Source organism: Gouania willdenowi, chromosome 19 (assembly GCF_900634775.1).
Source record: "Gouania willdenowi chromosome 19, fGouWil2.1, whole genome shotgun sequence".
Lineage (NCBI taxonomy): Eukaryota > Metazoa > Chordata > Actinopteri > Blenniiformes > Gobiesocidae > Gouania > Gouania willdenowi.
The window spans coordinates 1,491,344-1,706,466 of record NC_041062.1 but is presented as its reverse complement, the minus strand read 5'-3'; the positions used below and the strand labels follow the sequence as shown (position 1 = coordinate 1,706,466).

The following is a 215,123-nucleotide window of genomic DNA, read 5'->3' as shown; positions in this document are numbered from 1 at the left end:
ATGTTCTCAACAGTTCTAGATCAAAGACAAGTCTGTTTATGCTCAAGTCCCATTAAAGATAATCCCTCACAGATCTGTGTTATTCTTGATGTTGCTGACAGTAAAGTATGTCCGTAATCCCATTTTGTGCCAGTAAATAAAAGAAGTGCCAAATGTATTGCTTTGTGTATTTATATAATAATTATAGAGCATAAGTTCTGTTTTTTTCACTATTATTCATGTTAATATTCATTTTAATTTCTACTGTCTGCTCTTGTATTCTGCTGCTGAAAAAGTGAATTTCACCTCTGGGAATCAATTTTATTCTATTATATTATTAGAATATTAATAGTGTATGATTAATTCTGAATCCTTGGTGATTAAAAGCAAATAAACAATAGGTGTTGTTTTTGAAATGTCGTTTACTCAATGCCAGATACCACAGCACACATGTTTTCACTTATTTATAACAAATTAAAATATACTTTATTCCTCCGTTAGGAACTTCAGATGAGAGAGCCAGTGCAGCAACAATAAAACACACAACCAATAAAATAAGTTTCCTAATAAAGAAAAAAACAATAATAATTATAATTATAATTATAATAATAATACATTTTATTTGAAATTCAGCACTTTTCAGGTCACCCAAGGTCACTAAAACCACAACAGCATAGTATAAAACCACAATATAATTTAAGCTGAAACAGTATAAAATCAACAAATAAATCCCGTACATGCAGATACGGATAGACTTATCTTTATGTATTTTAAATTAGCTTAGCATTGTTTTGTTTTTCTTTTTCTTTGACGATTAGTGACCAAAATCATTGTCCCACAGAACTACAACAGTAAGAAATATTTTAGATCTCTGGTCTCAGACAAACACTCTTCACTCTAAGCGTAAAGACTGTAAGGAAGCAGTTATGTGTGAGTGAAACCACATGTTGGAGGGACGTCATTTACTTTAAACCACAAACAAATCCCTCCTGCTAAAAGCACGTTGATGGATGAAGGAGGCCTTGGAAAGGCTAAAGTGTTTACGGTCCGTCACAGAAAGCAGCAACAGCAAAGCCAAGGCCAGAAGACTCACGTCTGAGGCTTGAGCCAAAAGAAGGATTATTAAAAGGTCACTGATGGGTATTGTTAGACTGAATGTAAAATACAAGCTGAAAACATGCTTTCCTCATGTACACATACAAGCGACATCTGCATGGTTTTTTAAATTAAACTTCTTTTTTTTACGCTTTCCTGAATCCACTAGTGCAGTGTTTCTCAAATAGGGGTACGCAACGGCACCACAGGGGGTACGCAACAGAGCCAGAGGGGAAAATTAACAAATAAAAGCATTAGAAATATTGGATTTCATGTTTATTTTTAGTTAAGACTTACATTGGCGCCAGCAACACACAAAACGACAACAGAGACACACTAAATGAGAGAAAAACACACAAAATCACCACAAAATAAGCTAAATAACAGAGAAACAACCAAAAACACACACACTGAGGGAGAATAATTCAAATAATACCAACAACTCACAAAAACGACGACAAAATAAGAGAAAAATATTCTGGAAAAATTAAAAGAACAGACACAAAAATACATAAAATGACACAAAAAAACACTAAAACTGATGATAGAAATGATCTTGATTAGAACATGAACTGAAAATACAAAGGTCAGTGATGGTTCCACATCAGGACGGAGATTTCCAGAAATAATAAAAAACTATTTAGGGGTCACTAAATACTGCTTCTTTCCACTTATCTACGGAATAAGATTCTTTAAAATGTGTGTCATCACTCATTCACCATCATTATGATCTATAGATGTTGTTTCATAGAATTCTGAGCAAAATGTAGTTGTTGGACCAACGAAGGGACTTAGATTCAGAAATAAGAGAAAGAACTTAAATCCATCTGAGGCTCAGTCTGAGAATTGACTCGTTGGTTTTCAATTGTTTGGTTTCTGTGGGTTTAGAAATTTATCTTAGTTTCCTAACATTTTTTTTAAATTATTATTATTATTTTAATTGTTTTAAGTTAATGTAGTTTTTTCCTCAATGAGTTATTGTCTTTTATCAGTTAGTTTCTTCAGTTTGTAGAGAAAATATTCAAACATCACTCACGTTTTTATATTTCCCTCTCCATAAGACTTACATTTGGAAATGTTGAGTTATTTTTATTTTTATTTTTTTGACTTGTATTTACATTTAATATGATACGTGCCATGAGAGGAATGTGTTTTACTAAATCTTGGAAAACGACTGCAAAGCCTCATTAAAGATCATGAGCTTTGTCTAGAAAACGGTTAATGGAAGATTTAATAGATTGTTCCGTAGTTTATGAGCCACACATTCCAATGGATTTTAAGTACGTGATTCTGAGCACGTACTTTACTTTAGGTTCTTACGTTCCTCATGGAAATTTGTAAATTTGACTTGATATATAAAGCAGATATTTATCACCAAAGATGTTCCAAAGCACTTGTTTTTGTCTTTCTTTCTCTGTTTTGCAAACACTCAGTGCACATGACCATGACATCACCGTTAAAAAATGCCAACGACCACCACAGAGTATTGATCCTGGCAGTTGCCTCTGTTAGAAGAAAAGAAGAATCACTCTCAATATAAAATAATCCCATTTTTCCCTCTTTCAACATTATTCTGACAGAATTATGTAATGTTTGCATAGAAGTCAATTATGTTCGTATACACTATTACAGAGGTCTGCAACTATTATCACAGCAGGGCCACAAATATGTGTTTGTTTGATCAGAAGGTCACATGATCAACATTCATCTCAGCATTAAGAATAATGAGCGATCTGAGCATTAATACAGGAAAGAACAAAGAGTTTTTATAGTAATTTTGTGTGTTTTTCTCTCATTCTGTGTATGTTTGTTGTTGTCTTGTTTGTTGTGAGTCTTTTTGTGCATTTCTGTAGTCCTTTTGTGCATTTTTCCTGTAAAATATATGTTTTTTGGTGTCATATTGTGTATTTGTGCTCTCATTTTGCTTGTTTGTTAAGTACTATTGGTTTGCAGAGTCATTTTTTCTGTTTTTCTTGCCTTTTTGTGTACTTTTGATGTCATTTTCTGTAATTTTGTATATTTTTCTGTCATTTTGTGTAGTACTGTTGTCGTTTTGTGTTTTTTTCTCTTGTCTTTTACTGTATTTTCCTGCAATGTTGTAATTCTTTGTATTTTTTAATGTACTCAGGCTCTTATTTTGTCTATTTTTCTGTCATTTTGTGCATTTACTTTGGGGGCCACATAAAATTAGACCACATGTGGCCCCCGGGCCGCCAGTTGCCTATGTCCGGTGTACACTATTGCACCGGAGTCTCACAGCTACGCCCTTTTTCCTCGATAATGGTTCTTATCAAGCATTCAAGGTTTGTAACGGGAACTTCTGGGGAATTCAAAACAGGAAAAGCAGAAAAAGTGGGAAGTAAAATGTTCTCCATCGCTGCATGTGAAAAACTTCTCCAACTATGGTCAGGATTTGTTTCTATTCTGTTCTCATGAAATCCTCTAAAAGACACGCAGGATGACTGGTAATTGCTCGACATCCTGTTCCCACATGTGCAGTTAAAAAATAACAAAAAAAAAGCTCCATCGCTGCATGACATCAAAGCAAAAATGGCAGGAAAATATGAAGAACACATGATGAGGTGAAAGGTCGATGGATTCATGTTTCTACCTCATGTGGGTTAAACACTTAACGCTGCTGTGGTCTCTGGATGAAATCAACTGGATGACACGTAACTATGTTCTAAAACCAAGCAGAAATAACGTGACGTGAGGACATATGCGAACCCTGGTTGGCTGAAATCTCCAAAATGTGTGTTACGTGTGTTTAAAAACTAAAAATTAATATAGATTAGTATAACGACAAATGAGAATCATTCAGCTTTAGACTGATAATTTAAAATACATTAATGTGATGTGTTGCATATCGCTTTAAACTAATTTTATGCTATGTTGTGAATTAATGTTCGTTACTGTCATTACTGAGTTATATGAAATGTTTTAAATGTCCACTATTTGCACATTTCTTCCAAATTCTTAATATTTTAATTTTTTTCTCTGTGTCTTGTCTTATCTCATATATAAATCATAAAACCATATTTAAGATATAAATATTACAAGATATAAATTATGATAATAATTAAGAGTAATAAATAATTGCAATATGAATATAAAGTAAATTGTAATTAATTAATTGTAATAGATAGTGTTTAATTAATTAATAATAATAATAATAATAATAATAATAATAATAATAATAATAATAATAATAGTACAATTATTATATAGTTTAATTTATTGTATGAGGTGAATGAAATGTTTTAAGTGTTGCACATTTCTCTCCCTCTTCTTACTATTTTAATTTGTTTTCTTTGTCTTGTCTTATTCCATATATAAACTTACCATATATAATATATACATAAATTATTATAATAATTACAAGCAATAAAAAATTACAATAAATAACATTATTTTATTTTATTCACTTAATGTAATATATATTATTTTAATAATAGTAATTTCTCCACTGTGGGATAAAATAAAGGATAATGTAATTTAATCTAAAGTGTTCATTTTTAGCAGTTTTCCTCTCTTCTTACTATTTTTATTATCTCTTCTTGTTGTGTCGTGTCTTGTCTTATCTATTATATAAACTATAATCAGATTAAAATACATGTGTTTCTTCTGCTGAGGATAGAGAGAAAAACCGTACTGCACTTTAATACTTATAAGGCCACTTTGTAAAAAATCTGTTCAATTTCTTCTTTAAAGTTACTTCAATTAAACTGGATGTTCAATTTTGTTTATAATATATATTGTTATGTTTATAAACCTAAATGTATGAAATTGTCACTATGGAAACGTTGCACTGAATACATCATTCCATGCATTATTTAATAAATTCACAGTTAAAATGGAAGATTTCAATCATATTGTTTGTTATGAAAATATAAAAGAAAAATATAAAATAAGTGTCATTGTAAAAGTTGAATTTGCTCCTTTTTTTTGCTGCTATTTTGTCATTCTTGTTACGCTAACCTTTGTTTTATATTAATTTTGGAGTGATATTTCTACTGATATCTAACTGTCCTTGTGTAAATTCTGTAAATGTCACGAGACGGACTTTAAGTAAAGATGGAGACATGAATGATAATCGTGTCTCATTTTGTGTCCTCGAGGCGATAGAAAGTGATAATCCATAATGAGCAAAAAAACAACCTTTTGGACGAGTCTTTGAGGTGATCTGCTTTAGGTAACGTCCAACCTTCTGTCTGTTGGAGATTTGGAGACGTGGCTGGTGTGGTGTGCTGATAAACTTAATACATATTTACACTTTTTCTTACTTCATAATGAATCTAAAAATGAGGGGTTTTAATCTCTTTTTTAATGGTCAACATCTACATGAAAACTCATCATTGAGAGGGCTAAAACATATAGTTATATCTAAATAAGATGCCTCTGAATATTGAAAACAATATATTTTTGGATCTCTAATGGTTGTAGGGTGTAGGATAAGGTTTTGGTTCATGTAACCATTCAGGGTAAATTAATTCTAAAAACCTTTAAATGTAATACAATGACGTCTAGTCAAACTGATCCAAATTACCTCCTCAAAACTACAACTTTAAAACATTTTTTAAAACAAATATCATGTGTTTGTATTTATGTTACCTTTTCCTCGTCAACATTTTAATTAATGCAAATGCACATTCATAAGGACATGTTCATCAGCTATACTTACTTTTTAAAAAATGTTTTAAATTTATTTATTTTAAACATATTCACTCAGAATCAACACGGAATTCAAACCTGACTCTAATTGAGTATTTAGTGTCTTTGAATCAATTTTTTTTTAAATTATTTAGATAATTGATTTTCTGCTTTTACTGTCATTCATCCTTGGGATTTGGCAGGTGTGAATTTATAATTTAGATTAGTCCCTTCAGTTAACATCTTGGTGTAGTAAATATTAAATTATGTAAACCTACACTGTCAGTAAAGTTAAAGTACGACTCATAAATTTCAATTATGGAATGTAATACTTTGGTATGATCTTGTAATTGTGGTTTGTTTTGTGATAAAACTACAAATGTTGCTGTAATTATCGTTTTAGAGGCTGTCTGTGTTTAAACCTCTGCTTTTCTGACTCATTCTTTACCTTTTTATGCCCGTATTGTGTCTAGATACATTAAATAAATCGCAGCGTTAGCGCATGTGCATTACACACTACATTTCCCATAATTCCTAAAGAGGAAACGTGCTAGCTCTATACCGGTCTGACTGGGTAAAAAAAACCTGACGTAAAGCTAACATTTGAGCTTTGGAAAAGTGTGATTAGAAAGCAGAAAGTAATCGACAACACTGGGAAATAAAAACCAGGGTAAGGTGACTTTGTTACATTTACAATTCACATCACACTGAGAAGTTTATTCTCGCCTTGATGCTAGTTTTACCCTAGCATGTAGCATTTAGCCTGTAGTATTTTTACAGCCTCAGTTCACACGTGTTGATCAGTCTGCTGTCCATTTTGCCATTTAATTAAAATATTAGAATTAAAATAACTAATTCAATGTTTTGGCTATAGTATGCATGTAATATAAGTGTTGGAGTGATTTATTCTCGTCCTTATGTTAGTTTTAACCTAGCATGTAGCATTTAGCCTGTAGTAGTGATGTGTTTACAGCCTCAGTTCACACGTGTTGGGTAGTTTGCAGTTCATTTGGTCAATTAATTGAAGTATTAAAATTCAAATAAATACTTTAATGTTATAAATATAGTATGCAAGTGCTATTACAAATATTTGTTGATCGAATCCCTATAGAGGGTTTTTCACCTACGTCACGTTCTGTGCAGTAACCCGGTTGTGCGGCCATATTGGAGGCATTCAGAGGTAAACACTGCAATGGATAAATGTCTGAAATCACAGAAAAGCTCCTCAAAATACGTTCTAGATGTAAAAACATACAGGGAAGGACTTGGTCATGATATTTGGAAAAGTTATGGTTTATTGATGGTGCAGATCTATACGAGTTAGATCAATGACGACCTGGAGAATCTTCTGTCTATTACGTATCCTGATATGATCAACTACCTGGTTTTAACCCAATCTGGATCATCCTTTAGATAAAGGTCTGACCTTTGACCTGGAATACAATGAGAAATACAGCTCTACATTTTAGCTCTACATTTTAACATCTGTGTTGCTACTGTAGCAGGTTATTAAATGTGATTATATTAAGTCAATAATGAATTATATTATCATCATCACACTAGAAAATGAGTTCAGAGCTGCTGATATCAACAATTCTCTAACCTGACAAGAAATGGGACGAACACATTCAGATGTTGTCCAGATGTTTGCCTCGTAGATCCTGGTTTAGCTTCTCTAACCACTAGCTCCTCCTTTCCTCTGATAACTGTTGACATTGTTCTCTATGATTTGTTCTAACTATTGGCAGTTTATAAAACTCGGTCTGGCCGATTGGTACAGCCAAAAACATGGCAATAATTCACTATTTCCTTTAGTTCCACGTTTGGGATCTGCTTTGTTTACCTGCTGATTACCTCCAATATGTCCACTTCCTGTTTGATGACGTGCTGTGAAAACCCTCTATATATAATGAGGAGTATCTTTTTGTACTGTGTCTACTGTCTACAGCAAAATGACAGATGCCTTGATCCATCGCATCAAACAGCTGGAGGCGGAGCTGGAGAAGCTGAGGTCACAGATTAAGGAGAGCAGAGAAGATGGTGAAGAAACTGTGAACACGTCCAGTCCATCGTCTAGTGAAGGTCCACACTGCATGTCACTGCAGAACCTCAGCAGTGGTAAGAAAGAGAGAAAAAAGACAGGCAAAGACCGTCCCTTTGACTTCTCCGCACACCCCCGGCGCCATGTGGCCCTGCGGCTGGCCTACCTGGGATGGGCCTACCAAGGCTTCGCAGTTCAGGAAAACACGGACAACACTGTGGAGGCCAGATTATTTGAAGCTCTGCTAAAGACGAAGCTGATCCAGGACAGACAAAGCTCCAATTACCACAGATGTGGTCGAACCGATAAAGGCGTCAGTGCTTTTTCACAAGTAAGGCCTGGAGAAACAAGTGTTAAGTCGTTGTAGGGCTGGGCAATATATCGAGATTCAAGATATATTGAGTTTTCTAATTTTGCGATATAGAAAATTACAATATTGCCGATATCAATATGTTTTTATTTTATGGCTTATTTAGTATTAAAATACTTGTTTTAGGAGTCACTGCTTCTGAGTGTAATCCAGACTTTTCCCTAAACAAGCCACACGACAACTCACTCACACGTGCTGTCCCTTATCGGAGAAAAAGCCAAAAGTGACACACGTTGTGCACCTATTTGTGTATTTTATTATTTTCCTCATTTTGTGCATTTTGTTGTCCTTAGTATTTTTGTTGTTTTTATGTGTATTGTTTGGTAATTTTGGATGTCTTTCTGGGTCGTTTTATCTATTTTTGTTCTTTTATGTATTTTTGTTGTCCCATTGTGCATTATTTTTTCTCCTTTTGTGTATTTTTTTTTACCCTATTAACTATTTGTGTTAATGATCGAGATTTATATTGTATATCGCCATTTTGAGATAAAATATTGAGATATGAATGTTGGTCCATATTGCCCAGCCCTAGGTTGTTTAAGTCCTTAAAGGAGAAATTAATCTTGTTTTTTACTAACCTTTCTCTGTAGGTTATAACCATCGACTTGCGTTCCACACAGTTTTGCGTCGGTTTCGGCGTCACGCTCCCTGAAAACGTCGACGCGAGCTCCAAATCAAAAGCTGCTGCATCTGAACTTCCTTATGTGAAGATGCTGAACAGAGTTTTACCCCAGGACATCAGGGTCTTTGACTGGGCACCGGCTGCTCACGGCTTCAGCGCACGCTTTGACTGCCAGTCCCGCACATATCGCTACTACTTCCCCCGAGGATCATTGGATGTTCCATTAATGGCAGAGGCTTCTAAAAGGTGGGCGGAGAGCCACATTCCTGCACATGGATGTTATAGTTTGAGTCTTGTTTTGCTAATTTGAGAATTTTAATCCTACCTAACAGGTACGAGGGAACTCACGACTTTCGTAACCTGTGTAAAATGGATGTGGGAAATGGTGTCCTACAGTTTGAGAGAACCATCTTATCAGCCGCAGTCAAACCTGTGCATTCTCAGCAGATCTCTAGCACATCTGAATATGACGTGTTTCTGTTTGAGATCAAAGGATTAGCTTTCCTTTACCATCAGGTAAAATTAATCCACTCATGTCCTCAAAAAAATGTATAAATGTGACATTTGCGCCATTATCATTGTTGTCCTGCATGATGTTCTTATTTTTTCGAGGAAATCCTACTTCCCATGCATCAGGCTAATCGTCCTAAAGGTGGCGCTACAGCAAACCTCTAAAGTTCAAGGCTGCGTCCGAATATTCCCTCCAATCTCCTTTCCTATCCACTTTTCCTTAACCCCGTGGATGATGTCACGGGGTTAAGGAAAGGTGTTAGGAAAAGGCCATCACGTTTGTTTTGACAGTCACACGCCTCCACTAGGTGACGTAATAATCTGAAAAATGACTAAAAGCACATTTATAACACTTTCCACTGATATAATCTCAAAAATCACAAGGTTTGAATGTAAATCAAAGGAAAAGAGGCTACCACTCACGAATATAAATTAAAATAAAACATAATGTGGATAAAAATGTCTCTGAAACCTTTTTATGTCAGTTATAATCTGATAATATGTCTTATATGTAATAAAATATGGGTTTTAGATTATTTAAAGTTGTTCAAGGCATATTATTGCATTGATAACTTACATGATCTCCGTCACTCGTCGGTCATTGTGAGTTTCCGTGAGCGCTCGGGTGTGCGTGTCCCATTAAATGTTGTTGCCGCAAGGAATTGTGGGTCAGCATTATGTGGTCTCCTTTGGTATAGGATGTATCAGTGTTTCCTAGGCCTAAGGAGGTTATAGAGGAAGCATTGAGCCTCCTTTCCTTAGCTTAAAGACAATTTGGACGCTCTTTATCATGGCCACCTATTAAAAAAAGTGACAAAATTATGGAGTCATTTTAATACTAGATTATGTTTAGAAAATATGTGAAAAACTTCATTTTTTTCACTCCCATCCGAACAATTGGAGACAAAAATGTCATTTCATAAAATCGGATTTTCACTGAAGTTGCCAATAAATCTTTTTTAAAGATAAATTACTAACCTCTTCATGCTGTCTAAATGCAATATGTGTATTTTAGTATTTTTTTTTTTCTTAATAACTGAATTTTTGACAGCTGTCTAAAATTGATTAGTCGTTACGTACTAAAAGCTGCTTCTTGTTTTGCCTGGCTCCCATCATTCCTGCGCAGCAGCTATAATGTTTGTGTTGTTTCTCTGCAGGTACGTTGCATGATGGCTGTGCTTCTTATGATTGGGCAGAAATTGGAAGCTCCAGAGATTATTGATAAACTCCTGGATGTGGAGAATAATCCCAGAAAGCCACAGTACAGGTACATTGGTGACTGTTGAGTTACTGCACACGTTACTTTTATTTTTAATTAACAACCTTGTGCATCAGTAATAAATTGTTGTTGTGGTTTCCAGTATGGCCATAGACTACCCACTGGTCCTCTATGACTGTACCTTTGAAGGTTTGAGCTGGCAGCAGGATCCTGAGGACGTGAACTACGTCCTGTCTGCCCTGCAGCAGCAGTGGACTCAGAGTGCAGTCAAAGCTCACATCCTCCATGGGATGATCCAAGGTCTGGAAGTCAGAGGTGAGGACAATATAACCACTGTGTTTATAATCTGTGTTTAACTTCTTGAGGAATTCTGAAAGTAATTCTGCTTTTTGATTTTACTATTTCAATTTAAGTGTATCTTTTGGTCTGTTTTTTTTTTTTTACTTTTCCTATCAACAGGTGGCGTGTCCACTGATCATTGCTTCTTAATTGAAGGCAGGAAACAGAAAAACTACCGACCGCTGTTGGAGCGTCCGTGCTGCGAGAGCCTGGAGTCCAGAATCAATCATTACGTTAAACGAGGAAGGTTGGAATTGGAGGAAGGAGAGAACGGAGGTGAAATGATCCGAAGAGGAAAAAAGTCCAAACATTCCCAAAGTGCCTCCAATTGTCGCCTTTCACCTGGAATTCCAAATCCAAGTCCTAATGAGAAAGCAGAAGATTAGGAGTTTTAATTTGGGACTGCAGATGTGATTTTTGAATTATTGTTTTCATGGAAAAAAATAAGTATGTTGGATCATTTTTTTGTTTATTTATATTTGTTTTAAAACTGTGCAGCATTAGAAAGTACCTGCATCTGATTAGTTTTTTCTGTAAATAAAGAAAATGCCTTTTCTAAGTGGTTAACCAGGGTGAGGATGTGTCCATGTTTTTGGGGGAATATAAGACTTGATAAGATTAAAATGACGTGAATAATTAAAAAAACAAAACTATAGGTGTATGTCTACAAATTACATCAATATATTTATCGACATTTCACGACGGTTAATGTTTAATAAAAATGACCGAAATTGCAGAAATAGAAGCTGCGGAACCATTGTTGGCACACGGCGGAAGTCGGTGATATTTCGAGGTCGCACGTCCATTAGCTCAGAAGCTAGGCTACAAACTGACATTGTTTTCACACTCAGATATAATTAACTTCACTTTAGTTGTATTCTTATCAGGTTTATGAGTTTGTAGCTTTGGTTAGATGCTACGAATATGGCGTTACTTTTGTTTAACTCTGTCACTTGCATATGAAGTGTACTTTATGCTAAAGTTAGCCCGTGTTAGCACACACACACACACATAATATAGGACAGTGCTTTCACTTCGTTGAAGGAGAATCTGCCTGAAAGGTAAAAACAGCTGCAGTGTTGTGTTTAAGGTTAAGTTTGTAGTTCACTAACTACAGCCTTAATAACAGTTATTTGTGTTTATTTTTTATATACAATCTATCAGTGTTTATGGTTTGGACATCGCTGTTAAAATCACTGTAACTTATGTGATGTGATTACTATATGGTCAAACTACGGGTAATGCCTAAAGTCCGTAATTCTGAGGTATTTCCGAGGATATAAATATGCATATAAACACATATTACTGGTATATATAAACCAAACAATATAGAAATGGAACATTTTACTGCTGCAAATGTATAACATATTCCTGGTATCTTGTGAACAGGACACATGTGGTTGGTATTAGATGTTAAATAACCCAGAAAAATATGGAAATGGGACATTGTACATGTGTATATATTATATACTGTAAATCTATATGGTGTTTCAGTGTTCTGGGACACATACAAACTTTGTAGTAGAGGTGGGTACCTCACGATACGATATACGTGATACAAACCTCACGATAACGATTATATCACGATATGACAATACTGCAATTATCCATATATTGGTCAGAAATCAATCTACGATAATCTATGACATAAAAAAAAAGATTAAGTGGAAAAAATACAATTTTTATTTTACATTTCTGAAAGACAATGAATTGAACAAGTGTCCTATGAACAGTGACACTAAAGTGTAGTATTGTATGGATTTATTTATCCAAATGTAACCAAAAACAGAACATCACAAATACAAGCCCAAATACATGAAATGCCTGACAGAAAGGGTGATACGATACTTTGCCAAACAAAATCAATAAGCCAGAAATAATGTGTAACCGTTTTCTTAATTTAGCATGAACCTGAAAAACAAAAGAAAATTTAAACATTGGGAGTACGAGGGTGGTCTTATTATGACAGCAGAACCTGGAACAAGACTGCAAAATATTGCAAGTATTTTTAATCTAATTTTAATTTTCGTGCACATGTGGTACAGTAATACCAATTTGGAGTATTTGGAGTTCCTGGGAATCCTGCACGACTATAATAAATCGCTCGGAAATCACTCCAGTAATATGTTATACATTTGCAGCAGTAAAATGTTCCATTTCCATATTTTTTTGTTTATATGTGTTAATATACCAGTAATATGTGTTTATATGCATATTTATACTTTTGAAAATAACTAATAATTCCGAGTTTTACCCAGACCCTGAAAATACGATGGGTGTGTGGTTTTGTTTATATTAAACATGTATGAATAAAAAAGTAAGAAAGGGGAACATTTTTAGTTTTTAATGTTTGATGTCTTTAATGTGCTGCTGAACAATGGTCTTATTTAAGCTTTTTTAAATATACTCCATAGAAAATGAGTTAAAAGTTCATGTCTTGAAGTTTATTGGGTTTTGTTTTATTTTTCGTTATGAGAATTGGTAAATAAAAATTGGCAGTATTGAAACACCTTTCTTAATACTACTAAATACTAAAGACGTGCTAAATCCTTCCAAAACATAATAATTAAAAGTTAATATCAGGACATGTCCAGTCTTTATGAATACTTCCTCTAAACTCTATCTTCAGCTATCTTCTGAGTAAAGAAGCAGCTGCTGAATAGTATCATTTATTGTTATTTTGCTTGAATTGTAATATTATTTCACAACTTTTAAAAAAAAGTTTAAACAAGAAGGTAAATCCGTCTCCAGAGACGTCAGATATGCAAATACGCACTGGAATAAACGACTGGACCAGTTTGACAAACTACTGGGTTTTTGTGTTTATGACGTGCACATAAAACATCACAAATAAATTCAATAAGACAATCTGTGATCACTTTATTGAACACATTTTACCTTAATGTTTATTGTTTTAATGAAAAGATCTGTTCACACAAATCATGTCACAATAATTTCATTTCATAGTCGCATCTTTTCAAATTTTGCTATATTTATAGAGAATTCTAACCTGACTGATTTTCTAACTCTCCTGACTTCAGGATGTATCTGGTCGGACTGACCGGAGGGATCGCCTCAGGGAAAAGCACGGTGTCATTAATGCTCAGAGAGCTCGGCTGCCCCATTATCGATGCTGATGTAGTAGCCAGAAAAGGCAAGTTTTCAACTTTTATTCCTATTATTTTAATTGTATTTCTTCATCCTTGTAAAACTGTTTAATGTAAATTCACGATGAAATCCTGTTCTTAAAGTGTCATACGGTTGAGGTCCTTAAGGCGACATTCTCCCAGATAATCTGGGTTCATTAAGACCGATGCTAAGAGAGAGAGTCTGAGTCACGAGAGATGTCTCCGCTGACTGCAGGGATGATGTTTTACTTTCCTCCTCAAGATAAAAAGGTCACAAAAGTAGGAAAGGAGTCGGAGGAAAAACTAGTTTTTTTATGAAAACACTGACGTGAATGGCACATCAGATAGCTTCTGATTTGTATGGAGATAAAAACAGATATTTTTGCTTTCTTTCCACAGTGGTAGAGCCGCACACGCCTGCTTATTCCCGCATCGTCCACCACTTCGGGCCAGACATCCTGCAGGAAAATGGGGAGATCGACAGGCAGAAGCTTGGCCAGCTCATCTTTGCTAATGAGGAAAAGAGAAAACTACTGAACTCTATCACCCACCCGGAAATTCACAAAGCAATGCTCAAGGAAATTGTGTTCTACTTTCTTAGAGGTGAGCATTGTCCTGGGTTTGGGTTTAAAAGTGTTATTTCATGTGCAACAATAGGCAGCTACGGAGTTTAAAACTAATTTGTAAAAACCAAAAAAACAACAATTTTCTTCTTGGCTGTTGAGAAAACGTCACATACTGTGTAGAGGTTTGGGGAAATAACTACAGAACTACATTGATGAAATTATTATATACTGAGTTATTATGAACACATGAATCTGTGTAAATCGAGAATACGAGTTATGTAAATCCAGATAAATGTGATCAAATGTTATTCAGAGGAAACTGGATTGCATTAGTTAAAGTTTAACTGTATAAAAGTTATAAAAAGTTTATACTTGTTCCCATTACTCTTTTGAGATATGTATACATATATTTTTTGTGAAACAATAATAATAATATTGTTATTAAGGACTATTACATTGTTCTCTAGGTATATGTACGTATTTACTATGTACTACATGTACTATATTGAACTGACTCTATGACATACTCAATAATAATAATAATTCATTCATTTATTGCCCAGGCCTAATTATAAGAAGATGAATGTATAGAAATAAAATACAGTACTAGATATTACAAGGGGTAGGATTATAAGAGTTTACACTTCCTCCTACTGCTATTCTCTTTTTGCTTTGTTTTATTATTATTATAATTATTGTGTTTTTTTTTTTCATTGTGGTAAATACGCTACTGTTGTGTTGATGTTCGTTAGTGTTTTAAGTGACTTCATTTCTCCTCCTGCTCTTCAGGCTATCGTTACGTTGTGTTGGATGTTCCTCTTCTCTTTGAAACCAGACGTCTAACGCAGTTTTTGAACCACACCGTTGTTGTTTACTGGTAAGTTCCACACTCATTATTTTTTGTTTTTTACACCATCAATTTTTCAATTTTTCAATTTCTCTATTTGGACCCTTAAATGTTTTGAGTTGTTTTTTTTGTTTGTTATTTTTTGGACATAAATTGGCCATCACCGTCTGTTTAGGGAGAGCTACAGGAGGCTTCTCTCTCCAGCTCTTCCTGCCCTCTATTAGCCGTAACTCACCACTCCCTGGTATTTTAACGAGGCACTGTGGCTGTACGCTGTAAATAACCTCCACCGCCTGCTTCCATTCTGCAGCGACCCCGCCACTCAGCTATCGCGGCTAATGCAGAGAGATGGGCTGACCCAGGAGCAGGCCGAGCAACGCGTCGCAGCACAAATGCCGCTCAACGAAAAGCGCGGCCTGGCCAACCACGTCATCGAGAATTCGGGCAGCCGAGAGGACACCCACCGGCAGGTCCTACGGCTCCACACGAAGCTGGAGGACTCCATGGACTTCCTGTTAGTCAGGGTCATTGCAATCACCGCCACTGCCAGTGTGGGTGGGATCCTGCTGTATGCAGCCAAAATGCTTCTGTCCTAACAGCAGAGGGAGAATCCATCAGCGTTAACAGGTGACAAACACTCAGGCAGGTCGGACGTGTCGATGCAATTAACTGTGAATTAGCTTTGCTGTAGCAGCAGTGAAACATGCTCTTTAGAGGGTTCACAAACTCACCTTACTGACAACTCACGCACTGACAATGTGTCTTTCTAGAAGTGTTCGTACGTGCAATTTCAGACGGTAAAATGAAGGACCATTTCTGCCTCTTAAATAACGGTTACATCTTTAATTTTGTGTAGCAGTCGATAGATAGTAATCTAATTACTTACTAACAAAGAGATTTTATTTTGTTAACCTTTTGCATCCGAGCAAAACAGTTTCTATGATTATATCCAAAGTAAATAAAAGAAAAACATTGTTAAAAATAAGGGAATAATATATATAATATAAGAAGATATACATTTAAACCACATTTTTTAAAAAGAAAAGAGGCCAGACACACGCACACACACACACACAGAGTTTGTGATAACCCTGCATGACAAACCACTGATGACTTTGATATTTGAAATTGATATTTAAAGTCAAAACTTTACCTCAAATATGAGAGAAAAACTCAAAAGCTGCTGTTTTCTGAAATGTGATTGCTTTAATGCAAACTCTCACCTAATATTTAACTCAACATGCCAAAGCAAAATGATGGTTTTGATTGGAAACAAAGTACAAATGTAATCTCTGATGATTGTATCCTCACTACACACAACACATTGTATGTGACGAACCATTTAAAAGAGACCTGTGTAAAATAGAAGCACATATTCATCACTATTTTCTTATGCCCCTCTGTAAAGATAGTTGTTATTTAGTTGTTATCTTTTAACACTTTTCTACTTGATACCTACTTTTAAAAATAAACAATCCATCACCTCTGTTTCAAACTATTAAGCGTCACATGAAGTCTGTGAGTAGGTTTTGTTTGTTTCACACTTTTAGCACAGTTTGACATCACCTGTCTGTTTGGGATTCATAAAGGCAAAAAGTGGGGTTAGCGTTATAGTGTGGCATGTGTGACACATTAAAATATAAGCCAGTTTAACACTAATCAATATCCTTGTTTGTGAAATGAACAAGGATTTAAGCTGAACGACCAAAGAAAGGTTGTTATGTAACAATTACTTTGAAGTCTATTCATGAACTGCTCAGTACTGAGTTATTTCATCTTCACACACCACATATTTGTCAGTTCTTGATCATAAAGTGACGATATTGACTTAGAAGTGGGTTTTTCTTTTTCTACACCTGAGCATTTAAAGCAGAAATAGGCAACTGGCCGATGTAAACGAACAAAATGACTCCAAAAACACACAAAATAACAAAAAAAACGACAACAGAAATACTCAAAACAATTGTAAACATGCACAAAGTTATAGAAATTGCAGAAAGGGACAACAAAAATACACACATTTTCTCCAAAAACAGACAAGACGACTACAAGTTTACACAAAAGTAAACACAAGAATGACAGAAATACACGACATGACTTTCAAAACAATTATACGACTACATTCACAAAAATAACAGAGAAATACAAAACAACAAAAATACAAAAAGTGACTCCTAAATGATACAATGCAAAGACAAAATTTGCAAAAAAAAAAAACATAAAAACAACAAAATGACTCCAAAAACACACAAAATGACAGAAAAATACAAAAAAGAACAGTCAAAATACTCAAAACAGCTATAATTGTGCACAAAGTTAAAGAAATTGCACAAAGGGAAAAAAAAATACACACATTTTCTCTAAAAACAGACAAGACGACGACAAGTTTACTCAAAAGTAAACACAAGAATGACAGAAATGCACAAAATGACTTCCAAAACAATTATGACTACATACACAATAGTAATAGAGAGAAATACAAAAATACACAAAAACATGCAAAAAGTGAATCCTGGAAGATACAATACAAAGACAGAAATACATTAAATATATATATAATAACAACAATGCTCAGATTGGTCATTATTCTAAATTTTAACATGAATGTTGATAATTTGGCCCTCGGATCAGACAAACACATTTTTGTGGCTCCCGCTGTGATAAAAGTGGCCGATCTGTGGTCTTAATATCATTGAAAGGTAAGTATGTTGACATTCTTCAACAATTACAGAACGTACATGACATATATAATGGATGTAATGGACCATTGCAGCGTCCTTGTTCTTGTTCACATTAGAGCTTTGACATGAAAAACCAGGCCCTTGGGCAGGTACGATGACATCATTCTGGCACCGAGAACCCAGTCGGCCGAGTGGCTAAATCCCCTACTGGTTTGCTCCTTGGGTTTTCAAATCCATTGCAGAATTAATGCAAAAAGACTCAGGCAGTAAACCAAGTGCTGCCTGGACACACATTTGAATACATATATAAAACATACAGTCATGAGTAAACAGCACACACAGTCAAAAGGCCTCATGGTACTTTCTCTAAGGTTAAAATGCCAAAGTCTTATAATTGATAAAGATTACTCTTTATTCTTGGGATCGTTCTGTTCCAATAAAACTTGGCACCACAGTGATCCAGGCGATAACATGCTTTACTGGCCAGCCAGATGTTCAACAGAGAGCTCAAACTTTGCCTCTCTCTCTCTCTCTCTCTGAGAAGCAACGGCCAGATGTGGAGCGTGGAGGGAAGACTATATCTGTACCAGTGAGTGTGAACGCTCAAGGCAAGAATCAGACGTGAAGTCTCAGTCTGAATATAAATCGCTTGTTACTTCTGACGTGATTAGGGAAAGTATTCAGATTCTTTGTTGCAATTTATTAAAGATGAATACAAACTAGACTAAGATGACAGGACGACTTAAAGTTACAAACTGGGATTTTAAGCAGAGGCACATTTGTGTGAAAAGATGATAAACATTCACTTTCCTCAAATAATGTGTTTGTATTTTAAAAAAGAGGGAATGATATTTTTGTTGTCAACAGCAAAAAAATAAAATAAGAAAAGACAAACTACTTCTGTCCTGGTAATGCTACTAAAGACATGGTCTAATATTTATGGCCACAACTTCCTGTGTTATAGAAAACGCAGCAGTCTGTAAGGTGTAACATAAACAAGGTGTTGCTGTGAAGCCAAACATGGTACGTAGACAACCATCAGCTGTTCTATGTAACCTACTCTATGTATTGAGGTAAATAAAACTTAGATGCTCTTGCAAGAACCTGTTAATGTGATCACGTAACAAACTTTGTCATACTTGCGCATTATAACATTAATTATTTGACTATATAAAGGATTTGGTGAATTTAAAACAAATTCAATCTAATTCTTTGATGAAACTTGTTTTTTTTTTGGTCGCAGCTATTCTAACTATCAGGATGATTCAGTAAGCTAAGATACATAATTAAGCCAACAAACCATCTGCATTTCTCCACTGGTGTACAAGGTACTGATACTTTATGATAATGTAACACTGATACTCCACTGGTTATATTTTTATCATTCAGGAAGTAACAGGTCAATGAAAACATGGATAAACTGAATTCAACCCCTACTGTTTATGATATCTCTACATGGCCCAGATCGATGTATCAAGAACTGTCCACTGAGGCATGAGGTGTGATGGATACTTGCTTTAATATTCTTACACAATATTCTGACCCCACTATCTAAATGTTGCAGCAGGAATCACGTCAAAAAGATCTGGTGGAAACCCCAAAGAGCCCTCGGTGTACCCACCATCCCTCAGCCCCTCGGTTTATTAATGTAGCACCGACGGGTAGAACAAAGCACGGAAAACTGCAAAAGGACTTCACATGCAACATTCTTGAACTATGGCAACTAGTGTCATAGTTGCAGCACTTGGCTTGTCAGGCTGCATCCACGAGGCCGTGATGAGGTGAAGAGACAGGCAACTTGCCAGCGGAGAGACTCCAGCCACATGACTCAACCTGTCCCTGCGCGTTAGCCTGCCTCATTCAGGGCCATAAGGGAACACGGCTGTTGCTATTGAGTCACTGACACACAGCTGGACCGTCCCCACATCGAGCTGGTTTACAGGGGGGACGTTTCCTAATTCTATATTCTCTTATGAAGAAGGCGTAGGAAAAGGTTTCTGTATTTGGGATAAAATATGATAATATTGATATTAGGGGTCATTATGAGATACTGCGGAGAAGTCAATCTCGTATTGTTGTACCTAGACCACTACTATTCAAGGCAAGACTTGCCCGAGGCCGGAATGCACGGACACCAAGAGTTTTTGGGAGTCGAAACTGAGACAAGACCAAGAAAATTAAAAAAAACATGACAAAGTTCAGATCTCTTTAATTTTAGTTTTTGTTTTAAAACTTTTTCACAGACGAAAACAAACTGCATGTCTGCAACTCTTTCATAGCACAACATGCAAAAATTCTCAAATCTTGACAATTGTGTCCAACAAAAAGCTTTGTATGTACAGTATTTATAACCCCCGGATATGTCCAGAAATGTTCACTATCTGACAATTGTCAGGTGAATTAGGCCTAAAGTGTTCAGAGGTATTTCTGACGAGAAAAAAGATGGACTGATGTCTGAGTTTTTGCATGTCTGACACATTAGGCACTCAAAAAGATTTCCGAGAAGGCAGAACAATCGGTGAGCTAACGTTAAATGTTTTAAGTCAAATTACAACATTCAATCAATCAGGAACAGTTCCAAATTCTTCTCCTTATTACCAGATTAATAAAGTTGAAGAATAGCAGATCCGAGCTCGTCTCTTCTCGTCTTGACAGAAAATCTCGAGCCTGGCCGATTTCAGACCGAGTTAAGAACAAGAAGACCTTCAAACTGTGAAGTCTCCAGCACTAAAACAGCTGATGTCTAGTGCCCTAATGACCAGCAAACGATAAAGAGGAATACTGATTAGAGACAGATGTTGTGTACAGGTCTTCAGTTTGACACGCCTGTATCAGTATTTTGTAGAGTTGTTTTGTGTTAAATTGTTACGTCTGTTATTACATTCTGTTTTGCTTTGTGTTTAGTTTTAGTTTTGATGGTGAGTTCAAATCCCGGTGGGATTATTTTTCAGTAGATTGTTCTTTGGAGATTTTATGATATAGACTGGATGTGTCTTAACTGCTCAGGGAGCCCCGCCCAAAATTTTTAGCATTTCCAGCCTCGACGAGCACGTTAGCCAAAACATCGGCGTTAAGATTAACTGTGTATTTATTTATTTAATCTGACCCTAGGCTTTCAATCATGTAGTTATTGGTGGTGGTAGCCCCGCCCCTGGTGTAATTGTTGGTCCATGTGTCATAAGCTCTGCAGTAGTTTTCAATAAATTATTTATTTTATTAGTTGATGATTTAGACTTTTATTCATAACAATCTTTAGAAAGCAGTGCCTTCTATGCTGCATCTGATTGATCAAAAATCATGTTTATTCCCACTCTGGGCATATTTCTTTACTGTATGTACACAAAACAGCAAGTTTAAAAAAAAAAAAAAACCTTCGTTGTTCATAAAGGTTTGTTTTCACACCAGGAGATGTTCTGCAATAATGCAAGTGACCTTTGTAAAAGCAAAGTTTTTCATTGCAAAATGTCAGGAGAAAAAAATAAATGAAGGGATGTTGATGTTAAGTCTTAAAAAAGAAGTTCCTCTAAAATGTTCTTTGAAACGTGCTGTCAGGACTGAAGTCTTTCGAGCTGTGTAAATGTTGGCAGGTGTTTGTGCCTCTTGTAGGAGAAAGAGTACATTGGCGCAATGGACAATTTAGCACGACAGTTAAAGCGTCTAACTCTAATTTGGATCTTCCCTGGTGAGTTAAGTGGAGATGCTCAAGATAACAACACCAAGGGCTCATTAACATCACTCCTCACACTGCAGAGGAGGTTTTCTTCCTCCTGTCTCACCAATCACACAGTCAGGGGCACATGCACATGCTAAAATGCACATGCACCCTCCAGTAGCATGATAAGCCACTCACCTCATCAGCTGGACCTTGTTAATGTCAAGGCTGAAGTTATCTAGTTTACTGGGAGTGAAAGACTTCATGATTCTCCTTCAGCATGTTTAATGGAGATGACCTAAAAATAAAAACAAGTCTGCAGCAGGTTTAAACTCTGAATTTCCTCCACCTGTGTATGATGAAAAGACGTTATTTTTATCCCAAAAATTCCCAGAGCTGAGTCCAAGTGACGAAGCTTACGTCAACAAAAAAGCAGATTACAGCACATCTACAGTCATTTCAAACTGTATACCTGCTTAAAATCAGTCGCCATGACACCATTGTTCATTTTGTTGACTAAAATGTTCACCGACTAATTGAAAAAATACACGTGAATGAAAACTCCATGACAATATATTGATTTTTTTTCAACTAATAAAGCAAAACTATGTTTTTGTTACATGGGACGAAATCCAATTAAAATCATGTGATCATGCGGTCTCACGCATTGATCACATTAAATCTGTATGTATTTACAAACATTATTACCATCCCATATCAGGTTGATCAGTGGTAATTGATTTTCTTTTTTAAATGCAAAAACCTTTATGTAGTTGACTAAAATCTTAATCTCATTTGGTTAACTAAACTATAACTGAAATAGTCCTGATGACTCAATTTTGACTAAAACTAATTAATTTTAGCATAAGCTGAGTCTGTATATAATATATGCATAATATACAAATACTGTAAGTGTCATAAAACACAATGACTGTACAAATGATATATCTACATCAGGTGTGTAGTATAAGTTTTCGGTGAAATGGTTCCAAAATGTTGAGATTTTAGGTTGGTTCTTCTTCTGTTACGCAATTCTTCTTCACAACTTAAATGGTGAAACAAAACTGTGCCCAACAGTTCATGTTATAGTATCGCAGCAAAAATGAAGCAGAAAGTGGTCGCCGGCCCGATTTTGTCATGAATTTACAACAATAAATGACGCTTCAACGCAAATTTTTGTCACACACATTGTGGTTGACGTGAATCTCGATTCGGTATATTTATTTAACTCTGACTGAAACTAAGTTAAAATTTGCTGTCGTGATTAACAGTGATGTGACAAAGTGGGAGTCAAAGGTTCAGATGGTGTGTACAGTCCAGATTCTGATGCATCATAAATTAAAACACGAGCTCGAGGTTGGCTCAATGAAAAAAACCATTCAGCTGAAGTTACCATCAAAACCAAATACCCCCCAGGAACAGAGGTGGGGGTGGGGGGCTTTGATCATCCAGCCTCTGCAGGACGAGGTGAAGAGAATCCCTCCATGTATTCCAGCTGTAAATGTCATAGTTCTGCTGATTTCAGACATACTGAACCTCTTGGGACTCTAATACACTGAATTATGTGAAACGCAGGGAGGTGATTTCTGTTCCCACAATATAACAGTCGTTTGCTTTATTTGCCCGTGAGTCGTAACCTTCGCGGTGCATTGTGGGAAGCAACTGGGACAATGTTTCCTTCCACTTTCCTTCCTTGCAAATTACGTTTCGTGTTTGCATTTTTACATAAGAGGAACTTCATACGATTCCATCTCCCAGGAGACTTCAGAAAAAGTACATATGATGCATTCTCTCGGGCAACGCTAGCATCTAGCGTCTGACAGTTTCAGCAGCAAAAGCTGTTTCTGGCGGACCGGGGGCGTTTGTCTTTGACATCGTGACATGAAGTCTCTAATATGATGATGTGCTCATACGCCCTGCAAGGAGGAATCGGCCTGTGGCTGGAGTGACCTCTGCCGATGTACGGACCCTCAGACTTAATTATGACTGGAGGAGCAGCGCTGTCTGAGACAAGCTCTAAACTTTAGACTCAAGGCCTTTTTTTAACATTCATTGTTTAAACACAAAACACTGCTAAGCCCTTCCAATCAAATGCATCATCATTTCTTACAAATGCATGTGTATTTATTAGTTTAAAAGTGTTTTCACTTATTTTAGCCTCACATCCTTAATGGTGTTGTATTGTGTTGACTCAAGAATCTACTCCTAGAATGTGATGATAACAGTTGTTTTTGATACATCTAAAGTATTTGGCCTAGTGGATCAGGGAGGCATCTGAAACTGCCGTCCCTGAAAAAAACCATTGGCTATAGGGCCGTGTTTCTCAAATGGCGGTACATGTGCACGTAGGAGTACCCAATGACACTACAGGCGGTACTTGAGAGAAAGAGAGGAAAATTAACAATTAAAGTGTTTGGAAATGATAAAAACCGTAGAAATAAATATATTCAGGAGCCACTATATCAGTTTTTTTCAACCATGGGGTCAGGAACCCACGTGGGGTCACCTGAAATTTAAAAACAAATATTTTCTAAAAATTAAAACAACACAATATTAAACAACTGTATTTCTATACTTTCACTGCACCACTGCTATCGGGCACGGCTTGGATTAGATGCAGGTCATGTGCACGTTTAGTGACTTTTGCAAACGTATGGAGTCATTGCGAGAACATGCAAACTCCAAACAGAGATAGTTAGTGCTAACCCGTCCACCCCCATGCAGCCCAAAGACTAATAATGTTCAAAGTACCTTGATTTATTAAAGTGACGCTTAAATAAAGCGAGGCCTGTATATTGGTGTCTTCTCTCGATGCCTGGCAGCTGTTTTCATGTCTATGACATTTGTGTCACAGTCGCAGCAGATCCTAATTTGCCCCGGATTGCTTTGCTAGCCTGATCTCAGCTCTGCCATGATACGTTTTAACACCCGTCCTTTGACTTTCTGCTAGCGCGTCTCAAGCATAACACACATCTCCACTTTTGACTGTGAACACAATCATCTCCTGCTTCATTTGGCATTTACCACAGCTGTGATTTCTTCTCCTTTTTCTCTCCAGTGATCGTCTCAGCGTTGATTGCCTCTTACTGCAAAGGCGTGGCACTCCCCGTGTGTAACATTTAAAGGAGGAACGGCTTTAGCTTTGGGGAGATGAGTGTGAAAGTGGGGTGACATTAACCACTCTTAAGCCAGTAAATGCTAAATAAATTATTTTAATGAAAAATCCTCCACATTTAAACCAAACATAACTAAGAAATGCTTCCTTTGCTCACATTAAAGTAACATTTGACCAAGTGTTGCAGACGCAAATAAGTAAATATTTAGACATGGATACATTATGAGATCATAGAACTTTACATTTATATATATTTATATATCAACAACTTCAACACCTACAGAAAACACAGTCAGATGTACAAGTGCAGGAAATACTAAATGTACAATTCTTATTCTCACAATATTTCAAATAGCTAGCTGGTAGCACAGGATTTTCCAAATCATCACACACACACAGACGTTACATTTGTGATCAAATGTGCCATTCAGACTCCCAGAAATTGACAAGAAAGAGAATTTCTTGCGACAAAACCTCATAGTCACGGATGCACGACACGCTATTAAACAAGCAGCATGAGAAAAACATGTCCTCAAACACAAACCTCAACAGCACATTTACAAAACACTGCAGTCACCACCACTGCGGGAGCCCCGGACGTGAATTTAAAAGGACAGCTCAAGATTGATGTGGCGAGGCTTTTTTTTTTTTACACTGTCAGAAACCGTCGCCGCACCTCGGCGTGACACGTGGCACCGACTGACACCGTTACGTCGCTCATGTTTGTCAGAATAGCAGCGTAGGCACCCTGTATACAATGGAATGTATGGATGAGAAGGTAAACTGTTGCCCATAACTACACATCCATCCACGGCTACTGCGACCACACCTTTTGCCAGAACGACGTGACTGTGGATGCGTGGCTGGAAGCAACATCAACCCTACTGTGAGTAATGTCCCATCTGCAGGTCGTGACCTTTCACCTCCCAGTCCAGGTTTTTGGCCAATCATCAGTCGGCATAGAGGATGAACCCTGAGAAGGTGCTGTATTTGTTGCTGTTGCCCCCGTGAGCCTTGCCACCGTCCAGTTTAATGAAAACCTCATCACCAGCATCCAAATGGAGTATGACACTGTTGCTGGCGTAGTCATAACTCTGGTCTTGGTCTTGAGCAATGGAGCTGGCCCTGACCTAAAATATCACAGGAAACATGATCAAATGATTAAAGGAAGATTTATATCAATCAAACAATTACAAACATTACATTTAACAGTAATTATAACATGCTCACTATTCCACAAGCAAAGCACCAAATAAACCACAGTAGGACTCAAGTTAAAGAGGAACTAAACCCCAAAACCATTTTTCTGCTGAATACAAATGTATTTGGGTATGAAGTAGTGCTGTTGACCATATTTTAGTCAAACTATTTACATTTGTCATAAGCTGGGTTTCCATTACAGATTTTTGCAAAATAAAAGCGATATTTCTAAATGTCGACAAAGTATAATTGTGCTTTGAACGTGTTTCCATTGAAGGTAGACAGACGTTCCAAACCTCCGTATTGCTTTGTTGTTTCACGCCTAATGTGGCACTAATCATTTTTTAAGTAAAACGCTTGTCTGGGTTTCCTCCTCTGTCCACAAGTACCGCGTCATGTTTACTCGGAGAGAAGTGGTCATGTGACCCGGTATGTCACATCGGAATAAGTGTTTCCATGGCGCTTTTGCAACACATTTGAATATCAAAACGTCTGAAACACTTCCTCATGAAAATGTAAAAACTTTTTTGCGATATTTTAGTGTTTTTTTTAAATTTGGGTGTCTCCTATACCAGATTTTATTTCGCGAATTAGATTTTGCACATTTCTGAGGGTATTGAAAACGCAGCTATATTTAGTTGATAAATGTCAGAGTGACTGCCCTCTATAGGTTGAAACCAGGACATTACAATAGATTTTTGCTATTGGCTGAGAACAAGATCATGTGACGTTTTGGGACCATCTTGCATCACAAACAAGCACTGTTAGCCCCGCCCCTTTTATAAAAAACTACCACTTGTGGACTCTACAGTCTGTGGTGAGTAGGTTGGATTGAGAGAAAGTGAATAGAGGTATATAGAGTAATGAGTAGCTAGTTAGCATAGCGTAGATGGTTCGATGGAGATTTTATAGTATAGAGTGGGCGTGTCTTAACTGCTCCAGGAGCCCCGCCCATAATCAAGGATTTTTTTTTTTTATTTCCCTTTTAGTTGCAGGTCAGGAGAAAGCAGGTGTTTAGTTACTCTTTAAAAGACTTCCTGCGTTTACCCGCAGGCAATAACCTCCATGCTGTTTATGTGACAACACTCATTATATTTGTTGCATGTGCGAACTTGTAGTTTTTAGCAGAAACATATTATTTACAAGAGGTACGCTGAGTAGATTTGAGTTTGACTTTGTCTAAATGTCACCCCTGAGGTGGATATATTGTTTTCTCATGACTCAACTGAAATGGTCAGGGTTGAGTCATTATGCCTCTGAGGAGAGATGCCAGTGCATGCTATCCCAGCACTTTTCCTACTGTTCATGCATCCAACTCTGTAAAGGTGGTGCACCGGAAATGTCAAATTTTTCTTTTAAGTATTAACACGGAGGTATTACTAAGAGAGATATAAACACACCAGTTAATTAGCATTTATGCAGCAGGACATAGTCTATTTTCTGAGCGTCTGATCCTTGTTGGCTGTCACCACGTCAAATGTCTTAGTTTTAACCAGATTATTGCTCTTGAAATGTGAACAGACCCTTAATGAGACTTGTTTTTACCCTCTTGATGATGTGTCGTGACCTTAAATCGGTCGATGCCCTTGTAAATAGTGCTAAATTAGAAAAATGATGCCTCTGAAAAAAAGCTGCAGGGTCAGAGAGGAGAGGCGGAGCAACAGATGACAGCATGATGATGGATTTATGAGACACGAGAGAAAACAAAACCCAGCCTAAACTCTCCCTGCTTTGCACCACATCCACATGCTAGAATCCTGTCGGATCATTTAACTCACAGCTTTGGCACAAGCGCGCCGTATTCTGAAGAAATATCTGATTTTTTTTTTTTGTATGGAAGTGTTTTTGAAGCTGGAGTTGAGGTGCTTCCCTTTAATTTAGCCTCTGCTCGATAAAATGTCTTTACCTACCTGAAGGAAACTCTTATCTCCACACCTGCTGATAGAGCTTAAAGGTGTGTAACTCTTGTCCAAAGTAAAGCTTCTGCTTCTATTGAGAACGTTTATCCTGAAGCGCTTTTTTTTCCTGTGAGTTATGTTTTTACCCGACAAAGTACGGAGCAGATTTTGGTTTTATTTGGGAAAAATATAACACACACACTGCATATATAAATACATGTGATGTGTTTATGTTACTCTGTGCCGCTGAGCAAACTGCTGAGTTTCATATCAAAATGTTGTTTGATCAGCCCAGTCACCCAGGGCCTCAGAGACATTACAAAATCACCCATGAATATAGCATCACCATTTGATATTGAAACTCTCTGGCCTGACAGGCACCACAGATAACACACACCAGGTTCACCGTGGGTGCATGAAGTTTGTTGTATTTCAAAGGAACTAGTCATAACCCCGGGAGCTTTTTGATGGGTGCAGACTAGAGATAGCACTGCACTCACGTCAACATGTACATCACTGGATGTGCTATATGCACAGATACACACTTTGGCATTGTCATTACACCATGTACCGGTAGTTACTTCAAGTCATCAGAGTTAATAATCACTTCACACATGAATGTATGACCACTCAGTTGAAAGCGTAAGTACACCGGTTACGCTGTTTGATAAGGGTTAACTCTGGTGTATGATTCAGGACATGAACCTCTCTGTCTGTAAATAATGTTCTTTATATCATTACATTGTAATAATAACTAAAAAAAGGTCGTAGAATTAAGGGGATTGAGTTGAAATAAAAGAGTTATACCCACCAGACCATTTTTGATCAAATCAGCCCACATGCTTGTTCCATCTCCTCCCCTCATCAGGACATTGTAGATAAAAAAGTAAGTACCAGGGATCTTACAGGTAAACTTTCCAGTTGCTCCTTCATAATTACCACCAATGTTAGTCACCACGTCATCGAACCGTAGTATGTCATAGCCTTCTTGAGGATTTCGCAGTCCTGCATAAAACGCGACCCGAGGAGTGGTGTTGTAGGTTGTCGTGCTAACTGCCCCCTTGCCCCCTAAACCTAAAATCCCAGTCCGTACAACATCCACACCATCTCCCGGAGGTCCTTTTGGTCCTGGTGGACCAGGCTCTCCAGGTGGTCCTGGGGGTCCAGGTTTGCCTGAACGCCCCGGTCTGCCTTGAGAGCCGTGAGCGCTGTACGTTGGCAGTGGTGGGCCCACGCTGTGGTCGCTCAGGTCTCCGTTGTCCACCTGCAGGCCGGCGGTTGCCGTGTCCATACCTGCGTGCACACCTGTGCCTGCCGTGCCCGACTCGGGGTACGAGTCACAAACCATGCGGCAGGTGCCCAGCATCTCGTAGTGGCTTGTGCTGTCGTCTATGCCGCCCGTGCCAACGAAGCTGACCAGCACGGGGATGAGAACCACCAGAACCAGGACCAGCATGACCCCCACAGCGGCTGCCACCAGGGTCTTCCGCCCTATGCTCAGCCTGTGAAGAGGCTGCGCTGCCAGCGTGGAACTCTCCAGGGCGGAAATGGTGACAGTGGGGGGAGTACTTCCACCTGTCCAAAAAGGCTGAAACAATCCCTGATAGTGGAGAAGGTGCCCAGGGAGAGCTGGTGTGAGTGTGAGAGTGAGGGACAGACACTGTGGGAGAAGAAAGAAAGAGAGAGAGGAGAGGAGGAGGAGGAAAAAGAAGCTGAGCAAGGGGGAGAGAGAGTGAGCAACGTGTACCATCACACTTCCTCCTGCATGGCAGATATAAACCCAGGAGAGATTTGAAGAAGAATCTCCACATGAGGCACAAAAGAAAATAAATGATACGTTATGATGAACTTTTTGCTCATCAACACTTCTTTTTACATCATCTTAATTTACACTGTAAAAAATGTCTGTAAAATTGACACCCAAATGCATCACATCATAAAATAGAAACAAAAAAGTAAGTAAAATTATGTGAAAAGAATCTACAGATTGCTGTAACATAGACAGAGAAAACCTGTAATGCAACAAACACTACAATGAGGTTCCAACATCAGCATTAAAGTGTTATTAGTGTTATTTAAGATTAATACATTTCTGGAGATACAAAAAAAGACATATTTTTGTGTTTTCTATAACTGATCTTTTAGTATGATGACTCACTTTGTTTTTTACTGCATATAATGGTTACATTCTGGTTCTATATTTCAGATATTCAATATTAGATACGGTTTGAGAATATGATTTAAAAAAAAATTTCTAATGTAATGCATACATTTTTGAGTAAATTCTGTTAAAATAGAAAATGTTGATTTTACAAAGAAAAAAAAAAACAGAAGTTTTACCAGATTCAAGTGTATTTTGTAGAATTTACAGTTTAGTCTGTCAAACTGTTACCTTTCTACTGTCATTTTTACAGGATTAATCTGGCAACAACAGCTGCTAGATTTTTTTTTAATTTATTTATTTTTTTACAGTGTACATTTAACAGTTGGTCATTATTGAAGGAAGGTTTACATCATTTTTTGTTGAATATATCAACATAATGAGACAGTTAGATGTAGATTTGATTTCCAGCAGTATCAGTTAAAATGGGTTATTGTTTTGTATTTACTGTTAATGTAAAACGTTGTATTTTTAATCTTAGAAAGTAACTCTGAGCCTGATCAGAATATTACATGTTGCAGGATTTATGGGGAAGTCCCTATTCCTTGTACAATGGAATAGACATTCTTAAAGCTTAATTAAACATTTGAAACAGAAAGTTTATCTTTTACAAGTGGGATTTAACTGTATTATAATCAGAATCAGATATGCTTTATTATTTATCCCATTATTTATAATTTACAATAATGGTGTAACAATGCAATTGTGTAAACTTTAAAAGTTCATGTTTAGATTCAGCAAAGTAAGAACTAATGCTGGCAGAGAACTGACTGAATAAGTTACATTAAGCACAGAATGTTTTTATTGTTTGTATGGCGTCTCTAACTGGACCATTGGTCGTGTCCAGGGGAGTTTATTTGGGATACGTGTCAATTATTATTTTTATTTTTTTTTCAATATAAAACCTCATTGAACTGAATTCAATCATTCATCTCTCGGGGGAAATGCCTGGTTCTTTATCTACTGACGACGGCACATATGCTCAGAAAAGTCTTTGAATTAATGGGACGCAGTAAGCCATGACAGGGGGGCTGTTTTCACAAAAGCAAGGTCCTGGAAGTGGCACATCTCAACAGATGCAGCTGCTATAATTATCCGTAGTTATTTTGTTCCCGTCATGGCAGCAAAGTGGGAAAAAACTCCTTTTTATAATATCAACTGCGACATTGTAGCAGGAATGACAGATTGCTCTTTAAGAAGTGTTGCATAGGAAATGTGTGCATTTGTCACAAAAGTACATGTAGTGCAATCTTTTTTTTGTGACTGTCAACAACCCAACTAAGGAAGGGTAAACCATGACTTTATTAGGGGAAAGATATAAAAAGAGAGGGCAGCGTTCTACATCTCAGTGAAGGGGAAATAAAATAGATATAGGACAAAAAGAGAGCGCTGAAATGTCCTTTGTGAATCTTTTATAATCATCTTATGTGTTTGTATCTTTGTTAAATATCTTCTGCCCATTGGCCAGGTCGTCATCGCAAATAAGAAATTGTTCCCACTGATCTAACTGGTTAAATAAATGTAATCTTAAGTTATTACACAAAGTGACTAAAATTACACAAAACAATCAAATGAGAGCAAAAATTCACAATGTGACTCCAAAAACACATAAAATAGCAAAAATACACATTAAGACCCCAACAAGGTACAAAATACACACGACGACAGCGAAAGTACACACAAATCTCAGGCCATAGTACACAAAGTTACTAAAATGACGACGAAATGAGAGCAAAAACTCACAAAGTGACTAAAAATACACAGTGACTCCAAAAGAAAAAAAAAAACACAACAAAAATTCGGCATGACCCTAAAAAGACACAAAGAACAGCAAAAATACACAATACAACAACAAAATGACAGCTAAAATACACATGTGACTCCAAAAAGACTCACACAAACAAAAAATATGCATAATCCTAAAAAGAACCCAAATAACAGCAAAAATACACAAAACGGCTGAAAAAATACACAAAGTTACTAAAAAGACACACGACAACAACAAAACAAAAGCAAAAATTCACAAAAGTGACTCTAATAAGACACAACGAAAAATATGCATAATCCTAAAAAGAACTCAAATAACAGCAAAAATACACAATACGGCTGAAAAAATACACAAAGTTACTAAAAAGACACACGACTACGACAACAAAAGCAAAAATTCACAAAGTGACTCTAATAAGACACAACAAAAAATATGCACAATCCTAAAAAGACACAAAATGACAGCAAAAATACATCTACTACACATTAAATGATATCGATTAATCGGTGATACGCTATAATCGGTCTGTAATATATACAGTTAAGTGAGTGCCTCCAGGTGTAACAGAGCTATTTCCTCTTTTTTTTCATTGAATGACGTAATTTTGCTGATATTTCACATTATGCAGAAATGTTCTATTATATTTTAGATTCTTAACTAATTGACAGAGGTGCTGTTCGGCTCCTATGGTGTAAAGAGATCATAATAATAAAAAAATGTTCCATTTACTTGAAGTTTAAGTGACAGAATGTCAAAAGTTTGCACAAAAGATAGAGATTAGTAATGACTTTTTCCTCACAATAACACTAAGCTGAGGCAGGAAAAAAAAGAGGGAACATGTTCATTTCTGTCAGTGTGTTGCATGATTCCACCAGACGTCTACTAAGACAGACAGACGGGGGCGGGGGTGGGACACACACACACACACACACACATATTCCAGGTCATGCAAAAACTGCTGTGCTCACAATAGGAGCTTACATAACAGTTAGTGTTGGTGGGCATTACATTACATTACAAGTGAAGCAGTAAAGGTGATGTGCTCTGCTGTGCCTGGTGGAAGTAATCCATTCAACCATCCATCCTGAAGGATTAACCAAGCAGCTCCAGGAGAACATTCAGACACACACACACAGTGCCACACACAAAAACAACAACCGTACGACCAATTCAGAGGATTCAGTTCAAAGCATTGCCTTAAACTGTGGGAGCAAATCACAATAATGTACAGACTCTCAGAGATTCTGCATGTAGAGCACAGAGAAACGGAGCCATAAACCCTTCATATTTTAGCTGTAGGAAGTGTGAATTATCACAGCATCGCCATCCAAAACAAATCAACTACACTACAGCGTGCAACTATTAAAATGAGCAAAAAAATAATGAAAATAGCTGTTGTGAAAATGGTATACATTTACAATCATAAGGAGAAATTGTGATTATTCCATTTGATGAAAATAAGAAAAATGCAATTTTCTTACACAGCTGGATCCGGTTTTAATGCATTTTATCATTATTTTTTATTTTGTCAGCTTCACACTAAAAAGTTAAAACGTTCTGCTTTAAGGTGAATTTCACTGTTTTACTCACAAAAATCACAGCGTGGCAATTTACAAATGCAATCATGGAGCAACACAGGAGAACATTTATCAAAATACATATAGATTTAATGCAGACTCGTCTTTTGAATGCGTGGTTGTATAAAAACGTTGGGAAAATGTGTCGGAATTAAATGGAACTTAAAAACAAATGATTACACAGCAAATGCAAAACAGACGTTTGTCACCTGTACATGCAGACTTTAGTGTTCTCGTCTGGATATTTAACATAAGTTTATCACTTCAATATATTATCTCTCACACTCCTACACTTATTTATTTATTTATGATCATGTGACAGGTGCACAACTCGTAATGCTAGGCTAATGCGAAGCTAACGGAAATACTGATGCTAAGCGTATGCTAGGTTAATGCTAAGCTTATGCTAGGTTAATGCTAAGCTTATGCTAGGTTAATGCTAAGCTAATGCTAGGTTAATGCTAATGCTAGGCTAATGCTAATGTCACTACTGAATCCTTTCACGGGTCGGATCTTTTCAGATTCTTTCAACACATGCTCGCAACGCGTCCCCTATCCAGTCGTGAACTATTTAAAAGGTTGAAATCCTGCTATTTAAAAAGAAATAGAAATTTAGGTTTTGAGTGGATTCCAATTAATTTTGGTTTTTATCTTATTTCCTGTTTGGTTTTTTTAGATTGTCAATGTTGTGTATTGTGTTTTTATTTATTTATTTATTTGTAAACAATTGAAAACACCACAAAACAGTCACATATTTAAATGTGTACTATTAAAATGTTTAACAAACGTCATATGGTTGGTTTATATTCAAACATCACGTCCCAGCTACGCTGTCGTAAGGATTACGAGTAAAGGAAGTGACGTACACTACGTACATGCGATGATGGGATCTGAAAGGATCCGCTTCATGAAAGGATTCGGTAGTGACAGTTAATGCTAATGCTAAGCTAATGTTAATGCTAGGCTAATGCTAAGGCTAGGCTAATGCTACTGCCACTACCAAATTTCTTTCACGAACCGGATCCTTTCTTATCCTTCCAACACATGCGCGCAACGCGTTTCCATCTGATCGGTCTATTTTACAGCCGTTCGTGAACTATTTAAAAGGTTGAAACCCTGGTATTTATAAATAATTAGAAATTTATGTTTTGAGGGAATTCCAATTTATTTTGGTTTTTATCTTGTTTTCTGTTTGGTTTTTGATTGTCAGCGTTGTGGATTGTTTTTTTGTTTTTTTTATTAACAATTAAAAACACCACAAAACATCCTATATTTAAATGTTGACGCTAATGTCAATGCTAATGCTAGGTTAATGCTAAAGAAATGTTATGTTAATTCTAGTTGAATTTATTTATATATTTATTTATTTATTTAACAGAGACAGTGTACAATAATATCAATACAGAGAATGTACCAGATTAAGCCAAAAGGCTGTTTTTCATCTGTAATCCTTGGACAGAATGTTCAATTGTCACCATAAGAAATACAAATTAGAGGAAATATACAATGAAATATTCAGTGAAAATGCAACTTCTTAATAATGCTAATGCACGCTGCTATGTAACACATGATTTCCTTTTTATTCAAGTTAAAAGCCTCATATGAACTAATATATGTGTATTTCTTAATATATGATGACACCTCCCTGTGTTCAAGATTATTCGCAAAAACATTATTTATTTAACATTACTCCTCTGTGAATACATGTTTTAAAAAAACAAAACAAAAATGTAAACATTCAGTTATTAGTATTTTACACACCGTACACGTTGGTTTACAAATTACATAACACCATAAACTGGCACAATCCTTCTCCAAAGATAAAATATTTAGATCTTTCTGTATACCTTTTTTTATTTTATTTTGCTTTTTGTTCTTCATTAGTTGATGGAAGCATTATTAATATTAATCTATCAAGGTATTGAAATCCGAGCAGTGATTGTAATTACTTATTTTAACCAGGTGATGGCGCTCAATGCTCGTGAAAACAACCTTTGCAATATGGTAAAAATTTGTCAGAATAAAAGGTTTATCAGAATAAAAGTTCATCAGAATAAAAGTGCATGAGGTATAGAAAGAAGTTTTCAAAAATGTTTAACTCAAAGCGACTCTGCGTGAGTTTCATTGAGCATTTGCAATTTTTTCTTAAAACATTTTATTTTCAAAGTTCATCTATGAGTGCTAAATTATCCAGATGTTCAAAGGTAACATATTTAACTTGTTTCCATTTACCAGTTTTCTACAAATTCTTTAAAAAAATAAAAGATATGGTTTAAAACCCCTGTATTATTATTATTGAAGGGACATTTTTACTTAAGTACATTTATTGGCATTTTTTTTAAACTTTTTCTCAAGTAAGTGAGCAACATTAATACTTTTACTTTTACCAGAGCTATTTTTTTTATTCAGGTAAATCTACTTTAATTTTAGTACTGAAGACGAGTACTTTTCAAAATCAGAATCAGAATTATTTTATTAATCCCAGGGGGAAATTACTTATGTTACAGCCACAGGAAAAAATGAAAATAAAATAAAAACGTTAATAAAGACGAAAGAAAGAATAAACAAGTAATAATAATGTTCAAATTACATACACATATGATAGATATTTACAAAAATAATACAAATATTCAAATATATTTTGATTTTGCCACCTCTGCTGCTATGATTGGACCTTTTCACACTTCCTTGCAGATCAGGAACCAGTGAGTTCATCAGCAGTAGAACAGGGTGCAGATCATTAGACCACCCATCATGCACAGCCTTTACATTCCTGCACAGACACAGAGAGACGTGGACGGCCTTGTCAGTAACTGGAGATCTTAGGAAGCTGCAGCAAAGCCATCATAGATGTCTATATTCAGGGTGAACTCAACAATATATACGCTCCTGGATCATTTTTTACAGATTTAAAAAGTGAAAGTCAAAGGTGCTATGTGTATTTTCTTTTTCTTTAGATTTTAAGTATTTTGTTGCATTTTTGCAGCATGTCGTTGACACGTGTTCTAGTGACTTTACATAAAATGAAAAGCATCTCAGCTCTTAGCATGTTTACACAAGGCCCCAAACAGCAACTTCCTTGATTCTTTCTTTTTTGGACTCTTCCTTTTTAGGCAATGGACCGCTGCCTTGTAGCTCCTTAGGGATTCTGTGGGAATTCCTCTGCCTGATTTGCTTGGCAGTTGCTTTTATAATCCTGGAATACTATTATTTCAGGTCATGATGTTAGGACGAGGGAGGAATTGAAAAAATGCAGTGATAAAGCTTGGTTTGTACACAGATGAGTGAATGCTGCTCCATATAATAGCTGGTCAAGGTGCATTTCTGGGTCACTATGTTACACCAATACCTGTTGTATGTTAATGATAAACACATATAATGTAATAAAGATATACATTGAAGGAAAACAGAATTATTAGATAAACATTCTTTAATTTAAGCCAATGTACAACTGTGTTTCAAACCACTTCTCTTTTACTTTTGGCTTTTATGGTGTGTAAGCTTCTCTTTTTTCACCAGCTGTGCTGCAGTTTGATTGTCAGCTGGTTATAAATAACCGCAGGCTGCACAAATATTGTACATCTGGCACGGGCAACTGGTGGCCCACAAAATAAATGCACAAAATGACCCAAAAACATACAAAGTTACTGAAAAAATAACACAAAAACGAGTACAAAAATACACATAGGGACAAGAAAAGTACACAAAATACAGCTAAAGATAATAAGAAAACTTGCAAAACACAAAAAAATACAACAAAAATATGCAAAACGGAAACAGAAATACTCATATTAATAATATGTGCCAAATGGCAATGAAAATACATAAAGTGACTTGAAAAAATATAAGGAAATTACAACAAAAATGAGAAATATAACACAAAACAATAACAAAAATACACAAAGTGAGAACAAAAATACACATAGGGACAAGAAAAGTATGCAAAATACAACTAAAGTAATCTGCATTACTCGCAAAACACAAAAAATGACAACAAAAAGATAGAAAATATACAACTAAAATATGCAAAATGGAAACAGAAATACACAAATTAAAAATATGTGCAAAATGGCAATGAAAATACATAAAGCAACTTGAGAAAACACCAGAAATTACAACAAAAATGAGAAATAACACAAATTACCAATAACAATATACAAAGTGAGAACGAAAATACACATAGGGACATGAAAAGTACACAAAATACAACTAAAGTAATCAAAAATACTTGCAAAACACAAAAGCTGACAAGCTAAATAAAGAAAAATATACAACTATAATGTGCAAAATGAAAACAGAAATACACAAAATATAAATTATGCAAAATGGCAACAAAGCATAAAGTCAAAAAATAAAAACACAAAATACACAAAGAACTATAAAAACTCACAAAACTCTTTGTTCTTTCCTGTATTATGGCTCAGATAAGTCATTATTATAATGATGATATTGTGTAATATGTGTACATAATGTTGATAAAAGTTGCCTATCCCTGCTGTAGCATACATGTCTAAAAATAGGCTTATAAAATGACTTTTATTGCCTTGAAATCTGAATTAATAAACGTTTCTTCACCTTCCATCCTTAGTTGGGAATTATTATTGAACAGGAACAGCATTGGGAGTATTTAATTATTAAATATTATCATTAATCATGTGTGCAGCCTGAGTCTAGAACCCTGGTTTACAGCATAGTTTACAGTGCTGATGACTGGTCCGTTTCACAGCCTCTGGAATCCCTCTAAACAACAGTAGACACACATATTTCCCTTTTTAGGACATGAGGGCGGAATTACGTAATTTAGGGAGCGCACTGATGCTCTAACGCGCCTGTGTGTGAGCGACACTGACAGCAACCAATCACAGCACAGATGACTTATCTTGTGTGTATCTGATTGGTCAGTGGGCGGGGCCTATTGTTGAGTGACTTGGTTGTATTTGTAGTCCTCACACCGGAGGGAGAGGCTGTCCCGGAACGAAAGGAGCACCCACTGGGATCGACTCAGCGTCCGTGTCGGGGTTTTAAGGCTTTTAACTGTCTTCAGAAGAGGAAATATTTACTTAGTTGGTGAACTTAAGCCGTCACCATGCCGGTTTTCCACACAAAGACGATAGAAAGTATCCTGGAGCCCGTGGCTCAGCAGATATCCCATCTGGTGATAATGCACGAGGAGGGAGAAGTTGACGGGAAAGGAATCCCGGATCTGTCGGTGCCGGTGGCGGCTGTGCAGGCGGCCGTCAGCAACCTCGTCCGGGTAAGAAAACTTCCCTTTCCCCCGCTCCTGAAGTCGTTCCCGGAGAGTTTTGTAGCCTCTCACTGACCTCGGTTTGGTTCCAGAACTTAGACACAACTTTTCAAACTCAACAGGAAACGCATGTGTTGGACACCAGAGGAAATGAATGAATGATATAAAGAGTTTTTTAGTCTTATTTGACTCAGGACAAAGGGAAGTGACGCCCTTTTCTCCATGAAAACATGCCCTGTGTCCCAATGGAGCAGGTACACATACTACACATCTGCACTGGTGTCTTTCTTTGACAGAATCTGTGATTTAAACACAGACATTATGAACCAGGGCGTTTTCAATTACCCATGTTCAATTACAATTCAGTTACAATTACAGTGCCCCCCCCCCCCCCCCATTACAATTCAATTGCATTTATCTTTAATCCTCACAAAGTCAATTACAATTACGTTCTCAATTACTAAAGTTCAATTTACAATTAATCACAATCACTGAATCTGAAATAAATAACCGAATAAAAGTTAACCTTCCGCTTGTGTTAGCTTTCTGTTAGCATCTCTAATGCTAACACGTCATAAATCAGCTGTAAAATACACTAATAACAAATATCTATCATCTAATTTATTTCCTATCTATTGGTTACCTTGTCAGGCTTCCTAATCAATAAAAATATAGGTTTTAATATTTTTGGTGTGGGCGTCCAATCCTTTTTATGTCAGTATACCCCTGGATTTATTTTGTTTTTACATATTAAAATGTGGGAAAGATTGATGTGAAACATATTTAGATATTTTTTTCCCCCCAAAAATAACGATATATGATATAAAGCTCGATAATTTTATTTTAATTGAAGTCGGACCAAAAAAACTATTCTAGGTTGAGTTTGCTGATCAGGCACATTTATCAACGAACTGTTAATGCACACATTGTGCCACTTATGGCTTTTTGTCCAATAAGGGACAGCACGTGTGAGTGAGTTCTGTAGTGTAGCTTATTACCTGGGGTTAGGATGCACTCAGAAATCATCTAACTGTGCTTTACATGAGAAGTAGTGAAAGCAGCAACTCCTAAAACAAGTGTTTTCAAACAAAATAAGCTATAAAAAAATATATATATATATATATATAGACGATATTATTTTCTATATTGCAAAAATAGAAAACTCGATATATCTTGAGTCTCGATATATCACCCAGGTCTTCTACACAGTGTTGTTTTATTTTGCTTATGGGATAGTTCAACAATGTATTTGGGAAATATTCCAAATGAAAAAAATCATACATTTAAATAGTCTCTGCAAACATCGTTGCACTAGGTTTTTATAGAATTTAAATAGGTTGTTCATTGTTTAGTAACTTTTCTCACACCTTTATATTCTATAATCAATTCATTGTGGTACAAATGTAATTAGGACATTCTGTAAAGACAATAAGTGAGATCCCAGTGCCGGATGGATCAGTTCTAGCAACATCACAAATAAATCCTAGGGCAATGGAAACATGTTAAACTGAGTCATAAATAACACATTTTCTGTTCTACGCTCTGATAGTTAGGTCTAGTTTATGTTACCATGGGAGCCGTACGTTTCTCATTTTCTTAATGTATATTGTGTTAGGGTGGTGGAGTCATGCACGACCATTTTCTGAACAATTTCATACTTCCAACTTTGTAGGGACAGGATGGTCTCCTATTGGTCTACCATGACTTTATCGACAAGTTTGTTATGAAAAAATACACGATGTCAACTCGAGCAGTGCCAGACCTAATCATTTATCCACATTCTACCTCATTGTTGTTCGTTATTTGTTATTTGTTATGTCTTTAGTTAAGTTATTTGTTGTATAGTATTGCTAGTTGTTTTTTTTGTGTGTTTGTTGTGTGTTTTAAGTGCTCTTTTTATGCACTGCAGGTTTGCACTGGGGGTGGGGGGGGATTGCTATTTCATCTGTGCTGTATGTTTAACATGGGGCATATTTGACATTAAAGAACCTTGAATCTTGAATCTTGAATACAATACGTCCAGTTCTGGACGTTTCAGGAAAAAAAACTAAACAAGCAACAGCAAATGGTGGGACAAACACAAGGGCCAAAGCCAAACAAATAGAGATCATTCAAGCCCATGTACAGTAGATGCTCCAATACCTTTGTTCATGTGATAAAACTATAATAATAATATCCCAACATATATTAAGATTGTGGAGGGATATTTTTATTACTTAACAGAAGGAAATAGTGAGAGAGGATTGTCCTGTCAGAGTATGATGCTTGTAGAGGAAGAAATGCAGGCTAAAAAAAAAAAGCCTGTTTCCTGTCACTTGTTTATAGCCTGGTAAAGCCCAGACCTCCAGGCTGTTTGTAGAAGATAAACTTGGGCATCTACAATTTCAAAGCTGGGTTATGTTGTGTTTTTCAGCATTGTTACTTCTGCAATTGACACATTAGGAGAGATTTTCCAATAATGGCTCAAATTTGGCTGACATCATCTTGTGACTTAATGCCTTTAATATAACTTCTTAATTCTGTTTCCAAGACCATTAGAGTTATTTACATCTCTAAATGTTCATAAAATGCTAATAAAATGAAATAAATCATCATTCCAAATGCGTAAGCAAGCACAAATTAGCAAGGAAAGCTTGTTATTTTGTTAAAATATTGAGAACGAAAATAGTTCTGCAAGTTTTATCTCCCTGCTTTAACTTGAATCTAATTAAATAATTTTTTTATGAGAACAACTCATGTCTCACACCATACAGTATTTGGCTAGTTATTGGGGTGCTTTCATGGCATGAACCTATCAAAATGTAAAAACCTTATTTTCATAAGTTGTCTTCCTCCGATCTCTCTCTCAGTCCTGCGTTTCCAGCTTGACAGCTTAATCTACTGACTATGTAATCAGCCATTTAGTTGATGGCATTAAAAAGCAGTTGAACGGGTGCACCAAACAGAGGAAAAAAGAGGCAATTTATCATCTTGGTACGTAAATGTAAATTATTAGTCAGTTTGAAGAAGGATGATTCATACTGTCTAAGTTTTTGGACTATGATCATGTGTTTCCATCAATAGAGCAATGGAACCCATTCATCTGTAATTATTTCCATTTGTTCCAATTCCAGCTTTGATATGACATCATAGAGGTTTTTGATCAAAAGAATGTTTCTTAAGTTTCCAGCACCAGTCGGAGAATATTCACTAGATTACCGTGTGTGTAGCTCTTCTGAGATTTTCCACCTATTTTTCAATCTGCTGCTGCAGCCTTGGGAATAGGAAGTACCTAATGTTTTGGGAATTTAGCTTCTGACATCTATTGTTTCTTTGGCTTTGTTTTTTTTTTTTTTGACAAACCTTGCAAAGGAAAGTAGAAACTCAGGTTAAACCAATGTGAAGATGGATGCGCTACTCTGCATCAGAGCTGGAGCACGTCTAAGGAAAGCATTTACCTCATCGTTTTGTGTTTGCCAGAAAAGTCACATGTTGCTTTGATCTTAGCATTGATAATTAATGTTGAAGGTTTCTTGAGTCACATGTGAAATCGACCTGTCAGCATCTGCTGTAGCTGTGAACGAAAACTCTGTTCTTTTGTTTGAAAAGGGGCATAAAAGACTTCTGAAGGTTCTACATTTTATTCTACAACGTCTAAAATTTCATTTGTTATTTTGAAGCTTTGAAATCTTGAGATTAAATTTTGAAATTTAAATAAAGAGGGATAATACTGAGTTTATTGACAGTACAGTTTATGTACCCGAGCATTAATGTAACTGTCATATTGTGAAAATAAATACCAAATACCAAGGGGCAGTATTATGAAAAAATCATTGTACAATGGTTTTGCTGCAGTGATTTACATCTCTTTAGCCTCATTCAGAGGACCAGTAGCTGCTTATATATCTATGTGTTTTACTGTAATGTGTAGGTTTTTGGCTGAAAACAATAACAAGAGTGTGTGTGTGTGTGTATAACAAAAGAAAATCTCAATGGTGATGATCACCCTCTTAGAGCGAGGCATGAAGTCTGCGTCTACAGACACGCCCACTCATGAATATGCATGAAGGCCCCAAAACAGCCTGTTTTTAGAAGCATCATTAAAGGGACTTTTTAGAGGCTAAAACTCCACAAAACAGGTGAGTTTGGGAAAATAAACCTCAAATACTATGTTATGGTTCTTAAAAGAAATGGAGATGAGTGAAAAATAGCAGAATATCTTCAACTGTCGTACAATTACCCCCAAATCAAAGCCTAAATAAGAATTAAACTAGCTTTCACCTAAATGACTATGCCAGTGACATTATTTTGCATCATCCCCAAAACTCATAGATGTGTTTTCGTTAGTACTTCTAAAGTAGATAAAAGTGCAGCCCTAAAAGAGCTTCACAGGCAAAGCAAGACCTGAGCCCGTGTCGCTGCTTTCAGCAATAATCAACATTTACGGTTTGTTCTTCAAACTGAGCAAATTTACTAGACCTCAATTAAAGATGAATGTGAGGAATTTGAGGAATTCCCAATGAGCACGGGCTAGGTTTGAAGGGGTGCTTTCAATTAGAAGCTTTAGTTAAACATTAAATTAGGTCATAGGATAATTTACAGTTATTGTTAGTCTGGACAGCTAGTGTTTGACTCTTCATGACTGTCTTAACCTCAGGCCCTGAGTAATTCGTTTGTTTGGGTACACTGAAAAACATTAGCAGCATTAAAGATTATCAGGGAACCACTGAGATTGCAGAGTAACATCTTCATGGTTTTGTCTCATCTCATAAAATGTATCAGTTGTGAATGATTTTTTAATAATAAACTGGCCACAGTTTATTATTTGTATGTAGCCATTCTGTAACATTAGAAACCACAGAACTTTATGTCGTACAGACAAATATCCTGTCACTATATGGTTTACCCAGCATTTCTGCAGGGAGTGAATTCTCACCTAAATGTTTGAAAACACAAATAGCCAATAAAACATGTTTTTCTCTGAATATTTTTCATTTGATGTGTGTTCAAAGAGGCGTCAAGTAGGTATTTATTGTACTCCTTTGCAAATAGGAAATAGATATTTACATTTGGTGAAGTGCTTTAATGACATGCAAAAGTAATAACTTCCTACCCCCTGTTCCTTAAGCTTCCTTTTATTCATCATGTAAGACTACATCATGCTGCACACAATTTGATTTGTTCAATTTGGCAATACGACAAAGACCCAACCTTCAGATCAAGGATAAAATGTAGGCTTCAGAAGATTACGGTATGGTGTTATTTGGATATGGATTAATGGAGCACATGTTGTCACATACTGTCTTTTAAGTTTGATGAAAATGATACAGGATGGGGGCATGGAGGAGGGTTCATCTAGAGAGCAAAGGTAGGAAGTAAATCAGAAGACTCTGCAGCACTCAGCCGCACAAATGACAGTTTGAGCTAGCAAAGGGAAATTCCTCTCCTAACCTCTGACAAAGCTGCAGGGTTGGTTATAGCTCCAAATAATGTATTTAATGTCCTTTATAAGCAAAGATTCACATTAGTTTTTTGTAATGTTTTTTCGGTGGTGTAGAGATTAGTACTTCTGCAGCAAGAAGGGCCTTACCCTGGATTTCCGCTGGATGCGTATCTGCTCAGAAACATCTCCACTGATCCCCACCACCTCCTGTTTTGCTGCGTATCTGTTGCAGCAAGGTCTCAGAAGATCCAAGATTACACGCTCCTAGCAATTACACGCTAATTCACGTTTAAATGCGCGATACATATGTGATTCAATCATCGATGAATGCAATATTTATATGTGAAATAAGATTTTAAAAGTGCTCGGTTCGGGCCAATCATGGTATCAACGGAAAGGACTGTCACAGGTTTAAACGACGCTTTGATTTTTTTATTTATAATTTTTTTTCATGAATGACAATTAAAGCTCTAATACCATTTGTTGATTGATTTCAATAGTACTTTAAATGTTCCACTTTTTACATGGTTTTCATGAAACACTGAATTTCTTCTGCTGTGACGTGACCTCATAGTAAAGCTAGTCGTGTAGAATTAAATCGGTCAACTCAATCCCCTCTCCGCTTTGGTGGCTCCCCACAAATGTTGCACAAGCTCTCTGCATGGCTCTTGTTGAAACATGATACTAGCAGTTGTGATATTCTCTCTCTGGTTGCAGGGCCAGTTTTGCCACTACCATGCTGGTCGCTTTCATCACCTCATTTATCCAACATGAAACTTTCTTTTAACTAAGCCAGATTAATAATAAATCTTGTTCGACCTGCATTCTGACCTTATTGCTGCCTTCGTAAATAATGGTGAAAGGCAAACTGATATCTTAATACTGTGTTGGCTTGTTTAAAGTTACTAGTGCAGTGCCCGTAGGAAGTATGTATTGCTATCGAAAAGTGGGAGGTTAAGTGGCTTTTTCATGGATGGTTTACACATAGGAATTTAATTTATTTTTTAAATTCAGAATAAAAGTCAAATCCTCTTTAAACTGACCTTATAAACACTCAATTTCTAGTGTAAATTCTGAATTACACATCCTGAGTTACTATGACTCCCTGTCAACATTGAGCTGTTCTGCAAAGCTTTATTTAAGACAATTTTATGAAATAATTTATGAACTGTATCATAGCAGTCCAAACAACTCCAACACCCTTGGAGCAAGCAGCAGCCATGTTGAAAGTCTCAGGTCAATCTGTACCTGATTTGCAGAGATATTTGAGGAACAGGCAGACACACAGACAGCGATTCCTTGCTTTATAGATAAGATTGGTCAATGATAGCTAAGTGTCCCCCGTGTGTTTGAACAGAGCGCAACTTTTCTAATTACTGCTGTGAGGCTCAAACAGTGAGTTTGTGATGTGACAGAAGTTATATAAATGCACTTTTTTCTTGCATGTTGTATCAGTAGCAAAAACAGCGACTGTTAAAACTAGCTTTTCAAATGCAAAATAAGCTTTACAATCAGGACCCGTCCACACGGAGACGGGTTGTAGTTTAAACAGTTAAGTTTTTTTTATCATTTACACCTTGCGTCCACACGGCATCGAGGATTTGGAAGCTGATTACGATAACTTCTGAAAACGGGTCCCAGAGTGGAAAAGTTTGAGAAAGCCACCCGTTGGGTCGCCGTGCAGACGGCATATACGCATACTCTGCAAACGATGATGCCATAGACCCACCTTTCTCTTAACCCGCATGCGCGATCCCCCGTCCCCCCCACAACAACAACAACAGTAACTATGGCAACAAAGCAGAAGCTCTACTTTGTCGTTGGTTCACAAGCAAATATCCTGTCATGTCTTTGTCTTCATCTCTTTCCTCTTTTCTATTGTGTCCTGTTTTTTTGTAACACAAGTTTTATGAGCATCCTCGGTGTCTTCTTCTTCCTCTTCTGTATTTACGGCAGAGTGGATGCCACAAGGCGTGTTACCGCCCTCCACTGGTCTTTATTGTAACGACTAGATCATCCCATACATTCCAGTGTCATGCAGGAACTGCAACATAGCCTTAAAAATCTTGTGGATGGGGCTTAAGACTATATCGTTATAAGTGATATTGTCATTTCCGATATGGCTGAAAATACAAATCTTGATATATCGTTGAAATCTATAATTGCCTCGGTCTATGTTAATTGTTATGTATTAAATGCAAAAACCATAACTAGTGTGGACACTGCAGCTAATTCCACGAGGAAGTAAACCTCTACAGCCAGTGGAGTTTTTCTTGTATCTTTGCTGCTTAAGACGGTGCTCACCAAAAACTGTCACCATCGATCTCTCCTGATCTCCATGACTAAACCGGTATTGTGCTAAAACAGTCTGGCCTTGGCAGCCTTGAGGTTGATAGAGTGGCCTTTCTTCTCTTCGAGAAGCGATGGAACACTGTCAACAAAGACGAGTTTGTTCTAGAAGACCAGCAACTTCATCAAGCTACTTGACAACACTGGGACACAGTGTTGGTAAAAAAAAAAAAAAGGAGTGTCAGGAACAAATGGCAAATGAGAATGAGAGTCAGTAGGGTTGATGGGGCAGCTTAGAGGGAGATGACACCCAAGCAAGGCAATACTTAAAAAAGAAGGTGGAAGTGAACAGCTGTCTTTTCTTAATGTGGTTTGCTGGTATCTATTGAGGGAGTGTTGTGAGTCTCTGGATATGTTTAGGAATGAGTCAAACCCAGACCCTCCCACATCATCTGTTGTCGTCTTTATTTTACTGTCATGCAACACACATACTGTGTATTAAAAATCAATTCTTATTATGCTATTAAAAATCTGTTTTTCTTAAATGAAACTGGCCTTGAACATAACCTGTTCTGCTTATAACGAGTTGGAAAATTGTTTCGGAAAAATGTTTAGCCGTTTTTAGTTTTGTAGTTTAGTTTGTGTACATCTGACTCTCTCACTATAGACCTTACATTTTCCACTAGTGTCAATCATTATTTGTTCGTTTAACTGGTAAAAAAAAAATGGCACTACTGTATCCAACTTGTTGCATTATGAGCTGATGTAAACCTTAGTGGAAGCTTCTTGACCATATAACCCCATCCCATGAAGCTTCATAATGCCTTAATGGGCTCTTTTAGGTTAAAATCATAAAATGTGAAACAATTGCTTTATTTTCTGAAGTTCCAGCTTTTATTTTACATAATGTTGTTGTTGGGAACACAACTTTGACATCCAAAAAACATGACGGTGGCTCAGAATAACAAAGAGGTTCCAGTATTACAACTGCTCGACAACAACCAGGATCAACTTGTGTCACTGAGCTATATTTACTGCAAATCGTTGGGATCACTGCTGGAGACTTTGAACTTCAGACAACAGGAAGAGACTCGGCATGGGGTGAAGGAAAGAGAGACGAGAGGAACCTGTTTAATACGAAGAACCTCAAGTCTGCTCAATTTACAGGGACTCACTCTGTGGATACTATGACTCAGCTCTTCTTAAAGGCGACATTCTTGCTCATATCCCATCATCTTGTCTCCCCTCGTCTTCTTTTTTTTTTTTTGCTGAGGCCATGTCTTAACTTGATTCAATCTGTTACAAATGTATTAGTGATGTAATAAACTAGTATATTACTACTTTTATTTTCTAAGTGATATTAGGAAAATACCAGTGTTGTGATAAAGACAAACCTGATGGTACTGGGTAAGATCTGTAAATAGCGTTTAGTAGGTCAATCTTTAAGTCTAAAGTCCTGTCTGTTGCTGGGTTGCCACTAGAGCTGGGCAATATATTGTGATTCAAGATTTATTTATACAATTGCACAGTACAAATCACATCATACAAGTATTTCATATTATTCATAGAGTACAGTCAAAAAGTTAGATTTTTATTGCTTAATTTGCATTGAAATACTCATTTTAGAAGTCACTGCTTTCGTTACTTCTCAGAACAGCATGGAAAGCACAGTTAGATGGATTACTGAGTGCGTCCTAACCCAGACCTTCCCCTAAACATGCCACACTACAGAACTCACTCACAGGTGCTGTCCCTAATAGTAGAAAAAGCCATAAGTGACACATATTATGTGGCTGTTTGTTAATAAATGTGCCTGTGTGACATATTTTTTATCAGCAAATTTAACTCAAAATAAAAAACTTTATTAAGGTAAAGATATTGAGATTTATAACATAAATCGCCATTTTAAGAAAAAAATATTGAGATATGAGTTTTGGTCCATATCGGCCGGGCCAAGTTGCCAGTGTGTGTGTTGCCACCAGATGACTGAGATGAACGGCCTCCAGTGTCAAGCTTTACTTTTAGTTTGGTTCAACCTTTGACCGCAATTTATAACCCTTCAGTAACTCAAAGTCCCCCAGGTCCGGTGATGGAAGCGAGGTGCTGTACGTGTGCTGTTCTCAATTACTTCCTCAGCGTTCCACCATCTGGAAGGTCTCTGCTGCTGCTTGTAGTCGCACCCAGTGACAAGCTCAATAGTAGCTGCTGGATCATGGATGCATTCCTAATAACCTAAGCATGAAATAAAATAAAAAAAATGGAATGGAAGTGGGGGAAAAAAGGATTGAACATTTACTAAAAGAAAAAGCAGACGCATTTTGAATAAATTCACATTGGGCCTGATATTGCAAAGTTATAAAGTAATGATTATGCATGCATCATTCCCCTGTGGAAACTGATGCTCCATATTAAGTGTGGTCTGAAGGTGATCCAGGTTCTAGCTTGATCACATGTGATCCCTGACCCACAGCGGCTCATCGTGGGTGAGTTGGGTCTCGCTCCCAGAGCTGAGGTCATAGTGGGGGAAGTGAGTCATTTTGGTGAGGGAGTGGAGGTGTTCAGCTGCTTAGCACATTAGAACTGTGCCCAGGCTTGGCGTCATTCCAGCGGCTGCCTCTTTGAAATAATGCTTCACCGGATAAGTAACAAGACATCACACTGGAAAACTGAATGGATGAAGGCAAAACTCTCCCGATGTGGAGGTTGTGGTAAAGGAGATGGAGTCATGCATTTGATGTTTGGTTGATGTAGAAAACAGGCTCAAGTTTTAAGCTTAAAAGCTTTGAAAACTTTAGATGTCGCTGCGCCTTGAAGTGCTGACCGATGCAAATATCCATGACTAATGACTGCTTCGAAACGTGATCGTTAATAGGCCTAGCATATTTAAGTTGGACATTCAACAGATTTATATCTAGTATACCATATAACTTATTTTTGATCAGTTATGCTTGTTTAATATCATTTTGAATGATATGAACACAGTCCAGCACTACATTAATACAAGTACTACTGAACAAAAGTATATTCTTGCTTTGATTTCATATATTTTTATATATTGATCATGTAGGATCTGTGTGTCACTGTACGAATGAATGAAATCAATGTTTTCAGATCATTTTGTGACAATCAAATTCAAGAAACGCAATTTTTATTTTTCAATTTTCCACACTTGTCACCAGACTGGCTTAACTTAGTACACAATGCAATATGCACAACTATAACATCACATTGCACTCTCACCTTAAAATAGTCAACTCCTCTGCACCCCTTCCATCGTCCCACCCTGACTCCCTCTCCCCTGTTCTCTTCTCCTTTACCAAGGTGTAACACTGCCCTTTCTTTTTATATTATCCCTCTAATAAAGTGTTTCTTACCCTTCTTTAGGGAGGGCTAGTGATGGTTGCATTTATGCAATAAAATACATTCATTTATTTAATTGCTATAATAAAACATGCCTTGCAAACAATGCACTACATGTATAGTGTTGACCTTCGACAGCATGAGCAGAGAAGGGGGAAAAAAGAGAGAAGAAACAGAATTTAATTTAAACGCAATTTAATCTCTCACTCATTATTGTGATTTATTTTGAAGCCTTTGCTTTATTTAACTTTGTTTATTGTTAATTCATAGAGTTTTTGTGTTTTCCAGGTGGGAAGGGAGACTGTTCAAACCACAGAAGACCAAATCATGAAAAGGGACATGCCACCAGCTTTTATCAAGTAAGCACTTGACTTTCTGAAACTCTACAGTGAGAAATATGTCCAGATAAAATACTTAAACTCTCTCTGTCTTTCTCCTCAATGTGGAACCCTTAGCCTCTCTTTGGCTCTCTTTCTCTTTTTATCTGTTGCAGTAATGGCTGCTTGGTCCCAGGCAAAGGTCAGACATGGCATGTTAAGTGCCTTAGAGTCTTGCCCTTTTGTAATAAATACTTTTTGATCTTTAGGGAGTTATTTTGCTCTCATAGAGCAAGGTTATCATTGTAAACTACCTGATGAGCATCTTTGGCTGTTGCTTTCTGTATTTGTCATTGGGAAAGCGGTTTAGACGCATAAAAACACAGGATGCATATGAAACATTGTGTTTGCTCCCATAAAACCATTCTTCTCTTTACCCAGATCATTAAACTAAATTTATGTGCCATCCATGTCGATTGCAATCTTTCAATATTCTTTATTATATGACAAACTACAGTCAGGGGGGGTGAAAGGTGGGTCCTGGGGGCCCCACAAGGTCAGGGATGAAACACATTGACGAGTGCAGGTCATCAGGCTGAACACTTTAGGCGCCTCAGAGTCACATCGTCACCCTGTCGTCATCCATCAGCACATGTGCTGGAATGTCTCCCCTTCACTAAATATAGTGGCGCTTATATTGCATGGCTGTTTCTCTGTAGTGCATGCTGAAGGACACGGATGGTTCGCTCTGCAAAGACCCACATATTCATCAGGCTCAGCGTCATGCTCGTTTGTTAGTATTTATCTTGCTGAACACGTGAAGCCGAGCTGCTTTTCTGTTGCCCTTTTGCGATGCCCAAAAAATGCAGAAAAAGGCAAAGTTACCTGGGCAACAAGGAAGATGGCATGCTCTTGGAACTGAATCATGTGCTGGTGCTTGGCTCGCTGCCTGTTTCTGGGAGCAAAATGACTGTTGGGATCGTGTGCAAGTGGCATGTGTGTGCCTGGATCAAATGGCAAAGGCTGATGGTGTTTAGCACTCTACGGTTCATTTAATGGATCACACCCAAGATGCAACTGTCAGTGACTCAGGTTGTAGGAAGGAAGGGTTTAACTGTGACATGTTGTGACTCCAATCACATCCTGTTTAAAAAGCAACTTAGCTTTTCTGTTATGAGAGAGAAAACAGACAGGTGCACAGACATATACCGTTAGCGATACAGGTCGTTTCAAAAAAGCCACTTTCATTTGAATTTTGTGAGTTCATTTAAACTAGGTTTGCAATAATACATATTGTGACTGTATTCTGTTATAGATCAAAGCCCTTTCATAGTGTATACTGCTTAGAGAGGAAGCTGCTAATCATCATGAAGAAACTGTGAAGTTTAGAGGAAGTTATGCAAGTTTTTTTCGTGTATGTTGCTTTTGGCCTTTGATTCAGAAAATTTCACCTTTTGCCCACAGTTTCATTTAAAGAGATGTTATTTTTATTTAATGATGCAGTATAATGGTTTTGCTACAGTGATATACATCCCTTTAGCCTCATTCAGAGGGACAGAGTTGAAAAAGTTCTGTTTCCTTCCTCCCGTGTTATTCTACATTTTGTAAAAAGTCAGCTCCAAACAGGACAGTTGGATTTTTCTCGCTTTGTGATGTCACATTGCGGAAACTCCTCCTCCTGACAATCCTGGCTCCTCTTACCCTATAAGAATGTAAGCTCCTCCCTCGCACACTACCTCACAGCTAAAACAAACACTGTGGTTTAATATAGAATATACGTTATGCTTTATCGTCATATCTGTAAAGCTACATACATGAAAATGTGTTCTCTGCATTTAACCCCTCCCTGAGGAGCAGTGGGCAACCACAGTGTAGCACCCAGGGAGCAGTTCCACTTTTAGTAGCAGTTATACTGCCTCATATCACCTTTATGGGTTGATCTGGCGTGTTTGTGACTCAATGCGACGCAGCGGTTGGACAAAACAATGGACTGTTCCTGTAACCAATAGTGGTGAGGATGACAAGAAAGCGACCTTAGCAGCTGAAACAGCTGACTGACTCCGCTGCTGATGTGATAAACACACACCGTGGAGCAGCATTTGTTGGACTCACAATAACCTCTTAAATATCCATGTGTTTCACTGTAATGTGCAGTTTTTTGGCTAAAAACAATAAGAGTGTGTGTATAGCAAAAGAAAATCCCTATGGTGATAAAGTGATGGCAAGTCAACGTCTACAGACACGCCCACTCATGCATATGCGTGAAGGCCCCAAAACAGCCTGTTTTTGTCATTAAAGTGATTTTTCAGAGGCTAAAACTCCAGAAAACAGGCGAGTTCAGGAAAATAAACCTCAAATACTATGTTGTTGGGGTTCTTGGAATAAATGGAGATTAGTGAAAAATACCATAATACTGAAGGAAGATTTAAAGTGATCTGTGTGGGGGGAAAATATGTAGGTTACTTGTGTTACAGTAAGCTTTAGGGGTTAAGGGAGAGGATTTCTTTTTTCATTAGCATGGCGTGTTTTTAGATCTATTATTCTGTACCTTACAGAGTGGAGAACGCCTGCACAAAGCTTGTACAGGCTGCATCGATGCTGAAAGCCGATCCCTACGCCGTTCCTGCTCGGGATTATCTCATCGATGGTTCGCGGGGCATCCTGTCTGGTACTTCTGACCTACTACTGACCTTTGATGAGGCTGAGGTATCTGTCAATCTGTCCGTCTGTTTATGTTCCCATCATCTTCTGCTCAACTCTTTCATTTCATACGTTCTTCTTGATTTCTTCCTAATTTACTTTACTTACCATACCATAAGTTCTTTAATTCAAATAGAATCCAATCAAACTTTATTTATATAGTGCTTTTCATATATAGAATATAATTCAAAGTGCTTTACAACCAAATGTCAAATTCCTCAACTTCATTGTGCATCATTCACTTAATTCCGGATTTGAGTGCAGCTCAACATGTCCCACGTATATATAGCAAAAAGCTTTAGTAAAAGGTTATACATTAGCATCTTTCTCTGTTGTCTTTCTATTATATATGTACAGAAAATAGCTTGGTGAACAGGTCTCTGAAAGCTACAAAATGATCTCCTCCTAGACCTCAAATCCCAGAAGGGTATCATCTTTCAGGCCCATCGTTTGTGCTCTCAGGGACAAGCAGTGAAATATAGAAATGCAGGTCAGGGCTCTGCAGTGGTCAGCAGGAGTCATCGATCATGCTTATGCCAATGCAGCTCAGGGACCACTGGATACTGTGCAGAAAATCAGTGACAGGATGTGTATCTGCAGCAGCATCATCAGTTTATGTTTGGAGGCTGTATTTTATATAAAGACGAGAGAGAACTCATGTCATGTTGTCTTCTTATCATGTCCCCATCATAGGTTCGCAAAATAATCCGTGTGTGTAAAGGCATTCTGGAGTATCTGACTGTGGCGGAGGTGGTGGAGACGATGGAAGACTTGATCACATACACAAAGAATCTGGGTCCAGGTCGGTCTTGCTCTTCAGATTATCAATTTCCTGTTAAGGTGCTGCAGGCCAAGTATGCCAGAATTTGTCTTATCTCTTCCAGGGAATGAATAATAACAGGGTTCTCGCAGATTATTAAAAAGTCTTAAAAGTAAGGCCGATCAATAGGTGCCGATTTCCCTTATTTTGGGGGATTTGCCGATCTTTGCATATGAAACTGATCTTTTTCGCTGATCTTTTCTACCTCCGCAAGCGTCTTAAAGTTTGTCATAAAGTCAGCCATTGTCTCCTTCTGCTGTGAGATGACTGACAGGCCCCGCCCACCAGCTCATGTGTGCATGTGCGTGCTGCCAATTCCTGTGCTAGGATAACAATAACAGTAGTCAGGAGGTATTTCGGCAGTAGTACACAAAAAAGAGCAAAGGATCGCAATTTGTAATTCCTGTAACGTGGAAATAAGTCCTGGTGGAGCAGCAAGCAATCATTCACTATAAGAAACCGCTACACCACTGAGTGTGGATCATTTGAAGCTAGAAATCAAGCTAATGCTAAAGCTAAGCTAATGGAACAAACAGCCAGTGTAGTGTTTATGATCAGTGAAAAGAGCAAAGCGACTATGAAGAAAATGATGGAGTTCATGGCTTTGTACATGAATAAAAAGCTTCCACTAATGAACAAGTGACTGTAATAAGTGTCATTTTCCTTTGACTTATGAAAATGTTACACACGCTTTTATCTTGTAACCTGTTATTTTTAGATTGATATTTTTACATTTAAATATCCACAAAGCTGCTGTATTTGGACATTTTTTTTAATATTTGCACCACAAGGAAACTTAAAACTCAGGACACTTTATTAGTGATTTAAGATGTTTTTTTGGTTTGTCCTGTAGATTTTTATTTTATCATCTACCCAAAATCCTGTGATTTTCTTTATTTATTAAACCAAAAATACTGCTGTGCACTTTATTTTTGGCAAAGAGCTCCAAACAGCTCTGCAGTGGAACCTGTTGGACAAGTTTAATTTGTTTTTAAAATGTGAAAAATTAAAGAAGTGATGTAATTTAGTATTTTGGACAGCAATGTTCTAAACTTTTAACTTATTTTTGAGAGAATCACCTCATGGGCAGTTGAAACAACAATTTTGTATTGTTTTGTGGATATTGTTCAATGTTTTACAGTAAAATAGGATTGGAATGTTCAAGGTGTATGCTCATAAAAAAAAAAAAAAAAATAAAAAAAAAATCGGAATCGGCAAGTCAGGCTTTTAAAAAAATCGGTGATTGAGCAGACAATTGCAATCGATGTACCCCTACTTAAAATGTATTACATTTATTAATCTAAAAATAAGGCCATAATTGGCATTAAAATGTCTTAAATCAATGTTTTGAAGGTTTAAATGTTAACACATAGTAAGTATAATTTTATGATTGTAATTGGTCTCATTCCAAATTAAAAAAAAAAAAAATATATATATATATAATTTACCGTAGCATCACACTATCATGACAGCGGAACCAAGATTTTTCTTAATGGTTTTTATTTTTTGTATTTTTGGTGGTGTTTTATAGATTTCTGTCTATTCTTGTATTCATCTTGTGTGTTTTGAGTGATTTTGATTACTTTAGTCTTTCTTTGTGTATTTTACTGTCATTTTGTGTATTTTTGAGTTTACTTTGGGTGCCGCCAGTTTACCTTCGCTATATGTAATTGATGTAGCATTTTTTCCCCCATTTGTGTGAAGTTGGTCTTAAATTAAATTTCAAAAGGCATTAAAAAGTCGAATTTAATTTGAGTGAAGCTGTAGGAACCCTTAATATAGTACACTAAATGTAAGTTTCAACAACAATGTTTAAATAACTAGTAAATTAGAAACAAAATAGCTGAATTGTACCTTTTTTTCCAAGTCCTGCTGTTTTGCCTAAAGGGAGGAATCGTTTCAGTTCTGTTTTTATGTTTGGGTTCAGGAATGACAAAGATGGCAAAAATGATTGATGAGCGACAGCAGGAGCTCACACATCAGGAGCATCGTGTCATGCTGGTCAACTCCATGAACACAGTGAAAGAGCTGCTGCCCATCCTCATCTCAGGTAACCATTAAAAAAACATTTTTATCTGAAAAATGAATAATAATACTTTTTGTGGTTAAGGTATCAAGATTTTTGTGACAACCAAGACGTCTGGCAGCCAGGGTGTGGAGGAGGCCCTGAAGAACCGTAACTTCACCTTTGAAAAGATGAGCGCAGAGATTAACGAGATCATCCGAGTGCTGCAGCTCACATCCTGGGACGAGGACGCTTGGGCCAACAAGGTACGTAAAATAAATGCTAAATGTGTTACCAGGCCCTAGACTGCAATTCATTTTTTTACAGTCACAGTATATATATATATATATATATATATATATATATATAACTAGTGAAGGACTGAAGTACTCTTTGCCTCAAACAAAGCATATACATGTCTTTTTTAGCTTATATAGTGATTAAAAACATCATCACAAATAAGAATTCAGATCAACTTTTGGCATTATGACATTGAAGCTTATATACAGTAAAAAGCTAGGGCTGGGCAATATATCGAGATTCAAGATATATCAAGTTTTTTATTTTGGCAATATCAAAAATTCCGATTTTATTGCATATTTCGTATCAAAATACTTGTTTTAGGAGTTTCTGCTTTTTCTAATTATCCTCACTCACACGTGCTGTCCCTTAGAGGCGTAAAAGCTAAAAACGACACATATTGTGCAGCTGTTTGTTAATAAATATGCTTGTGTGGAATTTTGAGTTAGCAAATTTAACCCTAAATTGTCTTCGTGGTCAGACTTTATTTGAATAAAAAATATAGAGATATGAGTTTTGGTCCATATCGCCCAGCCCTATGAAATGCTATTCAATCTTCTGTCTTTGAGCTTTAGTTTTTCTTTTCCTAGCTCTGCACGTTGGTCTCGTTTCCTGCTTTTAAACTCCTCTCAGTCTCCCCTTTATTTCCCCGTGTCATTGCTGTCGTCTGCTCTGTTAGTGTCTGGTTGAATGCTTGTATTTATGTGCCTCTTCCTTTCTTTTCACCGTGTCTTTCTCCCTTCACTCCCTGTAGAAGGTAAGCCTCACCTCTGTTGCCCCTTGTGGTTTTGCAGTAAGCAGCATGTGTGACAGAGTGCACAGTTGGTGCTTTGTGGTGCCGTTGTAGTGAAACAGTGATAAAGAAAACCTTGGTTTTTATATTTTTGCTGGTGGAGTGATCGTTATCGTGTGTATTTGGTAGAAGTTGACCCGTGCAAAGATTTTGGGGGTTTATTTAACTTCACAGCATAATACTGTGTGTACTGTACGTCTCTGTGGGCATTTAACACTGGCATTAATCTGAAGAAATCGATGGCCTATTGATTGAACTGATTCAAACAATAATTATTGATTTTGATAAAGCACAAAGTATGTTTCTTAATCTCGTTTCTATTCACGTAACCCTCAACGCGTCTATTTTACCATTCTGTGCTAGTTTTTATGGAATGCGTGTTTGCATTAGATTTTAATGAAAAACAAATCACACATCTCTCCTGTACAGTAACAGCTTTACACACACACGCACACACACACACACACACACACACACACACACACACACACCTGCATGTCGAGCATGTTTGAACAGTGAAGTAACACACCCACGCGACTCTGGTGATGTCACCTCACACCTTTGTAGCTGCTGTTTTTTTTACATTTTTTTCCCACACTCATTCAGAGCTATCACTCCTCACTCTGTTATTGAAACTCACCTGTTCACTTTTATTTTTTGTTGTGAGAGCGCCATTACATGTTGGTTAAGACAATTGAAAACCAGGGGGAGGCTTGCTCTTAATTGGTTTGAGTAAAAATGAAGTTGAGCTATGTTGTTGTTATCTATAATAATGATCAAAGTGCTTGTGTGTCTATCACTGGAACTCTTTTAAACATGCTCAGCTAACTTCAGCACATTTAGCTCCTGCACACTTGCAATGAGAGAATTATTGGGTTTCTGTTGTGCACCTCTCACCTTTGGACTGTGGTTTATGGTAAATGGACTTGATTTATTTAGCGCTTTTATTTACCCCCACACTGAAGTAGTCTCAACCAATGGGAGCAATTTAGGGTTCAGTCAGTGTCTTGCCCAAGGACACTTCGACACATAGACAGGTAAAGACTGGGATCTAACCCCCAACTTTTTGCTGAGAAGACAACCCCCTCTACCACCTGAGCCATGGTATATATAAACACTTATTTAAATAGGAAATATAGCCGTTAAGGTGGTGTAGTGAGTTTCCAGTGGCAGGAGGATGTTTTCCTTACCAAATAAAATAGAACTCTACAACATGCACTTTTATTCTCCAAGGACATTGATGTGCAAAGTTTGAGCCATTTGTTTTTTTGTTTGTTTTAAATCTATTCCTTTCTGTGAAATCCAAAGGACACGGAGGCTATGAAGAGAGCTCTGGGACTCATCGATTCCAAAATGGCTCAGGCCAAGAACTGGCTGAGGGATCCAAATGCTCTACCAGGTAATGAACCTTTTCTGCTCCTCAGCAGATGCCCTGGACAGAGGGCTGCATGATTACGGCCAAAATGATGATCGCAATTATTTGGATTAATATTGTAATCACGATTATTACAAGCTTTCAACAAGAATAATGGTACATTCTGAAAAGAAAAAATACAATTTTACCCAACAATTAAAAATGTTCAGAGGGCAACGAATTGAAAAAAAGTCAGCGTATAAAGAAAAGGCTGGAACATTAAGGACTTCAGCGACTGTAGCGACTAGATTACATTCAAAAACAATGTAACGCGACTTAATCAATTCTGAGTGACCCAAAATCTTGCTTGATTTTAATTGAAGGACGAACATATTGAGTTTACTGACCTCGGTGCTGTGACTGAGTTACAGGGGATGCAGGCGAGCAGGCCATCCGGCAGATCCTTGATGAAGCTGGGAAGGTGGGTGAGCTGTGTGCAGGGAAGGAACGACGAGATATTCTGGGCACAGCCAGGACCTTGGCCCAGATGACTGACCAGGTGTCAGAAATGAGGACCAGGTACAGCAAGATAGCATGTTGTTTTCATTTCTGTCATCAGATTTTCTCTGTATTTCTCTTTAATTACTCTGCAATCTGTTACTCATCCTGAATATTGAGAAGTACCTCTAAACCTTGTCCTGGATTTCCAAATGTCAGACCTACATGTGGCCTTTAAAGGCATCATCAATGACTGTTGTTGAAGGCATCCACATGTGTTTTTTTTGTCCACTGTCTCCAGAGGTCAAGGAGCCTCCCCTGCTGCCATGCAGAAGGCACAGCAGGTCTCCCATGGGCTCGACGTGCTCACTGGCAAGGTGGGAAATGCAGCTCGTAAACTGGAAGCCATGACCAACTCCAAACAGGTTATCGCTAAAAGGATTGATGCGGCGCAGGTGAGTCAGGGCTGCTCAGGTAAAAGGTGAATCTATATCTTGGATACAAGTCTAATGGTGTTTTTTTTCTTCTTCACAGAACTGGCTGGCAGATCCCAACGGTGGCCCAGAGGGAGAAGAGAACATCAAGGCCCTGCTTACTGAAGCTAAAAAAATTGCAGACATGTGCGAGGATCCCAAAGAGAGAGATGACATTTTACGCTCTATTGGAGAGATTGCTGCCATGACTGCCAAGCTGTCGGATCTCAGAAGACAGTGAGTTATTTACTACCAACCCTAAATTACCGTAATTTACGGACTCTAAAGCACACCGTTGTAAATCCACACAAAGGCTGCATCATAACATAGACTGTGAAAAGAATGGACTGGACAAAGTCCCTGGTGGAGTGAAGCTTTTATTTTTATAGCTCCCCCTACTGACTGGCTGCAGTATAGGTCATAAGCCCCGCCTCCTCAATGATAACAGATGGGATGTTGGTCAAACTGTAAAGTTAAAATACTCGTCACTAGGGGTGGGAGCCTCTGGGTACCTCACGATATGATACAAAGCTCACGATAACGATTATCTCACGATATGACGATACTGCGATTATTGATATATTGGTTGCCTTTTACTTTATTACTTTATACACACTACCACAACATTTTTCAGTGTCGTTGCCATGTTGAGCGTGTCTGCATCATTGACAAAATGACTGATCAGAATGATTCAGTGGGACTGTGAACAATTTAATGTAATGTGGCGGAGCTCAATTTTTTGGTGGCATGAAGTTTGAAAACCGGAAAAATCTACAAATTAGCCGCAGGGTTCAAAGCATGGGAAGAAAGTTGCGGCTTATAGTTCGGAAATTACAGTAGTATTATTGGTTGAGTTAAAGCCATAGGTTGAATGGCTTCTGTTTAGGTTTTAATTATACGTTTTAATTTAGTGTGTGACACATGGTGATGTCTGCACACTAAGATGTGAACATCTGGGGTCAATAGTTCAGAATTCAGAAATACACATTTCACAAGTTTTCTGAGGTTAAACATCGCTTATTTTTTCCTTTTTTAAATGAATAAAAAAAACCCTAAAAGCATTTTTTAGATCAATGAATATAATTGATGTTTTAAAACTCCTAATAGGGGCAAAGGCGACACTCCCGAGGCCAGAGCTTTGGCTAAACAGATCGCAACCGCTCTGCAGAACCTGCAGTCCAAGACCAACAAAGCCGTGGCCAACAGCAGGCCGGCCAAGGCAGCCGTGCACTTGGAAGGCAAGATCGAACAGGCACAACGCTGGATCGACAATCCCACCATGGATGACAACGGCGTGGGTGAGTGTGGCTGCCTTATGTCTAGCAATTGCAATGTCTAGCAATTGATTAAAAATAGAATATTACTGATTAAAATCTTCTTTTTTTTTTGCATTTGTAACACTGTAATAAACTCTAGAAAAAAAATGTTTTTGGGGTCGTCGGAAAATTGTGATCACGATCCAAAAATGAGTCTCACTCACTCATTCCACATTCCAAGTCCCAGACCAAACGTAGTGGATAAGTCATGGTGTGTAGTGTGTGCAACATTCCACAGAGATTCCTCAGCCCAGATGTGTTGTTCACTAGGGCTGCAACTAACGACTATTTTAATAGTCGAGTCCTCTTTGATTATTGAAACAATTAATCAACTCATGGGATGATAAATCGTACAATTATTTGCTCTATTTTGCTAGAATCTTTTACATTTGGCTTGAAGCAGGTACGTTTTTTTTTAATTGTGTCAAAGTTGAAATGCTCCCATACTAGGGATGATATAGACTAAAAATGTATCCCAATAATTTCTGGTATTTATCACAGTAATGATAACAATTACAAAAAATATAAATAAACAATAAATAAAACTATTTATTCTAACTTAAAGTGTAAACAGGTTCCTTACAAACACACATTAAATTGAATACATCATCACTAGAATCTGATTGATTAATAACATTTACACATTAAAAAAAGCTACAATAGCTACATGTGGGTTTCCTCAAGGCACATTAAAGCCAAAAATATCTAATCATCTTTTTACTCTTTAATATAAACTTTTTAATGAAGTCATTAGCTTTAGCTCTTAGCCCAGTCTATGTTTCAGTGGGTTAGCTTAGGCGGCGTCACCGCCTTATTCGATAACAGCAATCGATAAAAATTCTGTGATGATTTTTGTCGACTAATCGTTGCACCCTTATTGTTCGTTGGTTGGTAGGTTTACATCAGAGCTGGTGGAGAACTTTGCACCACATAATAAATTAATTAAGTTTTAAGGACAAACTTTAAAGAGATTCATTGACTTTTCCTCCTATCTAGCAATGTGAAATCTGCTTGGCAGTATGGGTTAAAATCACTCTGTGCTCTCAGGCCAGGCAGCCATCCGTGGTTTGGTGGCAGAAGGTCGACGGCTGGCCAACGCTCTGCCGGGCCCCTACAGGCAGGAGCTGCTGGGTAAGTGTGAGCAGGTGGAGCAGCTCATGGCTCAGCTGGCCGACCTGGCAGCTCGAGGCGAAGGGGACTCCCCTCAGGCACGTGCTGTGGCTCACCAACTCCAGGAGGCCTTGAAAGTAAGAGACTCACACATATTACTCCTCAGTTACTTTACTCTAGTCCAGGGGTGTCCAATTCCGGTCCTCGAGGGCCACTATCCAGCATGTTTTAGATGTTTCCCTCTTCCAACACACCTGATTCAAATGATTAGGATCATTATCAGGCTTCTCCAGAGCTGGATGAGGAGTTGGTCATTTGAATCAGGTGTGTTGGAAGAGGGAAACATCTAAAACATGCTGGATAGTGGCCCTCGAGGACCGGAATTGGACACCCCTGCTCTAGTCCCTGTGACAGGACAGCACTGAGGTACTACTCCCTCTGCTGGTTGGTCTGGGTGGATAAACACTCGTTCTCTCATTTCAATGATATTTTTCTCATCCATTTGAATGCAGTGGGAGTGCAGACTGGTGTGATTGACAGTGAAGTGTCAGCACGTTAGATGTGAATATATGGAAACACTTTACTTGAAGTTTCTCTCTGATATAAAGTGGCAGAGCTTCCACAACTTTGGACCCACAACTGCAAAAGCTTGGTCGCTTCTGAGCTTTTCTCTGCCATCTGGCACCCTTAGCAGTCGCTGGTCAGCTGATCTAAGGGCCCGAGCAGGGACATAGGGGTGAAGAGGGTCTGCCAGGCATTTCGGTACAAGGACATGCAATGATTTAAAAACAAATAAAAGGAGTTTAAAATCAAACCTGAAATGAACTAGCAGCCAGTGCTCAAATGTCCTTGTGCCAGTTAAAAGTATATAATGTCAGCCTTATGTATAAAACTTCAAGTAAAGTGTCACTGAATATATTTTGCACCAAATGTCCATCAAACGTACTCGTACTCGATCTTTTGACGATAAGTGCTTTTATAATCAATATTGACGATTGAATATATACTTAATGTATGGGTGTGAATGTGTACCAAATGCAGTTGCATTAAAAACTCAAATGTGATTAAAAGTTTTTGATCATTTGTTTGTTTTGTTGGGAAAATGAACTGTTCCGTTACATATTTGCTGAAAGACTCAACCTCTGTTTGTCCTCCAATCAGGATTTGAAAGGAAAAATGCAAGAAGCGATGACTCAGGAAGTGTCCGATATCTTCAGCGACACCACCACCCCCATCAAGTTACTGGCAGTGGCTGCCACTGCCCCACTTGACGCCCCCAACAGAGATGAGGCGAGTCGCATCCTCTCCTTCCTCTGCGTGTGGCCTCTGCTTTTCTCTCCAGCAAATCCTAGAGGATGGTAATAGTTTTATTTCATCTTGTGCAGGTCTTTGAGGATAGAGCTGCCAATTTCGAGAACCACGCCAATAAGCTTGGCACCACGGCAGAGAAAGCTGCCGCTGTTGGCACCGCTAACAAGAGCACGGTGGAGGGAATCCAGGCCGCCGTCAAGTCAACAAGAGACTTAACGCCACAAGTATGTCACGGTTGTGTGTTTGCGTTTGTGCTTTTGTCTCTGGCTGCCACGCTGCTTCACCATCGGAGAAGCTTGAATGTTTCTCGTCGGTTGCGCCAAGTGTTTAGCACCTCATTAATGAGAATGAATCACCTTTTTTTGGGGATGCTTAGGTTGTATCTGCTGCTCGTATTCTGCTGAGGAATCCTGGCAACCAGGCTGCATATGAACATTTTGAAACCATGAAGAATCAATGGATTGATAATGTGGAGAAAATGACAGGTGAGGTTTCCTAACGGGTCTGATCACAAGGGAACTCTAGCCCAGGTTCCAAAAGTGGGGTACGCCAATTGTCATAGGGGGTACATGAATAAAACATTTAAATGGAAACTAGAATATACTGTAAATGGACCAGCAGTCAGGAGCCTCCATGCATTGCCACAAATGACACATTAGCTAACTGCCATGGTTACAGATTATGATTTTTTACATTTTTATTATTATATATTGTTCCTCAAAAGGATAGCTAAAATTCAGAGACAAATTTCACTGTATGTGACATTACGTCAGTGGTTCCCAACCTTTTTGGGACGTTATATTTTTATACTGCATTTAATTTGAACTAGATTTATGTTTCAGAAAGTGAAAGTATATAATAGTTGTTTAAGATTGTTTTGTGTGTGGTGTTATAACTGGAAAAATAATTAAAACATTTTAAAAATGTATTTTTACATTTTTAATTGATTTCAGGGGACCTCATTTGAATTCCATTTGACCGCAAATGGGGCCACGACCCCAAAGTTGAAAAACGCAGCATTAAATTGTTATGTTTTTTAAGTGTGCAGTGGTAGGGTGTACATGGCTTCATGTTAAATTCAGTCTGGGGGGACTGTGGATTGTTTGGGTGTACTATAACGTCTGTTGTTCTCATGGTTAGGTTTGGTGGACGAGGCCATCGATACTAAATCTCTACTGGATGCCTCTGAGGAAGCCATAAAGAAGGACCTGGACAAATGCCGCGTGGCAATGACCAATCACCAGCCCCAGATGCTTGTAGCCGGCGCTACGAGCATTGCTCGCAGAGCAAATCGAATTCTCCTGGTAGCAAAACGAGAGGTGGAGAACTCTGAAGATCCCAGATTCAGGGAAGTAGTGAAGGCTGCGTCAGATGAGCTGAGTCAAACTATTTCTCCCATGGTGATGGGTGCCAAGGCCGTAGCAGGAAATATCCAAGATCCAAGTAAGTCAATGTTGATGGCTTTTAAAGGACCTGCTTTTATGTCTTAATGAGGCTAATGCTGGTTTTATATGTGCTTTTGTTTTTATTACCAGGCCTTCAGAAAGGATTCCTGGACTCAGGCTATAAGATTCTCAGTGCTGTGGCAAAGGTCAGGGAGGCGTTCCAGCCTCAGGAGCCAGACTTTCCACCACCTCCTCCTGAATTGGATCAGCTCAATGTAAGTCCTGGAATAAACTCACTTTAGTGTTTATATGTATATAGTATTTATACTGGATGTGTCATCTTTATCTATCTAGCTTAATGACGAGGCAGCACCTCCCAAACCTCCTCTGCCTGAGGGCGAGGTGCCTCCCCCCAGGCCTCCACCTCCAGAGGAGAAAGATGAGGAGTTCCCCGAGCAGAAGGCTGGTGACATGGTCAACGAGCCCATGATGGTGGCGGCCAGGCAGCTTCACGACGAAGCTCGCAAATGGTCAAGCAAAGTAAGTCAGAAAAAGACTGAAAACGATTCCATTAGCTTTCTGTTATTAAACCATATTTATTTATTTATTTGTGACAAGAGACAATGCACATTAATGAACATGAATATGTAAATGTGACAGATTGTAGCCACAGGCTAGTTTCCATCTTTAGTTGTTCTGTACAACAGAAATTTCAGTTCAAAACAGGACAACTCCAAAATCAGACAGCATGGACAGTACAATAAAATACAAACACTAAAATATAATGACATAGAGCTGAGGACAGACCAGAAATAAAGTGACCATTGCAGCTAAAGTGCATAAGGCAGATGATGCAGAATTAGACGTAATAATAATAATAATAATAATAATAATAATAATAAAAAGTTGCTTAAACATTGTACAGAAACTCTGATAAGATATTTTAATAAATTACCTTAGGTAAGCATTTGTCCTATTTATCGTAATACATATTATATTTATCGATATTTACTTGCTACAATAGGTTTTAACTGGTGCCAACCTTAATGTGAGGGAACCTGTTTTCTTTGTTCTTTCAGGGTAATGACATCATCGGTGCTGCCAAACGCATGGCGCTGCTCATGGCAGAAATGTCCCGTTTGGTGCGTGGAGGCAGCGGTAACAAACGCGCTCTCATCCAATGTGCCAAGGACATCGCCAAGGCTTCCGATGAAGTCACACGGCTCGCGAAGGAAGTGGCCAAGCAGTGCACTGACAAACGCATCCGGACCAACCTGCTGCAGGTCAGCACAGTCACACGGATTATTGTTTGTGTTGATTCACGACATTCATTTTCACCAATTTTTAGCCTCGTTCACATTGACGTCGTTTGCATCTGTAACTAAAATGGAGTCAATCGCTGCACATTTACACATGTTTGTGTTTTTTATTTTTAGGAAATAACATGAAATTCCAGTCTTGAAAAGTCATGGATGAATGTATTTGTTTTGGAAATATAGCTTTTTTTTTAATGTTTAAAATATATTAAACCCCAAAGATGTTTAAGCATTATCTCAAAGTGAAAGTGCTGCAAACCGGGAGCATCATTATGCGGGAATCACAAGATCTCACATTTCAGTGAATTAATCTTAGAATTAAACACGGTAACATGACATTGCAGCACTTAATTAATTAGACCCTCCAGGAATTTACGATGTGGCGATCGCAGCTATTGATGTGCAAATTCTGCACGGCCCTGCAATTCTGTCTAATCATCGCAACATTTCCGCATATTTAACCAATCTGACTAAAGATGTCGATCTGTCCACTTTATGTACGCCACAACAACTTTCACACCCAGCAGCCACCGTGAGTGCCCGTTCGACCAGAATCACCATTTAGTCTGGTGACAGACTGTGTCACAACAGCCAAACTGTCTCTTTTGAGCAAAATAGTGACGAACGTGTCTCACAAACGCTAGTGTTTAATGATCTCCTGCTGCTCTAGAAGGACTTTTAAAGAACATAACCTGATTAAACCTCTACTATTATATATGATCTATGATAGAGCTTCATTACAGGTACGTATGAAACAGCAGCAGTGGTAAATATTATTGGCGTTTGCGCCCCCTGGTGGTATCTCCACACACACATTTACAAATTGAGAGACTTCTGCAGGAAAAGTCATGAGTGCTTTGATGAGATTCTGACAGGAAAATAATTTTTTTTTAATTTTAGGATTTTTTTGTTTTTGTTTCAAAAACTTAAACTGACTCTCCGTTTAATATTCTCTGCACTGGAAACCTTGAAAATGTGATGGAAATAATCCATATCTTGGTAAATTATTGTGATTCTGAATTTGGTGAAATATTTTGGAAAAGTTCTGAAAAATCACTGTGAAAAAAGTGTTTGAACTGTTGTAATGTTTTTACTCATTTACTATCAATACAATGAGAAACTATTAATGACCATAGTTGCCTTTATATCGTTGGAGTTTCTGATATCTATGAAAGTTACTCATTCTTTGTTTGAGCAATAACAATTTGAAAGATGTTATATTGGCCCAGTTTTTGGTACAGATGTTCATTGTATCAATAGGAACACGACAAAATATGATCTGGAAAAAAAAAATATTGATACCATTATATTATGAACCACCCTAGTGTTGAGGTACCAGGGTTCTCACGGATCCTTAAAAAGTCTTAAAAATAAGGCCTTAATTGTCATTAAAATGTCTTAAATCAATGTGTAAAAAGTCCTAAATTTGAACTTATAAGTATGATTTTAGGATTGTAATTAGTCTCACATTTCAAAATAAATAGTAACCTTTTCTTTTTTTCTATGTATAAATAACAAATTTAATTGAAAGATTTTTGTTAATGGTTTTTATTTTTTGGATTTTTGTTGTTTTTATAGATTTCTGCTATTTTTTTAGTCATCTTGTGTTTTTGGAGTGATTCGGATTATTTTAGTCTGTTTTATTGTGTATTTTACAGTCATTTTGTGTATTTTTGTGTGTTTATTTTGGGTGGACACAGGTTCCACATCTGCACTAGACACTGGAAAACAAATGACTCTAACCATACTGTATGTAATTAATGTGGCGGTTTAACCCCCCCCCCCAATTATGTTTACTGTGAAGTTGGTTTTAAATTCAGTTTCAAATGTCAATAAAAAGTCTTGAATTTAATTTGACTAAAGCTGTAGGAACCCTGGGTACATTTACTTATGTTTTAAAACACATTTTAAACTCTGTCTTAGGTGTGTGAGCGCATTCCCACCATTAGCACGCAGCTGAAAATCCTCTCCACTGTTAAAGCCACCATGTTGGGTCGTACCAACATCAGTGAGGAGGAGTCGGAGCAGGTAAGCTGCATCTTCAAACATCCATCAACTAACAATTCTCCAGTGTTTTTAATCTGCGTACCCTTTATTCTTTGGTAAGTCTGTTAGAAAATCTAATCAAAATAACAAATAAATGAGGTAGTTATTTTGTTTTACAAATTTAAAACCAAAAGAGAAATACAGAAACATCAAAAATTAGACAAGCAGCGTTTTTCTGTTGTATTTTTTTAACTTGTTCTGTTTGTGAGATATTTGGATATTTACGGAGAAATTAGAGTGAGAACTAAAGTCCACTGCACCAGGTTTCCCTCAGCAGGTCCTGGACCAGGTCTACGCACACAATAGGACTGTTTAGAATTTATTTCAGCTGTTTTCTGGTCCTGCTCATGTTTTTATTCAGTCTGTGGATGTTTTAGTAAAAAGCTGCTCACGCTGTAGTTTTGTTTGATGGTGTTATGGTCCAAATCGTATCCAGATAAACTGGTGACTGACTATCGACTGTGAGGAACAATAGACGTTAGAACTTCTACCATTTGACACATTTGCAAAAAGACTTATATTATATATAAATACCGTTGGTCGCTAACGGCAGCCGTCAACACACACAAAGGTTGATCACAAGAAAAGAGGAGCACCAGTAGATTCATTACACCACATATGTGCATGTTTTACGTAATATCCTTTTTCTTGTTTTGATTTATTTATGTATTAATAACGTTTCAATTCACCAGTTCATCAGTAATGTGACTTATTGCTCCTAGTAGTAATAAAGTCCGCCCCCCTATGTGGTGAATTTAATTTAAAAAAAAAAAAATCGTTTTTTTTTTTTTTTTTTTTTTTTTTGTTTAGGTTTTAAGTCAGTAAAACTAAAATAACCACACCGTATATTTGTTATTTTGATTTGGTTTTAAAACGAAATCACCAAAGAACGAAGGGCGCACTGATTGTTTTTCATCAATGTCTCTGTTTTTCCGTAGGCCACTGAGATGTTGGTCCACAACGCTCAGAACCTGATGCAGTCTGTGAAGGAGACGGTCCGAGAGGCCGAGGCAGCTTCCATTAAGATCCGAACGGATGCAGGTTTCACCCTCCACTGGGTCAGAAAGACCCCGTGGTACCAGTAAGAGAGCGTTTCACGCTGTCCTGGAGAACATCCAATGGACACATTTCTCCTTTATCAGACCTTTGCTATCAGTTGTCTCTCGTTCTATTTCAGGCAACAATTCTCTATTTTAGTCCCATGTCTGTAATAGTAGCTGCTCTCAGAAAATGGAAGCAATGGGACTGCCAGTGCAGGTTAAGGTTGGAAATATTACTGGGAAAAATATCATGTTTTTTCCCTTTAAAGTGTGTAAAATATGTTTTTGAAAAATCCCTGGATTATTTATGTAAATGATCAGAGTTAAGTATTTTCCTTAAAGTGTTTTAACCTCTTTCTCCTGTCTTTGCCAGGACAAGCACACGAGCTTAAGCTGTCGTTACAAGTACAATCTTTTTTTAACCTGCAATATAAACACATCAGTAATATGTTTGTTTATTTTACACTATTCTGTTTGGCCCCTTCTTTATTTTTCCTATTGTTCAGTGCTCTGCCAAAGATGTTTCATCATCATCACTGAAAGTATTGGATTTTAAACAATACAAATTGCGTTAAAGACCAGTTTATATTAAAAAAGAAAAGACAAAGGCATATTGTGTTAATGACAGATAAAGCCTTCAAAACGCGGCATAAAGTAGGTTTATATTTTTACACGTTGCATTGAGATTATACTCAAAATAAAGCTTCATAATAGACCACAAACCATCCAAAATTTAGGAAAAAAATTGCATTAATTTTCCAAAAAAGCTAATACAGCTAAGACTTTGATGAATACACTTGTCTTGCCTGCTGTTTATTATTATTATTATTATTATTATTTTAGACAACACTGCACACTGTTAGTTTGGTCTTTTTCTTTTGTCTTCGTCCATTGACGATTAATTGCACACTTGACCTAAATAGCCAGGGGCGGATCAATGACATAAAGCACATACATTTGCCTCAAGACACTAATATAAAAAAAAAGACTAAATAACCATGTTAGTGTAGCAACTTAAAGACAAACTTTACGATATATGAGGACATGGAGGGATTTACAAACTGCGGTGCCTTGTGAATTCATCTTTATTTGGGAATCGATGCCGTTTTCACCGAAATATATTTTCTATCATTTTTACAAGATGTCATAGCGTTTGACTTTGTTGATGTACATGATTGTTGAAGTTACACTCATTTCCAAATGTTAAAGTAGATCATCTTCTATGCAAATCCCTGAAGAATTTTTTTAAGACCTTAAAATTATTCAACACAACTTTGGGTAATTGTGGGTCTGAATATCATTTTGCTTAGTCATTGTTCACCATTTTGTAATAAAGCATTTTATAGCACTTGAACCTGTGTTTGCTCGATATTTTGTTTTATTGCCATGTTTATTGTTTTAAAAGCCCTGATAAGCATTGCTCATGTTTTCACCAAGAGTTACGTGTGTGTCTCATAATACGTAATAAACTAAAGTTTGTTCAGAGCGAAAAACAGAGATCGAAGCAATAACGTGCACTGCGGGGCATCAACACACACATTTGGGGTTTAAAAGTCATATTTTTAAAAGTATTATCATTAAATACCCACAAATAATGACTTTATTATGAATGCTTATGAATTTATAGTTAATAAATGTTTCTTCTCATGTAATGCAGCTTATTTTAATATTGCTATTTGTTTAATTATTTAACTGTAGCCCATTAACTCAGACATAGGCAAATGGTGGTCCGGGGACCATATGTGACCCTTTGTCTAACTTTGTGCAGCCCCCAAAAGCAAACACCAAATGACAGAAAATTGGAAAAATACATTAAAAAAAAAATGGAAAAATACACAAAATGACTGCAAAAACACATAAAATACACAACAGAGAAACTACACAAAATGACAGAAATATACATGGAAAACAGCTAAAATCCACAAAAGGACAAAAACATCAAAATTTATAGAAAAACACTAGGACAACAATCCACAAAAGGACAAATATACACAAAATTAAATAAAGATGCAAAACGATGACAAAAAACAACTAAATGAATTGGTTGAATCTTGTACTGCCCAAAAAAAAACAAAAAACAAACAAAATGACCAAAAAAAATAGGAAAATACATAAAAAAATGAAAAAAAAACAAACAAAATGACTAAAAAAACACAAAAATATTCTTAAAATGACTGAAAATTGATAAAAATCCACAAAATTATAAAAACTTCCAAATCTATAGAAAAACACAAGGACAACAGAAATCCACAAAATGACAAATATACAAAAATAACTAAAAAATACACAAAACTGCTGCTCCCAAAAAGGAAAAAACAAATTGACAGAAAGTGGAAAAAATACACAAAATGACAGAAAAAAAAACTCCAAAGGACAAAAAAAAGGTTGTTAAAAATTCCCAAAATGACAAACGCAAAATAAAAAATGTACAAAGTACAAACTGATTACTAAAAAAAGACTCCAAAAACACACAAAATTAGTGAAAAATGTGCAAACTGACTCAGACCCAACAAAAATGACAGAAAAAACAAAAGTTGTACCCAAAATAAGTTTATCCAGAGGTACTTAGTAAAAAAAAAACAACTTAGTAATTAGTTTAGATTTTCCTTTACAAAAATATCATTTTATCAGAGCCAAATAGCTCTACAACCCTGTGATAATGAGTGTTTATTAGTGTTAAAAAATACTATACTTATGTATGAGAGGCTTCTGTTTATCAATGTGAAGTTAAAGCCCATAATGAGCAGAAAACCGAAGAATTCGCACCGCGATAAACACCGAATAAAACCATCTTTGAACTCCTTTTAGTGGAGATAAACGCACATAAAGTGCTGAGCTTCATGGCTTCTCTTACTAACGCTGAATCATCCGTGTGAGCTGTTTTAGCTGTGAATAAATGTATATATAATGATCCAAAGGGAAGGACCGCAGCAGCAGCGGAAACCGAGGCTGCTGCTGCGGCTTCTCTCTCTCCTCGTCCCCGGGGCTCAGCGGCGGAGGTGTGGATGCTAACATGTCGGAGCATGAAGCCAACGCGGATGTTTCATGGAGGGGAAAACTGCTATTAAGGTAAAGTCCACCTGTGTGTGCGTGTGTTGACTGGGGGATGGACGGTAGTAGGTGCGGTCAGTAGCTAGTAGTAGTAGTGATAATAACCGTGTTTAAACCGCGGTGTGTCGGCGTTGGAGGTTTACTACCAGCGGGAAGGCGTGAATAGACATTTGAACGTTACATTAAATACGAGCTCAGTGTCTTTAAGTGTTGTCCACTCGTTCATAATCTCACTACATTATTAAAGCCATGCTAGCAGCAACACGACTGTTCACCACATGACTGGGACACGAGATTTGTCACTACATTAATGCAACCATTTAATAAAAGCTTCATCATTCCTCCTCCGTAGTTGTACAATAATGTGGAAAACAGTTCTGGAAATGAAACGTAAGTCGACGTCTTCAAATTAAAATACAGATAATTTAATTATACAGTTACGAAAACAGAGAAATATCAATAATTAAGCAAGACAATAAAAAAATGTGAAAACTACTGTAAAAAGAACATGCAGATAACGCAAATGTGATATTTACAAGGAAACTGTGTCGAAAAAGCTTCTATATCGTTGATCCAGTCTTTTGTTACCAGTTAGAAATGATTTATTTACCATCTTTTGGCTGCTAATGCTAATGCTAATGTGGCGATAAACACAGGTCTTAACGTGTCAAAGGCGGTGCGTTCAGGGGAACTACGTAATTTTCCCAAACAACCGAGAGAAAAGAAGATAAAAGATTATCATTAAACATCAATTACTGATATATCTTGTTTTTAAAATAACCTTATGTTTTTAAAGATATTTTAATTAGCCTAGATTTCTCAGAATTTAGTGTAATAATTTGATATGATTTTGTGGGTTTTAGAGAAGAAGAAGAAGAAAAAAAACGAGATTCAATATTCCTGCAAAAAATTAAACTTTTATCACAAGGGCCAAAAAAATGTGTTTGTTTGATCTGAGGGCCACGTGATCAACATTCATGACTCAGCATTGAGAATAATGACTAATCTGTGCGTTAATACAGGAAATAACAGAGTTTTTATTGTAATATTGTGTGTTTTTCTGTCATTCTGTGTATGTTTGTTGATGTCTTGCTCGTTGTGAGGCATTTTGTGCATTTTTGTAGTCCTTTTATGTATTTTTCCTGTAAAATATATGGTTTATGGAGTTATATTGTGTATTTGTGTGTGTCATTGTGCATTTTTTCTTGTTTTTTGGAGTCATTTTTGCACATTTCTGTTGTTGTTTTGTTTGTTTGTTAGTACTGTGGGTTTGCAAAGTGATTTTTCATGTATTTCTTGTCTTTTTGTGATCTTTTGTTGTCATTTTCTGTTGATTTGTATATTTTTCTAAGTCATTTTCTATATGACTGTTGTCGTTTTTTTTTATTTTGTAGTAGTTTTGTGTGTTTTTGGAGTATTTTCTTTGTTTTTATCTCATCTTTCACTGTATTTTCCTACAGTGTTATAATTCTTTGTATTTTTTTTAATATATTCTTGCTTTTGTTTTGTGTATTTTTCTGTCAGTTTGTACGTTTACTCATGACATTAGACCGAGGGCCGCATGTGGCCCCCGTGCCATCAGTTGCCTGTGTCTGATGTTGCACATTCACAGTTTGGTGGAGTTTTATTGAATTAAGAAAGTAAAAAGTTCTAAATTGCCACTTGAAAGTTTGTTTTCATTTATACACTATAGTTTTATCTAATAAAAATGATTGGGGGTTTATTAGGAACCAAGAAAATATTAATATTTGTTGTTGTTTTTGGTCAAAATTGATATAAATACAGTATGTTTGTAATAAATACATACTTTTAATTTATGAGTATGAAATAGTCCAATTTATATGGAAATTTCAATGTGATTTGCAATTTTCTAATGATATAAACATTGATTTCTGGTCATTTCATAATATTCAATTTGGCATAATCCTTTAGAATATAAAACGTAATTTTTTGATCAGTAATTTAATTGTAGTAACAAAATATTATATACTCAAATGCAGATATGCTAAATGCCCTCCTTCATGGTTTGCTTTAAAATGACATTTTCTTGTTTCAACGATTCTTAAATAAGATTGAAAATGTCCATGCAAGAAAATTATATAGTTTGATACTTATATTAAATTTATTTAAAAAAAAAAAAAAAAAAACCCTTGTACAATGATTTTATTTTATTTATATTTTGGTTCTTCTCATGTAATTTTGGTTGTTTAACTATATTTGATGGTGTATTTATTTCATGTTTGTAGATGTTGTAATTTTCTTTATTATTATTTTATTTTATTAGAAACATAGACAAAAATACAATGACAATTCACAGAATTCGATATCACATCAAAAAATAATCAGTAATATTTATACCAACAACAACAAACAAAAACTTTTGGGGGCAGATTGCACTTAAACATTATCTGAGAGTATTTAAAGAAACATGTTAACTATAGTGCAAGATTGTAAAACATTATGATATTATTTCCCAGAAATTAGAAAAAGAAAAACTTAGGCCAACCATCTTTATTATTATTATTTTCTCTAATGTCCCCAAACGCAGCACGACACGCCTCACAGTGATTGTATCGCTTACAGCCAATCATTTTCCTTTAACGTCCTAAGGTCCGCCCACTTCTTCTAACACAACCCGTGGTTGGTCAAAGTGCACGCCTCACTTCCTGTAGTCTAAAAGCACGTTGCTTTGACAGTTTGTAGAAAGCTGAACATTTCATCATCATTTGTGGCTTTCGCTTTTCTTCCCACCATGCCATCACCAAGGTGAGAATTTGACGATATTAACCTAAAGAAATATGTTGGTATTTTTTTACTATAAAGTGTTTGTACATTGGTAGTTGTTATTTTCTTGTTATGACAGCGGACTTTGTTACGTAAAAGTAGGTTAACATGTGACAAAGACTTTTCATCTGGACTTTATTAACTTATTCTAGAAAAATACAAAGCAAAAATGATCTTCATCCTGCCTTTTGTTGACAGTTTAGTCACAAAATCATGTTGAGGAAAAATATGAAAACATTAAATCATGTGTGTAAAATCTGCACTTTGTTCTGATATAGTTTTTTTTTGTTTGTTTGTTTAATGGACTTTTAATGACTTTTTATGTGAATGGAAACAATGGCAACATAAGCAACTGGCGGCCATTGGTCTATTTTTATGCGGCTCACAAAGTAAATGTACAAAATGACAGAAAAATATACAAAATAAGAGCAGGAATACATATACAGGAACACAAATAAAAAAAATATCAAATTATTACAACATTGCAGGGAAATACAGTAAATAGAAAAACATTCAGAAAATACTCCAAAAACAGTAAACACACACAACTACTCCAAAAATGAAAAAGAAAAAACAACAACAGTAATACACACAATTACTCAGAAAAATATATAGAATTACAAAAAAAGACAAGAAACATAATTCGGCAAACCCACAGTACCAACAATCAATCAAAACAACAACAAAAATTACTCCAAAAAATGCAAAATAACAACACAAATACACAATGTAGCTCCAAAAAACATGTTTTTTACAGAAGAAAATACACTAAAGGACTACGGAAATGCACAAAATGCCTCACAACAACAAACATACACAGAATGAGAGAAAAACACACAAAATTACTATAAAAACTCTTTGTTATTTCCTGTGTTAATGCTCAGATTGCTCATTATTCTAAATGCTGAGTCATGAATGTTGATCATGTGACCCTCTGATCAAACAAATGTTGCATACCTCAGTCCTACAGGCTGAGGCCCATACTCTCCTCTCCACTTTATGACTCATCAGATTTCCTCTCGCTCACACATGTGCAGATGTGTCCGTCACTGTTGAAAACCCACGTGTTACACACACAATGGAGATAATGCTTCACATTTGTCTCATACCAGTGAAAACACCCTCTTCGGGATGGGAAACCCCCTGCTGGACATTTCAGCTGTTGTGGACAAAGATTTCCTTGACAAGTAAGTCCAACGTTTTGAGCATATTTTCACTTATATCTACTTATCTGATCAAAAAAAAAAAAAAAGCAAGTTATTTGATTGATTCTTTAACTCATTCTTCTACAGGTTCGGGCTGAAACCAAATGACCAAATCCTCGCCGAGGAGAAACACAAACCACTGTGAGTCGAACCCTCCCTCCCTCCCTCCCTCCCTCCCTCCCTCGCCACGCTACATTCTGTCGTTGTCACACAAAGTGTTCAAATTACGTCAAGCCAAATAAGGGGTGCACCAGTCACCCGTTTCGCACCCAACTACCATCTTGACACTGTAAGCTGGTTTTAAAATAGCCACGCTTTAAATTAGCCGTAGCTTATCTCAGAGCTTTGGAAGTTGATACACCCACATAAAACAAAAAGGCTAAAGCGTAATTATTATTATTTATTATCAGCAGGCATATTTCTCCACAGCAGTTGTGACAATCAGGTTCAGTCTTTCCGTTTGCTCATAGTAAATACACAAAGCAGCAATTACATTTTTCAGTTACCGTTGCATTTTAAATTATCCATGTTCAATTACAATTACAGTGACCAGCAATTTTTAAAAAAATTATAATTAAATTTTTATTATTTTGTATCCTCTGAAAGTTTATTACAATTATGTTCGCAATTACTAAAGTTAAATTACAATTAATCACAATTACTGAGCCTGAAAAAAAAGTTAACCTTCCTCTTGTGTTAGCTTTCTGTTAGCATTTCTAACACTAACGGGTCCTAAATCAGCTGTAAAATACATTAAAAACTAATGTCTACCATCTAATTAATTTCCTATCTATTGATTACCTTGTTAGGCTTCATAATCAATGAAAATATAGGTTTTAATATTTATGGTGTGGGAATCTGAACCTTTTTTGTGTCAGTATACGCCTTGATTTAATTTTTTTACACGGTAAAATGTGGGAAAGCTTGATATGAAACATATTTTAATATTTGTGTGTGTGTGTGTGTGTGTGTGTGTGTGTGTGTGTGTGTGTGTGTGTGTGTGTGTGTGTGTGTGTGTGTGTGTGTGTGTGTGTGTGTGTGTGTGTGTGTGTGTGTGTGTCGTCTCTCTCACCAATAACAGCTTTAACACTAAAACCTACTGTTCCTTGAAATGATGCTTGTGTGTCCCTGAAGGCAGCACAAAGAAGATTAATACAAATGCAGACAGAAAATAAAAAAATAATGAAAGAAAAACAGAGAGGAGCTTAAAAGGAAAAAAAGCATCAATTATTATTATCAAAGTCAAAATGGCTTTTCGCCGGCTTTTATCTTGACTTTTATATAGTGCAGATGGTTTCTTTGAAGTGAATTATCCAGGGTTAATTTTAGTGCAGTCATTAAAAACCACCATCTGTGAACAGGACCATAAAGAGAGAGAAAGGAAGCTAAGGTGTGTGTAAAGTTTAAACTCTATACAAGGTTTTATTTTGAATCATCAAGCCACAATTTACCTTTAAAGTATGCACATACTATATGTTTGTAGTAAAACTGTTTAAATTGACCTTAGTGCAGTTTAAGTTAAAATACACAAAACAGCACGAAGTTTTTTATTTTTTACATTTCAGAAAAATACAATAAAATACAGAAGAAACACCGAAATAACTCCAGAAACACACAAAACTACTTCAGAAATACACAAAAAAAGTCCAAAAACGAACAAAATGACTGAAAAAACATACAAAAGTACAGAAAATGACAAGAAAAATACCCCCCCAAAAAAAAAATGTATTCCGTAAACCCACAGTCCTACAAACAAATAAAACGACAGCAGAAACACACAGAAATGACTCAGAAAAAACGACAACACAAATACACAATATGAATCTAAAAGAGATACAATTTACAGGAGAAATACACAAAAGGACAACAGAAAACACATTATTTTGCACCATATTTGTTTTATTAACTTTTAAAAGGCTCAGGTGGTAGAGGGTCGTCTTCTGATCGAGAGGTTGGGGGTTCGATCCCAGTACCTGACTATGTGTCGAAGTGTCCTTGGGCAAGACACTGCTCCCAGTGGTCGACTAGCGCCTTGCATGTCAGTCCTGTCCCACTGGTGTGTGAATGTGAGAGTGATTGGGTGAATGAGCTGATATGTAAAGCGCTTTGGGACTGTTTCAGAGTGGTTATAAAGCGCTATATAAATCTAGTCCATTTACCAAGTCCATTTAAAATGGGACTAGTTTACCGTTTGAGAGCCTGTGCGCCGCCATGTTGAAATGACGTCATTGATGATGCTAATCGCCCCTTTTTGTTCATTGAGTTCTATAGGAGGTGAAGCTTTCAGGATCATTTATCAGCTTTTTCAGTCACAATAACAACTTGTGCTGCTTTGGGTTGATCTAAAAATCAGTGAAAGTTTAAAAAAAAAAGTCAATGTAAACCTCTTTTCTTTACTGAAATTTGATAAACAAAATCCGTGACCAGAAAAAAATCTGTGACCACAGGGGGCGACGGTTCCATCTCTGCTGTTTGGTAGACGTCATGAAGAAGAGAAGAAGAGTAAAAAATCCAGATAAAGAAAACATACCTGCAACCATTTCTGACATGACACCAGTTCTTTGCATCAGACAGATTCTACTTGGGTCAGCATTAATGAGCAGCAGTGGATCCTGGTTGTCTGTATTTACGTGCACGAAGTTCTTCTTCTCTTCTTCATGCCGTCTATGAAACAGCAGAGCTGGAAATGTCGCCCCCTGTGGTCACAGATTTTTTCGGGGAACTGGTTTTGTTTATCAAATTTTGGTAAACAAAAGAGGTTTACGTCGACTTTTTTTAACTTTTACTGATTTTTAGATCAACCCAAAGCAGCACAAGTTGTTATTGTGACTAAAAAAGCTACTTAATGATCCTGAATGCTTCACCTTCTACAGAACTTAATGGACTAAAAGGGGCGGTTGGTGTCATCAATGATGTCATTTCAACATGGTGGCGCATAGGGTCAAAAACGCTAAACTAGTCCCATTTCTAAAAGTTAATAAAATAAATATGGTGCAAAATAATGTATTTTATTCAACACAGATCTACTAATGAGGACATTTCAAAGATTTTAGGCCACATTTGTAAAAATAGAGGAGGATACTTTTAAAAAGAAATGAGATATTTTTGTGTGAAATAACTAGTGTGACTGCTGTAAAGATTGTAAAGAAAGTTTGACCAAAGAACTGCCATAAATCTCCTTTCCACGTTTGAACATTAACACAGAAATGATGTTGCTGATGATTACTGTGTGAAGTAATAACCACGTTATCAGATGGACAATAAGTACTCACACGTTTATGACGTTTACACCTTTTTCTTTGAGGTAAATATGATTTATGGTCCTTATTTTCTGTGATCACACATTGAGGGGTTTGATCTGTAAAGAAAAAAAAAACGTTATTATGGTGGTAAAGATTAATTTGCAGATATCTGTTAATAACAATATTATAGTTGTCTCTTTTTTCAATAATATCATTTATTCAGACAACTTTTTTTCAGGAAATTTACCTTGATCTCCTGATATGTTTAGTCTGCCAATTATCAGTGTTCCTCAGAGGCATCTGCTAATCGCTTTGATGTGTCCTAATGTGTTTTTTTTTTTTTTTTGGGTTTTTTTTCTTTGAAAAAGTTGTCTGAATAAATTAAACCGTAACATATGAAAGCCGATGTCCAGGGCTTTTATTGTGAAAGGGTACAATCATAATCAGAAAGTAGATGCCTGAATTGTTATGAAATCATGCTCTTTCGATTTTATTTATTTATTAGAAAGCATTTTTTTTTCACAAATTTGTTTTATTCATTAATTTTTCTAATATTTTAAAGACTGTTTAAACAGTTGCATTATATAGTTATTGTTTTTATTCATAGCTCTAATAACTCCATAATATCAAGAAGTTAGCTTCACGATTGTACTTTGTATGTTTTGCACATTTTAGACACTGCATTTATCTGTTATCAGGGTATGGATTACATGGACAAGAGAAAATTCTTGGAACAATCTAGGTAAAGTTTATCTTATCTAAAAACAATAAAGGTAGTGAAGATAAAGGGTCAGTAAACATCTACTAGTGAGTTAACGCCACAATAATCCTGCACTGATGAAATACGATGTCTGATCAGCTGTTCCTTTATGAGCTCAGTTTATGCTTTTTATTTATTTATTTAATTTAATTTATATTACAACTTAAAATATCATTTCATCTGGAAGGAGAGAAAATATGACGCGTTTGTGAACGTCGATCTCCATCTTAATGATTAAGCATTTCAGCTAATGTACACTTGACCACGTTTATAAGTAACGGATGGTTTAATACGTGTTTAATTATGTGTACACAGTCAGATCTACATTCAAGATAAAACACCAAAACGCTTTAAAAATAAAATGATTTAAATGCAGATGTTAAGCTGGCTTTAGGTCATTCAGTGCCGTAGGCAAGAGTGGACTCTGACCCCCAAGTCATTACAGTGTGTACACATTATTATTTATTTTAAATATGGAGACAAAACAATGCAATTCTGCAGCACAACAAACCACAGAAAAAAAACACAACCTATTTTAAAATGTAGAATAACACAATATAACACTTATAGGTATAGTGCAAATGTCCTGAGGGAACAATAACAACAATGATGCAAAACAGCGCCATCAAAAGTTAAAATGCAAACAACACAATACACGGCCCACAAAGTAAACGTACAAAAGGACAGAAAAATACACAAAACAAAAGCAAGAATACATTAGAGTTACATCATTGCAGGAAAATACAGTAAATACTACAAAAACACACAAAACTACAACAAAAATGAACAAAACGACAATGGTAATACACAAAATGACTCGTAAAATATTTAAAATGACCAAAACGACAACAAAAATACACCAAAAGACAAGAACAACATGAAAAATGACTCCACAAACCCACAGTACTAACAAACAAGCAAAACAACAACAGAAATGCATAAAAAATGATCCCAATAAACACAAAATGACTGCAAAATACATAATGTGACTCAAAAGGACAGAAAAATGCACAAAATTAGTATAAAAACTCTTTGTTCTTTCCTGTATTAATGCTCAGATCGCTCATTATTCTAAATGCTGACATGAACGTTGATCATGTGACCCTCTGATCAAACAAACACATTTTTCTGGCCCCGCAGTCAGGGTTCCACTGTCCTTCCTTAAACGACTAAAGAAGAAAAACTTAGCTGAAGTGTTACAACAAATAACTTCATTACTCCAAATGGCCTCAGTAGAATAGCTCACAGCGTTGTGCTGCTGAACCCACAGAGTGTAACACGAGTCATTTCTTCCCACATCACCCTAGTGGGAGGGAGATCATTGGAAGCACTGCTTTGTGTCCATGTCTGAATTCAATTATCCAGTCACAGCAGAGCTCATATAATCCCTGCAGTACAGTAGGAACATCTACATCCCTGTTAGTGCTCTTTGTTTTTGTTCCACACTATAAGGAACATCTCCAGCTTTTTAACGCTTGCCAATGTGCCGTTTGATTATTCCATTGGATGTATGTTAAGAATGTACGATATGTTATCGAAAAACATTCTCACCGGTAAGAATATTTAGTCCCACGATATAAATGATAAATTCCCACGTCGGAAATTGCCCCCAAGTTTTTTGTCAACAACTTATTATTCTCTGGAGCAGAGCGCTGTTCACGGAAGCTCTGCTGCGAAGCCTCCGCAGTGTGCGCCGCCGCTCCTGCACCCTCCCCTCACACACGCACGCATGCAGACAGACGGCGGTGCACGTCACAGCTTACCTGAAGCTGCCGTACAGCGGTACATCACGGATCGCTACTTTTGTTAAAACCAGACAACCGTCCAACAAAGGGAACCAATCAAAGTTCCTCCTCCAGATCCACCCAAAGTTCCCACAAACACGGTGACGGAGATGAACCTGCAGCAACAGTTATGAACTGGAAACTCAACTAAGCTAACTAAGCTAACACACAGACTGAGCTAAAGCTAACCACTTCATTAAAAGGAAGACAGTGGCTATCTGTACGGTTGTCATATCAATATGCTGACATTCTATTCGTAGGCAGCACCCCTATTTGGCCAGTTTAGGTCATGTGACTAAGACTAAACCTTACCCTAAATGTAAAACTGTTGCGATATTGGCTTATAACCCTAACCCTAAGACGTGACATACTTGTACTTCAGTAACCGTACCAATAGCACTGGGGGTTGTCCGTACGTCAACTTTACAAATAGACACTTTGTAAAAGTTATAGACCAAGTAAAAAGTCCACGGCTTAATATCATAAAACCACAGAGAGCCACTGATTTATTTATGGTCAGATTTAACACTAGTTTGGAAGAGCTAAAGCTAACATGTCGCAGGTCGTGTGAAATAAATGTTAGCATTATACTAGCGTCACTATTAATCCGTCAACTTGTGAAACGCAATATTTTTTTAATTATATTTCATTATTATATTTTGTGCTTAGACGTTTGTTGTCCCAGGTCCTTTATTTTTGTTTCACCTTATCCTTTTGCTCCACCCAAACAGGGTGTAAAAGGGCTGTAAAGTAAAGGGTTGTAGTTCTACACGTTTTGATGCATCCTTCCTAGGGCTGGGTGATATGGACCAAAATTCATATCCCAACATTTTTTCTCTAAATAGCAATATACGATAAAAGTCATGATGTTTTTAACTCAAAGTCTTTCCAGAAAGATAATTCTAGGTCAAATTTGCTGAAGCAAAATGCCACACAGGCTTATTTATTAAAAAGCAGCTGCACCATATATGGCACTTTTGGCTTTTTCTCCTCTAAGGGACAGCATGTGTGAGTGAGTTCTGTAGTGTGGCTTGTTCAGGGGAAGGTCTGGGTTAGAAGAACGCACTGAGAAATCTATCTGACTGAGCGTTTCATGCTGTTCTGAGAAGTAGCAAAAGTAGCGACTCCTAAAAGGAGTATTTTAATACAAAATAAGCTATAAATTAAGCATATTTCAATATAGGCGATATTGTCATTTTCACTAAAATGGAAAACTTGCTATATCTTGAATCTCGATATATTGCCCTGGGCTAATTTTTCCTATTAAGCATATAAATGATAAGTGATCTTCAATCGCTACAGAAAGCCTATAGACATCCTCAGCTTCCATGACTCACACAGAAATACACATTCCATGATTTATTGTGTTGAATCAAAGCTTAAGGACATTTAAATGTATGAAAGTGGTTAATATTTTATTATATATTTCTGTGCCCTGTAAGTTTGTTCCACTTACTTTAGGTTTGGTGGGCATGTATCCACTGTGGCCACCAGGGGGCAACAATAGCCTTCTGTTTCCGCTCTGAAGTCCTCGCTTGAAAAAAATGTCAACATAATGAAAAGATGCTTCTTCTTCTTCTTCAGGGGATTTTAATGTGAGCAAACATAGCTTTTATACGAGGGTAAGCAGCCATAGCAAATTCTCTAAAATGATTGATATCCTGATGAAATATATCTTTTTGCTTCTGTTAACCATATCAAATCAGAGGTGGTAATTATTTATGGTGAGTCGGTGTAGGAAAAAAAACAATTTGAATGATCTGACTTTTGCATAGTAGCACTGTTTAAATATTGGTTTTATGACTCCCACTGTCCAATGATAATTAATTGTTTACTTTCTCATGTGCAGATGATAGCGTGACTCTTTTCAGAGGTTGTTTGCTCACAGCAATTAAGTTCATCAATGCTCATCCTCCCCTCCTCTTCCCGCTCCCTAACTCACTCAGCCCCCCCACCCACTGCTCTCCCCTCCTTTTCTCTGTTTCTCTGTGCTAAATGCAGATTAGCAGCGTCACAATCGCATCCAGAAAGAGAGTAAACTCCTCATTATGCCGTGTGACCCTCTGCTGCATGAATAATTCAGGGAAAGGCAGCGTTAGTGGCTGGTTGCTATTAGCATTCCGGATGGTGAAGGGAAGAGAGAATAGAGGAGAAAGTTTGGGGGGTGATATGGGGTGGGGTGGGGGGGTCGGTTCATATCACTGACGGGGCTGACTCAGGGGGATCAGCGCTGGATTGAGACGCACATCACACACGCATCACACACACATCATCACACGACGCAGGAGATCAGTGGAGGTGCCTCTCCACATGCACACCCTGCTGTCTGTGTACATCTTACACACTCCATGTGCTTACTGGGAGCAAAACAACAAAGCCTCGCTTACTGAGTACATGCTGAACACTCTGGCCCCTGCGTGTGTGTGTGTGACATTCCACTCAGTAAACACACTCAACCCTACCCATCTCTTTTTGGGTTAGGGTTAGGGTACTTGGGTTATTCCGTTTTAAAACGAAATCAAAATAACAATTAAACAGTGTGGTTTATTTGCTTTACTGACTTAATACCAAAAAAGAAATACATAAAAATCAAAAACCAGACGAGCAGCATTTTTCAGTTTAAAAATTAAAATATTAATGGCAAAATCTTGTTGTTTGTAAGGTATTTGGATATTTTTGGGGAAATTAGAGCGAGAGCTTAAGCACGTCACATTCTGTCAGTGTTACGATCCGAATAATAGCCAATAAACAGGTGACTGATTATCGACTTTGAGGAACAACTTCTACCATTTGACAGTTTTGTTTGAGGGCAGTAAATATATTTATTTTGCATGTCATAATACCATAATACCACTAGCTGCTAACGGCAGCCGGCAACACACACAAAAGTTGATCACAAGAAACGAAGAGCACCAGTAGATTCATTACACCACCTCTGGTTCCTTTAATCACATATCATATGTGTGCTTTTTGTTACATCCTTTTTTTTCTTTAATCTTTATGTATTTATAGTGTTTCAATTCAACAGTTCATTAGTAATGTGACTTGTTTTGCATTGCTCCTTTTTTTTTTTTTTTGTCCAGGAGTAAAAGTCCGCCCCCCTGTGTGTCCTCTCTGTGTGGTAAGATTAAAATATGAAGCTCTCGTCCTAGATTCCCTTAAATATCCAATTATCACACAAATGGAGCAATATTTCATTTTAAAACAGCAAAACGCTGCTTATCTGGTTTTGTATTTTTTTGTAATTCTGTTTTAGTTTTAAGTCAGTAAAACAAAATAAGCACACTGTTTATTTGTTATTTTGATTTGGTTTTAAAACAAAATAGCCAAATAATGAACGATACACAGATTTTTATTGGCGTTTGTGTTATGAAAGAAAACATTGCCTTGAGTCTGTGTGTAGCATGCATGCAGATGCGTGTGCTTTCCATGGTGCCACTTCACTGGATGTGCTCATGCTTGACTGACGCATCACAGCACCAACGCACACACGAGACATTTCATTTCCCAGCTTCCCTGTCTCATGTTGCTAAGGCTGAGTGCTGTAATACAGGTGAACTCACCTCTGTGGGCTGCTGAGGTGGGGATGAGGTCAGCATGTCCGGCCCCCCCACTGTTGGCCAGGACAAAGGTCACAGCCCTGCATCCGTCAGCCAAAGAGAGAGAGAGAGAGAGAGAAAGCAGAGATTAATGGCACTCAGCTGGTAATTGAGACACTAGAAACATGTTAAGACCGCCTGCCGCGCTGCTCTTGATGTTTTATTGATAAGCGAAAAGGATTTGAGGCGATTGCCTATTCCCGACGTGGTTCTTAACTCTAAGAAATGTGCATGTACACCTTGTGAATAATATAAAAACAAAAACTTCCCCTTCAATTGAGTTAAAAAACAAAACAAACATTACTTTCTTTGTGGAGTGCGTAGACGTGCAGCTGTGATGGAGGTTTTTTTTTCTTTAAATGCGTTTAAAGCCGACAAGCTGCACCAAGAGGGATGGCTGATGCAATCATAATTACTCGTCCTCACAAGAGCTGCGAATGCCGCCCCCTTTGTTGATGCCAGTTGCCAGCAGGTGGTGCCAGAAAGAAACATCACAAGTCAAAGAGGGTGTACCAAACATTATCTACATCTCTGAGCATGTGGGTGCCCCCCTCCTCCTCCTCCCTGCCTATTCCTGCCCACCATTCCTTCCAACTCCCCCATTTAAAGAGCATTTTATAATTAAAATGTGGGCGTCTTAACCAGTGCATGCAGCATGTTCAGCTCAGAAAAGCCTGCCGAGGGCTATTTTTAGTCATCTTTGATCCCCAGCAGCCACACAGGAAACAAAGCCACTGATGGCAGCAGCCCTCATGTATGCAGGCTAGTTAACGTGCTATCTGTGATCATGATTTCTGTTGCACCTTTGCCTGTGCGGGGGTTGACATAGGAGGCCTGACTGGTTTGCAGCAATGCTCCTTGTGTTAAAAGTTCACACTGGGCCATATGGTCCCCGCAGTAGGGGGGTGTTGGTTGGAATTATTCCCTCGGAGAGCTTCCGAGTTGCCCAGATCCTGGTATCAACCTCCAAGATAAGGGGAATGCCTCAAAGGCTTTGTGCTCCGGCTTGAATTCTCAATCCTCAAGAGAACACCAGAAGCCCCATCCAGCCTTCCACACTCCCTCATCCCACTCCTCTCCCTCAATGTGTCTCTTTTTCATATCCTCTCACACACACACACACTCTCACACTCCTTTTTCCCACATCCAAACTGTACAGTGTGACAAACAACGCCACACTCCTGCAGCGCGAAGCCAAAAAAACCTGTGACATTTTAGAGGAAATATTATGAAGTTGTCCTCCGTGACCAGATTTTGCCCTCGCCACCTAATCCTTGAGTGCATCCTAATTAAGTACAAACAGCAGTCCTTCGCCTGATGCCAACAAATGGGCTGCTGCAGCTGCTGGATTATTAGAGGGATGCACATTTGTTGTTTCTGCAATCTAATGCAATTACTCACCCATTATGACCATGTAATTGTGCAGTCATTAATTGCACATTTAGTGTATAACACTGAAAGAGGCTCATTGCAGCTGAAATCGTGGTGGTGGTGGTGTTGTGCTCTGGCAAGTTTTTCTATTTGTTCAAATAGCTTTCGATACCAGAGCGTTGGCGACGTTGTACCACTATAGTGCAAGCCGACATTCATCCCTTGCTATAGTCTATTAGAAGATGTCAGAGGACGGGAACAAGGCCTCGAATCATGACACATTTGAGTTCAGTACTTTAATGCGTCTCATTCTTTGCCATCCATTCCCATCCTGCCCTAATGCTCCACCGATAAGAATGTCCTATTCATTCTAACATTTCTCGCTGGTTGTTACCAAAGGGTAGAGAGAGAGAGACTCCACAGGCATTGAATGAAAAGCACATCTATTTCTGAGAGGCAGCATATAGTGGAAGATAATTATTGATTTGAAATGCGAAAAGATAAGACTCAACCTTGAGCAGGCTGGCGATAGCACGCAGAACAGAATAATTAATGGCCTTGTCTTTTGTTGGGACAAACATTCACACCGAGACGAGGGTATTGATTTTAAACAGATAAACTGAGTAACCCTTTGTGAAGGGCTTGACAAACAATTTAATTGGGGGGGAAAACAACAATATTCGCCATGCTTAAGTTTCCATCTCCCTTTCATCACATCTCTGAGCTGTTTTTCCTCTTTCTGACCTATGGAAACAATTACTGTGCACCAGGGCTTGTGCTGCCTGCAGACTACCAAGGCAGGTTGGTGTAGCATCCAGTCACTGATTGGGGAATCCAATCAATGGTGGAACCTGTCTCCTCTCCAGATGCCGGTGTTGAAACTGGGATTTCTGAAGTCTTTAGCTGCATTGCCCCTTCTGTCACAGAAGAGGAGATGATGGAGAGCTGCTAAGAAGCCCCAGTTCTCCCACTTGTTCCCTTGCCCTCCCCTGATTATTGATGGAGGCAGTTTGATCATGTTTCCCTGCCTGTCCTTGTGATTTGTTAGCTGTTCAAACCTGAACGAGGCAATTAAATAAGGACGAACAACACGTATGAGAGTGGGTGCCCTGGCGATCATTAGCAATGAATTACCCTAGTGTGCACTCAAACACTCGGGAAGACTTTCAGGCAGACCACTCCCAAGGATCCAGATCCAATCTTAGCATTGATTAACAGAGACTTGTTCTTCCTGTGAAATCACTCAACAGGGATTTTGGGGCACTCATTCAGTCTTAGCGAGATAGACTATCATCAAAGGCGAATAAAGAGGGATTGGATAAATGGGATTGCCTTTCCCTCCCTGTAAGAGACTTAGAGGAGCAAATCTTGAATTATTGCCTCATGTAAATAATCTACTTGTCTTGTTTTTTTGGTGAGGTGAGAGAGGAACTCATAAGTCAGTTGTATTTGTACTTGTATTTCCCTTGATTGGAAACAATACTGGGGGCTCCAACCGTGGAATTGTTTGATCGGCCCCAACAATGGCCACGGTTACATGATGTTTTTAAATCATTCAGATTTAAAGTGTTCTGCTTCGGGTTTACATGGAAATAGTAATTCCGAATTGAGGTTTACATGGAAAACAGGTTTATTGCAATTCCGCTTTCAGTCTGGGGGTTGGGAAGGCTCTGATTGGACAGTGGGTGAATGTGAACGTGTGTCACGTTTATCGGGAAAAACACACAACAAACCTTTTATTTTCACCTAAAACATAGAAGACCACATGAGAACTGTGCATACAGTACGGGGACGCGTTTACTCCGTCTCCTGGTTTTAGTATCACCCGTCCGGTGAAGCCAGCTTCGTTTGCCGATGTCCGTGTGTGTAATAAGTCCGTGTGAATGTCTTCATGTTTATGCCTCAGCCCATCTACTCTTTTCATATATCCATGTCTTTTAAGGCTCTTATTAAATAAATAGTTTTGGCTCTTGTCCAGGCGGCCATCTTGGGTTGTGTCTCACCGTGTCATTACAGGAAGTAACGTATGCGCAGAACGACCGAAATTAGCTTAAAGCAGAATTGAGTGTTTACAAGATAGAGGAGTTATTTAATTCAGAATTAAATTTGCATTCGGAATTAAGTGTTTACATGGTTAGTTTAAAGAGGATTTAAATTTTATTCTGAATTAAAGAGGAATTAAAGCTCCCATGTAAATGTGGCCAATGTGTGTTAACCAATGAGATGTAGTGCCATTTGCTGTGAAGGGGTCTCTCATATCATTTGAAATTCAAATGTATTTAATTTGCCTGATTTTGAATATAATTTGATTATAGAGAAATATTGAAGTATCCTCAATATTATTCAAATAGATGTGAAATAAAATAAAAGTGCTGTTTAACCAGCCTGTCAGATGAAGCACATTATATAACCCACACTGAACATACATTAGTGGAATGCATGGAATAGTTGGAATCGCTCTTCCATTCACAACAGCCGTGAGCTTTAAAAGCTGAGGTTACTGGCTGAGGACATTTTGTTCAAAACAATTTCTTTTTCCCTGCTCCCTCCCATCACAGAGTGAGCTCAGACTGCAGTAGATGGAGAGGGATTTTCTCTCCCTAAATGGCCAAGGGGGCCGTTTACGGTGTCACTACTATTGGATCACATGATGTTTGAGGGTGGAAAGGTCTCGAGGCAGCTGCTCCTTTTCGGATGGGATTTTCGAGGCATCCAAGAGCAGGGCCCCATGCAGTCTGCACTGAAAGGTGGAGCAAATACTTCTTGCAAGGGAGAAAAAAAAACCAACATGCCGAAATCCTCAGAAGCTGTGCGTCTATTTGAAATGGGTTCTGGAGTGCATCGGCTGCCTTCATGTTATAAACACCCACAGTGCTCAAATTCTTCTTTTGTCAAGGAGTCATAACAGGTGTCTCGGGAAGGATTTTTTTCCCCTCCCGGTTAGCATATTTTCCACTTGCATGGAAAGTTTTTTTTCCTTTATTAGGAACATTGTGCCCTGGGTAGACCCCCTTGCCTTGAGACAAGATATGCAAACTTACTTTGAAGCAGTAAAGGTTACTTTCACACTTGTTCAAAACTCAGCCATGCCTGGTTTAAGCAGCTTGAACCCCCCCTCCCCTGGCTGACATGGTATGTTGGCTACCCATGATGCACTTTACATAGAGATTACTCCCCGTCGACTTGTGTCAGACATACAATAGACATCCATGTTTAAGTCTAACCTTTTCACCATTGACTTTTAAACCAAAAATGTCAGTTTTTCTACAGATTAAATACAATAACAATCGTAGGTAAAGAAACACTAAGGACATGGATGCTCCACAATTAATGAAATTTAGCCAAGTATGACGGGGAAAAATCATCTAAAACACTACTTAAAGAGTTACTGAATCCCAAAAACACTTTTTCCAGTCAAAAATGTATTTTTTTAATTTTATTTATTTTTTTAACAAAAGCAGATACCTCAGGTTTTTTCTTTAACTTTGACCTCGGAGAGGATATCACCACTAAAACTAATTTACTGAAATGTTATTAAAAACTGGCTTATCTTGCTTTTAAAGATTAACTTTTCAATGTATTTGTAAAGTAGTCTTGATTGAGTCCAACTCTACGCATTTTTGTCAAAATATTTCAATTGGGTATATTTTGTTGTATAAATGTATGCGTGACTGCCCTCTATGGGTTGAAACATAGCTATTACAAATACATTTTGGTGGAGAGTTGTAGTTTGTGACGTTTCTTACATCACGAACCACCACTGTTGGCCCCGCCCCGCCCCCCCATAAAAACTACCAAGTCGACTGATGGGGGCTGCTATTAGACAGTGTCTGGGCATGTCTTAACTGCTCCAGGAGCCCCGCCCATAATCAAGGTAATTTTTTTAAATTTCCAGCCTAGATGCACGTCGTCCAAAACCTCAGGGTTTGCTTACACTGACAACTTGTGCTGCTTTGGGTTGATCTAAAAATCAGTTAAAGTTAAAAAAAAGGCGATGCAAGAGCCCTATCTACAAAATTGTTAAAAACTAGTGGACGACAAGAAGACATGCTTTTATTTTGAAAAGAGGATCTTTGACTTTTAGCTTGTAGCCGGTCCCAGGTCGATTTTACGTTCCGCTCGCAATGCATCATGGGGCGGTTGAGTATGACTAGTGTGCCTACTGTGCATACTTCAAAAATGTCCTGATATACTATACATCTGGGTATTTCTTGCATACTCAATTTTTCCATGCTGTCTTATTGGAATGCACTATATACTCATTTTGACGTCAGACCTCGTATGAGTAGTACGTTAGTATGTGATTTCGAACACAGCCATCGTACCATATCGCAGCCTTAAGTTACTGTGTAACTTAAAGCGTCCTATTGTCACGGAGGAACAACTATTTTCTCTCCTCTTGTATGCAAAAGCTACTAAAGTTAATTTGTTGCAACTTAATTGCAGTCTCAAGAGCAATGACGCACTGTTTGACCGACTGAGAAGAATTGAACGGTATTACAGGGCCTGATAATGATCTCTCACAGTGCCGTGGTAGAAAAGACTGCTTCTCGACACAGGAGAGGGATCATAATAGGTTTCTCACATATATCACAACAGATAAAAAAAAAAAAACACAACAACTAAAGTCTCAGGGTATGCATAACAAAAAGCTCTACTGATGTGTTGTTGAAGCTGCTCTGTGTATTTACTTTTTTGTGAAATGTATTTGATGAGTTTTCCCCAGGATTTAAGCACACTTAGAAATAAATGAACTGTCATCAATTTACAGCTACAGGAAAAAAAAACTAAATCCCCGCCTTCCTAACGTGGCGTATCATCTTGACTGTGGTTAGGTCAATTACCTTAGTGGGGTGGACATGTTTATACAGCCAGCCCTCTGGGAGGCTGATTCTATGAGCGATGTGGAGAGTACACATTATTCATGTTCTCAGCTTCCAAGATAAAAAGACTCTATCTGGCAGCAAAGGCCAGTTTTGCATCACGTTACGCCTCAGCGTCATAGGTATTGATGTTTAAAATGGCAGTATGATGGAGGAAAATAAAGAAGATAGAATAACTTTCAGTATTTCACAGTCGGCCCCAAGGGTGTTCCCGTGGTTTATGTTTAAAAACTCTGAGATTGTTTACTCCTCGTTCCCCCAATGTAATGTCTGTATTCTGGTCTCATTTTGTTTAGTCTTTTAGAGCCATTCATACATTTTCTGCATGTTTCAAACATCAGATATTTAATCATGTGGTCTCTCCAGAAACATGGTGTCTGGATATCTGACTTTGAACATGAGAAAAGTGTGAAACGTTTTTTTTTTTTTAATGCTCTGAAAACCTCTGGAGAAACAAATCTCAAGTTAAGATGAATAGTTTCTTTTATTTTCTGCAGTTATTTGAGGTGGATGTACATGTTTCTCAGACACAACTTTCACTGCTCATCTTGTTTTAATACAGTACGGCTTACTAATATTATGTGTGTGAATGCTTTTTGTCTTTTGCTTTTATCACATTGACATTTAGACCCTAACTGGCTCTTTTCAACTTCAGCAGCATTTGCGGTCGAGTATCCTTCTTAACGAAATCCAGCTTTCCTTCATGTCTTTCCACCCACTCCCCTCCTCATTTCTCTTTTAGACATTCATATAAACAAGTTGCACCTGGTCTGGCCAGTCTAAACTGCTTTGTTCATTCATTTTTTTTTTTTTCTAATTTACTGAACTTCTTTTGAAGAAAAAAAGTAAGTCTATAACTTCAAACTTGGATTTACTTTGGCGTTGGCGTGGTTTCAGAGGTTAGTCATGTGGAATTAGGGTCACAGACTAAAATAAAATATTCTACTGATTAAAATCATAGATCAGTAATTAAAAGGGGTTGGACAGCTGTGTGTGCGTGGCTGGGTGAGGACCGCAAGATTGATGAGAGTTAATGTGAAAGTTGAATTATTTTCAACATAAAAGACCAGGAAATTCAACAATTTTTAATTTTTTTTTCACATTGTGCCCTAAACTTGCAAAGTTTAAGTTGATACAAGTAAAATCTTAGTGATCTTGAAGTTATAGCAATTAAAATACCAAATGAAATACTGTTTGTTCCGACTTTAATGTTCTAATAGATTTTTAAGCTGTTGAATGTTTTCTGTTGCACTTTTTGATCATGTAAAGCACATTGAGTTGATTTGTGTATGAAATGAGTTTTACAAATAAATTTGCCTTGCCATGTTATCATTTGCGAACACAATGCTAACATGCTAATATGAGAGGAGTTATTGACCAGCATTAGTAAAGAAATACTTGCAGTTTGCCCAAATCAACATTACAGTTGTTTTTTACTCATTTACACCTGTTTAGAGCCTAAAGCTCTTTAGCTTTTAAACATTTGTCCTTTGAAATTATTTTAAACAAAGTCTTTCAAGCTGAGCTCAGAAGCATCGCACTAAATTCTAAGGAACATCTCACTATTGCAAATGTTTACGCTTAAAAACTTCATTGAATCTTTGCAAAAATAGGTTTTGCAAACTTTCCTGAGCAATGCTGATGTTGATGCGTGATGGCATCACATAGTGTGCTCACGTTTTGATACAAGTGCTCATTGCTACCACTCAAGGTCCACTGTTGCATTTCAATTGCTTTTTTTTTAAAAAAATTTTCATTCAAACCATTTTCTGTAACCTTCCAGATGGTTGTGCTTCAAAATGCCAGCAGTTCTGCATATTCTCACCATGCTGCGACAAGCGTTACTTACAAACATGCCATTCTTGAAGGCATTTATATTTCTTTTCTTGGTTCAGTGGTGCTCATTTTAACTGAATGGGGTCTTCTTTGCATTGGCTGCATGCATTATTACACTGACAATATATGATTGGATAGATCAGTGGTTCGTAACCTTTTATTGGAGGTGCTGAACCCTGCAGCAAATAAAAAAATAATATATATTATATTTGGACACGCACCTGTAAGCCTGGTCCATTGTTTGGCTTTGTTTTAAGCACTTTTAATTTTTATAAATGAATATATATAATGAAAACGTAACATTAGTATGGCAATTTATCTTTTAATGAACTAGTTCATCATGTAAATTAATTTTGTGTTCCACATTTTTTACGTGTACATAAACAATAGCAAGTTTATCCAAAAATTGTGATTTTATTGATTCAGAGTAATTGCTTTTTTTGTTGTCGTCGTTGCTATCTTAAGGTTTAAAATGTTTACTGGTCACATCAAAATGTCTTCTGTTACCATGGTGACGCAGTGGAGCAGATGTGCCCATAATTTATGAAAGAAATCATGACGTTTGTAATGAATAAAGATGACGTTTGCCAGATTTTAGGTTTTTTGTGCTTAAACTTTAGCAGTGAAAGTAGTTTTCCGTGATTATTTAAAAAAAAAAAAATTAAAACATTTATTGAACGCTTCATGATATGCTCCCCTTTGTATCAGTTGTTATAAGGTAAAATGTCACAAAACGCACGTTATTGTTATTTTAATTACTTTTGTTCTCGTTTGCAGATTTGAAGAAATCGCCAAGAAGAGCAAAGTCGAATATCACGCTGGCGGGTCGACCCAGAACTCTGTGAAAATTGCTCAGGTTAGTTTTCTCCTCCTCGGTGTGTCTGAATTTATTTAGCTTTTAAAACGTGTCAGCGTGGCAAAGCGAAGCAGCGTGGCGCTCTGACGCATGGTTTTCTAAGCTGTGGTAAAACCATCAGACCTGCCGCGGAAGTGGAGAGGCAGCGAGGTTTAATAATATTTGCAGTGTTATCTAGTCGGCCTAATTTCCTGAGACATATCAAACATCAATTAGAGAGAATTACAAGTAGATGCAATTAACATGTCACAACAAATTATCATGAAATAAATGCAGATCTCCTCCCCGACTGTTCAGACAGATTTGAGCGTCTAAATAACTGACGAGCGGCCAAATCTTAAAGGCAATCTCCACTTCTGAAGATTATTTACTCAATTGTTATTTTTCAAGTGACAGCAGTAAGTCTGTAAATGTGACATGCAGTGATTAGCTGCTGATAAGACTTTGGTCTGTTCACAATAAACAATGAAAACCTACCCAGCTGAAAAATTATTCTCCTCCAAAGTGGAAAAATGAGTGCAGAAGCTAATAGAGCGGCTGATGTTTGTGTTTTGTTTGTTTGTAGGCGCCAGTACAGTGTGTGCAAAGCATATTTGTCTGTCTCTGTGTGTGTGTGTGTGTGTGTGTGTGTGTGTGTGTGTGTGTGTGTGTGTGTGTGTGTGTGTGTGTGTGTGTGTGTGTGTGTGTGTGTGTGGTGTGTGTGTGTGTGTGTGTGTGTGTGTGTGTGTGTGTGTGTGTGTGTGTGTGTGTGTGTGTGTGTGTGTGTGTGTGTGTGTGTGTGTGTGTGTTTAGCACAAGAGAGATACAGAGAGAAAAAAGAATGCAGGCAGACCCTCAGGCTGCCACCATCTTCATGTTTTTGTTTTAGAAATGGAAAAAACATCCTTGAAAAAGCGACATCCACATAAATACTTCTTTAATTATCCACATCAGAAGCATTTACTTAAACTTTGGTCACTGAAGGACATTAACTGTCAACTTTTCACTTTCTTTGAAGGCAATTTTATTTATTTCAGAAAAATATCCTCATTTTAATACTGTTGCCTAATGTTTTTGATTTGTGTACTGGAGAGATAGATGGTTGTGCCACGTGAACTAATAGCTGCGTTCATCTGAATCCTTTGCATTTGTGTGTAAGATGATTGAAGTACCCCTCCAAGCCAGGAGGGGGCAGTAGGTAGTGCAACAAGGCTGTGAATCCTAAGACATGCCATGGATTCTGAAGGGCTGCGTCCTAATAATCCCTCCTATCTCCTTTCCTATCCACTTTTCTTTAATCCCCAGAAGTGTTTAACTGGTGGCCATGATAAAGAGCGTTCCAATTCTATAAAAGTTGAGGAAAAGAGGCTTAATGCTTCCTTTATAACCTCCTTTAGCCTAGGAAACACTGATGCATCCTTTACCAAAGGAGACCACATAACGCTGACCCACAATTCCTTGTGGTGACAACATTTAAAGACACACACACCCGAGCGCTCACGGAAACTCACAATGACCGACAAGTGACGGAGATCATGTATGTTATCAATGCAATAATATGCCTTGAACAACTTTAAATAAATACTCTAAAACCCATATTTTATTATATGTAAGACATATTATCAGATTATAACTGACATAAAAAGGATTCAGAGACATTTTTTAGCCACATTATGTTTTTAACTGTATAACGTAATTCATATTAGTGAGTTTGAGCAACCATTCTCAATGTCACATTTACCTTTAGTTCCTCGTAGCATCTTTTCCTTTGATTTACATTAAAACCTTGTGATTTTTGAGATTATATTAGCGGAAAGTGTTAGAAATATGTTTTTAGTCCATTTTCGGAAATTTGTGTTTTTTCATCACGGCAGACGTCACTAAGCTTCACCGCCGTCAGATTATTACATCACGTCAAAACAAACGTGATTGCCTTTTCCTAACTCCTCTCCTAACACCTTTCCTTAACCCTATGACGTCATCCACAGGGTTAAGGAAAAGTGGATAGGAAAGGGATTATTTGAACGCAGCCATGGTCTTTCCTTCCACAGTGAGATGAATAATGACCTTGACAGGAATATTTTAGGTTTTCAGACAGATTTGCTTAGTGTAAATTAAAATCCAATGTGTAAGGAAACCTTCGTTGCTGACCACTGCTGAAGAAAAGCCTCATTATGGTGCTCCAGGCCCCAGTCTGAATCATCCTGCTGTTTATTTGGATATTTTCCTCCCACAGTAGAAAGAAGATGTTTGGCTATTTTTAAACGCTGATAACAGGAATGTCATTGTCCCACAGCCACAGAAACACTTTCCGTCAATATAGACCTTCAAGCACTGACTTTTCCCCACATCTTACTTTCAGGTGATGAAAAATGTATAATGCATAACCGGCTCCTAGATTATCACATTGTAGCACCTGCAATATGTGAAACTTCAAAACCTGTGCTGTATTGTGGAAGGTGAACCTTCAAACACCACGGATGATATGCACTGAGGCTCTGAATCCACATCAAAGAAGCCCAGTGACTAAATGAGATGCTCGATCCAGGGCAGGTTTGCTCACTTTGCACCATCGCCGCTGGAGAAGGAGAAGGAGGGATATGGGGGGGGAGTGTACAGAGGCTTTACCAACGAATCACTACACATGCTGGGAAAACCCAGGGTGTGGGAAGATCAATGCTTTTGCCAGTAGAACACATACTTCCCTCCAAAATCCAGCTCCTTCATCAGAGGCTCTAATAGGTTAAACACTGAGTTTGGATTTGTGCTGTATCAAGAAAAGCCTAAACCTCGGCTTTAAGTGGATGCACAATCAATGCTAATTGGACTTAGTCAAATTAGAATTGACCAGGCTAAAGCTGGTTCTCCCTCTAACCACTTTCTCTACAGCAATGCACTCTGCAACATCTGAAACAGAGTCGTCACGTGCAATACTTTCCTCTGATCACATGAAATACACACATTATAACATGCCCTACATCATATACGTCAACACATTAGTACCAGTGCCTGACCAATATGAGATTCTATATAATATATCTAACACATGGGCTGATATTAACATAAGAACATTGAAATACAGACTAGAAGATATATACTAAGGGCCATGATGTCATGATGATGACATGATTTGGTGTTAATTTTACACTGGTGTGAAATGTTAGTCTCTGTTTTTGCATTCTATTTGCAGAGTGGCACTTATTGCACTTTAAATAGCAAAAAAATGTCTTATTGTTATTGTTTATTTCATATTTAATATTCACTTGAGTTGAAAAGGTCACAACTAAGAGTGTAAGAGAAATCGCGATATTTCCCCCACATGATATTCGCATCGATCCAAAAAATGTAATCATGTTTTTTAATGGAAAAAAAAAAAAACATTTATTTGCGCTAACATATGCATAGCACGTGAACGCCCGGACACTAGGTGTCAGTGAACGCACCGTCAGACCTTGTTAAACTACTTCACTCCTCAATGCATTTAAAAATAATAATTTAAGAACTTAACAGATTCAGAATCTGTTGTAGAAGCAAAAGTTCAACTTTTTTGAAAAATGTGATTTGACAGTTTGATAATTATACCACTTCTTTTTTATATTATTGCTTGAATTACAGTTAAATAACATTTACTTGTTCTCGCAAGACTGACATCAATTCTATTTCATGCCGTTTTGTACTTGTAAAGGTGAAATTTATAATTATGGATAATGCGATATATCGTGATGTATATTGTACTGTTTGGTATCGAGATATATCGTATCTTGAGATGCAAATTGTGAATCGTATCGTCATGATTCATGGCAATGCACACCCCTAGTCATAACCAGAGTAAGTATATAAGTGCACAGTTAGTCAAATAAAAGCATTGTCATTTCAAAATGCGGGGTTTGTTTTGTGAACAGTGAACTTTGAATATCGTCCCACCCCTATTACACAGTATACTGTACAAAATACCTAAAATGTTACCTGTCGAACTTATGTACATATATATTCTTATCATTACTATTATTATTGTTTGTGGTAGTTTTTTTTTTTTTTTCTTTTTCTGTTCTCTGCACCAACTACTTTATACTCTGGGTTCCTGCAGATCCTTAAAAAGTTTTAAAAGGCATTAAATTCATGAATTTAAAAATAAGGCCTTAATTGTCATTAAAATGCCTCAAATCAATGTTTCAAAAGTCTTAAATTTTATGACTTTATGATTGTAATCACATTTATAAATGTTTCTTTTTTAGAAATGTGTAATTTACCGTAATATTACGCAATCACGACAGCGGAACAAAACTACAAAACAGTGACGTGGTTGCAGCGGGACTTTCAACATGGGGAAATGTAAATGTAACAAAAAATGCCTGTGCAATGAAGATTTTTCTTAACTTTTGTTTTATAGATTTCTGGTTATTTTTGTAGTCATCTTGTTTTTTGGATTATAATTTACTCTAATTTTGTGTATTTACTTTGGGGGCTGTCAGGTGCACATCTGCACTAGACACTGGAAAAAATGTACCCTAACCTAATGTAATTAATGTGGTGGTTATTTTCCCCCCAATTGTGTTGTTTATTGTGAAATTGGTCTTAAATTTAATTTCAAATGGCAACAAAATGTCTTAAAAAGTCTTGAATTGAATTTGACTGAAGCTGTAGAAACCCTGGTACTGTTTTTAAACTGTTTAAACACTAGTAATTAATCGGTCGGGCTCTATTTTCACTTTTTTAGCATCTAAGAAGGATGAATAACGAGCATCGGGGCATTGCTAAGTTATATTTTGAAGTTACAGGCCTGTGTGCAGCCCTCAATGGAACTAAAAAACATGCAGCGATGGGAGTTCGTGGGAGTTTAGCCCAGAGTAGAACCCAACAAACACTCATAAAGGCTTACCTACTCAATGTAGCAGAACTAAAAGATAATATAAACATTCCCCACACTGACGGATCACTTTCCACCTTCACACATCAAAGGGCTGCTGCTCAGAAACAACAATCATGTCAACAGATCAAATATTATGGCCTTTTCGTAGCATATGATCGACAATTTAGCATGGGTCAGCGTGCACGGTTTGCATCGCAGGTGACACAAGTGGAGTGGGAAGTGAGTCAGTGGAGGGCTGTATCATGATCCACAGTCAATTCATTTAGACAGAACATCAAAGTCCTCCAACAGCTCCTCAGGGTCCACAGAGTGAAGTCGGAGCAGAGACCAGCTCGTAGGGAGTTATTGCTGCTACCAGGGAAGTAGATCCGTCTCTGAGTGCCTCATGTAAACCACACTGTTTCATTGTGATCATAACAAATCAACATCATAAACTCCTCATATTGTATTTCTTTGCAGTTTGATGAGGATATGTACTTCTCCACCAAAAAGAACAAGTTGCTTCATCTGATTACCTTAGCTAAGCTGCAAATACTTGGCTTTAATTATCTTCTGCTTTCTTTGTTTGGATTTTGGGTAATTTTCACGACCTACATCATCAATTCACTCCATGTCCTAATGAGTGTTTAAAAAGTAAAGGCTTTTGAAACATACTTCTTCTCTGTCACAGTCGTGATGCCTGTTTAACATTTCCTCAGACTTGGTCAATCATTGAAGGGGTGAATGGGGCCCAGTTTAGGTTGTTGGCCCAGAGTTCCTAATTGAAAAGGCATGTGCACCACACTGCTGAAAGCTGTATTTGAAAAGCAGAAAAAAATCCCACAGCCCCACTTGAGTTTGAAAAAGGTCCTCACCAGCTCATATTTTGCTGGAGCGCACTTAAACTGGGTTTGATGTCTCATTGAGGACGGTGACTTATTTCTTGGGGTGAAAATATTCCATGACCTAATGTTTGGCTTGCACGACTCGTTTTGTTAAATAAATAAAGGATAGCAACTCGCCTTCATTGGACAGGGGGCGGAATGAAGAAATGCCTACGTCTGGTACCACTTAGAGAAAAAGAGGACAGTTAAGGAGAAAGAGTGGAGCTTTTGTGTTGAAACTATGCAACTAAACTCTAGGACAGACATAGGCAACTGGCGGCCCGGGGGCCACATGCGGCCCTCGGTCTAATTTTATGCGGCCCCCAAAGTAAATGTACAAAACAAGAGCAAGAACACATTAAAAAAATGCAAAGAATTACAGCATTGCAGGAAAATACAGTAAAAGATGAGATAAAAACACAGAAAATATTCAAAAAACACACAACTACTACAAAAATGAACAAAATGACAACAGTAATACACAAAAATTTATCAGAAAAATATAAAAAATGACAAGAAAAATGCACAAAAATACAAGAAAAATGACTTTGCAAACCCACAGTACTCGCAAACAAGCAAAACCACAACAGAAATACAGAAAAAAATGCAAAATGGCAGCACAAATACACAATAGGACTCCAAAAAAACTTAAATTTTACAGTAAAAATACACAAAAGGACTACAGAAATGCACAAAATGCTTCACAACGAGCTAGACAACAACAAACATACACAAAACTACTATAAAAACTTTTTGTTTTTTCCTGTATTAATGCTCAGATTGCTCATTATTCTAAATGCTGAGTCATGAATGTTGATCATGTGACCCTCTGATCAAACAAACACATTTTTTCAGCCCTGCTGTGATAAAAGTTGCCTCCCTCTGCTCTAGGAGAAGATGAATGCACGCTTACAAAAAGAGGTCATTTAAATGTTTAATATTATTTAGTTTTTTTGCACAATTAAGAATTGAAAGCAGGAGTATTTGTTTCAACAAGCCTCAAGTGCTATATTGAGCTTCTATGATTAATTTCTTTCTTTTGTATTCAGATTGCATTCGACGTGCTCGTAGCCGCGTAGATCTCTGCACAGCTGTGCTGAAATGAGCATGCTAATGACCGATTAAAACCTGAACCCTTGCGGGTCTTTGAGTTTCACGCCACTGAAATCAACCCTCTCAAGTAAGCGCCTGTTGTTAAAGCAAAAGCCTCGTAGTCGTTTTAAGACAGGTTAATTGGCGAACCACTGTTGGCACCCGCTCGGAGTTGTTTTATAGAACCGTGGTCGTGTTGTTTCTTTCCCATTACAAAGCAGTGAAAGGTCACAGTCTGTTAAGCTTCTCGTGAAAGATGCATGAAACCAAATGTATTTTTTTTTTCCTCCCTGTTTCCTTCCCCATCTCTGCTCGTCCTAGACATTCCAGGTGTGCGCGTGTGCACTCATGAGGGTGCTGCTGTCGTTGTTTTTTTTTGTTTTTTCTTCCCCCTTCTGCACAAACGATGGAAGCGAAGAACGCCTCATTCCCTTTGATGAGCGATGTGCTCATGCGTGGGCTTCAATGTCACCCGCCATGAGGCAACTGTGAAGTCGCAGCTCATGTCTGTGGTGCCATTTACTCACTGATGAAGTGGGTAGATCTCTGTTGGCTCCACAATCACCACCCCGTGCATACACCCTGCATCTGAGCATGTGTTCTTCCCACCTCAGCTGTACTGTGATTGCTTGCCACAGCGAACACAGGCATGCATTAACTCCCGAGCTTTGTGATCACTATCATGAAGGTTGACAACGTGATTAAAGCCTTTGTCATTTGAGGGATTTACCAGCCGTCGCTTTTGTTGTGATTTTTTCAAATTCTACTTTCATGGAATAATTATATGTTTGATTTCATTTTCCTCTCAGATGAACCTGATAGTAATCCTGGTAAGGAAAGGCTAGGGCTTTTAGTAGGTGACATATTAACCATCCTGTTAGAGGCAATTTTCCAACAAATTTGCGACTTAATTTAAGCTGCCAGAGTGAAGACATGTGAAGTACATTGTAACTTATAAGTATGCATTGGAAAGTGTGTTGATTAACATTTAGTACTCGAGAGACAGACACTCAATGTGTGTTATCCAGCCTCAGAGACTGAAAGCGGAATTGAATGTGATATCTTGCATAACGTGTCCTTGCTTTAAGTCCTTGGTTCCAGGCTCAGGAAGCGAGGCTACACCCTTGGCTTGCTTGGTTCTCTCTCTCTCGCTCTCTTTTCTTATGTGGCTGTTGTACACTTGCCCAGGCTCCAGGCTAGCACTGAGTGAAATCTGAAAGGACTTGAGAATCAGACAGTACTCTGCATATCTGGCAGCATGCTCGCATCAAATCACAGTGTGACATTTTGCACGGCACACTTGGTACGCCTGCCGCATCACTCTATTCTGCACCTATGAGAAAAACGTACTTGCAGTGCTGTGCAGTGATCTCTGTACCTTTCAATCTCTCAACCAAGGATTAGTGGTCACGTAAGTGGTGAATTAAAGGATGCATTTTACACAAATGTTCTCCACCTGTATTTGACTGTTGAGCGATGCCCTTCTCTCATTTTTTCGCCTCTGAACGTCTGAACGGCAGCAGTTCTTATTTGGCACATACCCAGCATGGTCCAACTCTTGCGGCTCAAACGTTGCATAGCAACTGAGAAAAACAGCCTTAAATATTTTGTTTAAAAAGGTTTAAATCAAGAACAGCCTGCAATTACTGTTCATTTCTCCTAAGTTCAGAAGTTTACAAAGCTGTAGCACTGCGCCAAGTAATAAATGAAATGCCAAATTAGGCATTGTGTCGACCTGGAAAAAACCGACAAGCCGTATGTCTAGAATGCGGCGTCCTCTTGTGCCAATTGTTTCATCTTTCGCTGCTTTGTTTATCCAATAAAATACTGGCAGCTGTCTGCAGCTTCACTAATTCACAACTGTTTCGAAACAAAGCTCGCAGTAGTTTGCAGAGTGCAGCTTGGCTCCGTTTTTTTTCAAGCCGACTGAGTATATCTTTGACAGGATGGAAAATGTGTAGGTGAGTGCAAATTTGAAGTGATGTGCCTCAGGAAAACTGATGGGGATGGGGGCGCATGTGGAGAGAGAGAAGGCTGGATGACGCACAGCAGGTGACAGACAGACACTAATAGTAATGGCTCTTATCAGTGCTTCGCTCGCTCCCTCTTTTCACATGGGCTCTGACATCCTCCTCCTACTCCACCCCCTCCATCTAGCAGGGGGTGTTGGGAGCTCGCTGGGTTGTGCAGCCCGCTCAGACGGAAAGAGCCTGCCAAACACCGGTCCCCTCACATATAAATTGCATCATTAACATCGCCTAGATTATTCCAAGCTCTCCCACCGGGTTTATGGCGGCTCTGGCTCAACGTAACTATTTGACTCACTGAAGACATTCAGGTTTTTTGAGTGAGATGTGCTTAGATCTGCTGTGAAACGCACAGTTCTATTCAGTTTTAAGGTTTTAGACAAATCCAGAGGAAATCAGGCAGTTATTTTTCCACCCAGGGGCTTATTATATAGTTTAATGTGCTTTATTTTCCACCTCGAGGTGTCGGATACTGAGTTGCCGTACACACCAAAGTATTCTGCATACTATTACGGTCGAACCGTATTGGTAAAAATTAGGGCTGAGTGACAAGTTTGAATTATTTTAGTATTATTATAGTATTAATAGAAATCCAGCAAGTCTTCTATTTATATGCTTCACTCTGGCAGTCATATTCAAAATAAACTAAGATATGTTGGGTTTCTCATAAATGCTTTAAACAGTCTTTGAGTGTTTATTTTTTTTGTATAGCAATAATAATCTCATAATTAAACTGTAACAATTTCTTAAAGATTAGTTATCCTTATGTTACATTGGATATTGTAATATAGATATTTTTAGAACACTTTATGGGTCTGATGGTCTATAAAAGCCCAGTTGATCTTATACAAAAGAGATGTGTACATAAATATAAATAAAAAATCACTCAGACGGCACAAACTTCTGCCGAGGACCAAATCTCCTCTGTGATCGGTGATCCTGATGATGGTACCATGATCATTCACTTTTTAGGGCTAAACAATTCCTATCGCCATTGTTAACCACGATGAAATGCGCGATCCGGATCCGATTGATAACATTTCATCCAGGTCCTAAACTAATGCAACATATTCAGCTTTCTTTTTCAACTGGACTATTCTTTGTAATATAATAAATCTTAGTGAGAAAACCTTGTTAGGATTCAGAAAAGTCTAGATATTTATTGATGGGTAAATGTAATTATTTAATCACCAAATGCTGCTTGAACCTGCTCTGCTAATCACCCTAATTCTTCTTTAAATGAAGACAATCCATTGCATCACAGTGAGAGACGCTTAAGCTAAGTTGACATCTGCAGCAAAGCAGGTTGAAGCTTCCGCATTAGATCAGTTGGCAATTAACTCCGTAATTACTATCTGAGGTCAGGGTTAAGCTCAGAGTGAAAGGTTGGAGCTGCAAACATTTTTATATGATCCTCTTACTCCATTATCCTTTCTTACTGATACAAGGTTTTACCTCGTGGGGAGAATACATTACATAAAGCCCCTTGACTATTACTTCTCAATGAGTATCTTCATGGTGGATAGTCCATATGATTAATCTAGAATACCCTCTGCTCCTGTCCAACTGTAGGCCTGGCTTCTGCTTACTATGCAAGTTTCATATTCACCTGAACAAATAGCTCCTTAAGTCAAAAAGTGCCAACCTTTTACTTTTTACTGGCTGCCTGGAAGAAAAAAACAGAACCAAGAAAGGGAGGGCAAAACCTCCTCTAGCAATAACATATATACCAACAAGGAAGAAAGAGAGGGGCAGGGTCCAAGTGTTGGTAGTGTTGAGGGTGTTTTTTAAAAGCGGGGGGGGGGACATTTAATAGCTGAGAATAAAGAGACATTTATGTTTGTGCTTCGGCCTGTAACAGCCTCAGGAAATAGCTCAGTCTCTTGATCTGGAGCAAATCCTATTAACTTACAGTGCTCTCACTCAGTGTAATGGGCTCCACCTTGAGACTTAGGAGAACACTTTTCCCTCCGACACACTGATATCAGTGTCTGGAAGGCTTTGCGTTGGGTAGCCTAACACTTGGGCACAGACTAATCAAGTCAAACAATCTGGCAAGCTGAATCGACACAGGGTGAGGATGTTGATATCCAGCGAGCTCATTCAACAGACCCCTTCACACGTTCCTAACCCAATACCAAAGGATCAGTGCTCAGGATCAGTTCAAGATCAGGTTATTTGAGCCCCTGAGAATTGTAAAGCGATCCCTGAGCTGCTTTTGCTTTCTCAGGAGTGATCAGAGCTGTCGGTTCTGTTATAGACCGCTAAGGCCAAAGGGACCTCCTGGGGTCTCCATTTATATCTATCCAACAAGGAAAGAACTGCATGTCTGGGAAAGTGTTTGTGCGCTGTGTGTGTGTGTTTGTGTGTTTGAGACAGAAAGTAAGTGAGAGAAACTCAATTTACAATATGTGGGTAACCACCATCCCAAAGCCAATTTGGTAGAGAAACTGCAATATCTTTCAGTGAAAACATGGGGTACTTCTGGTTTATTATTTTCTGTCAGGAATCTGGTTTAGAAATGACTGTAGTTATTTTAACTCCACCACAAACTGTAATTACCTTTCTGCAAGAACCTCCAGAGAAATGAGAGCTCGCTATCAAAGTACAACTGCCTCAATTAAAAGACGGCACTGGAGTGAAAATCACCTTTTTTGGATCCAGCAGACTTTCCTTTCACTAAAAAGCACCAAATTGCTCATTTCCGTACAAACGGCACAATCTTTCGCCACGGTACTTCATGAAACGTTTTCAAACATGCCAGTAGTGCAGACATAGCCGGGGGCCCTCGGTCTAATTTTATGCGGCCCCCAAAGTAAACGTCTAAAATGACAGAAAAATACATAAAACAAAAGCAAGAATACTTTAAAAAAAGACAAAAAAAGACAAAAAAAACCTCCAAAAACACACCAAATGACTTAAAAAAATAACAATTTTACACAAAATGTACAAAAATGGCTCACAATGAGCAAGTCAACAACAAAATACACAGAATGACATGACATGAAAAACATGGAAAATACTCCAAAAACACACAAAAGTACTCCAAAAATGAACAAAACGACAAAACAAAAGCGCTCTAAAAGACAAGAAAAACACAAAAAAATACACCGCAAACTCAGTACTAACAATCAATCAAAGTGACAAGAGAAATACACAAAAATTACTCCACAAACGCGAAATTGCAGCACAAATTAATGATAGACTGATACATCGGCCAGCCAATATTAGCGGCCAATTTTTACGTGTATCGCATCGCATTACATGTTCTACGTCACCTGTTTTTAATATTTGTTAAATATTTTTTACTTGTCGTTCTATCTCACCTTTATTAAATTCAATAAATTGTTAAATTAATCGTACCATTTGTTATCATCATTATGTAATTTTTATGATGTAAATTGAGGGAGCAAAATCGGCTAAGGCTGATGGAAAAAAATATCGATATCGGCATCGGCCCTAAAAAATCCATATCGGTCGATCCCTAGCACAAATACACAGTATGACTCAGAAAAACATGTTTTACAGTAAAAATACACAAAAGGACTACAGAAATGCACAAAATGTTCTTTCCTGTATTAATGCTCAGATCGCTCATTATTCTAATGCTGACATGAATGTTGGTCATGTGACCCTCTGATCAAAAAAACACATTTTGTGGCCCCGCTGTGATAAACGTGGCCGACCTCTGCAGTGGTGGATAGGTTGGATGCCATGTGACTCCACTGATGGATCGCCTCAGTCTGAGCCCTCTCATAAATCCATGTTCAATGGCATGTTCCTCTCCTGTCACCATTACCCCTTGTGCCTGCTGTCATCTAGCTGTCTAATGTCTGCAGAGTTACAGTGTGCACCTGTCGCACACAATTTATGGCTTGCAATTTGTTGTGTACCAAGGGAGTAACCGTTCTTTAAGAAGTCTTTTTCACCTTTTCTATTACAATAAAACAGTCCCATAAGCATTACTGGTTCCATTTCAAAATACAGTATAACTTTAATTGTTTCTTACAATTTGATTAACCTTAGAAAAACGGTTAAGGTTAAAGAAGTGTAATTTAGATCAGTGTTTCTCAAATTGGGGTACGCGATGACACTACAGGGGGTACATGAGAGAGAGAGAGAGAGAGAGGGGAAAATTAACCAATAAAGTGTCTGTCTTGGTCCCAACCCTGGCATGAGATGTCTGGAAATGATAAAAACTATGGAAATAAATTATTCAGGAGACACTAAATCAGTGTTTTTCAACCTATATTAATAATTGAAAAAAATTCTAAAATCTACTTAAATTTTTCAGAATCTTAAACAGCTTTCTTTACGTTCACTTTGTGAAATATAAATCTAGTTCAACTAAAATGCAGTAAAAAAAAAAAAAATATCTGAGCTTAAACATGATATATTCTATATTCTAAAATATGTCTTTGGGGTCACCAGAAACTCTTCATATCAAAATGGGGTCACGATCCAAAAAAAGCTTTGCAGCCACTGCCCTAAATATTGTTTCTTTTCAATTATTTACTAAAAGAGATTCTTTAAAAGGTGTTATCGTACTACAGATCCACGTATTAGTTAAAACCAGTTGGTTACATGAACGATGCACATCCTTGAGCATATTCGTCACAGTTTATCAAACATGTCACAAGCGTGAAATAGTCTTTTAGTTGAGCTGCCTTTGTAACACTGGTTGATTGTTATCACTTTAGGGGTCCCTGGTCCCTGATGACGGCTGAGATAATGAAATGTTAACCCGCTTTCTAGGATCCCCTTAGGTTTAAATGATTTACTTCATGTTCAGATATGTGGTCTCTACACTGTAAGATCCTTTTTGTGTCGTTGTAATTACCCTTTTGTACGAACCTCATTGTGTCACTTAAAGCCTCTGTGATTCTTCAGTTTAGTGTTTAAAAGAATGATCATTTTTAATGGTTACTGGATTTAATGGTGAATACTTTCTACATAATTTGCAACGTGATGAGGTTTTACCTTCAATAAAAAGGAACGAATGCTCAGCAATTAGATATTTGTCCATGTTTTTTTTTTTTTTATTGTTGCTCGACGACACCACTGTTGCTGGTGCTCTGGGCTCAGATTATCACCGCTAAGAGGAGGAAGCGTTACAAAATGACGAGCTCTCGTGTCGAACAAGTCGAGTTGATTCAGTGAATATTGAAGAGGTTTCCACCACATGTTCTCCTGCATGCTAAGGGAGCAGCGTTAACCTTGTTTTGATTCCCATCTCCTTAGCAATTAAGATAATATGTCGTAATTAGGATTTTAATGTACCGCTGTGAGATTTTTGATAATTACACAGAATTCTCTGCGGTGATTTTCTCTTTGCCTGCATGTCTTCACAGATGAATTCATGCCTGATTAGATCTGTGCTCAAACGCGATTTGAGTTGCATTGTAAGATAACTTCCCCGCATGTCTCAGTCAAGCTGTGTGACTCAGTGTAACTGTGAAGCACTTAACATGGCAATACATATGTTTGATAAGAAATAGTTTGCAGTCTGCACTTCTTCAAAACAGCTTCAGTGCTGCACAACAAGATGGAGCTGAGGTAATAGTAATTAGTGGCTAATACAGTTTGAGTACAAGGATAAATTAGTGTTGTTCTAATCTCTACTGTTCTTTACATAATTAACTGTTTATTGTATTTGGCAATTGGAAATTGACAAACACATTGTTCTCATTGGAGTTCTTCTTATTATTTTTCTTCCGCAACTCCTTTGTCGTGGAACTCCTCCTAGACTATTAATGCAACACTAATGACACGTATGTCATCTCATAGGGACAATGTCAAGGATGTACAGTCGACCTTTTTTGGAGCAAAAATGTCAAGGTCGTGTCAAGTGTCAAAAACCAAAATTTTCCATATCTCTCTGAATATTTGTCGTACAAGTTTGATGCTTACATTTATGAAAAGCTCATCTCAAGTGGAGTATTTTATTTCGATAGACCGAACCTGTATGACCAGCAGGGGTCAAAGTTCATGACATCACAAAAAAAATCATTATAATTTTTCTCTATAACTTGGCCACAAATTGAGATCCAGTTCTCAGACTGGTACCATTGAACAACATTTCCTTTCAATGTGTGACCTTGACCTTCACTCAGGGTTATATTTAAGGTCAAGGCCAGTCTTTTGTTTTTCCTGCATTATTACATTCAGTTTAATTCGTAAAAAGAACAAACTTATCATCAAATCCAGATACAGGTTGTCATTTTTTCATTTTTCAATTGTCAAATACGTGTTTGCCTTGCAAATACAGGTCTTGCCTAGTACAGTATTGTAATTATTTATGCTAAAAGCTGCCATTTTCTCTTCCATCAACAAATGGTTGATTTGTTCCTTTGAGTTCTTGGTTTTCATATAAGACCTACGGTCATGTTCATGACTGCAGTCATATGTTGTCATAGTAACCATGTGGAAGTGTTCAACACTCTGGCCTCAGAAATGAATAATTATGCATCATTTGAGTTTATCAAATGCAATCTGTATAACGTAATTCAAAATATGTGCATTTCTTTGTAATTGTAATTAAAAATGTGCAATTTAAGCTACAATATATTGCCAAATTGTAAGACATTTTCTTTTTTTTGCTTTTTGTTCGCAATTAATCTTTAAACTTTGTTCATTTAAAAAATATTTAATTATTTTTATATCCATATTATGTTTCTGTCGTTCAGTTTAATTTCACAAGGCTTTATCAGATAAAACCTCCCCTTTTCATTTCACTACAACCCTTTTCACCCGTTGACCTTTTCACTGACATTTGAAAACTCACCAATCATATTTTTGTTCATGTCTATTGTATATTATAATAATTGGCTTTGTCTTTAGACAAAAGTGGGTAAATGTTTGTTTCTTTGTGTCCTATCTTTACTGTCCTATACTGTCGATGGTAAAACACTTACATGGTAAAAAGTCTATTAGTGTCAGATCTGTCTCTATAACTCAAACCTATATGATGCATATTTCTTTGGTGTATTGTACTGGTGTAGGGGCTCTGATTTTCCATGATCACAGAAAAGAGGAATTCATTTTCCGAAACAGAAACGGCAATATTGTTAATATTTTTTTTAATTTTTTATGTTTTGGGACATTTACACACTTTTTTTTTTTACTGTAAATGGGTGCGCAAAGAAACATAAATGTCAATTCTTGCACAAAATATGAAGTAATATGACAAAGTTGACTTCCTGAAACGGAATTGGCTATATGACACAGATGAAAACCTCACTGACATCATTTTGGATAATATCACACATTTTTACGCAATTTTCCCAAAGTGTAACAGGTGGTCTAATGCAGACACGGGCACGGAGTAAGAATACATTAAAAAATACAAAGAATTACAGCATTGAGAGAAAATACAGTAAAAGACAAAAGAAAAACACAGAAAATACTCCAAAAACACACAAAATTACTCAGAAAAATATACAAAATTACAGCAAATGACAACAAAAGTTCACAAAAAGACAAGAAAAACACCAAAAATGACTCTGCAAACCCACAATACTAACAAACAAGCAAAACGACAACAGAAATACATTATTCCAAAAAATTCCAAAAAACACATATTTTACAGGAAAAATACACAAAAGGACAACAGAAATGCACAAAATACCTCATCATAAGCAAGACAACAACAAACATACACAGTGAGAGAGAAAAACACACAATTATTATAAAAACTCTTTGTTCTTTTTTGTATTTATGCTCAGATCGCTCATTATTCTAATGCTGACATGAATGTTGATCATGTGACCCTCTGATCAAACAAACACATTGTGATAAAAGTTGTCCACCTCTGGTCTAATGTGTATCAATTTTAGCAAAAAGACAGATGTTAAATCACGCGCGTTCAACATATGCAAATACAGCTAAGAAATATGAAATTAATAACAATAATTGACTAAATTTACCATACTAGGCATGTTTAAAGTTAAAACGGAAACAAAAAAGGGTAAACTGACATGAAATTGGGTAAACTGAAAGACAATCTGGGAAGTGTTGAAAGGTAAAATCAGAGGCTCTGCTGTTGTGTATTTATTACATAGCTGTGGTGGTTTAATGCTTTTTAAATCGCTTGTTTTATCAAGCTGCTTGTTTTCCTTCAGCATAAGACAGCAGCTGATATTTCCTCCCTCAGTACAAACCAGTCATTATTGGCAGGAGAATATTTCCCTGCCTAAGTTGCCACTGTATCAATAGTCATGGATGATAAGAGACGCCAGGGTAAATGGACTGATATCTGCAAAGAAAAACTAAACCTGAGACCACTTTGTGGTGCAAAATTGGCCACCACAAAGGAATTAATGATAGTTCCTTCCAGCATAATTGTCTAATTATGCTGGGCAGATGGGGCACTGCTTTAACTAGGACACATTGTGCTACCTCTCCAGACTCTCCACAACAAAAGGCAAACCAGTGTGACAGCCTCTTCAGCAGTGAGTGGGAGGGTGAGTGAAAGAAAAAGAAAATGGAGGGAGAGAAGTGAAACGGAGGGAGGGAAGAAACTGGGTCTGCCACTGAGCCATTCCTCTACTCGATATGTTACCACAGAAACAAATGTAGGGTGTAAACACTGCGTGGATCACAGCTCCTGGGAGGTGAATCACTGCAGTGTAATGAGGTTGGTTTACATGCTGCCTCTCAGCTTCCCACCCGGGCAAACTCAATACTTAAACTATCTAATTAAAGCAAATTGTCCACACGATAATTGATCACATCAGCTGCTTTGGCATACGTTTTTTTACTAGGACCAAAACTCATATTGTGAGACTTTTTCTCAAAATGTCGATATACAATATTAAACTGGTTATTTCATTACAGTCTGACCAGAAGGACAATTCTGGGTGAAATTTGCTGATTAAAAAAAACACCACAAAGGCACATTTATGAACAAACAGCTGCACCAACAGGTGCCCCTGGGCCCCAAGTCGAAAATTGGGTCAATGCGTACACATCCATAGATTAAACCTACCAAATTTCAGCCCAATCCGTTCAGGAATAACAGAGGAGTAGTGATTTTAACTAGTGTGCACAACAAGAAGAAGAACAACAAAGTGAAGGCGTTCTGAGTCCGGTAGCCTGGCCTAAAAACAAGTTAAAACAAGTTCTGATGAACTACGGCCGGGCCTGCAGAACGTCTCCGCGCCGAATAGCACGTGCCACGTTCCCGAGAACTCAGTGAAATGACTCGGTTCCACTGAGTAAAACAAATTAAATCGTAATCTACGTCGTTGAATAGCCTTTGAAACGATATATCACATGACTATGTTCCAATAAATTTAGAAATTACCAGAAAAGGGGGTGGGCCCCTGTACCTCCCCCTTTCAAAAAGGTCTCCGAGAGGCTCTTGACATCCGCTCATAGAATGTCCATGTCAAATTGCAGCCTGATTCAACGAGCATTAACGGAGGGGTAGTCATTGGAAAAATGGGGCTCCCGGGGGCCCCCTGGCAGCCCCGTGGCACATACGGAGAAATGGGCTCCATTTATATAGTGGTATGTGCCAATGATTTGGTACCACCAACCGTCGTAATATTTGACTTGCAAATAAATGAGAAAATGACTTACATTTTTTTTTGAGGGGGGGGACGCCTCTGGGCCCCAAATCGAAAATCGAGCATCAACGCATACAGATCCATAGATTATTCCTATCCAATTTCAGCCCAATCCATTCACGAATAACAGAGGAGTGGCATTCTGAGTTTGGTAGCCCAGCCTAAAAACAAGTTAAAAAAATATAGATAGATATCTCGATATTTGATATTGTCACTTTCTATATCGCCAAAATAGAAAAGTCGATGTATCTTGAATCTTAATTTATTACCCAGCCCTACTTTTTACTGTAAGGCTTCATGCCACGGTTTGTTCGTAGTTGTCCACCTGCTCCGTCTCTAGGGAAGGAAGAGTGAGGACTGCTGTAGCGAAGGAGCAGACAGGGATAAAGCAAAGGTAAACACGTAAAGAAATTAAATCTCGGCTCTTGAAAGGTGCTGTTGGAATAGCAGAGGGACAAGCCGGACGTCTCAAGTGTCTCTCAGGAAATTCAGCTGTGCACATCACTCGATGGCTACCAACCCGTAGCGGGGGGGAATCAAGAAGTGACCGGACAGACGTTTAGCAATCATTAGGGTTTAAAACGTAAACACATCCAGTTCAGGAAACACTTCCTTCAGAAATAAGATTAGAAAGAAAATAAAAATAGATATACATTTGATTTACCCAAGTTTATTCTGCTTTTCTATCCAGTTTGACTGGTGTCTATTCATACAGGAAAGCTCTATATTTAGTTTTGCATAGTGTCTAAAGAAATCTATAAATCTTATATCATTTATTTTAAAACAAGCTAAATTTCTGCTGCTGCTTTCACTAATATAATTACCAGTAGTAGTCTTCATTACTCATGTTAAACAGATCTAATTAGTACATTGGGTTGTAATTGCCTCCAGCTCATTGAAAAGAAAGTATCTTAAAACACACAAATACACAATTTAAGATATGATGATTGCCAATGACTTCCCTTAAGTCACTTAATATTTTCTTTACTTTTTTTCGAAACAAAGGTGCCTTTAAGAACCTGATCTTGCGACATTTTAAGAAATTGTTATTTAACAATAATGAAATACTATTAGGACAACAGGGTGATTTATATTTAATGGTAAACCAATGTTTCCTTTGAGATCTCTGTGTTTAATCATACTGGTAATTAGCTAATGTAAGTTTATGTGAGACCGTAGCAAAGCCGCCTCTTTGTTTCTTTCTTCGCCCACAGCCCTTGTTTTTGTACTCATCAGATGCCGATATTATTGGCTCATGTTTATCTTTATCGCTCGGGTTCATTGCTGTGTTTTGAAGCAGGCTGACAGGAAGTGTTAGCAATGACTATTGAGCATCTTCTGCCGGTCGGACTTATAGATTTCCTCTGACTCCCTGCTCTGTGGGGTAATTGCTGAGTTTCAGAAATTGATCTATGGAAACTAAATGTATCATCAAGGTTCAAACATGGACTGTGGAGAGAGTGAGTGGATTGACGGAGCAGATTGGTGAGGTCGTGCTGGAGGAATATGGCAGACTGCGGCGTGTATTTGAGGCATATACGGCTCTGGAGTAAATATGCAGACAGCACATGTTATTGTAAAACAGGTGTAGTGCAGTTGCTACTGTGGAGTCCAACAGCAGATATGCAGTCTTTTTTAAACTGCACTCATTGGTTGGAGGTCATCAATATAGTTTCAAACCATAAAAAAACATTGCAACTAATCAAACCAGTTTGATTAATGTGTGTGCAATTCGTTCTTTGGTAATTCTTTTTTAAAACCAAATCAAAATAACAAATAAACAGTGTGGCTATATACAAATACAGAAAAATCAAAAAGCAGCGTTTTTCTGTTTTAAAATTAAATCTTATTCTGTTTGAGAGCTTCATGTTTTAATCTCACCACACAGAGGGGACCCACAGACGGGGGGACAAAAGGACCAATAAGTCACATTACTGGTGAATTGAACATTTTTTAATGCATTAATAAATCAAAACAAAAAACTGATGTTACGTAAAACATGCACATGACATGTGATTAAAGAAAACAGAGGTGGTGTAATGAATCTACCGGTGCTCCTTGTTTCTTGTGATCAACTTTCGCGTGTGTTGACGGCTGCTGTTAGCGGCATAAAACATGCACAATAAATATTGTATAAATATATACACTATTTACTTGGTTCTGTCCCACCTCTGTAATTTGGTCCAATGCTTTCATTAAAGATTAAAATTAATTAATAAATAAATATATAGAAGCATCTTGGTGTGTCCAACAACTTGCATATCGAACCAATGTAACAGCTGTAAGTCAGACTTGGCTGGTTTACTGTGAAACAAAGATTCACTTGTGTTCTGTAAAATGTTCTCAGAAGTATAATTGTGACAATCTCAATCTTCTCAGTTTTCTCAAAATGATCACTAAACTATAAGTGCATTTGAAAGAATGTTCATACTACTGATTGTTAAGGCGGGTTGCAGAGCTATGGTAAGCTGGAATTCATTTACAATTTATTTATTCAAGAAAATAACGAGGTTTCATTTTTTGTTGAAGCAGTACCTCACAATATTTAGTCCAGTAATTAATTTCATCATGTCAACAAGTGCTTTTTTATCACTTTTTTCAATAGTTATTTGGTAAGAAATTGTAAAGGAAAAAATATGACTATTTTCTCTTTCATCAAAATGACTGTGAGTCAGCATATTTGCATTTGTTGCATTTAATTTGCATTTGTCATTTTCTCACTGAACCAACCTTGACCGTAGGCTAATATAGTTTTTTTTTGGTTTTGACATTATTACACAGACTGATCTGCAGTCCGTCATGTCTACATTGGCAGCCACCCATTTGGCGCCACACCAAAGAAAAACGCATCATTACAAAGTCGGTGTAACTTCCTTCTGTCATTCACAAAGTGCTGCTTTGGCATTTTTGAAACCCTGTGGTTGGCAGATGCTCACGCTTTCTCCTCACATCTTAATAAAAAATAAGACTGCCGGGGCTTTCCCATCATTAGCGACTATTAGAAAGGACTTGAAGAGGAAAGTAGAAACGGTCTTACATGTGATTGTCCGATACGGAACTCTTAGGGGTTTATATTTTTTTAATATCTTTGGCAGTGCGTGAATTTTATTCTAAATGGACAAAACGGTTGCATAAACAAGCTCTGACAAGCACAGAAAAGAGCAGAATTAAACCTCTAACGCTCATGACCTTATCGTTGGAAATTACTTAAGTAACACTTGTTTAAAGTTGTCTTGTGTCAACAGAAATCAGTGTTGAGTTAAAAAAAAAATCAGCATTTTAAAGAAATGGCTCCAGTACCATGTGTTTAAGAAAATGTAAGTAATTCAGAGTAAAAATATGGACATAAGATATTAGATTCCAGGGTTCTCGCCAGCGCTGATGAGCGTAGGCGCCTCCGACGTTGTAATTTTGATCCCCTAGGGAGGTGTGGAGCCCCCTATGTTCACATTTTAGCAACGATGGGGGATTTTTTGTTTTTTTCCTTTTTTTTAATTGGTACCGTCATAATAACTGTTGCACACTTGGACTCAAAAGGCACTTCCAGGCGTGCACAGGTTGTTTCAATTCTTTTTAATTCCCATAACCGAGAAACACAGACATGAGCCGCACTGTCAATTTAATACAGGCGATCTGCTAGGATGCTCGTCTTTACCCGAGGACCAAGAGGACCCCTGCCGCCACTTAGCTGCCCTCGATACTGCCTGCCCTGTGTACTTGCTCCACTTGGTAACCGTAATTATCTTCCAATATAAACAGTGTAGCTTCAACCAGACGTAGCCTGTAGCACACTTGAAGCTGCTCGTCATGTTTATAACTCAACGGATCATTGTACATGTGCACGGATGTGAATGGCACTTCACCCACATACTAGGCAATGTGGGTGAAGTGCCTTGCTCAAGGACACAATAACAGATACCACTGGAGTCACTGACCTCCACTGTGGCACCTGGAATTCTCAGTGGTCTTCATCCATCTACTAACCAGGCCCAGACCTGCTTAGCTTCAGAGATTTAACGTGATTGGGCAATGACGGGCTGGGATGGACGCACAACTTTAGCTTTACTTCACTAAATTTGGCCCTCAGAGTTATACATTTTAAAATTTTCTGCGCCAGTGGGGCTGGATCGCATGCTACGCGATCCCTCTACTCTGAAAAATTCCTGGTGAGAACGCTGCATTCATTTTAATTGGTGTTCACAAATCCCCACGAAAAGCGATACTCAAACAAGGTACAGAGATGGCTTAACTGAAAGACTATTATTATATATAACCTTTACTAGTAGGAATGCAATAAAATAAAACACTTCAAACTGTTTAACAACTGGTGCCGTAGTGATTACTCAAAGAAGTGCTTCATTCACGCAACTCAAACTGGTTTGATGATGGGCATCAGATGGTTCCCATGGTAGCGTACGCTTCCCCGTTTTAATGTGACTTACACGTTTAGCTGGAAGGGATGTGTTGATCTGTAAGTGCGTCAAAATCTGTCCACCACAATAAGTGACATGTCGAAGAACTCAAAATCTGCATAACTAAGCACTAAAACGTCAGATTGAATTGCTATTTCACCATTTACTTTTTAATGTTAGCAGAACAACTAGGAGTAGTACTTATGTGACGTCAACATGATCTGCGAATGCTGATTGGCTAGTGACAAGATGCTACTCTTTCCTATCACCTTTTAGACATGTTATCCTAGACAATAGTCATTATACATGTATAAAAAAATGTGTAAAAGCTGATCTTAATTACTCCAAAGACATGTTTGACACAAACTATTAAAAGAGTTGTATTTTTCAGTTTTAGACCTGTAATATCTAAAGTGCATTCATGCGATGAGTATATCAGTTAAAAGGACAAAGTACCAACTAATTAATTCTGTGTCTTCGTTTTACTGTGCCGCTGTCATTATTACATTCAAGGACAGGTTGAGGCTATTTTCCAAACTCCACTCGACATATCAACGTGAAAGTCACTTTTCTTTTGATTGATTTTTAGAATGTCTGGTAAACCAATGAAGGTCGCCTGTTCATTCTTTTACAATCACATACAGCACTATAATGGTTTCAAAGCATTTGTGGTTGAAAAAAGATTTTAGATACTAATAAACTCCGTAAACATAAGTTACACTTAACTATTACAATAGGCTTATAAAATATGTATAAACGAACTCTTTCATCCCCAGGGATTCACTTATCTCTGTTTGTGCACTACTGAAACTGTGGGAGTCGGCTACACATTAGCACTATTATACACCAACCGTCCACTTTATGAGATAAAGTGCTTGTTAACGCAAACAGCTAGCTGCATGGCAGCAACTTAAGATCACAACCGTGCACGATGCTCCTGCTGCTGCTTCAGCATTTTTTCCTTTTCCCTCAAATCTCACATGTTGGTATCTTCCATAAAAGCCTAAATTTCTCTATGTGAAATATTTAGGGCCCGAGCACAACAGCGCATAGGACCCTATTGTAATGCACCTCCTTCTTATTATTCTCATTATTATTCTTACAAAAAAGTGATTGCATTTTGAGGGCCTAAACATGTTAAAAATCTCGTCAAAATTTGAGCACATATTAGGACTTCTGAAAAATGTGATATTTTGGGGGAATTGGACATGTGAATGGTATTGGTAAAATGACTCAGTGGCGCCCCCTTGAAAATTGTGTTTGCTCCTACCTGGCACTGATGACATCATTGTGGAACTTCTGCAAAATTTTGACATCATCACTCTCTACAGTGATGACATCATCACAGACAGAGATTCCTTGCTTTTATAGAGAGATACGTCTTGCATCCAGTACTGCACTGTTAAAGTACTTCACACATTCATATTTTTGTTTTTAACATGCCTGTTTATTTTGCTGTGTTATAAAACAAACATGACAATAAAGTTGAATTTTTATAAATATAAATATTCCACTTAGCAGCCTGTTCACTTGGATGATGTGCTGCGCTAATGGAAGTTATTAAGAGTTTGTAGAGCTAAGTAGATGCTAATTAATTATAGCAGCTTTCATTTGTATGCCAAAAAAATTAGTTATGGTTTAACCCAACTGTCATTCAGTCATAGCGCCACCTACTGGTAAAAGGAAATCATAGACATTAACATGCAACACACCTCAACGTGCGCCACTTCCTGACATGCGTGTGGTTGCGAGGGCCCGTTCATCGCTGGTTGCAGCTTTAATTTGGCATTTTGGTGTTTTTCAGAGAGTTCTGTTTACCTTGATAACCTATTAATTAATAAAACTCAGGTTGGAGGGGTTTAAAATTTGTCTGAAAATAAGCACATGTTGCATTGACATTGCAATAGCATATTCTTATATGTTGGCAGGCATTAGCATTGGTAGGAGACTAGCCCACACTGCCTTTATGTATTGCAAACCATGCTTGCATATCTGAAAGGAAGATGCATTACTCTACTTTGCATAGTCTGTATTTTTCTTTGTCCTGTCTGAAACTGTAGTTCATTGATTTTTTCCCATTCCTTCCTCCTATTATTTGACAACATTGGTTTTTTTGTCGTTCACCCTGCAATTGAGTAAGCAGGAAGGGCTTTGGGTGCACTTTCACTGATTCATTGCCAATAGAGTTAAACATTGATGGAAAATGCACTGTAGCAACCATAAATGTGATCACAGTTAATAATAAGAAATGACATTATTGTAATGTATTATTTTGTTGGCATAGCATTATAAAAAATGTATCTACATTATTGGAAATAAAATCATTTGTTGCTGGTTTTTCTAGCTACACGGCATCATAATTGCAGCTTCAAATTAAATCTGGTGAATACATAGTCGTCATAGTTAACCTATAAAGGATGGAAAATGTGATTTTTCTGCATTTGTTTTTCTTTTCATTAAAATTTTTCTTGCAGTATTGACAAATTATACAATATTTACCTACATTAATAAATATCAAAAAATGAATACTTGAATGGGAAAAAACATCCAGTGAATACTTTTAACAATTGGTTTGTCCACCTCTTTATGAACAAATAATGCATATTTTTCATAAATACGTGAAACTTGTCTTGATATGTCATAACTCTAACCCTCACAGTTAAGTGTACCCACCACATTTTTACACCTGATGCCACCAACTCCAGACTTGAATTTTATTACTTTCTGTTAAAGCTGGTTAAAAAACAATGCTAGGTTGAACTTTGCATTATTTCATGCACTCTGTTTTTCCCAGGATGTGAGAGAGACCGTGCACATTTCCTCCTGGCTTCTGGCAAATCCCTTCCGCTGTGTTATTGTAGCGATAACCTTGGTTCTTCTCTAAAAGCCTTCTGTCAGTGCAGATTCTTACAGGCACACAGCCCTGTTGTGTTGGCAGAAAACTCATCGAAACTGCCTCGCCAAAGCCAACAGGGCAGAAGGGTGCAGGTGTTGCACTGAAATTGGTTTGCTTTTTGCTTAAAAAGTAAAGTGCGCCTCACAGCAGCGGCTCCCTCTCCAAACAGGCTCTGTAACCAGAATTCTGTAACCAGGTTATGGTTTCTCTGGAATTAAAAAGGCTGTTTACATTGTGCAAAACAAATATGTGAATTGGATTTTGATACTTGACTGTATATATTTGGGTTATGAAATATGAGTGTTAGGAGAGGAGGTAGGTTACCCAAACTTTACACAGATTTGAAGGAATATTGTGCGACTGATTTCACTGAGAAACCAGAGTGAATGAAATAGAAATTAGCTTTTTGGCTAAAGGGCTTGCTAATGCTAACTAAATAGTTTTTGATCAGATAATGATAATAATGCATATAGCGCGTTATCATAGTCACTCAAAGCACTTTACATTGATGTGTGTTGTTCTTTCACTCCACACACAGTGGTGGTAAGCTACTATTGTAGCCACAGCTGCCCTGGGACAGACTGAGAGAAGCGAGGCTGCCATGGTGCGCCATCGGTCCCTTCCACCACTACAAACACTCACTCACGCACTACATTCATACTAGTGCCTTGCCCAAGGACACAACGACAAATCAAATACTGTTTTCTTGAAAAAAAAATGTAAAAAGAATTGCCACTTGAAAGTTTGTCTTGATCCTTACTGTAAACACTTATTGACATTGATGGAAAAGTTTCATGTATTGTAGGATATGGAGTCCCCTAGACCAGTGGTTCCCAAACTTTCCACAGTCCCGTACATGTCATATACAATGTAGAACTACAGTGAAATGAGTCATCCTGCCTTAGCTTAGCATTAGCTAACATTAACCTAGCAATAGCATTAACCTAGCACTAGCATTAACTTAGCATTAGCATTGACTTAGTATTAGCTTCATCCTAGCAATACCATTAACCTAGCATTAGCCTAACATTAACATTCACTTAGCATTAGCTTTAACCTAGCATTAGCCTTGCAATAGTATTAGCCGAGCATTTGCATTAACCTAGCATTAGCATTAGCTGCTCTATTTATATTCTAGTTTTCAATATTGTCAGTGTTTTTCATTTTCATTCACGTAACGCCTGTGACAATTTGCGTACCCCACTTTGGGAACCTAGGCTCTAGACGATGCCTAGAAGTCTTCTTACTTCATTCTTACCGTGAGTTCTTGTATTTCTATCATCAGAAAATGAAGACGATGATTCTCTTATTACCATTTTTGTTCTAGTTTGTTCCCAGTATTTGCCATAATATCGCCTCACTCTGCGAGACCTTCGATTGCTGCCGGATTCAGATTTTTTTGTGTAAGCCCCAACATAATAATCCCATATAAATTTGCCCCAATTTTTCAGTTTGTGGAAATAGCAGAAATGTGTTGAGAAGTCACGTTGGCTGAGTTTTTGTGAGCAAACACGAGAAATCACGGTTGGAATGAAGTAAAAGCACTTCTATGCATCCGTCTACGGGATGTTTAATTTATTGAAGAAAATAAATGGTCTCCAGCAGCTTTAAACAATGGTGATATTTAGCAGTATTGCAGCTCGCTTCTTCCCTTTTGGCTCAAAAACGTTGCTGTCTAAAAATAACGAAAGTAAGTAACACTTATAAAGTGTGAGTGTATTGCGTGTTAGATTTGGCAAGGAAAAGCCATTCTGAGTTCAAAGTTCAGTGCTGTGTTCCCATAACCTGTAATGTGTTATATAGGTCAGTTTCCTTTCTTTTTCTGCAGGTTGTGTAAAACAATACATAACCAAATCATTGTCATGGAACAATTCCAGAGCAATAATAGTAACCAGGCAAAATTGGATGACATTGTTATTGCAACTTTTCCCAGGAAAGAGAAGAGAGCTGAAAATGCATATTTGATTTATAGCACAGTTTGAATTTATGCTCCAACCCTCAATAGGAAAGTAAGTGATCTTCGCTTTGGCTTCAAGAAAGGGTCCCACAGCATCTGGAGCTGGAAACATCACTGTATCAAACAGTTCCCCTTGGTTTTGTCTTTGCACTGCTTAACCACCAAGAATTTACACCTGTAGGGGATATAGTATTACTATGTTTATTGGACAGAGTTCAAGTCTGAGTCTTGAGAAATGATCAGACGAGATGAATAAGCTGCTCTTTGTGGGAATCCTCATGCAATAGGTTTCCAGACCCATTGTATTTTTATTTTTTATGTTTTTGCCATCATGCTGTTCATTACTGTGAATGTAATTATTCACCATGGTTTATTATTGTGCTGGATTGTGTTTGATTTCTTGAGTGGTTGCACTAACACATAGGAAGTCCTTTACCAACACATTGACAATAGCAGAAATAAACTTTGTGTCATTGTCTGTGTGCTTTTGAGCCCTTAAAACATCATATCTTCACATTGTTTTCTGCTTAAAGCAACGATACAAATGGCATTCTTTATGCTTTGCTAAGAAAAGCCATATTTTTCATAGGGACACAGAGCATTATTTATCACTCGCAGTGTTCATGGGGATTAATGATGCATAACTCTGCTGGAGTTGTTTGGCAAAGGGACTCACTGAAGGAGTCTGGAGGGTTATCAGAGCCATAAATCCCCACTTTTTCCTCATTGTTTGTCCCAATCTAGTGCAGCAGCTGGTAGTCATGACGGTAGAAGCTTGTTCTCCCTGTAAGCCTTCAGAAATACCACCACTTGTTTGAGCCAAAGGGGAATTCGATCGTACAACCTCAAAGTTCAAAGCAACCGTCCTTACGTTCCCGTGTCCGCTTTGAGGTGAATGATGAGTTGGCGATAAGGAGCTGTGCACACACTCCCTCCGATGTTCAATACCTCCTACAAGAACACAGGCAGACCTTTTCAATCTTGCATTTGAACTGTTTTGTCAATTGTCGTCATCCAATTGTGTTATGTCTATAAGTGGAGAATTAAATTAGGTGCACAGATTGTTACACAAGTTCAATCTAAACCGTGGCCTCACTAGCATTTCTTTCATGATGTCTTATTTTCTCTGGTTAATTTATTGAATAAATTGCCCTCTTAACTTGTCAAGCGGGGGGGAAGTCATCCATGCATTGTTCATGATTCGGGCATGGAGGAGGATTCAGTCTATTAGAGCAATGATAGGGCCTTTACTGCAGTGAGCTTACTGATTGAATGGCATCATTCTCAAGGTCAGGCCCGAGCTGAGAGCTATTTTCTGCTTAGCTGTGCAGCCACCCGGCCACAGAATCTGCACACAAACTGCCTTCTCACCAGCCAGCTTAGTAAGCAGAGACGCTCATCACTGATATTTCCAGCTGCTAACATACAGAGAAACCTCTGTGCCTGCAGAAAAAGGAAACAAAGGCATTAGTAATATGATAAGTGGCGTGTTGCTACAGCAGTGTGTGAGGACATCAGGGCTGAGTGGCAAAACCATATCCTCACATTGTGTCCGTGTCAAAGTAAACCTGTGAGGCTGGGTCAAAGGTCAAACTGGGAGCATGGATCCATCATCTGCTCAGTTGTCAACTGTTCTCCTCATTAACACGATTTCTATGCACCTATAACTGCATCTTTTGTATTGCTGAAGTGTTTATTTCAATGAGTAATAAAAATGTACTATTGGATCAATTGGATTATTATTAATAATGTACACATTCGCTGGGTTTCCATTACAGATTTTTGCAAATTAAAGTAAATGCTAAGAAATGTCCCGATCTCCTCTTCTGTTTTACACGTACCCCGCCATGTTTTCTCGGAGAGAAGTGGTCACGTGACCAGGTACATCACGTCATGTGGCCATATACGTCACGTTGTGTGACATGTATTTGCAGAAAAAGTGTTTCCATGTCGCTTTTGCCACACATTTCAATATTGAAATGTCTGAAATTCCTTCTCATAAAAGCGCAAAAAGTTTTAAGCGTGTTTCTTCGAAATTCAGGTGTTTCCATTACCATACAATTTTACGCATTTCCAAGGGTCATGGAAACACAGCTAGTGTCATAGATGCAAGATCCTGGATTTTAAATACCATGTAAAACTGTCATCAAAGAATGACTTCTAGCACATTGGTGTCAAACTCATTTAAGTTCAGGGGCCAAATATAAAGCAGTTTGATCTTAAGTGGGCCAAAGATTTTAGGCTTTTAATTTCAACATCAATGTCCCCAAGTTTTGACTTTACACACCGTATAAATCATACATAAAGTATGCATGGCGCTGACGATATCCAGGCAATAAGTGACGGATTTCAGTCCCTGCATGATTTTCTCTTTTATATTTAATTGATTTTGTGAAATGTGAAATAATTACAGGAAAATTTAGGTATTTGACCAATTTGTGCTAAAAGCATGGGAAATTTGCAATCTTCCAAATATTGTACACTTTCATTGCATTTGTGTATTTAGAAGGGCTGACATATCTACTACTGATTTATTTGGTAATTTAGTCAATAAATTGTTTTTCCTGTCTTTTTAAATTTACCCGGCGGGCCTAATTGGATGGTTTAAAGGGCCGGATTTGGGCCCCGGGCCTTGAGTTTGAGTATTTGGAAGACACTTTTCTACACGGTCATGTTGCAAATAAGTCAAACTAAACCTGGTGCAAGTCTTTAACTGGGTTTGTCATTTTGTGCATGTTGGTATATAAAATAAATGATTTTTTATAACATAAATCTCGCGGACGTCACTGCATCTGTGGGGGGCGCTGCCACCTCTGCGAGATCAAAGCACCGTGCAAATCCAGCCTACTGTGAGCAGGGAAGTTTGGTCAGAACTGATTTACCTGTGCACGGGTCGTGCACGGCCGCACTCCCTGCAGCTGGAGCCCACAGACACACAGATGGGATTATAGGCTTTAGCTGCAAAGGTGGCTCATCATCTCGCCACCTAAACCTTGTATGAAAACAACCCCTGCAAACACAAACACCATTTAATGATGGTTGCTTTTATAGCAGCCCATTGTCTCCACAGATTAAAGGCACAACCTGTTCATGAATCTGGTGCAGCGGTATTTTCTAAACGCTCGCCCCCATTCAGATGAGCTTCAGTGCACAGTGTAGCTTCTGCTACTGAGCTCAGCCCCTCATGCCTGCCAGGTAAACCAGTCTGCCTCTCTTTTGTGTGATAGGGGAGTTTGGCTGACTTAAACAACATCACCTTGTTTATCCTGTAAATAATTCAACCCTTCCGGGCAATAGAAACTAAATCAAGGTTGTGTGTTTAACAAGGGAGACGAGGTAGGAGAAAAGCAAAAAGAAAAAAAAAATCAGGTGTTTCCTTTTTAGATAAACCTGCCGCCTAGAGACAGCGACACATTCCTGATTCATATGCAGTGTGAAGGTGCTGCAGTAAAATGTGAGAGGAGGTGTGTGTTATAGAGAATAGTGGGTTAATTTAGTGCGCTCATTGACATGGCCTTTGATAGTTCTCTGAAAAGGGTGCAGAGATATACTGTGAGGGACATTCTTGTCAGGTTCTGCCATCACACCATAGTGTGTCGACACATCATCGGGTTTGATGCTTATCATCGGAGGCTCATCCTGGGAGCCGTCACCTCCCCACCTTCCTCCTCCTCCTCCTCCTCCACACGTGTACGTGGACATGTGAGCTGCCTTCGTTTGTTGGTGTATTTTGTGTTGTCAAACATGACTCCCCAGAGACGGCGTAACAATGTCTACAGAAGACAGATTGTTTATTCCCCCTCACTTGTTGTGCAATTCACGCTATGCCTGAAAATGATTGTTTTAGAAAGGCTTAAAAGAAAGGAAAATTTAAGTAAAAATATGATATCATCTTGTGATGTCAACCAAAGAAGGTAAATACAGATGTGGGAATCAGTATTTTAGATATTGTGGCATTTGTCTTAGTTTACCTTTTATAATTTAAAGAAAAATATTGGAATGTAATAGAATTTATATCTTTTCGAATTGATTGAATAAATGTGTTTCACATTTTTCCCCTTCAGATAAAGTTTTGCTCATTTTTTAGGTGTACCTAATACCTGGGGCACACCAAGGACTTTTAGGTTTATTGTGAAACGTGTACAGTGATAACTATTGTGTTTTCATATATTTTGGCTTTTTGCAAGAACACTGGAGGGAGTTGATCCTCATCTACTCCAGATCTCCTCAGACCAGAACAGACTCGGCTCGGACTTGTTTAGTGTCATTAATCCACAACAGTCAGTTTAGATGCACGCAGAATTTTTAAAGCATTTAAGAAATTATTTATTAACGGTATCATTGCAGTCATTGCAAACCCTTGAACCAAGCAGCAGCCATGTTGAAACTCTCAGATCAGTCTGATCCTGATATACAGAGATGTTTGAGGAACACACACACATACACACACACACACAGACAGAGATTCCTTGCTTTATAGATAAAGGTTTTTTGCTTTCCATAGACTGTAATGGTTAGCTTAATATTGTCCTACAACCGGAGTTGAAAACAGCTTGACAAGTGCAAAATATCTACGAGAAAAGTAGCATTTTATGGAGTTACAAAGGTCTCCCGCCATGCTAGTGTGTCATCAAAGGACCCACCAGGCTGTGAACAAAAGATAAGCCGGGCATCTTTGGTATTTGAAGCCAATATTGGCCTGGTATCCTATTGTGTTTAATGCTATCCCTCCACTTACAGTGTTGATTGAAGACAGGCAAATGTGGTTGACTGATCTAAAAGGAAATTACTGGAGAGAGAGCTTATCCATGCCTCTGACTGATAATCAGCTCATTATCGTGTTGATCATTTACAGATCTCCTTTGCGCCGTCTCTCTCTATTCTTTTAGCTGTGTCACTGAAGCGCAGCACAAAGATTTATAATGGCGTTGGCGCGGCGCCTGCTGTGTTGAGACGGGAGTTAAAACAGCCATGCTAGCTCTCCAGTAAAAAGTCTCCACCCCACTTATCAAACCCTACCAGGAGTTAGAATATTAAAAAAAAATCATAGAAAAACAACAGCGATGACAACATATGCAACCACGACATGAGCAATGCCTTAGCACCTCAACACGGCTAACTGTGCATGAAATTGAACTGATTGGAGTTATTGACCAGAAGGCTCCAGCCCCTCAGAGGACAGAGAGGAGGGCGGGGGCGGCTTGTGTGTTACCTGATTGAGTGAGAAATCCTCGGCCGGCTGCTTTGATTCCTGGCACTTTACAGGAAAGAGTGATTTAATGGAAGCTGCCAGACCTCATCAATGTCAATGCTCATGTCGAAGGCCCTCTGTTCCACTGGGGCTTTATATAAAAGTGCCTGCTATGACAGACCCTGATGGACACATGTTTGCCAGTTGTTTTAACTGCACTGTAAAAAAGAAACCCTGATACAAGCCTCCACCTTTGACTCCTGAAGGCTTTTAAAGTCAACCCCAGCACGCAGAACCCTTCCTTACCACATCTATAGACCTCTATTGAATATTTGCCAAGCATTAGGGCTGGGCAATATATGTTGATTCAAGTTATATCAAGTTTATTATTTTGTCGATATAGACAATGGAAAAATATCGCCTGTATAGAGATATATCTATATTTGTTTTACTTGTTTTTATTAATACAACTTACAAAGTACAAATCACATCATACAAGTATTTAATATTATTCATAGAGTACAGTCAAACAGTGTCCTTTACAATTTTAACATATTTCTGAGATATATATATATATATTTTATAGCTTATTTTGTATTCAAATACTTGTTTTTGGAGTCACTGCTTTCTTTACTTCTCAGAACATTTAGATAGATTTCTAAATGTGTCATAAACCCAGACCTTCCCCCTAAACAAGCCAAACTACAGAACTCACTCGCACATGCTGTCCCTTACCTTAGAGGAGAAAAAGCCAAAAGTGGAACATATTGTGCAGCTTTTTGTTAATAAATGTGCCTGTGTGGCATTTTTAATCAGCAAATTTAACCCAGAATTGTCTTTTTGGTCAGACTATGAGTTACAAATGTCAAGATTTATATCGTATATCACCATTTTGAGTAAAAATATTGAGATATGAGTTTTGGTCCATATAGCGCAGCCCTAGTGACCATCATTAGACACAGCGGTGCTGTTCTCATAAGAGACCAGGTGATGAGGGTGAGCTGGGGGAGAAAGACTTCCTCCTCCTGGATTTAAAGAGCCATGTGAGAACATGGACCAAGCACTTAATGTGCAGGAAGAGCCACTTTGTTGTCAAGCTGCAGGATAGCACTCGGCACCATCTATCAATTTCCTGAGAGGAGCCCACCGTGCTGCGTCTTCAGTGGGTCTGAATTGCATCGGAATTGCATCATTAATAGAGCAGAAATGAATCGCATGCGACTCGGGGAAGAATACATTGACCCCAGAGGGAGACTAGAAACAAGACAATGTTTTTACAGGATGAATATCTAACTAGAGTTCCCATTACCACTTCATCAATATACAGCAGCGAGTGAGGGACATGATGGGAAGAGTTTGGAGTGGTAAAAAAAGAAGAGGAAATGTAATAGCTTATAGCGCTAATGGCAGTCTGAGCACTCAAGTCGCAAACATTCAGCCACCTCATCTCATCTGGGCTGTGTAATTGCCCTCATGGAAGCTGTCACGCGAAGCCACCGCCTCCGTAAGTGAAGAGTGGCAGCTGCTGGATGTTGAGGAGCAGGCGGAGGTCAGCTCCCCAAGTGGGACTCCTTGCCACCATGAGATGTCATAATTAATAGCTATCTGTGAACCCTGGGGCCACTTTTCAGTTGGGTAGGATTTGTTTGGATAAGTGGAATCTGGTTAAAACGAGAGCAGTTTTATTCTTTTCTTAACATAATGTATACTTATTATCACTTTGTTTGCCTGTAGCACCGATTCTACACATACACACACTTCCTCCTGCTTTTCAGGGATGTTTTCTTCTTATTTGTATTAAATTTCCCAGCCTCGGTTTAAGCTTACCTAGAGATATGTTGTTGGTGTATCATGGGAACCTATTAATCTTTGGGGACCAGTGTTCTCCCCGGTTAAATAAATATGCATGAGCTGCTACGAGCGATACAAGCTCCCAGCACCCTCACCCAAAAAAAATCTGTTACTGCAGCTTTCCCCTTTCTTCTCCTTTCTCACTCACTCTCCCTAACATGCTGCCTGGGGGGGCAAATCTCACTCCGTCTCATCTGCTGCTTAATTTCACTGGAGCGGCCTTCAGTAATGAAGAGCCTTGATGTACATTTGCCAATTTTTGCTTCTGCCACTGTGATATAATTGGGATGTGACTAAGCATGAATACCCAGCACAGGGTTGGTTGACCCCTTGGCAACCCCCCGAATCAGGCTTTTTTGTCATAATGGCGGTATTATCTCACATAATCTGGGAATGGAGAGGGATTGTCTGCAGGGTTCTCGAGATGGAAATAAATTGATATAACTCTTCGCTCCTGTGCACTACAGAGAAAATGCAAAAATCAAGATACATTTCTCAACACTCTAATAATGGAGACATTTTCTTCTCATCTATTGCCGCTTTGTGTTTATTGTAATAAGGCGGCTCCTGGCAAAAGCAGAGGTGGCTTTTTTTGTATTTTTTTAGGCTGTCGCACAGAGAATTTCTTTGTATGTGTGCGCGTCAGCCACTTCTCTGTGTGGGTGCACAGTGTGCACTCGTGATAGTGTGCATGTGTGTGTGTGTGTGTGTTAATGACCCTGTAAAATGACAAGCGGAGCTCGCTGGCAGTTAGAGTACAGCCGACGGTCAGAGAGAGAGAGAGAACGGAGGTGGAAGGCAAGTTCAGATGGAGGTGTGTGTTGGTGGGGTGGAGAGTTGGGGTCTTTAGTTGTGAGGTGGGTGGTTGCTGTGATTCACCATGCTGTCATCAGAGGGACTTTGGCCCCTGAGTGGCCCCTCTCTATTCCCACCTGAAAAGCCTACAGATGGAGGGTCTGCGCTGTCACTGTTTACAGCCCGCAGCTCCTAACCTTGGATTCGGAGCTCATCACAGTAAAGGGAAAATCAGATTGAACTTGACGTGTACCCGAGCCAGTGACCTTGATAAGTGTGAGGCGCCTGCGGCAAGAGGTTGGGAAAAAACAGCTTGTACTTGTGCGCAGGCGTGTTGTTTGCGTTGGTGCATTTTGACCAGGTGGGCTGAGGGTTGAACCCTGACTCCAGATGAAATGTGATTGGCCCGTTTCTGGACATTGATGCAGCAGGTTGGCATATGTCAAGTTGGCACTGTTTATTTTAAAGCCAACAGTGTTGAAAATATAGCAAATTATCATTTTATGTTTATTTAGAAGAGAGCCACCAGATTAAATATTATCATTTAATAAATAAAAAACTGAACTAAACACTTATTCACCAATATCGTAGAGGTGCAATCATCAGTTTCATGATGATACGATGCCAATATCATGAAGTCTGCCACGATTTGATATTGATTTGATTCAGGGACTTTCGATAGATTTAAGACTATTTCATTTTTATTTAACATAATCAGTTCCATTTCACCTAAAGCTGGACCTCCGCACATTACATACCATCCACGGTGGCGTCTTCAAGTATTACTTTAGCACCGAGTTTAATCCAATGAGTCAAGTGAAGGAGAGGTAAGCGCAAAAAGCGGAAGTGACAATTTTTCTAAATAAAATTTTCGGACCATGCATAAAAATGCATTTAGATTTATTTCTAGTACCATGGTCCTGGTCTGCAGCCTGGTGGTTGGAGACCTCTGTTGTACAGTTTATTAAATTAAATGATTTGATAAATGTACAAGGCTGAATTTACTAAAATGTTGGATTATCTTTAAATATATGGAACAAATTTAAAATAAAATCAACAAAGAAACCAAAAGGGAAAATGTAAATTCTGTTTGAGTTTGGGGAATACAACAAATGTATCACCTGAACTAGAAGTTAAAACCAAATACTTCTTCAGCTGCATTAAAACAGTGACAACTGGCAAACAAGGAAGCTTACACTCAATCTCGTCCAAATCTTTGGAGCATTTATGTATTTCGAGACGAGGAAGGAAATGACATCGTGGGTGTGGTTTGGCTCGCGGAAACGACAAATGATTGATGCTTCTGCTGCTGCATTTCTAGTAGTAAGTGAGCATAGGTCATACCAGCTGTCACTTTGTCTGATGTATTAAAAAATCTCCAAAATTTAGGTTGATAGTCAAATTAACCTATAACACGGTCACATGATACTGCCCATCAAACCTATCCAAAAGAAAGAACATTAATTTATATCTTATTTAAGTTTTTACACCTCCCTTACATCCACACAGAGATCTTTGAGCGAACTGCAAAAAAAAATGTGAAAGTTAACGGCAACGTTTTAATTCTGTCTTACTTGTTTTTGCACGAGTACTTTTCCATTTAGTTTAACCCTAGTCTGAGTTTAATGATTGCATTAACTCATACTCCTAAACTTATGTGATTGTTTTGATTAAATTAAACTTAACAAGGATGGAGATCGGTCCTATGTGCAGGTGCTATTCAACTAAACATTTAGTTTGACATTAAACTGATTAAACTAAAATATGTCCCTTTATTGAGGGTAATAGGAATCTTTAGCATTTGCTTGCTCTTTGAAAACCTGCCCTAAATTGGCTGTAAACATATATATCGTCACTCCTGTTTTGTATACATTTACAAGACATGGTCACAGAAGTGAAACTAGTCTCCAGTGGCTAGCCTCGCTGTAGAGCAGCAGCATGTGGAGGAAGGTGGGGAACATAATAAAAGAGGAGAGTCTCAGGATGGGTGATGAAAATGCATTTCTCTTCCCTTACCATGATGCTATTTGGTTGTGTGAAATGATTAATTTCACACATATACAGGTCATCCCCAAAAGCAACAACATCTCATTCACGAGGGGCTCCCGTCAGCAACAAAACAGGAGGCTGAAATAAAATGAGCAAACAGCAGCACGCAGTGAGCGTCAATAAATCTTTGGAGGTTAAATCTGAGCGAGGTAGAATTTGAGCATCCATTCCCCCACCCCCACCCCCACCACCCCACCCACCTCTCATCAGGTAAAAGTCACTGAGTACATCAAGACTGCCAAGACCAGAAAATGGCCAACGAGCAGTTCTGTGGTAGCGGGTGCACACACAGCCTGTGTTTGCATAGTAAGGATGAAGCCCTGAATTATGGGGTTTGTGTAAATAAGGAGATGAGACTGTTTTTAGCACACAAGGAGGCACAGAAAGGCGCAGATGAGAATAGTGCCTCTGTGAGCATTGGAATTGGTCTTAGGTTGTTTATGACAGCTCGCAGCCCTCGTATATCACACGCAGTATGTTTGCCGTCTGCCTTTGCTGAACTTGACCCTCCAAACAGACTTATATTTTGTAAACTGAGCGCACTGTAACCATTATACTGTCTCTTTTCTAGTGGATGATCCAGAAACCCCATAAGGTTGCTACTTTCTTCGGATGCATTGGCACAGACGGCTTCGGCGAGATTCTGAAGAAGAAGGCAGAAGAAGCCAACGTAGATGCCCATTACTACGAGCAAAACGAGGAGCCGACTGGCACCTGTGCTGCCTGTATCACTGGAGACAATAGGTTTGGAACCTTTTCATCACCTCTGACCACGAACTGACCTGTAACTTAGATTGGAAAGAGTCATTGCGATCCATTTTTACTTCCTCGGGTAGGGAGTTGACATCTCTAGGCTGGAAGTCATAACAGGGAATCATAGCTCAGCTCACACATCAAAAGGAAAACGAACAGCTTGAGCGTGTTTTCCAGACTCCCACCCAACCCAGTGTCTGCTGCCCCAGTGGGCTGTCATCTATCTATAGGCTGACAGTAGCAATGTGTTAGGGATGCCTGGGCTATCACAGTCCTAACCTGTCAGCCTGCTTTGCTGTGAAAAGGGCTTTAGTGTCTCTGGCGACTCTCATGCTAGCATCATCATCAGCACTACTGAGACCACAGAGGTCAAAGCCTGTGCAGACACACACTCGCACTCCAAAATATCACTAACAGTAAAGGCTTTCAGTTCATGATAGACCAGGTGTGGATCAATAACCTCCCTCTCTAAACAACCCCCCCCCCCCCTTTCATCTGCTGCTACTGGATTTGTCAGTCAGTCAACGGCTGGACTGTGACTGCCCCAGGAGCCGGCCCCGCTGAATGGTCTTAGTGGACTTGTTTGATGTGGGCTCTGACACCTGAAAAGGTCAGGTGCCGTGCTCAGGGAGACAAGCGCGGTAATATTTCCTACAGGTGTTTAACAGACAGCTCAGGAGGCCAGAGGAAAGGTCGCCAGTGGAGTCAGATTGGAAAGGTGATGGCTTTGAAGGGTTTGGAGACATGTCACGGCCCTTTTGATGAGTAAAACTCTTCAAGGAAGAAGAAAAAAGCCCTAGTCATTTGTTACCATATAGTATTCTATGTATAGGTATAAGGTTATATATGTATATATACATGGGGGGAACACAGGACAATCTTCTTTTTCAGTGTTAGTCTGAAGTGTAAGCACATAATTACCCATTGTCATTGGATTGTGAAAGGAAGTCAATATGTTTGGAAAAAGCCAAAGCAGACATTAGGAAAACACACATAGACCAACATTGGATTGCGTAGACCAGGGTTTCTCAAATTGAGGTGTACGCGATGGCACTACAGCGGGTACTTGACAGAGAGAGAAGAAAATTAACAAATATGGGGTTTTATAATGTTTATTTTTAGGTAAAAATTATAATCACACTGAATATTATCAGCAACTCACCAGCAACACACACAACCACACAAAATAACAGAGAAATATACAAAACGGCATAAACAACCAAGTGACACCAAAAACTCACACACTGAGGTAGAATAATTCAAATAATACCAACAACACACAAAAACCGACACAATAAGAGAAAAATACACTGAATAATAAAAAGGACAGACAAAAATAACACTAAAAACACACACACTAAGAGAGAAAAATGCCATTATCAGCAACACACAAAACAATAACAAACTAAATGAGAAAAAAATACACAAGATCACTACAAAGTACACAAATATAACAGAGAAACATACAAAACGACACCAAAAACACACACAGAGAGAATCATTTAAATACCAACAACACAAAATAAGAGAAAATAATACTGAATAATAAAAAGAACAGACAAAATACACACAATGATGATAGAAATAATCTTTATTAGAACATGAACTGAAAATACAAGGATCAGTGTTGGTCCCACATGAGGAGGGAGATGACTAAATGATAAAAACTATAAAAATACATCTATTCAGGAGGCTCTAAATGCTGTTTTTTCCACTTATTTACAAAATGAGATTCTTTAAAATGTGTGTTATCACTCATTCATTCCATTATTATGATCTACAGTTAATTTTTCACAGATTTCTGAGCCAAATCTAGTAGTTAGACATGAGGGGGGTTTAAAAGTTAGAGAACGGGGGTACAAGAGGAAAAAAGTTTGATAACCACTGGCGTAGACGAAGTAAATACTAGTCGGTCCAGGACTTTACTGATGTGACCAGTTTAGAAACCAAATGTAAGAATCACTTATTTAAAAAGAATTAGCTTGGTTTAGAAAAAGGAAGTGTTTGCCAATGTGGCCGCCATCGGGAGCTGTTTATTCTGAATGTTTGACGTCTTTAGGTCTTCCTCTGCTCTGCTCGTGTCTGGTGGACTTCCTCTGTAATGACACTCATTTTGTCTGTCAGGCTTAGTACAAGCTCTGAGTCCATTACTGGTGCTCAGGTCAAACACGGTCTCCGTCCTGCTGTCACATCTCAGCCTTCATCATCACTCTCTGATCAAGTTAGCACACTGTTACTCGTTGCTTTGACACTAACCATGGCGAGCAGTTTCCGCTCGCCGTGTGAAAACAAGCCCCCTTTCCCCGCAGCTACACTCTCCTGTCATATGGTCGCCAAACACTTTTCCCATAAGAAGCTATGATGGTTGCACTCATTTTGATGGCCGCTCGTAAAGAGGCGGCACACGAGGACTGGTTAATGAGCTATGTTAAGATAATGCCACCTGCTTCACTTTGCAGCTCCCAACAATGATCATTCAACTCAAGTGTCAATTTTTCATTCAGCCTTGGTGACAATGGGGATATGATAATATAGTTTACTTGGATGTGGCCGGCTCCTTCATCTCCTTAGATCTTTCCTCTTTGTGTGTTTTGAAGATAACCCAATTTCAAAACTGGGAAAAAAATAAATAAAAAATGCAAAGGCATCCAGACAATTTTATTTCACCTCGGCTCAGAGATTCTAAGGGCGTATTATTATCCCTTTATATCCAGGAGGAACAAAGGAAAGTCTGAGCCTGAGTGTTTTTAAGAATGTTTTTGAGACGAAATTAAGATGGATGATAAGAGAGGCAGGAGATTTATGGGGTCTGTCTCGGCAGGTCCCTTGTTGCTAACCTGGCAGCGGCAAACTGCTACAAAAAGGAAAAACACCTGGACTTGGACAGCAACTGGGAGCTAGTGAAGAAAGCCAAAGTCTATTATATTGCGGTAAGTGAAACCCTCTACATTTAAAATGACTGTTCTCCTACTCCATTGCCAGAGGAGAACAAAATGTTAAGAGGCTTTATTCAGGAAGTGCCTCGGCACGCCTTCTGCATTGTCAATATATCAATTCAGCCTTTTGTTGAGTGAAATGAGCTATGTTGCCTATTGAGACAATACAGCTCCATTTTCCCTATTTCCCCTCCTTGTCATTGTGTGCAAGTCTGTAGCCTGGTGTGAAATTGTTCTACATGTAATGCATTCATTTATTTCTTTTAACGTGGGGACATGCCAACAGGTGCTGCAGAAGTGTGAAAATTGATTATGAACGTTCATTGGGCTTCACCCCCTCCTACACAGTCCTTCCCTCACAGACTAAACATGTGCACAGATTGAGGAGGACAGATGTGTGTAGACATTCACAGACAGTCGCTGAGGTAATGTCTTCACTAACGGCTTTCAGAGCAGGTTGACTCGCCATGCTCGTGTTTCACTGTTTGGGATTAAGTTTAATTCCAGCAGATCCACATTTTCTGTGATCTGGAGTCAAGATGATAGCCCTGAACTGACACTGCATTCCTGGTGCTTAGACGGTCCCTTATCTGCATAAATCACCTTTACAGCCTCCCTATTAGCACTAAGGCTGCAATGATTAGTCGACATAATCGATAATGTCGACTACAAAAATGTGTCGACGCGTCGTTTAATCTTGTAAATTAATGATAAAATCCACCCCGCGGCCGTTTCCTGCTTTCTTCCTGCTGCAGTGCCTGACATTGACTGCTAGGGGCAGTTTAGCGCCACTTCCTTTGTGCAAGTAAACAGAGAAGAAGAAGAATGGAGGAGAAAGGAAAACACTGAAGAAGCTTAACGTGACCTAAAGTGTCAGAACTTTTCACCAAAAAACAAACCAGCGAAAAACTTTAAGGGTGTATGCTACCAAGCTAGATAATTATTAAATATATCCTGATTTTGTCTCCATTAGCGATCTTCAGCTAACCAAGCATTGTTAGTCAGACAGAAGCTGTCCTACGAATCTGGATCACAACAAGCGAAGTGAAGCATGTTAATATCAGTCTGGTTACCGGTGAGCCTTGTGACAGAGGTGGATATTACAGCGTCAGACCAATGACTTACGTCACAACTGAGGAATAATTTTTTTTAAATATGAAGAATTAAAATATATAAATCAGACTAAAAGCAACACTGTTGCTGCATGAAAGTAACTAATGCAAGAATGGATGAGTGTTAATACTTAAATTAATGAGATTATAAACAAAAGCACGACGGAGATACGAGCACACCCGTAACAGAAACACAGCGGAGCCCCGGTTTGTAGAGGAGTGACATCATCATCTTTCATTTTTAATCACATGCTAATGTGTTTGTTAGCCGACAGTCTGTGACTCAAATAGATATGAATTAATAATAGGTATTATTAGGTCTGTGTGTACGTCTGAAAGCATGTTTATCTCTGCACTCATCAGTGAGTTAGTGACGTACACACTTTGAAATATGTTTTTCTGCTGATGCTCGTGATTATTCTGAACAGTAAACCTCTAATTTATTACTAACCGTGTGATTTATATAACATTCATTAAATATTTCTTAACTTGTAAGGATTATTTCAAACAAGATGTTATTTATTATTTTATTTTATGGACTTGAAGTAAAAGGAACTCTGTGATTGGTTTAAACCTCATTACCTCCACAAGCTGCAGGTTAGCTCCAGCTTTTTAAAGTTACTTATTCACAAACACTTTGTTTACTATTACTACTTTGTTCAAGACAAGTTTCACTTAAAGTTTGTGATATGTAATTTATTCATTATTTTACTGTAATTTCGATGATCTTTTATGTGTTAAATATAACAACTACACTATAAATACATGTTTTATGTCATTGTTTTGAATTCCTCTGTAAAACATGTCACAGTACAACAGGTGGAAGGATTTAAGCAGCTCAACTAAAAAAAGTAGTCCAAAATCTGTGCTTCAAAACAGAAAAATAAGCCTGACTAGTCGACTAATGGAAAAAATAATCAATAGATTAGTCGACTACAAAAACAATCGTTAGTTGCAGCTCTAATTAACACACCTACTGGCACATTTTCCCAGGTTAATATCACAAACTCCTCCAATCATCACGTTTCATAGTGAGTGACAAAGCAGCAGTTGTGTTTCGGCTGTAAACAGCAGATCAGTCGATGCGTCCCCTAGAGTTTGTGTGGTCTCGTCTCTAGCCTCTGCCTCACATTAGCAAACATAGCACATCCCCTGCAAATTGGCAGTTGGGTTTTGCCCACATCCGACAGTCTTGCGTGTAGGGACAGGCTTCTGTGGGATTTGAAGCGGACGGGATAGTAGGGCCACAAATGGGTGTTTGTCAGTGCTTGGAATCTAAAACGCAATGTTCACCGTCCCTCCTGGGCCTCTTTGTCAAAACAGGAGGATCATTTGTTTTATTAGAGTCCCATTCGCACTTCTAAAGTGCTTAGCCTGATACACTGCCACAGCTATTCCCACTTAATACTGTGTGGCGTGTCTAGACCACTGTTCACTAAGGCCTGCTCTCTCCATTAACCTTGTCGAGAGCACTTCGATGTATTTACCCAATTTACAGCCTGATTGTACATTGCTCCAACCTTTTGTGCATTAACGTGTTTTGTTGGTTTTCATTAAACTACTGCTGGGTGTTGCATAGGGCCGTGTACACTCTAATCTGTTTATTTAATCACCTAAATGTTTTTGTGCACGTTTGCGTGTGTGTGTGTGTTAGCATGTTATTCACTGGCACATGTGTCCTTGTTTGCTCAAGCGTGTGTGTTTAAGAGGTGATTGATGATTCCTGGCAGAGGCGCTCAAGGTGCCTGCAACTATGTGGTGATTGGTTGAAAACAGAATTATTGGAAGTCTCTTTCAGCCCGTGTGCCTCGTCCAGCAGCAGTAGCAGCAGCAGCAGCAGTGGTGGCAGACGCAAAGCATGGAGGCAGGCAGCGCTGCCATTTCTCACAAAGATAGAGAATGTTGAACTGCTGCCAAATGTTTGGTGGCGGGCTGTTGCTAGGAAATCTGGCTCCTTAGGCAAATCGGTGCACAAAGACCAATAACAAAGGCATGAGGGGAAAGACAGAACGGCTTTCAGGCAGAGGATAGTGAAGTGCCATCGCCTCTGCAGTGATGTGTGCAGTTATTCTTTTTTTACTGATTACTCTAAACATCACATATCGAGGGCGAGGTTTTGTGGCACAGGGAGATGAGTGACTGTAATTGGAGGTTGATGTGTGCAGACTGGCCCAGTTAAGTCCTTTTACTCCCACTTTTATTCCCCCCCTTTTGGCCCTGGACACCCTTCTTTTTTACTTTCTTTCCTCCTCTCGTTTTGCTGTCCTTTTCGCCTCCATTCTTTCTGTCTTCAGACACACACTTGCACACACACATTCTGCAGTGTACCGCTGGCTTGTTTTTTTTTTTACTACCGAACGCTTTGCCCTGTAATTTGATCTACCCTGCTTGATGGATCGTTCATGATGCCACCTTGAATTAACCTATGTCTACAGAGCTCTCCCCAGCCCGCTCTTTACTCATGCAAGGATAGAAAATTCTGTGTATCTCTCTCTTTTTTTATTTAAAAGTAACCCCAATGAAGATGAAGGGAGACAAGCGGGACAATTGACTGTGGAAAAGGGCTGTGAATGACTGGGCACAGATGGTCAGGAATAGCCCAAGAATAGGCGGAGGAGACGCTCGCCACTGCCAACTGGCCTCGTACACAAAACTCAACCAACGAGACTCAAACTGCAGAGCCGTTGGGTCACAAACACAGTCACAGCTGGGAAACGCAGTTGGTTTGCACCTTTACGATTTGAGTGAACCGTCCCCCCCATGCCTGCAAAAGGTTAGCCACCAAGAGGAAAACGGCTATCCCACATTGTTTCTTCAAACAGCACAGCTAGTCGCATCAGAACGCTTCCTAACGCTGGCACGCTGCAATCGCATTAATTGGCAGTTGCATTCTTGCCCTCACTGCAGGGAAAGCTGAGTTCAGCTTCAGTCACTGTAGCATAATATGCAGGAAGAAGAAGGAGGGGGGGGGGGGGGGGGGGTGGTGCAGTACTGGCACCACAAGCAGCACGTCAGCCTGCTTACACCCCTGAGTGGCACACACATACACACATTGTTACCCCGCCCTGCTTGTCGCCTTCAATTTTCAGCCAAAAAAGCAAAAGGAAAAGGTTTTCCACACAAACACACACACACACACACACGCACACACAATCTGACACCTCATCAGCAAGCCGAAGAGCTGATTAGCACCGAGGTAACTGCGGCTGTGTTTCAGTCCAACTCAGAGAACCACTCTGTCCTCATGCTGACCTTGTGATTCCTCTTTTCTATCCTCCCTCTTTATCTCTTCCTCACTCTGCATTTCCTCTCTTCCCTTTTCTGTTTTTCCTCCTCTTTCTCTTTCCACTACTGCACTGGCCCTGTCCTTCCACAATGCCAGGGAGGGATTGTGAGGCAGTGGGGAGAAAGGGGGGACGGAGGGCAAGTGGGGGAGAAAAAGCTGGCAGGCTCCGTCTTTGTCTGCAGGCGATCAGTTATAGTCTTGGTTGCTGATGAAATTTAATCCTCAGCGCATTTACATGCCAAGTTTGACTTCTGGCAAGTCTTATTAAATAGATTTGTAAATCATTTCATCTCGATCAGAATCTTTTCTCAAGGGATCAACATTTTTTTTCCCGCCTTTCTTGTGTTTTGTTGTGTGTACAATCCATGCCCACGGGTGTTGAAAATGTGGAAGTAAATCTTCAATTGTGTTTAAGTTGTGTTTTTGTTTTTTGTTTTTTTGCTGTAACTGAGAACAGGCAGCAGTGGATTTAAGGGACAAAGAGCAGTGGGTGCCAAGTCTCGTCTGTCACCGGGCAAGCTTCTGTGTCAGCATGTCTCTCATCAGGAGGTCACGTCTGTGGCCAAGCAGCCGCTATCCGCTATGATGTGCCTTCTCTTTATCAGGCTGACACCGCTATGTCTTTAGCATGGAACAATGTCATTTCAAATCAAGCCTAATCAGATGACATTTCCTAATTACCAGCAAAACATCTTATGAATATGAATTTTTAATTGTTCAATTATGGGTTTACTGCATCGTATTTATTTATTGGCGCAGGGTTTTTCTCTTCTTCTTTTTTTGACTGCTGGTCGGGGCCAATTATAGGATTTCAATCTTGAAGCAATCAAGTGATAAGGTGGAAGCGTCTAGTGTTTGCTGTCACTATATAATTCCCCCGAATGTTAAACATGCATCTGGGAGGGAGCGGTATTTGTGCGTGGTGGTGCACCTGCCTAATTGAGTGGTAATGAGCTGTCAGGGGTGCATGCACCGTGATTGGCTCTTTGTGGGGCATCCTGTGCCAGTGGGACGTATGGGCTGGCAAGGCCCTGCTGGAGCACCAGCGTATACCTCTGTAAGCCCCGTAGGCCTGAGTGGGTGGAGTGCAGGAAATTAGGCGGGCGGGCGGGGCGGGGCTTTCACTCAACTCTGTGGTGGATTTAGGTTGTTTATAATTATCCGCAGTCCAAATTAGGCTTTATGATTTCACGTTGCAAAAGCAAAAAAAAAAAGTACATTAAAATAACTATAAGGCAATCATTTGTAGGATTTGTCCTTTTTGTGCATTATCCCTCGAGTCCTTGGTGCAGATATAGGCAACTGGCGGCCCGGGGGCCACATGCAACCCTCGCTCTAATTTTGAGCGGCCCCTAAAGTGAAAAATTACAGAAATATACACTCGACACATAAAAAGAAGCACAACGGCTACGAAAAAAAACAAAAAAAAAAAAAGCAACACAAAATTAGAGAAAAATTACAAAACAATAACGAGAACACCAAAACGCAAATACACAAAAATGTCTCTAAAAATACAAAATGTCAACGAAAATACACAAATTAACTTATAACACACACAACAACAACAACAACGGAAAGCACAAAATGAGATAAAAAAATAACAAGGGATGTCCCGATACAACTTTTTCTACTTCCGATATGATACCGATATTGCAGCCTTGAGTATTGGCCCATACCGATATTGATCCGATCCGATAACGGCACGAATCATGCATACTTTTATTACTTATTTAATCACGTGACGTTACTCAAAAAGAGAACAATAGTCGGCAACAGAAGGTATGAGAAAAACTGACCCATTTATTATTAGCCATTTGTTTACCTACATTTTAACCTTCAACATAATATCTACGGTATTCTGAAATTGAATAAATATAATATAATATGTATCAGAGATTTTAGATGCATTCCGATTGGATCTAATATTCGTTTTCTGGCTGATATTGGACCGATATCCAATATCAATATCGGATTGGGACATCCCTAAAAATGACCACAAAAACTAAATAACAATAAATGACACTAAAAACACATGAAATGACAACACAAACTCATTGTTCTTCCCTGTATTAATGCTCACAACGGTCATTATTCATAAATGCTGACAATGTGTTCTTCAGATCAGAAAATCACATTTTTTGTGGCTTCGCTATGGTAAATGTTTCTCACCTCTTTGAGTTATAGTGCATTGATAACAAGTTGCCATTGTAATTTACGGTGTTTTCTTGTGAGTTTTGAGTAACTCAAAACCATGCACGATGAACACAAAGCGAGGTAAATCAAGGGGATAAAATTAACAGCTGTTCTCCTCCCATTCAACTGATTCTGGGGCTATCCCTATGTGAAAGCAGCTTTAGACTGTGGCTGGAATTTTATGGGCTTTGTTGTTGGGCAAAGTTGGATCAAAGGATTTAATAAGACCTCGAGAGAGTCACTCTTCTCCCCCCCCCCCCTCCCCCCCAGGCTTTATGGAATAGTCTCACGGCCCCAGTCTAGACGGCAACAGGTTAGTGTTGGTGCAACAAGTTGATTAAAAACAGTGGCGGTGGCGTGCACTGCACAAACTGAGGTGAGGTGCCTGTAATGCCAGGTAGTTTGTGTCATAAAAGAGTTTTAATAGAGGCAGAAGAGTGGAGATGTTAGTGCTGCTAATTTCAAAATAAATGTCATTTTTGGAGCAAATTGGTTGCAAATTAAACTTTTGTTTTGAAAAGATTACAAAAAAGGACACAGAGGAAGTGATACGCTTTTTGTATTTCAAGAAATGATGAGAAAGATCTCCTTTATATTCCATATTATTATTATTATTATTATTATTAGGGTCCAAAGTCCCAGAATGGGGCAAAGGAACCTATTGTTTTTGCTTTTATTTATTATTAATATTCAGCATTTGTCTTTGATCTCTAATTTGACCCCCTGAGCATGCACCTCAGGCTTGGCGAAAAATTTGATGACTTGGCGCAATGGAAAAGTATCGGTAAAAAGATGCAAAAAACGCGATAAAACCGCACGACCCACAGGTTTGACCGATTCGTACGAAATTCGCCAGATGTATTCTTTACATCGAGATCAGCAAAAAGTTACATACCGACCACGTCCAAAACCAAACAGGAAGTCAGCCATCTTGGGTGAAAGGTCAAAAATGGCGTTTCGCCCTGGACACGCATTTGCGAAAACTAGTATGAGGGGCTTCATCCGATTTGCTTCAAACTTGGCCGGAACACTTAGGACTTACTGACGATGAAATACCCTCAAAGGAATTTGCATTTGCGGTTTGATCGTGGCGCCTCTTCAAATTTGCAGTGCTAATTTTTGTTAGCACGCCACAATTTAAAAATCTCCACAACTCTTGACGCACAAAGTTCAGCATCAAATTTCACACAAATTACATTTGCCCAAGCCTATTCATGACTGCCTTGAAACATTTCCCATCATGCCTTGTGTTTTTTACTGGCGCCATTTACAGTCATGTTTATTATTAGCAACTATAGCACGCCATAATAGAAAAATGCAGATAACTAATAGACAAAGTTCAAACTGCCTCATATTTGATACACATGATGGTTGTTTAGCCCTAAACAAGAATCCATTTGAAAATTACCCATCATGCCTTGCATTCTCAGAGGGTGCCACTTTTAATGGCGTCCGACGCTAGCAGCTCTAGCGGAAAGACGATATGTCGTGTTGACTTCAAAATACTGTTGGATGAATTTAATAAGATGGGAGCAGGTCGTTGATGAAGAAAAAAACTGGCTGTGTATAAAAGTTGTAAGACAAGGTATTTATTTATCGTTGCCTTGTTTGTATTTTGTTGATTAACTTACGAGCGCAGCCATTGTTTTATTCTTCTTTTTAATTAAAACAAATATTTTGTGACAGCAGCAGGTTTCGAGTTCAGTCTTTTTTTAAAAGTACAGTAATTGTCTCTTGGTTGATGCCGAGGCTGTAATTTATATTCCTTCACTGTGATACAATGAATTTTCTCTCGCTGTAGCTACATTGCCTATTTTTTTTTCTCTCCATAGCAGGGAAAACATAATGCCCTCTCACCCCAAATGGCTTTGTGCATCTGCTCCATTGGCAACAAGTCTGTTTACCTCTGGAGGAAATTGTTGCAACTTAATGATGTTTTCTGCTTGCCATCCCATCGTCCCTTTGTGTCCTCTGCATCAAAGCATTCTGTGTGTGTGTGTCTGCGCCTTGTTTTTTGTGTGTGTGTGTGTTTTTATCCCACGGACCAAGTTGCAAATCGTAGCCTAATGTTTCACTGGGATGTTGTGGCCATTTGTGTGAGTTCCACTGCTTAATTGACTAGACTGAGTAATTATTTGTCAAGTAATGCTGAGCAGAAAATAAATAGCCACTTTGCGGCTGTGAATTGTGCCTGATGGCCATGTGTTGATACTCTCACCAGGGAGAGGAAAAAAAAACCTGCTCTTCTTGCTAAGTATCTGATTAAGATTCACATGATGAAACCGCAGACGCTTTAGGATAGCGTGTCTCCTGGGCAAAGATAGTGAGTAGAGTTAAGTGTCAGGCGGTGTTACATTATCACACTGGAGCATAAAGCCGTGACTTGATGAATTCTGATGGAATATTGGCCACGAATCTCGTCCGCAGAGCTTCAGGTCAGCTCGACGTTTCCTCAAAGACGTTTTCTTTTTTTTTTCCCTCCAAAGAATCCCCACAGATGTGCATCCCCTGCACAGCAGATGTTGATCACTGTTCTTTTAATATTGTTTCCTGATGCAAGGCTACATTTCTTTCTCCTTTTATGTTGCTTGTGTTTTGTTTATGGCCTGTAATAAGACAGAGCTGACTTCTGACAGTTTGGTCTCAATTCATTTTAAACTGACAGTATTTTCTCTTTTATAAAAGAAGATTAATATCCTTTCTGTGATTTATTACTGCTCTTCTATTAAACTTTTCTCCCACGGGGTTATTTTTTATTCTTTTAAATCAATTCAGTTCTCTTTAGGGGAGCCTTTTGTTATGAATATTCAGTTTATATAATAATACTTTATTATACAGATTTTCAGCTATCATAATGTATTAGTGTGCATTGATATGAATTCATCTTGACCAAATGTAACTTTGTGTATGTTTTAAAGCCACAAATTCAAGTCCATTGATGACAAGTTGCTGGTTTTTATCATGTAATTGCACATTTGTGTTGTTTTGTAGCGGTACCTAGTAGGGCTGTATTGGTTGTTTTCAATTGGAGGAACTGAAACAAGTTTTCCGTATTCCTTTTCCTGCTCGCTTCTGTTTTCACAGCAGTTTAACAGTGACAGGAATTCAATTGTTGAGGGCAGATGCAAGAGAAAGTATAGAAAAGTCAAGCAGAGCTGATACCACAGTGGAAAAATGCCTCCTGGTAATGGCTGACTTTGATATTCTTTATTTTAAATCACAGATTTTCAAGGCCAAGGACCAAAAAGAATCTTCCACAGTTTTTTTTTTTGCCATGTATAGATTTAAGTTGGACTTTCCTTACTAAGTAATTCAAGTATTACACAAATTCATAAAAGTTTTCATGAACAACTGAAGGTTGCTTAAAGAATTACCTAAAACCTTTGTCGATGCCCATTTCTACATTTTTACATACAACTCTAAGATTACAAATCCTTTTGCATCCTGAAAACCATTAAAAAAATGACTCACACATTCCCTATCCCTCAGACGCACACAATATTGCCCCCTTTTTATAATCTGTACAATCAATTTTAATATAAATTATTTGATTAAAACTGTTGGTAATAAACAATATGGAATACATTTTAATGTAATTGTTCGAGCAAGCAAATTATTTTCCCTTTTCTAAATTGATCCAACAATGTAGCTTATAGTCGTGAGTACCAACCCGAGGTGCATGGTCCCCTTGTGGTACGGGACTGTCAGTCTATTTAAAAAATGGGAAATGTATCGTACACCCAACTTTTTTTCCAACGCTCCTAATTTTTTTTGACTAAACTTACATTCAAAACTGCACATATGCATAAATACATGACTTTGAATGTAAAACTATATCTTCTCCAGTGTGAAACATGATTCAGCTGAACCTGTATAAAGATATAAACCACAGATTGCATGATGCACTTGTCAGCAGTATGATAAGAGGATAAATATATTGTGTGATATTATGATATCAACAGATAATCTAAAGGGTCTACAGCAGTGTTTCTCAAATGGGGGTACGTGTACAAAACGACAACAAAAGCACACAAAATAAGAGAAAAATATGCTGAATAATGAAAAGAAAAGACAAACAACAACAAAATACACAAAATTACACAAAAAAACACACAAAATGATGATATAAATTATCTTGATTAAAACATGAACTGAAAATACAAGATGATCGTAAATGATAAAAACTATGATGAGGCACTAAATAATGTTTCATTCACTTATTTACAAAATGTGTGTTATCACTTATTAATTCCATTTTTTTCACAGCATTCTGAGTAAAATGTTGTAGATGGACATGGGGGGGGGCGGGACTTCAGCCAAAAAAGTTTGAGAACCACTGGTCTATAGGACAAACAGTGTGATAAATGATACGTACGGTAACGTTTTAGTTACAAGAAAGTGAACAAAGTCTGTTTTTAAAAAGGAATTGCATTTAATATTTATCAGTTGATAGTTTGTGTCCTTTTTCCTGGTTTTTCACTTTCCTTGCCTGGAGTAAGTGCCTGTATATGGTGGTAAAGTGCTTATTTTATCATACATATAGCTACTACGCTGACCTTATCTATTGTTTCTCAAGTGCGTATCGCAAGCAGCTTTTTGAGGCTTTATAAAGACTTAACCAGCAGGGCAGCCATTGCTCTGCTGGAGTATTTGGACCTCTGGCAAGTGTCATATTTTCAGTTGCACATTAAATCTGTTAACCCAATTCTTTTTGTGCTCCTCCCTCTCCTTCCTCTGTCTGTCTGTCTGTCCCCCCCCACCCCCGCCCCCCTCGTTTTCCTCTCTTCCAGCCGTGCTAACAAGCTGGCTGTGATTTATTTTTCATGTATGGCATTGGTATCCTGTGTTTTTTTTCACAGGCTAAATTCTTGTGCCAGTGGTTAGCTCGGTGCCCAGGCCCTGAGGGTGCAGAGCAGCTGCACGTCACCCCAGTCGTGCAAAAGTCTTCCAGTCTCACTGTCACGCCAAAGCCAGAGCTGCTTTGATTAGCATCTCTGTCTTTATTGGCCAGCTTGAATGTCATGCACCATGAGCGCAGTTGTCTAATGCCCTGGCTAAGCAGGGATGCGGCTTCCAACAATTACTGATCGGCCAGGGTAGCGCCAAGTCATTGTCCTCAGAAAATGGAAAGCAGACATCCTTTTTTTTGTTTTTTTTTTTTAATTTACTACAAATGTTGTGGAGTACTTTACGCTTCCAGTGTAACAAAGGTGTGTTGGGGAGGGGCAATCAAAACAATAACTGTGGTTCCTTTTGACAAAGCCCTCGGCTCACAGTTGTCAGAAGATGTAAGCTGACTCATCCACACAAGAAGGGCATGCATCCCTGGGAGCGAGGAGCAAAAAGCTATGATGAATCTTTCACACTGTGTTCTGTGCTCTCCACTGAGCGCGTGTGGATTACTTACATGACTAGTCGTTGGTTTAGTCGCATTATTTATTTTACTGAATTAAAGGTATAGAGGAGGATTTTTCCGAACTTTAGAAAAGAAACGCCCACTCCACTTTTTGAAAAAATGCACCTGCGCAACACTCTACCAGCTCCCAAGAGGGAACTAGCATACGACGTACGACGGCCTTTGATTGACAATTAGGAAGACCAATAGTCTTGATGATCCACCCGGAATTTGAAGCCAAAATAATATCCTCCATAATACCTTTAACGAATCCTCTTAACCAAGTTTTTATTCTACAAGGGCTGCATCTAACGACTAATTTAATAGACTAGTCATCGATTATTGAAACGATTAATCGACTAATAGGATGATAAATTGCTCTATGTTGCTAGAATCTTTTACATTTGGTTTGGGGCAGGTTAGCTTTTTTATTGTGTCACAGGTGAAATGCTCTCACACTAGGGATGGACAATATAGACTAAAAATGTATCCCAATAATCTCTGGTATTTATCACAGTAACGTAGAAAATTACGATAAATAAAAACAATAAATAAATAATCAGAATCAGAATTCCTTTATTAATCCCAGGGGGAAATAGCTTAAATAAATAAAACTATTAACATTTACACATTAAAAAAGCTACAATAGCTACAGACTCAGAGGTCAAGGGCTAATATTTTATGGAATACATTAGTGCATGTGAGTCACTCTATTAGTGTTGTTGTATATAATTCATTTATTTCATAATTCTATTATATTTTTTTAAAAAATAACACGAAAAGCAAATATAACTCCAATGGTGTTTTTACTCTTTAATATAAACTTTTTTATGAAGTCATTAGTTTTAGCTCTTAGCCCAATCTGTGTGTCGGTGGGTTAGCTTAGCTTAGTTAGCTTTAGTCCAGTTTCCAGTTCATTATCGTTGCTGCAGGTTCATCGGTCAACGTGTTTGTGGAACTTTGAGTGGATGTGATGGAGGAACTTAGACTGGTTCACTTTCGCTGCGTCTGTGTGTGTGTGTGTGTGTGTGTGTGTGAGGGGCGAGGGGGCGGCGGCACCACGGAGCTCCCGTGAACGGCGCTCCAGAGAACAAGTCGTTGACTAAAAACAAGGTTTTTAGGGCGATTCTTGGCTAAATTTAGGGCGTAACGTACAGTACATACAACTTTGAGCATAGATATATAGAAGGTAAGATGAGCCACTCCTCATGTAAAACAATGTTCAGCTCCATCCACAGCTTGAAAAAGACGGCGATGACGTAACCGACAACTGTCGACTATTACATTAATTCCGTTATCTATTTTCGTCGACTATTCGTTGCACCCTTATTCGAGACTTTTCAGCTTCACCCTGTGAAAATATGAATGCATTGATTTTTTTCCATCTAGCAAATATCCCACCAACTGAGGAATAACATGCCTTCCCCCTAATTGGTTTGTTTATCTTGAGAAACAGACTCTGGGTTTGTTTGGACTCTGGCTGGCATCCACACACTGCACCGCTCCTCGGTGTGATTACTCACCTTGGGAGGAGTGCTGCTGGAGCAAGGTTGATGTTCCCCACATAGACATCAGCCTGTCATTCTCCCTGCTTATGTGACATCATTTGCCAAGACAGATTTGTTACAGAAAAAATAAATTCAGGTCTGAAAAGGGATTGATTTAAGGACAGGCTGTGAGTGGAAAAAGGCGACAGGAGGGATGGGGGCTCCCAGACACATTTCACCACTCTGAGGGCTCGGGCCGGATCCAAACAAGCTGCCAACAGAAGATGGATTCTGGCTTCATGTATAATTGATAAACTGTATGTTCTAGGTGTCAGCTTTAAAGAGGGAGCGAGGACTATATCAGGAAGCTATTTTTCCCTCTCTCTGAGGCGAGCATCATTTTTATTTTGTCCTCCCCCGTTCTCTGGCTTATCTTCTCAGTTCAGAAAGCCCCGTTGAAAATTATCGTTTTCTTTGAAGACGACATTCGGGAAGTGCAGCATTAAAAGCACATCCTGTTCCCGTGCCTATTAAGAGTGTTAGTGCAGGAGCAGATAGCCATCTGCAAAGTTGACTGTACATCCTGAGTTATCAGGATTAGCCATCTCACTCTCGACACCTAGCACATTAATATCAGCTGTGGAAGAGTCTTTCCTCCTGAAAGCAGCATAAAAGGATTAATGCAGCGCTTATCCTGTTGGAAATAAGGCCCTTTTATTGAGTGGATCTGACACTGTAAAGGCTAGTGATGACTTTGAATGGATCTAGAATAAGTAATAGCACATCATCCCATGTCATGCTGCCAGAATAGTTGCTATTTGCATTCCATCGGATCAAACTGTATTGATTGTCCTGACGGCTTTGGGTTGTTTTTCCTCTGCGGCGCTAACAGAGTGTTACTCCATCATCAGTGTCCTGCAGCTAATGATAGTCCTCTCCCTGTGGGCACTCAATGACGCGCTCGCTTCATTGTCGTATTGTAACGCCATAAATTCACCTCTGAGTATTCGGAGCCGCTGCAATTACCGTACATGAAACACAATATGCCACAGTGCCGCCCTTCCTGTCTGTCACACAGAGGCCACGGGATTAATGGTGCTCGGGCCACTCAATTTAATAGTGATGAATTTGTATCCTGCCAGTCAGCTTTGTGAAGCACAATAAGGCTATGCCTATTCCTTCGATCCAGCTCGGTCGCCTTTTTTCTTCCCGTTTTAGTGTAATTTATTAGCCACGAAAATCAGTTTTCTTTTGTGTTTTTGCTCGACTCTGGATTTAAAGTCCTCAAAGCTGCTTGATTTATGTTGTTTTTTTTTTTTAATGATCTCCTCCACATATAAACTGGATGTTAACAGGAAATGCTCCAGCATGGGGTAACACAGGGCATTCATATCGAACTAAAATGACTGTAATTCAGCTGGAGAGAGTCTCCTTGAACCCATAACATGATTTGATTATGAAGAGGTTAAACAACTATAATAATAAATCTGTCAAATTTCTCATATAAAGTGCTATATTGTCGCGCGCCTCAATACACTGAGGGCCACAGAAGTGGCCATCACAGGGCCACCAGAGAACACTGGCTCTGTTCTTTCCACTAAATTGCTGCTTCCCATCTGTGTTTTTTTCTCTTTAGCTGACAAGATAGTAACCTTATCAATCAAAGCTACTTCCCTCCCAAGGACTTGTGTTGATATGTTCTAAGTGCTTTATCCTTCAGCGCTTTTAACGGGAATATTGCATGCTCATTTTAGTGATGCTTCTCTGTTTTCTAATGAGCAGATAAAGCCCCAATTATCTCTGCAAATCCTGATTTCTGATTTGCGCTCGCCACACACAGCGGAAACGTACATGATTGAGGTACTGAGACGCCGGTCCTTTCCTTTCCTTTCCAGGGACACGCATGCTGCTTAAATGTACAGGAGATGGACAGATTAGATTAGATTAGATACGGCTAAATGCTGCAAGCAGCCTGCAGTTTGTGCGTACAATGTGATTTAGTTGTGAGGATTGAACCCACTCTGAGATCTGTGATGGGTGATGGGACAGACTGGCAGTGACAGCGGGGTGGTGATGGTCGGGAATGAAGTGGTCCATCCCAGGCTCCAGGAATTAGTTTAATAGCAGCCGTGTTCAAACACACGCCCAAATAAACAGTATTTATATCTTCACCAAACCCAAGGAAAGAAGTGAAATAAATAGAAAAAACCCTGAAGAATTCCAGTTTTTCCTCCTTTTGCTAATAGCAGCTCTTAGCGCCGCAGCCAAATAAATGTTGACATATCCACATATTACATTTTCTCATTTTTTCTTGAGCAGTGATAATTTTGACAGCCAATTTTGATTTTGTTTTATTCATAGGCTTTTTGACTAAAATGCAGTTTATTTTAAGTCAAAATTTAGTCATTGGAACTATTTTAATCACAGTCTAGTTTTTGTCAAATAAGTGACGTTAAGCTTTTAGCTTTTTTCAGATATACTGAAGTGTGTAAATACACGCAGACAGATTTAATGTGATCAGTATTAAGACCACGTGGGTTGTCTTACGTCAGACATACGCAACTGATGGCCTGGGGGCCACATGCGGCCCTCGGTCTAATTTTATGCGGCCCCCAAAGTAAATGTACAAAATGACAGAAAAATACACAAAACAAAAGCAAGAATACATTAAAAAATACAAAGAATTACAACATTGCAGGTAAATACAGTAAATGATCATCAGATAAAAACACACAAAAATGAACAAAAACAACAACAGTAATACACAAAATTACCCCGAAAAATATACAAAATGACTGATAATGACAACATAAGTTCACAAAAAGACAAGAAAAAATGGAACATGACTCTGCAAACCCACAGTACTAAAAAACAAGTAAAATGACACACACACAAATATACAGTATGACTCCAAAAAACATATATTTTACAGTAAAAATACACAAAAGGACTACAGAAATGCACAAGACAACAACAAACATACACAGAATGACAGAAAAACACACAAAATTACTATAAATACTCGTTCTTTTGTGTATTAATGCTCAGATCGCTCATTATTATAATGCTGACATGAATGCTGGTCATGTGACCCTCTGATCAAACAAACACATTTTTCGGCCCCTCTGTGATAAAAGTTGCTTATAGTATATATAGTTGATTGGATATCTTCCAAAAAAGAAACTTTGTTCTGATTGGATTTCATGTGAAAAAACATTATAGTTTCATTTTTCATTGGTTAACAAATATTAATATATTTTTGAAACAGTTTTCACCCACAATTTTTTTTTTTAAATAGAAATCATGGTCTCGCTATCGTCACTTGGTCGACAAAAACTATGACGAACATTTTTAGTCAACAAAATGAACGTTGTTTGGAAGTGATCAAAGAAAATCTCATCCTGAGGTTGATCAAAATCAAACGTAGGATGTTTAACCAAAGACGGTGACTTACAGGCATGTGTGCAGCGGCCTTTGGATCCCCAGGTTTGTTTTTACAACCACATGTTTGGCTCTCGTGGCCTCCGCGCCCTCGTTTTTAGTCTCTGAAACTGAGACATCATGTTTAGAACTTAGGCTGGGGAGCGCTGCAGGTCATGAAAAATGCATCCACTCAGCTCTTTTTCTAACTCTTTGCCTCTGATTCTCTTGTCATATCATATCCATGTCATGTCAGTGTGTATTAATTATGTAACAAGTACAGTTGAGCAGCCAATATGTATCTCAACTAGACATCCGCTATACATTACTCACTTGTCGTTGGAAAGTGTAAACGGGAGATAATTGAATGGGATGAGAACTTGAAAGTTTGGTCTTGTGTGTAAATATTTCCGTGACTGTGTTGACTGGTTGTTGTTTTCTTTGGTTCTGTCTATCTGCGTCTCCCTTGGGCTCAGTTTTATTCTCCAAGTCCTTTTCTATTCATCCGTCAAGGTCACTTTTTCCGGTTCAGCTGAGGCGTTCTGCCCCGGTCATCCCGCCTGGGTTTTAGCCACTTCTCTCCTCGCCTGCCAGCTCACAGTCTCTCAACATTCGCAGACAAATGGCACCCAGTTGCACCTTCAGAAATGTCCCAAATTGCAAAGGTAATTTATTTCTTTGCAAGCAGAATTATCCATGAGTAAGAGGTCATATTATAATATGAAATTGCTCGGTGATCGTGCTCGCTTGGGGTTTATTTTTTCTGTTTACGAGTCCTCTCTGTGCTGTAATCGTATGGAGCTGGGATAGCACTGGAATATATTCCCACACCAAATAAACACGAGGTGTAGACGCAGCTTTTGGATGGCTCCTTTTGAAATACAGCTGCGTCCCTGCGGCCCTCCTCTCTCCCGTAACAAACAGTCTCAAAGGATTAAAACCACTACAAACACTTCAAGATATTAATCTTTCCTGTTCTTCTCACGAGCACATCGAAAAATCTGAATTAAACACAACAAGTGGGAACTCGCGTCACGCTGTTAGATTGACATCCAATGAAAGGTGGATACGTATGTTTTATGCTTCACGTAATGAATACATATTTAAAGCTGTTGTTGGATCACTATTGATCCTGTGTGTGTGTGTGTGTGTGTGTGTGTGTGTGTGTGTGTGTGTGTGTGTGTGTGTGTGTGTGTGTGTGTGTGTGTGTGTGTGTGTGTGTGTGTGTGTGTGTGTGTGTGTGTGTGTGTGTGTGTGTGTGTGTGTGTAGTAATGCTCAAATTGTTGTTCTACAGCGTGTTGATTGCTGCGGTTTGGCAGCAATAATTGGAAGTTCAAAGTGGCGTTGTGTGAGAGTAGCCTGGGGATAGGTTTCTAGAGAAGCCGACACTTCAGACGTATTATAAAGCCATCATGTCTAATTTGCACAGACCTCTTTTGTAATTTATCCCCAATTCAGAGGAAGAGTCTCCTGCTCCGCAGCACAATGCACACGCTGCTTGCATTGTTCACGCTCATTGGAAGAGACACTGAGTGAATGACTCTTGGAGCTCAAATAATGCGCCGCACTGTTCCTGTCATATCTGTTGCAGTGTAATGGTTCCTGATTTGTAGTTTCCTGCAGCGCCAGCTTTTGGTTGGGCGTAGAGCAGATGGCGCTATAGCGTATTATACGCATCCCAGTCCAAACTACTTGTTTACAAGTCGCTGTTGAAGCAACTGCTTGACAGATAAAGGACTTGGAAATGTGCTGTAGTCTTTGAGTGAGTGGGGGTGGGGTGGGGGGGGGAGAAAAACCTCTGTCAGAGAAGGACTAGGATTTTCCACATGCCACCCAGACGTTCTCACACATATTGGATTTGTCTGAGTGTAACTTTGAAGATGCAAATGTGTCAACCACATGCAACCAACCACCCAGCGAGAGAGCGAGATGCTCCACTGTCTTTCTCACGGCTCTTAAATGGCTGCCAGTGATCTTTGGCGGCTCTGAGTGTCTGCAAATCTTAATATTTTTAGATAGACGTGCGTTTGTGGGATATTAAATAATTCCTAGCAAACCACATCAGGAAGGAATAGAGACTTTGGCTGTAAAACTTTATTTGCACTCTTGATTGAAAGTGTAAGTGTTGATAATAAGCCTGAAGGCATTAATTAGTCATTTAATACCAACCAAGAGTTGTTAATGTTTATTCATTAGTTTAAATGTCTTCTTTTTTTTTCTGCAATACAAATAAATCATTATATTATTTTTTTTGCTCCCGCAGCTGCTTCCTCATCAAAGGAATATTTATGCCTAAAACTTGCCAGCCGTCTTTGACGCGTGGCGTTAAGAAGAAAGGCAGCACATCACACAGTGGCATATCCTGACAGAGGAGACATTCGTAAATTATTAATATTTTCTCTTGCTCTGTCACCTATCATCACACTACTTCCTACCTCTGCTTTTTCAAACGCAAGATTGGCAGTCCTGCAGCGTGGCGAGTCGTGTCCCCGCCTCTCATTTCAATATGTGAAGTGAAAGGTCGGGATGATATATTCTGTCCTGTCGTGGGTGCCATTGACTTACATGCTACCAGTTCAAGATGGTACACTTTTACGAGGCCCACCCAGCCTGTCGAGCAAACTGATAATGAATCAATCTGAGTGAAACATTTATGGCCCCCCCCCCACACCCCCTCCTTTTCCCAAAACGCCACCGTCTTCTTGTGCGAGGCCAATTAGAGCATCCTCAGTGGCCCCTGCTGCCAGAGCCAGGGAAGCCCCTTGCATTGTCATATCAATATTCCTCTGTTGATCTCCAGCTGAGGCCAGTCCGGCTGCTCTTTTCACACATTGCTCATTTGCATTCAACAGCATGTGTGGGAGAAGACATGCTGGCTGCCTCTCCTACTTGTTCCCAAACCTACTGTTGCCTCCATCTCTCTCTCTCTCTCTCTCTCTCTCTCTCTCTGTCTTATACTTTCTTCCTTTTTTCAAGGGAGGGAATGGTTTCTTGATTCCTGGCATGCCCGGGAAGGGTCCTCTGAGGATTACATTGGCTAAGCCCTTATCACTTCAGGAAATTCAGTGCCTGCTTAAAAAAGTGGTAGGAGTAGAAAATCAAGGGAAAGTGTTATTCTTTTTAAGTTTCTCCCTATTCCCATGGAAAGTTATTACGGGTTTGAAGAAAAGTCCTTTTTTTTTGGCACTCAAGTTTTCTCGTAACTGCATTTCATATTTCACCCCTCGTTTTTTTTTTTTTTTGCTTTTTTTTTGGAGGTGGCTGCTGGAATTTTAGAAGTGGAAAATGTGAAGGCAGGTGCTTGACAGAGAGGGAGAGAAAGGAGTTTTAGGGAGGGCTGTGCTCACTGGGAAGCGATGTTAAACATCCAGGGGAAATGTTTGTTATTCTAATGGGATACCACCATGGTAACAGCTTTGAGAGACTCCCAAGGCTTTGTGTGGAGTGTATGCAGGCATTCATCAATCTCGCCTATAATTTCTTTGGGGATTAGGGAATATAATCAGCCTTTTTTTTTTTCCTAGTCGTCACCTGTTTATCGACATGAATATTGTGGGGAAGATTCTCCCAGTAAATGTGGGAAGAGACATACATGGGCAGTTATTATAAATTACAACTGGTCTCACGAGTCTGGGTTAAATCATTTGTGTTCTTTTCTTCCACATAGTTACACCACAGCTTTACATTTAGTATTTTCAGCCTTTTTTCAGATTTAATGCCTTTTATAGTGGTTTAAAGGCAATGGTCTGAACTCATTTATAAGACTTTATGGAAAAAGGGGAGCCCTGTTTGACATTGAGCCTTGGTGTGTAAAAGGAACTCGTAAGCCCTTCTCACTTCTGTACCTTTTCTCTTTTTCTATGTCTGCAGATTTCCTTAAGTGGCTTATGTGAATTGCAATTGCCACTTTGAAGCCGGCAGCAAAGAATACATTTCTGCCCGGCCGTGACAGGCTAACAGCGCGTTGAACTTGTGCGTGTGGTGATGGAGAGGTTTCCCACTACGGGAGTTTTTATCCTGACCTAAAGCTAAGCCTCCAGGCCCTCCATCACACTCCACAACGCTGCTTTCTTATCTACTGGTATTTGTGTCTGATACAAATGGCTAACATGTGATATATGCCCCGCCCTCCCTTTTTCCTTGTGAAATATCATGCTTTTAAATCACCAGCTTTCTTTCTCTTTGGCTGAGATGGACCAGTGTGTTTGCTCGTCTTGGCCAAAGGCCAGCACTCTTTCTGATATAATCCCCACCATCGATCAGACTTTGTTTACTTTAACATGGTTCTTCTCCTCTGCAGCAATTAGAAGACAACCCCCACCTCCCGCTCTTCAAAGCTGCTTTATATGTTTATTTCCCCCTTAAGTAGTCATTTCTCATGTTGCTGTTAAGCTCTAACGTAGTGTGGGTGTATATTAAGTAATGGGTACCCCTGAACCAGTCTGACACGTAGGATACTAAATTTTTGCCTAATGCTCTTTGTGTTGAAGTAAAGACGTCCCCAGTCACTAAACACCGCTGCTTTTGCTCTGCTCTGCTGTCAGTGCATTATTGTGAGATGATTCACACATTTCCTATATTGCTCTCCACATCTCCTGTGCCTCATTTAAAGACTGCTCCACTCAGAACATCTCAAGCACTCTGAAGTTTATAGAAATGGATGCTGCTGTAGTAGCCAAGGCTCCTGCCCGTCTGAGAGGCTCTTAGAATAAATCAGGTAGCAGAATGACTGAGCCAGTCTCTGGGCTTTACTAAAGAGCTCTGGAATCCAATGTATTTTACTGCATTGATGCTATTGTGATAACACACATGAGTTAATGGACAGTAAGGTAATCTGAACATTCAGGAATAAAAGGGAGGCTGATGTACAAAGTATACATCAACTCCTAAAGCAGACAAAGGCAACTTGGTCTAATTTTATGCAGCCCCCAAAGTAAATGTACAAATACTCAAAACAAAAGCAAGAATACAGTAAAGAATTACATCATTGCCTGAAAATACAGTAAAAGATGAGAGAAAAACACAGAAAATACTCCAAAAACACACAAAACTACAACAGAAATTAACAAAAAAACAACAGTAATACACAAAATTACTCATAACAAAAAGGCAAGAAAAACATGAAAAATGACTCCGCAAACCCACAGTACTAACAAATTGACATCAGAAATACAGAAAAAATGCAAAAATACTGCACAAATACACAATATGACTCCAAAAAACATATATTTTATAGGAAAAATACACAAAAGGACTACAGAAATGCACATAATGCCTCACAACGAGCAAGACAACAACAAACATACACAGAATGAGACAAAAACACACAAAATTACTGTAAAAACTCTTTGTTCTTTCTTGTATTAATGCTCAGATCACTCATTATTCTAATGCTGACATGAATGTTGATCATGTGACCCTCTGATCAAACAAACACATTTTTTTAGCCCCCGCTGTGATAAAAGTTATTTACCGCCGTCCTAAAGTATTTTAGGGCGTTGTTGGTATTTAGACTTTTTTGATTTAATGTCTGTTTGTATTGATGCCTATCTATAAAGAAACTATGGCAATGTATTTGACAATTTAAAGTTACAGCACTGCAATAAAAAGTGAGATAGGGAACTGGACACAGACTTGAGGAATAAATCCTGACATACATGAAACATTTATCAACTAAAGCCTAGAAAAACTAGAGAAATGAAAAAAATGTGGGAGAAGAAATCATCAGATCCAGTGCCAGATATCAATCATAGTAAGGCTATATTTTTTTATTATCATCAAAATGTGAATATTTCCACATCTCAATCTGACTGTCGGTGTTAATTTGTTACTAACAGATGCAGCTATAGCTTAGTTACATTTGGACTGGGCAATCTACTGGTCTGTTTTGTTTCCATTACCCTCGGAAATTAGCAAAATCTAAATAGCGCAATAAAAACTGGTAATGGAAACACCAGAATTTTGGAAAAACTCAAATATCACTAAAAAGTTTTTACGTTTTGTGGGTAAATTTTAGACCTTTCGATTTTGAAATGTGTCGCAAAAGCGCTATGGAAACACCTTTTCTGTAAATACATGTCACGTGACGTACATGTGTAAATATATATGTTGTGTAAACAACAAAGGAATGCAGAGTATTATAGAGAGGTTCTGAGCGTTCGTCTTCCTGCGGCGAAGTCTCGCGGAATGAGATTTCACGGATTTACGAGGCTCCTCCCCAATGGAAACACGTTCAAAGTGCAATTTTACTTTGTCGACATTTAGAAATATTTATTTCATTTTGAGACAATCTGTAGTTGAAACATAGTTTCTGTCACGCTGTTAACCAGACGCAGTTTTGCTCGTCCACAGAAGTAGGGTTGACCTTTTTGTCCCTTTTTGGCACCCTTATTTCTCCTTACTGACAAAGATATTCACTTTGCTGCAAAAAAGCAGAGGGAACGAAGGCAATAATCTGCTTCTAAACGCCTTGTTTTACTTTTCATACATGCCCAATGGCTGAGTTGACAAGTCAAAAGTAATTTGCAGTCTGTGTAATTTGGAAGTTGAATATCACTGAAGTAACATGTCGAATTCCCACCTTCAAGCATGCATTTGGTAGCAGCTCGGAGAGAGTGGAACGTGCACAAAATAAATACGTGCAGTCTGGTACCTGTCGCCCAAGCTGTTGTTGGAACATTTATTCATTCAGTTACATGTTCAGATGCTAACTACATTCTAATTATACTTGGACTACTAAACATATGCCTAAACAATCCCTTTATAACTGTTTTACCTTCTACTGCAGCGGCCTAGCGTTTACTTTCACCTGATTTTAAACCATAAAAAAAACATGTTTCCTACAGCAGAGGAAGACTTTACATCAGAGGGATTTTTTTATCACAGCAAGGTCTAAAAAAAAAAGTGTTTGTTTGATCAGAGGGTCACATGATCAACATTCATGTCAGCATTTAGAATAATGAGCAATCTGAGCATTAATACAAGAAAAAACAGAGTTTTTAATAATAATTTTGTGTCTTTTTTTGTCATTTTGTGTATGTTTGTTGTTGTTGTGAGGCATTTCTGTGTCCTTTTTTGTATTTTTCCTGTAAAATATATGTTTTTTGGAGTCATATTGTATATTTGTCCTATCATTTTGCATTTTTTGTAGTAAATTTTCTGTATTTCTGTTGTAATTTTGCTTCTTTGTTAGCACTGTGGGTTTGCGGAGTTATTTTTCATGTTAGTCTTGTCTTTTTGTGTACTTTTGTTGTCATTTTTGGTAGTTTTATATGTTTTCTGAGTAATTTTGTGTATTACTGTTGGGTTTTGTTCATTTTTGTTGTAGTTTTGTGTGTTTTTGGAGTATTTCCTGTGTTTTTCTCTCATCTTTTACTGTATTTTCATGCAATGTTGTAATTCTTTAATGTATTCTTGCTTTTGTTTTGTGTATTTTTCTGTCATTTTGTATGTTTTTTTGGGGGCCGCATGAAATTAGACCGAGGGCTGCATGTGGCCCCCGGGCCGCCAGTTGCCTATGTCTGCCTTACATCTAATAAAGTCCAAATAATTTAACACACTACAGATTCTCATGGTTTGCTTTTTTTAAAATATATATTTCTATTTAAAAGTCATACACAGGGTAAGTATATAAGCATGTCTAGAGTTAAAGTCTGTTAAAGTGGTTAATTTTAATTTACCATCGAGTACAATTTCCCCCCATTACTGGTACTGTAACAATGCTTTTCACTTATGCACTTTAGGTTCTGTTTCAAACATAAAGCGTTTTATCTGTCCATCATTATGTTCTCAAATGGAAGAAGCACTTATTGAGATATTATTACACTAATATTTCAAGGCTCAGAGGAAAGAAAAAGTCTGTTTAGGTCAGTGGAAAGCTTTACTTTTCAAAAGACTCAGAGTATGAGTGAGACCAACTTTTAATGATATTGCCATGCGTTTCGTCCTTCAGTGTCTTTCAGTTTTTTTTTCCTCCATCGACTGTGATTAGGTAGTGGAGGACTCTTCACTGAGCAGATGCTAACCTAATATTCAACAATCAAAATACCACAGCTTTAAAACTCTGAACTGTATCCGTGCTCAGATTTCCAAAATGAGTAAACTTTCTGCGCTTTTTATCTTGTGTTGACATTTTTCTGTGCACTCAATACTCCTCTCCCTCCATTTGAACACAAACAAATGAGATGTGAGTACAGTAAGTGGTTCTCAAATGGGGGTACGCGATGGCACTACAGGGGGTACTTGAGAGAGAGAAAATTAACAAATTAAAACATTAAAAAAAGGGGGTTTTATAACGTTTATTCTTAGTTGACAATACTAAATATTACCAGCAACTCACAAATCGACAACAAAAACAGACAAAGTAAGAGAAAAATATACTGAATAATAAAAAGAACAGATAAATAACAACAAAATAACACCAAAAACAAGTGCACTAGAAAAATACTACTAGCAGCAACACAAAAAATGACAACAAGCACACACTAAAAGAGAGAAAAATACACAAGATTTCTACAAAATACACAACGATAACAGAGAAACAACCAAACGACACCAAAAACACAGACACTGAGAGAGAATAAGTTAAATAACACCAAAAAATTACAACAAAAACACACTAAATAAGAGAAAAATACATTGAATAATAAAACGAACTGACAAACAACAACAAAACACACAAAGTGAACTTAATTAGAACATGAACTGAAAATATAAAGGTCAGTATTGGTCCCACACCAGGAGGGAGTGATAGGAAATAATAAAAACAATAGAAATTAATCTATTCAGGAGGCATTAAATACAGTTTAATTCCACTTATTTACACAATGAGATTCATTAAAATGTGTATCGCTGATTAATTCCATCATTATGATCATTTCTGAGAAAAATGTTGTAGTCAAACATAAGGGGGGGCTTGGATTCAGAAATAAGAGAAAGGGGGAACTTGGTACCTGAGAACCACTGCTGTATATCACATTAGTACCTGAAGTTAAAACACACAGAGTGAATAAACAAGCTTTTCTCAGCTTTGGCAGATTTCTGACTATAGTTTTCATTTGATTTGGCTTTGTCTGCTTCTTTACATAACGTTGCATCGGTTTTACTTGATTTAATTTAGAACATCCACATTTAAAGGAAAGTGCAACTGGCTTATGTTACGAAAGATCAAACTTCTTCCCTTCAGGCAATTGATTTCATCTAAGCTTCGCTCGAGTGTCGCAGCGATACAAAGAATGAGCATTAGCAGAGTGTGCCTTCAAAATGAAAGTAATCCATGCATCATGTCTTATTAACTCCAAAATAATTTTCAAACAAATATCGAAAAGTTTAGTTAAGATTAAGCAATATAGCAACATATTAACCCTCTGGAGTCCAGTTTTTGACTACTTTTGATTTTACCTTTATATCTCACCATGAAAACTGTTCAGCTTGCCTTGTTTGGTATCATTTGATTCAGCATAACTTCAGCTGTATGAATTCACTGTTAATTGTTCATTTTGACAAACTGTATAAGCACAATGGACTTCAAAATGACACAGAAACACCAAATTCCTGTGGAAAAAAATGGGTCTTTTTACTGTGAAAACCACAAATATGTTTTAACGAACGGATTTGATGAATGGTAATGCAAATATAAAGTGTAATTATAAAAAGCATATGTACAAATTCACCAAAAAACAAGTTATATGGCATTTTTTCCCAAATCAACTAATGCAATTTTTTTTTACAAATCCCTCATAATCAGATCATATGCCACAAATGAGAGTTCCTGTCCACTAATGAGACAGAGGAACACATCACATACAGGCCTAACACTGTCCATCTATAGGACATAGGTGTATTATTTGCTCCCAAACACTTTTGTTTTGCAGGAGAAGGAAGAACGTTCCATCTTTACTGTTCGTTTCTGCACTGAACACAACAATAATAATCAGTAAAAGTGCAACGTTTTTAATCTATCATAACTTTTGTTCTACTTAGACTATGAAGATCATTTAAAAACTGGTTTATAGTTTTGAGTCCTCGCTTTCAAATGGACACTCTGTGAAGCTGCATCTGGCCACTGGGTTGTCTTAAATACGTCATGTGATCAGGACACTCCTAAGGGTTAAAAATAGAATCTGTAAGATTAACAAAATGAGTAATCGTGTGTTTGTTAGATATTTTCTACACTTTGCGTTTGATAATAATAATAATAATAATAACTAGGCAAGACTTGTATTCGCACGTTGAATATGTATTTGGCAATTGAAAATTGGAAAAATTGACAAAAATGACAAGCTGTATCTGGATTTGTTGACAAATGTGTGTTTTTTTTTTTACTAATTTAAATTGTAAGTAATAATGCAGGAAAAACAGAAGAATGACCTTGACCTTAAATATGACCTTGAGCAAAGGTCACGGTCACACGTTGGAAGGACATGTTGTTCAATGGTACCAGTCTGAGCACTGGATCTCAATTTGTGGCCAAGTTATAGTACCAGTAACCGAAGGGTGGGGGGTTCAAATCCCGCTGTAACCAAGACATTGTCGTTGTGTCCTTGGGCAAGGCACTTTACCCACATTGCCTTGTATGAGTGAGTATGAATTGCATGAATGTTGGTGGTGGTCAGAGGGGCTGTAGGCGCGAAATGGCAGCCACGCCTCTGCCCTAGGGCAGCTGTGGCTACATTGTAGCTTACCACCACCAGTACGACTGTGTGAGTGACTGGTGTGAATGAATAATGGTTTCTGTAACGCGCTTTGAGTCTCCTCGAAGAAAGCGCTATATAAATCCAAGCAATTATTATTATCATTTGTGCGTGCTATTCGACGCAGAGACATTCCGCGAGCCCGACCGTAGTTCATCAGAACATGTTCCACCAGATTGACGGTGTATAAAGTTTGTTAAATGTAGGAATACAGAGCGCTGCTTGCTGTGGTTGGACTTGTGTTCACGTTATCCTGTGACCTAAAATGAATGCCGAGCTTCATCTGAAATGTAATGAATATTTTGTGATTAATAAGTCGTTTCAGATTATGATAACTGCATTTAAATGAATAAATGCACCATGATAGGTTTAGCTATTACTGTAGTAGTTCAACTGGCCATCATTTCACCAGCATTAGCGCTCTCATCCAGCGGCTGCACGGGTTTTCATGCAAGTCATGGAAATTAAGTAAAATATTTTGGAAAAGTTCTGAAAAATCATTGTGAAAAAAGTGTGTGCACACAATCACAGGTTATATTTGCTGGATTTTAGGCGTCCTCATCCCTCCAGCTCTGAGCAGTGGGCACCAAGCGCCTGCATTGAGTTTGACAGCCTTCACACAATATTGTGCAAGGGTGCTCCCTTAGCTTCTCATGCTGGTTAAATGTAATATGGCAGATGGATAGTATTTTCAGGGAGAGCGGGGTCTCACCCTCCCTCTCACTCTCTCTTTTTTTCTTCCTCATCCTCTCTTGCCAATACCTCAGACATTTTAAGGGGGAGAAATATGTATCAAATTAACTCCCAGCAACAGGGCCTCTGAGCTCCCTGCCCTTGTCTTTTCAGCAATCAGAGCTTTGTTATTTTAGTCTTTCAACCAAAACCAAACTGGATTCAATGGCTTCAGCAATTACCTGTAATTTTCCAACCTGGTGCGCTGGTTTTCACTGGAGCGACTCTGAACAGTAAAAGATTGTCTCCTCGGTCCCTCATTTTAGTGTTGAAGTTAAGTGCTATAATTCATTTACATCCACAGAGTGGCACATTTGGAAATGTTCACTTCCCAGCAGCAGGGGTATCCGTGCAGATTTAGTTTCTGGCTGTGCACGAGCTACAAGTCTCTGAAACTAGAGACCCCTCAGCAGTGTTGAACTACTGACACCGAACTACTGCTTTATACATCTGACCCATATATTAATATGTGCTTTCAAGCCTGTTTAGTGGAGACAACCCTGAGTTCCTGACATCTGTTTTCACATGGCAGATTTTTATCCCATTTTTTCCATCAACCCCCTTAAACTCTTCTTTTCCAGTCCCCATCGAGTTCTCCCCAAAAAAAAAAAAAAAAAAAAAAAAATCGACAGGGGCTTGACTTTAAAAATACACAAGTGTATGTTTGTGTGAGTCGTAGTGATGTTTCCCCTTCAGAGGTACTGAAGGAGAGAGAACTGCTCGCACTAAAATGCTAATTAAGTGCAGTGTGGCAGACAAGGACACTTGAGTGTATGCATTAGCAAATTTTAACTCCCAGCAAACCAAAATGTTTGTTCTGAGCTAATCTCCCAATGATGGATGCAAGACCAACATTTGGAACCAAGAGAGAGCAGGAATATAGACTCGCCCCAGATCATAAAGTGATAAAAGTGGTCCACGCTTTTCTTCTTCATCACTGAGATAAGAGAGTTTGAAAAGAAGAAAGCACCTCTTTTGGCATAGTTTTTTGTTCATTTCATCTCATCACAGACGTAACATATGGTATCTGTAAGGGAGAGTGCTATGCGGTGAATTAGTTTGTGGATTAGTATTGGCATTTAAATTCTTTTGGCTTTAAATTTAGTCTGTTTTAGATCTTAAGTACATTCCTTGGCTGTCCTGTTCTAGCGCTCAGGCTGGCTTTGTCCCCTGGCCAACTTATTTTTCAAACTGTACACCGTAACAGGAGAGCAAAGGGAAACCATTTGACAAACACCCTAAAAGTAATGCTGAATTGATTTTGGTGAGATACTAGTCAAATCAGTCGTTTTCTTCAAGTGTTGTGGTGCCAAGACGATGTTAACCTTAAGTTGAGGGTGAAAGACTCTCATTTTCATCTTGTCACTGCTGTTCCTCTTTCTGTGACCATAAATTACCTTTTTTTCTTTTGGTTTTCAAGGTCTATTCGTCTGTTGATTCACTCAATCAAGGTATTTTAAGGCTAATGTGTTTGGTGAGTCATGGTTCTAGTGTGACACCTCACCCTATCAAGTACATGCTGGTGTCTAACTTTTTATTTCATCTGTCTTGATAAAAATGACTTTGGCAGGTGTGTTTGGCTTTCACTACGCCCTACAGCTGCCTCCCATTATTCCTTTTTTGCCACAGGAGTCCTTCAGAACCCCAGGGAAACATATCCGTTGTGAAAATCTGACAATATTTAATCCAGAGAAAATGTTTTAGGAATAAATACTGCAGCAGTTAGTAAGTGATGTCTCTGCCCAGTTGTTAAAACCAGTGTTCATGGCACATTGATGTCGCCCCAGAGATCCACACAGACACGATATTCCCCATATCTACGTCCCCAAGCAGCTTTTAGAAGCTTTGCCCTCCTTTTCTATTTCCAGTACCGTTGGCCACACTCCAGCCCCCCTCGGAAGTAGTGGATGAATTCCTAGATGTCTGATAAACCTCACCAGAACATGATTCTTAATGGTAGAGAAGAAGAAGAAAAGCAGATGTTATCTCTGCTTCAACTGCCTCGCAGCGAGATCAAACGGCCGAAAAAGTGCAGCCGATGCTGAGTCATGTATCGAGGTTGTTGAACGTTTATCTTCTCTGCTGGTTTAATTGAACTCGTTTCCAATTGAAACCAACTGGCTATTTGAATTCGAACAAAACATCATTAGCATTGTGAAAAATCCCAGTAGCTTTACAGCTATTTCCACCGCTCATTCTCCCTTGAATTGAAAAGCTTTAAATGAGCTCTTTTCATCCTTGTAATTTTTCTCTCCACTCGAGGCGGTTTGCGACACCATTTTTCACTTACTTCTGTTTGTCCTCCTTCTTTCTCCTGTTTATTGAACTTTAATGCCTCCCTGCCATGTGTGAAGGTCTTTTTTGTTCCTGTGCGTTTGTGTGTAAAGCAACAGGACCTTCATGATCACAGAGTAAAATATACCTTGCCGCCGTAGCGTAGCGTAGCATACCAGAGGTGTCTTGATGGAGATGGAGTCATACTGAGCTAATGATGCTCCCTACCTCAGCTATCGATCCACCTCACAATGGTGCTTTACAGAGATAACTGAGGAGCTGAGCAGCGTGTAGCATCACGTGTCCTCTGATCTGTGTGACATCTAATTTTGTGTAATGAGCCTCGTGTACCAGAGAGCATTTTGGGGGGGGGGGGGGGGGGGGGGGGGGGGGGGGGGGGGGGGGGGTAATGATAAAGATAGTGTGACCTTAGTAGCTGAGGTTGGAATGCTTTAAACCAGTGTTTCTCAAATGGGGGTACGCAAAGACACGGCTGTTGGGTACTTGAGAGAGAGGGTGGGGCTTTATCATTTCAATTTTTAGTTAAAACAACAAAAAAAACACACAAAATAAGACAAAACTATACTGAATAACAAAAAAAAGACATATAACAACAAAATACACAAAATGACACCAAAAACACACACACTTAAGAAAAAAATACTTACTGTTACCAGCATCACATGAAACGATTATTAAGGACAAGGCAAAAATTACACAGGATCACTACAAAACACAAAAAATAACAGAGAAACAACCAAAATGAGATAAGAAACAACCAAACGACAACAAAAACACACACACTGAGAGAGAATGATTTAAATAATACCAACAACGCACACAAAAACAACTACAAAACACACAAAATGATGATAGGAATGATTTTGATTAGAACATGAACTGAAAATAGTCTCACTTGATAGATGACCATAAATGATAAAAACTATAGAAATAAGTCTATTCAGGTTCCACTAAATACTGTTTAATTCCACTAATCTACAAAGTCAAATTCTTTAAAATGTGTGTTATCACTCATTAAGTCCATCGTTATGAGCAAAATGTTCTCGTCGGACATAAGGGGGTACTAGAGCCATAAAAAGTCTGAGAACCCCTGCTTTAAACCATAATAAGTTTTCTAATGGTGCTCACATAAAGAAACTACTAAGATAATTAGAGAAAATGTAAATGAAAGCCTATAGAATTGACATTTGAAAGTTATATTATAAAGTGTGAGTTGAACCTTGTATATCTGACTAGCTGTTTGATAGTGTTCTTTCTGTAGACTGCATTTCATCTTCCTTACATTGTAACTCTATTAGCGTTGGCCCTTTCTGCTTCTAGAACTATCTATACCGTTCCATCTTGGGGGGAGAAAAATCATTAACCTGACTGTGCTTCTCTATTTTTATTCTGATGTCGCTGATAGAAACTTTTCTTACCTGAACTGAAGAACCTCATTTCACCTTTTCCTTTTCTTACACAACAAAGTCTGGATTAATTCAGTCAGATACTTTAAATACTCAGGTTGGCTGGAATATTTGTTTCAATGACTGTATCAAAGTTTAATGCAGTTAAGAGATGATTATCGGGGTTCAAATTCACTGTTAACTAACTTTAGAAAGAAAAATCACCTTCTTTAGCTGCTTTTCTTTGCACAAGTTACCGATATAACGGCCAGTAAAGTTAGATAGATTATTATTTAACTGAAAGGACTCATAATATAGGGCAGACATAGGCAACTGGTGGCTCGGGGGCCACATGCGGTCCCCAAAGTGAATGTACAAAATGACTGAAAAATACATTAAACAAGAGCAAGAATACATTAAAAAAAAAGAGACAAGAGAAAAACACTGAAAATACTTCAAAAACACAAAACTACTACAAAAATGAACAGCAATACAGAAAATTACTGAGAAAAATATACAAAATTACAGAAAATTCTACACAAAGTACACAAAAAACAAGTAAAACACAATAAATAACTTTGCAAACCCACAGTCCTAACAAACAAACAAAACAACAACAGAAATACACAAAAATTACACCAAAAAACATATTTTTCAGGAAAAACACACAAAATGACAACAGAAATGCACTAAATGTCTCACAATGACCAACACAACAACAAACATTCACAGAATGACAGAAAAACACAATTACTATAAACACTCTTTGTTGTTTCCTGTATTAATGCTCACATCACTCATTGTTACAAATGCTGAGTCATGAATGTTGATCATGTGACACACATTTTTGTGGCCCTGCTGTGATAATAGTTGTCCACCTCTGGTACAGGGGCTTGTAAGGGACAAACAAGCATGTGGTTCTTATCACAGCTGAAGCTAATTTTCACTTTTAAAGAAATCGACACCACATGAATGTGTTGAAACATCACTTTACATGTCAACACAAAAATATGATGAAAAGAAGAATTGATAGCTACGTTTTCCTCCAGTTAGCGGTCGCTGCTATTATTGTTAGCAGCAGCTGCTTCTTGATGTTTCCTAATGATCACATCATAAGTGTGTTGGTCAACACTTCCACTAGTGCTAATATCCTGTTTGCCAGATGTGATCCTGATCATGGTATTATGATCATTCACACTATAAAGGCTTGGAAGAAATTTATATAGCCAATAATAACTATACAGTAGGTCCAAATGTATGCACACGCCCTTTTTTTTTTTTTTTTATTTTTTTTTTTTTTACAAAAATCACAATCAAATGCGCAATCCGCAATCAAACAAGATGAAACTTTCCTAAACATTGCTCAATTATGAACCGAGATATGAATTTTTTGAATTTCACCAATGATGAGAGATATGGATTTTTTAAAAAAAGCTGAAGCAGAAACAGGAAATTGATCCGGATCCCCTTTAAAATGTATAGAAATATTTCATGGTGTGAGGTCTATCTTTAGTTAAAAAAAAATGTAACAATGTACAAATTTGTGACTTTGAGACAACAAAGCAGGAAGACGGACGCTCAGAACCTCTAATGTGGCAGTGATAATTTTTTTTAAGTATAACGCTAAGAAATGTCTGGGTCTCCTCTTCTCTTCACACGTACCATGTCATGTTTACTCGGAGAGACATGGTCATGTGACCAGGTACGTCACGTCCTGTGACGTGTTTGCGGAAAAAGTGTTTCCATTGAGGTTTTGCGACACATTTCAATATTGAAATGTCTAAAATACCTCTTTTTTTACGATATACCAGTGTTTTTTTTTTTTTTGCGCTATTTAGGATCTTTTGCATTTCCAAGGGTAATGGAAACACTAGTGCTGTCTTTTTGAGGACTTTTTTTTTTATCTTTACTTTATTTGCGTTCAATTAAAGTTACTGAAGAAAATGAGTGCAAAACAGAACAAAATACACTAAACCAGGTTAGCTGGTTAGCTTTCATTTGTTTACACACACGTCTGTGTGCAGCACCTTTAACATCAAAGGCAGCATTGCCTTTGATGTTCATTTAGAGATCGGGGTAAGCTCGCTGATAGACGCCTGTGATTTGTGGTTGGATAAATAGACGTGAGTGAGATGTGGGGATTTGATTAAACTTAGTGCATTTGCTGTGAACGTAATTATAACTTTCACCAAGGAGGTGATGGTTAAAATTCCCTCCATCATTCCTGAGTAATAGGAAGTGTCAAATAAAACCTTCATGACACAGTGCTTTGAACACACCCCCTTATCCCAGCAGAATTAAAATAGACCTGGAGGAAAAAAAAGAAACGCTTTTCCTTTCATGACCACCTCTGCTGCTGGCACAAATGAAAATGCCCTTCTCAAAATAGATCATTTCTACCCTTCAGACGTCCACTTGTATTTTAAGCCTGGTGACACCGTGTCATCCATCACAGTCAGCTTTTTAGATGTGAGCAGCCTCGGGAAAAACACTGATACAATACAGGCAATGTGTGATAGTGTGCTTCTGCTGTGCAGTTAAAACGTCAGTGGTTAGATTACCACTAATTTCATCCCAGACTAGCATTTAGACATTTTCGTTGTCTGAGTAAAGTGGAAGTCATTCCTCTTTTTCTGGGTAAACATTGAAAATGGATGCCCTGCCTTTCCAACTCTTCCCTCAAATTACCACTTGACACGGCCAAACATCGCTCTGCATCATTGTCTGCCGGGAAAATGTTTCCCTGAATGCTTTATTGAATGTTTTGGCTGCCCTGGAAATTGTACGAAGTGTACCCAGCACTTTGATCATCTTGACCTGGAAAGGTGATAGTCACCCACTTCACAGGGCTCTCTGACACCTGGGAAATGGGATCCTGTATTCTGGATACGTGATCTGCACTGCAGCACTAAAGACTTAAGTTCTCCTCTTTCACCCAGACCACTGACAGCAACTGGAATTTCACGGGCCTCAAACTTGGCCATTTTCTTTCCCACAAGACTCTGCATCCTGCAATTAGAAGGTCTTGTGAGCTACGCTTTTATGAATGACATTTCTGCAGCAAAACTCTTTAGAAAAGTTATTGATGCTGCATATTTAACATTATTTATTCTTGTTTTATAGATATACCAATTAAAAATGAAAACAATGAAGAAAAATAATCACAAATCCTGACTAAATGATGTAATTAGATAAATTGCCTAAGAAGAAACCATTTATCTGCAGCATATTACTCACTAATCTTGTGCAGAATGCTTTACAAACATCTAAGTTAAAATTCAGAAGAAAACATTTTTAAAAAAATTGAGCCAGTCTTTGTGTTTTGAACCAATGGTTTCACCAGTTCACCAGCCTCGCGTTATTTGTTCAAACCTCTGACTTTTTGATCACGTTAACATTATTACTGTAATATGACAGTTTATTTACAGCTACTGAAAGAAAGAAAAAAAGACCATTTGCGTCAGAAAACAATCTTCCCTTCGTCTGACACGTTGGCACACTGCAAAAGAAAAATGTCAAGGTTGATGATGGGCCATTAGCCCTGAGTGGGAGCCCTTTGTGCTCCCACAGCCATTGAAAATACCTTTTTAGTTGTTGGCAGAAGGTGCCGTGACACAGCAACCGCAGGCTGACCTGGGGTTTAACTTGAAGGGATTTCCAAACACCGTGGGACATACAAGTCCTCTGAAAGACTGACAATGTCTGTTTGAGGAAAGAGCGACACCATAAACGTGTAATGATGAATTGACACATTTTGCACGCCTTGTCATCCTTTATTAATCTCTTTTATTTTACTTAGAGCAGAGGTAGGCAACTATTATCGCAGCAGGGCCAAAAAAATGTTTGTTTGATTGGAGGGTCACATGATCAATATTCATATTCATTCGATCTGAGCATTAATACAGCCAACAACAAAGAGTTTTTATTGTAATTTTTCTGTCATTCTGTGTGTGTGTGTTGTTGTCTTGCTCATTGTGAGGCATTTAGTGCATTTCTGTAGTCCCTTTGTGTATTTTTCCTGTAAAATATATGTTTTTTGGAGTCATATTTTGTATTTGTGCTCTCATTTTGTGTTTTTTGGGGTAATTTTCTGTGTATTTCTGTTGTCGTTTTGCTTGTTTGTTAGCACTGTTGGTAATTTTTTGTGTTTTTATTGTCTTTTGGTGTACCTGTCTTGTCATTTTTTGTAATTTTATACATTTCTGAGTCTTTTTGTGTATTACTGTTGTCGCTTTGTTCATATTTAATGTAGTTTTGTGTGTTTTTGGAGAGTTTTCTGTTTTTTCTCTTGTCTTTACCTGCGATGTTGTAATTCTTGTATTCTTGCTTTTGTTTTGTGCATTTTTCTGTCATTTTGTATGTTTACTTTGGGGGCCGTATAAAATTAGACCATGTGACCCCCTGGGCCGCCAGTTGCCTATGTCTGTCTTAATGAGAACCGCACTGTAGCCCACAATAATAGAGGCTTTTCAGGCAGATTAAATGTATCAATGTGCAAAGACTTTCCTTTGCTTCCCTCCAAACCTTTTGCCCCTATTGTGACACAGTGGTTTTACAGAGCAGCTTGTTGCTGAAAAACAAGGTTAAGCAGATCAGTATCAAAGGAGGAGTGTTTTTGTGTGGCTGCAGGAGAGTCTCGCGTCAGGTTTCCACCTGAAACACAGAGGTGTTTTCTTACCTGATTTGTATTCATTCACACAATGAGTGGGCCTGCCTCTCTTGTTTCCAAGTAAGGAGAGTCCAGACAACACTTTTGTTCGCCCTATCATCGGATACGTGCACATTGCTTCCTCCAGTACAAGCTTTGGAGCACAGCCATAGGCTTTGTGCTGGATGGATTTTTTCCTGCCCATTTTCCTTTCCTTTGTTGCCTGTGTATGTTTCAAGAAACTATTCCCCCCCCCACACACACACACCCACACGCACACACACACACATACGCACACACACAGTTTTGGCTCCAGTGTTATTCAAAATAACATCAAGACTTGTCATTCTGAAACTGCTTTGTTAGAATCCACAATTTAGCTGTTAAGTGTTTCACTAGATATAGGAGCCTGTTACACTTCAATCCATTCTGGCACATGTTGTGCTGTCAAAACATTGATTGTGCTGCTTCTGCTTAGATGCATTCGTCTGAATCATTTGAAGTCTGTCTAACACAGACGTAGGCAACTTTATTAGATCGGGGGCCACATTCGGCCCTCGGTCTAATTTTATATGGACAGAAAAATACACAAAACAAGAGCAAGAATACATACACAAAGAATTACAAGATTGCAGGAATATACAGTAAAAGACGTGAGAAAAACACAGAAAATACTCCAAAAACACACAAAACGACAACAAAAATGAACAAAACGACAACAGTAATACACAAAATGACTACAAAAATACACCAAAAGACAAGAAAAACACAAAAAATGACAGCGCAGACCCACAGTACTAACAAACAAACGAAAAATGAAACACACACAAATACACAATGTCTCCAAAAAACATACATTTTACAGGTAAAATACACAAAATGACTACAGAAATGCACATAAGGCCTCACAACGAGCAAAACAACAAACACAAACAGAATGACAGAAAAAATGCACAAAATTAACGCTCAGATCTCTCATTATACTAATGCTGACATGAATGTTGATCATGTGACCCTCTGATCAAACAAACACATTTTTAGGCCCCGCTGTAATAAAAGTTGCCGACCTCTGGTCTAACTGCTGAAAACATATTGCAGTAAATAAATTTCCTCCTCTGACTTTTCTGTTGTAGGGATTTTTCCTGACTGTATCTCCGGAGTCGATTCTCCAGGTGGCACAGCACGCCTCTGATAAAGACAAAATCTTCTGCTTGAACCTCTCGGCACCGTTTATCAGCCAGTTCTTCAAAGAGCAGCTGATGAAGGTCATGCCTTACGTTGACATCTTGTTTGGCAACGAAACGGTAAGTGAAACAATGGTCCATCGTACAATGCTTATTCATCTGTGCGTCAAGATAACAAGCATTATTTATTACATGACGCAAACTATCACATCCCAAAGTTGTGTACAGTGTCCTCTAAAGTCCATTCCCAACAGCATTAAAATGTTTCCAATAGTGTAGGTAGGTATTCAAATGAGAAATAGTTCAAATAGATTTCCTATAATGGTATAAAAGTCTTTTATAAAGCTTTAAATAATTAAGCAACTGCTTTTAACAACTTAGACAGATTTGTTCTTTTTATAGATAAGTGAGTTCCATTAACAAATATCTGCCTTGGCATTTTTAATGAAATTCCTTCAAACCTCACCGTGTCATATCAGGGTTCCCGCGGATCCCTGAAAAGTCTTACAAGGCATTAAATTCATTCATTTAAAAAATAAGGCCTTAGTTAAAATGTCTTAAATCAATGTTTCAAAAGTCTTACATTTTAACACATAATAAGTATGATTTTATGATTGTAATTAGTCTCACATTTCATAATAAATGGTAACGTTCTTTTTTTTTTTTTAAATGTATAAACAACGTAGGAAAATGTAAATTTAATGAAACTTTCCAACAAAGATTTTTCTTCATGGTTTTTATTTTGTGTATTTTTGTTGTTGTTTTATAGGTTTTTCCTTTTGGAGTGATTTTGATTATTTTAGTCTGTTTTATTGTGTATTTTACTGTATTTTTGTGTGTTGACTTTGGGGGCCACCAGTTGCACGCCTGCACTTGACAATGGGAAAAAAAAATGACCCTAACCCTGTAATAAATGTGGAGTTCCCTGTTTACTGTGAAGTTGGTCTTAAATTCCATTTCAAATGACAATAAAAAGTCCTAAAAAATCTTATTTTGACTAAAGCTGTAGGAACCCTGCGTATTATTATTATCATTATTAATCATTGGTTTTCCATGAAAAATAATAGTGACATTGTTTTGTTATACTCTTGACGTCGGTTATGGTTTCAGAGTTAAATGTGGGGTAACTGTTCCAAAAAATGTCTCTATTAAATGCTTCTTATGACATTCGGAGGCTGTTTTCTGGTGTTTGATAAAGTTAGTCAATGCTGTATTCTCTTTAACCTTGTTAAAACTACATTAAAATGCCACGTTTACTGTGAATTTACTTTACATTCATTAAACTTATCATTGACCCGTAACGAGGTGAATAATAGCGAGCCAGTAATCATTCATCTCGGCCTCGTCACAGCTTCACGCTGAGTGATCTATTGATTTTTCCCGGGTTCGTGGAAGTGAGTAGCTGGTTGGAGGTCAAGCTGTGGTCGCCGACCGTGTTGTTGCTCGTCCTCTAACAGTCCGGATGAGCTGGAGTCCAGAGCACCACACAGACTGACTACAGTTTCAGGGTGAGATGAGGAAGTGGCTGGGGGATGGACTTGCCTTCCTGCTGCTAAAACTACCAAACAGAACCCTATCTTTAACTTTTTCAATGGGGTGCACAGAGTGGGTTAGATCTGGAAGAAACTGCTCAGCATTGGAGGATTTATTGCTACTGCTGACTTCAGCTTTTCCCCCTCTTTTCTTTTCTAAAGCCCCCTTTTGTTTTGTTTTTTTTACACATGCACCTCTCTCTCCTGGTCTCTAATTGCTGAGAGGAACAGTTCTGTCTCCTAAACCTCTAAATACATTTTGCAAGCATTATGGATTTTTTTTGATGGGTGTGACTGTAAATGTTTTCTCACGCCTCCAGTCATTACAGTTTAGTGACTCTAGACCAGTGTTTCTCAAACGGGGGTACATGTACACGATGGCACTACGGGTGGTACTTGAGGGAGAGGAAAATTAACAAATAAAATGCCCCTACCCCAGGTGTGAGATAACCAGAAATGATAAAAACAATAGAAATAAATCTATTCAGGAGCCACTAAATCAGTGTTTTTTTAACAAATTTCTGAAATATTTAAATCGATTTTCAGATTTTTTCACTATTCTTTTTTTAAGTTAAAACAACACACAATATACACACAATATAAATCTAGTTCAACGAAAATTCAGTAAAAAAAAAAATATATATATATATATATATATATATATATATATATATATATATATATATATATATATATATATATATATATATCGGACCTCAAACATGATCAACAACTAATTCTACAAAAAAAAAAATTGGCGTCCCCAGAACTTCTTTATATCAAAATGGGGTCACAGACCACTATGCTAAATATTTTTTCTTCCACTTATTTACAAAATGAGATTATTTAAAATGTGTGTTTTCACTCGTTGATTCTATCATTATGATCAATAGTTTTGTTTTTTTTAGTTTTCTAAATAAAATGTTGTCGTCGGACAAAGAGGGGTACTTGGATTCAGAAATAAGAGAAAGGGGGGACCTGAGCCAAACAAGTTTGAACCACTGCTCTAGACAATTACAATCTATGAATGTTGTGAGAGATTTTCTCCTGAAGTTTCTGTCTGAGCATGATTGCAAAACGCTAAACCCAGCTGAAGACACCAAAATAACAGTTCCTACGAAAAACAAAGCAGACATTCATGGCTCTGCTGCCTCAAGCCGTGAGGTCTTCAAGGGTCCATATAGGAGTAATTCCTGTCCAGAGTGTGTGTGACTCCTTTTGGCCTTCCCAGCGTTGGGCTGTTTGGAGGAGGGAGCATAGGGAATGCTCATATAGTTGGGCTCCAGACCTCCCATTGTGCACTAGCCAGACAAGGTTGGCTATCATGCAGTGGTGCATGGTGAGTGACAGGCAACAGCACGGCTTCGCCCACACTCGCCCCCCCCCCCTCCAGCCCGCTCCTCTGGCCGTCCTCTCACCCCGACTTCCACCCCCCAATGTGATGGATAAACCTCAGCCCTCAGTGCTTTCATAACAAGTCAGCAATAGTCAGGAATCACACAGACTGACTCCTATAGCCTCGCAGAATGTGCCATAAGGGAAGGCTAATGTGTCCTTTCACACTCTGAGTCACAGAGCAATGCTATGGCTTCACTCACAGGAAATGTTCTTAACACAGCTGTGAAGGATTATATTTTTTAAATGACTAATTTGGTTAAATTTGACTGGAATGGTTTTGGTCATGCTCTGATTTAAATGCAATGTCCAATGACCAAGCAGTCATTCCAACTTTGTGTACATGCCTAACGCTGCATTCGATTGCACTCGGAACCCAGAAAGATCCGGGTGGTCAATTTCGACCTCCGAGGTAAATGCGTTTCATGCAGTAAGCTCGCAAAACATGACTGTCCATTGTTTTTATATTTTATATACTTTATAAGTCGCCATATTGGAGGCACTCAGCAGGTAAAACAAAGCGCACGCACACAAGCAAATCCCAAACTTTGAAAGGAAATGGTGAACTATTGTCGTGTTTTTGGCCGTACTAATCGGTCAAAAAACGTTTTTTGTTCCCGTGGAAGCTTTCGCGCGGTGCAGAAAATTTTTGAAAATTTGCACTGCTTTCAGTGTGAACGCGGCATAGAAGATCAATAGTTGCACGTTTCATATATTGTGTCCTCAGTGATTCTGCTATAACTCGATCCTTGTTTGAAGCCTGGCATAAGAAGGCTGTCTTTGCCCTATCACCAGCCTCATGCTTATATAATCCTCTTCCATGCAATTACTGCCTTTTTGGGGCAAAGCCCTCCAATGGTGGGGGTGGAGAGAAACAGCGTCTGCATTTTGCCAGGGCCTCTGAGATGTTGCCGACTGAGGCACACACGGGCATCAGACGCTACTTCACTTAATTGGCAAACATGTCGTGTGATAACCTGGTTACAGCACAGGCCTAATTGAGTCCTTCTGTGCTGTCCTCCTCAGACTACCTGACATGGAACCCAGGGCATTACATTTCCCTCCATTTATGGCTGCAGTTAATTAGGCCCGAATGAGGGAATCATTACCGCTGGAAAAAGTACATGCCGGCGGATTTGCTGATAAAATTAGGCACAATTTGCGTTTGCCATTTAAGCATAAGAGATAAACCACACAATGGGTTGGGGTGGGGGGGGTTGAATTATTAATGGTAGACTTGTATTGTGGAATTTCAGACATATACCAGACAAATGACACAATTGACCAAGACATAATTGCTATCAATGATGTTTGATTGTGTCTGGTATTATGGCTTAAATCATTTAGATCATTTTCCATGTTTTTTTATGGAGATGATACGCTTAGTTTCCCTCAACCCCCCTGAGCCAAAATAATAAAATAATTAACATTATTTGCCAGCACCACATGACTTCCATTGCTGTTCAACACATTGTGTTTCTCCACACTCAAAGTGTATTTATTTATACGGGTCCCAGCCTCTTCTTCTGAACCAGAGGCAGCCTGTAATTGAATACTCAATAGGTGAGCAATTTAAAAAAAAAAAAAAAAAAAAGGTTGAAATGGCATTTGGCTCTGTGCATTCATGTGCTTTCAGAGGCAAAAAAATGGCTGTCATTATTGCAATGTTCAAGCTGTTTTAAAAGAGCATTTAGCAGCCATTTATCGTTGATGAGAGCAAAATGACACAGATTTCTTTCCACTCTGTACTTTGTGTGAATATTCCTGGCCTAATATTTGGATGTGTGGTGTATTTTCCCTTCCATCCCTCAGCACTTCTCTGTGATCTAGGTAGAGGGATACAAGCAGCTCTACAGAAGGGTATTGTCATGAAAAGCCCTTCAGGGCTTTTTGCTTGCAGCCCTATTATTCTCCATCTGCATGCAGTATGTGTGTATATACCGTATGTAAGTGTGTCAGAGGGGTTGGTGACAGTGGTTGTGCTGGTGGAGCTCTAATGATTTTTCCAGGACAGGCTGAAGTGGGTGTACAAGTGTACTCATGCTGTATGTGTGTGTGTGTGTGTGTGTGTGTGTGTGTGTGTGTGTGTGTGTGTGTGTGTGTGTGTGTGTGTGTGTGTGTGTGTGTGTGTGTGTGTGTGTGTGTGTGTGTGTGTGTGTGTGTGTGTGTGTGTGTGTGTGTGTGTGTGTGTGTGTGTGTGTGTGGCGGGGTGGGGGGGTGAGGAGATACACGAGCAATATGGCGTCATTTCTTAACATGTCTCCAGATTCGTCATCTGGCTTTGTTTGCTCCATAGACTGCTTGGGAACCTTATCTCTGTGGCAAGGCCTGTGGCTGTTTATCAGCGGGGTGACGTGTGCAGGACTGTGGAAGTACGTGCTCTCTACTGTCAGTATGTGTGGGTGATGGCAAGTTCACTAAAGACCCCTCAGGGTATGAAGGGTGTTTTTTATGAAAAAATACAAAACATAAGAAAAGGGTTTGAAGGGAGTTAAAAAAAAAAAAGAAATCCCTTGATAGCTCACCCACAGCGGACTGGAGACGTGCTTCCCAACTGTAGCTTGGAGAAAATATCTCGTCTCAATACCTTAAACAAAGAGATTAGTGCGATTAGTGCGTTACTGAAACAGCTTTCCTTTTAGGCTCCTCTTTCTCTCCTCCTGTCAGAGCTGTCTGCTGAGAACAAGGAAGAACATGAGACATTAACCTCTGTGTTTATTCACAAGGCCCCACAGGCCAACTGGGAGGATGAGCATAGAACGTTCTCCAAAGCTGGCGAAGTGAAATGATCGCAGTCTGTCATTTGAGGCATATATGTGAAATATTAGCTGCTGTTCTCCTTTCTGTCTGTCACAACTGAAGTTTAATTGCATGTGTTCTTTTTTTCTAATGAGTCACATGACTTCAGTTGGGCGACTAAGCAGACTGACCTTCGCTGTGACGTATCATGAGTCATTTCCATCATTATCCATGTTCATCTGCAAAACGCAAAAGGTGCATTCGTTGTCTTTGCTTTTCCTTTTTTTAATGAATCATTTATTATCTTTGCTGTAGGACACAATGGTTTGGAGAGGTTGCATTGGTAAGTGTGTCAATAGTGAAGATGTAGAAGGTTAGGGGGTTGTCAACTGCTTCAGCAAGCATTTCCAGACAGTGTGCGATGCATCCGAGGAGCAACAGGAGACACGTTTTCTGTCATTGTTTATTGCTCGCAGCACCAAGCCATCATGGTGACTTTACAAGACTGTTTATCCACCATGTGCAGCTGGAAAAACACTGTCCGCACATGACGCAGAATGCAACAACCAGGTTGGATTTGACGGCACTGAATATTTAAAAATCACTCACCTTTGCTTTGAGATTTGCACCCTTTGGCATTAAAATAGTTTCCGAGCAGCAAACCTGGGTTTAACGTAGAATGAATCCTTATTTTCAAACCTGTCAGATTGATATTCATGAAGGCTTTGCTGACTGGAGCCTTCAAAGAAAATGTTCACTTACCCAGTATATGGTGAGATAATAAAGTTAAAAGATTTTTTTCAAAAGTTAAAGCACTAAATAATAACACAAGCTGTGCAATATTTCATAATCTCAAAAACTACAGTGAAGCATGTTTTGGAAGCATTTTATCTAGTTTCAGGTCAAATAAGATATACTATTTTTTTTAATTTTTATTATTAAACAACTATTGGGGCATATTTAATCTTGGGCTGCATGATTATGGCCAAAATGATGATCATGATTACGATTATTCATCCTATTAGGGAAAACATCTGTATTTCTATTTGCTTTTTAACAAACAATATGTGAACGGTTTAGAGTACAGAAGAACAGCTTTAAACAAGGATATTGATAAATACTAAAATGTACCCAATCATTTAAAATGTACTATGGGCTAATGATATAAATACACTGTTAGAGTGTAACTCCTTGAAAACAAATACAGCATGTAAAGAAAAATTAAGAACATTAGGCTTACTGACTACTGGGGTTGAGAAAGTGCCTGATTATACTGTATATGCAGCAGAGCCCACATTTTAAATGGAAAAATCCCCGACGACCAGGTTAATTTAATCGTGGGGGCTAAAATTGTAATCACGATTAAAATTTGATTAATTGTGCAGCCTTAATTTCATCACATTACACTACTTTTATTATGATGAGGTGCAAACATGTGGCTCTCTAATTGCCAACATTTTTAAATTAATGGTTGATGACAAACTCCAGTAGAGGAAAAATACGTGATATTCTAAGAAAATGATGACTACACATTCTTTGCCACTGATTTGCTTTACTAAACCATAAGGCTGTTTTCTCGTGTCACTCTCTAAGTTTTAGGGGAAAATATCCTGGCATACTAAATAGTGGATACAGCTGCAAACTCCCACTTTATAAAGAAGGGCACTGTTGGTCGTTACTCTCGAGGTGCTTTGCAATGAATTAAACTTTTCATTTTTAAAGAGTAAGATAATATTTCTCTGTGCTAGTTCACTCACATTAAGTGGCCCCGCAATTAACCCATCCATCTTTTTCTGTGTGCATAAAGCCAAAGAGACAACCCAGTGTAGAATCAGTCTCTCTGACATTCCTCTGTTTTTCCTGGCTGTCTTGTTGCGAGTCATGGTACTTTAGGAGCCAGCATGGCTCCACCAGAGGAGTCCGACTAACCACTGTAATTGTGCCGTGCTGAAGCCGCCTTCCCCGACCGTGGGACTGAACCATGAAATATTTGAAAATGCCGGGGTCAGAAGAAGGGGCTTGTTGGAAGTGAAATGTGAGACCAAATAGCATCTTTACCAAAGCTGGCCAGCCATCAGGCCAGCTGGCAGGTCGGACAGCGAGGAAACAGTGGACGCCTCCGAAGCAGAATAATTATATATATGAGGAGATATTGCCCTGGGTGCAGATCAATAGTACCCACTTTCCACTGATGCTTAGAACAGTACATTTCTGTCACAGCAGGCTAGTTCAGGATATCATGTTTTGCTGACAAAACTGAACTCCATTGAGCTCTTTGACTGTTGTATCCACAAAATCATTGTTGTTACTTCATCGCTTTCCCCTTAGCTCCAATGTTTTCACAAAAAGCAATACTTATGATACCAAGTTGTGTCTGATATCAAACACCTTTTCAACTTAATAGCCTTTAAAAAAAACTTTGAAATTAAAGCTGAAAACGGTCAATTGTTGAGTCAAGGTCAACATTGTTGTGTAGGATCAAGTTTTACTGTATAAGTGCATGCAAGTTCAGATGTTAAGTATATAAATATGCAACATACAATTAATGCTGGTTTTATTAATGTTTTATAAGTATGCATTAACATTTTTAAAAGGTCATTTAACCACTTTTTTTATTGTACAATAATATTGCTTGTTCACTGCCTAGTATTTGTCAAAAGCCCATTGGCCACGTTTACATGGGAGCTTTAATTCCTTTTTAATTCAGCATAAAAGTTAATTCCTCTTTAAACTGACCTTGTAAACACTGTAAACACTTAATTCCTAATGTTTATGTAATTCCGAATTAAACTTAAATGTGAATTAAGTGGCTGGTTTATTATTATTATTTTAATTCTGAATTACATAATTCCTCAATCTTGTAAACACTTAATTGCTATTTAAGTAAATTCTGGTCGTTCTGAGCATGCGTGATGACGCGTTGGTGACAACATGGTGATGGCCGCCCGGACTCGAGCTGAGACTATTTATTTAATAAGAGCCTCAGAATACGTGGATATAATAAAAAGAGTGGATGGACGGAAGCAGACTTATTACACACACGGTCCTCGGTAAACGGAACATACTTCACTGTACGGCTGGCACTAGGCGCCGGAGACGGAGTGAATGCGTCCCCGTACTGTATTCACAGGCTGTAATATCACCAAGTTTATCATTTTACCAGTTGTTAGAGCTACCATCTTTACCAGGGAGATAATATTTAATCCTGGTTATTGTTTTCCAAAGTTTTACTGGGATTTATTTACTGGTGATTAGTTCCTATCTCCTTCTCCTGCTCAGCTGACCAAAGTGAAACTGTGTTATTGTCAAACAGTTGCTTCAAAACTACAATCAAAATAAAGGTGAAAACAGTTCTCATGTGGTCTTCTGTTACAGCCGACTATAAAAGGTTTGTTGCATGTTTTTTCCCGATAGACGTGATACGTTGCGTTCGCCCATTGTCCAATCAGAGCCTTCCCAACCCTCAGACCTAAAGCAAAATTGAATAAAGCCGAATAAACCGGTTTTCCATGTAAACCTCAATTCGGAATGACTATTTCCATGTAAACAGGAAGCAGAACACTTCAATTCCGAATGATTTAATTCGTAATAACTAATTCCGAATTAAAAAACATAATGTAACAGTGGCCATTGTGGATTTTTTTGTGTATCAGATTGAAAATAGTCTTTTGGACAACTTCAACATAACTAGGCTAGATGACAATTGGCCTTTGGCTGCTTGCAATTATATTAACACACTCCAGACTACATAGTCAAGTTTTCCAGTGTCTTTTTAAAAGATTCCTGGTCTTGTGCTAGTTAGAAACCTCAGGACCAGTGGACGACAGATAGAAATGTAATGTACCCTTCCAAATAATTCAAAAATGATTTGTTATTGCATGGATAATCAACCCTATGAGTTCGTTTTACAAATGTCACATGGTTCAATCTGCAGTGCTCCCAAATGAACTGAACAAAAACGCTTTTTTTCTCCCTCTCTCTCCTCGATTGTGGTTTTATCATGCCTGGTATTTCCTTTCTAAGCTTCCCTGTGGTTGTTTTTGGCCCTGCGAGCATTAATTGCATGTTTCCCCAGCATACATAAGACATGATGTAGCCCTTTAGCAAAGCGCCTCACAGGTTTTCATTTGGCCAATTGCCATTCTAGACCACATCAACAGATCATGCATTGAACATCATCTCAGATTTTGTTTGGCCAATTTATTCCGGCAAAGCGCCCATGTCCCCCCTCCATCCATCCAAACAAATGGTTTGAATTACTTTAAGAGCTTTTTTTTTCCCTCCCTCCCCAGGTTTTATTGTCTGTGGCATGCAAGTCTTTCCAGAGCAGATCTTTGTTTCTCATTAGGAGGTAAATAGAGTGGGGCAAACGCTCACATGTTTATTATGCACGGGAGGGCATGGTCAATGCTTTCAACAGTTCACATCAGAAATGCACTGTTCACTTTATGCTTTAAAAGGTTTTGACAGTTTTTACAAGAAATTGAAGAAGTTTGTCAGTATCGGTCTGTAAAGCCAGGAACAAAATAATTGCAGGGACATTGGACTTTGAAAAAAAAAAAAAGTTGTCTAATGTAATTATAAACCCTTTCATATATTTACAGTTAAATAGAAATGTTTTTTCATGTTTTAAATGCAGTTTTTTTTTTTTTACATAGAATCTCATAATGGGGGGAAAAAAATGAGTTTTTAAATTGCTTTTAGTAGCTGGTTTATTGCGTGAGGGAAACCGACATGAATGCCAAACATTTCTCTTCTGGTTGTTGTTCCCAAACAAATAGATACTGTTACTGACATCACCGGACAGATTTATGTTCTGACCCCTAAGATGTGGCACAAGGAGAAATCAACATTTCAATATATTTAAGTGTTTAAACACAAAATCTATTGTGATGTAGAAACTTTAGCTTCTTGAAGAATCTTAATCTGAAAAGTCTGCAGAAAACAATGATTAGAAAACATGATTGATTCAGATTTTAGAAATCTGGAATAGGTTAAAGCAGAAAAAAGAAGAAAAGGAGAAGTAACTGGGGGATGTAAGTCGAGCACAAATCAAATAAGAGAAATCAGCAGGAAATATGATGTGATTTAAGAAGAGAGTTCATGAAAGTGCTTTAAAGTTGCATCAGCCCAGCTTGCTGAGCCATCCACTGATAGAGAGCCTGTTTCTGGTAGTCTGACCCCTTGTTAGAGCTCAGAGGTGAGATGTGTGATAGAGCCTCTCGGTGCTGATAAGGCCATCATACTGATAACTAACTCCCTTCAGCACAAAGCTCCCACCACTGCTGCCACAGCTTCCATTAGCCCCTACGGACTGACTGAGCTCTAGCCCAGGTTACATCGTCTCTTCCTAGCCCCTCATGCAAACCCAGCTTTGCCATGCTGCGATTGCTATCGGCCGAGATATTTATGTACCGCACATGTTTCTGATTGTTTAACCCCTGAACCTGTGCTTGAAGCTCTGCAGCCGTCCCTGTGGGCCTCCCCTTTGCCCTTGTGGGCAAGCTGGGATAAATGGGAGCAGAGGCTGTTACTAGAAGTGTATAATGGACTGGCAAACACGGGCACTGTTGGAATTAGCCACATGCAAGCCTGGGTTCATCTCACTCATGCTTTTAGGCTAAAGTGATAGTATTTGAGGTCATTTTTTTCTTGGAAAAAGCGTATTTGCGAGTGAACACATATACAGAATTCATTACATAATAGTTAAAATATATATTCCTATTGAAAGGTTCATTTTAAAACTGGTGTGAAACTTGGCTCAAGCTTTACTTCCTCTGATCCTGATTGTCTATTATACATTTGTCAAACTCATGGCCCAGGGGCCAAATCCGGCCTTTTGGAGTATCAAATTTGGCCCCCAGGAGAAAGTAAAAATGAGAGACAAAACATGTATCATTGTGTCAATCAATCAATCTTTATTTGTATAGCGCCAAATCATAACCAATGGTATCTCAAGGCACTTTACAGTAGAGCAGTCTTAAGGACGGACTCTTCATTTTATGGATACACACATATGCATATATACGTATATACACATCCATATGTATCCCACACCCAACATGAATTCATGTGTAAATAAAACTCAACAATATGTGACGTGTTCGAAACAAAACTCGAAGCAGTGATGATGCATTCATGACATGTGCCTCAGAAACACAGGATAGAAGAAATGGATGGATGAGAAACTCGATGCAACCACGGATTTTACCGATGCATGAACGCAGTGACCGATGCATCTCGATTTCACCCGTCAATTGTACCGATCGACACTGAACGAGTTGATACACTCACATCCATCGCGCACGTTTGTATCGATTAATCTCCACATGTTTACTTGGGACTATTCTCAAATACAGAGGAACGTAAATGCTATGCCTGCATCTGTTCAAGTCTGTTAAAAACCATAAAAGACTTTATAAAGACACTTGGTTCTATATCAATCTTTTGATCTGCTACAATAATGTAATTTAAATGAAAATACCTTAAGTTGAAGGCATTTCTCAGCAATCTTTAAGTGCAGTTAAAAAATAGATTCATTAGATTAACTAATTACAGAACTTAATTAATTAATCACACCATTTTTAACCCCTTGACAACACTACATAATATATGTATTAAATAGAAATTGTAATTGAACATGGATAATTAAAGATGTAATTGTAATTGACACCAACCCTGGTTTCTACCAGCTTGACTCTAAGACTGTTAAAGACACAGTAAATGATTGTTAATGCGTACAAATGCAGATAATTGATTATAGTGGGTCTGTGGCATACAGTATATGGATGTAGGTAGAACTGAAACATACCACTTAATGACTCCATAAAACTCAAAGTGAAATACCATCAGCTGTTGTTGGGTAAATTCCCAGAGGCAGTAAAAGCAACTCCAGCCTCTATGGAGTGTGTCGCTCCAGCGTGTGTTTACCCTCCTGTTTGTGGCGTGTCATGCCTGAGTGGGATTGCTGCATTCTCCCGGGAGCCCGAGGAGAGCTCGGTACAGGTGATTTATTCATCCTAATCTGTCCTGCACCGTAGCAGTCGGCCGCATTCCTTCCTCCCAGCATGAGGGAGATGCTATCGGCTTTCAGCATCATATTAATAATCACACTCAGTGGTTATCGGCCCACATATCTCTGAGGTGGCAGCTCCATGTTCAGCAGCACCTGGACTCATGCTGGCCCACCGCCGGGACACCAGGAGGAGTCGTGTTCGTGACCCCGAGGCCGAGTCAAGGGCGTTGATGATCCCAGCTAATGCCATGGAGTTGATTTGTTATTCATCCCCTCACGACCACCAGCAACTTGTAATTTATGCTGTAACAATCTGACTGGAAACACTTGAGTTGACTGCCAGATGTTGTTTTTACTGGGTATTTATGAAGGCTGTCTGACTCGCCTCAGTGACGTCCTACATGCAAGGAATGAGGAAAACATGTCATGTGTCGCTGTTATAGATATCTGTAAATGGGGATAATTGCCGGAATTATTTGGCAAGCAATGACCTGGTCATGCTCAGTTTGTTTTAAAAGGGCTTTGCAGTATAGTTGCCATTATCACTTGATCTGTTTCGATCTGATTGACTGTTTTTTTTTTTTTTTTCCCCAGTTTGCGAGCTTTGAAAATCAGTGTAAAATGTGTCAATCGGTTTGCGCAAACATGCGCAGTGCTTGGAGTGAAATGAGTACTTATTGAAAAGCCCAAAATTGGAGGAAGAAAACATGGGTGTTGTCAACGACTTGTCAGGGTTTCACCCTCCCTCAGTGTTGTTCGCCCGCACACAATGTCAAATACAATTCAATTTCTGCCTCTGCATCAGCTTGGGCTCACACGGTCAAGCAAACGCCTTTTTTTCCCGAATGGCCCGAGGGAGTTACGCTTTTCAGCTTATCAAGTTTTATTAACCTTAGCACTAAGAGTGCACTTTGATTTAGATTCTTTTGAAAACACTGAAATTGGATTTCTCTCCCCTCCTTCCTCCTCCTAACTTGTTCCTACGGTAACATTATGCTCAACACCTTGTTACACAAAGGAGAAAGAAACAAATAGCTCCTTTGTTTTGATTATGGGAACATTTTAACCTGTAATAATATCTCCTTATTTCCAGTTATAATTGTATTTGTACTGGCAGAAATAAAGTATAGTGTTAGGATTCATGTTTTGTTAGTGTATAATTATCCATTAGAGCTAGACAGGGAACAGATCGCCTTTCATAGAGTTGGCCATGATGTCCTGTTGTGTGTTCGTTTTTTAAAGTCCGTGTTAAGCAAATCCTTAGAACATCTAACAAGTAATTCAACCATTTATAATGTAATTGTGGAGCTAGGTTTCACAAACTGTCTTTCAAATTTCTGTTTTCAGGATTTAATGGGAGGGTCAGAAATCATAACGAAGCCATCATTAGCATAAACCCGACCCTGCTGCTGAAGCGTATAAGTACATTCAGCGCATTAGCTTTGGTGGTTTTCCTGCTCGCTCTCGAGTAGCATCTTGGTGGCATCTCTTACAACAGTTTGCAGCTAGCTAACCAGTCAGCTAACCAGTCATGTCTCCTCCAGAGTCGTGATAATAACAGTTAACACACGCCTTTTATCCATGATTGACTCCGTTTGGCAGTACTTCATGTGTGCTGCAGCCATGAAAGGAAATAATAAAACTCGGTTCTCTCTTTGACTCAATTCACTGTAAAAACAACTCTCGTATCGCTCCGCAAAAAGTTGAAACAAGGCGGTGTTGAGTGGAAAAGGCAGTGACCGGGGTTGAGGTTTAGGCAGACCAATCACAGTGCTTACGTTCTGCAGTCAGGATTTTTGGGAGTCAGTTTCTGGCTCTGATGGCTGAAACAGGTAGGGCTGGGTCTGTCCAATGACGCTGCTAGCGCTAGCTTCCATTGTTACTGTAGGTTACGCCCTTCCTGCGCGTGAGCCTGGTTCCAGCGCCTTTAACTGACATGCCCCCAGCGATTCAGAGCAGTTTTTCCAATGATTTTGAGACCTAATTTGATATACTTAGCAATTTTTTCTTTCAAATTTGGCTCAGTTTCTGTGGTGTGACAAACCCATAACACACATTAATTTCTGCTTCAAATGGAATAACAGAAATAAGGAACAACACAGGTCACGTGGCCACTTTAGGAGCTTGACACTTTCAACTCTCTTTAATTGGTGTAGATCTTGTCTCCTTTGGCGATTTCCATAATATGTGAAAAAAAAAAATATTTTTGTAGTCCGTATTGTAAAAGTTTGCTGTATATCCTGTTTTTGTCATTGCGAGCATCTGTTTTTAAAATGTGCGTAAATAATAAATGCCGGCTATTTTTCTGACATCAAAAATATCCTCTGGGCAAGAAGCTGGTGAACACAAGGCAGTATTTGGATGCTAAGCAGTTGTGTATTTTCTTTCAAGATCAAAACCAAAGCCAAAAAAATGATTCGTATCAGACTCTCTGGCCGGGTGGGTGGAAATCAAACGTAAGATATGCTCTTGTGTTGTTGGTTGGCTGTAAAAATGGCAGGTGTTTCTTATAGTCCTTCTCTGTTTGGTCCCATTGGAAACCTCATCAGTGCTCTAATGACTGTACAAGTTTGTTTCTTCAGAGATTGAATATTGAGAGCAGAGTTTGTGTTTCATCCAAAATGACCTTCAAAAAAATATTGAATATATCAAAAAGAACATTTGGTTTCCGGGCTCTCCATGAGCAGTATTCAAACCAGGCTTCTATCACTTATAATGTCAGAGAAAAAATATAAAGCTTTGAAAACTGCCCTTCCATCTTTTATTTTGCTTGGCGAGATATTTTCTCCCCCCCCTCTGAATGAGTGCTGGATTATTAGCTTAAGCTCTCTAAAAATATCCCTTTGACTGTTTAAGCCTCTGACAGCAGCAACATCTCACACATTCTGATAGCTTTATACTAACTATGGCTGTAGGACTATCGTGCTCCTCTGCTCGTCTCATTACCTTTTACCTTACTTGCCCAGAGAAGAGAAAGGTGGAGTTCTGGAAGATGTTGAAGTCTTTGGGATTCGTAGTGGTACAGTGGTTCATTAGAGGCAAGAGTACATTACAGCAAACAAACGAGGTGTTTTTCTAACCCAGATGTCACTCTCCAAACACTATTGTGCTACAACTAGAAGCATACATGGGCAATCATGGGAAGGTCATCTACAACATATGGAAAAATACGCTTCATCGCTATCTGTTAGACGAGGTTCACAGCTCCTCTAGGGTAGGATTGTGTAACTTGGAGCTGACCTCCATTGAGGAAAGAAAACCAACATTTGGAACAAGTCATACCAACAAACTAATTTTGAATATTTGGGATTCGAATATTTAGCATTGTTTTTGGCAAGCATACAAACGCAAGTCCTCGTTTTTACATCACTGTGATTAGTAGCTGTGTTTCCATTACCCTTGGAATTGTACAAAATCTAAATAGCGGTAATGGAAACACCTGAATTTCAGGAAAAAAAACCTCAAATATCACTAAAAAAATTTTACGCTTTCGTGATGACGAATTTCAGATGTTTCGATATTGAAATGTGTCGCAAAAGCGCTATGAAAATATTTTTTTCCGTAAATACACGTCACAGGACGTGACGTACATGGTCACATGACCACTTTTCTCTGAGTAAACAGAGTAAAATAAGATTTTACGGGAGTTACAAGGCTCCTCCCCAAAACAATGTTGAATGGAAACATGTTCAAAGCACAATTATACTTTGTCGACATTTAGAAATATCGCTTTTATTTTGAAAAAATCTGTAATGGAAACCCAGCTAATGTTTGGAGTGGAGGAAATAAATCAACACATAAATGACATAAAGCAACGTACCGACACAAACACACATAGCTAGGTGTGTGTAGGGCACTACAAAGCTTTGTTACACATCCCTCGTTTCCAGGTAGTGTCTTTCAAACCATATTTATTAACCAAACGTGTCTTTTTCTTTTTACTCATTTAATTAAAATCCCATTTATGAATAATTTCCTGCATCCCTATTTTTAGCTAGCATAAAGTGAGCTAACTCCGTCTAGCTAATTAAGGTCAAGTTACTGTAGTTCCTTCTATACACAAAACCATTGATATTAGAAGCTTAAATTGTATGATTTAAGGATTAAAAAAATTATAATTGTGTCAGCATTTTAAATTGAACCTAGCTGTGATTAATTGTTGCATTTGCAATGCTAATCGTTGTAGGCTAATATTGAGTCACTTCATGGGTGTCAGATTCATATTTAAAGGTAATAATCAGGCCATTTAATAGTCACAATTCTCCTTTCCTCTCTGCATACATGCACAGGCTCTGTAATTGCATATTTATTATCAGAACATTACATTAGCATCAGCTGAGCCGACGGTACAAATTATTCTTGATGCTGGCATTAAAAAACATTTTAAAGAAATTAATATCTTCTGAAAAGGGATTATGCTGTTCACATGTGGCTCATAGACAGAGCTTCAATTATCTTTCCTTCCAACACCCACACTCACTCTCCCGCTCTCAATAGGCTTTTCTCACAAAAACCCTCGCTGCTACATGGACAAACACAGAGAGTGAAGTCGTGCCATGGGCCTCTCGTTATTTCAGCCTTCATTCATCTGTCCCTTTTAAATCCTTTGATATGAAATATTGCTGCTTTGACGAGGCGTTTTCCAAGACGCTCCTGTCCCTGTGCGATGCCTCATGCTCGGCAGTGATTGAATGTTCCAGAGGAGAAAAGTCAATATGTGGTTGTAAATAAAAGGAAACAAATGGGCGACCTGAACCCCTAATCGGTTTTGTTTTGTTTTTTAAATCAAATGATGCTCAGAAAAAATGACAGGTGCTCTCACTTCACTGATTAAAAAGCTGCTATCTGACTGCAACGGCTAATTGTTCCGTGTGTGTGTGTGTGTTGTGTACGTGCATGCTCGCACATGATTGTGGGGGTGATAAATTGACATATTGCTGTTGCTGTGATGCTGATCCAAAGCAGAGGGAGCCTTGAGGCTTTCCTCCAGGGACCACTAACCTTATGTCATCTCCTCCTCTTCTGTTTGAGGACCAGGTTGTCAACCTTTCCCCAAGGTCACACACACACACACCAGCCGCCCTGCTGCACATAATTGGATTATTTAGAATCTTAGCATCAACTAAAGGCCCCATCTGGGTTCAAAGGTGAAACCAGTGCACAGTTCATCTCAATCTGGGGCATTGTTTCTGAACTGGCTTCAGTCATAAATTGAAAGATAATTATGGACTCAGTTTAGTGTAATGTCCATCCTGGACATTCCTGCTCTATAGAAGCATAGACATATTTTACATGTAGCTCCAATCATGACATTTCTGTGTAGTTAAAACAGATTTCTCAGCTAGCTAACTCTCTAAACCAGAGGTAGGCAACTATTATCACAGCAGGGCCACAAAAATGAGTTTTTATAGTAATTTTGTGTGTTTTTCTGTCATTCTGTGAATGTTTATTGTTGTATTTCTTGTTATGGGGTATTTTGTGCATTTTTTAGTCCTTTTGTGTATTTTTCCTGTAAAATACATGTTTCAGTCGAAATGTGTATTGTACTGTCATTTTTTTGTGTTTTAGAGCAATTTTTATGTATTGCGTTTTGCTTGTGTGTTAGTACTGTGGGTTTGTTTTTCTTGACTTTTTGTGTACTTTTGTCATTATCTGTAATTTTATATATTTTCCTAGTACTTTTGTGTATTACTGTTGTCCTTTTTGTTCATTTATTGAGTATTTTCTGTGTTTTTATCTATTAGTTTACTGTATTTTCCTGCATTGTTGTAATTCTTTGTATTTTTTTAAAATACATTCTTGTTCTTGTTTTGTGTATTAAGTTTACATTGGAGGCGCATAAAATGGGACCGAGGGTTGCATGTGGACCCCGGGCCACCAGTTTCCTATGTCTGCTGTAAAATGTGATTTTTATTTATTTATTTTTTAATTCCTAATGTTAGATGATATCAAAGCTGTCATTACCTCTCCCATTAAGGTAATATTTTTACTTGTGTTTATTTGTTTGTTATTAACTATATAACGTAGGGCTGCACAATTTGCAACATTTTTCTAATTGCCCTACGGGGATGATTAAAGTTTTCTTCTGATTCCGGTTCTGATTTGAATCGTGATTTTGGTTACAATGATTAAATAAACCTGATCGTCGGCAATATTTACATTTAAAATTTTGTTCTGCCTCATATCTCATCAGTCGCTTTTCAAGCCATTAGTCAGCGAACGCATGGTTAAGGCTTCATTAAGCTGCTTTAATAACAAGTGTGCGACCCTTCAGCTGCAGCTTTGAGTCACTGATGAGAGTTAGAAGCTGTAATTGTTTCTGATCAGTTGCATTTTGAGATGACACTCGTCTTGGGTTTATTATTTATTTAGTATAATTCTTATTTAAAGCTTAATTTTGCACTGTAAACTCTTCACATATTGTTTGTTTAAAAGTAGTGCAATAAAAATACAGATTTTCCCTAACATGATAAATAATCGTGATTACATTATTGATCAAAATAATCAAGATTATCATTTTGGCCATAATTGTGCAGCCCTCAGATAACGTCAAAAGAACTTAATGGAATTTGATAACATTTGAACCAAAGATGGACTTTGTGTAAGAATCCAATACAGTTTGGAGGAGATTTGGATCAATATCCTGAATCTGGATCACTATCTCTTATCATTGGAGAATTTTCAAAAATTCAGGTCTTGGTTCGTAATGACCGACATTTATTAAATTTGACTCCGTTATGTCAGGTTGGTTTTTCAGTGACATCTGGATTGGGTCCAGATTACACATTTCTTCATATTTTTTCCAAAAATGGGAGTGTCCATACATTTGGACCTCCTACATTGTTGTTTGTGCGTGTGAATGATCAGGATACCATGATCAGGATCATTGATTCAGATAACTGTGAACATTATGTCAATATTTGTCTTTTGTTTCCTGTTATTAAATCACGCATTACTTTCATTTGCACCTGCATGCATTAATACAACAGGGATGACTGTAATAACAGAACTGTGTTTTCAATAGTTTCAAGTGAATTCATTATTTCAAAGGAAATATTGATTTCATGTGGGCTAATATATGTTAAGCTTTATTTTGGTGGACTTCTCACCCTGTCTGCTGATGGTCTGACCTGACCATCTTTTAAGTCCAATTCCGGACTTGAAGCCAAAATGGTTGCCCACCCGGGGTTAAGCTTTAATTTGCATGATCAATCGCAAAGTTTGGTCCATTTCAATTCAGATTGCAAGCTTAAAATGTGTGGGCACTACTGCCTGCTTATAAAATAACAGAAGGAAGATGATTTGTTTTTCTGACTTAAACAGAAATGTTTACATTTCCTGTCGTAATTCAAACACAACATTTATTATTGTTTCAGTCTTCATCAAAATCTAAAGGTAAACACACTTCAGTTACATTTCATAAAGTGAACATGTTGGCATGAGCATCTAACAAGCACCTGTTAAAAGATTAAAGCAACTTGTAGCATGCACTGAATGCCTACAGCAGACATAGGCAACTGGCGGCCCGGGGGCCACATATGGCCCCCGGTCTAATTTCATGTGTTCCCCTCAAGTAAACGTACAAAATGGCAGAAAAATACACAAAACAAAAGCAAGAATACATTAAAGAATTACAACATTGCAAAAAAATACAGTAAAAGACAAGAGAAAAACACAGAAAATACTTCAAAAACACACAAAACTACAACAAAAATGAACAAAATGATGACAGTAACGCACAAAATTACTCAGAAAATATATAAAATTAACAAAAGTACACAAAAAGACAATAAAAACACTCAAAAAAATGACCCTGTGAACCCACAGCACTAGCAAACAAGCAAAACGACAACAGAAATACACAAAATTTACTCCAAAAAATGCAAAATGACAGCACAAATACACAATATGACTCCAAAAATACACAAAAAGAACTACAGAAATGCACACAATGCCTCATAATGTGCAAGTCAACAACAAACATACACAGAATGACTGAAAAACACACAAAATTACTATAAAAAGTCTTTGTTTTTTCCTGTATTAATTCTCAGATTGCTCATTATTCTAAATGTTGACATGAATGTTGATCATGTGACCTTCTGATTATTGACCCCACTGTGATAAAAGTTGCCGACCTCTGGTCTGCAGTGTTGGGGATTCCCACATGCCAGCACACGTTCATGGTTTAAGCGCTGGTTGGAGGCTGATGTGTTGTTATCTCATGCTGTTGTGGTAAAATCAGATGCTGTTGAGCAGGAGTTTAAATAGGTGGGCTGCTCGCCTATTAAATCTGGAGCTGGCAGAACCACATTAGCTCAGGTTGCTTATTCTCAATAACACATTTTCCTGTGTGGGGAGCAGAGGGGCATGAGATGTCTTTAATTTACGAGTGAGGTGTGACAGTGTGCTCCGTTTGTGACTGTAATTAACTGCTCATTTCTGCGTGTCTGTTTTGTTTCTTCCCTAGGAGGCGGCCACCTTTGCCAAAGAGCTGAGCTTTGAGGTGAGTTGACCAGCAATTGCACGTTTAAAAAGATCCTAAAGGTTTATTTTTGCTGATAATGAAGTTCTTTTTGGACAGTGATTGATGTGCTATTATACTCTCTAGCCTTGCAGCAGTTGCTATGGAAACCTGGCAGTCGTCATGGTTTCTTTGTTCAGCCAGCTCTCTGTTATGACGCACTCTGCTAGGTCTGCACCCAACATCGCCTACAGATGTTATTTATTAAATTTTGAAAAGCCTCTCGGGGAAGCTGAGAAGTTGGGCATGGTTTCAAGCCTTTCTCTGCAGACTTGGGGCTCATCAGGTTGCCTGGTTAAAAAGCTTCCTCATTATCTTTTGCTGCACTCAGTGATGATACTCTGTCTTCTTTTCACTGCCTTTACATTACAGCACACTACGGAGACACAGGCTAGTCTTTTACTAACCAAATCACAGCCACCTGTAGTGTTAGATTATGGAAATGAAGATTCCACTGCTTGTCACCCCATCGGACTGTACAGTGTTTATTGTAAAGTGGGGGCCTGTCTCTCGAGCGGCTAATGAATGTCTATTTTTTTCCACTCCTGTACTTTGCATATTCCTCACATTTCTATTTAAATGCAAAATCAGAAGAAAAAAAAACATACATAAATAGCCCGCATGTGTGTTTATCACTTGGTCGCAGGTATTTTAAGTAGCTTCTCTCTTTCAGAAGTAGCGGATCGGCCTCGAATGTGGCTCTGCTCTGTGTGAATAATTGTCATCCAGAATCACTAACAGTGTGATCAACGTGACTGGAATAGAAATGCAATCCTGATGGCAGTGACAGGTTTAAGAGAGGAGAAAAGGATGAAGGCAGGGAGGTGGCGAGGGGGTGCTGGTGGTAATGGAGGGGCCTCGCTTGGAAAAAAAGACAGAAAAGGGAGAAAGAAAAAAAAAACCCACAAAGGGCAAAGTAAAGACTCTCCGAGTAGTTACAATTCTTTGACATTTTCCGTGTCAACCTGATTTGGCAGAACACTCTGCGAAATTGCATTGGATGAATGTGATTTCTCAGGTAACATCAGTGGTTTGTACTGTACTCGCTGCACTTCTGGATGGTTAGAGTTCAAAGATGTTTTCTTCATGGTTGTCTGAAGACAATTTTCCTTTCCTTATACAAGCTGCACTCCCTTCTCTCGTGATCCACTAAGGAGACTTCAACCCTATCAACATGCACGTTATCAATGTACAGTTTATGACATCACAGCAGGAATGTGTTTTTTTTAATATTTCAGAATGTCTTTATTGTTATTATACAATTGTACAACCAAATTATTGGGCTTCACCTTAAAGTGCACGTAGCTAAAAAGAAAAACCACAGAAGAAGAATATAAAAAAGTAACTCTAATTAAGGTAAGATGGGCCATGTATTATTTACAGGTACCATCATAGTAAATTATGAATTGATATTGCAGAAATATATCATAAATATTTGCACAGTATGAAATGTAAAACTATTACAGAAATATAAAATATAAATATTGCAAAGTATGAAGTATGCTACTGCAGAATAATAAAAGTATAAATATTGCACAGAACGAAATATTTCTAATAATAAATTATCTGATATAATAATATTTTCCAAAGCGCTCACTGTTCCAAAATTGGAAAAAAAAGAATGTTTAATGGATAAGTAGTGAAGGATACTACAGTAAGTAAAAGTGTTATATATGTTATATATGTGTGCAATATAATAAATTAATCAGTTAATCAATAATTCTACTAACCATTAGCATTTGCTAGCAACTGTTTGTCTTTGTTGTTGTTTATTTAATTGTTTTACAATATAAAAAAGGGTAAAGGAAAAGGAAGGCAGAAAAATCAAAATAATTAATTATAAGTAGTAAGTAGTGGGCTATTTCCCTAATTAGAAAGTGATTTTCAAATTAACTAATATATATATATATATATATATATATATATATATATATATATATATATATATATATATATATATATATATATATATATATATATATATATATGATCTGTGTTCCTGGACTGTGCGTAGCATCAAAATAAATAAAAATTAAACCCATATCTGATTTTGTATTATCATTTTTAGAATCATTGCATTAAAAATGTAATTTATACAAACAATGTAGGTTTAATCTAAATGTTAAATATTAAATCTAAATCTTAATGTTAAGTCTAAATATTAAATCTAAATGTCAAATCTAAATGTTCAATATTAAATCTAAATCTTAATGTTAAGTCTAAATATTAAATCTAAATGTCAAATCTAAATGTTCAATATTAAATCTAAATCTTAACATTAAGTCTAAATATTAAATATAAATGTCAAATCTAAATGTTAAGTCTAAATGTTAAATATTCAATCAAAATCTTAAGGTTAAATCTAAATGTTAAATATTAAATACAAATCTTAATGTTCACATAAAATTCACATAGGTTTATTTTAAACGTGGTTTATTGATAAATGTTGTCGTTTATTTTAGCATATGCAACTTTACAGTCAGCGCCCCATATTAATGCTAGTACGCTAATTAATGAAATACAGCAAAAAAAAGTGATAATTCTGAACAAGATATTTTTTTGTGTGCTGACAGATAATTATTGTTTTTTATTATATATTCCTCAACAGGATAGGTAAAATTCAGAGACAAATGTGACTGTAGAGCTACATTGTATTATGATGTTTTTGGGTTTTCAGCAGTAGGAGGTACATGGGTTCAGGTTAAATGTCTTAAAGGGTACGGGACGATGGAGAGTTTGGGAACCACTTCCTTAATGTATCTTTAAACACGCTATTGCTGTGTGATTGATGAGTAGCAGAAGTGACGGCAGCGTTTCTTCAGTTAAAACAGGAGATAAAAGGCTTGTCCTCTCCCAAACAGCAATCAGCAGGATCTGAGCACAGTCGCCTGATTGTGATCTGTTTCCTTTAAATGCTCAAAGAGCTGTCTGCATCACAGCGCTAATTCAATCTCTCCCGTTGCAGTGTGTCTGAAAGCAGCATGCAGTGGAGATGATCACTTTCTACTGGTTTCAACAGTGAAACACTATTTACCACCCTTGTATGGCTTTCATATTTCACGGCGCGTTGATTTTTGTCTGATCAATTGCCCCCAGATAGTAAATATTTCCATTTGTCAGCAGTAAAGCAAAGTGTCTGTATCGTTTGTCGATCCGTTAGTTTTGGGGCTTGCGTGAATGTTTCTAACCTGAGGATGTTGCCAGGTAAGTGTTCCTGCAAGGCAGAGAGAGTAGAGCAGAGGTGGGCAACTTTTATCACAGCGGGGGGCCAAAAAAATGTTTGTTTGTTTGATCGGAGGGTCACGTGATCAACATTCATGACTCAGCATTTAGAATAGTGAGCGATCTGAGCATTCATACAGGAAAGGCAAGGCAAGGCAAATTTATTTGTATAGCGCATTTCATACACAAGGCAACTCAATGTGCTTTACATGATAAAACATTCAATTGTTAAAAATCAATACGAACAATTAAAATCACCAGTAAAATCAATTAAAATCAATTAAAATCACCAGTAAAATCAATTAAAATCATCAGTAAAATCTTCAAAAAGCACATGACATCAACAACATGACCATAAATCTCTCTCTCAATGATACGCAGTAGAGAAAAAAAGTGCCTTTAACTTTGATTTAAAAATATTCACATGTGATGCTGACTTCAGCTCTGCTGCAGTTTGTTCCACTTCTTTGCAGCATAACAACTAAAAGCAGCATCACCATGTTTACTGTGAACTCTGGGCTCCACTATCTGACCTGTGTTCATAGATCTGAGAGACCTGCTGGGTTCATACCTGACTAACATGTCACTGATGTATTCTGGACCAAACCATTCACAGATTTATACAAAGAACAAAAAGGTTTTATAGTAGTTTTGTGTGTTTTTCTGTCATTCTGTGTATGTTTGTTCTCTTGCTCGTTGTATTCGTCTCATGTAAAATATATGTTTTTTGGATCATATTGTGTATTTGTGCTGTCATTTTGCGTTTTGGGGTAATTTTTCCCGATACAGCTTTTTCACTTCCGATACGATACCGATATTGCAGCCTTGCGTATTGAAAAACAGACCCATTTATTATGAACCTATTGGTTGCACACATTTTAACCTTCAACATAATATCTACAGTATTCTACAATTGAATAAATATAATATATATCGGAGATTTTAGATGCAATCCGATAAAATCCGATATTCATTTTCTGGCTATCGGACCGATATCCGATACCAATATCGGATTGGGACACACCTAATTTTTGAATTTCTGTTGTCGTTTTGCTTGTGTACTTTTGTTGTCATTTTTTGGTAATTTTATATATATTTTCTGAGTAATTTTGTGTATTACTGTTGTCGTTTTGTTCTTTTTTGTTGTAGTTTTGTGTTTTTCTCTCATCTTTTATTGTATTTTCCTTAAATGATGTAATTATTTACTGTATTCTAGCTTTTATTTTGTGTATTTTTCTGTCATTTTGTACGTTTACTTTGATGTAAACGTAAATGCATGAAATTAGACCAAGGGCCGCATGTGGCCCCCGGGCCGTCAATTGCTAATGTCTGTAGTAGACAGTTATCTATGTGTACCCGGTGAAACAGCAGTGTTTGTAACTTCCACATCTGCTCCGTTGAGTCTCGGCTCCTCAACGTGAGTCAAGCACCTTTTTTTTTTAATGTCAAAGAACATAAACCACAGGGCGATAACGTGGCGAAGCTCCGTGCGGTTTTTGCATTCAGTGTCTGGACGAGTGCTTGTGGTTACATCCAGTCGCTGTGACAAATTGCTCTTTTTTCACCATCACCTGCTAACAGCCTCTGTATTAACCTCGCCATTAGCACTTACTTAGAGTGTTGCACCCGTTTTTCCTCGGCCTCGGGTCTCTGTGGACCTCTCAGGGCTGATTAAAGGACGTTTGGGAAGCATTTAGAAGTGTAAAAGCTCATTGGTTTGAGTGAGCCAGCATTGCTGCTAGTATTGGGTTGGAGCCTATCTTCTCTGATTGCTTTTATAATCACAGCATTTGCTCACCCTGAAGGTGCACAAAGTGTAGCTTTGATACAGACGCTCGAGGCATCTGCGATTCATAATGCACGTTCCTCAGTGCGCTACATTACGGAAAGAGCAGTCCGTCCCACTGCGAGACAGCGATAAAGACATTCTACCTGCTCATAGTACATCATGATGAGTTAATAATAAAGTACCACTGACGGGTGTGGGTTTTTTATCCCTCTCATGATCAAAGGCAAGCACTCCAGAGAGTTCTGTCGTCTCCAGGCGAGAATACCCATTCTGTGCAGATGCTGAGCAGAGATGTCCTGTTTCAGGAAGAGAATGATATAGTACACGCATCACCTATCCCTTCAACTCAGGGAAAAAAGCTTTATCTGACAACATATCTTCACACGCCAATTTTCATCTCACTTAGGGAATACGATATTCCAATATTTTGCAGCTACTGTAACTGCATTGAAGCACCATCGAGTGCTGCTATTGATCTAGTTCAAATGCTCCATACCTCATTTGGTTTCATTATCGCTTGATCCGTCTGCCAGGATTGGACAAATCTGACCCTTCACAGTCCCACTCGTGCTCTTTGATTAACTCTTCAGAAACCGCTCTTCATGACGCCGTCACTGTGCTTAACATACTCACCCCACGCTCTGCCTCTTTAACAGATGGAACAGATGGATGACATTGCAGAGATTGCAAAGAAGACCCAAGAACTCCCCAAGGTGAACACAAAGAGGCAGCGGGTGGTGGTCTTCACCCAGGGCAAGGATGACACCGTGGCAACAGTCGGTAGGCCATCCTTTGTTTTGGCTTTGACTCAGCTTTTCAACACGTTTTCCTACTTAAAACCTCTTCCAACTTTGACCCCACTTTTAGGCATTTTTACCCCAGGTTTAAGCCTCATATCTCAGAGCTGCAGAGCATAGCTTTATAGATGGTAGATCGCTGACTGGGTAGAGCTGAATGCTATCAGTAATTTCTTTGAAGTTAAGCTCCAATATTGACACCAGATGTTAAAAAAAGAATGCTTGCACTACATTCTGTCATTTCAGAGCATAAAAGAAGTGTGGGGGATTCAGAGAGCAGGCATTGATTTGTGAAGTACTTATAACTTTGTCTTGGACAGACTCCAGGCCAGTCCTCAGCAATTTTTAATGCTTCACTTCTTTGCATCCGGCCACTTTTTCTCAAAATGCTGGTGGAGTGACTTTGGGGAACAGTCCTCTGAGCTCCCCCACCCCCCTTAAATCAATCGATTTTCCTTTGATACAGTGTGTATTTATTGGTTGGACGCTAAAAGGCAGTGTCATCATAACTTTGCAGGTTTGAAACAGTGCAAAATAGAGACGCGCGTTTCCGATTACTGCTGGGAACTTTAGTCTTTGCTCCGAGCCATAGGGCGTCTCTGCTCATTGCCCTTTCTGTTCAGTTTAAACTAGTCGTGCATGGAGAGAGATTGGCCTCCGGTAAAAGAATCAGACATATCGCTCATCATCTGTGACTGCAGAGACACACTGCAACAGCACGACCGCTATTGCTGTCAGACAGTTTTTACACGCGTTCAATGTTTGTACAAAAGGTGAAATAAAACTCACTTTATTTTCCTGTTTTACCTACAACTACTTAGTGTATTTTCTGGGCTATTGAACGCACCGCTGTATTGGCCGCATTCCAGTCATTTTGCAATTTTCCAGAAAGGCCGTACCGTCGTCACATAGGCCGCACTCTATTGGCTGATGAGGGTGCCCTTCAAACGATTCAGCCAATCAGAACGGGCAGGTACGAGGGCTGCTGTACTCATGTTAACGGAGGTTTCCGTGTATTCTGATAAGTTTCAGCGGACGAGTTTCCATCTTCACATGAATTCACATCCTCACTGCCCCACGTCTGCGTGTCAGCTTTTTAGGGCGGGGCTACCAGACTCAAAACACCTTCACTTTGTTGTTGTTCTTGTTGTTGTTGTGTACACGAGTTAAAATCACTACTCCTTTGTTATTCTCGAACAGATTGGGCTGAAATTTGGGAACTATGATCAATGGATGTGTACGCATTGACACTCAGAGCCCGAAAGTCGAAAAAAAAAATAAAGTCGATTTCTCATTTATTTGCGAGTCAAATATTACAACCGTTGGTGGTACTGAAGCATTAGCACATACCAATATATAAATGGGGCCCATTACTCAGTATGTGTCACGGGGGCACCAGGGGGCCCCATTTTTCAATGGAGCCCTTTTTTAAAACGGTAATTTTCAAATTTATTGGAACATAGTCGTGTGATATATCGCTTCAAAGGCAATTCAACGTAGATTATGATTATGCCTCACATAATTCAATTAGGGGCCCGGCAATTTTTTTCAGCAATTTCCATTTAAGTAGTTTTCTCATTTATTTGTGAGTCAAATATTGCGACAGTTGGTGGTACCGAATTATTTACACATACCAATATATAAATGGTGCCCATTACTCCGTATGTGCCACAGGGGCCCCATTTTTCAAATGACTACTCCTCCGTTAATCCTCATTGATTGTAGACGATACGGGCTCACAGTAACAATACATTAAGTTATTTTGGTAAAAAAAAAAGATAAAATGATCTACAGTTGGAAAAATAACTTTATTTGACTTTAACTCTGGCTATACTTACTCTAGGTATGACCTTCTCAAATCAATAGGAATACAAAATAACAATATTGCACAATATATCATCCCACCTTAACTAATTAAGAAAAGAAAAGTCATTTTTCACCAACAGAAGGACCAAAAGTAGTCTGGAAAAAACCCAAAACATTAACAATATTATTACATGTAGCAAATAAATCTATATTTAACCAAGCACCTGAACATTAATTTAATACAGTGTGTGTTCACTGGCGTACACCTCTTCACGTTCTTTAAATGATATTAAACGTGTAACTAAATTAAAAAATAACTTCATAAACATAAAGTTAATCATGTATAATCAAAACATGTTTGCTAAAATAGTTTTTTGTTGCCACAGATGTATTTTTATGCAGCCATATGTGAAGCAGCTGGTGTGAAATACTGCTGCGTTTTGGGTTGAAATGTGTTGCAAAAGCTTAACTGCACTAATAGCTTAAATTATTTTGCTGGCATTGTTGCGTGATTAGGCAATATTTCCTAGTAGTGAGCATTAGCTTTATTAAGGCAGGTAAAATGCCAATGTATTCATATAATAGTAATAATAAACTTAATATAGCACTTTTGGGTGAAGAACTATTGCAATCCAACAATTTGTACAAATAAAGAACCTAACATTGGTTTTTGAATCAAAAAACAAAGTTTTGAAGAGTTTTTTTTCCTCCTTTTTTTTTTGCATCAGTTGCTAAAACATTTGATTCTGATCAGTTTTAAATGTATAAAATTTGGGATCAGGAACATACTGTATTATTTAGTTTAACACTATTTCTTATGGTCAGTTGGTTTTAAATTTTAGGGCTTCATTGAATTTAAAAAACAAGCGTTGAACGACTCTCATATACATTGTAATGAGATATAATAAATCTGAATAACCTATTATTATTACCAGTTATCAGCTCCCAATTTAATTGAACTTTCTTAGAGAGTTTTTTTGCCCCTGGAATAAAAAAAAAAAAACTTGGAAGTGAAATTCCTTTCATGACGATTTGAAAAGAAATCTTTAAGAAGCAGCTTGAAAGTTAAAGAGAACGAGAATCCATCCATTGTGCAGGAGGTGATTGATAAATCCCGCCTGCTTCCCTCATTGCTCCTGCATGAAGACACAGCAGCGCGTCGCTGTGAACTTTATATAAAATACATGATGAATGCCGGCTGGATGAAAGACAATGTGTTTTAGATGTCATCTACAAAGGCAAACATGATAAATGTCATTGAGTGCGCTATCATTGCTGAGGAACAGTTACAGTGTTCGCTGCTGCACAACTTGTGTGTGTTCCTTTGTGTGAACATTGCTATTCATGCCAGCCAAATAAATGTCATTGTAAAAAGAGAATTAAAGATTTTCATTTCCCGGAGGCGGAACTCTAATAAACTTGATCTCTCATTGTGTTTGCAATTTGTCCCACTGTCAGAATTTGATCATTTGCCAGCCTCTGCATGTCCCGTAATACCATTTCATAGTAATTAAGGACGGGAGAATTCCTCCCCTTGTGCTTGGTTTCTCTAAAAAGAGATGTCACTTTGTCAATGTTCATTTTTTTCCTGTCCTTCATTTAGATCTTTTCATTTTCACTGCTTCACGAGTGCATTCTAAGAGACGGGAGCTGGGGGATACGGCCCTTTATTAAACTGCCACTGCCTCCTGAATGACTCAGGGCTTTTGCTTATGCACCCATTATAACAGTTCCAGTAATTAAGAGCATTGTGTTCTGAAGCTTAGTGATGAGATCTAATAAATAATCATTAGCCAGTGGTTGTCTAGGGTTGACTGATCTGTATTAGGTTTAACTCACTTATGTTACGTTGGTTCCTCAGTTACCCAACGTTGTTTCTTCCAGATCGCATCCGGATACCGCATTTCATTACAACTTTTATCACAGTGTGTTTGTTTGATCAGAGGGTCACATGATCAACATTCATGACTCAGCATTTACAATAATAAGAGTTTTTATAGTAATTTTGTGTGTTTTTCCGTCATTCTGTGTATGTTTGTTGTTGTCTTGCTCGTTGTGAAGCATTTAGTGCATTTCTGTTGTCTTTTAGTGTATTTTTCCTGTAAAATATGTTTTTTGGATTCATATTGTGTATCTGTGCTGTCATTTTGCATTTTTGAGTATTTTTTGTGTATTTCTGTTGTAGTTTGGCTTGTTTGTTAGTACTGTGGGTTTGCAGAGTCATTTTCCATGTTTTTCTTGTCTTTTTGTGAACTTTTGTTGTCATTTTGTATATTTTTTTGAGTAATTTTGTGTATTACTTTTGTCAATTTGTTCATTTTTGAGTAGATTTGTGTGTTTTTGCAGTATTTTCTGTGTTTTTCTTTGGTCTTTTACTGTATTTTCCTGCAATGTTGTAATTCTTTGTATTTTTTAATGTGTTCTTGTTCTTGTTTTGTGTATTTTTCTGTCATTTTGTACATTTACTTTGAGGACCGCATAAAGTTAGACCGAGAGCCGCATGTGTTCGACTTCAACAAGTTGCTCAGAATTCAATAAAAAAAAAACTATAGATCATAATGATGGAATGAATGAGTGATAACACATTTTAAAGAATCTCATTGTAAATAGGTGAATGAAAAATGTATTTTTATAGTTGTTATTATTTCTGGTCATCCCCCTCCTGATGAAGGACCAAGACTGACTTTTGTATTTTCAGTTCATGTTCTAATCAAGATAATTGTCATTATCATTATTATAATTATCATTTTTAACTAAAAATAAACATTGTAAAACACCATATTTTTAACGTTTTAATTAGCTAATTTCTCACTCTCTAGTACCCTCTGTATCGAACTAACTTGGTGACAGTCCAATATGTGAATTATGTCAATATTTAACATCTAATAAAGTTATTACTATCTTTTACAACTGCTATTCATGCTTTGTTGTTGCAACAAATCAAACAATGATATTCCATATATGATATTGCTTTTTAACTAAAAAATAAACATTACAAAATCCCATATTTTTAACATAGTTGTTTGTTCATTTTCCACTTTCTCTCTCTCAAGTACCCCCTGTAGTACCATAGCGTACCCCTAGGGGTACACGTACCCCCATTTGAGAAACACTGGTCCAGATAATGGAAGGTGGATATTTGGTGCTTAGCTTTATTTGTCCTTTTGTTTCTTGGCATTTTGTGCTAAAGTAATTCTTTCATGACTCCCTGAAAGGCAAATTGTTGACGATGATCTTTTGCCTGTGTTTGTTTTAATTACAGGCATATGTGCTGTTGTTTTTATTTTTTTATTTTTTTTTATAACTCAATTGTGAACAAAGATGGTGGTTATGATAGGGAAACAGATTGAATGTCATCTTGCTTCTAACCCGTCACGTTTGCCAAGAAAGTGGTTGTTTTCCCTCTCGGAGGCTCGGGTCTTGGCTGAAATGCAACACAAATATCTTTCCAGGAGAAGTATTCTCAGGGAAGTTTCTCAAGTGAGCACGTCGTACTTAAACTGCGCTCTGGCCTCTAGTTGGTGGATTCCAGGTAAATATCCGTGGACAATTCCCAGTCCCTGGACAGCTCGTGGTTCTTTAAATGATGCATTAATTGTGTGACTAGTGCAGATGATATAGTGTGACAGCATTAGCGTTAACTTTAATGACCTGCTAGCTAATTGATCAAGCTGCTTTCTGTCAAATCCGCAATACGGAGAGTTGGAACGTTACCAGGAATAACACGTACTAATTTTAAAGTCAAAACAATGCTCCTTATGCTCATTTTCCACTAAACCAGGGGTCGACTTTTTTTTTTTTTTTTTTCCCGTGTTCAGTCACTTAATTTAAAGCGTAAAATTTCTCAGTCTCTGCTTTTCTATGATTCGTCATTGTTATAAAGAATAGCCAATAATAAAGGACTTAATTGATACTTGTTTAAGAGACGTCTGATTAAACAATGACTTAGGTTTAATCACCACCATTCAAGTGTTGTAATGAAAGAAATGTAAGAATGTATGAACAAAAGCTCACAATTAGTGCACACTGGAGGGGAATATTTAACTCCCACTCTGTGGGTTTGGTCACATGTTTATTCTATTTCTAGTTTTCAGGTGTAGGTGACCCGTCAAAAGAAAAGCCCAATCTGCAACAGTGTGGTATTTTTAGGAAAATAAAAGCAGCAGACATTAATTCATAACAAAACATAAAGTGACACTTCTCATTACAGCTAAAGTGTGACAGGATTTCAGTCTGAGAGTTTTTGGCAGAGGTCTATATGTTCTCCTCTTCTTCTTTTATTGCCATTTCCATGACGGATTTCTGCCAATGAGATCTTTGTTACAAGCAGCTGGAGAATTGCTGCACTGTAACTTGAGTTAACATGTCAGTCAAATTTAATAATTTGCATCAATGGGGTGGTGTGAACTTTCCCCTGGCAGCAGAATACAAGCCCTGTCCATGAAGAATGAGGAATGTTGAATGTCTTATGTGCCATATGTCCAGGACGAGAACGGGAACGTTCTGCAAATGTCATCAATAACATTTTCCTGCCCTCAATGACCCGATCAGCTCGACATGTTTCTGTGCTGAAAAGTCATGTGCAAATTTTAAACGGGCAGTATTATGAAAATAATCTCTTTATAATGGTTTTGCTACAGTGAGATATTTATACATGCCTTTGGCCTCATTCAGAGGGACAGAGTTGAAAACGTTCTGTTTACTTCCTCCCTTGTTATTCCACATGTTGTAAAAAGTCAGCTCCTAACGGGACAGTTGATTTTTCTCACGTTGTGACGTCACATCACGGAAACTCCTCCTCCTGACAATCCTGGCTCCTCCTACCCTATAAGAATGTAAGCTGCTCCCTCTCAAACTACCTCACAGCTAAAACAAACACTGCGGTTTAATATAGAATATACGAAAAGCTACATACACTAATGTGTTCTCTGTATTTAGCACCCAGGGAGGGGTTCCATTTTTAGTAACCGTTATATCGCCTTGTATCACCTTTGACTTGATCTGACGTGTCTGTGACACAACGTCACGCCAGGGGGCCACATGCGGCTCTCAGTTTAACTTTTTGCGGCCCCCAAATTAAATGTACAAAATGACAGAAAAATACACAAAACAAGAGCAAGAATACATAAAAAATACAAAGAATTACAACCATGCAGGAAAATACAGTAAAAGACAAGAGAAAAACACAGAAAATACTACAAAAATGAAGAAAAAGTCAACAGTTATACACAAAATTACAGAAAATGACAACTAAAGTACAGAAAAATACAAAAGAAACATGAAAAAATCAGGATCACGTATCAAGATAACTGTGAATATCTGGCAAAGAGAATATTTGTTAACAATAACAGTGGATTTCTCCAACTAGAGAAATTGGTTTTCCCCTCACACACACACACACACACAAAGCACAGCAATTAACTGAAGTGAATATTGCGCGAACACTAATTTGGATTCAGTCTTGATTACAAGACAAAAAATTTCTGCAGGCACTAGTAAAGTTAAGTAGAGAAAAAGGAAGAACGTAGCAGTCAAACTGCTAATACGACTAAAGGCATGAAAACCTTAATGTATATTAAAGAAAAAGGAACGCAATTCAATCAGTTGCTTTTAATGGGATCCCAAAAACAGAAGCGCTAACTGCCTCGATAAGAGTCTGTTTAAAGACGTCTGACTCATTTCATATTGGACGACCTTTTTCTCAACATACCTACGCCTCATTCTTTTTTGAATCTTTTTTTTTCTTTTTCCAATGACTGAACAACAGCAGCATATTTCCAGCATCTGTTACTTTTTTTTTTCATAACCACTTTTGTGTATTGTTGAAACACAACCACATCGGATGTCTTATCTTACTGCGTCGCTACTGACAAACTGTAATTGATTATTTACACGTTCTTTTCTTGCATGATTAATCATTTTGAGTGGGAGGACGATTGTTGAGATTCATCTCTTCCATTAATTAAGAAATTGTTTTTTTTTCTGCTTTTTATCGGCAGATTCTTGAGGAAATGTTGTGTTTTTAAACCTATAGGTGTTTTAAAAAAAAAAAAAATCTAATTTCTAATTTGATAGATCTTGGTCACAGAGTCGCACTCAACTCTTCAAAGACGTCTTTTTCCAACAGGTTTCTCTCTGACGCAGTAATTCCCTTAAAGGTCCAGTATTATGCTATTTCTCACTCATCTCCCCAACAACATATTATTTGAGGTTTATTTTCCCAAACTCACCTGTTTTCTAGAGTTTTAGCCTCTGAAAAGTCACTTTAATGACGCTTCTAAAAACAGGCTGGTTTGGGGCTTTCATGCATATGCATGAGTGGGCGTGTCTATAGACCCTGACTCCACACAACAGCTGATCACTAGCGACTTTCTTTTGCTATCCACACAAAAAAAACTGCACATTACAGTAAAACACATGGATGTTTAAGAGGCTATTGTGATTGTGAGTCAGACAAACGCTGTTCCACGGTGTGTTTATCACATCAGCAGCGGAGTCTGTCAGCTGTTTAAAACTCTCGACTGCTTCGTCGCTTTCTTCTCCTCCTCAACACTACTTATTATAGGAATAGTGCATTTAAGACAATAGTCTACTGTTTTGTCCAACCGCTGCGTTGCATTGGGTCACAAACATGTCAGATCAAGTCAAAGGTGATACAAGGCGATACAACGGTTACTAAAAATGGAACCCCTCCCTGGGTGCTAAATGCAGAGAACACATTTAGTGTTTGTAGCTTTACATATATGACAAAGTATAACGTATATTCTATATTAAACCGCAGTGTTTGTTTTAGTTGTGAGGTAGTTTGAGAGGGAGGAGCTCACATTTTTATAGGGTAGGAGGAGCCAGTTTACGCCATGTGATGTCACAATGCAAGAAAAATCTAACTGGCCTGTTTGGAGCTGCTTTTTACAAAAAAACAGAACTTTTTCGACTTTGTTTCTCTGAATGAGGTTAAAGGATGTACAGTACTGTATGTCACTGTAACAAAACCATTATTAAGTGTTTTTTTCATAATACCGCCCCTTTAACATCAGATGGTGAACGTATATGCTCAGCAGAAGGTTGTGTATCTTTAGTTGGAGGACAGCATTGTATTCAAAAATTCATAAAGTGGATTTGTCACATATTCCGTGAGCCCTTGTTACATTAGCAGGGAGCCTCATTAAACTCCCAACCTTTCCCCCCTCCCCAATAAGAGGTCTGCCAGCCCCCCTCCTGTTCCTTTTATCCACATGTCAGTCTTTTGTCTCCTGCACCTTTTCCCAATGTTCACGTCTGCACCAGAGCTTTCAGATTGTTTGAAGATTGTGTGTGTGTGCGTGCGTGTGTGCGTGCGTGTGTGTGCGTGCGCGACAATTCTGACATAAGCTGCTGATTTAATGTCCTTCTACACCTCCAGACTTTGTCATCCGTTGGATTATTATTTATTTTATTTTTTTTAAGTACTCCTTCCTTTTAACTCTCTTTGAAGTGCTTTTGCTGCAGATAATTAAACCAATATATTCCACCGGAGATTATAAAGCGCCTCATTCGTGGGATTCTTAGAAATGAAAACCACGCTGATCCTTAAAAAGTCTTAAATCTCAAAATAAGGCGTCAATTGTCATTAAAATATCTTGAATCAATGTTTCAAAAGTCTTAAATTTGAACACACTATAATTATGAATTTATGATTATAATTGTTCTCACATTTCAAAATAAATGGTACCATTAGTTTAAAAAAAACTAATTTAAAAACAACAATAATTGACTTTCCAACAAAGATTTTTCTTAATAGTTTTTATTTTTTGTATTTTTGTTGTTTTATAGATTTCTGGCTATTTTTTTTTTTATAGTTATCTTGAGTATTTGGAATGATTTTGATTATTTTAGTCTGTTTTATTGTGTATTTAACCCCCATTTTTTCCCCCAATTATGTTTACTGTAAATATGGTCTTAAATTTGCTTTCAAATGGCCATAAAAAGTGACTAAAGCTGTAGGAACCCTGATATCGAAACTATTTTTTTGCATTGTTTTAAATTTACAAGAAACCGAACAAGAAAAGTTTTGTTTAACGTTGAAAAGTTAATTACCTTCCAGTTCATAAATGAAGAGTTTGTGCTTTTTCTTTACATGCTATGCTGTTTTTGCATAAGTTTGCACATTTTTTTTAACTTCTGCACAGACGAGGGTAATTTCCCTGTGTACGTGCATGTTTTCAATAGCTTCTACATACTTTTGTTTATGTGCAAAAAAAAAAACCCAAATGCGTCCCTTTTGCCACTGCGAACATGCAATTATACATCGTTTTATACATGCCTTACACAACAGATGGTTAAAGTTCCTCACAACCTGTCTTCATAAAGTTCTGCTCAAACATTCCTACTACGTACTTATTTTAGGAGAACTTCAAATCAAATAGGAAAAAAAAAAACCAAGAGGTTGTCATGGTTACTGGTGGAAGTCGTTATTCTGTTTGAGATGAATGATTCTCTAACTTTAACAAAAAAAAAACACTCATATACCATCCAACACAGAAAATCTGTTTAAATAAGTTGTAAAATAGGTTTGGATTTTATATCATAGCTTTAAAATAACACCTCTTTGTCACAGGAAATTAAAGTTGTGGTATGTAATGTACCAAACCACAACTCTATACCGCACTTTTCTTTCAGTAAAAACAAAACTAAAACCTCTGAAGGAGTTTCCTTATTAGTTTCTAGTCTCGCAACATAAGAGGCAAAGATTATTGTGCAGTGAACGCTTTCATCAAGATAGTGTTAGAGTTGGTTTGTACGGAGCATTTAAGAAAATTAAAAGGCACATAAGAGTGATAAAGTAATAAATGGCAGTAGTGTTCACGGAAATAAAGACTAAATTATACATTCTGCTGCCTTGTTAGTTAATTGAAATATGCTGAGTCGAGGCACAGCTTTAAAGAGCTGCCGTCATGAATCATATAAAGATTTACTCTGGCAGAAAAAATTAAATAAAAGATGAGAAGATGAAGAGACAACAGAGTGCAACGTCTACAGTAGAGCAGATAGTTCATGTTTTCAAAGTTAGTTCCTCGTGTTGTTTAAAGTCAGGAGTTATTATTAACTGTACTCACAGTTTGTAATCCTGACTTAAAAGGTCCAGTGGGCCAATTTCTGCTCGATAGGAGTTGAATTATTTTGTTTCTTTATTTGTCTCAAGCTTCACCAACAAAAATACAAAAAAAAGAACATTTACATCAGCAGTAAAAATATTTAAAATCATCAACAAACACATTACATCATCATCAACATGACCAAAAATCTCCCTCATACGCAGTAGAGAAAAAAAGTTCCTTTAACTTTGATTTAAAAATGTTCACATGTGATGCTGACTTCAGTTCTGCTGCAGTTTGTTCCACTTCTTTGCAGCATAACAACTAAAAGCAGCATCACCATGGTTACTGAGAGCTCTGGGCTCTACTATCTGACCTGTGTCCATAGATTTAAGCTTGTGCAGAATATATATTGAATGTATATTGTAAAAATAGTAATATGTTAAAAACCTGATTCTAGAGAACCTTGTTATGTTTTATTTTGATAGGGTAAATACTTCATCCTACATCCTTTTGGCTGAAGAATTCCACAATTGAGTGTCGTTTATTCTGCCAAAATAAAATTCCAAAATAATTCTAAATCCTTGTGAAATGATATCAGGCTAAAGGCTTAGTGTACGAAAACTCCACCAATGCTTTTTAACTAACATGGTGAATGTCCCCCCCCCCCCCACAGGTGGGAAAGTGACCGCGTTCCCTGTTATGGACATCGACCAGAACGACATCGTGGACACTAACGGAGCTGGAGACGCGTTTGTCGGAGGTGCGACATTATCAACGGCACAGCTTGTTTCCAGCAGGCGTTCCCAATTAACCTTTGATAACAGCGAGCTGCGTAACCAACTAATGCCTCCACGTTTTATGATGGTGACATTCAGCCCGCTGGCTTTTACTCTGTGATTTTAGAAAAATACATCCATTTACAGCCATTGTGGGAGAAATAACTTCCTGAACCTGTGGAAACCATTCATGGACACATGATGATCTCCAGGGTTAGGGGTCATTGATCATTAATTACAATTATAGTGGAATTATAATCGTAATTGTAATTGAGTTCAGATAGCGAGTGATGATACAGGAGGTTTTTTTTTCCGTCTGTGTTAACTCCTCCTACACCGTTTGTCCGATTTTGACAAATAAGCGTTCAAAACTCATTATTTGTAACTTTTAAACTTATTACATTTTTTCTTTCATTTTTTTCACCTTTCTTTTAACTTTTTAAACCGATTTCAACCTTTTTCAGCTAATGCCAGGTTAGTGCTAATGCTAGGCTAATGTTAACGTTAGGCTAATCCTAAAAGTAGTTTAATGCTAATGCCAGACAAACGCTAACACCAGTTTAATGTTAATGCTAGGTTAATGTTAGTGCTAATGCTCATTTAATGATATTGCTCGGCTTATGCTAAGGTTAGGCTGATGCTAATGCTAGGTTAATGTTATTGTTTGGCTATGCTAATGCTAACCAATGCTGATGCTAAGGTTATTTCTAATCCAAATAATGCTAATGCTAGTTAATGTTAATGCTAGCTAATGCTAATGTTAGTTAATGCTAATGCTAGCTAATGCTAATACAAATTTCTGCTACTGCTAGCTAATGCTAAGCTAATGCAATGCGACATGTGCCAGCACCTGCATCCTCACTATTGTGGTTGACTTTGTCATTTTAATTATGAAAATTCTATAAAAAAATAGTCAATTATTTGATTAAGTGCAAAACCGTTCAATGGCTTACACAATATCAAGTTAACAATTATTAAAATATGTTTCAGATCAAGTTTTCTCACGACCTGTCAGTGAATATTCACACCCATACAGATGGTAATGGTTACAGTAGTTAAAGATAAGATGTAATAGATTTTATTTTATTTTTAATTTTTTTAATAGAGATGATACAATGTTACAGTTACAATAGTGTGAATGTAACTGATGTTTTGCACAAAGAGTTAATAATTATTGCTAAATTCCACCTCTTGTCCCTTGTTGGACGTTTCCATAACATATTATAATTAATGCACTAAAATGTAAAGATGCTAAAATGACATCGTGTACACACAAAACCACACATAATCACCACAATAAAAGTTAGTGAAATTGTAATTGAAATTTAGTAATTGAGAACACAATTGTAATCCACTTTCAGGTGGAAAAAAAAATAGTAATTCAAATGTATTTGTAATTGTAAAGAAAATGCAGGTTACCGTAATCATAATTGAAGGTGTAATTGTAATAGAAAAATGTAATTGACTCCAACCCTGATTTTTTTCTCTACGCAGGTTTTCTGTCTGCGTTGGTTAAAGAGCAGGGATTGGAGGAATGCATCCGGGCGGGGCACTACGCAGCCAACGTTATCATCCGACGGGTTGGATGTACCTTCCCGGAGAAACCTGAGTTCCAATGATGCAGTGGAATTCTGACGCACACAGTTTACCACGAGATTCTTCTCCACGAATCACTTCTGGATTTTATGTTAAAAAAAAAAAAAAAAAAAAAAAAAAAAAAAGGAAGAACAAAATCTATTTACTTTCTCCAGGTCTGGGACTAATTGCTGCTTGAAGCTTAAATCAAGCCTCAATATTCAACACAGATGCCTTATTATAATATAAACCAATGATAAGTGTCAAATTTTGTTTATGCTTTTAAAGTCTGAAATCTTGCTCCTGAGTTTTGGGAATTGCTTTAAGTAAAAGTATAAAAACATGGTTGGATGCATTGTTTCTCAATACTTTGTGGCTTGTTCACTATAAAATCTAATATTTCAGTTGTGTTTCCCAGTATCACTTCTTCTTCCTGCAGACGCTGATCGATCGCAGCGAGAAGTGCGACTTCTCACATATTCTTTGACTGTGTAAGGGACACAGTGGTGACACAGAAGTGATGCGTTTAGTGGAGTAAACTAAGCGTGAAACAAACTTTTCAGAGCCGTCTTTAAGGCCTGCAGTCAATGTAATTGACCCTAACCCTGGGTGGAAGTGGGGGGGTTTAGAAAGGAAAGAAGCTGTTCCTCTTGGATCATCACTGGACGTGTTAATGGGGGGTGGTGGTGGGGGGGGGGGTCCTTTTTTTCTGTTTTTCTTGTCTTTTTGTGGACTTTTGTTGTCATTTTTGGTGATTTTATATATTTTGTGCGTAATATTGTTGTTGTTTTGTTCATTTTTGTACTCGTTTTGTATGTTTTTGGAGTATTTCCTGTGTTTTTCTTGTCTCTTACTGTATCTTCCTACAATGTTGTAATTCTTTAATGTAGTCTTGCGTTTGTTTTGTGTATTTTTCTGTCATTTTGTACGTTTACCTAACCAATACAAAGCAAAGGGTGTATTGATTAACCCCCACCCCCACCCACCCCCCCATCTGATGTTGATACTTGGTCCCTAACAACAATGGATCATTTTCCTATTGAAGGATTAGTGAAAGGTTCTTCCTGGGGATCATTAGTGGCTCCTAAAAATGAGGCTGATCAATGTTACACAGCTGTTCTGTCACTGTGTTAGCCCCCCCACACCCCCCTCGATTAAAACCTTTGACTTCGCTTTATGTCTTTAATTGAAAACGTTTGACTGCTAATTTTTTCAGTTGAGTAAATTTGAGTGTTGAGAAAACTTTGTTTCGTTCAATCTGACAACCTGTTACCTCAAAAAAGATTCCCACACTCTCAAAAATGTTTATTAATGAGGCCACATTTATGTATTTTTACTAATTGGAGTCATCGAGGTGAAAACGTTCTCCATCCAAAATGTTAGCAGCGTCTTTTAAGGTACTTTTTTCCGGTTTAAATAGTATTTAAATTTTTTTTTCTTTAGGTTTCACACAGATGCGCTTTGAAAAGGAGCACATTTTTTGATTGGGCAAGATCACACTCCATGGCAGCTGGTTCATTTGCTTCTCAAGATGACAGATGGCAAAACACAAACACAAAAAGAGGCGGCCATGATTAAGTAATGAGAATGTCTGCCACAATAAGGAAACTACACAACACTCGTCTCACTTTTCCTGGTGAAACTTTTTTTTCCTCCCCACTCACTGGATGCAAGAGGTGGAACAAACAAAGATAAAAAGCCTTGCATTTCATTTACATTTTTACAAATGTGTTATTTTCTGGTTTCGGAGCGAGCGGATTGTTTACATTTCCTCAACTCGACATCGTGTAGTTAAAAAAAAAAAAAAAAAAAAAATGGAAGACTTAATTTTTTGGGCGATGTTTGCCCACAAAAGGACGTGCACAAATGTAATCTGATTATTGTCAGTGGAGTCAAAGGAGAAGCTGGCCTGTGTTGT

At 38.1% G+C, this 215,123-nt stretch overlaps 5 protein-coding genes and 1 long non-coding RNA gene across 11 annotated transcripts; 4 read left to right on the top strand and 2 right to left on the bottom strand.

Annotated features, from left to right (window-relative positions):
• Window positions 1–6,277: 6,277 nt before the first annotated feature.
• On the top strand, window positions 6,278–11,392 carry pus3 (pseudouridylate synthase 3). The gene is made up of 7 exons (XM_028476171.1): window positions 6,278–6,394; window positions 7,673–8,096; window positions 8,726–9,003; window positions 9,090–9,273; window positions 10,425–10,534; window positions 10,629–10,801; window positions 10,946–11,392. Exons 2-7 carry the CDS (start codon window positions 7,677–7,679, stop codon window positions 11,209–11,211), a joined length of 1,431 nt encoding a protein of 476 aa, XP_028331972.1. The 5' UTR covers window positions 6,278–6,394; window positions 7,673–7,676; the 3' UTR covers window positions 11,212–11,392.
• Window positions 11,393–11,606: 214 nt separating this feature from the next.
• Window positions 11,607–24,871, top strand: dcakd (dephospho-CoA kinase domain containing). Of its 3 annotated transcripts, XM_028476173.1 has the most exons (6): window positions 11,607–11,886; window positions 13,867–13,979; window positions 14,353–14,556; window positions 15,309–15,396; window positions 15,677–15,993; window positions 24,758–24,871. In XM_028476173.1, exons 2-5 carry the CDS (start codon window positions 13,868–13,870, stop codon window positions 15,960–15,962), a joined length of 690 nt encoding a protein of 229 aa, XP_028331974.1. In that variant the 5' UTR covers window positions 11,607–11,886; window position 13,867; the 3' UTR covers window positions 15,963–15,993; window positions 24,758–24,871. The 3 variants fall into 3 exon arrangements, with proteins under 3 accessions (XP_028331974.1, XP_028331973.1, XP_028331975.1); XM_028476172.1 differs by lacking the exon at window positions 24,758–24,871 and having other exon boundaries at window positions 15,677–16,864; XM_028476174.1 differs by lacking the exons at window positions 11,607–11,886; window positions 13,867–13,979; window positions 24,758–24,871 and adding an exon at window positions 14,009–14,232 and having other exon boundaries at window positions 15,677–16,864.
• A 388-nt stretch (window positions 24,872–25,259) lies between these two features.
• Window positions 25,260–29,563, bottom strand: LOC114481423 (C1q-related factor-like). The gene is made up of 2 exons (XM_028476245.1): window positions 28,724–29,563; window positions 25,260–25,944 (listed from the first exon to the last, which is right to left on the bottom strand). Exons 1-2 carry the CDS (start codon window positions 29,366–29,368, stop codon window positions 25,765–25,767), a joined length of 825 nt encoding a protein of 274 aa, XP_028332046.1. The 5' UTR covers window positions 29,369–29,563; the 3' UTR covers window positions 25,260–25,764.
• Window positions 29,564–38,355: 8,792 nt separating this feature from the next.
• Window positions 38,356–69,872, top strand: vcla (vinculin a). Of its 2 annotated transcripts, none has more exons than XM_028475431.1 (21): window positions 38,356–38,672; window positions 50,023–50,093; window positions 52,607–52,757; window positions 53,445–53,553; window positions 55,499–55,621; window positions 55,682–55,842; window positions 57,975–58,068; window positions 58,455–58,602; window positions 58,823–58,976; window positions 59,056–59,231; window positions 60,102–60,292; window positions 61,358–61,557; window positions 62,582–62,710; window positions 62,806–62,955; window positions 63,108–63,216; window positions 63,872–64,174; window positions 64,267–64,391; window positions 64,471–64,656; window positions 65,196–65,399; window positions 67,356–67,460; window positions 68,417–69,872. In XM_028475431.1, exons 1-21 carry the CDS (start codon window positions 38,505–38,507, stop codon window positions 68,561–68,563), a joined length of 3,204 nt encoding a protein of 1,067 aa, XP_028331232.1. In that variant the 5' UTR covers window positions 38,356–38,504; the 3' UTR covers window positions 68,564–69,872. The 2 variants fall into 2 exon arrangements, with proteins under 2 accessions (XP_028331232.1, XP_028331233.1); XM_028475432.1 differs by having other exon boundaries at window positions 38,505–38,672; window positions 57,978–58,068; window positions 68,417–68,563.
• Window positions 69,873–71,429: 1,557 nt separating this feature from the next.
• LOC114481069 (adenosine kinase-like) lies at window positions 71,430–213,550 on the top strand. Of its 2 annotated transcripts, none has more exons than XM_028475433.1 (11): window positions 71,430–71,587; window positions 75,466–75,540; window positions 75,646–75,699; window positions 93,811–93,889; window positions 132,012–132,184; window positions 135,015–135,123; window positions 172,908–173,078; window positions 194,110–194,145; window positions 199,831–199,954; window positions 211,528–211,614; window positions 213,125–213,550. In XM_028475433.1, exons 1-11 carry the CDS (start codon window positions 71,532–71,534, stop codon window positions 213,247–213,249), a joined length of 1,089 nt encoding a protein of 362 aa, XP_028331234.1. In that variant the 5' UTR covers window positions 71,430–71,531; the 3' UTR covers window positions 213,250–213,550. The 2 variants fall into 2 exon arrangements, with proteins under 2 accessions (XP_028331234.1, XP_028331235.1); XM_028475434.1 differs by lacking the exon at window positions 71,430–71,587 and adding an exon at window positions 74,206–74,335.
• Window positions 78,638–112,689, bottom strand: LOC114481071 (uncharacterized). Of its 2 annotated transcripts, none has more exons than XR_003676209.1 (5): window positions 112,559–112,689; window positions 112,303–112,450; window positions 84,908–84,984; window positions 82,801–82,878; window positions 78,638–78,916 (listed from the first exon to the last, which is right to left on the bottom strand). It is a non-coding gene; the product is annotated as an uncharacterized LOC114481071 (long non-coding RNA). The 2 variants fall into 2 exon arrangements; XR_003676208.1 differs by having other exon boundaries at window positions 112,569–112,631.
• Window positions 213,551–215,123: the final 1,573 nt, after the last annotated feature.

Excerpts from the sequence above, each read along its gene's own strand:
- pus3 (XM_028476171.1), top strand. The coding sequence starts at position 7,677 with ATGACAGATGCCTTGATCCATCGCATCAAACAGCTGGAGGCGGAGCTG. Across the intron at positions 8,097-8,725 it reads GCGTCAGTGCTTTTTCACAA|GTTATAACCATCGACTTGCG; the intron begins GTAAGGCCTGGA and ends CTTTCTCTGTAG. Across the intron at positions 10,802-10,945 it reads CCAAGGTCTGGAAGTCAGAG|GTGGCGTGTCCACTGATCAT; the intron begins GTGAGGACAATA and ends TCCTATCAACAG.
- dcakd (XM_028476173.1), top strand. The coding sequence starts at position 13,868 with ATGTATCTGGTCGGACTGACCGGAGGGATCGCCTCAGGGAAAAGCACG. Across the intron at positions 14,557-15,308 it reads TGTGTTCTACTTTCTTAGAG|GCTATCGTTACGTTGTGTTG; the intron begins GTGAGCATTGTC and ends CCTGCTCTTCAG. Across the intron at positions 15,397-15,676 it reads CACACCGTTGTTGTTTACTG|CGACCCCGCCACTCAGCTAT; the intron begins GTAAGTTCCACA and ends TCCATTCTGCAG.
- LOC114481423 (XM_028476245.1), bottom strand. The coding sequence starts at position 29,368 with ATGCTGGTCCTGGTTCTGGTGGTTCTCATCCCCGTGCTGGTCAGCTTC. Across the intron at positions 25,945-28,723 it reads ATTTGATCAAAAATGGTCTG|GTCAGGGCCAGCTCCATTGC; the intron begins GTGGGTATAACT and ends GTGATATTTTAG.
- vcla (XM_028475431.1), top strand. The coding sequence starts at position 38,505 with ATGCCGGTTTTCCACACAAAGACGATAGAAAGTATCCTGGAGCCCGTG. Across the intron at positions 55,622-55,681 it reads GCTGCCCATCCTCATCTCAG|GTATCAAGATTTTTGTGACA; the intron begins GTAACCATTAAA and ends TTTGTGGTTAAG. Across the intron at positions 61,558-62,581 it reads AACTCCAGGAGGCCTTGAAA|GATTTGAAAGGAAAAATGCA; the intron begins GTAAGAGACTCA and ends TCCTCCAATCAG.
- LOC114481069 (XM_028475433.1), top strand. The coding sequence starts at position 71,532 with ATGTCGGAGCATGAAGCCAACGCGGATGTTTCATGGAGGGGAAAACTG. Across the intron at positions 93,890-132,011 it reads ACTCTGTGAAAATTGCTCAG|TGGATGATCCAGAAACCCCA; the intron begins GTTAGTTTTCTC and ends TCTCTTTTCTAG. Across the intron at positions 173,079-194,109 it reads TCTTGTTTGGCAACGAAACG|GAGGCGGCCACCTTTGCCAA; the intron begins GTAAGTGAAACA and ends TTTCTTCCCTAG.